This window comes from Salmo trutta, chromosome 27 (assembly GCF_901001165.1).
Source record: "Salmo trutta chromosome 27, fSalTru1.1, whole genome shotgun sequence".
NCBI classification, from domain to species: Eukaryota; Metazoa; Chordata; class Actinopteri; order Salmoniformes; family Salmonidae; genus Salmo; species Salmo trutta.
This window is the reverse complement of record NC_042983.1, coordinates 39,989,433-40,277,790: the sequence shown is the minus strand read 5'-3', so window position 1 is coordinate 40,277,790 and position 288,358 is coordinate 39,989,433. Positions and strand designations below refer to the sequence as shown.

The following is a 288,358-nucleotide window of genomic DNA, read 5'->3' as shown; positions in this document are numbered from 1 at the left end:
TGACAACAACATGGTAGCAACACCACATGACAACAACATGGTAGCAACATAACATGGTGGCAACACCACATGACAACAACATGGTAGCAACACAACATGGTGGCAACGCCACATGACAACAACATGGTAGCAACACAACATGGTAGAAACACATGGTAGAAGCGCCACATGACAACATGGTAGCAACACCACATGACAACAACATGGTAGCAACACAACATGGTAGAAAGGCCACATGACAACAACATGGTAGAAACACAACATGGTAGCAACACCACATGACAACAACATGGTTGCAACACCACATGACAACAACATGGTAGCAACACAACATGGTAGCAACACCACATGACAACAACATGGTTGCAACACAACATGACAACAACATGGTTGCAACACATGACAACAACACAACATGGTAGCAACACAGCATGGTAGCAACGCCACATGACAACAACATGGTAGAAACACAACATGGTAGCAACACCACATGACACAACATGGTAGAAACACAACATGGTAGCAACACCACATGACAACAACATGGTAGCAACACATGGTAGCAACGCCACATGACAACATGGTAGCAACACCACATGACAACAACATGGTAGCAACACAACATGGAGCAACGCCACATGACAACATGGTAGAAACACAACATGGAGCAACGCCACATGACAACATGGTAGCAACACAACATGGTAGAAACACAACATGACAACAACATGGTAGCAACACAACATGGTAGAAACGCCACATGACAACAACATGGTAGAAACACAACATGGTATAAACGCCACATGACAACAACATGGTAGCAACACCACATGACAACAACATGGTAGCAACACAACATGGTAGAAAGGCCACATGACAACAACATGGTAGCAACACAACATGGTAGCAACAGCACATGACAACATGGTTGCAACGCCACATGACAACAACATGGTAGCAACACAACATGGTAGCAACACCACATGACAACAACATGGTAGCAACACCACATGACAACAACATGGTAGCAACGCCACATGACAACAACATGGTTGCAACACCACATGACAACAACATGGTAGCAACGCCACATGACAACAACATGGTTGCAACGCCACATGACAACAACATGGTAGCAACGCCACATGACAACAACATGGTAGCAACGCCACATGACAACAACATGGTTGCAACGCCACATGACAACAACATGGTAGCAACGCCACATGACAACAACATGGTGGCAACGCCACATGACAACAACATGGTAGCAACGCCACATGACAACAACATGGTGGCAACGCCACATGACAACAACATGGTGGCAACGCCACATGACAACAACATGGTGGCAACGCCACATGACAACAACATGGTGGCAACGCCACATGACAACAACATGGTGGCAACGCCACATGACAACAACATGGTGGCAACGCCACATGACAACAACATGGTGGCAACACCACATGACAACAACATGGCGTGTGTGTCAGAGGTGTGTGAGGTGTTTGCCCAGGTGCTGTCTGACTGTGGGATCTCCTACACACGTGTTCCTGTGGAGCGGGGTCTACACTCGTGTCCCTGGCTGTCCCCTGTCCTCAGAGACTTCTACATGCAGGTAGAGAAGGATGCGCTGGAGTCTATCCCCGTGTTCAGACGACATGGCATCAGGTAGGAGACACACTGAAATCCCTGTAGTAGTGAATGTCATGGGAATCTCTTCATAATCCATTCTGTTTACAGTATATCCCGGTACAGTATTAGAGAGGTTCCTTTAAGACTAAACACTTGAAGATTACCTTAAGGCACATAAAGTGATATTATTTTCCTGTTTGTCTCAGTCGTCCTGGGGGATTTCAATCATGCAATCAATCATCTCGGGTACGGTTAAAAGTTTAAAAAAATATTTCCATGAGCTGAAAATGACCTTCTTCTTCTATCTCTCCCCCCCCTCTCTCTCTCTCTCCCAGATGGCCTGATGTCTATCTAGGTTTGACCACCATGGGTCACAACATGTCAGTCCCCAACCTCAGACGAGCCTTCAGCCATGCCCTGGAACTCGACCTGGGTCTCTCACTGTCGCCCCCTGGGGGTGAAAGTAAAAACAGGACAAACACCACGGAGCGGCCCGTGCTGACGGCAGAGCTCATGGTGCACCCTGGGTACCCCAGCCACCCCCAGGAGGGCGGGTGTGGGGAGGGGCCGGACGACTTCTCCCAGTCGGCTGACAGGCAGCAGGAGTTGACCACCCTGAAGGACCCAGCCCTACTGGCCTTCTACACCCAGGAGAGAGTCCAACTCTGTGCCTTCAGGGACCTCTGAGGTCCCTACACTCCTCGCGCTCAGGGGTAGGGTTGTTGAATTCCCAAAACTTTTATCTGGTGTTTCATAAATCTCAATTGAATAATTACAGGTTTGAAGATTCACTCGCTGCTTATTCCCAGAATTCTCCAACTGGGATTTCTGAAAAACCCAGAGCATTTTGGGAAAGTTTTGTGATCCTACCTCGGAGTCCCTCACTCAGGGGTCACGTTCCAATATCCACACTTACTGCTACACTATCTATCCAATTCATGGCTTCCCGAGGCTGGTGGGAGGAGCTATAGGAGGACGGGCTCATTGTAATGGCTGGAATAGAACGGAATCAAACGTGGATTCTATATGTTTGATGTGTTCGATACCGTTCCATTAATTCCATCCCAACCATTACAATGAGCCCGTCCTCCTATAGCTCCTCCCAACAGCCCCCTCTTATGGCTTTGTTCTGAGTATTTAGAACACATTTTTAATACATTGCTTCATTCTGAGTGGTAAGCTTGTGTAGATATTGGAATTGGACTCCTCTGCTGCTCTTTCATTGGTGCAACCTTACCTCCAAGCCACCAGGCGGCGCCACTATTTTCTGTGAAGCACAATCCTATTTTTGACTGTGTTTTATTACAGACTAGGCAGTTGTTTTCCAATCATCTCAGGTGAGAGAGACAAGCACAAAATTCACTATGCTCTCTCTCATCCCAAAGCTAACCTCAAATCAGCTGATCACACAAGAAGGCGTCAACAGAAGAGTAACTGCCAAAAGAACGCAGCCCAAATAGGGCCTGCCTATAGCATATTATATTTTTAACATTTGCATGTAGTCTATCTAGGTCTTTAATGTCCTCGTTTTAAAAACAACAATCCTGTATATTTTTCTTAATTTGTGTCACACTATTTATTGAATGATGTTGTTAGGATATCACAAGCAGCAGAATGGGCTGAGATGCCCAACTGACTATAATGGCTGTATGAATAAATGAAAGGTGACAGAAAACCTCATTCTTGCATGAAGTATTTTGGTTTGAAATGAGGGTTTCCTACGTTTGAAGCCTTACAGGACTCATCTGCTACTGTGGGGGGGAAAAGAGGTTACTAAAATGTGAGTCGGGACTCGGTAGTAGTAGCAATGCTTATTCCGTTTGGGTCAACTGACAAAGTTTTTTTTTTTTTTTTTTTTTTTTTCTTCATTTACTTGGTTGGTCACGAGTAACCCCTTAATCACTTTGAATCACAGTATATGAAAATAGTTTTTCCAACCATAAAGCAACATAAGTGAAGTCAATGCACCCAATATTAATAAACTCAAAGTAACTTCAAACTGAGTCATAGAGCTACACTCAAGTCCTGTCAGAGACTTTGGGGTTACGCAGAAGCAGCTGAGGGGGGGAGGCTATCCTACGAAGCAAGCTAGAGCTACTCATGTCACACGTGGCTAGTCCAACACCGAACTCTTCATTGAGACAATGTAGAAGCATCAATCCATGGGAGAGTCAGTGCCGCCACATTTTCATTTGTGTCAAACTCAAACAAAAGCTATTGTGCAAATTCAGCAGACCATGGGTGTGAAGTGCTTTTAGAGCCCTCTAATTTGTTTAAATAAACGTATCGTTATTGCCGTCTTTGGTTATCACAAGCACCTTTTTCCCCAGTCACTATTATTCAAGTCACACGTTCCGAGTCCCAAGCAGAACCCACTGAGGTATTATAATGGATACTGCGTCCAAGACGTTCGACTATTATTTTCAAGGTAATCTACTCACGTTCGCATACTCTTACTCATGAAAATCAATATCCGGGTTGCATCCGGTTTATACTTAAGCAATAAGGCACGAGGGGATGTGGTATATGGCCAAACACCGCGTTGTGTCGTGCCTAAGAACAGCCCTTAGCCGTGGTATATTGGCCATATACCACAACCCCCCCCCCCCCCCCCCCCCCCCGAGGTGGCTTATTGCTATTATAAACTAGTTACCAACTAATTAGAACAGTAAAAATGCATGTTTTGTCATACCCGTGGTATACGCTCTGATATACCACAGCTGTCAACCAATCAGCATTCAGGGCTCGAACCAACCAGCCAGTTTTTAAAGACCATTATCACATGCGCACTAGCACTCAGTGTGCACAGGGAGCAGTGTACAACGTCATGCAAAAACATTGCAGACATTGGATGAATATAATTGTTAATATCTTCAGCAGTGAGTAAAATCTGGCCTCAGCAATTATTTGACTAATTCAATGGATGTTTTGTGCACAAAGTTGATGACTAAAGTGTCTTATTAGGAATTTTCTAATCTGACTTCTCGAGTCATGCACGGGTTGACTCATAACCCCCAGTCCCTGCAGCCAGTCCCGGCAGCCAGTCCCCCTGCAGCCAGTCCCTGAAGCCAGTCCCTGCACCTGCAGCCAGTCCCGGCAGCCAGTCCCGGCAGCCAGTCCCTGCACCTGCAGCCAGTCCCTGCCAGCCAGTCCCGGCAGTTATATCCGTGGGTGGCGGGTTTAGGGTCATGAAATATTATTGTGTGTATGAAGGGCAGATTGAATAAAGAGAGAACAATACCTTAAAAAATCTATTCTTGTGCAATTTAAATCTATTGGCTACATTGAGATTTTTCTTTCATTATTTTTGGTTATCTAGCATTCATGCGCTAGCCTAACTGAAGGCGTGCCAAATAGCCTTAGCCAATCGCCAAATGATTTTGGGAACGGGCAGAAAAAGCTAATGTTGATCCATGGAGGCAAAAAGCACAATGTCTGAGTTTAATTCAATAAGAGAAAAGCTGTGAAATGGAGAATTGAAAATAAAGAGGAAAAGGGAGGGGCAGAAAACTAATGTCTGGGAAAGATTAGGTGAAGTCGTAAAATAGGATGATAGCAGTGTTACAGTATGTGTGATGATTGTGAGGCGCTCTACAAATTCGACAGTCACAGGATGGGGACTTCAAATAGGCCTATGGAACATCAAGGGAACTGTAGCCTTCTGTTCCGATGAGTTAAATGGGAACTGAAATCTGGACACTGACTAAAGGTCTATAACCTCTCACACAACCTTAATATTAACTCCTGCAGAATGAAGCATTTCTTGCAGTAAAATTATACACCAAATCTAGGCAAAATGTTCACTTGGAAACAGGAGTGGAGAAATATGATTTCTTTCTTTCTTTCAGCATCTTGACAGAGTGTGAATGTGCAGTTAGGGACCGTCTGTAAAGGTGCTGTCTTTATCAGCGTCGTAAAAGCTGATATTATTTCAAACACATAAAATATGCATCTATGCCTAACTGAAATCTTATCAGAAACATGTTGGGTCATTTTAACAGATTTCTACTTCCTTATAACCAGTCAAACTCATGTCATTTGGATATTTTGCACAGAAAATCTTTCCGTATTATTTTAGTTATTGCATTTTCTCCCCGGTCCCTAAACATCTTAGCGTCGCAAAAGAAGCAGATATGACAGAGAACTTTACCAATGTCAACTACACTGAACGAAAATATAAACACAACATGTAAAGTGTTGGTCCCATGTTCCATGAGCTAAAATAAAAGATCCCAGAAATGTTCCATATGCACAAAAAGCTTATTTCTATGCCAAGATAATTCATCCACTTGTCAGGTGTGGCATATCAAGAAGCTGATTAAACAGCATGATCATTACACAGATGCAACTTGTGCTGGGAACAATCAAAGGCCACTCTAGAATATCCAGTTTTGTCAAACAACACAATGCCACAGATGTCTCTAGTTGAGGGGGCTTGCAATTGGCATGCTGACTGCAGGAATGTCCACCAGAGCTGTTGCCAGAAGAATGTCTACACAAACTGTCAGAAACCATCTCAGGGAAGCTCATCTGCACGCTTGTCGTCAGCTCATCTGTGTGCTCGTCGTCAGCTCATGAAACATGGGATCAACAATTTATATTTTGCGTTTATTTTTTCGTTCAGTGTTGGCGGACCAAAAAAAACAACATCGTGGCAGTTGTCCCGAGGCAGATGAACTCTTTGCCCAGGCCCTAAACACTGTCCACTAACCTTTTGGCGATGTGGGAGCATAAACTTCCCGAACGATGAACAGTGGACACTGGTGTTGTCTCCAGAACCCCCAACAGTGAACATTTTGCGGCGCAGTCATTTTCTCTCCAAGCACGGGGAAAGGGTCAGAGCAGACTCTCTCCTCTCCAGGCTCCAGAGAGAGCTGTCATAATCGATTCAGTGTCAGTCAATGTCGGGATGAAAACCTCACACACCCCAATTATAGGGCAGACACCATAGCAAGAGCAGAGGAGCAGGAAGGAGAAAGTTCAGCCTCCAACACTACGTCCTCACCAGGGCCCAACTGAAAGGCTGAACTTCACCCCGCCATTACAAATCAAAATATATCAAAATATTACAGGTGGAGGCCTATCACATTATTCACATGGCCTACCACAGTGATGAGAAGTGTTTTGTAACGCTACCTAACTGCCCCAGAGGCTTCTCAATAGCAACAAGCTCAAATCAAATATCAAATGTTATTGGTCATGTACACATGTTCAGCAGATGTTATTGCGGGTGTAGCGAAATGCTTGTGTTTCTAGCTCCAACAGTGCAGTATATATCTAACAATTTCACAACAATACACACAAATCTAAAGTAAAGGAATGGAATTAAGAATATATAAATATTTGGATGAGCAATTTCAGAGCGGCATAGACTAAGATGGAGTAGAATAGTACACAGTATATACATATGAGATGAGTAATGCAAGATATGTAAACATTATTAAAGTGAGTACTGTTCCATTATTAAAATGGCCAATGATTTCAAGTCTATGTATATAGTGTTAAACAAATCAAAATATATTTAATATTGTGATTTTTCAAAGTAGCCACCCTTTGCCTTGATGACAGCTTTGCACACTCTTGGCGTAGAAGAACTTGACTGGTCTGCACAGAGCCCTGACCTCAAACCTGTCGAACACCTTTGGGATGAATTGGTACGCCGACTGCGAGTCAGGCCTAATGGCCCAACATCAGTGCCCGACCTGACTAATGTTCTTGTGGCTGAATGGGAGAAATGGATGGACATCCACAAATTAATACATACCATATGAAACGTAACAAATCATACTAATTGGAGTGTCCCGGATTTACATATACTATGTTACGTCTACCCCTGAGTCCAGGTTGCTCCTCAAACCTGCTTTGTAGGATACCCCTCAGAGGGAGGTGAGCCTCTGTGTCTCAAATGGAACCGGATTTCCTATGGACAACTACTATTCCCTAGTTAGAGCCCATCTGGTCTCAGGGGTAGATGTAACATAGTAAATGTAAATCTGGTCAAAAGTAGTTCCCTTCATATGGAATTCATTTGGAATGCAAACTTTTTCTGCAGGTATGAAAGTATGCTACAGTGATAAGCAGGCAGGGCTATAGTACAGATGTAATCTCCTAGGTTACGCGATTGTTGCCAATCACACTGCAGGTGTTTCAGGAAGTCATCTACCATAAACATTCTCCTTCATCTAACCAATCAATAGACTTAGACATCGCATCACTGCTGAAAAGTTTCACCTGGTATTTGGCTCAGGTTTGTGTTATTGAAAAAAAAAGTTAGATATAGAAGCTGAACTAGATGGTGTCATATTGAGTTGTGAGTATGGCACCCTCTAGTGGTAGGTTGTGTTGCTACACACCACACTTCTTGTTTGCTTCTTCAGGCCTCTGATGTTAATGTAAGCTCCAACTTTGTGCTATGTCCATTGTTTCTAGATGTGAAATAGACAGACCCTACTATCATGGAGATTTCACTCGTAAATCTATAGCTGAATAGCTTTGCTTGGTGTCATTTTTACTGAAAACTGTCTGCTTCACGTCTAGATCCTGAATCCAAACATATTCACTCAGATCGGAGAATTCACTCGTTATCTGTTGCTGCGAGTGGTGTCACTTGACTTTCCCCTTCACATCTACAGTATATCCTGGCAGGGACTGCAGTTGAAATTGAGCCGGCTGGTTAAAACTGTCCCTGTAAAACGATATGTAATCCCACTCCCAAAGCATCCATTCACCCAGACAACGAGACCAAATGGTTAGCCATCTTTATTATGAAACATTGGACCGAATCAAAAAGCTGTTACACTGCTCCAGTCCCTGTCCTGTTTACACCCTACTGGCAGACAGACAATTAGAGAGACAGCCCTCTCCCAGCTCAATATAAAGGACCACCGTCTCTGTGCGTTAACCCAGTCTGTGTTTGAAATAGCATCTTATTCCCAATATAGCGCACTACTTATGACCATGGTTCTGGTCAAAAGTATAGCACCATGTAAGGAATAGGGTGCCATTTTGGACTCAACCCAGTGTTTAGACTCCCCTGGCATTGCCCCGACCAAGCCTGACAGTTCACTAAGTCCCTTGTTCCACTGGATATATCGGCCACCGATTTTTATATATTTATGTTAGTCTCTCGCGATGACATGAGATTTGGTTTGCGGTGCTAAGATTATTTTTTTATGTAGAGAGAGAGAGAAAGGAGGTGGAGTTCTGATTTTGTGTGTGACCACGAGCGGACTGGAGAGTAGACTTAAAGCCAATTTATTCTTGATTCTAAAATGTGGTCGGAGGCGCTGTAAGGAGGAGGGTATGACGCAATTGTGGAGCCACAGAGGCCAAATTGAGCTCCATACCGCATCACTGTGCTCCACCCAAATGTTGTAACAGTGTGGAGGACTCCTTATAGCTCCGCATTGACATGATTGGTTGATATTAGGTGGGGGTGGGAGGTCCTGTATAAACACAAACCCACTTCCTTGACAACAGCTCTGCGTAAGAAGTGTACATGCCCTGGCTTCAGAGGCCGTATCTGAGTAAATGCTGCGCGGCCACTGCAGACATTGGATTGACCCTGCAGAGCCTTTTACAGGAAACAAACTGTACGGTGTCACTACTATTTCCACTTCCCACTGTCTCCAGATGGAAAAGAGTTAAAACTCAAGAAACACAGCATGGTAGGAACGGTAGAACCAGCGGGTGGGGTATACAATCGCATTATAACACAGAGGGAGATGTTTTATAGTCACTTCTGCCTATAAAGCAAAAAAAAACAAATCAGAAGGAAGTCTCAGAACATCTAATGCAAAGAGGGGCATCTTTCAAACATTTTGGACTGGTGAAAGGGAGTGTGAACGATGATCATCTCCAGTCAATTGCACTTGTAATTCCTGAAAATATTAGCGTATTATCGGTGGCCATTTTGTGTCTGTCTGCTCAGTGGGCTGGCTTCAAGCTGAGGGGAAGGACAACTGAGAGAGGGCTTGTTCCACAGAATACAGTGCAACTGCAGAAGCAGAGAAGTCAAAGGGAAAACATTTCAGCACACACTTCCAGGGCCTAGCAAGCTATGAGAGAAAGGGTTGTCCTATTTTTTTTTAGTAAGACATGTCATTTAGGGTTGACAGAACAAGATGAGACTAGAGAACAGAACAAAGAAAGAAAAGGATAACCACAACTTTTCCTTCTGTCAGAAAGATCTCCTTCCAGAAGTTAGGAGAAAGGTCTACAATACTCAAGCAGTGATTTCTTGTTTTTCCTATATTTCTCTTATTTTTTTAACAAACAGCAAAACTAAAAACAGACCCCCCCCCCCCCCCATTTCCTTCTATTTTTTTCCCTCCTTAGTTCTCCATATTTAACATGGAAGTTCTAACCATTTATTTTTTTCTTGTCTTTTTCATTTTTCATATTTTAATTTAAGAAAATAGTATAAAGTTAGTAACAGTATCGAGCTATCGCGAGGAGGAGGAGAAACCGGTCTGATCCAGAGTCCTGCGTAGATGGGAGAGGTGAGGCTGCAGCCACACGCTGAGGTGAGGCTAGGGCTGCTCCTGGGCTGCTAGGATGATGTGTGTGTGTGGGGAAGAATGGAGGAGATGGGGGGGAAGGTACAGAGAGAAGGGAGAGAGAGGGGGAAGGTACAGAGAAGGGAGGAGGAGAGAGAGGGCTACACACTGGTCAGGTAATCAGTCCATTGGTCTCTTTTCTCCATGTTTCTTTGTAAACTCTTCTGCGTTCTTAAAGAATTTTTTCCGGTCCTTTGAGTATTCTTCTGCTAGGTCTGCCCTCAGGGGGTGCTCTGGCTGGGGGTCGTTCACCAATGCAATCAGGGATTGAATTACTGCAGAATAGACAAACAGTCAGTCATGAATTACTGCAGAAAAGATAAGACAAACAGCCAATCATGACATTGCAGAAACTGAATCAGTGCAGAATGAACAGATTCTTTTTGACTAAAGAAGCAATTACTACTTCAACAGAAAGTTAAACAATTAAACTGACACACAAAGGAAAATGAGTCAAGACATTGAAGTAGAATACTTGACTGATTCATGTGTCCTCCTGTTAAGTTCCTTTTCTCTTTCACTTCAGTCATTTGATCAGGGTCTACTGCCCAGTGTCAGGGTATCATGCCCAGGGTATCATGCCCAGCGTCAGGGTATCATCCCCAGGGTATCATGCCCAGCGTCAGGGTATCATGCCAGGGTATCATGCCCAGCGCCAGGGTATCATGCCATGGTATCATGCCCAGCGTCAGGGTATCATCCCCAGGGTATCATGCCCAGCGTCAGGGTATCATGCCAGGGTATCATGCCCAGCGCCAGGGTATCATGCCATGGTATCATGCCCAGCGCCAGGGTATCATGCCAGGGTATCATGCCAGGGTATCATGCCCAGCGTCAGGGTATCATGCCATGGTATCATGCCCAGCGCCAGGGTATCATGCCATGGTATCATGCACAGCGCCAGGGTATCATGCCATGGTATCATGCCCAGCGCCATGGTATCATGCCATGGTATCATGCCCAGCGCCAGGGTATCATGCCATGGTATCATGCCCAGCGTCAGGGTATCATGCCCAGCGTCAGGGTATCATGCCATGGTATCATGCCCAGCGTCAGGGTATCATGCCCAGCGCCAGGGTATCATGCCATGGTATCATGCCCAGCGTCAGGGTATCATGCCCAGCGTCAGGGTATCATGCCCAGCGTCAGGGTATCATGCCCAGCGTCAGGGTATCATGCCCAGCGTCAGGGTATCATGCCAGGGTATCATGCCCAGTGTCAGGGTATCATGCCCAGCGTCAGGGTAACATGCCCAGCGTCAGGGTAACATGCCCAGCGTCAGGGTAACATGCCCAGCGTCAGGGTAACATGCCCAGCGTCAGGGTATCGTGCCATGGTATCATCCCCAGCGTCAGGGTATCGTGCCCAGCGCCATGGTATCATGCCCAGCGTCAGGGTATCATGCCCAGCGTCAGGGTATCATGCCATGGTATCATGCCCAGCGTCAGGGTATCATGCCCAGCGCCAGGGTATCATGCCATGGTATCATGCCCAGCGTCAGGGTATCATGCCCAGCGTCAGGGTATCATGCCCAGCGTCATGGTATCATGCCCAGCGTCAGGGTATCATGCCCAGCGTCAGGGTATCATGCCAGGGTATCATGCCCAGTGTCAGGGTATCATGCCCAGCGTCAGGGTAACATGCCCAGCGTCAGGGTATCGTGCCATGGTATCATCCCCAGCGTCAGGGTATCGTGCCCAGCGCCATGGTATCATGCCCAGCGTCAGGGTATCATGCCATGGTATCATCCCCAGCGTCAGGGTATCGTGCCCAGCGCCATGGTATCATGCCCAGCGTCAGGGTATCATGCCCAGCGTCAGGGTAACATGCCCAGCGTCATGGTATCATGCCCAGCGTCAGGGTATCATGCCATGGTATCATGCCCAGTGTCAGGGTATCATGCCGGGGTATCAATCAGCGGTAGGGTATCATGGCAGTGGTAGGGTATCATATCATGGTCAGTGTATTGTGTCAGTGTATCATTTGGGGCAGCAGGTAGCCTAGTGGTTAGAGCATTGGGACAGTAACCGAAAGGTTGCTGGACCGAATCCCCGAGCTGACAAGGTAAAAATCAGGCAGTTAACCCACTGTTCCTCAGTAGGCTGTCATTGTAAATAAGAATTTGCTCTTAACTGACTTGCCTAGTTAAAAAAAAAGTAAAAGTAAATAAATAATAATAATGTAAGTATTGCAGCATAATATACATTATATGCAAATTATAGCAGTGTGTGTGTGTGTGAGACCCACCTTGGTCAGTTTTGGTAGCTGGTTTCCAGTTCTCTGCGCTAATGACAGGCAGACACACCTGTCCCTTCTCGTCGATGTTGGGGTGGTAGATCTTCGTCTTGAACGTGATCTTGGGGGGCTTGAAGGGGTACTCGGCGGGGAAGATTAATTCAATCCTGAAAGCTCCCTTGTCATAAGGAGCGTTGTCCTGGAGAAGTAATGTGTAGAAAATAAACCATGGTTAGTCAGAGCAACAATGACCATATCCAAGGAGCATCTCTTATGACATTTAATACATGTAACAGTCCTTCTAGAACATAGAGACTTCTGTGATGTAATAGTCCTTCTAGAACCAGAACATAGAGACTTCTGTGATGTAATAGTCCTTCTAGAACCAGAACATAGAGACTTCTGTGATGTAATAGTCCTTCTAGAACCAGAACATAGAGACTTCTGTGATGTAATAGTCCTTCTAGAACCAGAACATAGAGACTTCTGTGATGTAATAGTCCTTCTAGAACCAGAACATAGAGACTTCTGTGATGTAATAGTCCTTCTAGAACCAGAACATAGAGACTTCTGTGATGTAATAGTCCTTCTAGAACCAGAACATAGAGACTTCTGTGATGTAATAGTCCTTCTAGAACCAGAACATAGAGACTTCTGTGATGTAATAGCCTTCATGAGAGAATTGTGAAGCCATGAATCAATGATGAGAATAAGAACACTTACAGGGACAATAAGACCTTGCCAGGTCAATATGTTGGATTCATCCACTTGAATGTTTCGGAAGTTTTTCATTCCAGACTTGCGAATCTCTTCAAGTTCCTGAAAGAGGAGAGAGAGAAACATCATGATATGTTAAGGCCCCTCCAACGACTCTGTTGATGGTAATGTTCAATCCTTCCAAGGACTGTGGCTGGGTTACCCTCTGAATTCACTACAATGAGTCTGATGTCAATCAAGTAATAGATAGAGAGATAGATAAATAGACAAAATAGAGAGGTGGCTGCTTGTGAGGCATCTATGTCAGTGAATGACGGCTCATCTGGTATTGACTTGTCTTGTAATTGTAAACAAAACTGAAACCCAGACAGAATTGTGTGCTCCTCATGTTACTGTCTGGACAGACAACATACTAATAATGAATGTTTTGTTTGGTCCACAGAATTCTGTTAGCTAGCGGCTGATTGTTTATTAGATAAACTTTTTGTATATCTAATAATAGTGTATGAGTTTAGGTTTTGTTTCCTGCTGCAAACCGAGATGACCTCATGAAATAATTGACTCATGTCACGGTGCAGTTTTCTACAATGACGTCGTGTATCTTGATAGATAGATAGATAGATAGATAGATAGATAGATAGATAGATAGATAGCCAGCTATCTATCTATACAACTGGAGTGGTACCCAGGCGGTTACAAAACCCAAGATGATTGCACTTTCTTGGCAATTGATTTAATGCTTACTGTTTGCTAGTTACCTAGCTAAGCTCTGGATAAGTCGCATGTATAAACCGGGTAACTTCATTAATTGACTCATGTCATGGTGCAGTTTAGGACGATAATAAGACAGTGACTGAGTTGTACTGAATGATGACCAAACCCATTCTAGTAAACCCTTTAAAACATTAGGACAGTGAGGTTGTGCTTCGTGTGAGTCACAAAATAAGCGAAACATCCTTTCCCATGTAGGTGAGGCAATTTGGGTAGCTACTAGCTAACGTTAGCTAACCTAAAGTAGCAACCAGCGTAGACAGCTCTGTAACGGAAATAACGAACTACGCTGTAATACTAGCCATCGCAAGGTTGTGATAAACATACATTGATAGGTTTCAATGTTATTTTTAACCATTTAAACATCGGGACAATGAGGTTGTGCATCGTGTGAGTCACAAATAAAGCGAAACATCATGTCCCCATTTAGTTAGTTGGGCAACTATTAGCTATCTAGCTAATCTAAAGTAGCCATAAAAAACCCCAGCGAATACAGCTCCGTAACGGAAATAGCTAACTAGCTAGCTAGCTACGACAGTAACCATCGCACGGTTGTGATACACAGAAATTGATCGGTGTAAATGTTGTTTGTACAGTTTCGGAGATTGGTGTCAATACCAAGAATGAGTAAGCAACGTCGCAGTCTAGCTTCCCTGCTGATCCTCAAAACCCGGTGTCTCAATCTTCTCTGGCCCTGCCGGTGCTTTTCCTAACCTGCTTGCTGGCCTAGCTTCCCGAAAGAGAGAGCCTTGTCGCCTTTAGCGGGACTTCAACACTTCTGGACCAAATACAATTTAGGACAACAATAACATATCGTAACTGAGTCGTACTGAATAATGACCAAGCCCTTAGCTAGACCATTCAGACTTTTTTTTAATTGCTAGATATATGAAAATAGAGTTATCATGATATTTACCTTGTGCAGTCTCCTGCTCGCCGCCATCTTGCATCTACTGTGTGTTCCCAGAATACAACGCGGTGACTTGTCTTGGGGTCGCAGTTCCAAAAAGGCATTAAAAAAGTTTGGGACAAATGACCCCCAACAATATTTATTCTCTTTATCGTGTGTTATATGACTCATTTTAAAATACTAAATAGTCCAGTCCACTTTTTTTCTTCTTCTGTTTTTGATGGCAGATTTGTAAACATTAAAACCAACAAAGGTTTTAGAAGCTACCAGAAATGTTTCATTTATTGTCTGGCATTGATTACTCAAAAGCCTTGATTCTGAAAATACCCTTATTGTACACTGCAGTGTTGCGTATATAAACAGCTCAAAACTCTCCAGTTGGCTACTATACCAATTAAGCATATTCATTCAATGGACTTGTATTTATAATATCAAATGAAAAAGGTGCGTCAGGTTCAGATTTTTAAAACATTTAACTAGGCAGGTCAGTTAAGATCAAATTCTTAGTTACAACGACGGCCTAGGAACAGTGGGTTAACTAACCACTAGACTACCTGCAGCCCTACATAATTAATTATGTGTGTGTGAAATTTGAATGTGACAGACAAATACAGGCATCTCAAATTATGTTTATGGAAATCGGATATATTCAAAGTCATCATTTGTCTGAGATGGCTGTAGTTGTCCGACTGTTAAGCCCGTAGCGTAGCCTATGGACCGACCATTGTAAGCTACCCACTAGCGAGTGTTTTGTCAATGGATGAAATATTTCCTTTCTACCCCTCTGCGTCGTGCTATCACAACCACCCGACGCTGTTCTTACTGAATGCATTCAGTTGTACAACTGACTAGGTATCCCCCTTTCTCTTAGTTTAAAATCAAATCACTCAACAGACGCCTCAACCCACTGTCTGTATACGTAGCAGAACACAACGAATGACCCCTAGATATTGCTGTAGTGTTTTAAAGTACAAGCGATAACTCCCTAAACTATATAGGAGCTGCTTTTCCAAGCCTGGTAGAATTAACCACTAGATGGCAGCAGTGGTCCCATAATACTGCAATAATAATTGTACTGGGGTCGTAGGCTAAATTCAGATTCTACACCCCTCTCCCACTCCCTGTCATGGATTTCAAGCATTTTGCTGTTGTAAGCAGTGTCTGAGGGAGTGTGCCAGTGCATACTTTGGGAGCCACTAAAATACTGACCTCAATGTTGGTGCAAAGGCGGTATAAAGTACTTAAGTAAAAATACTTTCAAGTAACACTTAAGTCGTTTTTTTTGGGGTATCTGTAGTTCATTTGACTATTTTTATTTTTGACAACTTTTACTTTTACTTCCCTACATTCCTAAAGAAAATAATGTACTTTTTACTCCATACATTTCCCCTGACACCTAAAAGTACTCCTTACATTTTGAATGCTATGCAGGACAGAAAAATGGTTCAATTCACACACTTATCAAGAGAACATCCCTGGTCATCCCTACTACCTCTGATCTGGCGGACTAACTAAACAAAAATGCTTCGTTTGTAAGTGATCTCTGAGTGTTGGAGTGTACCCCTGGCTATCCATAAATTAAAGAAACAAGAAAATGGTGCCGTCTGGTTTGCTTAATATAAGGAATTTTAAATTACTTTTACTTTTGATACTTAACTACATTTAAAAACAAATACTTTTAGACTTTTACTCAAGTTGTATTTTACTGGGTGACTCTCACTTTTACTTGAGTAATTTTCTATTAAGGTATCTGTACTTTTACTCAAGTAGTATTTTACTGGGTGACTCACTTTTACTTGAGTAACTTTCTATTAAGGTATCTGTACTTTTACTCAAGTATGACAAATGGGTACTTTCTCCACCACTGATAGGTAGTGCTGGCAATTGTATGATCACAGGTTTACACAAGGCAAAACAGTACTCTTCTCCTTTACCCTGCAGCGATATCACTCATCAGATTCATCATACATAGCCTTACGCATGTGGAATAAAAAGTCTTTCTGTTGTGTATAATATAATAATAGTATTATACAATTTTTGAACATGTTTTTTTTCTCTTATCATGAGAGTGGCATTTTAAACAGCCTTTACTGAGGACCACCAATAGGATTGCGATACGATAAACAATAGTAAAAAAAATTGTTTGCTTTGTGATGTGATGCCAGTTGGCTCCAGTTGAAACTTTCTCTTTCCTGTCACTTAGCATTCCTTGGCTGGGACTAGCCCGAGCATGATGAGCAGCAGATGACTCTAAGTGTACCAGTAAAACAACAGACATAAGCAATGATAGAAAACAAGAGTGATTTCTGCATAAAAACGCCAGAGAGACCACCTCTTTCTCCATTTTACTTCATCAGCCATGTCTGCCTCTGAGACTCAATAATTCCATTCAAAATGGCCGTGTCATTTTACGCTGCATAAGAATGGCCCTTCCTGGGACAATAAAGATCTATTGATTGAGCCACAATTGCTAATTTCCTGATATTCTACACATTTTGCCACAGGGTGGAGGCAAACGTTTTTAATATGATAAGTGAGGATCTATGGGCCCCATCCCGGTCAGTAATTTGACCATGCTTGCTACTACAAGTTTAGATATCTGGCGCTAGACTAACTTTTCCAAAAAGTTAGTCATGTAGCTGACATTGGCAAATTGAGTGACGGTTGATGCACAACCAAATTTAGAAATGGCATATTTTATTATTCTAACTCAAGAGTGAATTGATACCCCGACTGAGTTCCTAAAAACAAAGTAAAAGGGGTGCCGCGGGCCGCCAGTTGCCCACCACTGTCCTAGATCAATGATTTCATCATCAAGCCAATCTCAGAATTCTACAGAAGAGAGAGAGAGAGTACACTTTCTAGGTCAAAGAGGCTGCAGTGAGAGGCATAGAACTGGAATGGCTGTAATGGATTCTAATTCTAGATTTCACATCATGTTTTTGAACCAGGTCTGGTATCTGTGTCTGTTGATGCCAGTAAGGGGTGATAACAGACTCTCTACTTCCATAAACAGTGGGCATGTCTGGAATACTGGTAAGACACCAAGATGCAAGACCAATCTAATGCCCTCATTGCCACCGGAGGGGAATTCTGCACAGAGACTGGCTGTGTGTTTGTGACCATGCAAGCGTGTGATGTTTGTTTCTTTGGATGTTTATGGTTGTCGTTTTGAACAATGAGAATTTCCCTTGGCCTTCTTTAGAGAATTATTTTAGACTGAAGTAGTTAGTGATTCCCACCATAAAACAGTCAGAGGGGAATTTGAAGTGGCTTGGCTCAGGGTTGTGACCTATTAGAATAGAATGTGGTGAATATGCTGTCAGTACAGGGGGTAAAAACATTGGCAGGCAGACAGACAGACAGACAGACAGACAGGTAGGTAGGTAGGTAGAAGGGCAGACAGACAGGTAGGCAGACAGACAGACAGACAGACAGACAGACAGACAGACAGACAGACAGACAGACAGGTAGGTAGATAGGTAGGTAGGTAGGTAGGTAGGTAGAAGGGTAGACAGACAGGTAGGCAGACAGACAGACAGACAGACAGACAGACAGACAGACAGACAGACAGACAGACAGACAGACAGACAGACAGACAGGTAGGTAGGTAGGTAGATAGGTAGGTAGGTAGGTAGGTAGGTAGGTAGGTAGGTAGGTAGAAGGGCAGACAGACAGGTAGGCAGGCCGATAGACAGACAAGCAGACAGACAGACAGACAGGTGGACAGGTAGGTAGATAGGATAGCAGACAGACAGACAGGTAGGCAGGCCGACAGACAGACAGACAGACAGACAGACAGACAGACAGACAGACAGACAGACAGACAGACAGACAGACAGACAGACAGGCAGGTAGGTAGGTAGGTAGGTAGGTAGGTAGGTAGGTAGGTAGGTAGGTAGGTAGGTAGGTAGATAGGAGGGCAGACAGACAGGTAGGCAGGCCGATAGACAGACAAGTAGACAGACAGACAGACACTATCAATGAAAATCTTCATCAAGGATAGGTTTGTTTCACTTCTATTCAACATTTACACCTGTGTCTTGGGAAACAGCTTAAAGTGATATTTAAAAATAAAGAACTATATGTTGTATTCCTATTAAGACACAAATACACAATATAATGCTAGTATATATATTCCCCCCCCTCATGAATCTAAACACAATACCCCATAATGACAAAGCAAAAACATGTTTCTAGAAATGTTTGCAAATGTATGTATAAACCCCCCTCCCCGGAAACATCACATTTACATAAGTATTCAGACCCTTTACTTAGTACTTTGTTGAAGCACATTTGGCAACGATTACAGCCTCATGTCTTCTTGGGTATGACGCTACAAGCTTGGCACACCTGTATTTGGGGAGTTTCTCCCATTCTTCTCTGCAGATCATCTCAAGCTCTGTCAGGTTGGATTGGGAGCGTTGCTGCACAGCTATTTTCAGGTCTCTCCAGAGATGGTAGATCGGGATCAAGTCTCTAGCTGGGCCACTCAAGGACATTCAGAGACTTTCCCCGAAGCCACTCCTGCGTTGTCTTGGCTCTGTGCTTAGGGTCGTTGTCCTTCACCCCAGTCTGTAGTCCTGAGCACTCTGGAGCAGGTTTTCATCAAGGATCTCTCTGTACATTGCTCCGTTCATCTTTCCCTCGATCCTGACTAGTCTCCCAGTCCCTGCTGCTGAAAAACATCCCACAGCATGATGCTGCCAACACCATTTGTATTTTTTTAAACATTTTTTATTTTACCTTTATTTAACCAGGTAGGATAGTTGAGAACAAGTTCTCATTTACAACTGCGACCTGGCCAAGATAAAGCAAAGCAGTGCAACAGAAACAACAACACAGAGTTACACATGGAATAAACAAGCGTACAGTCAATAACACAATACAATAAAAATAAAGTCTATATACAGTGTGTGCAAATGCGTGAGGTGGTAAGGCAATAAATAGGCCATAGTAGCAAAGTAATTACAATTTAGCAGATAAACACTGGAGTGACAGATGAGCAGATGATGATCAGATGATGGTGTGTAAGTAGTGATATTGGTGTGCAAAAGAGCAGAAAAGTAAATAAAAACAATATGGGGATGAGGTAGGTAGATTGGGTGGGCTATTTACAGATGGACTATGTACAGCTGCAGTGATCGGTTAGCTGCTCAGATAGCTGATATTTAAAGTTAGTGAGGGAAATATAAATCTCCAGCTTCAGCGATTTTTGCAATTCGTTCCAGTCAGTGGCAGCAGAGACCTGGAAGGAAAGGCAGCCAATGTAGGTGTTGGCTTTGGGGATGACCAGTGAGATATAGCTGCTGGAGCACGTGCTACGGGTGGGTGTTGTTATCGTGACCAGTGAGCTGAGATAAGGCGGAGCTTTACCTAGCATAGACTTATAGATGACCTGGAGCCAGTGGGTCTGGCGACGAATATGAAGCGAGGGCCAGCCAACTAGAGCATACAGGTCGCAGTGGTGGGTGGTATAAGGCGCTTTGGTAACAAAACGGATGGCACTGTGATAGACTACATCCAATTCGCTGAGTAGAGTATTGGAAGCTATTTTGTAGATGACATCGCCAAAGTCGAGAATCGGTAGGATAGTCAGTTTTACTAGGGTAAGTTTGGCGGCGTGAGTGAAGGAGGCTTTGTTGCGAAATAGAAAGCCGATTTTAGATTTGATTTTGGATTGGAGATGTTTGATATGAGTCTGGAAGGAGAGTTTACAGTCTAGCCAGACACCTAGGTATTTGTAGTTGTCCACGTATTCTAGGTCAGAACCGTCCAGAATAGTGATGCTAGTCGGGCGGGCGGGTGCGGGCAGCGAGCGGTTGAAATGCAAGCATTTGGTTTTACTAGCGTTTAAGAGCAGTTGGAGGCCACAGAAGGAGTGTTGTATTGCATTGAAGCTCGTTTGGAGGTTAGTTAACACAGTGTCCAAAGAAGGGCTAGATGTATACAGAATGGTGTCGTCTGCCTAGAGGTGGATCAGGGAATCACCCGCAGCAAGAGCGACATCGTTGATATATACAGCGAAAAGAGTCGGTCCAAGAATTGAACCCTGTGGTACCCCCATAGAGACTGACAGAGGACAACAGGCCCTCCGATTTTACACACTGAACTCTGTCTGCGAAGTAGTTGGTGAACCAGGCGAGGCAGTCATTTGAGAAACCAAGGCTATTGAGTCTGCCGATAAGAATACGGTGATTGACGGAGTCGAAAGCCTTGGCCAGGCCGATGAAGACGGCTGCACAGTACTGTCTTTTATCGATGGCGGTTATGATATCGTTTAGTACCTTGAGCGTGGCTGAGGTGCACCCGTGACCAGCTCGGAAACTGGATTGCACAGAGGAGAAGGTACGGTGAGATTCGAAATGGTCAGTGATCTGTTTATTAACTTGGCTTTCAAAGACTTTAGAAAGGCAGGATGGATATAGGTCTGTAACAGTTTGGGTCTAGAGTGTCACCCCCTTTGAAGAGGGGGATGACCGCGGCAGCTTTCCAATCTTTAGGGATCTCGGACGAAATGAAAGAGAGGTTGAACAGACTGGTAATAGGGGTTGCAACAATGGCAGCGGATAATTTTAGAAAGAGAGGGTCCAGATTGTCTAGCCCAGCTGATTTTTACGGGTCCAGGTTTTGCAGCTCTTTCAGAACATCTGCGATCTGGATTTGGTTGAAGGAGAAGCTGGGGAGGCTCGGGCAAGTAGGGATGCTACCAGATTTCCTCCAGATGTGACGCTTGACATTCATGCCAAAGAGTTCAATCTTGGTTTCATCAGACCAGAGAATCTTGTTTCTTATTGTCTGAGAGTCCTTTAGGTGCCTTTTGGCAAAATCCAAGCGGGCTGTCATGTGCCTTTTACTGAGGAGTGACTTCTGCCTGGCCACTCTACCATAAAGGCCTGATTGGTGGAATGCTGAGATGGTTGTCCTTCTGGAAGTTTTTCCCATGTCCACAGAGGAACTCTAGAGCTCTGTCAGAGTGACCATCGGGTTCTTGGTCACCTCCTTGACCAAGGCCCTTCTTCCCCGATTGCTCAGTTTGGCCGGGCGGCCAGCTCTAGGAAGAGTCTTGGTGGTTCCAATCTTCTTCCATTTAAAATGTATGGAGGCCACTGTGTTCTTGAGGACGTTCAATGCTGCAGAAGTGTTTTGGTACCCTTCCCCAGAGCTGTGCCTCGACACAATCCTGTTTCGGAGATCTGCGGACAATTCTTTCGACCTCATGGCTTGGTTTTTGCTCTGACATGCACTGTCATCTGTGGGACCTTTTATAGATAGTTGTGTGCCTTTACAAATCATGTCCAATCAATTGAATGTGGAAAAAGTAAAGGGGTCTGAATACTTTCCCGAATGCACTGTATACGAGAGAGTGGAAATTCTGCCCATAGAGGAGCACCACAACCACTGACCTAGAAAAGCTTTTCTGGTTGGAGAGCAACTGCACCTGGGCTCAGGGAGCCAGTATCCTCTACATATACATCCCCCATAGGACAGCAGTGTCCCAGCCCATCTTCCCAAAGCACCTGAAACCTCTTCAAAGAGTATCTTACATAACTCCCCCTCCTCACCTCGACCCCCCCATCCCCCCAAGAACCTCTAATGAAGAACTATGTGAAAGCTGTGAGCCATTCTGCTTTGTGTGTTTGTGTTTGTGTTTGTGTGTTGTGTTTGTTTGTGTGTGTGTGTGTGTTTGTGTGTGTGTTTGTGTGTGTTTGCGTGTGTATTTGTATGTGTATTTGTGTTTGTGTGTTGTGTTTGTTTGTGTGTGTGTGTGTGTGTTTGTATGTTTGTGTGTTTGTGTGTGTGTTTGTGTGTGTTTGCGTGTGTATTTGTATGTGTATTTGTGTTTGTGTGTTGTGTTTGTTTGTGTGTGTGTGTGTGTTTGTATGTTTGTGTGTTTGTGTGTGTGTTTGTGTGTGTTTGCGTGTGTATTTGTGTGTGTATTTGTGTTTGTGTGTGTGTGTGTGTGTGTGTGTCTACATACAATAATTAACCCTCACCATCTTCACCACCACACCCAAATGTTTACTTAACGCAATCCCTTCTTCCTGTCTAAAGTTATGTTACCATGGTTCATTACCAGCAGACCATTCAGCAACATCCCTGTCTGTGTTCTATCATCTCACTTCACGTGTCAAAGCCGTTACAACCTGTCTACAATTTAGGTCAGACATCCCTGTACTCGTTTGTCATTCTCACGTGAAGCTTCAAAAGCCCCTGTGGCTGTGGCAGGGATTATAATTTATGTTGTTCTTTTATTTAGTCTCTGCCTGTTTCAAGACAACAGCTTAATATCTCCTCAGCACAAATATCATGGGGCATGTTTGGGCCAATCTTCAGCACAGGAACATGAATGGCCTTCTGAAAACTGCCATTAAGGTGTGTGTGTGTGTGTGTGTGTCATCAACCCATGGGAGAATATCTTGGAAATGAAGTAGTTTGCCCTGTGTGACCCAGTTACTGTCATTTTTTACATTTAACTAGGCAAGTCAGTTAAGAACAAATTCTTATTTACAATGACTGCCTAGGAACAGTTGGTTAACTGCCTTGTTCAGTGGCAGAACGACATATTTTTACCTTGTCAGCTCGGGAATTCAATCCACCAACCTTTCGGTTACTGGCCCAACGCTCTAACCACTAGGCTACCTGCCACCCCAATTACAGATTGTTGCAGTTTACATGCAACTACCAACTGTAATTTTAGTGTCAGTTCACTTTAGTGTCCACCAAAATTACATGTTAAGAGACTTAAGACAGACAAGGAAGTGAGAGAAAGTTATCTTTGTAAATTTCTTCATATTTGGCTGACTATTCCTGTGGACTACAAAGTCTCCCAGCCAATGACCTCTGTGCACTTGACCCTGCAATGAACAGCTGTCATGTTGTAACTTCCTGATACTATGGAGGGGTTTTCCAGTATGTTCAAAACATGTTGACACTGTAACTGTTAAGTCCCTCATAGCTCTCATACGGGCCATTCCACAGTAACAGAATTGCGCTGAGTCTCAGATATTTCACTTAAAATGTATGCCAAACAAACCTACTGACAGGAAGTCCTACTGCTAATTAATTTCGTCCCACAGTCTTCGTTGGAATGTTGCATCACTTGCATGTCCCCTTCCCTCTTTGTTCCTCTGTAGTCAACCAACCAGGGAGTTTCAGTAGTAGAAAGACAGACCTCTATCTTCAATGACTGGCATATGTAGATAGACAGCCTGAGGGCACACACAACCTTGCATGGATAATTGAACATCTCATTTGATAAGAAATACCAAAAAACAGATACCGTAAGCTGCAATGATCTGCCACCGTTACAGAGGTAGGCGAGATTGATTGACAGACAAGGAAATAGAGAGAAAGACAGATAAGGAAGAATGGAGGGAGACAGAGAGAAGGAAGGGGGGAGAGAGAGAGAGATGGCGGGAGAGAGGGAGGGAGAGAAGGAGGGAGAGAGAGAGAGATGGCGGGAGAGAGGGAGGGAGAGAAGGAGGGAGAGAGAGAAAGAAGGAGGGAGGGAGAGAGAGAGAGAGAGAGAGAGATGGAGGGAGAGAGAGAGGAGGGAGAGAGAGAGAGATGGGGGGAGGGAGAGAGGGAGAGAAGGAGGGAGAGAGAGAAAGAAGGAGGGAGTGAGAGAGAGTGCGAGAGAGAGGGAGCGATAGAGTAGGAGAGAGAGAGAGAGAGAGAGAGAGGGAGGGAGGGAGGGAGGGAGGGAGGGAGGGAGGGAGGGAGGGAGGAATAAAAATACAAAGATTAAGGTGAATTTACGGGACTAAGGCGGAGACTTTCACTTTGTTCCAAGTCATATTGAAACTGAAAGAGACAGTCAGGTGTATAAATACACCTGTACCTCTCAGCATTGTCCCACTCTCTCATCCTCTCAGCATTCTCACACTCTCTCTCATCCTCAGACTCTCTCTCATCCTCAGACTCTCTCTCATCCTCAGACTCTCTGTCATCCTCAGACTCTCTGTCATCCTCAGACTCTCTCTCATCCTCAGACTCTCTCTCATCCTCAGACTCTCTGTCATCCTCAGACTCTCTGTCATCCTCAGACTCTCTCTCATCCTCAGACTCTCTCTCTCTCATCCTCAGACTCTCTGTCATCCTCAGACTCTCTGTCATCCTCTCGCTGAAGCACAGCGCTCAAAGCAGTAATATGGCAACTCTTCTCTTCATTGCAACAATCTGCTTGGGCTACGCAGCAGGTAAAAGACACAGAGAGAAACACACACACACACACACACACACACACACACACACACACACACACACACACACACACACACACACACACACACACACACACACACACACACACACTCACACACAGAAGAGTCCTCAGGAAACATTCCTCTGCAGTGATTGACTTAGAAAGTTGCACCAGCCTGGGGTAGTTACACAAGTAGAGCCTGGATCACTCATATTGGCCTCTCTCTCTCTCTCTCTCTCTCTCTCTCTCTCTTTCTCTGTCTTTCTCTCTGTCTCTCTCTCTCTCTCTGTCTCTCTCTCTCTCTCTCTGTGTCTCTCTGTCTCTCTCTGTCTTTCTCTCTGTCTCTCTGTCTCTCTCTCTCTCTCTCTCTCTCTCTGTGTCTCTCTGTCTCTCTCTGTCTTTCTCTCTGTCTCTCTCGCTCTCTCTCTGTCTCTCTCTCTTGCTCTCTCTCTCTCTCTCTCTCTCTGTCTTTCTCTCTGTCTTTCTCTCTCTTGGGCCATGTTTTTTTTTCATCCTCTATCTCTTCTTTGACCATTCTCACCCCCTTCTCTCTCTGTCTCTCCCTCCTGCAGCATTCTCAGAGGTACCCGTGGACTGCTGTCTGTCAACCACTGACATCCGTTTCCCTCGCCACTTTAAGATGGTCTCCTACCTGCTGCAGACCACAGACAGAGGCTGTGACATCGATGCCACTGTGTGAGTGTCTTCCTCTCTAAAACAAATGACTTCTCTTCCACTATATGTCGGCTACTTAGCATCTCTCCCTTCTATATGTAGGCTACTTAGCATCTCTCCCTTCTATATGTAGGCTACTTAGCATCTCTCCCACTATATGTCGGCTACTTAGCATCTCTTCCACTATATGTAGGCTACTTAGCATCTCTTCCACTATATGTAGGCTACTTAGCATCTCTCCCTTCTATATGTAGGCTACTTAGCATCTCTCCATTCTATATGTAGGCTACTTAGCATCTCTCCCTTCTATATGTAGGCTACTTAGCATCTCTCCCACTATATGTCGGCTACTTAGCATCTCTTCCACTATATGTAGGCTACTTAGCATCTCTTCCACTATATGTAGGCTACTAAGCATCTCTCCCACTATATGTAGGCTACTTAGCACATCTTCCACTATATGTAGGCTACTTAGCATCTCTCCCTTCTATATGTAGGCTACTTAGCATCTCTCCCACCATTTGTAGGCTACTTAGCATATGTTCCACTATATGAAGGCTACTTAGCATCTCTCCCCACTATATGTAGGCTACTTAGCATATCTTCCACTATATGAAGGCTACTTAGCATCTCTCCCACTATATGTAGGCTACTTAGCATCTCATTGCATTTTCAGGCTGAATAGAACTGTTATAAACATGATATGACACATGTTATAAGCATACAAGAGCACGATTCCAAGTGTATTACAATGACTAGTTTTAGAAACCACATTACTTAAAGGCTAGTTCCAGGTCTTGTCTTACACTAGGCAGTTTGGAGGCCTGCCAGATTCTGCTCCCCATCAGTGGCTCACTGATCTCACTAGGTGGTGCCTGGAGCACTTTTTGGCAATCGCTGTCTGATATTGTTGTGGATATTGATGATTATCTTGGATACGGATCTATTTGTAAATCGTATCCCTTCAGGTTTATCACCAAGACAGGGGTGAGACTGTGCTCGCCCCATCCCACAGAGAGCAAGTGGGTGGCAGACTACGTGAAACGTCTGGAGCGAACCATTTCCCTCCGGAGAGCTAACTCACTTCAGGAGTAAATGAGGTTAGTTGTTACTCTATGTTCACACACGTAACAAATGAAAGAATATCCTACTTTCCTGTGCTTGTCTCTCTACATTTAGGCTCATAGTTTGGCTGAACTGCATATATGTATTTGTTTTTGGTTTCTTATTTTTTATTTAAAAAAAAATCATATCTGTTTTATTAAAGGAATCTGCTGCAGTGTTTTCACTCACAACTCAACATTTCAAGATTCTCTATTTTAATATCTGTCCTATCTGGTGCCTGTCTTCCTCACATGATGACCACAGCAGAGTAAGACTAGGAGAGGAGGAGACATTCATCTCAACCTTTATTAACTGAAGAGATACTATAGTAGACCAAAGAGTTTTACAAAATACTGTACAAGAAACCCTTGTGAACAGTGCATACTGTAAATTCAGATCATCGCAAAACCATTTCCCATCAATATATTGAGAGCTGTGTTAGATTGGTTTTGTAAAATGTTATATTCAAGTTGTACAATTTGTTAATATGGTTTGGTGGGTGGATGAGAGAAAATGTTAACGTGAATGCTAGCTGTCATGAAAATGTATATTTCAAATGTTTTTTGTAAAATGTTGAGTTGAGTTTTTTGTAAAATGTTTGTTATCTGAGACATGATTCTACCCAAAATGTTTGAATTGTCGTACTTTATTTGCGGCAATCATAACACATTTTAATAATTTATTTATAATTTTTCCTGACATATTGTCCAATAAGACCCAACAAACTATTTTTAAAACTTTGTTTAACGTGGTATTTGAGTCTTCATATGGTTTACTTGAAACCTTACAAACCATTTTAAAAGAGACAACATGAAAAATGTACTTCTGTGACCGTTTATCCTTTATGTTCCACACCTATAAGGTGTGAAACGCAGGTTTTATATATTACAGGTGTGAAATGCAGGTTTTATATATTACGGGTGTGAAATGCAGGTTTTATATATTACAGGTGTGAAATGCAGGTTTTATATATTACAGGTGTGAAACGCAGGTTTTATATATTACAGGTGTGAAATGCAGGTTTTATATATTACGGGTGTGAAATGCAGGTTTTATATATTACAGGTGTGAAATGCAGGTTTTATATATTACGGGTGTGAAATGCAGGTTTTATATATTACAGGTGTGAAATGCAGGTTTTATATATTACAGGTATGAAACGCAGGTTTTATATATTACAGGTGTGAATTGCAGGTTTTATATATTACAGGTGTGAAACGCAGGTTTTATATATTACAGGTGTGAATTGCAGGTTTTATATATTACAGGTGTGAAATGCAGGTTTTATATATTACAGGTGTGAAACGCAGGTTTTATATATTACAGGTGTGAAACGCAGGTTTTATATATTACAGGTGTGAAATGCAGGTTTTATATATTACAGGTGTGAAACGCAGGTTTTATATATTACAGGTGTGAAACGCAGGTTTTATATATTACAGGTATGAAACGCAGGTTTTATATATTACAGGTGTGAAATGCAGGTTTTATATATTACAGGTGTGAAATGCAGCTTTTATATATTACAGGTGTGAAATGCAGGTTTTATATATTACAGGTGTGAAATGCAGGTTTTATATATTACAGGTATGAAACACAGGTTTTATATATTACAGGTATGAAACGCAGGTTTTATATATTACAGGTGTGAAATGCAGGTTTTATATATTACAGGTGTGAAAACACTTGGAGTAAATGAAGCTGCTATGGGACTGTCTGTTATTCAATAGTAACTACCCCAGGGGCAGCAGAATAAGTAGTCTCTGCTATAGTAATTACCCCAGGGGCAGCAGAATCAGTAGTCTCTGCTATAGTAACTACCCCAGGGGCAGCAGAATCAGTAGTATCTGCTATAGTAACTACCCCAGGGGCAGCAGAATCAGTAGTCTCTGCTATAGTAATTACCCCAGGGGCAGCAGAATCAGTAGTCTCTGCTATAGTAACTACCCCAGGGGCAGCAGAATCAGTAGTCTCTGCTATAGTAACTACCCCAGGGGCAGCAGAATCAGTAGTCTCTGCTATAGTAACTACCCCAGGGGCAGCAGAATCAGTAGTATCTGCTATAGTAACTACCCCAGGGACAGCAGAATCAGTAGTATCTGCTATAGTAATTACCCCAGGGGCAGCAGAATCAGTAGTATCTGCTATAGTAACTACCCCAGGGACAGCAGAATCAGTAGTATCTGCTATAGTAATTACCCCAGGGGCAGCAGAATCAGTAGTATCTGCTATAGTAATTACCCCAGGGGCAGCAGAATCAGTAGTCTCTGAGATAGTAATTACCCCAGGGGCAGCAGAATCAGTAGTCTCTGCTATAGTAACTACCCCAGGGGCAGCAGAATAAGTAGTCTCTGCTATAGTAACTACCCCAGGGACAGCAGAATCAGTAGTATCTGCTATAGTAATTACCCCAGGGGCAGCAGAATCAGTAGTCTCTGCTATAGTAACTACCCCAGGGGCAGCAGAATCAGTAGTCTCTGCTATAGTAACTACCCCAGGGGCAGCAGAATCAGTAGTCTCTGCTATAGTAATTACCCCAGGGGCAGCAGAATCAGTAGTCTCTGCTATAGTAACTACCCCAGGGGCAGCAGAATCTGTAGTCTCTGCTATAGTAATTACCCCAGAGGCAGCAGAATCAGTAGTATCTGCTATAGTAATTACCCCAGGGACAGCAGAATCAGTAGTCTCTGCTATAGTAATTACCCCAGGGGCAGCAGAATCAGTAGTCTCTGCTATAGTAACTACCCCAGGGGCAGCAGAATCAGTAGTATCTGCTATAGTAATTACCCCAGGGGCAGCAGAATCAGTAGTCTCTGCTATAGTAACTACCCCAGGGGCAGCAGAATCAGTAGTATCTGCTATAGTAATTACCCCAGGGGCAGCAGAATCAGTAGTATCTGCTATAGTAATTACCCCAGGGGCAGCAGAATCAGTAGTATCTGCTATAGTAACTACCCCAGGGGCAGCAGAATCAGTAGTATCTGCTATAGTAATTACCCCAGGGGCATCAGAATCAGTAGTATCTGCTATAGTAATTACCCCAGGGGCAGCAGAATCAGTAGTATCTGCTATAGTAATTACCCCAGGGGCAGCAGAATCAGTAGTATCTGCTATAGTAATTACCCCAGGGGCAGCAGAATCAGTAGTCTCTGCTATAGTAACTACCCCAGGGGCAGCAGAATCAGTAGTATCTGCTATAGTAATTACCCCAGGGGCAGCAGAATCAGTAGTCTCTGCTATAGTAACTACCCCAGGGGCAGCAGAATCAGTAGTCTCTGCTATAGTAACTACCCCAGGGGCATCAGAATCAGTAGTCTCTGCTATAGTAACTACCCCAGGGGCAGCAGAATCAGTAGTATCTGCTATAGTAACTACCCCAGGGGCAGCTACACGAGGCAGGAGCATATTGCTGCCCCTAGAATGAACACATGCACACACATGCTTTCAAATGAATCTAGGGGGATGACCCCAAGAGGCCTAGGTCAAAGGTCCTCCATTCTGTAGTGTTACCCAGGGTGCACTAGGGTGCTGCTGGGAGGCGATGAGGGAGATGCTGTGACCGCGACACCATGACTCTTTCTCAACAAATGTTCCTGTGATTACCCACATCCTATCAACTCGCCTTTTTCTCAACAACATTGAAAGAGAAGGTCCAAGCCCCCCTGGACACGAGGAGAGATGATGCAAGCGAATGCAGAAAGATGAATTGATAAAGAGCCAATGACCTAGACACTGTGCAGTTTCCTTATGTTCAATCCCTCCTACATATACAGCCTGGACACACAGTGCCTGCATTCATTTCCCGACACTGTCTGGGAATGTGCCAAACTCTGTTCGCAATGGATGTCCTTCTGCTTCAGCTTATTCTATCAAAAGTGTGAAATCCTGGAGTCTGGGGAATTACCCAAATCATTCCAGTAGTAGAGAAACCACTTCCACTTCCAAGAAACACTTAGGGGAAAATGAAACCTAACTCTGTTTGAGAGTAACTTGCGGTTTTATTGACTCTCATAACACTTAAACGGGCAATTTACAATTCTAAAAATCAACAAAGCGTTCGCCGTGCCTCTTAATTTGGCACAAACAGCTGAGGGATGGGGCCACTCTCATATTTCTATACAGCGCTCTGGATGTTTTAAAGCTATACAGGGTTTGTTTATAATTAAAACAAGATTCCATTTTTGGGTTCTGATGGGGTACGACAGTTGAACTAAGCTCATGTGGCATATATAAATGATATATTCTTCAAGAATCAATGTGTATACTATTCATTTAATAGTCAAATAATGTATGACATAATTGCAGATTGCCCCTTTAAATCCTGCAATACCCTGCTAAAGAGCAAATATTTATTGTTACCGGTATTTTCAATGAAAGAGCTAGTGACACACAGATATTGACGCGATCCTGTGCAGATCTTGAAAATTCCATTCCAATCAGGGCATGTACTCACAACTCTCATTGCTGTAACAAAGCACACCCAAGAAGAAGTACTGTCAATACCACTGATCCCATGAACCCAGGGCTACAGTACTGTACTTCTAGGTCTCTGGTAGGAAGGCAGCAGCGTTGCACTTAGCCATCGACTACACAGTGGGTTCAGCGAAGAGCACTACACCGGGGACTAAGGGGACCACGTTGGAAACAAGTATAATCACTTTAACGTGTTATTCCCTGGGTTGTAATCAGTGTTATCTTTTTCCAATAAATCAGCGTACTGATTGACTTCCTCATATTGACATGATATCGGGCTAAGAGAATACCCATAATACCCACGGTATTATGTTATATTTCTATGTGTTAAAACCACTGATACATAAAACAAGTACATTGGAGATTTTGTTAGGAACAGTCAGTGTCACACAAAGATCAAATCAAATTAAAATGTATTGGTCGCATATGCATATTTAGCAGATGTTATTGCCGGTGTAGCGAAATGCTTGTGTTCCTAGTTCCAACAGTGCGGTAATATCTAACAATATACAACCATACACACGAATCCAAAAGCAAAATAGATCATTTTATAACGAGCAGTGTCGGAGTCCGTAGCATAAATATATATATGGACTTGGTCTTTTACCAAATAGGGATATCTTCTGTATACCATCCCTACCTTGTCACAACACAACTGATTGGCTCAAACGCACTAAGAAGGAAAGAAATTCCACAATTTTTAACAATGCATTCCAAAAAGGCATTGAAATGCATTCCAGGTGACTACCTCATGAAGCTGGTTGAGAGAATACCAAGAGTGTGCAAAGCTATCATCAAGGCAAAGGGTGGATTCTTTGGAAAATATCTAATATAAAATATATTTATATTTGTTTAACAATTTTTTGGTTACTACTTGATTCCATGTGTTATTTTATAGTTCTGATGTCATCACTATTCTTCTATAGTAGTAAAAACAATTTAAAAAAAGAAAAACCCTGGAATGAGTAGGTATGTCCAAACTTTTGACTGTTACTGTATATATATATATATATATATACACTACCGTTCAAAAGTTTGGGGTCACTTAGAAATGTCCTTGTTTTTGAAAGAAAAGCAAATTTTTTTGTCCGTTAAAATAACATCAAATTGATCGGAAATGCAGTGTAGACATTGTTAATGTTGTAAATGACTATTGTAGCTTGAAACGGCAGATTTTTTATGGAATATCTACATAGGCGTATAGAGACCCATTATCAGTCACCATCACTCCTGTGTTCCAATGGCACGTTGTGTTAGCTAATCCAAGTTTATCGTTTTAAAAGGCTAATTGACCATTAGAAAACCCTTTTGCAATTATGCTAGCAAAGCTGAAAACAGTTGTGCTGATTAAAGAAGCAATACAACTGGCCTTCTTTAGACTAGTTGAGTATCTGGAGCAACAGCATTTGTGGGTTCTACTACAGGCTCAAAATGGCCAGAAACAAAGACCTTTCTTCTGAAACTGGTCAGTCTATTCTTGTTCTGAGAAATGAAGGCTATTTTTCCATGCGAGAAATTGCCAAGAAACTGAAGATCTCGTGCAACGCTGTATACTACTCCCTTCACAGAACAGCGTAAACTGCCTCTAACCAGAATAGAAAGAAGAGTGGGAGGCCCCGGTGCACAACTGAGCAAGAGGACAAGTACATTAGAGTGTCTAGTTTGAGAAACAGATGCCTCACAAGTCCTCAACTGGTAGCTTCATTAAATAGTACCTGCAAAACACCAGTCTCAACGTCAACAATGAAGAGGCGACTCCGGGATGCTGGCCTTCTTGGCAGAGTTTCTCTTTCAAGTGTCTGTGTTCTTTTGCCCATCTTAATTTTTTATTTTTATTGGCCAGTCTGAGATATGGCTTTTTCTTTGCAACTCTGCCTAGAAGGCCAGCATCCCGGAGTCGCCTCTTCACTGTTGACGTTGAGACTGGTGTTTTGCGGGAGCAAGACGTCAGTGTCCGTGGCGTGGCTGGTTTTCCCTTTGTAATCCGTGATTGTCTGGAGTCCCTGCCACATACGTCTCGTGTCTGAGCCGATGAATTGCAACTCCACTTTGTCTCTCTACTGACGTTTTGCCTGTTTGATTGCCTCAAGGAGGGCATAACTGGACTGTTTGTATTCAACTATATTCCCAGTCACCTTGCCATGGTTAAATGTGGTGGTTCGCGCTTTCGGTTTTGCACGAATGCTGCCATCTATCCACGGTTTTTGGTTTGTCTAGGTTTTAATCGCTACAGTGGGAACAACATCTCCTATACACTTCCTGATGAACTCAGTCACTGTGTCAGTGTATATGTCAATGTTAATCCCAGAGTCAACCAGGAACATATCCCAGTCCGCATGACCAAAACAATTTTGAAGCATAGATTCCGATTGGTCAGACCAGTGTTGAATAGACCTTAGCATGGGTACTTCCTGTTTAAGTTTCTGCCTATAGGAAGGGAGGACTTGAGTTCCTGTACATTACCACAATCACACCATGAGTAGTTAGGATTCCGTGAAACAGAGTACGTTACAGTCCCCGATGTCTCTCTTGAAGGAGATCGTCACCCTGAGCTCATCTACTTTATTGTCCAGTGACTGAACATTAGCGAATAATGTACTTGGAAGGGGTGGATGGTGTGCATGCCTCCTGACTTGGACTAAAAGTCCACTCCGAATACCTCTTCTCTGCTGGCGGCATCTTGGAGCAGCCTCTGGGATAAGTTACATTGCCCTGGGGTGTACAAACAAAGGATCAAATTCCAGAAAGTTGTATTTCTGGTCGAAATACCGGTGAGTTACCACTGCTCTGATATCCAAAAGTTATTTCCGGCTGTATGTAATAATGCAAAAAACAATCTGGACTAATACTGTAAGAAATAACACACAAAAAAAAACTAAATACTGCAAAGTTGCTTAGGAGCTAGAAGCAGAGCAGCCATGTCTGCTCAGTTAGTTGACCGTTTCAACATCTACAGATCTTTAGGACACAATCTAAAAAAAGTGGTATTCGGTGTTCGAAGAGACAATATTAAGGTAGGTCTCAAACACACATTTTATTTAACCAGGGAGTCACATTGAGATTCGTAACGATCGTCTAGAAGAGGGGACCAAGATGCAGCGTGGTAAGTGGTCATAATGATTTTTAATGATACACTTCAAAAAACTAACAGGGAAAACGAACGCCAACAGTTCTGTCGGTGCAAACCACACAACAGAAACAACTACCCACAAAACCCCAAAGGAAAACAGGCTGCTAAGTATGATTCCTAATCAGAGACAACGATAGACAGCTGCCTCTGATTAGGAACCCTACTCGGCCCAAAACAAAGAAATACAAAAACATAGAAAAAGGAACATAGAACGCCCACCCAATGTAACACCCTAGCCTAACCAAAGTAAAGAACAAAAAACCCCTCTCTATGGCCAGGGCGTTACAAGATTAAAAATCTATTTTACAAGAGAGGCCTGCACACATTACAATAACAACAGAATGATAAAACAACACACACACACACGTGTATAAAACAATATAATTCAGCACAATAAACAAAAAAAATAAACATTTCATAAAAGGAATCACATTCAACTACATAGAGGTTCTCAATCACACACACACACACACACACACACACACACACACACACACACACACACACACACACACACACACACACACACAACACACACACACACACACACACACACACACACACACACACACACACACACACACACACACACACACACACAGACACACACACACACACACACACACACACACACACACACACACACACAATAGATATATGGGTTGATGAATGACCAGTAGGAGGGGCAGTCTGAGGTTTACCAAAAGACCAATGGGGAGTTTGTGTGACTAAAAGTGAAACTGGATAGAGCCTATAAGGACAGGGAGGTATTCTAATCACAAAGCAGAGCTAACAGGCATGCTAGGAACCATCACACAACAGGGTAAGACAGACTTGTGGAAATCCTTACATAAAATCAATAACAGACAAAATCTACACTTTACACACTTCACTTCTCCAGAAGGCATCCTCACTCACGCACACATATCTTCAGACACACAGTTTTAGTCCAGTCCAGACCCATCAGAACAGCTCAGGTTATCGGTGACCGGTCATGATGTCTGCCGTGGGCATTGCCAAGATCCTCTTCTGTGTTCTGTTCCTCTACAGCTGCTGCCAGGGTAAGTCCTCTGTTACTGTTCCTCTACAGCTGTTGCCAGGGTCAGTCCTCTCAGTTACTGGACGGCTTGGTTACTTAATCATCATAACGGGATGTAGATATGTCTTTATTAGTGGGTTTATTACTTTACAACAAGATAAACAGATACTCACGAGGCACAGACAGACAGACAGACAGACAGACAGACAGACAGACAGACAGACAGACAGACAGACAGACAGACAGACAGACACAGACAGACAGACAGACAGACAGACAGACTGACTGACTGACTGACTGACTGACTGACTGACTGACAGACAGACAGACACCGTAAAAATCTAGTTGATTCAATTAATTATTATTTAGCAACTGGTTCCTGTCTTTTTTTTTGTTTACTCAACTTTTTGGTCAAAGTGCTACCTGACCATAACATTTTTAGTTGGCTCAAACTTAGCTCCTATTTGGAAAATGTAGGCAGAAAGTAGATTAGGGACATTCAAATAGTGCTTTTAACATACGACATTTTCAGATTACATATTTGACACACATTCACTTTGTGTATGTAACATTAACCTAATAAAAATGAGGTTTGTGCAGTAGGTCTAATACATTATCACATCATATTGGCTATATGCCTGGCTTGACAATATTGTTCTTCTCAGACCATATTATATTTCAGAACTCGAGCTTTGATAACAAAATAGATCTGTTGGTGTAGCACTTGCGAGGCACAGCTGAGCATAAATTTAAATAATTCACTTTTTTATTTAGCTGGACTGATGGTACCTACATCTGATGGGCATGGTGGGTTCAATGCCGCGTTCATAATAACTGGGAACTCGGAAATCTTACGAGCTCCGACTGGGAAAAATCGCTTTGAACGGTCATCCAACTCGGAATTCCAAGTCGGGGAACTTGGGCCTCTTTGTAGATCTCCGACTTTCCGACCTGAAGATCACGGACATCATGACTTGACCTCAGAGTTCCCAGAGTTCCCAGAGCACCACATGACAACTGGGAATTCTGGTAAAAAAAAAATGTGTTTAAATCAGGATGTCAGTGATCTTCAGGTCGTAACATTGGAGCTCTAACTCAAGTTTCCTACTTGGTATTCCGACTTTTTCCCAGTCGGATCTCAATTTTTTTCAGAGTTCCCAGTTGTCTTGAACACACTGAAGTCTGAGATTCCCGAGTTCCCAGTTGTTTTGAACATGGCATTAGTCTCAGCGGAGGGAAGGAGGGAAAGAACAGCAGAGGGTCCGCCTCACCCGGTCCTGCTCTCTCCTTCCTTTCCTCCGGTGAGACTGACCAGAGAGAGGGGACAACGTCTTCCACCTGATGGCTAAGGTCGAGTCACACCGCATCTGCCTCATACACAAATTGTCACGTCCTGGCCAGTATATAAGGTTAATTGTTTGTAGTTTGGTCAGGGCGTGACAGAGGGTATTTGTTTTATGTGGTTCAGGGTGGTGTGTTTGGTTTAAGGGTGTTTGTTTTAGTAATTCCGGGTGTTGGTTTATGTTTAGGTATTTCTATGTGGAGTCTAGTATGTCTGTTTCTATGTCTGGTGAATTGGGGTTGGGACTCTCAGTTGAAGGCAGGTGTTGTCTATCTGCCTTTGATTGAGAGTCTCATATATGAGGGTGTGTTTGTGTTTTGTGGGTGATTGTTCTGTGTTCAGCCCTAGGCTTTGCCAGACTGTTAGTTGTTCGTCTTCGTATTTTGTTATTTTGTATGTTCATTCTTATAGTTAATAAAAGTCAAGATGAGCATTCACGTACCTGCTGCATTTTGGTCCTCATTCACCGACGACAACCGTGACACAAATTCATGTTCCTATGACCAGAGAAAGTTAAATATCCCTCCCTATTAAAATAGACAGGACAGCTGCTACTAATAATAAAAACACAGCGCTACTTGGCTACTCATTCACTGCATTTGCAGTGGAAGTAGAGAGAAACATGTTTTATGTTTTGTAATAGTGTTGAATAAAAACAGTGTTGACAATGCTGAATAGAAAGTTAAAAACTTAAACTCAGCAGCTGTTTGCTGTATTCTTTGACAGTCTCTCTCTCTGGTCGTGGTTTTAAACGTTATGAAATCTCACGTAGGCTGGTATCAAACTTTTCTATGGCCAGGGTCGTGGAATCTGTATGCACGGTTATGTGAGCTATCTGACTGGCCAGTGCAGTAGATTGGACCAACTAAAATGTAAAAAATATTTCAAATCAGGTCCCATTTTGATCAAACATTTTCAGAAACTAAAAAAGTGCAGGCACACACACACACACTAGAAAATACTTTGTCATCATATGAGGTCCTTGAATAGTCAACTCATGTTATAACCTCTCCCACCAGGAAACTAAATGTTGGCACTCAGTGAATAGAATTCTGTTAACAGAGGAGTGTGTGTGTGCGCGTGCAAATGTGTGTGTGTGTGAACGAGCTATTACCTAACACTACCATATAGTTTGACCGTCTAGTGTCTGTAGTGTTGTAAAGTTACAGGGGAATTCCCAGCCAGATAAAAGAGACATGCATCATTTAACTACAGTGTCAAATCAACATGAACACTACTGATTTCTCTCACTCTCGCTCCCTTAAATCTCTCGCTCTCTCCCTCCACTTCCTGTCCATGTCTCTCTCCCTCTCTTTCTCCCGCCCTCCCTCTCACTCACTATCTTTATTTCTCCCTCTCTGTGTTCATGTGTGCTCTGCTACGTCCACAATAGTGTGTTGGACTGAAATAACCATTAGAAATCATTGGACATGGTCCATGACCCTGTTTCCCACAACTAAAACGACATAAATCCTGAGAAAGTCAAGCCATGCCTAATCAGTCTCACGATAAAGGAAGTGTTACATTTCAGATGTAGTCTTACACAACTTAAAACTGTTTAACCATATTTCTGTTTTCAGATACCCAAAAAAGGGGACACTCAATCACTCCCACAAAGACACACATTGGCAAACACACACCCGTGCACGCGCACGCGCACACGCGCGCGCACACACACACACACTAATCTCTGTAATACGTGTGGCCTGTTCACCTCAGGTTCCCTCCTCCCCTTTTCCTACATCTGTTTCTCTCTCTTTCTCACACATCGTTCTTTAACCTCCATCTTTCTACCCCTCCCCTCTCTTTCTGTATTCAATAAAATGCTATCTCGTCTTATTTTCAATGGTTGCACAGTTAAACAATAGTTATTTTCTCACTTTTAGGTGTGATGCATTGTTACTCTGTCCCAGGAACGGAAATGGTTGAGTTTTCAAAACCAATGGTCAAATTCCCATGATGCGTCAATTGTCCCACGTTTGAAACCGTGGATGATGCGTTGGTACACTTGTTTATTGCAGGAATGATCATCATCTGAAGATCTCAAGTCATAGTGGTTTGTTAGTTTTGGAGAAATTCCCAAAACTTTGGTGAGAGATACCAATCTTTGAAATGCTCTTGAAATAAAGACAACCTGGACCACGCCCAGAATTTTTGTGTTGACACTTACATCATGTCACAGTGCATTGTGAAGAATCAGGATGGATGTGGCTATGATAAGTGTGCAAAGGCCAGATGGAAGAGATTGCACAAAATAAACATCATTTAAAAGCTTAACTTTGTGTTAATCCACCGCGTTGTCAGATTTCAAAAAGGCTTTACGGCAAAAGCATACCATGCGATTATCTGAGGACAGCGCCCCACATGAAAATACTTTTAAAAACCAGCACAGGCGTCACAAAATCCCAAATAGCGATAAAATAAATCACTTACCTTTGAAGATCTTCCTCTGTTTGCAATTCCAAGGGTCTCAGCTACACAATGAATGGTTGTTTTGTTCGATAATGTCCCTCTTTATATCCAAAAAAGTCAGTTTAGTTGGCGCCATTTATTTCAGTAATCCACTCGTTCAACATGCATACAAACGAATCCAAAAAGTTACTGGTAAAGTTCGTCCAAACAAGTCAAACAGGTACTCTAATATCTAAATAAACAATAAAATTCACGCGCGCAACAAGACTACTTTTCTAATGAGGGACACCTTGGAAAAACTACAACTACTTGTTCATTTTTCAAGAAACAAGCCCGAAACCCTTTCTAAAGACTTGACATCTAGTGGAAGCCATAGGAACTGCAATCTGGGTCCTATCTATTTGTTTTTCCCATAGGCTAGCATTGAAATTGCCTGTGAACTCAAAAACTAATTTTCCGGATGGATTTACCTCATGTTTTCGCCTGCCATATCAGTTCTGCTATACTCACAGACATTATTTTAACAGTTGTAGAAACTTCAGAGTGCTTTCTATCCAATGCTACCAATTATATGCATATCCTAGCTTCTGGGCCTGAGTAACAGGCAGTTTACTTTGGGCACGTCATTCATCCGAACTTCCGAACACTGCCCCCTAGCCTTAAGAGGATATATATTCCGTAAATAAAGTATTTCTGTTTTTAATACATTTTTTTTACATAATTTTTAATACATTTACAAAAATGTATTATGGGGTATTGTGTGTAGATTGCTAAGGATATTTTTTATTTAATCCATTTTAGAATAAGGCTGTAACGTAAAAATTATTGGAAAAATTCAAGGGTTCTGAATACTTTCCAAAAGCCACTGTATAGCTGCAGGAAGTAGTTTAGTCTCCACTACACTACTATATCGGTCAGCTAATACAGGACTAGTAAAGGCCCAGACACCCTCAGCACCCCTACTTCCCGCGGCTATGCACACACACACAGAAATCAGTACCATGGACAGGCATATCATATTTCGTTTACATTGGTTGGACTAAATTGTTTTTGGTATCTTAGTTGTCTTAGCTATCACTATTAGACTAAGCATACTGTAGGTGATTAAATGATGTTGAAATATTGAAGTTGAAATGGTGCTGGAGTAGTGGAGGCAGCTCCTGTTTTCTTTGCAACTTTCGGTAACTAACTGCGGGTCTAAATCAATAGTTGTTTAGTAGTCAGAAAATGTCAGAAACATGAACTTCCTTGACCATGCTGTAGATCATGTAACTGTTCGTGGACTGGACAGAGGTTGCTCTCTGGTTTTGTGATGAAACAAAGGTGTGGTTGAATTTATTCTGCCAATGTGTCTTCTTATTGTCTTGACCCTTAGGCCTATATTTCACGGTGGCAAGGGATGTGAACTAACAGGTTATAGAGCAAACAACACAAATATGTAATATGGCTTTTTTTTCCTGGCTTCCTTTGTGATTTTACCCATGCACCATTTCTCAAAAGATGACCTGTTTTTTTGATAACCGCCCAACAAAGAATAGTCGTTTGGGGAAAATATCCCTTCTATTTCATTCAGCTATGTTCAATGATGCTAAAAAAGGTTTATGTTAATTAACGATCAATTACAGTGAGACCGGCAGTTATTTGCATGAAAATCACAGGCTGACAAAATGTCATGACCGCCACAGCCCTAGGTATCAGTAACAAAACATTCAACGTTATGAGTTTGAGTTTATTTTGAGTTTATTTTATTTTTACAGGGACAGTGCACATTAATCAACGTTTCAGTAAAAGTGCCGGTTTTAGCCAGCCGGCTAATTTTCAACCGCAGTCCCTGGGCAGGTTATTAAAAACAATTACAATATAGACAATCATAGAACAGTGAGCACACGCAGAGTAACATAGGACAAGCAAGATGTAGCATACAGACAGAGAGGACGCCTCCTCCGCTGTTTCACCAACCAGTGATATTAAGGTTACCATTTCACACCAGAGCGTTCACCATACTTGGACGATTACAGAGAAGTGGTAAGTGTGTTGATATAATCTGGTAAGGAATTAGGAATGATGATTGAATAATGTCCTGGATGTAAAGGGTTTCAAAGGTGGGTCAAGACGCATCATGAAAACCAACCTTTTCTATTCCTGGGACAGAGCACCAATTACATCACACCTAAAAGTGAGAAAATAACTATTGTTTAACTGTGCAACTATTGAAAATAAGGATGCATGATGATACATAAGGGTTCTATGTTATAAGCGTTTGTAAGTGCATTTATAAATGGTTAGTAACTGGACATAATATTGGCAAACACTGACCAGTTATTGAACTATTTTTATCAATGATTTATAACCATTTATTAATGGTTTATAATGCATTTACAAATAATTAAATAATCGTAATTTAAAAAAAGTAATAACCCCTTTATAACCCCTTTACAAATTAAACATTATTGTAAAGTGTTAGCTATTATTTGTTGTTGAGGCAATTATCTGCTGACTGTTTGATTGATTACCTTCTCTTTCTCTCCTCTCTCAGTGACTCAGGGCCAGATGGTAGTGGACTGCTGTCTGACGGTCAGTCAGAGAGAGATCCCTAGACACGTTGTCGTAGGTTACCAGTCTCAGGTCAGAGGTCAAGGCTGCTCCATCGACGCTGTGGTGTAAGTGAAAAACTTGTATTTCATTGGTTTGGATTTACAACGACCACCCACTGTGGAGTTGAGAGGATTGTATATAGGTATTACTGCATTGTTGGAACTAAAAGCACAAGCATTTCGCTACACTCGCATTAACATCTGCTATCCATGTGTATGTGACAAATAAAATTTGATTTGATTTGATTTGGTATAAGAAATATGGTGAAAACCCCACATGCCTTATAAGAAAGCAAGGCTGGGCTGTTATTATACTTATCAAAGACATAAACGTAACATGGAACAATTACAAAGATTTTACTGAGTTACAGTTCATAGACGGAAACCAGTTAATTGAAATAAATTTGTTAGGCCCTAATCTATGGATTTCACATGACTGGGCAGGGGCGCAGCCATGGGTGGGCCTTGGAGGGCATAGGCCCACCCACTCAGGAGCCTGGTCCAGCCAATCAGAATGAGTTTTTCCCCACAAAAGGGCTTAATTACAGACAGAAATACTCCTCAGCACCCCCTCCCCCTCCTCAGACGATCCCACAGGTAAAGAAGCCGGATTTGGAGGTCTTTAGTTGGCATGGTTACATGTGGTCTGAAGTTGTGAGGCTGGTTGGATGTACTGCAAAGTTCTCTAAAATTACATTGGAGGAGGCTTATGGTAGAGAAATTAACATTAAATTCTCTGGCGACTGCTCTGTTGAACATTAATGCAGTCAGCATGCCAATTAGACACTCCCTCAAAACTTGAGAGATCTATGGCATTGTGTTGTGTGACAAAACTGCACATTTTAAAGTGGCCTTTTATTGTCCCCAGCACAAGGTGCACCTATGTAACGGTCTTGCTGTTTAATCAGCTTATTGATGGATTATCTTGGCAAAGGAGAAATGCTTACTAACAGGAATGTAGACAAATTTGTGCACACATTTTTGAGAAATAAGCTTTTTGTGAGTATGGAACATTTCTGGGACCTTTTATTTCATCACATGAAAAATGCCACCAACACTTTACATGTTGCATTTATATTTTGTTCAGTATATCTTGCTTATACCTTACCCTGTCCACTTACATAATGCTAATCAATTGTTGTATTGTCTAGTATTGTCTAGTCCGTACAGTGTGTGGTAGGTCTATAGCAGCAACCTTTCCAAAGCATTGTCTAGTAGTGGTAGCACTGCCGACTAGACTACACATGCCCCCCAGCAGCCATAGCAACGGTAGTTTGGGGATACTGGGGGGATTTGCTGAAGATGTCTATATATCTGTCCACTAATACAGGACTAGAAAAGGCCCAGTGCACTACTTTTGTGAAAACATTTCAAACTTGAGTCTGATAATTATCTGTACAAAACAATTAATCTGATAATACTTGTGGAATATAAGAATACTTGCTTGATACGTATATGTTTTCCAGGTTCTTGAAATACTTTGCAAATTATTTCTACGTGAAAACTAAAATGGTCTATTCATTCCTTTTCCATTTTAGTAGACTCCCTCTTATCCAGAGTAACTGCATACATGTTCATACTGGTCCCCCTTTAGGAACCGAACCGACAATCCTAGCAAGCACCATGCACTCTCATACTTATTTCCCTCATTAAAATGCAAATCATTTTATTACATTTTGACATGCGTTTTTCTGGATTTTTGTTGTTGTTATTCTGTCTTTCACTGTTAAAATAAACCTACCATTAAAATTATAGACTGATAATTTCTTTGTCAGTGGGCAAATGTACAAAATCAGCAGGGGATCAAATACTTGTTTCCCTCACTGTATGCCAGTAGCAGGAGTTTGATCCCAGCATATTCCTTACTCTCTGTACCTCCCTGTAACCTGTCTCCCCTCTCAGTCCTTACTCTCTGTACCTCCCTGTAACCTGTCTCCCCTCTCAGTCCTTACTCTCTGGACCTCCCTGTAACCTGTCTCCCCTCTCAGTCCTTACTCTCTGAACCTCCCTGTAACCTGTCTCCCCTCTCAGTCCTTACTCTCTGTACCTCCCTGTAACCTGTCTCCCCTCTCAGTCCTTACTCTCTGGACCTCCCTGTAACTTGTCTCCCCTCTCAGTCCTTACTCTCTGGACCTCCCTGTAACCTGTCTCCCCTCTCAGTCCTTACTCTCTGTACCTCCCTGTAACCTGTCTCCCCTCTCAGTCCTTACTCTCTGGACCTCCCTGTAACCTGTCTCCCCTCTCAGTCCTTACTCTCTGTACCTCCCTGTAACCTGTCTCCCCTCTCAGTCCTTACTCTCTGGACCTCCCTGTAACCTGTCTGCCCTCTCAGTCCTTACTCTCTGTACCTCCCTGTAACCTGTCTCCCCTCTCAGTCCTTACTCTCTGGATCTCCCTGTAACCTGTCTCCCCTCTCAGTCCTTACTCTCTGGACCTCCCTGTAACCTGTCTCCCCTCTCAGTCCTTACTCTCTGTACCTCCCTGTAACCTGTCTCCCCTCTCAGTCCTTACTCTCTGGACCTTCCTGTAACCTGTCTGCCCTCTCAGTCCTTACTCTCTGGACCTCCCTGTAACCTGTCTCCCCTCTCAGTCCTTACTCTCTGTACCTCCCTGTAACCTGTCTCCCCTCTCAGTCCTTACTCTCTGAACCTCCCTGTAACCTGTCTCCCCTCTCAGTCCTTACTCTCTGGACCTCCCTGTAACCTGTCTCCCCTCTCAGTCCTTACTCTCTGTACCTCCCTGTAACCTGTCTCCCCTCTCAGTCCTTACTCTCTGAACCTCCCTGTAACCTGTCTCCCCTCTCAGTCCTTACTCTATATACCTCCCTGTAACCTGTCTCCCCTCTCATTCCTTACTGCAGCTTCACTACCAGGAGGGGACTCAAGCTGTGTGCTCCCGCTGACCCCACCTGGGTTACAGACCTGATGAATCTCATGGACCGCCTCATCAAGAAGTGCCACGAAACCAACTTCAAGGTACTGTCCTTACAAGCAATGTGTATGTAGAGTACAAGCAATGTGTTTGTAGATTACTACATAGATTACAGTGTATAGTAGATATAGTACTGTGTAGATTACATACCCGGAATATCTGCATTGTGTCCCGCCACCCACCACCCGCCAATCCCCTCCTTTACATTAGTGCTACTCTCTGTTTATCATATGCATAGTCACGTACATACTACCTCAATTAGCCCGACTAACAGGTGCCTGTATATAGCCTCTCTACTGTATATAGCCTCTCTACTGTTATAGTCTCTCTACTGTATATAGCCTCGCTACTGTATATAGCCTCTCTGCTGTATATAGCCTCTCTACTGTATATAGCCTCGCTACTGTATATAGCCTCTACTGTATATAGCCTCTCTACTGTATATAGCCTCTCTACTGTATATAGCCTCGCTACTGTATATAGCCTCTCTAATGTATATAGCCTCTCTACTGTTATAGCCTCTCTACTGTATATAGCCTCTCTACTGTATATAGCCTCTCTACTGTTATAGCCTCTCTACTGTATATAGCCTCTCTACTGTATATAGCCTCTCTACTGTATATAGCCTCGTTACTGTTATTTTTCACTGTCTTTTTACTGTTGCATTTATTTCTTTACTTATCTATTGTTCACCTAATACCAATTTTTTACTTTAAAATTGCACTGTTGGTTAGAGCCTGTAAGTAAGCATTTCACTGTAAGGTCTACACCTGTTGTATTCGGCGCACGTGACAAATAAACTTTGATTTGACATAGATTGCAGTATATAGTAGCTGTCTTCATCAACCTGGCCAAGGCTTTCGACTCCGTCAATCACCGTATTCTTATCGGCAGACTCAACAGCCTTGGTTTCTCTAATGACTGCTTCGCCTGGTTCCCCAACTACTTCTCAGACAGAGTTCAGTGTGTCAAATCGGAGGGCCTGTTGTCCGGACCTCTGGCAGTCTCTATGGGGGTACCACAGGGTTCAATTCACGGGCCGACTCTTTTTTCTGTATATATCAACGATGTCGCTCTTGCTGCGGGTGATTCCCTGATCCACCTCATGGCAAACAACACCATTCTGTATACCTCTGGCCCTTCTTTGGACACTGTGTTAACTAACCTCCAGACGAGCTTCAATGCCATACAACTCTCCTTCCGTGGCCTCCAACTGCTCTTAAACGCTAGTAAAACCAAATGCATGCTTTTCAACCGTTCGCTGCCCGCACCCGCCCACCCGACTAGCATTACTACTCTGGACAATTCTGACTTTGAATATGTGGACAACTACAAATACCTAGGTGTCTGGCTAGACTGTAAACACTCCCTCCAGACTCATATTAAACATCTCCAATCCAAAATTAAATCTAGAATCGGCTTCCTATTTCGCAACAAAACCTCCTTCACTCACCCCGCCAAACATACCCTCGTAAAACTGACTATCCTACCGATCCTCAACTTCGGCGATATCATTTACAAAATAGCTTCCAATACTCTACTCAGCAAACTGGATGCAGTCTATCACAGTGCCATCTGTTTTGTCACCAAAGCCCCTTATACCACCCACCACTGCGACCTGTATGCTCTAGTCAGTTGGCCCTCGCTTCATATTCGTTGCCAGACCCACTGGCTCCAGGTCATCTATAAGTCTATGCTAGGTAAATCTCCGCCTTATCTCAGCTCACTGGTCACGATAACAACACCCACCCGTAGCACGTGCTCCAGCAGGTATATCTCACTGGTCATCCCCAAAGCCAACACCTACTTTGGCTGCCTTTCCTTCCAGGTCTCTGCTGCCACTGACTGGAACGAATTGCAAAAATCGCTGAAGCTGGAGATTTATATTTCCCTCACTAACTTTAAATATCAGCTATCTGAGCAGCTAACCGATCACTGCAGCTGTACATAGTCCATCTGTAAATAGCCCACCCAATCTACCTACCTCATCCCCATATTGTTTTTATTTACTTTTCTGCCCTTTTTCACACCAGTATTACTACTTGCACATCATCATCTGCTCATCTGTCACTCCAGCGTTAATCTGCTAAATTGTAATTACTTCGCTACTATGGCCTATTTATTACCTCTCCTCGTCACGCCATTTGCACACACTGTATATAGAATTTATTTTTTTTCTTCTATTGTGTTATTGACTGTACGCTTGTTTATTCCATGTGTAACTCTGTGTTGTTTGTGTCGCACTGCTTTGCTTTATCTTGGTCAGGTCACAGTTGTAAATGAGAACTTGTTCTCAACTAGCCTACCTGGTTAAATAAAGGACTTGTTCTCAACTAGCCTACCTGGTTAAATAAAGGTGAAATAAAATAATAATAAAATAAAATATAGTACTGGGTAGATTACATAGATTACAGTATATAGTAGGTATAGTACTGGGTAGATGACATAGATTACAGTATATAGTAGGTATAGTACTGGGTAGCTAACATAGACTACAGTATATAGTACTAGGACGATTACATAGATTGCAGTATATAGTAAATATATTACTGGGTAGATAACATAGATTACAGTATATAGTAGATATAGTACTGGGTAGAATACATAGACTACAGTATATAGTAAATATAGTACTGGGTAGATTACATAGACTACAGTATATAGTACCAGGAAGATTACATAGATTGCAGTATATAGTAGATATAGTACTGGGTAGATTACATAGATTACAGTATATAGTAGATATAGTACTGGGTAGATTACATAGATTACAGTATATAGTAGATATAGTACTGGGTAGATTACATAGATTACAGTATATAGTAGGTATAGTACTGGGTAGATAACATAGATTACAGTATATAGTAGGTATAGTACTGGGTAGATAACATAGATTGCAGTATATAGTAGGTATAGTACTGGGTAGATTACATAGATTGCAGTATATAGTAGGTATAGTACTGGGTAGCTAACATGCTAAATTAGTCAGAATTATGATTTGGCAGTTGGCTTAATCTCTTGCAAATCCTCCAGGTGTTTTTAGCTGCAAGCATTGAACAATTGAACAACAATGGTGTTGAGTCACAAAACGAAGAAGTAAAAAAAAAACGATGTGATTCAGCAGTTACTAAACCACTAAACTCTGGAATTTAAAAGAAACTTACTTTAGCTAGTGACCTAACTCTATGTGTGTCTGTGTGTTTGCAGGCTAAACACTGTAAGAAGCTGAAGAACGATAGTCCCTAAGGTCCTTGTCGGAGCCCCTCCTACCACCAACACCACCACCTCCACCTCCACCCCCGTCTCCCGGTCAAAACAACCATGACAGAGTCTGAGAAGAACCTTCCAAGTGGGTGAAGAACAGGGTGGGAGAAGTAAAACAACAACAAAAAAGACAAATGTGATTCCTCTTACCACTAATGCACTTTTTAAGTTTCCTTCTGTCTTCAGTCTTTAGTTTATCCAACAGACTGTCTTGCTTAAGATGCCATGCGGTTTCTCAGTGGCACTTTCACGTACAAGACGGTTTTTTATTCTTTTTATGTGACAAAATATTGAATATTCTAAAAAGAGTAGACTGGCTTTGACCCTTGACCACAAATTTGAACTGACCCTTAAAGCTACAATCTGGGATTTGATAAGCAACAATCTGGGATTCTGTAAAGCAACAAAATGGCAGAAGTAATTGAAATGACCAGATTCCTAGATCCCAGACTAATTTTGTCATCAAATACAATTTTATTTGTCACATGCTTCATGAACAACAGCTGTATTCTAACAGTGAAATGCTTACTTACACGTCATTTTCCAACAATGAGGTCAGGGGTCAAGGGGTCAGAGTCAAGGTGCTGGCAGCTGGTTAGAACACCCATCTGCCTAATCTATACGTAAATCTCAGAGAATTCCATATTTCTTATCATTTGTGAACCTACAATGTATTTGACAAATTCTTGTTTTTTCATGGACCTTTTGTTTTTTTCAATAAAGACTTTTCCAAATCAATGTTCTGAGTGAACATATTGCTGTATATTTTGAGGACGAGAGTGTATGGGCTGGTTTCCCGGACACAGATTAAGCTCATGGGCCCAAATCTGTAAACAAGAAGTAGTATAACTATTCTCCAATAGAGGGGACAAGCTAGATTACTATTATTTTATTTAACTAGGCAAGTCAGTTAAGAAAAATTCTTATTTACAATGACGGCCTACTATGGAACAGTGGATTGACTGTCTTGTTCAGGGGCAGAACAACAGATTTTTACCTTGTCAGCTTGGAGGATTTGATCCTGCAACCTTCTGGTTACTGGCCCAACACTCTAACCACTAGTCTACCTGACACAACGCAAGTGGCTATTTTTAGCCTGCCACTGCAAAGGTTATTAGATATGCCTGACGAGATCCTGGAGGGGAAGCGGAGGAGCCTAAAGCATTGCCTAAACCAAATAACCACAATTAACCTTTCCACCCTGACTGTCTGTGAGTCAGTAGGTAGTGAGGGTTTCCCCTGACAGGTGGTTGTCTAACCTACAGTATTTATAGCCAAGATGTGTGAGTGTTTTAGAAAACGGGAGATCACTGCAGTTTTCAGCAAGGGCTTCTCCTGGGCTGGCTGGCAGTACGTATTTATGGTTCTACCATCCATAGGAAACAGGAAGAGGAGGATCCCCACATATGTGTGCTTTTTAGGATCAGGCCTCTGATGTAATACATACCCAACAACACAACACATACTCAACAATGCAGTAATCACAGTGACGTCATCAATCAACCAATCAATGAAATGTATTTATAAAGCCCTTTTTACATCAGCCGATGTCACAAAGTGCTATACAGAAACCCAGCCTAAAACCTCAAACAGCAAGCAATGCAGATGTAGAAGCACGTGAGTGCGATGCATGCTGAACGCGGAATGAGAGAGAGCTCGGTTTCTGAAAAATTGTTTACGAACCTACCTGTTTAATTGGATCCCGTGATGCAGTTATTCTCAGTTGCTGAGACCGCTACTATCTGTCCTGGGATACTGCTAAACCCTAAAGTCTGAAGAGCTGCTGCTTGGTGAAGCAGCTAGCCTAGCTGCTAGCTATCAAGCTAGCCAGGTTTCCTTGACAGTTTGAACACAATGCGACTAGCACAGCTAGCCCACAATGCGATTAGCCCTTGTGTCCCAGGCTTGTGGCTGTTTAAATATACTACTACACAAACAAGTCTTATAAGCATGGTTGGTTCCTGCATGAGACTGACTGATACCACACCAGGCTTCTTACCTTGAAACTGAGATACTCCTTTAGGTTCCCAGAGTAATGTTCTGGATGTACTGACAAATTGCTTATCAGAGATAGTGTGGATTCCTCCCATGTACAGTCAATCAGTCACTGGCATGAACCCAACCAAGACAGGTTATTAGAAAAGCAGCATTATGCAAAAACACACGATCTGATACACACAGAAAACATTTCCATCACAGTAGTTTCCATGGTTTTTAACACAGTGTAACGGCCGTCGAAGGGAGTAGACCAAGGTGCAGCGTGGAGAGTGCTCGTCATTTAATTTTAATAGAACACTTTAAACAAAACAAGAAAATGAACGACAGCCAAACAGTTCTGTCAGGAACATCAACTCTAAACAGAAATTAACCACCCACAAAACCCAAAGGAAAACAGGCTGCCTAAGTATGGCTCCCATACCCGGCCAAAACAAAGAAATACAAAACATAGAAAAAAGGACATAGAATGCCCACCCTAGTCACACCCTGGCCTAACCAAAATAGAGAATAAAACCCTTTTTTCTGTTAAAGGCGCATTATACAACAGCATCACATGCAAAGCCTGAATTCTTTGATCACCCGAAAGGCTGTCATTGGCTGTCATAAAAGATCTGGACCTTAGATGGCCAATCCACAGTTAAAACAATGAACAATGCAACAGTAAACGTCTTCCCCTATGAATGATGCAGATATTGTGTGTGACTAACACATTTCAGTTATCAAATTCCAGTTGTCGTGTGTGACCACAGATTATTCCATTGTATTGACCAGATACTCAAGTGACCGTTCTAACAATTAAAAGAAATGTCTTCAAAAATGGAAGGCAGTTAACCTGGGTAACAGTCTTTTTAGGTAGTCCACTCCATGTACTCCATGTCATGTTGCCAAAGAAAAAAACACCACAGAATTTAGGCTCAGTTTTCCCTCTCACGTCACCTCACGACTTTCAGTTAATAATGGGCCAATCAGTGAAACATTTGAAATGACGGATCTCTATGGCAAGACGCATCATTCACCCAAGTTTCATCATGTTTCGGGCCAGTTCTGTCTGAGATATCGCGTGTGACTAATGTACAAACAGACAGACGAACGGAGACCAATCCACAGTCCCCTGCCCAATTTCATCGTGGGGGACAAAAAATGGTTACTCCCCTTTGTTTTGGTAAGAAGCTGAGGCGGGACCATGGGAAGATTTCAATTGCATACTCCTTGTGTCCTCTCTCCTCGTCTTCTTCTCAAAAACATTGGATGAGAAATCCAGAGGTCCCGCCCCTCTGACTTTCTCCTCCAATGGGTTTTGAGAAGGAGGTGAGGAGAGAGGATGCGAGGAGTATGCAATTGAGATCTTCCCATTGTCTATGTTCTTTCAGCCCTATGTCCCCTCAGCCCTATGTCCCCTCAGCCCTATGTCCCCTCAGCCCTATGTCCCCTCAGCCCTATGTTCCCTCAGCTCTATGTTCCCTCAGCTCTATGTTCCCTCAGCTCTATGTTCCCTCAGCTCTATGTTCCCTCAGCTCTATGTCCCCTCAGCCCTATGTCCCCTCAGCCCTATGTTCCCTCAGCCCTATGTTCCCTCAGCTCTATGTTCCCTCAGCCCTATGTTCCCTCAGCCCTATGTCCCCTCAGCCCTATGTTCCCTCAGCCCTATGTTCCCTCAGCTCTATGTCCCCTCAGCCCTATGTTCCCTCAGCCCTATGTTCCCTCAGCCCTATGTTCCCTCAGCTCTATGTTCCCTCAGCCCTATGTCCCCTCAGCTCTATGTTCCCTCAGCCCTATGTCCCCTCAGCCCTATGTTCCCTCAGCCCTATGTCCCCTCAGCCCTATGTCCCCTCAGCCCTATGTTCCCTCAGCCCTATGTTCCCTCAGCCCTATGTTCCCTCAGCCCTATGTTCCCTCAGCTCTATGTTCCCTCAACCCTACGTTCCCACAGTCAAATGTTCCCTCAGTACCCACTGAACCAATTTCAATCAAAATTGGCACAAATGCTTATTGTTTTAAAGGGCAATTTCTCCATGTTTCAACCTCAAATTCATTATCTCCAGCACAATACCTGTGTCTACCAGTAAAGGCTGGTGGGAGGCTGGTGGGAGGAGCTATAGGAGGACAGGCTCATTGTAATGTCTGGAATGGCATTAATGGAATGGAGTCTATAGTGGTTTCCATATGTTTGTATTCAATTTGCTCATTATTCTTTTCAAACATTTTCAAGCTCTGTCAAATGGGTTGTTAATCATTGCTTGACAATCATTTTTAGGTCTTGCGATAGATTTTCAAGCAGATTTACATAAAAACTGTAACCTGGACACTCAGGAACATTCACTGTCTTCTTGGTAAGCAACTTCAGTGTAGATTTGGCCTTGTGTTTTAGGTTACTGTCCTGCTGAAAGATACACCCAGTGTCTGGTGGAAAGTAGACTGAACCAGGTTTTCCTTTAGGATTTTGACGTTCCTTTTTTAATCCTGAAAAACTCCCCAATCGTTAATGAATACAAGCATACCCATGACATGATGCAGCCACCACAATGCTTGAAAATATGGAGAGTGGTACTCAGTAATGTGTTGAATTGGATTTGCCTCAAATATAACACTTTGTTTTAGTCACCATTGGCCCCATGAGCGGTTTCCTTCCTCTCCGGCAATTGAGTTAGGAAGGATGCCTGTATCTTTGTTGTGACTGGGTGTAAAGTGTAATGAATAACTTCACCATGCTCAAAGGGATAGTCAATATCTCCCAATAGGTGCCTTTCTTTGCAAGGCATTGTAAAACATCCCTGGTCTTTGTGGTTTAATCTGTGTTTGAAATTCACTGCTCGACTGAGGGACCTTAAAGATGATTGTACGTGTGGTGTACAGAGATGAGTTAGTCATTTAAAATCATGTTAAACACTATTACACACAGAGTGAGTCCATGCAACTTATTATGTGACTTGCTAAGCAAATGTTTACTCCTGAACTTATTTAGGCTTGAGAAAGGGGTTGAATACTTTTTGATTCAAGACATTTCAGCTTTTCATTTTCAATGAATTTATAAAATGTGGAAAAACATAATTCCACTTTGACATTATGTGGTATTGCGTGTGTGGGCCAGTGACAACAAATCTCAATTTAATACATTTTTAATCAGGCTGTAACACAACAAAATGTGGAAAAAGACAAGCGGCGTGAATACTTTCTGAAGGCAATGTATATATTATTAATTTAGAAGTCCAACAATGAATATAGAAACCACAGATTTCCCCTTTAACCCAACGAGTCCTGTAACAATGTACATTGAGAGTCAGGAAGCTCAGGGAGTGAGTGTCTTAATAAATAAAAGAAACAATGAACACGAAAAACAAACAACGACATGAAAACAGAGTCAATAACACCCGAGGAAAGAACCAAGGGGAGTGACAGATACAGGGAAAATAATCAAGGAAGGTGATGGAGTCCAGGTGAGTGTCATGAGGTGCAGGTGCGCGAGACGATGGTGACAGGTGTTAATAAGGTGATAATCAGCAGCCTGATGACCTTGAGGCCGGAGAGGGAGTATACGTGACAGTACCCCCTCCCCGACGCGCGGCTCCATCCATAGGACGCCGTCAAAAGGGACGAACCTTTTGGATCTTCATTTTGGTCGGCGTCCAGCGGCTGGAGCTGCGCGTCTAGGTCACCAGGCTGCTCGTTATGGCGCACACCTGTCACCATCGTTACGCGCACCTGTGTGTCATCAGACTCACCTGGACTCCATCACTTCCCTGATTACCTGCCCTATATATGTCACTTCCTGTGGTTCCTTCCCCAGGAGTTATTGTTTCTGTTTCATGTCGGTGCGCTGTTCGTGGTTCTTGTTCTGGTTCTTTTATTTATTAAATGTATTCACTCCCTGAACTTGCTTCACGACTCTCAACGTAGATCGTTACAAGTCCCAAGTCATGGCAGTGATTTACGACATCGAACCCCTTTTAAAGACATTATTCTGTACTTTTGTATACTTTTTAGCCAGTAGTTCTGAATGTAACACTCAAAAGTGGTCCCCAAAAATTGCGTACTACGCCACATATGTGCAGATATGCTCCGTCTCTCGCTCTGCTGTGTGCGCATCTTTGCTAGCTGTCACTCAAATGGTGAGAGGCTGAAGCTCATTGGCTAGAACTGAAGTTTGCTAGGAGGCTGGCCCATGTGGGGGAAAATGTGGGGAAAATGGCACAGCACAACTTCCAGAAAAACAGTTGCTTTCAAACTAGGGATTTTTGTGGCTAATTAAGATAAGACAGTAATTCTGCTCATAGATTATGCATGAATGAACGACACATTGACACATCAGGGGTTAGAGGTCAGGGGTCAAAGTGGTATGTTTAAAAAAAAAAAAGACTTAGTAGTCACCAAAGATCTGGAGCATGTCTTTAATTAAGCATGGTGTGTTTGAGCTTCCAGACTATTGGTTTCTATTGGATATATCTATTTCTTCTGCATCCATTGAAGAGTCTGAATGGTTTCTGCTATTAAAAGCTATCTATGAAAAGCTGAGACTCTCGGAGTCATTAGAAGGAGTGATACACAGAAGACCACAGGAAATGCCAGGACATTGTGTCTATAATACTGTATTAAGGTCACATAGTTTCTGTCACAAACGTCACACTGACTAGTTGGATATTCATTCAATGAGCAAACCATTTCTGTACTTACAGCATTCATATAAATTCATTTTGATCAGGTGTTTTGGTTTGGAGGGACTTCTTTTTTTTCTATTAACATATGTCAATATAAACTCATGAATGCAACTGTTTATGTCAACTAGTTTTGTGTTCTACTTGTAGCCCTGGTTGTCCTGAAAAGATAAAACACTTCATTGTGACGCTAAATGTTAAATGAAAAGATGATTTTTGCATAAAAACGTATGAAGTCGGAGGCGCTGCCTGCGTATGGTTAGTTTGGCTGTCTTGTCAATCAATGGGCGGGCTGGTGGTGGTTTCTCCTGAGAGATTGGATAACGTGCACTGCAACACACCCAGCAGCTGTGCTCCAGATGATATTGATTACTGCCAGCCTTGATTAGAATGTGCCAAGCAGCAGTCCCATGTGGGCAGGTTGAAATCTAAACCCAAACCAAGGAAAAATGTGACTTTCTAGTTTCCTAAATCTCCAAATTGGAAGATACTGACTTTATGACCAAAATGTTCCTATTTCCACTTTGTAGTACATTTTGCCACTAGAACACGATGGGCCGTTTTCAACCAGAGAAGTTTGTTATTGGGTTCCGCTCCCCTTTAATGAAACAGGTGGTGTGATTAGATACCAGCAAGGGTTTCTGGTTGAATCCCTGGTCTGTTGACTACCGCTCTCCTAGTGTTTTGATGCAGTATGCCTAATGAACACCACCCTGATTCTGATCCAACAAATTGCATACAACATAATGAAGAGGATTGGTATATTAAAGTTGACTGTTATTCTGACAGTTGGACATAAGTCCCTCAGCACATGGCCCTGTCCGGGGGATAAATTGCAGGACTATAAAGGAGAGGCTCCTGTCAGCAGGTCTTCAGTCATTCTAGATACAACAACAACCATAGAGGTCAAAGCTGTTACCACAACAGCAGTTAAACTTGGCAACCTTCTATCACCTCATTCACAGGCAGACAGAAACACTTTCCATTTTCCACATGATTTACATTCAGAAGGTACTCAGACCCCTTGACATTTTCAACATTTAGTTACTTTATAGCCTTATTCTAAAATGGATTTCATTAATTATTTTCCTCCTCAATCTACACACAATAGCCCATAATTCAATTGATTGGACATGATTTGGAAATGCACACACCGGTCTATATAAAGGTCCCATAGTTGACAGTGCATTTCAGAGCAAAAACCAAGCCATGAGGTCGAAGGAATTGTCTGTAGAGCTCCAAGACAGGATTGTGTCGAGGCACAGATCTGGGGAAGGATACCAAAAAATGTCTGCAGCATTGAAGGTCCCTAAGAACACAGTGGCCTCCATCATTCCACCAAGACTCTTCCTAGAGCTGGCTGCTCGGCCAAACTGAGCAAAATGGGGAGAAGGGCTTGGTCAGGGAGGTGACCAAGAACACAATGGTCACTCTGACAGAGATCCAGAGTTCCTCTGTGGAGATGGGAGAACCTTCCAGAAAGACAACAATATCTGCAGCACTCTACCAATTGGGTCTTTATGGTAAAGTGGCCAGACAGAAGCCACTCCTCAGTAAAAGGCACATGAAAGCCTGCTTAGAGTTTGCCAAAAGGCACCTAAAGGACTCTCAGACCATGAGAAACAAGATTCTCCGGTCTGATGAAACCAAGATTGAACCCTTTGGCCTGAGTGCCAAGGGTCATGTCTGGAGGAAACCTGGCACCATCCCTACGGTGAAGCATAGTGGTGGCAGCATCATGCTGTGGGGATGTTTTTCAGCGTCTTTAAACCTGTTTTGACGTGGTCATTATGGGGTATTGTGTGTAGATGGATGAGGGGAAAACAACAATTTCATCCATTTTAGAATATGGCTGTAATGTACCAAAATGTGGAAAAGGGGCCTGAATCCTTTCAGAATGCACTGTATATCAGCCTTCAGACTGCACGACTGATGTGAAGTGTTTTACTATTAAACATTGATCACTGGCATCAGGCCATCTAGTGGATTCAGCTGTAACTTGTCCTGACTCTTCCAAAGGCTTGGCATCAGGCCATCTAGCGGATTCAGCTGTAACTTGTCCTGACTCTTCCAAAGGCTTGGCGTCAGGCCATCTAGTGGATTCAGCTGTAACTTGTCCTGACTCTTCCAAAGGCTTGGCTCATCCCCTGATCTCCAAGACACTTGTTCCAACAGCTGCAGCTGAAGGGAGGGTGTGGGATTCACCGTTTTATTTATGTTCTCCAATATGGACTTTCCTTTTCTTGTCCTTGTCTTCCTACAATCTGTGCTGTTTACATTTGTAGTGTGCCAAGTTATTACTAAAAATGATCAATCGGGGCGCTTGTCCGTTATTGGACATAATGTGTGATTTAAGAAGACCTGACTTTTTTGATACGACCCTTTGTTTGAGAGAGAGAGAGAGAGAGACAGAGACATAGATAGAGAGACCTTGGAAGAACTCTGTTTAGTCAATAACAGTTCAGTATAATGTTCAACATTTGACTTTTAAAATGACATATTTGAAAGTCTTCAAATGAAGCTGTCCAATAAGATGCAGGTATTTGACTGGTCCGTTTAATGGCCATATCAGGTATAAGCCGGTTTCTTCTATATCCTCAGGTGCACGTCTCAAGTGGCAGCAGATCTGCCACCAAGCAATAAAGCAAAGCTGTGTGGAAGTGGGATGTATTTCTGGCACACTCGTTTCTGAACATGGCCATATTGGGCTGGTAAATGATCTGTCGCTTGTTGATGTGTTGCTAACTCTGGCAGAAAATGGAACTACATCTTGTAACTCTACCATTTATGCCTTTTAGTATGTTTGTCCAAAGATCTTTAATGCACAATACAGTAGCTCCCCATTTGGTCAAAGTGTTTATCCTCGTAAATGTATGAAATAGTCTTCCCTGTGGCTCAGTTGGTAGAGCATGGTGTTTGAAATGCCAGGGTTGTGGGTTCAATTCCCACGGGGGGCTTAAAAAAAATGTGTGAAATGTCTGCATTATCTACTGTAAGTCGCTCTGGATAAGAGCGTCTGCTAAGATGTAAAAAATGTATGAGATTAATATTAAATGTACCCCTCCATTGAATTCACTGTGCATGCTGCTGAAAAGTGAAGACCTCATCACCTCTACTCTGGACCACAGAGAGATCTGATACAGGCCAGCACATTATTTTGACCTTATTAGTCGACCATAAGGTCCTTACATTGCTGACATTGGCCACCATAATAGATGTACAGTTCAGGGGAACCGTGCCACAGCATGTGACATTTCCAATCCAGATTTAGATTTTTACTGTGTGTGACATTTTAATGGCTTGAATCATGTTACAATTCCTTATGTCAGCTAAGGCATCAGGGTGTCTCAGGCAAACTCCTGTCTGTGTTGATTAAAAAGGGCTGTTAAACAAATAGAGTACATTTTGGGTATTTATCTTGGTCATTAATTAAAACTATTCATCTCAAGAGGTTGAATAAAATAAAAATGATACTTGGTTAAGTGCCAGTAAAGTCTCAATAAAGAGGTGTGATCATTACAGGGTCGAGGTTTTCATTCTATCAGACATGAATCCCCTTGTGACAGGTGGAATGGAAGCTGTTGTGTGCAACAGGGAGGGGAAATTAAATCCAAGTTTAAATTTGTTTAGAAATTATTAATACATTTCTACTATATCTATCGATGGGTTAAAGGGTTGACATGTTGTGCTCGAAGTGCTCAGTTTTCCACCTCAAAACACCAGAAAATGGCCAAAAAGACTAGAACCAGCTCACCTGTTTTTACACTATGAGTTGGCTGTTAGATGTACAATGTTTCTCTTTAAAACGTAATTTAAAAAACAATATTTTCAACATATTAAAATGAGACTTCAGTTCTCGTTGACCTAACAATGAGGTACAAACATAAATTAATTACTAATCATATGAAATAAATAATAATATTCAGAAATGAATTAACATAACTAGGGCTTTACAATGATGGTAAAAAGTTGATGAAATGTTTGGGTTAAATGGGTTACAATCTTCCTTGAAGTCAGATGAACATGAGGACTACTTTGAGAGCACAGACAGACGTTTAAAGCACCGTTAAAATGTTTTGGATTAAGAGTTACTGTCTGATCCTCATAAGGTCCTGACAAAATATGTCAAATATTTACAATGACAGTTTTAATGCTTAATGACATTTGTCAGTTAACAGATGTCCCGTCCCCCCTTAATTGTTGTTGGTCATATGTCATGTAAGACCTTTGCACATTAAAATAACTTGAATGACATAAACTCTTAGTCTGCATGGTGCGAATGTTCTCTTAATCCACAAACACTCCAAGTAAATAGCATCTGTGTAATAACAGTGATATCAGTGCCAGAAACAGGCTGTGTGGAAACGGTGGGAGATATACACAACAATAAACCTTGGCTGCAGTGAAGACGAGCACAGTCCAAGAAATGAAAAGACCTCGACGGGGTTCTTCCAGATGGTCAGCCAAGCCTCTTGCTCAACTAGTGCATCCAGCTTCTCCCCCTATGGGGCTTCTTGTACTGATGTGCTGGCCACTGCAGCTGGAAACAAAACAGGGTGTATTCAGTGAGGTGAAATGTTCTGAATACAGCTGATAGAAATGTATTGACTGGAGCCGAAACAATTCCCTATTCTACCTGACAGACAGTCATATCCGTTCTACATAATACATTTCTATAAGAACGTTCTGTAAGGTTTCACCCTGTTGAACATTCATTTAGCTGCACCATATTAGACACAAAGAATATTTAAATGCTGAGGTTAGAAAACAGAAAAGATTTGATACACATTGACGGCTCTGAATGAAATGCCTGACTTAAAATAACTTGCTAAATTACATGCGTTAAACAAAATGTTGCTCCTTCAAAAGTTGCTTTCTTAAAAAATGGATTTAAATGTAAAGGAATCTGTTACTTTATTGTAACTATAAGTTTTATATCATTTTTATTGAAGCCAGCTCAGCGGCTAAGTGGTTTACTTCAGTGCAATATAAAAGTTTAAGGTAGCTTTCTTGCTGTCAGCAATATGAGTGGAGAATATTATTGAAAACTGTACTGGTGTCATGTTAGAATCCTAAGAAGTCTTAACACTCCTACTGGACCGTTTTAGCCAACTGAAATGTGAGACAAATAAAAACGTCTCCAGCATCTTCAATAGATCATAATGTAGATAAATAACTACACATTAGATTTAAACATTTTATGAGCTGTAATTGAAAGCCTAAATGTTTCTGTTGTAGCTTTGAAATATTGAATATGGTTTCACCAGTGTAATAAATCAAACTAAGCACTGCACGAGGTCAAGTCCGTCCCAAGCATGAGGTAAAGAGACAGTTCAGATGGTTATATAAGCAAAATAATGGGTAAATATAAATATATCAAGTGATTGATAAACATTAGTGCCACTAAAATCTAAGTAAAAAAGTTCAGATTAGATTTAAACTATTTTAGTGGTAGTGGGGCAATATGGACTCAGTCCATTACAGTAGTTGAGGCACATTGGTAGTAACATTGGAATCAATTTGATGAATCAATCTTTTGATATTGTCCTAACTATTAATAATGACATTTCTCATTTGCGTAAATTCAGTGAAAATGAATTCAGACCAATATTCCATTAAGAAGTCATGTAATGGCAGTGTGACGCTCCTGGAAGTTGGTGAAGCTGGTGATACACAGACACACAGGTCTGGGGGAGGTCTCTCATCCAATCCATTTCCTTCAGCAGACTGGTCCATAATTAACTTCTGCTGGGTTGGCACTTCCAACCAGATATAAGGAGGCTGAGGACCCAGTATCCATAAGTCACATACCTTCTTCCTCTGTGGTAAGACTCTCTCCACATCTTTAGAGTTGTACATTTGACACATCTTTGAGTTCAGAATCTGAGGCAGTAGCTAACTGCACTGTTTGAATTGAGTTCTGCATTTTATTTTTACTTGTCTTATGTATTATTTTAAAATATGCAATCAAGTGTCATTGATTTAAAATTTTATTGAAGTTGCTATACATGCTGCATTGTGAGCTTTTCATTAACATCACTATGCAGGGGGTTAAATAAAGGGTACATTAAAACATTAACCTTTAAAACGGAAGGACCCTCCAAACTAACCAGTTCAGTCCCTTCGGGGGCTAAATGATAGGACTTTAGACTTGTGCATATTCACAACACCCTAATGTTTCACAGGTTCCTCCAAGAAGTACAAATTCATCTGTGGGAGGGGAAAAACAAGGTGAGGAATGGTTTTAGTCTTCACATAAAAAGTGATGAAAATATTCTGTGAGATACCTTTCACCTTACTCTGTTGACTGGGAAGGTAGCACCACAGAATCAATCATGTGTCTTGTTTCATATCTTTCCTAGTAATCCGTCACCATGAGTACGGACGCGGAGATGCAAATCTACGGCAAGGCTGCCATTTACCTCCGTAAGCCTGAGAAGGAGAGGATGGAGGCACAAGCTGCACCCTTTGACTCAAAGAACGCTTGTTATGTGTCAGACGTCAAAGAGCTGTACCTTAAGGGTTTGGTCACTGCCAGGGCCGACGGAAAGTGTACTGTGACAGTCACCAATCCTGACGGCTCCAAGCAGGTAAGTCTGATTTGAAATGAATTCAAGTTCAATTTTGTGCAATTACTTTATTTATTAAAAAGATCATCAACAGTAAAAAAAAATTGAAAATCAGTAACAAAAGAGATTAAAAATCATTGCTTGTTTTTTGTACTTAGAATATAATATTCAAACATCATTATTATTGCTGCTATTTAAAAATTACAAATATAAGTCAAGAATCACTATGTACTCTACGTACACCAATCATTAGGAACACCTTACCAATATTGAGTAATAACAGCCTCAATTCATTGGGATGTGGACTCCACAAGGTGTCGAAAGCGTTCCACAGGGATGCTGGCCCATATTGACTCTAATGCTTCCCACAAATTTGCTGGATGTCTTTAGGCTGGTAAAATATTCTTGATACACAAGGGAAACTGTTGAGTGTGAAAAAAACTAGCAGCGTTGCAGTTCTTGACACCAACCGGTGTGCCTGGCACCTACTACCATACCCCGTTCAATAGCACTTAAATATTTTGTCCTTCATCCTCTGGTCCAGTGGGACTCAGTTGGTAGAGCATAGTGTTTTCAAAGCCAGGGTTTTGGGTTTGATTCCCACAGGGGACCAGTATGAAAACGTATGAACTCACTACTGTCAGTCGCTTTGGATAAGAGCTTCTGCTAAATGACGTAAATGAATGGAACACAATCCATGTCTCAAGGGTTAAAAAACCTTCTTTAACCTGTCTCCTCCCCTTCATCTACTCTGATTGAAGTGGATTTAACAAGTTATATCAATAAGGGATCATAGCTTTCACCTGGTTTCACCTGGTCAGTCTATGTCAAGGATGGGAAACTGGCGGCCCACACCCCCATCAACGTTCCCCATCCCTGGTCTATGTCATGGAAAGAGCAGGTGTTCTTAATGTTTTGTATACTCAGTGTATGTGTCAGTGGGTGATAAAGTAGTAGGATTAAATGGAGGTATGAATTTAAAAAAAGACTGAACTTGTATTTAATGAACAAAAAGCATTCAGTCAAGTCCAGTTTGATCTGTGTGTAATGTAGATTTCTGACTGTTTCAGGAAGGAAAAGAGTTCAAAGATGCAGACGTCTATGAGATGAACCCCCCTAAATACGACAAGATTGAGGACATGGCCATGATGACCTACCTGAATGAAGCCTCTGTGTTGTATAACCTCAAAGAGCGTTATGCAGCATGGATGATCTATGTAAGAAATCTGCATAAACGTACACAATTACATGAACATTAAAAATACATACATAGAGTACGACACATTGACACATACAGTACTACACATTAACACATACAGTACTACACATTAACACATACAGTACTACACATTAACACATACAGTACTACACATTAACACATACAGTACTACACATACCAATACAGTACTACACATATTAATACTGTACTACACATTAACAAATACAATGCTACACATTAACACATACAGTACTACACATTAACACATACAGAACTACACATACCAATACAGTACTACACATAAACACACACCAATACAGTACTACACATACCAATACTGCAGACCCACATAACCGAAGTACACCAACATCCTCACATAAATCCAGGGAAAAGTCTATCAGATTTTGTTAATCCCCTAATTTCATTTGATCACTTTCATCCAGACCTACTCTGGGCTCTTCTGTGCCACGGTGAACCCCTACAAGTGGCTTCCTGTGTACGACATGGAGGTTGTTAACGCCTACAGAGGGAAGAAGAGGATGGAGGCTCCACCCCATATCTTCTCCGTCTCTGACAACGCCTTCCAGTTCATGCAGATTGGTACGAGCTCTCATGGATGGATGGATGGATGGATGGACGGATGGATGGATGGATGGATGGATGGATGAAAGTAAAAATATGCTTTAGAGAGGTACACACTGAAAATAAATGGTTCTCTTTAGGGTTAATTGGCTTGAGACAATAGTGGATCCCTTTATGGTGCTACAAAGGCCTGTGGTTCTACCAAGACAACATCAAAAAGGGTTCCGCTGTCATTACAACCCTTTTTGGTCCCGTATAGAAACCTTCTAAATGGTTCTATATAGAACCTTAATGGAGAACGATTCTTTCAAAGAACCTTTTGAATAACCATAAGGGTTCTTTTTTCTGATTAGTCATAATAAGTTACAATTCTGTAGGTTTTATTATTAGTTAATTGACAAGTTAAATCAGGTGTGTTGCCTCTGGAACGAAGGGGGTTCTTATGGAGAGAATTAAATAACACTGATTTTAGTTCTCAAAAAACACAAGGCCACACACACACACACACTAGTCTTTCACAAGACACAAGCACTGGCCATACTAATCATTTAGTGAGTGCTTATATTTGCCCTGTTTCACATACATACTTATAATACAAGTGTGTACATGTGTGTGAAATAGAAATGTGTTTTTTTTTGCACATCCAAACATCCTCAGAGAGTGGGGTCGTGGCCAGTGTCAGCCATTATCAAAGGTACACCTGGAGCAATTTTAACCTTGTCAGCGCAAAGATTCAAACCAGCAACCTTTCAGTTACTGGCTCAACACTCTAACCACTAGGCTCCCTGCATTGCGATGACAGTACACAACAGATTAGATAAACTGGAATGACAGTCTCACTCACAGTTGAACAAAAACGAGCTGTGAGTAAACCACACCCCAAAATATTCTAATGAGCCGCCACCCCTACATTTTAATTATCACTAAAAGAGGAAAGAACCTTTTCTCAACTGCAAAGAACCATTGAAGAGCTCTAAGGGTTCTCTGAGTCATTATGGTTCCACATAGAACCATCACCCTTCCCAAAGAACCCTTGAGGAACCCTCTTTTCTAAGTGTGTATCTAGTGTTTTCTAGTCTAGGTCAAGAACAGTTTGATGGGAATATCTGATTTCACTGGCCTTGAATGGAGAGTGTTCCATACTGAAATTCATGATGATGCTATGAATGCTATAATGTACCCATAATGCTCCTTGGGTATGATAAGCAATATGTATTTTGGTTACAGATAACGAGAACCAGTCCGTCCTGATTACGTAAGTTGTTTACTAAAACGTCACTTGAGAGAGGGTTTCTATTGTAATATGTTTGGTCACTTGGTGTGAAGAACATACATGACATTATGAATGGATTAGGCAATGTGTAATAATGATTCGATGAGTGGGAATATTTGTTCATTATTTATGTTAGAAAACAGGTCAACAGTGAAATTGTTCAATGCTATTTCTTAGTGAAAGCCAATTTTGCACTCAAACATGTAACTAAAACCCCTGTTTCTCTGTCATATAAACCAGTGGAGAATCCGGTGCAGGAAAGACTGTCAACACCAAGCGTGTCATTCAGTACTTTGCCACCATTGCAGTGTCTGGTGCCAAGAAGGAAGTGGACCCCAACAAAATGCAGGTATGTTGTGCTTATGTTTCTCTTTTTAACACCTTTCAGATTGGTTGGGTGTCAAAACCTGTTTCAATGAAAATCAATGTTCCAAAAAAATCTAGAAAAACAAACTTGACCACTTTACCAGTTTCTGAGCAACTTGTGTTTGTCTCAATCAGGGGTCTCTTGAGGATCAGATCATTGCTGCTAACCCTCTGCTAGAGGCTTACGGTAATGCCAAGACAGTGAGGAATGACAACTCGTCTCGCTTTGTAAGTATAAAGGGCACACTGTGGAAATTATCTGATATTGTAAACATTTATTTCAGTAGTTCTCTGTTGCTGCATCAATAGATGTTCAACAAACTTTAACATCTAAAGGGGTCTATCAAAGTAAGATGTTACATTTATTTAGTTGACCTATCTCCAACCTCCATGCTCTACTATAGGGTAAATTCATCAGGATTCACTTCCAAGGAGGAAAATTGGCTAAAGCTGACATTGAGACCTGTGAGTTGGTTTTCATTGTTTCTCAATGCTTTTCTAAATTCACAGAGATCATTTTATCACAATTATTTCTCTCTCTCTCTCTCTCTCTCTCTCTCTCTCTCTCTCTCTCTCTCTCTCTCTCTCTCTCTCTCAGACCTGCTGGAGAAGTCCAGAGTGTCCTTCCAGCTGCCCGATGAGAGAGGCTACCACATCTTCTTCCAGATGATGACCAACCACAAACCTGAGATTGTTGGTATGTCAAAGCACAGGTTCAGGAGAAATTATTCCTACCTTCATCTGTGGAACTTGTAAAAAAAATTAAAAAAAACATTACAATGAGTACATCCAAGGTAACAAGACATCTAAACATGGGTCAGGTCTTTGGGGAAGATCAATGAAGTAATGCACTGTGAAGCATCAGTCCAGGAGCCTTTTATGATGCTATTTATTATATACTACATGTATCCTTGAGTCCCATGTATTGAGTAAAGGAGGGAGAGATACTGTGAAGGTAGGACAGGAGAATTCTGAGAGATTTAACTGACAAGCCGTTCTCCGTTGTCCACAGAAATGTCACTCATCACCACCAACCCCTACGACTTCCCCATGTGCAGCCAGGGTCAGATCACTGTGGCCAGCATCAACGACAAGGAAGAGCTGGATGCCACAGACGTGAGTTATACAAAGGGTTAACCAAATTCTACATATTGAATGGGTAGGACCACCATACACACTGAATGCATTGTGCAATTCCAACATGTATCCTGTGATAGTTAGGCATGTGCCTCAAGGCACTCTTCATGCCTTCACACTTCACCTTGAGGCACATACATGTAAAACATCCACAAGAGAATGCCACTAAGTGCCCTGTGGAACAATGTAAAACTCCTTTTGTGCTGCCATCTACTAGTGTGTTGGCCAAGCGTAATCATGTGGAGCTGAGAAGCCGGTGAAATCTATCCATCCCATTTGTTCTGGAGTAAGCTGGAACTGAGCAATCTGCTGTTCACTTCATCACTGTTGTACTTCCTCTCTAATGCCAGGATGCCATTACAATCCTGGGCTTCACCAATGAGGAGAAGGTGGGTATCTACAAGCTGACAGGAGCTGTACTGCACCATGGAAACTTGAAATTCAAGCAGAAGCAGCGTGAGGAGCAGGCCGAGCCAGACGGCACAGAGGGTGAGTCCTAGTCCTAGATATACAATATGTAGAGCATTAGTCCCATTCCCAGTCTCCAGCATAGAAATGGAATATGTAAAACAGACAGTGCCACATGAAAGTCAGGTAGGAGATTTTGGAGACCAAATTCCAACCTCCAGAAATGATTTGAAATGGATGTGGGTGAAAATCAAAACCTAATCCACAAAAGAGTTGACCAACGTGTTTTGTTAGTGTGACATCAGAAACATCTTTGTGTGCCTGAGTCTGTTGTTGTTGGTTCTCTCTCCAGTGGCTGATAAAATCGCCTACCTGCTGGGCCTGAACTCAGCTGAGATGCTGAAGGCTCTGTGCTACCCCAGAGTGAAGGTCGGCAACGAGTATGTGACTAAGGGACAGACTGTGCCTCAGGTAAGGCAGTCAAACACAGCATCAACCATTGTCTCACCACCGGAATTATTTTGGGGACGAGCGCATAGCTTATTTTGAATAGTGATGTTGTTTTTCCCCAAGCTCTCATCACCTTATCGTTAGACATGGTCAATATCTCATGTATTCATTTGAGGTATAATCATTGCAGGTTAATAACTCAGTGAGTGCCCTGGCTAAGTCCATCTATGAGAGGATGTTCTTGTGGATGGTCATCCGTATCAACGAGATGTTGGACACCAAGAATCCAAGGCAGTTCTATATCGGTGTGTTGGACATTGCTGGGTTTGAGATCTTTGATGTGAGTATGAGACCAGAACAAGACAGTTAGTTGTGATTGAGAGGGATTACAGCCTTGTATGATGAAATGATCACTTATAAGCTTCCATCAACAGTACAACAGCATGGAGCAGCTGTGCATCAACTTCACCAATGAGAAACTGCAACAGTTTTTCAACCACACCATGTTCGTCCTGGAACAAGAGGAGTACAAGAAGGAGGGAATCGTCTGGGCCTTCATTGACTTCGGCATGGACTTGGCTGCCTGCATTGAGCTTATTGAGAAGGTAAACTGTCTGAGGATTATAATGGACCACAACAGCAAAGCTCATAGGGAGCGCTGTGTGAGATATTATCACTGGGGTATAACGTATCTGACTGTTGATAACTCAATATGTTTCCTGTTATTCGCCCCTAAGTGAATATAATCCTATAACAGCATGTTTGCTAAAGGAATGAATGTGATCCTAAATGTAAATATCACTAATTTGATATACATCTCTTTTCATAAAGCCATTGGGTATCTTCTCCATCCTTGAAGAGGAGTGCATGTTCCCCAAGTCTTCAGACACTACCTTCAAAGACAAGCTGTACTCCCAGCATCTTGGCAAAACCAAGGCGTTTGAGAAGCCCAAGCCTGCCAAAGGCAAGGCAGAGGCCCACTTCTCCCTGGTGCACTACGCCGGTACTGTGGACTACAACATCACTGGCTGGCTGGAGAAGAACAAGGACCCCCTGAATGATTCAGTTATTCAGCTGTACGGGAAGTCTTCAGTCAAACTGTTGGTTGCCCTGTATCCCGCTGCTCCACCTGAGGGTAAGACTAGCATCACGTTCAATGATTTATTTAAGCACTAGTTACAACTCAGACCCACATTTTCTTTAAAGTCTATGAATGTGTCACAATTTCTCAGGTTTATTCACTGGGTACATTTAATTGGTGTTTATTTTACACAATCTCATTAGCACCATTTGCGTTAAGATGAGTGTGAAGTTAACCCCATATTGTCTCATTTCTAATTAGTGTGCTTGCTGAAGACAACACCACTCTAGATTTCTTCTTCTTATTATTCTATTTATTCCGCCCGCTACAGGAAATGGACTTGTCTAGTTATCTTTTTACTTTGCCCATTTGAATAGATAATACCAAGAAGGGAGGCAAGAAGAAGGGAGGTTCCATGCAGACTGTGTCCTCCCAGTTCAGGGTGAGCATCTGAAATGTGTAGATTCAGTCCTTCAAAAGGTGCATTGATTATCATGAATGATTTGTGAGAAAATGCTTTGTAACCCTCTTACAGGAGAACTTACATAAGCTGATGACCAACTTGAGGAGCACTCATCCTCACTTTGTGCGCTGCCTGATCCCCAACGAGTCAAAGACTCCAGGTACAATACATGTTGAGTTAAATATGACATCTTATCAGTTCAGTATCAGTAACCTTAACAAACTAATCTTTAATCTGTTTAATAGTATTAAAAGAGACTTGGTTTGTTTTACCAGGTCTGATGGAGAACTTCCTGGTTATCCACCAGCTCAGGTGTAATGGTGTTCTGGAGGGTATCAGGATCTGCAGAAAGGGCTTCCCCAGCAGAATCATCTATGCTGACTTCAAGCAGAGGTACTCGCACACAAACACAAATAAACACATGCAAGCATAGACATGCACACACAGAAAGATCTGTTCCAAGGGTTTTAACAGCATCAGAGTAGTCTTACCTTTTATGTAATATAACCAACCTATTACAAGTTAACAGATTGTTTTAACATTTTCCTCATTCAGGTACAAAGTACTGAATGCCAGTGTCATCCCTGAGGGCCAGTTCATGGACAACAAGAAGGCTTCTGAGAAGCTGCTTGGGTCCATTGATGTGAATCACGATGATTACAAGTTTGGACACACCAAGGTCAGTCACATACACCCTGCAAAAGCTGACAACAAAACTTCAGTGATCATTTAATCGCTAATCGCTAACCATTTAACATCTCTCCAGTTGTTCTATACAACCTTTTTTCTTGATTTTCTTGATTTAAAGTGGCAATCAGCAGTTGAAACAATTCTAAAGTGTCTTCCCCAGCCCTGTTTTGGTAAAAAGCTGAGGGATGTGGCTGGAGAAATGTAACCAGTCTCAAATGTATAGACTGAGCTATGGATGCAAGGACTGACCATCCATGATATCAAAAGTATAGTTCTAACCATGTTTTTAGGCTATATAGTTTTTTTTCCCCATTTACTTTGATTAAAAACAACGGAGTAAAACAAGCTAGTATTTTGCGGTTCTGATGGGGTACGACAGGTGAACTAAGCTCATGAGGCATTTATCAGTTATATCCTTCAAGAATCAATGGGTACATCTACTTCATTTCTAAGTCCCACAAATAGATGTGTAAACTGCAGAATGCCCCTTTAAGCAATGGAAAAGCTGTAAAAACATTCTAGTGTTGTTTTCTTCAAAGACGTACATCACAAAGCATGGAAGAGAAAGTCAACTCATTGTCATGTGCATTGTGTTAGAGAGGGATGGCTGCAGTTATCTGTATCTGTGTTCATTAACTCTCTACGACTGTACAATAACAACTTAGAAACAACCAATCACGTGGTTTGTTTGTAAGCATTGCAATGTTCCTGTTGTTCAAATCAATCTAGTGTTGTCGTTCCTCTTCTTTTGATTCAACCTCTTTTTATCTGTCACCATCTCACTGTGGTTTCATAATTGACCATGTTTACCTGTGTCTCAGGTGTTCTTCAAAGCCGGTCTGCTGGGTGTCCTGGAGGAGATGAGAGATGAGAAGCTGGCCTCTCTGGTCGGCATGGTCCAGGCTCTCAGCCGTGGATTCCTCATGAGGAGAGAGTTCACCAAGATGATGGAGAGGAGGTGAGGAATAGTAGACATCTTGGCAAAGCTTTCCGTCAACCAGCTGTATCTAATGCATTATAATCACATAGTGTATATGATGTGAGTTGATCAGAATGAGGAAGTACGTCTTATAATATTCTATTAAAGCTGTCGTTTGGGATTTGGAAAGCTGTTGAATTGTTATTTAAATGTGCGATATTTGCCCATTTATTGTTGAAGAATATAAAATGCCTCATGAGCTTAGCATGAGTTGTCAGTCCTCACATCTAAAGAGCTGTCTATGAATTCAAGAGGGGTTACATTTCCCTAGCCCCATTCCTCAGCTGTACACAAAAGTATCGGGGGGGGGGGGGGGGGGGGCAGTTTTGTGGTTCTTGGAATACCAGAATGTAGCTTCATTAAACATGTCACTCACCATACCACTCTGTCCTTTCTGTGGACCAGAGATTCCATCTTCTCCATCCAGTACAACATCCGTTCATTCATGAATGTTAAAACCTGGCCATGGATGAAGTTGTACTTCAAGATCAAGCCCCTGCTGCAGAGCGCTGAGACTGAGAAGGAGCTGGCCAACATGAAGGAGAACTATGAGAAGATGCAGACAGACCTGGCCAAGGCTCTGGCCAAGAAGAAGGAGCTGGAGGAGAAGATGGTGTCTCTGCTGCAGGAGAGGTCTGACCTGGCGCTCCAAGTCGCATCTGTGAGTGAGCAACGACCATCATGACGGCACATTTACACACATATGATCACAGACACGAACGCACACACGATCAAACACACACACAATCACACTGTGACGTATGTGGCTAAGTCACGTATTTCTATTACCTATGTTAGCAAGGCTACATATATTCATTGCATTTCTATTGATTTGCTCTGACCTCTTTGACTAAATTACGTCCATCTGTTGATACACAAAGTGAAGCTGCAGATTCTTTCTGCTGTTCTGAAACCAGGATTCAGAGAATCTGAACGATGCGGAGGAAAGGTGTGAGGGGCTCATCAAGAGCAAGATCCAGCAGGAGGCCAAACTCAAAGAGACGACCGAGAGGCTGGAGGACGAGGAGGAGATGAATGCTGAGTTGACTGCCAAGAAGAGGAAGCTGGAGGATGAGTGCTCTGAGCTGAAGAAGGACATTGATGACCTGGAGCTCACCTTGGCCAAAGTGGAGAAGGAGAAGCACGCCACCGAAAACAAGGTCTCGTAGACAGTCTAACAAAACAATAATCCAAACAATAACCAACTCAAAACGTAGCTAAACAGAAATTGATTTCAAGTTTTTTTGTGGGTGCTGGGAAAATCAAGATCCAAAATAGTGGAATGTCAGTTTCGGGGTACTTCCCACATCCGTTGCATGTTCTGCTCCCCCCTCGTTTCTGACTTCTCCTTCCTTAGTACACTGGCATGGAGTACACTGCCATCTAGTGTTGAATCTATAGTACAGTATTTGTTGACATTATTAATTCATCTGAATGAAATATATATCTAACTCAATCTCTCCTTTATGGTGATGTGACCAATGAGTCATTTTGTCTGTGGCTGTTTTCAGGTTAAAAACCTGACAGAGGAGATGGCGTCTATGGATGAGAGTGTTGCCAAGCTGACCAAAGAGAAGAAAGCCCTCCAAGAGGCCCACCAGCAGACACTGGACGACCTGCAGGCAGAGGAGGACAAAGTCAACACTCTGACCAAGGCCAAGACCAAGCTGGAACAGCAAGTGGATGACGTGAGTGGAGTTGGACATTTTGGACATGATAAGATGATATTATCTTCAGTTATTTAGATTTGAACAATACGTGTGTGTTTTTATCTTGTAGCTTGAGGGTTCTCTGGAGCAAGAGAAGAAGCTCCGTATGGACCTTGAGAGAGCCAAGAGAAAGCTGGAGGGAGATCTGAAACTGGCCCAGGAGTCCATAATGGACCTGGAGAATGACAAGCAGCAGTCTGATGAGAAAATCAAGAAGTAAACACAAACAAATGCTTACAGTATTACTGCCATATTGATCATAATGGTTGTTCTTGACATATTCTTGTAATTATGAATTAGCATTTGCATGTGATTCTTAAAAGAAAAAGAGAATGGTATGATATGATATTCTCCATTTACTCTATCAAACCAAAATCAACTCTGCAATCGACGTGTTTGTGTTTCCTAGGAAGGACTTTGAGACCACCCAGCTCCTCAGCAAGATTGAGGATGAGCAGTCTCTGGGAGCTCAGCTGCAGAAGAAGATCAAGGAACTCCAGGTAAAACAGGATCTATGCTCCAGTACAGGAAAGAACACACCTAAATCATTTCCTTAAAAGATGTATTCTGGTAGCACACATTCTTCCTGGTGGCTTTTGATGGCTCAGTAAGTTTGAAGATGGTGCTTCTTACCATTGTGGTTTTGGTTGGCACATGGGACACTGTCTATTTAATATATTAGTGTAACTAACTTTTTATTTACACATTTATGCAAAATATACAAACTCTTATTCATTAGTGCTTCAACTGTATTGTAGTGTTCATTCCCCCTGCTCCTGCCCCCTGTTCTAGGCCCGTATTGAGGAGCTGGAGGAGGAAATTGAGGCTGAGCGTGCTGCCAGGGCTAAGGTTGAGAAGCAGAGGGCCGATCTCTCCAGGGAACTTGAGGAGATCAGCGAGAGGCTGGAGGAGGCCGGAGGCGCCACTGCTGCTCAGATTGAAATGAACAAGAAGCGCGAGGCTGAGTTCCAGAAGCTGCGTCGTGATCTTGAAGAGTCCACCTTGCAGCATGAGGCCACAGCCGCCGCTCTGCGCAAGAAGCAGGCCGATAGTGTGGCTGAGCTCGGGGAGCAGATCGACAACCTTCAACGTGTCAAGCAGAAGCTGGAGAAAGAGAAGAGTGAGTACAAGATGGAGATTGATGACCTCTCCAGCAACATGGAGGCTGTCGCCAAGGCTAAGGTGAGTAGTGATGTTTTGGTCAAGCAGTGTTGAGGGGGGTCAACTTCATTAATATTCAAGTGAACTGAAGTTGACAGGAGTCCCATATATAAAGTAATGATGGAACATGTTTCACTAACAGGGCAATCTGGAGAAGATGTGCCGTACTCTTGAGGACCAGCTGAGCGAGCTCAAGACTAAGAATGATGAGAATGTTCGCCAGGTCAACGACATCAGCGGACAGAGGGCCAGACTCCTAACAGAAAATGGTACCATCAACAACAAACCAACGTAGTGTACAATAACGTGTTGGGGGCTGCATCTATATAGTCCAGTCCACTTATTGTAGATTCTACTGTACTATTCACCACCTAACATTGCCCTACGATACCTCAAAATAAATGCTCAGTTGTAGTGAACAGAGACCCCATTAACAAGATGTCCCTCTATCCCTGCAGGAGAGTTTGGACGCCAGCTGGAGGAGAAGGAAGGCCTGGTGTCTCAGCTGACAAGAGGCAAACAGGCCTTCACCCAGCAGGTTGAGGAGCTGAAGAGACTGGTTGAGGAGGAGGTCAAGGTAAGGAATCCAAAATGGACACCACCGACCACAGAGTTTAGGGCCAAATCTTCAAATAGATTGTGACTACGCCACCCTCAGACTTCTACTGTCATTTGTTTTACTCTTTTTGTCTTTATCTTTGTCTCTCACAGGCTAAAAACGCACTGGCCCACGGTGTCCAGTCTGCCCGCCATGACTGTGACCTCCTGAGAGAGCAGTTTGAAGAGGAGCAGGAGGCCAAGGCAGAGCTGCAACGTGGAATGTCCAAGGCCAACAGCGAGGTGGCTCAGTGGAGGACTAAGTATGAAACTGATGCCATCCAACGCACAGAGGAGCTGGAGGAGGCCAAGTGAGTCACACGCAACAGCAAAAACTCAAATATAGGGTGTGGATGGTGAGGGTGGTAGGGGGCTCTGAGAAGATGTTACATCAATATGTATTGTAACTTATTGTAGCATTTGTTTTGCAACAAATTGGTCACAATAAAAACCACCATCTTATCGTCCAACAGGAAGAAGCTGGCCCAGCGTCTGCAGGAGGCTGAGGAGACCATTGAGGCCACCAACTCCAAGTGCGCCTCCCTGGAGAAGACCAAGCAGAGGCTGCAGGGAGAGGTGGAGGACCTCATGATTGACGTTGAGAGAGCCAACGCAATGGCCGCCAACCTCGACAAGAAGCAGAGGAACTTTGACAAGGTGAAAATGAATTTTCTGTCTGCTACATGTGATCACTTGTAGTAAAATGTTTCTGATTCAAAACTCTTCATTATTGACTTCTAATGAAAATCCCATGGATTTCCCTAGGTTCTGGCAGAGTGGAAGCAGAAGTATGAGGAGGGCCAGGCTGAGCTGGAAGGAGCTCAGAAGGAGGCTCGCTCTATGAGCACTGAACTCTTCAAGATGAAGAACTCCTACGAGGAGGCTCTGGATCATCTGGAGACTCTGAAGAGAGAGAACAAGAACCTGCAACGTGAGATTTTGAAAAAATATCTATTGGGTTCATGTTTGACTAGTGTTTTGAAAATGGAAGAAACTGTAATCATCAAAATTACTTTTACACCATCTCAGTGTTTTTATGTACCCTTTGAAATATTATGATTTAGTAATCGGTATTCCTTTGAACAACCCAAGGAAGTGCAGGGCAATTAGATTTGCAAGACCGTATGAAGTGCTGTTCTTTAATTAACTGTTATTATGATTTAATGTCAACTTGAGAGCATTGGTTATTTCCACTGAAAATCTAAAGTCTAAACTGCTCCTTTGTTTGTGTGTGCAGAGGAGATCTCTGACCTGACTGAGCAGATCGGAGAGACTGGCAAGAGCATCCATGAGCTGGAGAAGGCCAAGAAGACTGTGGAGACAGAGAAGTCTGAGATCCAGACCGCTCTGGAGGAGGCTGAGGTACAAACTACAACTGCATGATGGGAAAAGGAGTATTACACTAGCCCAGGGCTTCTAAAACTTTTTCAGCTCGAGACTCAAAAGAGAAATTGACCATCCTCCCGTGACCCAAATTAAGAAGAAATAGTGTGTGATTATAAATATATTTTCATAACTCGCGACTCACCTCTGACATGCCCAGGCCCCAGTTTAGGTCCTGACCCATAGTTTAAGAAACCCTGCCAATTCCAGCTGCAGACTATTGTTCCCTGTACTGGTGTTTATTGTTGTCATATATATTTCATTCCTTGTGTTATACACATCCAAAAGTAATAAAGACAATTCGCTTGACTGTTTCTCTTTGTCCAGGGCACACTGGAGCACGAGGAATCCAAGATTCTGCGTGTGCAGCTGGAGCTGAACCAGATAAAGGGTGAGGTGGACAGGAAGATCTCTGAGAAGGATGAGGAGATGGAGCAGATCAAGAGGAACAGCCAGAGGGTGGTTGACTCCATGCAGAGCACCCTGGACTCTGAGGTCAGGAGCAGGAATGACGCCCTGAGGGTGAAGAAGAAGATGGAGGGAGACCTGAACGAGATGGAGATCCAGCTGAGCCATGCCAACAGGCAGGCCGCTGAGTCCCAGAAACAGCTGAGGAACGTCCAGGGACAGCTCAAGGTAAAAGGACTGGGACATCAGGCTCAAACATCTGAACATGGGGAGGTATTTGTTCGTGAATCTGTAGAAAAGAATAGAACAGAGGAATTGAATAGTGGATTAATATACTGTAGAAAGGTAGGGAAACTGGGGAAATTCTTACCAATTGACATTTCTATCAATGATCGTATCGCCCCTACTTGCCAATGAGTCCTAATGAACCTATGTCATTGTGAACCCCAGGATGCCCAATTGCACCTTGATGACGCCGTCCGCGCCTCAGAGGACAGTAAGGAGCAGGCAGCCATGGTGGAGCGCAGAAACGGCCTGATGGTGGCTGAAATTGAGGAGCTGAGAGTTGCTCTGGAGCAGACAGAGAGAGGCCGCAAAGTGGCTGAGACTGAGCTGATAGACGCCAGCGAGCGCGTCGGACTGCTGCACTCCCAGGTATGGGTCAAAAGCCATTTCTAATGAAGCACAACCAAGCATCTGGAATTCGACAGTGCTGCCTTTCACATTTTCATCATTTCAGCCCTGTGACTTGTAGGTTCTCTTGAGCGTCAAAACAAATCATCTTGTTTCCTCCTCCAGAACACCAGCCTTCTGAACTCCAAGAAGAAGCTGGAGACTGACCTGGTGCAGGTGCAGGGAGAGGTGGACGACATTGTCCAGGAGGCCAGGAACGCAGAGGAGAAGGCCAAAAAGGCCATCACTGATGTGAGTCCTTATGATCGATTGAATAATGTCAATTTGATTTGTCCCAAAGGGCCAATGGTAGCTGGGCTGGTTAACCACAACAAGGATCTCAGAGGGAAGTTATGATTGGTGTAGTCTTGGAAATCCCAGATGTAGGGCAACAGCAGTAGGTCTGGGAATCGTGTCAGATTTTCTTGGCCAATTTGGGGATGGTGCTCTTCAGACAGACAAATCTACCAATAAATCATGAGTTTGGCCAGGCGGGGCTTAAAAATAATCTCAACGGAAACATGACAAAGGCAGACACACAATGTGGACACAGATAGCTAGACTAATTTAAGTCACAGCCAGTCATTATTATTATTACTATTACTATTATCGTCATGACGCATTGTAAACTACTTACATGTACTTGCGAAATAAACTAATTGACAAAATGCTTCATCTAGCTAGCAACTGTAAATGTTTGGCAGGGTTCTGGACAGATTTTACGGCTCCCCACTCTGCCCTTTCCTCTCTGCCAAGCCGACGATTGTTTTAGTGCACCCATGTATGCTGGAACGTTGGTAACCCATCTGTCTGGGAGGCAACACATCTGTCTAGAGAGACTATGATTGGTGCCAATTGGTGCATAAATTCAACAATATGTCCATTCCAGGCGGCCATGATGGCCGAGGAGCTGAAGAAGGAGCAGGACACCAGCTCTCACCTGGAGAGGATGAAGAAGAACCTGGACGTGACAGTCAAGGACCTGCAGCACCGCCTGGATGAGGCTGAGAATCTGGCCATGAAGGGAGGCAAGAAGCAGCTCCAGAAACTGGAGTCCAGGGTGAGTTAACAGCAGGGTGGATTAGGGTGGATTGAAAGACTGAATGCTGGACATTTATTTAATTATAATCAAATACACAGGACCATTGAGTTATTACTTTCTGTCAATAATCCACCTAGACAATGAAAAGCTGTTATCATTACAGACCCTTCTATTCAAAAAGTTAAACTACATAGAAACAGACAACAATTGTGCCTCTTTGACTGAGTAGAATAATATACCTGTTTTGAAAAGATTTGTTCCGTCTGATTTCACCACCTCAAATGTCTACGTTAATTTCTTCCACAAAGGTGCGTGAGCTCGAGACTGAGGTGGAGGCCGAGCAGAGAAGAGGTGTAGACGCGGTCAAGGGAGTCCGCAAGTATGAGCGCAGAGTCAAGGAGCTCACTTACCAGGTAAGAGAAAGTGTCTTCTTCACACACTTGACACTAACACAGACAGGTTTGTGTATAAAACTATGTGGTATTGATTCTTTGATCCTCTTCCACAGACTGAGGAGGATAAGAAGAACGTTGGCAGACTTCAGGACCTGGTAGATAAGCTGCAGATGAAAGTCAAGGCCTACAAGAGGCAGGCTGAGGAAGCGGTGAGTCATACTTAGTCAAATACTCTGAAATCATACATTCAAAAACAGATTTTTTTCCCCCCTAGTAGACATTACAAAACTTAATGTCCATACAGTTTAGTGTAAGTGCTACTACACATCAGTCCACAATGACTCAACTGAAGAACTTGTGTACATTTCTGAGAGCCTCCCATACATCTCTATGCCTATGTGTTGTTAGCAACTTAAAGAAGAGAGGGTTGAATATTTATTTACTGTGCCGGGGGCTGGTCTAGTGGTGGTGCTGCCGCCCCTGGAGTCAGTGGTTTGATCCCCCGTTCTGCAACTCACTTTCTCTGCTGTATCATCCATCTCCCTATTTAAATGCTGATGTTATGCTCTCCTATTTCCCCTCACCCAGGAGGAAGCAGCTAACCAAAACATGTCTAAGTTCAGGAAGGTTCAGCATGAGCTGGAGGAGGCTGAGGAGCGTGCTGACATCGCTGAGACTCAAGTCAACAAGCTCAGAGCCAAGACCCGCGACAGTGGAAAGGTACAGAGATGCTGCTGAACCTACACCTGACTCATCTTCAGATATGATCACATCAACACCACCTATGATTCAGCCTTCACTGAGGTCAATACTGACCTTTTACACTCACTCAAATGTATTGAACATCTCCAAGAAGCACATCAGGGCAACAAAAAAATGTATTCATTCAAACTAAGTCGAAAATTGGTCCATGATTCATTTGTTCAAGTGTTATATATTTAGCATGTTTATAATTAATACTGATCCATTCTTGTCTTTCTTCTTACAGGGCAAAGAAGCTTCTGAATAAACGAAGATCAAAGGATTGAACATTAAAGTCTTTTCATTTTCCTGTGTTGCATAAAATATGATATTCATGGTTAAATGTTGAGCATTGATTAAAAACACTTAGGCCTATGTACACTTCCTTTGTGACTGTGGATTTATTACTCAGATAACAGCTTTGTCATACTATATATTGTGCTTTAATTAAAGGAGCAATCTGGGATTCCAACAACAATACAGGGGTCACTTTTTTTGGTAAACATCTGAGGGATGAGGTTGGAGAAATGTAACAACTCAAATTCATACAGAGCTATGGATGAATGGACTGACCATCCATAACATCAAGATAATAGTTTTAACCCTTTACAATCGGTGGAATTGGCCGATGGGGAGAGACCCAAATTGAAACGTTTGGTGGACAGACTAGTAAACATACAGCGCCTTCAGAGTATTCATAATGCTTCCACATTTTGGTGTTACAGCCTGAATTAAAACATTATTACATTTTCTCACCCATCTACACACATTACCCCATAATGACAAAGTGAAAACATGTTTTTAGACTTTTTTGCAAATGTATTGAAAATGAAAAACATAAATAATTTATTTACATAAGTATTCACACCACTTTGCTATGAAGCTCCAAATTGATCTCAGGTGCATCCAATTTCCTTTGATCATCCTTTAGACGTCACTACAACTAGATTTAAATCCACATGTGGCCAATTAAATAGTTTGGACCTGATTTAGAAAGAAACACACCTGTTTATATAAGGTCCCACAGCTGGCAGTGCATGTCGGGACAGAAGTAACGCTTGATTCTGGTGTCGTGACTGAAGCAGTAAATCAAGATCAGCCTCTGTACGATAATTCCTCATTCCTTGTTGGAGTGCGATTCATTGATGCAACTATGTTTTTTGGGGAAAGCCGTTTGCGGTCACAAAGACGGTGAATGATGCATTCCGAGTGACCAGGAGTGGTATGATGTTGATTTCATGTGCGTTAAAAGGAGAACGCACTGTGGACGCACAAATTATCGACGCATGAAGTGGAACGCTGTGATTCTTGGAGTAGGGCACCGATAAAAGGCGTCATATCTGGCATCTCGAGGAATATTGAGGCTTCATGGTTTAAGATGAACATGCCAGGAGTATTTGATTCACGTCGTTTTAACCCGTACTGTGAATAGAAAGGAGGAGAGTAGTAATGTATTATTGATGTTTGATAAAGAAGTTCTCCCGATCCATGTAAAACTGGGCTATATGAGTTATGCGGTGCAAGCTTAAGAGCAAAAGCCAATGTCATACATGTAAAACGTTTGGTCAAGTGTTTGCAAATGGAATATCATTGTTGAAGAGTCTGAGGATGAACGATGTTGAAATTGTGATGGGAATCACGTTCCAGTTCCCTGAATGGCCTGTTAGTGTGAAGGAGGTCAAAGCAGGAAGGAGCAGGGCTGTCAACAAGGTCTCCGTTGCAGAGGCGGTGAAAATTGTCAAAGCAGCGAGTAGAGATGAGGAAACTACGGCAGTGAATGATGCCCAACAGTCTGGATGTCAGTCAGTTGAGAGATTCTGAAATACTTTTCGTTACGATGGTTGGTTTTGTTGCGTTTATTGTACAGGTGATTAATAGAACAGGACAAACTAACAAAACATCTTAGAAACTGAAAGTCTTTGTGAAAGCTGCAAAAAGGATTTTGGACCTCCAAGATTTCACGGCTGAAACATTGCAGCCAATACTGTCTGAAGATTTTTTTTAATTAAGTAGCTATTTCTACACCACTCCAGCCAACACTTGGCATTGTATATGCAGGGGCGAAAATCTGATATCAACTTTGGAGGGGACAATTACATGAAATTTTCTCAAGAGCAATTCCTGAGGGGGACACCAAAAGTAATGCTGTAACACATAGCCTACGTTGTAATATTGTAAATGTATATTGAGGAACCAAAGAAATAAGGTGTTTGCCGTACTCCTAACTACCGGTACCCAAAACTACACAACTAATCACAACAGCAATACCATTGCCTTTAACAAATCTCAGTGGCATTTTCCAATTATGTTCCTATTTTACAAGTCAAAAAAATTGAGAACCTTTCATAATGTTGCCAAACAAAGACTCAACAAACTTACCTGAGACTCCCTGTCTGTGCCAGTCTGTCCCTGCATATCTGTCCCCAGCTCTGCTGTCTGTGTGCCATCTGTTGCCTGCTCTGCCTAATGACATCATTGTGAAACATTTCCATTAGTATTTCACTTCTTTCTTATGAACATTTTATCAACTAGTCTTTGAGATATTAGGCTACTAGGGTTCTTACTTTGCGTTTTGGTATACTGAAAAATACTCTGATGTCCGTCTTTTTTCTGCCATTATTCTACCTGGCTGGCTACACACACACACACACACACACACACACACACACACACACACACACACACACACACACACACATATATCATTCTATATGGGCTTCAATATAAAAGGTAGCTAGCAAATGTGAAACGGATTGCAGTGACAAGAGTTGACAGCTGTATGAGTTCACCATTTACACAACATATGCTGCAACCTTTTGTAATTTTAATCGTTTGTTTCATATTGGCTAGCTTCCAACAATAGCTGAATTTGCAAAGCTAGCAATTCCGTTTCAGTGGTGTTTGCTATAATCTTTGCTACCCGGGTTAAATAAAAGTGAAAATAAATAAATAAAAGTTCCCTTGCGACAATTTAGCTTTTGCAACGAGACCATTAAATATATTTAAGACAATGGTAGAACAGAGTGTAGTTCTGTTCAGTTTGGACTTCAGTTTATCACTAACCTTATCACAGGGACTTTGAAGCACTAATTTACAGTAGATACGAACCCTCTGTTACCTTGCCAACTAAGGAACTGGCAGTAGATCAAACCATTGTGAGGCAAAGGGTGGGGGGGGGCGCAATCTTTTGAAACTTAAAAATGAGCTATTAAGTGTCTATAATCAGCACAATTGCTTTCATTGCATATTAGTAATATTATTTAAATTACATAGTTATGTTTACAGTGATATATTGGGGGGGACAAATCATATTTTTCCCAGGATGGGGGGTCATGTCCCCCCCGTCCCACCTGGGATTTCCGCCCCTGTGTATATGGTGATATTAGGTTTGTGTGCGGCTGCTCAGCCATGGAACCACATTCCATGAAGCTTCAATGAACATTTCTTGTGCTGACGTTGCTTCCAGAGGCAGTTTGAAACTCAGTAACAATAACAGCTCTTACAGTTGTCCGGAGTAACTCTAGCAGGGCAGAAATTTGAAAAACTGAGTTGTTGGAAAGGTGGCATCCACAGAAAGTCACTGGGCTCTTCAATACGGGCCATTCTACTGCCAAAGTTTGTCTATGGAGACTGTATGGATGTGTGCTCGATTTAATACACCTGTCAGCAACGGGTGTCCACATACCTTTGTATATACTGTATAGTTTCAACAGAGAGGAAGAGGCGAAGGGAGAGGGCTCACTCTCGCCAAAATCTGTCCAGAATAAACCCAATGCATTTCTATGTGTATAGTATGCAGACCTAAGCCTGTCGAATGCCTTCTCTCCATTGGGTCAAAGACTCCCAGTGTTAGGACAGAGACATGAACATATCGTCATTACATACAGGTCTGTGGTTTCAGCTTCTTCTAAATTGGAAAGGAAAAGTTGTCGGATGCACCGTTAGGATGCTGGTTAAATTTATGTTTTGCCAAAATTATGTAATTTCTCTTGCCAAAATAAAAGAATTCACCAGGGAGCATGACTTAGCCACAGAGGACCGGCCGGGGCGGCTGGTAGCCTCGTGTTGGACTAGTAACCGAAAGGTTGCAAGATTGAATCCCCGAGCTGACAAGGTAAAAATCTGTCGTTCTGCCCCTGAACAAGGCAGTTAACCCACTGTTTCTAGACTGTCATTGTAAATAAGAATTTGTTCTTAACTGACTTCCCTAGTTAAATAAAGGCAAAATATATATATTTGGTTTATAGCTGTGGATTATTTCAAATCACAGGTTTGTGTGCATATGCCTATTTGGGAAGCCCATAATTTGAGTAGTGGGCGTGGTAATAGGTCTAGCTGATTGAGTTGTGGATGTCAGTGATAAACATCTAAAATATGTGTGAAGATAATCTGTCTTCAGTATCATTTTAAATGTTGCAAGAAGAAGAGGAGGGGTGCGTGACGAAGATATGGCGCAGTCTCTCTCCAGAATGCGCTCAGCTGTCTCCTGCCACTTCTTGCATTTTCCTTGTGTGAATTGTTTGCCCTTTTATCAATTCCCTATTGACATATCTCACCAGTTGGCCCAGTAAATATACCATTAATACCATTATTTGGTTACATTTATGTATGTTAATGTGTGTATTAATTAGCCTACCGTCATTTACCGTTCTCATTCTCCGACTGGAAACGTTGTTTGCAGAGTTCACAACCTGCAACACTTGTGAGAAACAAGTTTGGTTTATTTCATAACCATTTTTTTAAATAAATATATTCATTGTCTTTTGTTTGGGGTGCTACGTGTGAGCAGTGAGCATGTCTCTGGTTTCTCTGTCCTGATAAAGTTGAGGGAGCGCTCACCTGAACGCGCACATGAGTAGGCATACCTGGTCCGCTGCGTGCAAAAGTAGGAAAGTGGACATTTGGCCATTTCTGATTTCTGATTGTCATACTTCACCACATCCACCACTAAAAGCTGAGCTTCTCAGTTATTTTTTATTCACCTCACACTGTAAGTCAATGAAGTACAGTATATATATATATAAAAAAAAGTACATGCATTGCGAATGATACTTCCTCAGTATTTGAAAAATCTTTCCAGCTCTCCCGCTTAATCACCAAGGGTCTGATCTGATGCTCTTCTCTTATTTGGATTTGGGCTTTTAGATTTGTATCGTTTTATTGAAGATTATGATTCACCACGTGACAATGATTTTGAGAAACTATGAAATTAAACACTTCCACGAAAGTGTGCTTATAAAAATAATCATAACTGGCACGCAGATCGGTAGAAATGGTAGGATACATTTTAAGCTTCCCCAAACTTGAAACTTACGAGCTGCCAATGGTCTTGACTATAATAAAACCAATTTTAAATTGTGAACCTGCAAGTGCGTGCACACATAGGAAGTCCCGTGAAAAACGTCCCCGCCATTGGAAATCAAAGGCCCCTCCAAGTGATCTGGTGTCGACCCTGTCAATTTGTATGTACAGTGCATTCAGAAAGGATTCACATCCCTGGACTTTTCCACATTTTGTTGTGTTACAAAGTTGGATTAAAATTGATTTAATTGTCTTTTTGTCAACGATCTACACAAAACACTCTAATGTAGAAGTGGAATAAATGTTTTTTTTAAACATTTGTAAAAAAAAAAAAAATTCACGAAAAATTACACAATAATATATCTTGATTAGATAAGCATTCAACCGCTGTGTCAATACATGTTAGAATCACCTTTGGCAGCAATTGCAGCTGAGTCTTTCTGGCTAAGTATCTAAACTGAAAGGTACATTCATCTCCCAGTGTCTGGTTGAAAGCAGACTGAACCAGGTTTTTTCTCTAGGATTTTGCCTGTGCTTAGCTCAATTCGGCTCATTCCCCCCCGAAAAACCCCAGTCCTTAATGATTACAAGCATACCCATAACATGATGCAGCCACAACTATGCTTGGAAATTTTGAGAGTGGTACTCAGTAATGTGTTGTATTGGATTTGCCTCAAACAAAACACTTTGTATTCAGGGCAAAAAGTTAATTGCGTTGCCACATTTTTTTTGCTTTATTTCTTTAGTGTCTTGTTTCAAGGAGGATTCTTGTTTTAGAATATTTGTAAAATTCTGTACAGGCATCCTTCTTTTCACTCTGTCAATTAACTTAGTATTGTGGAGTAACTACAATGTTGTTGATCCATCCTCAGTTTTCTCCTATCACAGCCATTAAACTCTGTAACTGTTTTAAAGTCACCATTGGCCTCATAGTGAAATCCCTGAGCTATTTCCTTCCTCTCCGTCAACTGAGTTAGGAAGGACGCCTGTATCTTTGTAGTGACTGGGTGTATTGATATACCATCCAAAGTTTAATTAATAACTTCACAATTCTCAAAGTTATATTCAACATCTGTTTTTATTTTTTTACCCATCTAACAATAGGTTTCTTTCTTTGTGAGTCATTGGAAAACCTCCCTGGTCTTTGTAGTTGAATCTGTGTTTAAAATTCACTGAGGGACCTTACAGATAATTGTATGTGTGGGGTACAGAGATGAGGTAGTCATTCAAAATCATGTTAAACACTATTATTGCACACAGAGTGAGTCCATGTAACTTATTATGTGACTTGTGAAGCACATTTTTATTCCTGAATTTATTTAGGCTTTCCATAACAAAGGGGTTGAATAATTATTGAACCAAGACATTTCAGCTTTTCATTTGTTATTAATTTGTAAAAATGTTGAAAAACATAATTCCAATCTGACATTATGGGGTATTGTGTGTGTGTGGGCCAGTGACAACAAATCTCAATGTGATCCATTTTAAATTCAGGCTGTAACACAACAAAAATGTTGAAAAAGTCAAGGGGTGTGAATACTTTCTGAAAGCACTGTGTATATTATTAATTTATAAATCCAACAATGAGTGTAGAAACCACAGATTACCCCTTTAACCCAACGAGTCCCAAGTCATGGCAGTGATTTAGGAAGTCAAACCCCGTTTAAAGAGATTATCCGGTACCTTTGTAAACTTTTTAGCCGGTAGTTCTGAAAGTAGCATAAAAATATATAAAGTCAGAGGCGCTGCATACGTATGGTTAGTTCAGCTGTCTTGTCAATCAAGGGGCGGGCTGGTGGTGGTTTCTCCTGAGAGATTGGATAACGTGCACTGCAACACACCCAGCAGCTGTGCTCCAGATGATATTGATTACTGCCAGCCTTGATTAGAATGTGCCAAGCAGCAGTCCCATGTGGGCAGGTTGAAATCTAAACCCAAACCAAGGAAAAATGTGACTTTCTAGTTTCCTAAATCTCCAAATTGGAAGATACTGACTTTATGACCAAAATGTTCCTATTTCCACTTTGTAGTACATTTTGCCACTAGAACACGATGGGCCGTTTTCAACCAGAGACGTTTGTTATTGGGTTCCGCTCCCCTTTAATGAAACAGGTGGTGTGTTTAGATACCAGCAAGGGTTTCTGGTTGAATCCCTGGTCTGTTGACTACCGCTCTCCTAGTGTTTTGATGCAGTGTGCCTAATGAACACCACCCTGATTCTGATCCAACAAATTGCATACAACATAATGAAGAGGATTGGGATATTAAAGTTGACTGTTATTCTGACAGTTGGACATAAGTCCCTCAGCACATGGCCCTGTCCGGGGGGATAAATTGCAGGACTATAAAGGAGAGGCTCCTGTCAGCAGGTCTTCAGTCATTCTAGATACAACAACAACCATAGAGGTCAAAGCTGTTACCACAACAGCAGTTAAACTTGGCAACCTTCTATCACCTCATTCACAGGCAGACAGAAACACTTTCCATTTTCCACATGATTTACATTCAGAAGGTACTCAGACCCCTTAACATTTTCAACATTTAGTTACTTTATAGCCTTATTCTAAAATGGATTTAATTATTTATTTATTTCCTCAATCTACACACAATAGCCCATAATTCAATTGATTGGACATGATTTGGAAACGCACACACCTGTCTATATAAAGGTCCCATAGTTGATAGTGCACGTCACAGCAAAAACCAAGCCATGAGGTCGAAGGAATTGTCTGTAGAACTCCGAGACAGGATTGTGTCGAGGCACAGATCTGGGGAAGGGTACCAAAACATGTCTGCAGCATTGAAGGTCCCTAAGAACACAGTGGCCTCCATCATTCCACCAAGACTCTTCCTAGAGCTGGCTGCTCGGCCAAACTGAGCAATATGGGGAGAAGGGCTTGGTCAGGGAGGTGACCAAGAACCCGATGGTCACTCTGACAGAGATCCAGAGTTCCTCTGTGGAGATGGGAGAACCTTCCAGAAAGACAACAATCTCTGCAGCACTCTACCAATTGGGTCTTTATGGTAAAGTGGCCAGACAGAAGCCACTCCTCAGTAAAAGGCACATGACAGCCAGCTTAGAGTTTGACAAAAGGCTCCTAAATGACTCTCAGACCATGAGAAACAAGATTCTCTGGTCTGATGAAACCAAGATTGAACCCTTTGGCCTGAATGCCAAGGGACATGTCTGGAGGAAACCTGGCACCATCCCTACGGTGAAGCATGGTGGTGGCAGCATCATCCTGTGGGATGTTTTTCAGCGTCTTTAAACCTGTTTTGACGTGGTCATTATGAGGTATTGTACGTAGATGGATATGTGGAACACAACAATTTCATCCATTTTAGAATATGGCTGTAATGTACCAAAATGTGTAAAAAGTCAAGGGGCCTGAATCCTTTCAGAATGCACTGTATATCAGCCTTCAGACTGCACGACTGATGTGAAGTGTTTCACTATTAAACATTGATCACTGGCGTCAGGCCATCTAGTGGATTCAGCTGTAACTTGTCCTGACTCTTCCAAAGGCTTGGCTCGTCTCCTGCTCTCCAAGACACTTGTTCCAACAGCTGCAGATGAAGTGAGGGTGTGGGATTCACCGTTTTATTGATGTTCTCCATTATGGACTTTCCTTTTCTTGTCCTTGATCTTGTCTTCCTACAATCTGTGCTGTTTACATTTGTAGTGTGTAAAGTTATTACAAAAAATTATAAATTGGGGCGCTTGTCCGTTATTGGACATAATGTGTGATTTAAGAAGACCTGACTTTTTTGATACGACCCTTTGTTTGAGAGAGAGAGAGACAGAGACATAGACAGAGAGAGCTTGGAAGAACTCTGTTTAGTCAATAACAGTTCAGTATAATGTTCAACATTTGACTTTTAAAATGACATATTTGAAAGTCTTCAAATGAAGCTGTCCAATAAGATGCAGGTATTTGACTGGTCCGTTTAATGGCCATATCAGGTATAAGTCGGTTTCTTCTATATCCTCAGGTGCACGTCTCAAGTGGCAGCAGATCTGCCACCAAGCAATAAAGCAAAGCTGTGTGGAAGTGGGATGTATTTCTGGCACACTCGTTTCTGAACATGGCCATATTGGGCTGGTAAATGATCTGTCGCTTGTTGATGTGTTGCTAACTCTGGCAGAAAATGGAACTACATCTTGTAACTCTACCATTTATGCCTTTTAGTGTGTTTGTCCAAAGATCTGTAATGCACAATACAGTAGCTCCCCATTTGGTCAAAGTGTTTATCCTCGTAAATGTATGAAATAGTCTTCCCTGTGGCTCAGTTGGTAGAGCATGGTGTTTGAAATGCCAGGGTTGTGGGTTCAATTCCCACGGGGGGCTTAAAAAAAATGTGTGAAATGTCTGCATTATCTACTGTAAGTCGCTCTGGATAAGAGCGTCTGCTAAGATGTAAAAAATGTATGAGATTAATATTAAATGTACTCCTCCATTGAATTCACTGTGCATGCTGCTGAAAAGTGAAGACCTCATCACCTCTACTCTGGACCACAGAGAGATCTGATACAGGCCAGCACATTATTTTGACCTTATTAGTCGACCATAAGGTCCTTACATTGCTGACATTGGCCACCATAATAGATGTACAGTTCAGGGGAACCGTGCCACAGCATGTGACATTTCCAATCCAGATTTAGATTTTTACTGTGTGTGACATTTTAATGGCTTGAATCATGTTACAATTCCTTATGTCAGCTAAGGCATCGGGGTGTCTCAGGCAAACTCCTGTCTGTGTTGATTAAAAAGGGCTGTTAAACAAATAGAGTACATTTTGGGTATTTATCTTGGTCATTAATTAAAACTATTCATCTCAAGAGGTTGAATAAAATAAAAATGATACTTGGTTAAGTGCCAGTAAAGTCTCAATAAAGAGGTGTGATCATTACAGGGTCGAGGTTTTCATTCTATCAGACATGAATCCCCTTGTGACAGGTGGAATGGAAGCTGTTGTGTGCAACAGGGAGGGGAAATTAAATGCAAGTTTAAATTTGTTTAGAAATTATTAATACATTTCTACTATATCTATCGATGGGTTAAAGGGTTGACATGTTGTGCTCGAAGTGCTCAGTTTTCCACCACAAAACACCAGAAAATGGCCAAAAAGACTAGAACCAGCTCACCTGTTTTTACACTATGAGTTGGCTGTTAGATGTTCAATGTTTCTCTTTAAAACGTAATTTAAAAAACAATATTTTCAACATATTAAAATGAGACTTCAGTTCTCGTTGACCTAACAATGAGGTACAAACATAAATGAATTACTAATCATATGAAATAAATAATAATATTCAGAAATGAATTAACATAACTAGGGCTTTACAATGATGGTAAAAAGTTGATGAAATGTTTGGGTTAAATGGATCAAATCTTCCTTGAAGTCAGATGAACATGAGGACTACTTTGCGAGCACAGACAGACGTTTAAAGCACCGTTAAAATGTTTTGGATTAAGAGTTACTGTCTGATCCTCATAAGGTCCTGCCAAAATATGTCAAATATTTACAATGACAGTTTTAATGCTTAATGACATTTGTCAGTTAACAGATGTCCCGTCCCCCCTTAATTGTTGTTGGTCATATGTCATGTAAGACCTTTGCACATTAAAATAACTTGAATGACATAAACTCTTAGTGTGCATGGTGTGAATGTTCTCTTAATCCACAAACACTCCAAGTAAATAGCATCTGTGTAATAACAGTGGTATCAGTGCCAGAAACAGGCTGTGTGGAAACGGTGGGAGATATACACAACAATAAACCTTGGCTGCAGTGAAGACGAGCACAGTCCAAGAAATGAAAAGACCTCGACGGGGTTCTTCCAGATGGTCAGCCCAGCCTCTTGCTCAACTAGTGCATCCAGCTTCTCCCCCTATGGGGCTTCTTGTACTGATGTGCTGGCCACTGCAGCTGGAAACAAAACAGGGTGTATTCAGTGAGGTGAAATGTTCTGAATACAGCTGATAGAAATGTATTGACTGGAGCCGAAACAATTCCCTATTCTACCTGACAGACAGTCATATCCGTTCTACATAATACATTTCTATAAGAACGTTCTGTAAGGTTTCACCCTGTTGAACATTCATTTAGCTGCACCATATTAGACACAAAGAATATTTAAATGCTGAGGTTAGAAAACAGAAAAGATTTGATACACATTGACGGCTCTGAATGAAATGCCTGACTTAAAATAACTTGCTAAATTACATGCGTTAAACAAAATGTGGCTCCTTCAAAAGTTGCTTTCTTAAAAAATGGATTTAAATGTAAAGGAATCTGTTACTTTATTGTAACTATAAGTTTTATATCATTTTTATTGAAGCCAGCTCAGCGGCTAAGTGGTTTACTTCAGTGCAATATAAAAGTTTAAGGCAGCTTTCTTGCTGTCAGCAATATGAGTGGAGAATATTATTGAAAACTGTACTGGTGTCATGTTAGAATCCTAAGAAGTCTTAACACTCCTACTGGACCGTTTTAGCCAACTGAAATGTGAGACAAATAAAAACGTCTCCAGCATCTTCAATAGATCATAATGTAGATAAATAACTACACATTAGATTTAAACATTTTATGAGCTGTAATTGAAAGCCTAAATGTTTCTGTTGTAGCTTTGAAATATTGAATATGGTTTCACCAGTGTAATAAATCAAACTAAGCACTGCACGAGGTCAAGTCCGTCCCAAGCATGAGGTAAAGAGACAGTTCAGATGGTTATATAAGCAAAATAATGGGTAAATATAAATATATCAAGTGATTGATAAACATTAGTGCCACTAAAATCTAAGTAAAAAAGGTAAGATTAGATTTAAACTATTTTAGTGGTAGTGGGGCAATATGGACTCAGTCCATTACAGTAGTTGAGGCACATTGGTAGTAACATTGGAATCAATTTGATGAATCAATCTTTTGATATTGTCCTAACTATTAATAATGACATTTCTCATTTGCGGAAATTCAGTGAAAATGAATTCAGACCAATATTCCATTAAGAAGTCATGTAATGGCAGTGTGACGCTCCTGGAAGTTGGTGAAGCTGGTGATACACAGACACACAGGTCTGGGGGAGGTCTCTCATCCAATCCATTTCCTTCAGCAGACTGGTCCATAATTAACTTCTGCTGGGTTGGCACTTCCAACCAGATATAAGGAGGCTGAGGACCCAGTATCCATAAGTCAGATACCTTCTTCCTCTGTGGTAAGACTCTCTCCACATCTTTAGAGTTGTACATTTGTCACATCTTTGAGTTCAGAATCTGAGGCAGTAGCTAACTGCACTGTTTGAATTGAGTTCTGCATTTTATTTTTACTTGTCTTATGTATTATTTTAAAATATGCAATCAAGTGTCATTGATTTAAAATTTTAGTAAAAAAAAAAAATTGCGTTTAACTTGAAATGTGCTTTACTTAAAATCTGTAACTTTTAATTGTGGTTAAAGTGTTGCTCCTACACTTGTTTGTAAGTTAGGGGTTGGTCTAGAATTTAAGTGGGTTTTCAGGGGTATTTATTTGAATTCTTGACAGAATATGTAGTAAAGTGAGTTGCCATTATGAAAATGAAAGATACCAGTTGCACCAATAGTTGAATTGGACATGGCCGTAATGATTGAGTTGAAGGGTGCCATTTTCTAGCCCTTCGGGGGCTAAATGATAGGACTTTAGACTTGTGCATATTCACAACACCCTAATGTTTCACAGGTTCCTCCAAGAAGTACAAATTCATCTGTAGGAGGGGAAAAACAAGGTGAGGAATGGTTTTAGTCTTCACATAAAAAGTGATGAAAATATTCTGTGAGATACCTTTCACCTTACTCTGTTGACTGGGAAGGTAGCACCACAGAATCAATCATGTGTCTTGTTTCATATCTTTCCTAGTAATCCGTCACCATGAGTACGGACGCGGAGATGCAAATCTACGGCAAGGCTGCCATTTACCTCCGTAAGCCTGAGAAGGAGAGGATGGAGGCACAAGCTGCACCCTTTGACTCAAAGAACGCTTGTTATGTGTCAGACGTCAAAGAGCTGTACCTTAAGGGTTTGGTCACTGCCAGGGCCGACGGAAAGTGTACTGTGACAGTCACCAATCCTGACGGCTCCAAGCAGGTAAGTCTGATTTGAAATGAATTCAAGTTCAATTTTGTGCAATTACTTTATTTATTAAAAAAATCATTAACAGTAAAAAAAAAACAGAAACAAAAGAGATTAAAAATCATTGCTTGTTTTTTGTACTTAGAATATAATATTCAAACATCATTATTATTGCTGCTATTTAAAAATTACAAATATAAGTCAAGAATCACTATGTACTCTACGTACACCAATCATTAGGAACACCTTACCAATATTGAGTAATAACAGCCTCAATTCATTGGGATGTGGACTCCACAAGGTGTCGAAAGCGTTCCACAGGGATGCTGGCCCATATTGACTCTAATGCTTCCCACAAATTTGCTGGATGTCTTTAGGCTGGTAAAATATTCTTGATACACAAGGGAAACTGTTGAGTGTGAAAAAAACTAGCAGCGTTGCAGTTCTTGACACCAACCGGTGTGCCTGGCACCTACTACCATACCCCGTTCAATGGCACTTAAATATTTTGTCCTTCGTCCTCTGGTCCAGTGTGACTCAGTTGGTAGAGCATAGTGTTTTCAAAGCCAGGGTTGTGGGTTTGATTCCCACAGGGGACCAGTATGAAAACGTATGAACTCACTACTGTCAGTCGCTTTGGATAAGAGCTTCTGCTAAATGACGTAAATGAATGGAACACAATCCATGTCTCAAGGGTTAAAAAACCTTCTTTAACCTGTCTCCTCCCCTTCATCTACTCTGATTGAAGTGGATTTAACAAGTTATATCAATAAGGGATCATAGCTTTCACCTGGTTTCACCTGGTCAGTCTATGTCAAGGATGGGAAACTGGCGGCCCACACCCCCATCAACGTTCCCCATCCCTGGTCTATGTCATGGAAAGAGCAGGTGTTCTTAATGTTTTGTATACTCAGTGTATGTGTCAGTGGGTGATAAAGTAGTAGGATTAAATGGAGGTATGAATTTAAAAAAAGACTGAACTTGTATTTGATGAACAAAAAGCATTCAGTCAAGTCCAGTTTGATCTGTGTGTAATGTAGATTTCTGACTGTTTCAGGAAGGAAAAGAGTTCAAAGATGCAGACGTCTATGAGATGAACCCCCCTAAATACGACAAGATTGAGGACATGGCCATGATGACCTACCTGAATGAAGCCTCTGTGTTGTATAACCTCAAAGAGCGTTATGCAGCATGGATGATCTATGTAAGAAATCTGCATAAACGTACACAATTACATGAACATTAAAAATACATACATAGAGTATGACACATTGACACATACAGTACTACACATTAACACATACAGTACTACACATTAACACATACAGTACTACACATACCAATACAGTACTACACATTAACAAGTACAATGCTACACATTAACAAATACAATGCTACACATTAACAAATACAATGCTACACATTAACACATACAGAACTACACATACCAATACAGTACTACACATAAACACACACCAATACAGTACTACACATACCAATACTGCAGACCCACATAACCGAAGTACACCAACATCCTCACATAAATCCAGGGAAAAGTCTATCAGATTTTGTTAATCCCCTAATTTCATTTGATCCCTTTCATCCAGACCTACTCTGGGCTCTTCTGTGCCACGGTGAACCCCTACAAGTGGCTTCCTGTGTACGACATGGAGGTTGTTAACGCCTACAGAGGGAAGAAGAGGATGGAGGCTCCACCCCATATCTTCTCCGTCTCTGACAACGCCTTCCAGTTCATGCAGATTGGTACGAGCTCTCATGGATGGATGGATGGATGGATGGATGGATGGATGGATGGATGGATGGATGGATGAAAGTAAAAATATGCTTTAGAGAGGTACACACTGAAAATAAATGGTTCTCTTTAGGGTTAATTGGCTTGAGACAATAGTGGATCCCTTTATGGTGCTACAAAGGCCTGTGGTTCTACCAAGACAACATCAAAAAGGGTTCCGCTGTCATTACAACCCTTTTTGGTCCCGTATAGAAACCTTCTAAATGGTTCTATATAGAACCTTAATGGAGAACGATTCTTTCAAAGAACCTTTTGAATAACCATAAGGGTTCTTTTTTCTGATTAGTCATAATAAGTTACAATTCTGTAGGTTTTATTATTAGTTAGTTGACAAGTTAAATCAGGTGTGTTGCCTCTGGAACGAAGGGGGTTCCTATGGAGAGAATTAAACAACACTGATTTTAGTTCTCACACACACACACTAGTCTTTCACAAGACACAAGCACTGGCCATACTAATAATTTAGTGAGTCCTTATATTTGCCCTGTTTCACATACATACTTATAATACAAGTGTGTACACGTGTGTGAAATAGAAAAGTTTTTTTTTTTGCACATCCAAACATCCTCAGAGAGTGGGGTCGTGGCCAGTGTCAGCCATTATCAAAGGTACACCTGGAGCAATTTTAACCTTGTCAGCGCAACGATTCAAACCAGCAACCTTTCAGTTACTGGCTCAACACTCTAACCACTAGGCTCCCTGCATTGTGATGACAGTACACAACAGATTAGATAAACTGGAATGACAGTCTCACTCACAGTTGAACAAAAACAATCTTTGAGTAAACCACACCCCAAAATATTCTAATGAGCCGCCACCCCTACATTTTAATTATCACTAAAAGAGGAAAGAACTTTTTCTCAACTGCAAAGAACCATTGAAGAGCTCTAAGGGTTCTCTGAGTCATTATGGTTCCACATAGAACCATCACCCTTCCCAAAGAACCCTTGAGGAACCCTCTTTTCTAAGTGTGTATCTAGTGTTTTCTAGTCTAGGTCAAGAACAGTTTGATGGGAATATCTGATTTCACTGGCCTTGAATGGAGAGTGTTCCATACTGAAATTCATGATGATGCTATGAATGCTATAATGTACCCATAATGCTCCTTGGGTATGATAAGCAATATGTATTTTGGTTACAGATAACGAGAACCAGTCCGTCCTGATTACGTAAGTTGTTTACTAAAACGTCACTTGAGAGAGGGTTTCTATTGTAATATGTTTGGTCACTTGGTGTGAAGAACATACATGACATTATGAATGGATTAGGCAATGTGTAATAATGATTCGATGAGTGGGAATATTTGTTCATTATTTATGTTAGAAAACAGGTCAACAGTGAAATTGTTCAATGCTATTTCTTAGTGAAAGCCAATTTTGCACTCAAACATGTAACTAAAACCCCTGTTTCTCTGTCATATAAACCAGTGGAGAATCCGGTGCAGGAAAGACTGTCAACACCAAGCGTGTCATTCAGTACTTTGCCACCATTGCAGTGTCTGGTGCCAAGAAGGAAGTGGACCCCAACAAAATGCAGGTATGTTGTGCTTATGTTTCTCTTTTTAACACCTTTCAGATTGGTTGGGTGTCAAAACCTGTTTCAATGAAAATCAATGTTCCAAAAAAATCTAGAAAAACAAACTTGACCACTTTACCAGTTTCTGAGCAACTTGTGTTTGTCTCAATCAGGGGTCTCTTGAGGATCAGATCATTGCTGCTAACCCTCTGCTAGAGGCTTACGGTAATGCCAAGACAGTGAGGAATGACAACTCGTCTCGCTTTGTAAGTATAAAGGGCACACTGTGGAAATTATCTGATATTGTAAACATTTATTTCAGTAGTTCTCTGTTGCTGCATCAATAGATGTTCAACAAACTTTAACATCTAAAGGGGTCTATCAAAGTAAGATGTTACATTTATTTAGTTGACCTATCTCCAACCTCCATGCTCTACTATAGGGTAAATTCATCAGGATTCACTTCCAAGGAGGAAAATTGGCTAAAGCTGACATTGAGACCTGTGAGTTGGTTTTCATTGTTTCTCAATGCTTTTCTAAATTCACAGAGATCATTTTATCACAATTATTTCTCTCTCTCTCTCTCTCTCTCTCTCTCTCTCTCTCTCTCTCTCTCTCTCTCTCTCTCTCTCTCTCTCTCAGACCTGCTGGAGAAGTCCAGAGTGTCCTTCCAGCTGCCCGATGAGAGAGGCTACCACATCTTCTTCCAGATGATGACCAACCACAAACCTGAGATTGTTGGTATGTCAAAGCACAGGTTCAGGAGAAATTATTCCTACCTTCATCTGTGGAACTTGTAAAAAAAATAAAAAAAAACATTACAATGAGTACATCCAAGGTAACAAGACATCTAAACATGGGTCAGGTCTTTGGGGAAGATCAATGAAGTAATGCACTGTGAAGCATCAGTCCAGGAGCCTTTTATGATGCTATTTATTATATACTACATGTATCCTTGAGTCCCATGTATTGAGTAAAGGAGGGAGAGATACTGTGAAGGTAGGACAGGAGAATTCTGAGAGATTTAACTGACAAGCCGTTCTCCGTTGTCCACAGAAATGTCACTCATCACCACCAACCCCTACGACTTCCCCATGTGCAGCCAGGGTCAGATCACTGTGGCCAGCATCAACGACAAGGAAGAGCTGGATGCCACAGACGTGAGTTATACAAAGGGTTAACCAAATTCTACATATTGAATGGGTAGGACCACCATACACACTGAATGCATTGTGCAATTCCAACTAAATGCCCTGTGTTAGTTAGGCATGTGCCTCAAGGCACTCTTCATGCCTTCACACTTCACCTTGAGGCACATACATGTAAAACATCCACAAGAGAGTGCCACTAAGTGCCCTGTGGAACAATGTAAAACTCCTTTTGTGCTGCCATTTACTAGTGTGTTGGCCAAGCGTTATCATGTGGAGCTGAGAAGCCGGTGAAATCTATCCATCCCATTTGTTCTGGAGTGAGCTGGAACTGAGCAATCTGCTGTTCACTTCATCACTGTTGTACTTCCTCTCTAATGCCAGGATGCCATTACAATCCTGGGCTTCACCAATGAGGAGAAGGTGGGTATCTACAAGCTGACAGGAGCTGTACTGCACCATGGAAACTTGAAATTCAAGCAGAAGCAGCGTGAGGAGCAGGCCGAGCCAGACGGCACAGAGGGTGAGTCCTAGTCCTAGATATACAATATGTAGAGCATTAGTCCCATTCCCAGGCTCCAGCATAGAAATGGAATATGTAAAACAGACAGTGCCACATGAAAGTCAGGTAGGAGATTTTGGAGACCAAATTCCAACCTCCAGAAATGATTTGAAATGGATGTGGGTGAAAATCAAAACCTAATCCACAAAAGAGTTGACCAACGTGTTTTGTTAGTGTGACATCAGAAACATCTTTGTGTGCCTGAGTCTGTTGTTGTTGGTTCTCTCTCCAGTGGCTGATAAAATCGCCTACCTGCTGGGCCTGAACTCAGCTGAGATGCTGAAGGCTCTGTGCTACCCCAGAGTGAAGGTCGGCAACGAGTATGTGACTAAGGGACAGACTGTGCCTCAGGTAAGGCAGTCAAACACAGCATCAACCATTGTCTCACCACCGGAATTATTTTGGGGACAAGCGCATAGCTTATTTTGAATAGTGATGTTGTTTTTCCCCAAGCTCTCATCACCTTATCGTTAGACATGGTCAATATCTCATGTATTCATTTGAGGTATAATCATTGCAGGTTAATAACTCAGTGAGTGCCCTGGCTAAGTCCATCTATGAGAGGATGTTCTTGTGGATGGTCATCCGTATCAACGAGATGTTGGACACCAAGAATCCAAGGCAGTTCTATATCGGTGTGTTGGACATTGCTGGGTTTGAGATCTTTGATGTGAGTATGAGACCAGAACAAGACAGTTAGTTGTGATTGAGAGGGATTACAGCCTTGTATGATGAAATGATCACTTATAAGCTTCCATCAACAGTACAACAGCATGGAGCAGCTGTGCATCAACTTCACCAATGAGAAACTGCAACAGTTTTTCAACCACACCATGTTCGTCCTGGAACAAGAGGAGTACAAGAAGGAGGGAATCGTCTGGGCCTTCATTGACTTCGGCATGGACTTGGCTGCCTGCATTGAGCTTATTGAGAAGGTAAGCTGTCTGAGGATTATAATGGACCACAACAGCAAAGCTCATAGGGAGCGCTGTGTGAGATATTATCACTGTGGTATAACGTATCTGACTGTTGATAACTCAATATGTTTCCTGTTATTCGCCCCTAAGTGAAAATAATCCTATAACAGCATGTTTGCTAAAGGAATGAATGTGATCCTAAATGTAAATATCATTAATTTGATATACATCTCTTTTCATAAAGCCCTTGGGTATCTTCTCCATCCTTGAAGAGGAGTGCATGTTCCCCAAGTCTTCAGACACTACCTTCAAGGACAAGCTGTACTCCCAGCATCTTGGCAAAACCAAGGCGTTTGAGAAGCCCAAGCCTGCCAAAGGCAAGGCAGAGGCCCACTTCTCCCTGGTGCACTACGCCGGTACCGTGGACTACAACATCACTGGCTGGCTGGAGAAGAACAAGGACCCCCTGAATGATTCAGTTATTCAGCTGTATGGGAAGTCTTCAGTCAAACTGTTGGTTGCCCTGTATCCCGCTGCTCCACCTGAGGGTAAGACTAGCATCACGTCAAATGATTTATTTAAGCACTAGTTACAACTCAGACCCACATTTTCTTTAAAGTCTATGAATGTGTCACAATTTCTCAGGTTTATTCACTGGGTACATTTAATTGGTGTTTATTTTACACAATCTCATTAGCACCATTTGCGTTAAGATGAGTGTGAAGTTAACCCCATATTGTCTCATTTCTAATTAGTGTGCTTGCTGAAGACAACACCACTCTAGATTTCTTCTTATTATTATTCTATTTATTCCGCCCGCTACAGGAAATGGACTTGTCTAGTTATCTTTTTACTTTGCCCATTTGAATAGATAATACCAAGAAGGGAGGCAAGAAGAAGGGAGGTTCCATGCAGACTGTGTCCTCCCAGTTCAGGGTGAGCATCTGAAATGTGTAGATTCAGTCCTTCAAAAGGTGCATTGATTATCATGAATGATTTGTGAGAAAATGCTTTGTAACCCTCTTACAGGAGAACTTACATAAGCTGATGACCAACTTGAGGAGCACTCATCCTCACTTTGTGCGCTGCCTGATCCCCAACGAGTCAAAGACTCCAGGTACAATACATGTTGAGTTAAATATGACATCTTATCAGTTCAGTATCAGTAACCTTAACAAACTAATCTTTAATCTGTTTAATAGTATTAAAAGAGACTTGGTTTGTTTTACCAGGTCTGATGGAGAACTTCCTGGTTATCCACCAGCTCAGGTGTAATGGTGTTCTGGAGGGTATCAGGATCTGCAGAAAGGGCTTCCCCAGCAGAATCATCTATGCTGACTTCAAGCAGAGGTACACAACACACAAGCACTTATAAACACATGCAAGCATGGACAAGCACACGCAGAAAGATCTGTTCCAACGGTTTTAACAGCATCAGAGTCGTCTTACCTTTTATGTAATATAACCAACCTATTACAACTTAACAGATTGTTTTAACATTTTCCTCATTCAGGTACAAAGTACTGAATGCCAGTGTCATCCCTGAGGGCCAGTTCATGGACAACAAGAAGGCTTCTGAGAAGCTGCTTGGGTCCATTGATGTGAATCACGATGATTACAAGTTTGGACACACCAAGGTCAGTCACATACACCCTGCAAAAGCTGACAACAAAACTTCAGTGATCATTTAATCGCTAATCGCAAACCATTTAACATCTCTCCAGTTGGTCTATACAACCTTTTTTCTTGATTTTCTTGATTTAAAGTGGCAATCAGCAGTTGAAACAATTCTAAAGTGTCTTCCCCAGCCCTGTTTTGGTAAAAAGCTGAGGGATGTGGCTGGAGAAATGTGATATCAAAAGTATAGTTCTAACCATGTTTTTAGGCTATATAGTTTTTTTCCCCCATTTACTTTGATTAAAAACAACGGAGTAAAACAAGCTAGTATTTTGCGGTTCTGATGGGGTACGACAGGTGAACTAAGCTCAAGAGGCATTTATCAGTTATATCCTTCAAGAATCAATGGGTACATCTACTTCATTTATAAGTCCCACAAATAGATGTGTAAACTGCAGAATGCCCCTTTAAGCAATGGAAAAGCTGTAAAAACATTGTAGTGTTGTTTTCTTCAAAGACGTACATCACAAGCATGGAAGAGAAAGTCAACTCATTGTCATGTGCATTGTGTTAGAGAGGGATGGCTGCAGTTATCTGTATCTGTGTTCATTAACTCTCTACGACTGTACAATAACAACTTAGAAACAACCAATCACGTGGTTTGTTTGTAAGCATTGCAATGTTCCTGTTGTTCAAATCAATCTAGTGTTGTCGTTCCTCTTCTTTTGATTCAACCTCTTTTTATCTGTCAACATCTCACTGTGGTTTCATAATTGACCATGTTTACCTGTGTCTCAGGTGTTCTTCAAAGCCGGTCTGCTGGGTGTCCTGGAGGAGATGAGAGATGAGAAGCTGGCCTCTCTGGTCGGCATGGTCCAGGCTCTCAGCCGTGGATTCCTCATGAGGAGAGAGTTCACCAAGATGATGGAGAGGAGGTGAGGAATGGTAGACATCTTGGCAAAGCTTTCCGTCAACCACCTGTATCTAATGCATTATAATCACATAGTGTATATGATGTGAGTTGATCAGAATGAGGAAGTACGTCTTATAATATTCTATTAAAGCTGTAGTTTGGGATTTGGAAAGCTGTTGAATTGTTATGTGCGATATTTGCCCATTTATTGTTGAAGAATATAAAAATGCCTCATGAGCTTAGCATGAGTTGTCAGTCCTCACATCTAAAGAGCTGTCTATGAATTCAAGAGGGGTTACATTTCCCTAGCCCCATTCCTCAGCTGTACACAAAAGTATCGGGGGGGGGGGGGGGGGGGGGGGGGGGGGTCAGTTTTGTGGTTCTTTGAATTCCAGATTGTAGCTTTATTAAACATGTCACTCACCATACCACTCTGTCCTTTCTGTGGACTAGAGATTCCATCTTCTCCATCCAGTACAACATCCGTTCATTCATGAATGTTAAAACCTGGCCATGGATGAAGTTGTACTTCAAGATCAAGCCCCTGCTGCAGAGCGCTGAGACTGAGAAGGAGCTGGCCAACATGAAGGAGAACTATGAGAAGATGCAGACAGACCTGGCCAAGGCTCTGGCCAAGAAGAAGGAGCTGGAGGAGAAGATGGTGTCTCTGCTGCAGGAGAGGTCTGACCTGGCGCTCCAAGTCGCATCTGTGAGTGAGCAACGACCATCATGACGGCACATTTACACACATATGATCACAGACACGAACGCACACACGAACAAACACACACACAATCACACCGTGACTTATGTGGCTAAGTCACGTATTTCTATTACCTATGTTAGCAAGGCTACATATATTCATTGCATTTCTATTGATTTGCTCTGACCTCTTTGACTAAATTACGTCCATCTGTTGATACACAAAGTGAAGCCGCAGATTCTTTCTGCTGTTCTGAAACCAGGATTCAGAGAATCTGAACGATGCGGAGGAAAGGTGTGAGGGGCTCATCAAGAGCAAGATCCAGCAGGAGGCCAAACTCAAAGAGACGACCGAGAGGCTGGAGGACGAGGAGGAGATGAATGCTGAGTTGACTGCCAAAAAGAGGAAGCTGGAGGATGAGTGCTCTGAGCTGAAGAAGGACATTGATGACCTGGAGCTCACCCTGGCCAAAGTGGAGAAGGAGAAGCACGCCACCGAAAACAAGGTCTCGTAGACAGTCTAACAAAACAATAATCCAAACAATAACCAACTCAAAACGTAGCTAAACAGAAATTGAATTCAAGTTGTTTTGTGGGTGCAGGGAAAATCAAGATCCAAAATAGTGGAATGTCAGTTTCGGGGTACTTCCCACATCCGTTGCATGTTCTGCTCCCCCCTCGTTTCTGACTTCTCCTTCCTTAGTACACTGGCATGGAGTACACTGCCATCTAGTGTTGAATCTATAGTACATTATTTGTTGACATTATTAATTCATCTGAATGAAATATATATCTAACTCAATCTCTTCTTTATGGTGATGTGACCAATGAGTCATTTTGGCTGTGACTGTTTTCAGGTTAAAAACCTGACAGAGGAGATGGCGTCTATGGATGAGAGTGTTGCCAAGCTGACCAAAGAGAAGAAAGCCCTCCAAGAGGCCCACCAGCAGACACTGGACGACCTGCAGGCAGAGGAGGACAAAGTCAACACTCTGACCAAGGCCAAGACCAAGCTGGAACAGCAAGTGGACGACGTGAGTGGAGTTGGACATTTTGGCCATGATAAGATGATATTATCTTCAGTTATTTAGATTTGAACAATACGTGTGTGTTTTTATCTTGTAGCTTGAGGGTTCTCTGGAGCAAGAGAAGAAGCTCCGTATGGACCTTGAGAGAGCCAAGAGAAAGCTGGAGGGAGATCTGAAACTGGCCCAGGAGTCCATAATGGACCTGGAGAATGACAAGCAGCAGTCTGATGAGAAAATCAAGAAGTAAACACAAACAAATGTTTACAGTATTACTGCCATATTGATCATAATGGTTGTTCTTGACATATTCTTGTAATTATGAATTAGCATTTGCATGTGATTCTTAAAAGAAAAAGAGAATGGTATGATATGATATTCTCCATTTACTCTATCAAACCAAAATCAACTCTGCAATCGACGTGTTTGTGTTTCTTAGGAAGGACTTTGAGACCACCCAGCTCCTCAGCAAGATTGAGGATGAGCAGTCTCTGGGAGCTCAGCTGCAGAAGAAGATCAAGGAACTCCAGGTAAAACAGGATCTATGCTCCAGTACAGGAAAGAACACACCTAAATCATTTCCTTAAAAGATGTATTCTGGTAGCACACATTCTTCCTGGTGGCTTCTGATGGATCAGTAAGTTTGAAGATGGTGCTTCTTACCATTGTGGTTTTGGTTGGCACATGGGATACTGTCTATTTAATATATTAGTGTAACTTACTTTTTATTTACACATTTATGCAAAATATACAAACTCTTATTCATTAGTGCTTCAACTGTATTGTAGTGTTCATTCCCCCTGCTCCTGCCCCCTGTTCTAGGCCCGTATTGAGGAGCTGGAGGAGGAAATTGAGGCTGAGCGTGCTGCCAGGGCTAAGGTTGAGAAGCAGAGGGCCGATCTCTCCAGGGAACTTGAGGAGATCAGCGAGAGGCTGGAGGAGGCCGGAGGCGCCACTGCTGCTCAGATTGAAATGAACAAGAAGCGCGAGGCTGAGTTCCAGAAGCTGCGTCGTGATCTTGAAGAGTCCACCTTGCAGCATGAGGCCACAGCCGCCGCTCTGCGCAAGAAGCAGGCCGATAGTGTGGCTGAGCTCGGGGAGCAGATCGACAACCTTCAACGTGTCAAGCAGAAGCTGGAGAAAGAGAAGAGTGAGTACAAGATGGAGATTGATGACCTCTCCAGCAACATGGAGGCTGTCGCCAAGGCTAAGGTGAGTAGTGATGTTTTGGTCAAGCAGTGTTGAGGGGGGTCAACTTCATTAATATTCAAGTGAACTGAAGTTGACAGGAGTCCCATATATAAAGTAATGATGGAACATGTTTCACTAACAGGGCAATCTGGAGAAGATGTGCCGTACTCTTGAGGACCAGCTGAGCGAGCTCAAGACTAAGAATGATGAGAATGTTCGCCAGGTCAACGACATCAGCGGACAGAGGGCCAGACTCCTAACAGAAAATGGTACCATCAACAACAAACCAACGTAGTGTACAATAACGTGTTGGGGGCTGCATCTATATAGTCCAGTCCACTTATTGTAGATTCTACTGTACTATTCACCACCTAACATTGCCCTACGATACCTCAAAATAAATGCTCAGTTGTAGTGAACAGAGACCCCATTAACAAGATGTCCCTCTATCCCTGCAGGAGAGTTTGGACGCCAGCTGGAGGAGAAGGAAGGCCTGGTGTCTCAGCTGACAAGAGGCAAACAGGCCTTCACCCAGCAGGTTGAGGAGCTGAAGAGACTGGTTGAGGAGGAGGTCAAGGTAAGGAATCCAAAATGGACACCACCGACCACAGAGTTTAGAGCCAAATCTTCAAATAGATTGTGACTACGCCACCCTCAGACTTCTACTGTCATTTGTTTATACTCTTTTTGTCTTTATCTTTGTCTCTCACAGGCTAAAAACGCACTGGCCCACGGTGTCCAGTCTGCCCGCCATGACTGTGACCTCCTGAGAGAGCAGTTTGAAGAGGAGCAGGAGGCCAAGGCAGAGCTGCAACGTGGAATGTCCAAGGCCAACAGCGAGGTGGCTCAGTGGAGGACAAAGTATGAAACTGATGCCATCCAACGCACAGAGGAGCTGGAGGAGGCCAAGTGAGTCACACGCAACAGCAAAAACTCAAATATAGGGTGTGGATGGTGAGGGTGGTAGGGGGCTCTGAGAAGATGTTACATCAATATGTGTTGTAACTTATAGTAGCATTTGTTTTGCAACAAATTGGTCACAATAAAAACCACCATCTTATCGTCCAACAGGAAGAAGCTGGCCCAGCGTCTGCAGGAGGCTGAGGAGACCATTGAGGCCACCAACTCCAAGTGCGCCTCCCTGGAAAAGACCAAGCAGAGGCTGCAGGGAGAGGTGGAGGACCTCATGATTGACGTTGAGAGAGCCAACGCAATGGCCGCCAACCTCGACAAGAAGCAGAGGAACTTTGACAAGGTGAACATTGATTTTCTGTCTGCTACATGTGATCACTTGTAGTAAAATGTTTCTGATTCAAAACTCTTCATTATTGACATCTAATGAAAATCCCATGGATTTCCCTAGGTTCTGGCAGAGTGGAAGCAGAAGTATGAGGAGGGCCAGGCTGAGCTGGAAGGAGCTCAGAAGGAGGCTCGCTCTATGAGCACTGAACTCTTCAAGATGAAGAACTCCTACGAGGAGGCTCTGGATCATCTGGAGACTCTGAAGAGAGAGAACAAGAACCTGCAACGTGAGATTTTGAAAACATATCTATTGGGTTCATGTTTGACTAGTGTTTTGAAAATGGAAGGAACTGTAATCATTAAAATTACTTTTACACCATCTCAGTGTTTTTATGTACACTTTGAAATATTATGATTTAGTAATCGGTATTCCTTTGAACAACCCAAGGAAGTGCAGGGCAATTAGATTTGCAAGACCGTATGAAGTGCTGTTCTTTAATTAACTGTTATTATGATTTAATGTCAACTTGAGAGCATTGGTTATTTCCACTGAAAATCTAAAGTCTAAACTGCTCCTTTGTTTGTGTGTGCAGAGGAGATCTCTGACCTGACTGAGCAGATCGGAGAGACTGGCAAGAGCATCCATGAGCTGGAGAAGGCCAAGAAGACTGTGGAGACAGAGAAGTCTGAGATCCAGACCGCTCTGGAGGAGGCTGAGGTACAAACTACAACTGCATGATGGGAAAAGGAGTGTTACACTAGCCCAGGGCTTCTAAAACTTTTTCAGCTCGAGACTCAAAAGAGAAATTGACCATCCTCCCGTGACCCAAATTAAGAAGAAATAGTGTGTGATTATAAATATATTTTCATAACTCGCGACTCACCTCTGACATGCCCAGGCCCCAGTTTAGGTCCTGACCCATAGTTTAAGAAACCCTGCCAATTCCAGCTGCAGACTATTGTTCCCTGTACTGGTGTTTATTGTTGTCATATATATTTAATTCCTTGTGTTATACACATCCAAAAGTAATAAAGACAATTCGCTTGACTGTTTCTCTTTGTCCAGGGCACACTGGAGCACGAGGAATCCAAGATTCTGCGTGTGCAACTGGAGCTGAACCAGATAAAGGGTGAGGTGGACAGGAAGATCTCTGAGAAGGATGAGGAGATGGAGCAGATCAAGAGGAACAGCCAGAGGGTGGTTGACTCCATGCAGAGCACCCTGGACTCTGAGGTCAGGAGCAGGAATGACGCCCTGAGGGTGAAGAAGAAGATGGAGGGAGACCTGAACGAGATGGAGATCCAGCTGAGCCATGCCAACAGGCAGGCCGCTGAGTCCCAGAAACAGCTCAGGAACGTCCAGGGACAGCTCAAGGTAAAAGGACTGGGACATCAGGCTCAAACATCTGAACATGGGGAGGTATTTGTTCGTGAATCTGTAGAAAAGAATAGAACAGAGGAATTGAATAGTGGATTAATATACTGTAGAAAGGTAGGGAAACTGGGGAAATTCTTACCAATTGACATTTCTATCAATGATCGTATCGCCCCTACTTGCCAATGAGTCCTAATGAACCTATGTCATTGTGAACCCCAGGATGCCCAATTGCACCTTGATGACGCCGTCCGTGCCTCAGAGGACAGTAAGGAGCAGGCAGCCATGGTGGAGCGCAGAAACGGCCTGATGGTGGCTGAAATTGAGGAGCTGAGAGTTGCTCTGGAGCAGACAGAGAGAGGCCGCAAAGTGGCTGAGACTGAGCTGATAGACGCCAGCGAGCGCGTCGGACTGCTGCACTCCCAGGTATGGGTCAAAAGCCATTTCTAATGAAGCACAACCAAGCATCTGGAATTCGACAGTGCTGCCTTTCACATTTTCATCATTTCAGCCCTGTGACTTGTAGGTTCTCTTGAGCGTCAAAACAAATTGTCTTGTTTCCTCCTCCAGAACACCAGCCTTCTGAACTCCAAGAAGAAGCTGGAGACTGACCTGGTGCAGGTGCAGGGAGAGGTGGACGACATTGTCCAGGAGGCCAGGAACGCAGAGGAGAAGGCCAAAAAGGCCATCACTGATGTGAGTCCTTATGATCGATTGAATAATGTCAATTTGATTTGTCCCAAAGGGCCAATGGTAGCTGGGCTGGTTAACCACAACAAGGATCTCAGAGGGAAGTTATGATTGGTGTAGTCTTGGAAATCCCAGATGTAGGGCAACAGCAGTAGGTCTGGGAATCGTGTCAGATTTTCTTGGCCAATTTGGGGATGGTGCTCTTCAGACAGACAAATCTACCAATAAATCATGAGTTTGGCCAGGCGGGGCTTAAAAATAATCTCAACGGAAACATGACAAAGGCAGACACACAATGTGGACACAGATAGCTAGGCTAATTTAAGTCACAGCCAGTCATTATTATTATTACTATTACTATTATCGTCATGACGCATTGTAAACTACTTACATGTACTTGCGAAATAAACTAATTGACAAAATGCTTCATCTAGCTAGCAACTGTAAATGTTTGGCAGGGTTCTGGACAGATTTTACGGCTCCCCACTCTGCCCTTTCCTCTCTGCCAAGCCGACGATTGTTTTAGTGCACCCATGTATGCTGGAACGTTGGTAACCCATCTGTCTGGGAGGCAACACATCTATCTAGAGAGACTATGATTGGTGCCAATTGGTGCATAAATTCAACAATATGTCCATTCCAGGCGGCCATGATGGCCGAGGAGCTGAAGAAGGAGCAGGACACCAGCTCTCACCTGGAGAGGATGAAGAAGAACCTGGACGTGACAGTCAAGGACCTGCAGCACCGCCTGGATGAGGCTGAGAATCTGGCCATGAAGGGAGGCAAGAAGCAGCTCCAGAAACTGGAGTCCAGGGTGAGTTAACAGCAGGGTGGATTAGGGTGGATTGAAAGACTGAATGCTGGACATTTATTTAATTATAATACAATACACAGGACCATTGAGTTATTACTTTCTGTCAATAATCCACCTAGACAATGAAAAGCTGTTATCATTACAGACCCTTCTATTCATAAAGTTAAACTACATAGAAACAGACAACAATTGTGCCTCTTTGACTGAGTAGAATAATATACCTGTTTTGAAAAGATTTGTTCCGTCTGATTTCACCACCTCAAATGTCTACGTTAATTTCTTCCACAAAGGTGCGTGAGCTCGAGACTGAGGTGGAGGCCGAGCAGAGAAGAGGTGTAGACGCGGTCAAGGGAGTCCGCAAGTATGAGCGCAGAGTCAAGGAGCTCACTTACCAGGTAAGAGAAAGTGTCTTCTTCACACACTTGACACTAACACAGACAGGTTTGTGTATAAAACTATGTGGCATTGATTCTTTGATCCTCTCCCACAGACTGAGGAGGATAAGAAGAACGTTGGCAGACTTCAGGACCTGGTAGATAAGCTGCAGATGAAAGTCAAGGCCTACAAGAGGCAGGCTGAGGAAGCGGTGAGTCATACTTAGTCAAATACTCTGAAATCATACATTCAAAAACAGATTTTTTCCCCCCCTAGTAGACATTACAAAACTTAATGTCCATATAGTTTAGTGTAAGTGCTACTACACATCAGTCCACAATGACTCAACTGAAGAACTTGTGTACATTTCTGAGAGCCTCCCATACATCTCTATGCCTATGTGTTGTTAGCAACTTAAAGAAGAGAGGGTTGAATATTTATTTACTGTGCCGGGGGCTGGTCTAGTGGTGGTGCTGCCGCCCCTGGAGTCAGTGGTTTGATCCCCCGTTCTGCAACTCACTTTCTCTGCTGTATCATCCATCTCCCTATTTAAATGCTGATGTTATGCTCTCCTATTTCCCCTCACCCAGGAGGAAGCAGCTAACCAAAACATGTCTAAGTTCAGGAAGGTTCAGCATGAGCTGGAGGAGGCTGAGGAGCGTGCTGACATCGCTGAGACTCAAGTCAACAAGCTCAGAGCCAAGACCCGCGACAGTGGAAAGGTACAGAGCTGCTGCTGAACCTACACCTGACTCATCTTCAGATATGATCACATCAACACCACCTATGATTCAGCCTTCACTGAGGTCAATACTGACCTTTTACACTCACTCAAATGTATTGAACATCTCCAAGAAGCACATCAGGGCAACAAAAAAATGTATTCATTCAAACTAAGTCGAAAATTGGTCCATGATTCATTTGTTCAAGTTTTATATATTTAGCATGTTTATAATTAATACTGATCCATTCTTGTCTTTCTTCTTACAGGGCAAAGAAGCTTCTGAATAAACGAAGATCAAAGGATTGAAGATTAAAGTCTTTTCATTTTCCTGTGTTGCATAAAATATGATTTTCATGGTTAAATGTTGAGCATTGATTAAAAACACTTAGGCCTACGTACACTTCCTTTGTGACTGTGGATTTATTACTCAGATAACAGCTTTGTCATACTATATATTGTGCTTTAATTAAAGGAGCAATCTGGGATTCCAACAACAATACAGCGGTCACTTTTTTTGGTAATCATCTGAGGTATGAGGCTGGAAAAATGTAACAACTCTCAAATTCATACAGAGCTATGGATGAATGGACTGACCATCCATAACATCAAGAAAATAGTTTTAACCCTTTACAGTTGGGGGGAAAAGAAAACAAGGCAACGGTAAACATGTTATACCCCACATTCGGTGCAAGAAGAGTACCGTTTTAAGTGTTTTTTTTCACAAGATTCTAAATGGCGTAACATCTATAATGGCGGACCATATGGGGCCCTGAGGCAAATGTGTCACTTGTGAGGAGAGGGATCTACAGTACGTACAGAATTTCATGACATTAGGTCAAACGGGGTAAGGGGTGTGAACTTTCAAAGTTAGCATTTTTTATTTCTTATAGCGCCACCATCTGGCCAAGACGCATCATTCAAACCAAATCGTCAAAATCGGGCCAGTGCTGTCTGAGACATCGTGTGTGATGTTGTACGAATGTTGGAACGTACAAACGGACAGAGTCAGATTCATAGTCCCCTCCTCGATGTCATCGTGGGGGACAAAAATAAGAGAAACACGATAATCTCCCTTGGACAGAAAACGTAAACTTTAACGGTAATCGAGCATCTGACCAAATTACTTGAGATTTTATTTCTGGGTTATTATCAGAGATCACACATAATTGGAAAAGGAAATGACGAACACGATATTGAGTGATTTTCGGCAGACGTACACTTACAGTTGGCCTAGCGTTGGGCCAGTAACCAAAGGTTGCCAGTTCGAACCCCTGAGCAGACAAGGTGAAAAGGATCTGTCGTTCTGCTCTTAAGCAGCGCAGATAACGCCACACAACAACAGCTCCACGGGTGCCCATTTGTGGGCCATCAGTTGATTGACAGACGTAGGCCTTAATTTATTTATTTATTTATTATTAGTTATTTATTTTATTTGTCACGTGGCGAATAGAACAGGTGTAGTCCTAACTGTGAAATGCTTACTTAACAAGCCCTTAACCAACAATGCAGTTTTAAGAAAATAGAGTTAAGAAAATATTTACTAAAACTAAAGTGAAAAATAAATAATTGAAAAAAGTAACACAATAAAATAACAATAACGAGGCTATATACAGGGGGTACTGGTACCGAGTCAATGTGTGGGGGTACAGGCCTGTCGAGGTAATTTGTACATGTAGGTAGGGGTAAAGTGACTATGCATAGATACAGTGAGGGAAAAAAGTATTTGATACCCTGCTGATTTTGTACGTTTGCCCACTGACAAAGAAATTATCAGTCTATAATTTTAATGGTAGGTTTATTTGAACAGTGAGAGACAGAATAACAACAAAGAAATCCAGAAAAACGCATGTCAGAAATGTTAGAAATTGATTTGCATTTTAATGAGGGAAATAAGTATTTGACCCCCTCTCAATCAGAAAGATTTCTGGCTCCCAGGTGTCTTTGATACAGGTAACGAGCTGAGATTAGGAGCACACTCTTAAAGGGAGTGCTCCTAATCTCAGTTTGTTACCTGTATAAAAGACACCTGTCCACAGAAGCAATCAATCAGATTCCAAACTCTCCACCATGGCCAAGACCAAAGAGCTCTCCAAGGATGTCAGGGACGAGATTGTAGACCAAAACAAGGCTGGAATGGGCTACAAGACCATCGCCAAGCAGCTTGGTGAGAAGGTGACAACAGTTGGTGCGATTATTTGCAAATGGAAGAAACACAAAAGAACTGTCAATCTCCCTTGGCCTGGGGCTCCATGCAAGATCTCACCTCGTGGAGTTGCAATGACCATGAGAACGGTGAGGAATCAGCCCAGAACTACACGGGAGAATCTTGTCAATGATCTCAAGGCAGCTGGTACCATAGTCACCAAGAAAACAATTGGTAACACACTACGCCGTGAAGGACTGAAATCCTGCAGTGCCCGCAAGGTACCCCTGCTCAAGAAAGCACATATACATGTCCGTCTGAATTTTGCCAATGAACATCTGAATGATTCAGAGGACAACTGGGTGAAAGTGTTGTGGTCAGATGAGACCAAAATGGAGCTCTTTGGCATCAACTCAACTTGCCGTATTTGGAGGAGGAGGAATGCTGCCTATGACCCCAAGAACACCATCCAAACATGGAGGTGGAAAGATTATGCTTTGGGGGTGTTTTTATGCTAAGGGGACAGGACAACTTCACTGCATCAAAGGGACGATGGACGGGGCCATGTTCTGTGAAATCTTGGGTGAGAACCTCCTTCCCTCAGCCAGGGCATTGAAAATGGGTCGTGGATGGGTATTCCAGCATGACAATGACCCAAAACACACAGCCAAGGCAACAAAGGAGTGGCTCAGGAAGAAGCACATTAAGGTCCTGGAGTGGCCTAGCCAGTCTCCAGACCTTAATCCCATAGAAAATCTGTGGAGGGAGCTGAAGGTTTGAGTTGCCAAACGTCAGCCTTGAAACCTTAATGACTTGGAGAAGATCTGCAAAGAGGAGTGGGACAAAATCCCTCCTGAGATGTGTGCAAACCTGGTGGCCAACTACAAGAAACGTCTGACCTCTGTGATTGCCATCAAGGGTTTTGCCACCAAGTACTAAGTCATGTTTTGCAGAGGGGTCAAATACTTATTTCCCTCATTAAAATGCAAATCATTTTATAACATTTTTGACATATGTTTTTCTGGATTTTTTTGTTGTTATTCTGTCTCTCACTGTTCAAATAAACCTACCATTAAAATTATAGACTGATCATTTCTTTGTCAGTGAGCAAACGTACAAAATCAGCAGGGGATCAAATACGTTTTTCCTTCACTGTAATAAACAGTGAGTAGCAGCAGTGTAAAAATAACGGTGGTGGGGTGTGTGTCAATGTAAACAGTCCGGGTGGCCATTTGAGTAATTGTTCAGCAGTCTTATGGCTTGGGGGTAGAAGCTGTTAAGGACCATTTTGGACCTAGACTTGGTGCTCCCATACCGCTTGCCGTGCCGTGCTGAGAGAACAGTCTATGACTTGGGTGACTGGAGTCTTTGACAATTTTATGGGCATTCCTCTGACACTGCCTGTTATATAGGTCCTGGATTGCAGGAAGCTTGGTCCCAGTGATGTACTGGGCGGTATGCATTACCCTCTGTAGTGCCTTACGGTCGGATGCCGAACAATTGCCATACCAGGCGGTGATGCAACTGGTCAGGATGCTCTCGATGGTGCAGCTGAATAACTTTTTGAGGATCTGGGGACCCATGCCAAATCTTTTCAGTCTCCCGAGGGGGAAAAAGGCATTGTTGTGCCCTCTTCACAAGTTTCTTGGTGTGTTTGGACCATGATAGTTTGTTGGTGATGTGGACACCAAAGAACTTGATAAACTCTCGACCCACTACAGCCCCGTCGATGTGAATAGGGGCGTGTTCGGCCCTCCTTTTCCTGTAGTCCACAATCAACTCCTTTGCCTTGCTCACGTTGAGGGAGAGGTAGTTGTCCTGGCACCACACTGCCAGGTCTCTGACCTCCTCCCTATAGGCTGTCTCATAGTTGTCGGTGATCAGGCCTAACACTGTTGTGTCATCAGAAAACGTATTGATGGTGTTGGAGTAATGCTTGGCCATGCAGTCGTGGGTGAACAGGGAGTACAGGAGGGGACTAAGCACACACCACTGAGGGGCCCCGTGTTGAGAATCAGCATGGCAGATGTGTTGTTGCCTACCTTTACCACCTGGGGGCGGCCTGTCAGGAAGTCCAGGATCCAGTTGCAGAGGGAGGTGTTTAGTCCCAGGGTCCTTAGCTTAGTGATGAGCTTTGTGGGCACTATGGTGTTGAACCCTGAGCTGTAGTCAATGAACAGCATTCTCACATAGGTGTTCCTTTTGTCTAGAGTTTCCGGGATGATGGTGTTGATTTGAGCCATGACCAGCCTTTCAAAGCACTTCATGGCTACCGACATGAGTGCTACGGTGTGGTAGTCATTTAGACAGGTTGCCTTCACTTTCTTGGGCACAGGGACTATGGGGGTCTGCTTGAAACATGTAAGTATCACCGACTCGGTCAGGGAGAGGTTGAAAATATCAGTGAAGACACTTACACATACTCTGAGTACACTTCCTGGTAATTTGTCTGGCCACGCGGCCTTGTGAATGTTGAGCTGTTTAAAGGTCTTGCTCACATCGGGTACAGAGAGCATGATCACACAGTCGTCCGGAACAGCTGGTGCTCTCATGCATGCTTCAGTGTTGCTTGCCTAGATGCGAGCATAAAAGGAATTTAGCCAGTATGGTATGCTCACGTCACTGGGCAGCTCGCGGCTGTGTTTCCCTTTGTAGTCCATAATAGTTTGCAAGCCCTGCCACATCCGACGAGCGTCAGAGCCGGTGTAGTAGGATTCAATCTTAGTCCTGCATTGACACTTTGCCTGTTTGATGGTTCGTATGGTGGCATAGTGGGATTTCTTATAAGGATTAGTGTCCCGTTCCTTGAAAGTGGCAGGTCTAGCCTTTAGCTCGGTGTGGATGTTGCCTGTAATCCATGGTTTTTGGTCGGAATATGTACGTAAGTTTACTGTGGGGAGGACTTCGTCGATGCACCGGTGACTGAGGTGATGTACTCCTCAATGCCATTGGATGAATCCTGGAACATATTCCAGTCTGTGCTAGCAAAATAGTCCTGTAGCTTAGCATCCACGTCATCTGACCACTTATATATTGAGCGAGTCACTGGTACTTCCTGCTTTAGATTTTGCTTGTAAGCAGGAATCAGGAGGATAGAATTATTGTCAGGTTTGCCAAATGGAGGGTGAGGGAGAGCTTTGTACACGTCTGTGTGTGTGGAGTAAAGGTGGTCTAGAGTTTTTTTCCCTCTGGTTGCACATGTGACATGCTGGTAGAAATTAGGTAAAACGGATTTATGTTTGCCTGCATTAAAGTCCCCTGCCACTAGGAGAGTCGCTTTTAGATGAGCATTTTCTTGTTTGCCTTATACAGCTTGTTGAGTGCAGTCTTAGTGCCAGCGTCGGTTTGTGGTGGTAAATAGACGGCTACGAAAAATATCGATGAAAACTCTCTTGGTAGATAGCAGTAGCAGAAGCATATGTGAAGAGTCAAAAGAATTGGTGCAAAAGGGGGTCAATCCAGATAGTAGCTATTCGGTTAACTATTTATCAGTCTTATGGCTTGGGAGTAGAATCTGTTCAGGGTCTTGTTGGTTCCAGACTTGGTGCATCAGTACTGCTTGCCGTGCGACAGCAGAGAGAACAGTCTATGACTTGGGTGGCTGGAGTCATTGACAATTTTTAGGGCCTTCGTCTGACACTGCCTTGTACAGAGGTCCTGGATGGCAGGGAGCTCGGCCCCTGGGAGCTCGACCAATCCATTATAACCCATTTATTAATAGTTTATAATGCATTTACAAATGATTAAAGACATGCTCCGGTACTTTGACCACTAAGAAAGTATTTGTTAAACCTCCCGCTGTGGGCTGGATATGTCAATGTGTAGTTCCTACATGCATAATCTATGAGCAGAATTACTGCCACGAAATCCCTAGTTTGAAAGCGGCTGTTTTCTTGAAGTTGTGCCAGACCTTTAGCAATTCGAGTTCTAGCCAATGAGCTTCAGCCCCTCGCATTTGAGTGACAGCTAGCAATAGGCCTGCCCAGCGTTATCCAATGAGGTCGCAGGGTAGGCCCGACGGCTCGGTGGACACAGCAGAGAGAAAGAAAGAGCAATGGTGGTGCACATATCTGCGCACAATGTATGTGAGATAGTAAACCATTTTCGGGACCCACTTTTGGCTTGTGAGTGATACTTTCAGAACTACTGGCTAAAAGTATACAAAAGTACCAGATAATCTCTTTAAATAACCAATAACAATTGAATTATTAACTTTAGAAACCCTTTACAAATAGAACCTTATTGTAAAGTGTTAGCATACAACGTGCTGATATAGTCCCTAGCTACTATTGTTGATGCAGGTTTAGGGTACTTCCTAATTGGCCCATTCTCTACATACTGTAGTGTCCTATTGGGCCTGGTCAGCATGTTTACATGTTTATGTTTTATTTTATGTTCACAGTTTCCTGTTAAAATAGTGTGTGTGTGTGTGTGTGTGTGTGTGTGTGTGTGTGTGTGTGTGTGTGTGTGTGTGTGTGTGTGTGTGTGTGTGTGTACAGCCCTATGGGAACAGATTCCAGGGCTTTGATGACCTCTCGCCTAAATTGTCTGTTTTCGGTTCTTGTCTATACCTGTGACGAGAGAGAGAGAGAGACAGGGAACAGAGAGAGAGAGAGAGATCGAGAGACAGAAAACAGAGAGAGAGAGAGAGAGAGAGAGAGAGAGACGGAGAAATCAGAAATGAAAGCTAAAACCTTACCAAAACAGAGAGGCTGCAACAGCCTGACAGTGAAACAAAAGAGAAGATAAAGAAAACAACATGAGTACAACTCAGCCACTCTTTATGCAGAAACCTGGGATGAGGAACCTTCTGTGAATTTTAGAGGAAACTGAAACACACACACACACACACGCACGCACGCACGCGCACGCACGCACACGCACGCACGCACGCACGCACGCACACACACACACACACACACACACACACACACACACACACACACACACACACACACACACACAGGTGATTGAAGTGCACCCTCTTTCTCTGATCTAAACCCAACCGGGCCTGTGGGAGTATGACATCATGCATGAGAGAAACACAAGGGGGGTGTATGCTACCTATTCACACTACGTCAAAAACACTGTTACCACCTTTAGGAGGAAGAGGAGGAGGGGGGAGCAGATAAGGAAATACACTTCAGATATCAGAAGAAACAGGCATGTCATGGTTTACTTTGGTTTACTTAAGGGATAACGCCAGAGAAGCCGGTGTTTGGAGGATATATTGACACAGGTGTTGTTAGGCCCGAGTTGAGGGCCGGCAAACCGTGCCAATATACCCTCCAAACACCGGCATCTCAGGCATTATCACTTTTATACAACGGGTTACCAACATATTCAAATAATGATTGACATATCTTCATTAAAAACTTTATTTGGATTAATTTATTCATTCTATTTCATCCTTCCACAAGATATAGTCCCGACACAAATCTAGGGTTGCTACCTAAACCAGCTGGACGTTTATCCCATCGGTTCGGTTGCTAGAGATGCGACTCAGTCATTTTAAATGTTTCATTGCCATACTGCCTGGCAACGTTCTTATCCCTAACTTGCTAGCTAGCTAACTACGGCTAACTTACAGTCAAGTCAAAAAGTGCAGCCAGAATAACAACAATGTAGCTGCATTTGCATTTGTTTAATTTATTTGGATACATCCATAACAATGAGCTAATGAGGCGCGATTTCCCCTGGCATAGAACATTTGCTCACTCGTCAGGACACTGTTGTTCAGAGGAGCTAGCTAACAACACATCTCACACAATCACTTCAAACTGAAGCTGGAAAGACTACAAACTAGCTGCACTTCATTTAATTTTACATTTCTTTGTATATATCCATAAAAATGATGCCAGCTGATTCATGATTTCGACTGGCTGAGAAACGCTGCCTGCCTGCCTGTTTGTCTCATCCCGACTCTTACTATCGGACGGCTGGGGATAAAATTTGAATATTGAAACAATGTTGCAAATGACGGAGAGACAGACAGCAAGGTTTATACAAATCTCTGGTGTTGAAAACTAAATGTTAGTCTAAAAGAAATGTGACATAAAGTTTAGATAATTTTTATAGTGAAGATCAAGTTTATAAATTGCCTGGCTGGGCTGATGAGACAGTGGATTGCGCTGTCAGATGGAACAGAGTAAATAGGCATTTCATGGTCATAGAGTTAGCAGGTGGTCACTTCTGGAATAGACACCGACTGGAAGGCGGTTTTAACCACTCAGCATTCAGGATTAGACCCATCTGTTGTATAATTTGTAGAGTTTTAGGAAATTTAGATTTTCACACGGTCCATTAAATGTTATGAAATGCCCTCAATGAAACACACACGCATTAACGCATATGAACACACACACGCGTTGAATCTGATCATCGCACAAGTGCAAATTCTTCTGAATAATCTTACCAACTTTCACAGGGAATTTCACAGTAATACATTCAACATGAGTCACAGTTTTTTGAGCGAGAAGAGGAACCAGTTAAAAGGTCTTCCACTTCCCTTCCCTTTAACTTCCAATGCATCAACAGCTATGTCTCTCAGACGTCTTCATGTGAAACCCCACAACCACAGGTTAGTAAAACCTTTTGACTTGTCATACATTGTCTCCAAATACAGTGTGGAACAATAGCCCCACCTGGTGGGGAAGGGAGACACCTTTTAATTTAAGCTCATCTGGAAAAATAGCAGAACATTTATGTAAATAATTAATGTAAAAAGTTATTGTGAATAATGAGAGAAGCAGTACTACAGTGTGACGTCATCTATAAATATGGGTGGATTCTTCTCCAAACGCTGACGAAGACTGCGGCCAAAACGCGTGCGTTTGTTCTGACCGTCTACTGCTAGAAAAATACATTAAAACTTAAAAAATATTTCAGTGACTGCAGGTTTTTCTTCAAGTATATGCCTTTTGAACCCGGCACCCTAAGACTTTTTGTTACTGCAAACATTTGAGCAGAGCACGTCAATTTCTCTGTCTAGAGACACCAACATATGACAGAAATCATTTTGCGGAGGAAACAAAAGACAAGGGAGACGTTTGAGGTGTGATCACATGAACATTTTTGTTATTAACATCCATACTACGTTGATAATGTCATACATACACGTCATATAGCATCAGACAGTGACTTCAGAAAGTATTCACACCCATTGACCTTTTCCTCACATTTTGTTGTGTTACAGCCTGAATTTAAAATGGAGTCACTGGACACAATGCCCCATAATGTAAAAGTGGAATTTAGTTTTTTGAAATGATTACAAATTAATTAAAAATGAAAAGCTTAAATGTCAGAGTCAATAATTATTCAACCCCTTTGTTATGGCAAGGAGCCTAAATAAGTTCAGGAGTAAAAATGTGCTTAACAAGTCACATAATAAGTTGCATGGACTCACTCTGTGTGCAATAATAATGTTTAACATCATGTTTGAATGACTACCTCATCTCTGTACCCCACACATACAATTATCTGTGGGGTCCCTCAGTTGAGTAGTGAATTTCAAACAAAGATTCAAACACAAAGACCAGGGAGGTTTACCAATGCCTCAAAAAGTAGGGCACCTATTGGTAGATGGGTAAAAATTTAAAATGCTGACATTGAATATCCCTTTGAGCATGGTGTAGTTATTCATTACACTTTGGATGGTGTATCAATACACCCAGTCACTACAAAGATACAGGTGTCCTTCCTAACTCAGTTGACGGAGAGGCAGGAAACCGCTCAGGGATTTCACCATGAGGCCAATGGTGACTTTAAAACAGTTGCAGAGTTTAATGGCTGTGATAGGAGAAAACTGAGGATGGATCAACAATGTTGTAGTTACTCCACAATACTAACCTAAATGACAGATGGAAAAGAAGAAAGCCTGTACAGAATAACACTATTTCTATAGGAAAACCCAGATCAGACTGCTTTCCACCAGACACTGGAAGATGAACGTACCTTTCAGCAGGACAATAACCTAAAACACAAGGTCAAATCTACACTGGAGTTGCTTACCACAAATTATCAAGGAACCTACCAGGTACAACCCTAAATCCGTAAACATGGCCACCCCCTTAGATATCATCGGGACCAACTTGCCCTCTAAATACACTGCTGTCTTCAACCAGGATCTCAGCGATCACTGCCTCATTGCCTGTGTCCGTAATGGGTGCGAGGTCAAACGACCACCACTCATCACTGTCAAACGCTCCCTAAAACACTTCATCAAGCAGGCCTTTCTAATCGACCTGGCCCAAGTATCCTGGAGGGATATTGAGCTCATCCCGTCAGTAGAGGATGCCTGGTTGCTCTTTAAAAGTGCTTTCCTCACCATCTTAAATAAGCATGCCCCATTCAAAAAATTTAGAACTAAGAACAGATAAAGCCCTTGGTTCACTCCAGACTTGACTGCCCTTGACCAGCACAAAAACATCCTGTGGCGTACTGCATTAGAAACGAATAGCCCCCACGATATGCAACTTTTCAGGGACGTTAGGAACCAATATACACAGTCAATTAGGAAAGCAAAGGCTAGCTTTATGAAACAGAAATGTGTAGCAATAATTCCAAAAAGTTTTGGGACAGTGTAAAGTCCATGGAAAATAAGAGCACCTCCTCCCAGCTGCCCACTGCACTGAGGCTAGGAAACATTGCCACCACCGATAAACCTACGATAATCGACAACTTCAATAAGCATTTTTCTACGGCTGGCCATGCTTTCCACTTGACTACCCCTACCCCAGCCAACAGCTCTGCACCCCCCGCAGCAACTTTCCCAAGCCCCCCCCCCCCCCCCCGCTTCTCCTTCACCCAAATCCAGATAGCTGATGTTCTGAAAGCGCTGCAAAATCTGGACCCCTACAAATCAGCTGGGCTAGACAATCTGGACCCTTTCTAAAATGATCCCTGCCGAAATTGTTGCAACCCCTATTACTAGCCTGTTGAACATCTCTTTCGTATCGTCTGAGATCATTAAAGATTGGAAAGCTGCCACGGTCATCCCCCTTTTCAAAGAGGGAGACACTCTAGACACAAACTGTTACAGACCTATATCTATCCTGCCATGCTTTTCTAAAGTCTTTCGAAAGCCAAGTTAACAGATCACCGACCATTTCAAATCCCACCATACCTTCTCCACTATGCAATCTGGGTTCCGAGCTGGTCATGGGTGCACCTCAGCCACGCTCAAGGTACTAAACGATATCATAACCGCCATCGATAAAAGACAGTACTGCGCAGCCGTCTTCATTGACCTGGCCAAGGCTTTCGACTCTGTGAATCACCGCAGTCTTATCGGCAGACTCAATAGCCTTGGCTTCTCAAATGACTGCCTCGCCTAGTTCACCAACGACTTCGCAGACAGAGTTCAGTGTGTCAAATCGGAGGGCCTGTTGTCCGGACCTCTGGCAGTCTCTATGGGGGTGCCACAGGGTTCAATTCTCGGGCCGACTCTTTTCTCTGTATATCAATGATGTCGCTCTTGCTGCTGGTGATTCTCTGATCCACCTCTACGCAGACGACACCATTCTTTATACATACCCACCACTGCGACCTGTATGCTCTCGTTGGCTGGCCCTCGCTACATATTTGTCGCCAAACCCACTGGCTCCAGGTCATCTATAAGTCTCTGCTAGGTAAAGCCCCACCTTATCTCAGCTCACTGGTCACCATAGCAACACCCACTCGTAGCACACGCTCCAGCAGGTATATTTCACTGGTCATCCCCAAAGCCAACACCTCCTTTGGCCGCCTTTCCTTCGAGTTCTCTGCTGCCAATGACTGGAACAAATTGCAAAAATCACTGAAGCTGGAGACTTATATCTCCCTCACTAACTTTAAGCATCAGCTGTCAGAGCAGCTTACCGATCACTGCACCTGTACATAGCCCATCTGTAAACAGCCCACCCAACTACCTCATCCCCATATTGCTATTTTTGTTGTTGTTGCTCTTTTGCACCCCTGTATCTCTACTTCATCATCATCTGCACATCTATCACTCCAGTATTAATGCTAAATTCTAATTATTTCGCCACTATGGCCTATTTATTGCCTTACCTCCCTAATCTTACTACATCTGCACACACTGTACATATATTTTTCTATTGTGTTACTGACTGTACGTTTGTTTATTCTATGTGTAACTCTGTGTTGTTGTTTTTGTTGCACTGCTTGGCTTTATCTTGGCCAGGTCACAGTTGTAAATGAGAACTTGTTCTCAACTGGCATACCTGGTTAAATAAAAGGTGAAATTAAAAATTACAACAACACATTTAAAAAAAAGAAAATTGAAATACCAAGAAGACAGTGAACATTCCTGTGTGGCCGAATTAGTTTGACTTAAATCTAGTTGAAAATCTATGGCAAGACCTGAAAATGGTTGTCTAGCAATGATCAACAACCAATTTGACAGAGCTTGAAGAATTTTGAAAAGAATAATGGGCAAATGTTGCACAATCCAGGTGTAGAAATTTCCTTAGAGACTTACCCATAAAGATTCACAGCTGTAATCGCTGCCAAAGATACTCCTACAAAGTATTGACTCATGGGTGTGTTAACGTATATACACTGCTCAAAAAAATAAAGGGAACACTTAAACAACACATCCTAGATCTGAATGAAAGAAATAATCTTATTAAATACTTTTTTCTTTACATAGTTGAATGTGCTGACAACAAAATCACACAAAAATAATTAATGGAAATCCAATTTATCAACCCATGGAGGTCTGGATTTGGAGTCACACTCAAAATTAAAGTGGAAAACCACACTACAGGCTGATCCAACTTTGATGTAATGTCCTTAAAACAAGTCAAAATGAGGCTCTGTAGTGTGTGTGGCTGTATGACCTCCACGTGCCTGTATGACCTCCACGTGCCTGTATGACCTCCCTACAACGCCTGGGCATGCTCCTGATGAGGTGGCGGATGGTCTCCTGAGGGATCTCCTCCCAGACCTGCACTAAAGCATCCGCCAACTCCTGGACAGTCTGTGGTGCAATGTGGCGTTGGTGGATGGAGCGAGACATGATGTCCCAGATGTGCTCAATTGGATTCAGGTCTGGGGAACGGGCGGGCCAGTCCATAGCATCAATGCCTTCCTCTTGCAGGAACTGCTGACACACTCCAGCCACATGAGGTCTAGCATTGTCTTGCATTAGGAGGAACCCAGGGTCAACCGCACCAGCATATGGTCTCACAAGGGGTCTGAGGATCTCATCTCGGTACCTAATGGCAGTCAGGCTACCTCTGGCGAGCACATGGAGGGCTGTGCGGCCCCCCAAAGAATGCCACCCCACACCATGACTGACCCACCACCAAACCGGTCATGCTGGAGGATGTTGCAGGCAGCAGAACGTTCTCCATGGCGTCTCCAGACTCTGTCACATCTGTCACGTGCTCAGTGTGAACTTGCTTTCATCTGTGAAGAGCACAGGGCGCCAGTGGCGAATTTGCCAATCTTGGTGTTCTCTGGCAAATGCCAAACGTCCTGCACGGTGTTGGGCTGTAAGCACAACCACCACCTGTGGACGTCGGGCCCTCATACCACCCTCATGGAGTCTGTTTCTGACCGTTTGAGCAGACACATGCACATTTGTGGCCTGCTGGAGGTCATTTTGCAGGGCTCTGGCGATGCTTCTCCTGCTCCTCCTTGCACAAAGGCGGAGGTAGCGGTGCTGCTGCTGGGTTGTTGCCCTCCTACGGCCTCCTCCATGTCTCCTGATGTACTGGCCTGTCTCCAGGTAGCGCCTCCATGCTCTGGACACTACGCTGACAGACACAGCAAACCTTCTTGCCATAGCTCGCATTGATGTGCCATCCTGGATGAGCTGCACTACCTGAGCCACTTGTGTGGGTTGTAGACTACGTCTCATGCTACCACTAGAGTGAAAGCACCGCCAGCATTCAAAAGTGACCAAAACATCAGCCAGGAAGCATAGGAACTGAGAAGTGGTCTGTGGTCCCCACCTGCAGAACCACTCCTTTATTGGGGGTGTCTTGCTAATTGCCTATAATTTCCACCTGTTGTCTATTCCATTTGCACAACAGCATGTGAAATGTATTGTCAATCAGTGTTGCTTCCTAAGTGGACAGTTTGATTTCACAGAAGTGTGATTGACTTGGAGTTACATTGTGTTGTTTAAGTGTTCCCTTTATTTTTTTGAGCAGTGTATATTAGATATTTCTATTTCATTTTCAATGAATTTGCAAACATATCTAAAAACATGTTTACACTTTGTCATTATGGGATATTGTGTGTAAAAAAAAAACATATTTAATACATTTTCAATTCAGGCACTAACAACAAAATGTGTAATAAGTCAAGTCATATAAATAATTTTTGAAGTCACTGTATGGACAGGGAGAACAGTAGTAATGCCATGGAGCTACAGAATACAAACAGGAATAACAAACAGGAATAACAGTTTACCTCTATTAGAACATGTAGGAAAGTAACATAAGAGGGAGAGGGAGAGGAAGATGGAGAGAGAGAGAGTGAGAGTGGAAGAGAGATGATCTTTTAGTTTTTTCTACTCCCAGTAACAGCTAGCAATTACGAAGAAGGGAAAAAGGAATCTGCACCATTTGACACATTTATCTATATCTCCTCACTCTATGTCCCCATTAAAACCTCCAGCTCATGTACAAATACTGTCCCCTGTCTGATGACCCAGCAGCAGCAGCTGAGGAGGATGTCAATGAAGAGCAAACTGTGCCTGAAAGACTAACAGAAACCTCATCCTGCATATTTGACACACCTTTTCCTGCGTCTTTCCTGTATATTTTCTGCACATCTGACAGCTTTCCTGCCATCCATCTTTTCTCGAGTTATGGAGATAGATACAGTGCCCTCAGAAACTTTTCAAAACCCTTGACTTATTGCAGATTTTGTTGTGTTACAGCCTGAATTAAAACATTTATTAAATATACAGTATGTTTTTTACTCACCCATCTACACACAATACCCCATAATGACAAAGAGAAAACATGTTTTTAGAAATCTTAGCTAATTTATTGAAAATGAAATACAGAAATATCTAATTTACATAAATCTTTAAAAACACCAGCAAATCAGCTCCAAGTAATTTTAAGTTATGAAATGTGTTCCAAAGAATTCCCACGCATAATAGAGAGATATAGGGAGCTCTAAAAGTATTGGGACAGTGACATATTTTTTGTTGTTTTGGCTCTGTACACCGTGAATAGTTATGAGTGAGAAGGTTACAAAACGCACAAATATCATACCCTCAAGACATGCTAACCTCTCACCATTACAATAACAGGGGATGTTAGCATTTTATATCATACCCCAAGACATGCTAACCTCTCACCATTACAATAACAGGGGATGTTAGCATTTTATATCATACCCCAAGACATGCTAACCTCTCATCGTTAGAATAACAGGGAATGCTAGCATTTTATATCATACCCCAAGACATGCTAACCTCTCACCATTACAATAACAGGGGAGGATAGCATTTTATATCATAACCCCAAGACATGAACCTCTCATCGTTACAATAACAGGGGATGCTAGCATTTTATATCATACCCCCAAGACATGCTAACCTCTCATCGTTACAATAACAGGGGAGCTTAGAATTTTATATCATACCCCCAAGACATGCTAACCTCTCATCGTTACAATAACAGGGGAGCTTAGAATTTTTTGGGGTGGTATGATTCATCACAATTCATTCCCTAATCATGGTAGCATCAACATTAATGTAGAAGTGTTTAGAAATATATTCTTATTTACAATAAAAGTGACACCAAAATGACACAATACATGATTTACCATTGATTTCAATTGGCCACAACATCATTTGAAACAGAACTAACACAAACAGCAAATGAATCCAACAAGTTTGTTGAGTCACAAGCTTGATGTAGTCATTGAGTGCTATGAATATGGGACGAAATACTTCACTTGTACTACTTTAATACACGTAAGGGAATTTGTCCCAATACTTTTGGTCCCCTAAAATGAGGGGAATATGTACAAAAAGTGCTGTAATCTCGAAACCACTCACCCGATATGAATGAAAATACCCTCTAATTAAAGCTGACAGTCTGCAATGTATTATTTCAAATCCAAAGTGCTGGAGTACAGAACCAAAACAATAAAACATTTGTCACTGTCCCAATACTTTTGGAGCTCACTGTATATGTGATCATGTACAAATATAAGCAAGGTTTGAAATTATTACATTTTAGTCAAATATTATATTTTTTGGGGCTTCTTGCAGTCAATTTGCAGTCTACAAATAATTTGTAATTATATTCTGGCCCCCTGACCATCCACTCAAGGAAAAATCAGCCCTTGGCTGAATCTAGTTGATGATCCCTTCTATAGAAATGGTATAGAATCAGCTTGATCCTCTCTGTCGAAGACGCTTGGACCTTCTTTTTTGATATTTTCAGTGGTATTGTTAACAAACACGCCCCCATAAAGAAAATGAGAATTAAAAACAGGTTCAGCCCTTGTTTGACCGTGATCTTGTAGAGTTAATCCACCTCAAGAATTGCATTTGGCGAAAGGCTCGGCACAAGCATACTCAGGCTGACTGGCTCTCGTTCAGGCAAATGAGCAATAAGTGCACTCAGGCTATCCGGAAGGCCAAAGTTAGTTACCTTAAGGAGCAGTACTCTCTCTGTGGGTCTAAAGACCTGGAGAATAAACCCTCCTCCTCACAGCTGCCCATGTCCCTTAATGTTCAGGATGTGGTTGTTACTGACAAGAAGCACATGGCTGAGCTCTTTAATCACCACTTCATTAAGTCAAGATTCCTATTTGACTCAGCCATGCCTCCTTGCCCATCCAACATTTCCTCATCTCCCACTCCTTCTAATGTGACTATCCCTGATGCTTCTCCCTTTTCCCCCCCTGCCCCGCTACCAAGTTTCTCCCTGCAGGCAGTCACTGAGTCCGAGGTGCTAAAGGAGCTCCTGAAACTTAACCCCCCCCAAAAACATCTGGGTCAGATGGTTTAGACCCTTTCTTCTTTAAGGTTGCTGCACCTATCGTCGCCAAGCCTTTCTCCGACCTTTAACCCTCTCAGGGGAGGTTCCCATTGCTTGGAAGGCAGCCACAGTTCGTCCTTTATTTAAAAAGAGGGAGATCAAGCTGATTCAAACTGTTATAGGCCTATTTCTACTTTGCCCTGGTTTATCAAAAGTGTTTGAAAAACATAATCAACTGACTGGCTTTCTTGATGTCTATAGTATTCTCTCTGGTATGCAATCTGGTTTCCGCTCAGGTTATGGATGTGTCACTGCAACCTTAAAGGTCCTCAATGATGTCACCATTGCCCTTGATTCTAAGCAATGTTGTGCTGCTATTTTTATTGACTTGGCCAAAGCTTTTGATATGGTAGACCATTCCATTATTGTGGGCCAGCTTAGCAGTATTGGTGTCTCTGAGGGGTCTTTGGCCTGGTTTCCTAACTACCTCTCTCAAAGAGTGCAGTGTATAAAGTCAGAAAATCTGCTGTCTCAGTCACTGCCTGTTACCAAGGGAGTACCCCAAGGCTCGATCCTAGGCCCCACGCTGTTCTCAATTTACATCAACAACATAGCTCTGGCAGTAAGAAACTCTCGCATCCATTTATATGCAGATGATACAGTCTTATACTCAGCTGGCCCCTCCCCAGAATTTGTGTTAAATGCTCTACAGCAAAGCTTTCTTAGTGTCCAACATGCTTTCTCTGCCCTTAACCTTCTTCTGAACACCTCCAAAACAAAGGTCATATGGTTTGGTAAGAAGAATGCCTCTCTCCCCACTGGTGTGATTACTACCTCTGAGGGTTTAGAGCTTGAGGTTGTCACCTCATACAAGTACTTGGGAGTATGGCTAGACAGTACTCTGTCCTTCTCTCAGCAAAACTGCAGGCTAAAGTTAAATCTAGACGTGGTTTCCTCTATCGTAATCGCTCCTCTTTCACCCCAGCTGCCAAACTAACCCTGATTCAGATGGCCATCCTACACATGCTAGATTATGGAGCGATAATTTATAGATCAGCGGGTAAGGGTGCTCTCAAGCGGCTCGATGTTCTTAACCATTCGGCCAACCATTCGGCCAATGCTCCTTATAGGACACATCACTGCACTCTATACTCCTATGTAAACTGGTCATCTCTGTAAACCCGTCTCAAGACCCACTGGTTGATGCTTATTTATAAAACCCTCTTAGGCCTCACGAACTGCAACAAACACTCGAACAGGACAGTTTTATCAATCTTTTCATTCAAAGACTCAATCATGGACACTTACTGATAGTTGTGGCTGCTTTGTGAGATGTATTGTTGTCTCTACCTTCTTGCCCTTTGTGCCCAATAATGTTCGTACCATGTTTTGTGCTGCTACCATGCTGTGTTGTCATGTTGTGTTGCTACCATGCTGTATTGTAATGTGTTTCTGCCTTGTTATGTTGTTGTCTTAAGTCTCTATGTAGTGTTGTCTCTCTTGTCGTGATGTGTGTTTTGTCCTATATTTATATATTTAAATTTTTAATCCCAGTCCCTGCAGGAGGCCTTTTGCCTTTTGGTAGGCCGTCATTGTAAATAAGAATTTGTTCTTAACTGACTTGCCTAGTTAAATAAAGGTTAAATAAAATAAAATAAATAAAAATCCCTGTTGTAGAAGTACCATTGGAGGCGATTACTGCTTTGATTAGTCTTGGGTATGTGCTTATCAGCTTTGATTAGTCTTGGGTATGTGCTTATCAGCTTTGATTAGTCTTGGGTATGTGCTTATCAGCTTTGATTAGTCTTGGGTATGTGCTTATCAGCTTTGATTTGTCTTGGGTATGTGCTTATCAGCTTTGATTTGTCTTGGGTATGTGCTTTACACATCTGGATTTGGGGATTTTCTCCCATTCTACCTTGCAGATATTTCTAAAGCTCTGTTTAGTTAGATGGGGAGTAGTGGTGAACAGCAATCTTCAAGTCTTTCCACAGATTTTCAAATGGGATTCAACTATTGGCTTTGGCTGGGCTACTCAAAGACATTCACATTTTTGTTCTGAAGCCATTCCAGCATTGCTTTGGCTGTATGCTTGGGGTCATTGTCCTGTTGGAACTTAGATCTTCACCCCAGTCTAAGCTCGTTTGCACTTTGAAGCAGGTTCTCATCAAGGATTTGCCTGTATTTGGCTCCTTTCATTGTTCCCCCTATCCTTATCAGTCTCCTAGTCCCTACCACTGAAAAGCATCCCCATAGCATGCTTCATGTTACGGGTGGTGTTAAGACTGGTGATGAGCTGGGCCTGTTTTTCTTTGAATTGAGAATTCAGACTACAGAATATTTTGCCTTATACTCTCAGAGTCTTTCACATGCCTTTTTCTAAGGAGTGGCTTCCGTCTGGCCACTCTCCCAAAAATTCCCAGATTGGTGAAATGCTGTAGAGACTGTTGTCCTTCTGGAAGGATCTCCAATCTCAGGCAAGGAACTCTGGAGTTCTGTCAGAGTATTCATTGGGTTCTTGGTCACCTCCCTGACCAAGGTCCTTCTTGCCTGGTTGCTCAGGATGGCCAGTTATAGGCAGAGTCTGGGTAGTTTCATATTTAACATTTCCCTATGATGGAGACCACTTTGCTCATGGAAACTTTCAACCCTCTGGAAATTGTTTTATACCCTTCCCCGGATATATATCTCAGATATATATATATATATATATATAAATAAGAGAGAGAGAGAGAGAGAGAGAGAGAGAGAGAGAGAGAGAGAGAGAGAGAGAGAGAGAGAGAGAGAGAGAGAGAGAGAGAGAGAGAGAGAGAGAGAGAGAGAGATAAGATATCAACGGATAGTTCCTTGGACTTTATGGTATAGTTTCTGCTCTGACATGCACTGTAAACAGTGGGACCTTATATAGACAGGTGTTTTTCCTTTCTATATAATGTTCAAACAATTGAATTGGACACAGGTGGACTCCAGTCATGTTGTAGTGACATCTGAAGGATGGTAAAAGGAAATTGGATGCACCAGAGCTCAATTTGGAGAGTCTTGGTAAAGGGGTGTGAATACTTATGTAAATGAGATATTTCTGTATTTCATTATTTTCATAGATTTCTATAAACATGTTTTCACTTTGTCATTATGGGGTATTGTGATGTCATTATGGGGTATTGTGATGTCATTATGGGGTATTGTGTGTGAGAGAAAACATCTATTTAATCAATTTTGAATTCAGGCTGTAACACAACAAAATGTGGAATAAGTCAAGGGGTATGAATACTTTTTGAAGGCACTGTATGTGCCAAAAAACACAATAACAAATATATTGTTATAATCACAATCATTTTGGCAGGCATTTATCCCCATAGATGTCCTTTTACCATGCCCATAACATGATACTAACTCACATTTACAAATGCTTGTTATTAATGCAATAATGTATTAATATACACTGAGTGTACAAAACATTAGGAACACCTGCTCTTTCCTTGACAGACTGACCAGGTGAATCCAGTCTTGAGACCATTCAGACATTGATTGTGTATGTGTGCCATTCAGAGGGTGAATGGGTAAGACAAAATATTTAAGTGCCTTTAACCGGAGTTTGGTAGCAGGTACCGATTTGAGTGTGTCAAGAACTGTAACGCTGCTGGGTTTTTCACACTCAACAGTTTCCCATGTGTATCAAGAATGGTCCACCATCCAAAGGACATCCAGACAACCTGACACAACTGTGGGTATCACTGGAGTCAACATGGGCCAGCATGCCTGTGATACACTTTCGACACCTTGTAGAGTCCATGCCCTGACAAATTGAGGCTATTCTGAGGGCAAAAGGGGATGCAACTCAATACTAGGAATGTGTTCCAAATGTTTTGTACATATCCATACCTCATATCTATTTCTATCTTTAAAAAAATAATTATTGAAGAAATTAAATATATTTACAATTCAGAGCTAACAAAATATTAAAATTATTTATGCAGAATCCAAAGGAATTGACAAAAATTCTATAATAAAAATTCAAATGTACAACAAAAGAGAATAACGGAAGAACTAAATACATTTGAACAAAACCATTTTTTTAAAGAATAATAATAGAGTTTCATTTACAAGCTAAATTAACTATTGGTCTGATTGAATCTAGGCCTAACTCTTGTCCAGTGTGAATCCGTCCTGGCAATATTTATGTTTTGCTAACCCATATATTTTTTTAAATTACATTACATAATTTCATTGTAGATTATTTTGGCTCTACCAAATCCTAATCTAGGGCTTAATCCACAAGGTTTAGACATATAGGGTTTAAACCTAATCCCTAACTTTTTGCCAGCTCTAGTTTCCTGTACAGCTCAATCTGAACCTAAGGCCACACCTGACACCAACAAATGCCTACAAAGCCACCAAGAAATGTGTTGGAGTTTATTTTAAGATAAGTCCCACCCTAAAAAATAGCCATATACTTTTTTCTGTTACCAGAGAAAATATATACTCTTTTTCCGACTGAAACCCAGGGAAAGTGGCTGGTTGGACGCACCGTCACATATATAAGAATCACGTAGGGACCATAGGCATGGTCAAACGCTAGATACCTCCAACACAGCAGCTCTCTCTGTGGTTCTTTCTCAAGGACTTTAAGGCATACACGAGAAACATGACTCTCTTTTCTCATTACGGTTCACCCATTTTACAATAGGGAGGTTTGGGTGAGGGTGGGGGTGGGGGTAACCATGGTGATTATACAGCCTTCCAACCAACACATTCAGAACACCAAAACTCCTAAACAGACTTCCAAAGTCATACGTTGCTTCATTGGACATCCTTCCTTCTTTATCCGCCTTTTCATTCACACGGTTTTCCTCAACAACAACAACAATACATGACATCATCGTTAGTCAATAAATAAACGTGTGTAAGTATATGCATTTACAGTATGTATGGATAGATATATAGACAGAGTTCAAAGCTAATCATAGCCTCTTGAATCACTCGGTTTTGTCTGTAATCGTGGTACTGCAGCTTCCCCTAAAGCTGTGCAGTTGTATTGGTTAAGGGGAAGAGAGGCGGGGTAGGTGGGAGGAGCTAGGGTTTTGGGGTCAGAACAGGGGTGAAGAAACTGTAAAAAGACACAAAAACGTTGTCCGTCTGTTGCTAGGTTACATGCACTAGGCCCGGTTCCGCCCTTTTCTTTCCTGACAATTGCAGTGATAGGTCAGTTCATCCCACCCATCAAAACAACAGGATGTGAAGGGAGGAGCCAGAAGATGTTATTGGGCTTGTCCAATCAGAGTCAGGCTTGACAGTCCATCATTGGTAGTGTTCCCCTGCTCAGACATTGCATGCATCAACCAATGGTTGCGTGCCACGTCCTTGACTATTTCATCGACTGACAGATTGCTATAACATACGGATGATGTGGTTAGCCGATACGTAAAAAATGTATCCAAGTGTTGTAAGATCTGGCATGCGTCAGCAACGCCTGGGCAGAGGAACGCACCCATAGCGTTAACCAGATGATGAAAATCAGGACTCTGCAGATGATGATGAATTGAAGGAGCAAGTTTAAACCGGTTGTCCATTTGTAATGAAGAACGAGGTTTAAACCGGTTGTCCATCTGTATTTACTCCACACAGAGATGTGGAGATTGTCGACAGCTGTATCACACAAAATAAAGTTTTTATATTCTGTTTTATAACAAAACGACTTTTCCTACTTACGTCCTACTACAAAGCAGGGGATCTCTGGGTGAATGAACCTCAGAGAATAGCATGTCGGCGTGGATCCATTGGATGACAAGTCTTTTAACCAGTCTCTGAAATTTTCCATTAACAATTAGCACTGGCATTAGAAATAGCATTAACGCGTTAGCATAGCATTGGCATTCAAAGAGTGGCACAGCTAGATGAATGATAGATAGAGTATGCTCTGTAGCATAGTAAAGTAAAACACAGCTATGGATAGTATACAGTATATGATGGGGCCAAGGCAGTCTGTAGCTAGCCTTGTCTCCTTTCTGTAAAAGATCCCCAGGCAGTTTGGTGTGTGTGAGTTTAGTGGACATGCATACATAGGGAAGTATAGCGTATTTGTGCCTGCATGCTTGCATGTGCATATATATACATTAATGCATGTTTACGTCTGTGTGTGTGTGTGTGTGTGTGTGTGTGTGTTTCATACGCCTCTCCATAGTACAATAATTACACTTTAAACCAGTCATATCAAGGTCTCTCCTCCATGAGTATCCATCGTCTTGTGCTGTAGTATGCTGTATATCCATCTTTGGCCCTCTGAATCCTTTTCCCTATCCACATTCCACCCTCATCCTCTACTGTGGCCTCTGGGCCCTGGGTTCAGTCTAGGGTTGCAAAGTTCCGGCAACTTTCCCGAAATCCCTAGGTTGGAGGATATACAGATGTCCTACTTATTCCCTCCTGATTCCAGGAATCTCCCAACCGGGATTTCTGGAAATCCTGAATTTTGGAACCCTAGTTGAGTCAGTCAGGTCAGTGTGGCCCCTGAGGCTCTTGGGGCACCTGGCTGTCCTCCAGACCCCTCAGGGTAACGTAGATGAAAGGCACCAGGCCCCGCTGGGCCCCCAGGGAGCAGAGGAGCCAGTCGGAGTCAGCCCGGCTCAGGACACTCAGTACATCCCCTTTATGGAAACTCAGCTGGTCAGGCTCTGTGGCTATGTGGTGGCACAGGGCACGCACCTCACTGGCGGGGAGAGCGAGAGAGAGAGAGCGAGAGAGAGAGAGAGAGAGAGAGAGAGAGAGAGAGAAAGAAGGACAAAACGTATTATTGCTTGTATCCTGTATTTTTTAATTGTCCATGTTTCTGTTTTAAGTGTAATTTCATGATATTGCTGTATTTTTAGTCTATTGTATTGCTGTGTTTTTAGCCTTTAAGTCTAGTAAAAAATCAAAAAGATAATCGGATATATTGTATTTCGTACAGCTTTGGTTTATCTTTTTTTTTAAAGTACGATCTTACCACAGCTGTTTGGTTTGGGTCTCCTGTGGCGGCTGAGGAGTTGGAGAGGGTTGGTTCAGAGTGGGAGGGGCCGGAGGAGCTGAAGGCTCCACCCTCTTCACTGTCCCCGCCCCCACCGTCTGGGCTAAGAGGTCCAGCACGGACATGTCCAGACCTGTCAGCCATCCAGACGGCAGCCTGCGAGGGACAAACAGAACAAAGAGAAATGTATTATAAAGAGTTAACTAATTTATACTGTAGCACCTGTACATCACTTTACTTCAGTCACCTGGTCCTCTTGCTTTTGGATGGTCTCTGCTCTGCTCCGTCTGGCCTGGAGGGGATGCCACCACCACCCATGCTAGACCCAAACAGTCTGACCCAGCGCATGCCCTGGCCCTGGGAGGGGTCTTCAGTCTGGGCCGCTGGCTGAGTCGCTGTGGCTTCTGTGGCCCTTGTGGTTCCTGGATCCTTCTCTTTCTCCTTGTCGTGGGTGAGCACTGACTCTGGGGGACTCCCCATCCAGGATGGTCTTCCTCTTCCCCTGGACCCCGTCCACTCACCACTGGAGCTGGAGCTGCTCTTCCTGCTTCTCTCCCTAAGAACCTCCTCTTCCTGGCTAGACTCTGCCCCTTCCACAACACCCTTCCTGGGGAGTGGGTGCTGACTCTGGCTCCGCCTCTCTGCAGACTTCTTCCTCTTCTCGCTCTTAACGAACTTCGACCCACCCTGAGCTGATTGGTCGATGTAGACCTGGGAACTCTGCATGAGCTGGTACCACCAGCCCGCCTGGCGATCACGCTCCTGCTGCTGACGACCCTCTGCAAAATCCCTCTCTCTCTCCTTCCTCCTCTCATCCTTTTCTCCATCCTCCTCATGGCTTACTCCTCCCACCCCCTTCACTCTCTTTCCTGTGCCCTTCCCCCTCCCGCTCTCTCTCCATAGGTTTGCAAATCCTGTCCCTACTTCAGTTGTCATTGGCTGTGTTTCTACAAGCCCCGCCCCTAAACTATCAATCCCCGCCCCCACCCCCTCTCTCCTCCCTCTCTCTCCAACCCCTTCCATCCTAGGCCACGTCCCCTCTCGTCTCATCCCCAACCTTTCTCTGTTCCCCGCCCCGCCTCCTTCCTTTTTAACCTTCGCCCCTTCTCCCATAGACTCTGCCCTCCGTGACTCCGAGCTCCACCCCCTCATGAGCTGTAAGGTGGAGCATGCTGATTGGTCCAGGCCCTGGCCGGCGGAGGCGGAGCAGAGCTGTTCCTTGCTTCTCAGGTGTTCCTGGTTCCTCTGGACCAATCGCGGCTCAAAGAGCAGATCCAGATCAAAGGGCAACAGAGACAGAGGCTGGAGGAGGAGGAGAAGCTCCTCCAAGAGAGGCTGGCACGGCCCCTGGGACAACGGCAGGAAACCCCACGGCTGGTAGTGAGCCGCTACGATGTCTGGGGAGACAGGCAGAGAGAAGAACAAGAAGAAGAACAAAAAGAAGAATAAAAAGAAGAACAAGAACAAAAAGAAGAACAAGAAGAAGAAGAAACGAGATGTTAGAGTATCGGAAGCACACAGTACCAAACCTGGGTGAAGAAAGTAATCTGTTATCTTTCAAAGACTTTAGCTAGGTGTGCTTGATTTGGCTTACCTTCATGAGTGTAGAGATGATTGAACCAAAATTCCAAAGATCGCAAGCTGAAACAGAGAGAAATAGAAGAGAGAGTCGTTAACGTGGCTCTTTCACTTGTACATGCTGGCAACTAGAAACATGATGGTGAGCAGACGCCAGTAAACGGTATAGAGCACATAGAGGGTACTCATTTTAGCAGACCGAACATGATGGTGAGCAGACGCCAGTAAACAGTATAGAGCACATAGAGGGTACTCACTTCAGCAGACCGAACATGATGGTGAGCAGACGCCAGTAAACAGTATAGAGCACATAGAGGGAACTCACTTCAGCAGACCGAAGATGAATGAGTTGAGTCTCATGCTGTGGCTGGTGAGCTCTGAGTACTGGGACACCTTGGAGAACAGGCTGTGGACAACACAGGTGGACGGGCCTAATGTAGGGAGAGCGAGAGAGAGAGAGAGAGAGAAAGAAGGTGGAGAGAGTGAGAGAGGGAGGTCAGAATTACAACACCTAGGAGACCCCTGCTCCATTTGAAACCACTTTCCTTTAAAAAGACTCTTTCATCCGTTCATTCACACATAAACGTTATTGAATCATCTTCATAGTTATCATCATCATCATCATTAATACCATCTTCCTCACCACTCCACCTGCTCCATCCCCTCCTCCGCCTGCCTCATCCTCCTTCTCCTCCTCCTCCTTCACTCTCCAGACATACCTAGTTGTGTGGAGGCCTCTACCAGGCTCCAGGGCTGGTTACGTCTCTGTCCGATGATCAGGTCCAGGACGTAGGCCTTCAGCCCGTCCCCCAGCACCTCCCTTAGAGCCGGACACAGGTACTTCAGGATCAGGTGGCCCACGTTGGGACTCACCCAACTGTTACCCAGCTTCGCCTAGAGGATAGGGGAGGGTGGGGGGGGGGGGAGACGAAGGAGAAGGGGGAATGGTAGAAGGAGAGAGTGTGAACAGGATGAGGAAGGAAGGAGAGAGAGGAGGTGGTGGAAGGGGAGGAAAGAAAAAAGAGAGGTTAGACAGATCGATTGAGAGAAAAGGTCAGAGAAAAGGAGAGAGAAATAGAGAGACAAAGGTAGAGAGAAATAGAGAATTAGAGAAATTATGATTAGGAAAAATAGACATTCTAATGTTGTAAAATCAAAACAGTCCCCTATAGCAACCAACAAGAGCAGTAAACTCACAGAATGCAATATAACAGTATTATATAGGTGTCTTTAGGGGGAAATCACCCAGTAGAACACTATACCTTAACATCAGGGTCCCGACTGGTGCCAAAATGAGCCACGATTAAATCTACCGCTGTATTGATGGCTTTGACTAAACCTGAGAGAGAGGGAGAGAGAGGGAGAGAGAGGGAGAGAGAGCGAGAGAAGAGGTAGTCGATTACAAGAGGCCCTTCACAGCCTCTCAGCAGTAAGTATAGTCTAATACAGGCTGCAGTCACACTCTTTTATGTCATGGTAATCACACTCGTTTCCACAATGAGAATTAGTTAGTCCCCAATGGACAACCTAAAGCAGAAAATGTTGATTTGCAAGACGTGAAAGTAGATATAAATGTCTTCATTATTGACAAAGCTGTTGTGAAGATGAGGGATATGCCTGTTAGAAAAAGATATTCTGCGTCTTTGACACAAAAAATCAACTGTTCTAGTTCTGTTCTATTTAACTAGGCAAGTCAGTTAAGAACATATTCCTGTTTTCAATGACGGTCTAGAAACAGTGGGTTAACTGGCTTGTTCAGGGGCAGAACGACAGATTTTTTACCTTGTCAGCTCGGGGATTTGATCTAGCAAACTTTCGGTTACAGGTCCAACACTCTAACCACTAGGCTACCTGCCATTCTTGCTCACTGCGATATGGTCAAGTGCAGTAAAGAATGATTTAGCAAAGCAACATGTTCAAAAACAAAAGTTATACTTTGACAGAATATTTTGTGCAGATCATTGACAAAAAAAAGGACAATTAAATACATTTTAATCCCACTTTGTAACAACAACAAAATGTGGAAAAAGTCAAGGGGTGTGAATACTTTCTGATGGGCACTGTATCTTTATAATATTTTGTGGATACTGGTTTAGGAGTTCAGAGTCACTAGTGGGAGTTAGTGGGGTCTAGTAGAAGGACCAAGATCAAAGACCTAGTGACACTCAGAGAGAGATTACAAGGAGAGAAAAGAAAGATCATGAGAGAGAGGTAGTGAGAGAGAGAGAAAGAGAGAGATAGAGAGAGGTAATGAGAGAGAGAGAAAGAGAGAAAGAGAGAGAGAGAGGTAGTGAGAGAGAGAGGTAATGAGAGAGAGAGAAAGAGAGAGAGAGGTAGTGAGAGGTAATGAGAGAGAGAGAAAGAGAGAGAGGTAGTGAGAGAGAGAGAGGTAGTGAGAGAGAGAGAGAGGTAATGAGAGAGAGAGAAAGAGAGAGAGAAAGAGAGAGAGAGAGGTAGTGAGAGAGAGAGGTAATGAGAGAGAGAGAAAGAGAGAGAGAGGTAGTGAGAGGTAATGAGAGAGAGAGAAAGAGAGAGAGGTAGTGAGAGAGAGAGAGGTAGTGAGAGAGAGAGAGAGGTAGTGAGAGAGAGAGAGGTAGTGAGAGAGAGAGAGAGAGGTAGTGAGAGAGAGAGAGAGAGAGGTAGTGAAAGAGAGAGAGGTAGTGAGAGAGAGAGAGGTAGTGAGAGAGAGAGAGAGAGAGCGAGCGAGCGTCCGAGGCTGGGATTGGAACCGTGCTCTCACAGCGCTCAGGTACGCCACCGAAGCTCCACCCCTGTGCTTTCTTTTCGAGGACGCTCAGCCCGGCGGAGCGAAACTATGACGTGGGGGACCGGGAGTTGTTGGCTGTCGTCAGGGCTCTGAAGGTGTGGAGACATTGGCTTGAGGGGGCTAAACACCCTTTTCTCATCTGGACTGACCACCGTAATCTGGAGTACATCCGGGTGGCGAGGAGACTGAACCCTCTCCAGGCAAGGCGGGCTATGTTTTTCACCCGGTTTAGGTTTACGATGTCATATAGACCAGGTTCCCAGAACACTAAGGCAGACGCACTGTCACGACTGTATGATACAGAGGAGCGGTCCATCGATCCCACTCCCATACTTCCGGCCTCTTGTCTGGTGGCACCGGTGGTATGGAAGGTGGACATCGAGTGGGCATCACGTTCAGAGCCTGCTCCAGCACAGTGTCCAGCTGGATGAGTATACGTTCCGTTCGATGTTCGAGACAGGTTGATCAGGTAGGCTCACACGTCACCCTTCTCTGGTCATCCGGGAATCGGTAGGACAGTGCGATGTCTTAGTGGGAAGTACTGGTGGTCCACTTTGGCTAAGGACGTGAGGGTTTATTTTTTCCTCCTGCTCGGTGTGCGCTCAGTGCAAGGCTCCTAGGCACCTGCCCAGAGGGAAATTGCAACCCCTTCCTGTTCCACAGCGGCCTTGGTCACACCTGTGGACTTCCTGACGGATCTTCCTCCGTCACAGGGCAACACCACGATCCTGGTCGTTGTGGATCGATTTTCTAAGTCCTGTCATCTCCTCCCTTTGCCCGGTCTCCCTACGGCCCTACAGACTGCGGAGGCCCTGTTACCAACGTCATCCGGCACTACAGGGTGCCTGAGGACATAGTTTCTGATCGGGGTCCCCAGTTCACGTCCAGGGTTTGGAAGGCGTTCATGGAGCATCTGGGGGTCTCGGTCAGCCTTACCTTAGGTTTTCACCCCGAGAGTAATGGAGAGAGTAAACCAGGATGTGGGTAGGTTTCTGCGGTAGTATTGCCAGGACCAGCCAGGGGAGTGGGCGACATTCATCCCATGGGCAGAGATGGCCCAGAACTCACTTCGCCACTCCTCTACTAACCTATCGCCCTTCCAGTGTTTGTTGGGGTATCAGCCGGTTCTGGTACCGTGGCATCAGAGCCAGACCGAGGAACCTGTGGTGGACAAATGGGTGAGGCGCTCGAAGGAGACCTGGGAGGCCGCCCATGGGTGCCTTAAACGGGCCGAAGGGCGGCAGAAGGAGAGCGCTGACCGTCGCCGCAGTGAGGCCCCGGTGTTCGCACCGGGGGACCGGGTCTGGCTCTCGACCCGAAACCTGCCCCTCCGCCTGCCCTGCCGGAAGCTGGGTCCGCGGTTTGTGGGGCCATTTAAAGTCCTGAGGAGAATAAACGAGGTGTGTTACAGCTTACAGCTTCTCCCTGATTACCGTATTAACCCCTCATTTCATGTGTCTCTCAGGCCGGTGGTGGCTGGTCCGCTTCAAGAAGCTGAGGTGTGGGAGGTTCCTCCACCCCCTCTGGACATCGAGGGGGCCCTGGCATACACAGTTCGGTCCGTACTGGACTCGAGGCGTCGGGTGGGGGGGCCTTCAGTACCTCATGGATTGAGGGGTACGGCCCAGAAGAGAGATGCTGGGTGCCGGTGGAGGACGTATTAGACCCATCGATGCTGAGGGAGTTTCACCGCCACCATCCGGATCGCCCTGCACCTCGTCCTCCGGGTCGTCCTCGAGGCCGGTCTCGGCGCGCTGCACGGGCCGCGCGTCAAGGGGGGGTACTGTCACGACTTCCACTGAAGGTGGTTCCTCTCCTTGTTCGGGCGATACTCGGTGGTCGGTGTCGCCGGCCTACTAGCCATCACCGATCCATTTTTCCGTTTGTTTTGTCTTTGGTTCATTCACACCTGGTTTTCATTTGCTTTAATTTCTGTGTGTATATTTACCCCTGTTTCCCGCTTAGGTTTGTGCGGGATTATTTTCATGTAGCTCGTTGAGGTTTCCCTCAGTTTATTTCACATGTGTACAGTGTTTGTAGGATAAGTAAGGAGTGTCATGACGTTGCCCTCTTTGGACACTGCGAGCACCATCCCCCTACCTCTGCACCATCTCCCTCTGTCTCCTACACCCAGGCTGCTGTGGTCAGAAGAGGTCATAAATTCCTATGAGGAGATCCTCTCCTCATGGCCACAGTATCGAGAGAGAGAGTTTTCATAGACCACACAAAGGAATTCTTCTACCTCACAGAACTTGACAACCGAACAATATTCAGGTTCTGGTGAAGGTATAAAAGATCGGTGAAGAATCCAGCTATGAACTGGTCCATTTGGTACAATTTTGTGAAACTCATGAGAGACAATACATTACCATAATCATGTTTATACAATAGCCTCAGCTATGAGACTTACATCTAAATGGTTGTATGAAATGAATGAATAAGGATGAAGCTATTTGTGAGATGATGGGATGCTATGTAATGATGTTAATGTGAGAGAGTTGTATTTCTGTTTAAAGTTTCACTAAGTCATTGGCACGCCCCCAGGGACACAGACAGGACTTGGCGTCATGAGACAGCCTTTTTCTGCTCTTCCGAATAAACCCCCCCACCTATGTGTTCTATCACCAGACCAAGCTTACCTCAATTACGAGATGGCTAAAGGTTGGAGACCATGCATTTCTCTTGGTTAACTTTTAACCATACCACGTCGTTAAACTCTTAGACTATCGATACCGACAGAATAAGAACAAGTCTTTGATATTAATTACTAGTCTGCAGCTAGGAATTCAGTATCATTGAACGCGAAGACCGACAACCACCGAAAACATCTATTCTACAACAACATGAATTAATGTCACTCTGAACTACCCATTCTAACCATGACAGAGAGAGAGGACAAACTCTCCAAGAGAAACAAACTTTTCAACAGAGATCCCGACGACACACTGAGTGTAAATATATATGTTAATTGCAATTGTTCCCGAATGAGTGAGCGTTCATGTGCAAAGGATTAGCATTTCAATTGTTAATAATTAATAATTATCAACTCTGTAGTGCCTTCTCAGTTAATCCATTTTAAAATAAGGCTGTAACGTACCAAAATGTGGAAAAAGTCAAGGGGTCTGAAAACTTTCCGAAGGCACTCCTGTCGTGTCTTTGGCATCATTAAAACTGAAGACATATTTATCAAATAACTCTCTGTAATTATTATTACGCGATTTACCTGATTAATCATGTAACTGTAATTAACTAGGAAGTCGGGGCACCAAGGAAAATATTCAGATTACAAAGTTATAATTTTCCTAAAATAACTTTCAGATATTTTAATATCTGATCAATTAGTCTTCGAATTAATGAATTATTATTTACCTCACGCCAGTCTCATTCCAAACGTCGTAAATTGTTGGTTATCTGCACGAACCCAGTCTTCACTATGAGTCATCCATACATCAATTGTCTTAAAATCATTTATTTACTAACTAAGTAATTCACAGAAATGCATAACAAACAGTAGATATGTTTACAAGGAAATGATAGGAGAATGTGCCCTAGTGGGCTAAACCGGCATGGCGGCCCCCTGCCACTCCCCTTTTGTCTAACAAGCCGCCATGCCGGTTTAGCCCACTAGGGCACATTCTCCTATCATTTCCTTGTAAACATATCTACTGTTTGTTATGCATTTCTGTGAATTACTTAGTTAGTAAATAAATGATTTTAAGACAATTGATGTATGGATGACTCATAGTGAAGACTGGGTTCGTGCAGATAACCAACAATTTACGACGTTTGGAATGAGACTGGCGTGAGGTAAATAATAATTCATTAATTCGAAGACTAATTGATCAGATATTAAAATATCTGAAAGTTATTTTAGGAAAATTATAACTTTGTAATCTGAATATTTTCCTTGGTGCCCCGACTTCCTAGTTAATTACAGTTACATGATTAATCAGGTAAATCGCGTAATAATAATTACAGAGAGTTATTTGATAAATATGTCTTCAGCTTTAATGATGCCAAAGACACGACAGGAGTGCCTTCGGAAAGTTTTCAGACCCCTTGACTTTTTCCACATTTTGGTACGTTACAGCCTTATTTTAAAATGGATTAAATCGTTTTTTCCCCTCAATCTACAGTGCACACAATACCCCATAATGACAAAGCCAAAGCCAAAACAGTTATAATTATTTACAAATTTATATAAAATATAAAACTGAAATATCACATTTACATAAGTGTTCAAACCCTTTACTCAGTACTTTGTTGAAGCATCTTTGGCAGCGTTTACAGCCTTGAGTCTTCTTGGGTATGACGCTACAAGCTTGGCACACCTGTATTTGGGGAGTTTCTCCCATTCTTCTCTGCAGATCCCCTCAAGCTCTGTCAGGTTGGATGGGGAACACAGCTATTTTCAGGTTTCTCCAGAGATGTTCGATCTGGTCCAAGTCCGGGCTCTGGCTGGGCCACTCAAGGACATTCATAGACTTGTCCCGAAGCCACTCCTGCGTTGTCTTGGCTGTGTGCTTAGGGTCATTGTCCTGTTGGAAGGTGAACCTTCGCACCAGTCTGAGGTCCTGAGCGCTCTGGAGCAGGTTTCCATCCATGTACTTTGCTCTGTTCATCTTTCCCTGAATCCTGACTAGTCTCCCAGTCCCTGCCGCTGAAAAACATCCCCACAGCATGATGCTGCCACCAACATGCTTCACCATAGGGATGGTGCCAGGTTATCTCTACATAGTTGCTACATAGTTGTCTTTGTCATAGCTTGATAATTGTGTAGTTTAGTAATTACCGAGGTTAGCTAGCCAGCTATTGCCGTCCCCCGCGACGCCATTTTTCCAAACCCAGCCAACTATTACCGACGAGTAACACTGTAGAAACTAAATACATTACAAAGGAACGTCTTGATTAGTGTTATGTTAGCTAGCTACAAAGTTGCTTTTGTATCATGACAAGGTGTAGTACTGAAACTAACGAGGTCACCTAGCCAGCTACACCTAGCCAGCTACACGTTCAAACAAAGTCAACAACGCAGCCACTGCTAGCTAGCCTACTCCACCAGCCAGCAGTACTGTATCATTTTCGTCATTTTAGTCAATAAGATTTTTTGCAACGTAAGCTTAACTTTCTGAACATTCGAGACGTGTAGTCCACTTGTCATTCCAATCTCCTTTGCATTAGCGTAGCCTCTTCTGTAGCTTGTCAACTATGTGTCTGTCTATCCCTGTTCTCTCCCCTCTGCACAGGCCATACAAACACTCCACACCGCGTGGCCGCTGCCACTCTAACCTGGTGGTCCCAGCGCGCACGACCCACGTGGAGTTCCAGGTCTCCGGCAGCCTCTGGAACTGCCGGTCTGCGGCCAACAAGGCTGAGTTCATCTCAGCCTATGCTACCCTCCAGTCCCTAGACTTCCTGGCACTGACGGAAACATGGATCACCACAGATAACACTGCTACTCCTACTGCTCTCTCCTCGTCTGCCCACGTGTTCTCGCATACCCCTAGAGCATCGAGCCAGCGGGGTGGTGGCACTGGAATCCTCATCTCTCCCAAGTGGACATTCTCTCTTTCTCCCCTGACCCATCTGTCTATCTCCTCATTTGAATTCCATGCTGTCACAGTTACCAGCCCTTTCAAGCTTAACATCCTCATCATTTATCGCCCTCTAGGTTCCCTTGGAGAGTTCATCAATGAGCTTGACGCCTTGATAAGTTCCTTTCCTGAGGATGGCTCACCTCTCACAGTTCTGGGTGACTTTAACCTCCCCACGTCTACCTTCGACTCATTCCTCTCTGCCTCCTTCTTTCCACTCCTCTCCTCTTTTGACCTCACCCTCTCACCTTCCCCCCTTACTCACAAGGCAGGCAATACGCTTGACCTCATCTTTACTAGATGCTGTTCTTCCACTAATCTCATTGCAACTCCCCTCCAAGTCTCCGACCACTACCTTGTATCCTTTTCCCTCTCGCTCTCATCAAAAACTTCTCACTCTGCCCCTACTCGGATGGTATTGCGCCGTCCCAACCTTCGCTCTCTCTCTCCCGCTACTCTCTCCTCTTCAATCCTATCATCTCTTCCCTCTGCTCAAACCTTCTCCAACCTATCTCCTGATTCTGCCTCCTCAACCCTCCTCTCCTCCCTCTCTGCATCCTTTGATTTTCTCTGTCCCCTATCCTCCAGGCCAGCTCGGTCCTCCCCTCCTGCTCCGTGGCTCGACGACTCACTGCGAGCTCACAGAACAGGGCTCAGGGCAGCCGAGCGCAAATGGAGGAAAACTCGCCTCCCTGCGGACCTGGCATCCTTTCACTCCCTCCTCTCTACATTTTCCTCTTCTGTCTCTGCTGCTAAAGCCACTTTCTACCACTCTAAATTCCAAGCATCTGCCTCTAACCCTAGGAAGCTTTTTGCTACCTTCTCCTCCCTCCTGAATCCTCCTCCCCCTCCCCCCCCCCCTCCTCCCTCACTGCGGATGACTTCGTCAACCATTTTGAAAAGAAGGTTGACGACATCCGATCCTCGTTTGCTAAGTCAAGCGACACCGCTGGTCCTGCTCACACTGCCCTACCCTGTGCTTTGACCTCTTTCTCCCCTCTCTCTCCAGATGAAATCTCGCGTCTTGTGACGGCCGGCCGCCCAACAACCTGCCCACTTGACCCTATCCCCTCCTCTCTTCTCCAGACCATTTCCGGAGACCTTCTCCCCTACCTCACCTCGCTCATCAACTCATCCTTGACCGCTGGCTACGTCCCTTCCGTCTTCAAGAGAGCGAGAGTTGCACCCCTTCTGAAAAAACCTACACTCGATCCCTCCGATGTCAACAACTACAGACCAGTATCCCTTCTTTCTTTTCTCTCCAAAACTCTTGAACGTGCCGTCCTTGGCCAGCTCTCCTGCTATCTCTCTCAGAACGACCTTCTTGATCCTAATCAGTCAGGTTTCAAGACTGGGCATTCAACTGAGACTGCTCTTCTCTGTGTCACGGAGGCTCTCCGCACTGCTAAAGCTAACTCTCTCTCCTCTGCTCTCATCCTTCTAGACCTATCTGCTGCCTTTGATACTGTGAACCATCAGATCCTCCTCTCCACCCTCTCCGAGCTGGGCATCTCCGGCGCGGCCCACGCTTGGATTGCGTCCTACCTGACAGGTCGCTCCTACCAGGTGGCGTGGCGAGAATCTGTCTCCGCACCACGTGCTCTCACCACTGGTGTCCCCCAGGGCTCTGTTCTAGGCCCTCTCCTATTCTCGCTATACACCAAGTCACTTGGCTCTGTCATATCCTCACACGGTCTCTCCTATCATTGCTATGCAGACGACACACAATTAATCTTCTCCTTTCCCCCTTCTGACAACCAGGTGGCGAATCGCATCTCTGCATGTCTGGCAGACATATCAGTGTGGATGACGGATCACCACCTCAAGCTGAACCTCGGCAAGACGGAGCTGCTCTTCCTCCCGGGGAAGGACTGCCCGTTCCATGATCTCGCCATCACGGTTGACAACTCCCTTGTGTCCTCCTCCCAGAGTGCTAAGAACCTTGGCGTGATCCTGGACAACACCCTGTCGTTCTCCACTAACATCAAGGCGGTGACCCGATCCTGTAGGTTCATGCTCTACAACATTCGCAGAGTACGACCCTGCCTCACACAGGAAGCGGCGCAGGTCCTAATCCAGGCACTTGTCATCTCCCGTCTGGATTACTGCAACTCGCTGTTGGCTGGGCTCCCTGCCTGTGCCATCAAACCCCTACAACTCATCCAGAACGCCGCAGCCCGTCTGGTGTTCAACCTTCCCAAGTTCTCTCACGTCACCCCGCTCCTCCGCTCTCTCCACTGGCTTCCAGTTGAAGCTCGCATCCGCTACAAGACCATGGTGCTTGCCTACGGAGCTGTGAGGGGAACGGCACCTCCGTACCTTCAGGCTCTGATCAGGCCCTACACCCAAACAAGGGCACTGCGTTCATCCACCTCTGGCCTGCTCGCCTCCCTACCACTGAGGAAGCACAGTTCCGGCTCAGCCCACTCAAAACTGTTCGCTGCTCTGGCACCCCAATGGTGGAACAAGCTCCCTCACGATGCCAGGACAGCGGAGTCAATCACCACCTTCCGGAGACACCTGAAACCCCACCTCTTTAAGGAATACCTGGGATAGGATAAAGTAATCCTTCTAACCCCCCCCCCCTTTAAAAGATTTAGATGCACTATTGTAAAGTGGTTGTTCTACTGGATATTATAGGTGAATGCACCAATTTGTAAGTCGCTCTGGATAAGAGCGTCTGCTAAATGACTTAAATGTAATGTAAATGTAATCTCCAGACGTGACGCTTGGCATACAGGCCAAAGTGTTCAATCTTGGTTTCATCAGACCAGAGAATCTTGTTTCTCATGAGCTGAGAGTCTTTAGGTGCCTTTTGGCAAACTCCAAGCGGGCTGTCGTGTGTCCTTTACTTTGGAGTGGCTTCCGTCTGGCCACTCTACCATAAAGGCCTGATTGGTGGAGTGCAGCAGAGATGGTTGTCCTTCTGGAAGGTTCTCCCATCTCCACAGAGGAACTCTGGAGCTCTGTCAGAGTGAACATCGGATTCGTAGTCACCTCCCTGACCAAGGCCCTTCTTCCCCGATTGCTCAGTTTGGCCAGGCGGCCAGCTCTAGGAAGAGTCTTGGTGGTCCAAACCTCTTCCATGTAAGAATGATGGAGGCCACTGTGTTCTTGGGGACCTTCAATGCTGCAGAAATGTTTTGGTATCCTTCCCCAGATCTGTGCCTCGACACAATCCTGTCTTGGAGCTCTACAGACAATTCCTTCGACCTCATGGCTTGGTTTTTTCTCTGACATGCACTGTCAACTGTGGGACCTTATATAGACAGGGGTGTGCCTTTCCAGATCATGTCCAAACAATTTAATTTAGCACAGTTGGACTTAAATCAAGTTGTAGAAACATCTCAAGGATGATCAATGGAAACAGGATGAACCTGAGATCAATTTCGAGTTTCATAGCAAAGGGTCTGAATACTTATGTAAATAAGGGAAAACAAATGTTTTGTAAATTTGTCAAAGGCCCCTTGACATTTTTTTTATTTAATACATTTTTCGATTAAAGCTGTAATGTAACAAAATGTGGAAAAAGTCAAGGGGTCTGAATACTTTCCGAATGCACGGTTTATACTACACCACTTCATCACACCTCTCTTCTGCTGCAGGTTCACAGAGATGTGGGATTGTGAGGAAGTGGAGGACGATGACGAAGAGGAGGCGTCAGGAGAGAGACAGAACTCGTCTGGAGGACGCTCCGTCAGGGAGAAGTAGTCTGGCAGGAAGTTACTGTAGTACTGCTGCAGCTGCTTCACAGACTGGCCTGAGAACACACATGCGTAGGATGAGAAAATCACACACAAATGCACACACACGGAAACAGACCTTACCGCACGCACGCACGCACGCACACACGCACACACACACGCACACACGCACACACACACACACTTCTGATCAGCAGGTTTAGAAGTATATGTGCACCATTGAGTCGTCCCAGGGCGTGGCCACTAGAGGCCGGCGGGAAGTCAAACACATTCCGTCGTGTGATTCGCTGTCCCCTGGCCACGCCCCTACGACCATTCCCGTCGAGACTGCCTGATAGGGCGGGTACGCCTGATCCCCCAGAGGAACACCTCTCCACCCCCAGGGGGTTCCTACGACGATACTCCCTCCATTTCAGAGTCTGGGGAGAGAGGTGGTGTCCTGTGGGGGAGGATGGGCGGAGAGGAAGGGGGAATGGGGGTGGTGAAGAATTGGGTGTGAGAAGGAGCCAAAAGAGGGGTGATGAGAGAGGTTGGTTATCATGTGGAGGATTGGGGAAAGCAAGATTAAATGAGAAGAGAGAGGATGATGAAGTGGACGTGGTGGAAGGCAGAGGAAGAGGAACGTTGAGAAAATGAGAGATGGGGTGAGTGTACATGGTAAGGAAAAGGAAAAGAAGAAGAAATTATTATGGACAAGAAGAAAAAGAAAGACAAGAGAGTCATTAAGAGAGTATATCTGTTAAATCGCCCTGACAACAGTATATCTGTTAAATCACCCTGACTACAGTATATCTGTTACATCACCATGACTACAGTATAACAGTATATCTGGACAGAAACTTTCTGTCCAAAAATGACGCAGAAAAATTAATCCATGCTTTTGTTACTTCTAGGCTGGACTACTGCAATGCTCTACTTTCCGGCTACCCGGATAAAGCACTAAACAAACTTCAGTTAGTGCTAAATACGGCTGCTAGAATCCTGACTAGAACCAAAAAATTTGATCATATTACTCCAGTGCTAGCCTCCCTACACTGGCTTCCTGTTAAGGCAAGGGCTGATTTCAAGGTTTTACTGCTAACCTATAAAGCATTACATGGGCTTGCTCCTACCTATCTTTCCGATTTGGTCCTGCCGTACATACCTATACGTACGCTACGGTCACAAGAAGCAGGCCTCCTAATTGTCCCTAGAATTTCTAAGCAAACGGCTGGAGGTAGGGCTTTCTCCTATAGAGCTCCATTTTTATGGAATAGTCTGCCTACCCATGTGAGAAACACAGACTCAGTCTCAACCTTTAAGTCTTTACTGAAGACTTATCTCTTCAGTAGGTCCTATGATTAAGTGTAGTCTGGCCCAGGAGTGTAAGGTGAACGGAAAGGCTGGAGCAACGAACCGCCCTTGCTGTCTCTGCCTTGCCGGTTCCCCTCTTTCCACTGGGATTCTCTGCCTCTAACCCTATTACAGGGGCTGAGTCACTGACTTACTGGTGTTCTTCTATGCCGTCCATGGGAGGGGTGCGTAACTTGAGTGGGTTGAGTCACTGACGTGGTCTTCCTGTCTGGGTTGGCGCCCCCCCCTTGGGTTATGCCATGGCAGAGATTTTTGTGGGCTATACTCGGCCTTGTCTTCGGACGGTAAGTTGGTGGTTGTAGACATCCCTCTAGTGGTGTGGGGGCTGTGCTTTGGCAAAGTGGGTGGGGTTATATCCTTCCTGTTTGGCCCTGTCCGGGGGTATCATCGGATGGGGCCACAGTGTCTTCTGATCCCTCCTGTCTCAGCCTCCAGTATTTATGCTGCAGTAGTTTATGTGCCGGGGGGCTAGGGTCAGTCTGTTTCATCTGGAGTATTCTCTTGTCTTATCCGGTGTCCTATGTGAATTTAAATATGCTCTCTCTAATTCTCTCTTTCTCTCTTTCTTTCTCTCGGAGGACCTGAGCCCTAGGACCATGCCTCGGGACTGCCTGGCATGATGACTCCTTGCTGTCCCCAGTCCACCTGGCCATGCTGCTGCTCCAGTTTCAACTGTTCTGCCTGCGGCTACGGAACCCTGACCTGTTCACCGGACGTGCTTGTTGCACCCTCGACAACTACAATGATTATTATTATTTGATCATGCTGGTCATTTATGAACATTTTAACATCTTGACCATGTTCTGTTATAATATCCACCCGGCACAGCCAGAAGAGGACTGGCCACCCCTCATAGCCTGGTTCCTCTCTAGGTTTCTTCCTAGGTTTTTGGCCTTTCTAGGGAGTTTTTCCTAGGGAGTTTTTCCTAGCCACCGTGCCTCTTTCACATGCATTGCTTGCTGTTTGGGGTTTTAGGCTGGGTTTCTGTACAGCACTTTGAGATTTCAGCTGATATACGAAGGGCTATATAAATACATTTGATTTGATTTGATTTGATTTAAATCCCCCTGACTACAGTATATCTGTTAAATCGCCCTGACTACAGTATATCTGTTAAATCCCCCTGACTACAGTATATCTGTTAAATCACCATGACTACAGTAAATCTGTTAAATCACCATGACTACAGTATATCTGTTAAATTGCCATGACTACAGTAAATAACAGTATATCTGTTAAATCACCATGACTACAGTATATCTGTTAAATCGCCCTGACTACAGTATATCTGTTAAATCGCCCTGACTACAGTATATCTGTTAAATCACCCTGACTACAGTAAATCTGTTAAATCACCATGACTACAGTATATCTGTTAAATCGCCATGACTACAGTAAATAACAGTATATCTGTTAAATCACCATGACTACAGTATATCTGTTAAATCGCCCTGACTACAGTATATCTGTTAAATCGCCTTGACTACAGTATATCTGTTAAATCACCATGACTACAGTATATCTGTTAAATCACCCTGACTACAGTATATAACAGTATATCTGTTAAATCACCATGACTACAGTATATCTGTCAAATCACCATGACTACAGTAAATAACAGTATATCTGTTAAATCACCATGACTACAGTATATCTGTCAAATCACCATGACTACAGTAAATAACAGTATATCTGTTAAATCACCCTGACTACAGTATATCTGTTAAATCACCATGACTACAGTAAATAACAGTATATCTGTTAAATCACCATGCCAACAGTATATCTGTTAAATCACCATGACTACAGTATATCTGTTAAATCACCATGACTACAGTATATCTGTTAAATCACTACGACTACAGTATATCTGTTAAATCACCATGACTACAGTATATCTGTTAAATCACCATGACTACAGTATATCTGTTAAATCACCATGACTACAGTATATAACAGTATATCTGTTAAATCCCCATGACTACAGTATATAACAGTATATCTGTTAAATCCCCATGACTATAATATATCTGTTAAATCACCATGACTACAGTATATCTGTTACATCACCATGACTACAGTAAATAACAGTATATCTGTTAAATCCCCATGACTATAGTATATCTGTTAAATCACCATGACTACAGTATATCTGTTAAATCACCATGACTACAGTATATCTGTTAAATCACCCTGACTACAGTATATCTGTTAAATCACCCTGACTACAGTATATCTGTTAAATCACCATGACTACAGTATATCTGTTAAATCGCCATGACTACAGTATATAACAGTATATCTGTTAAATCACCATGACTACAGTATATCTGTTAAATCACCATGACTACAGTATATCTGTTAAATCGCCATGACTACAGTATATAACAGTATATCTGTTAAATCACCATGACTACAGTATATCTGTTAAATCGCCATGACTACAGTATATAACAGTGTATCTGTTAAATCACCATGACTACAGTATATCTGTTAAATCACCATGACTACAGTATATCTGTTAAATCACCATGACTACAGTATATCTGTTAAATCACCATGACTACAGTATATCTGTTAAGTCACCATGACTACAGTATATCTGTTAAATCACCATAAGAGGTGAGTTGACCGCAAACAAATAACGTACAACAGAAAGATGATAAGAAAAAAGACTGAAAGAAACCAGTAGAAGACATGAGGGGGACAGGACTGGCCAACCCATAATCCAACAACCTCACTGATACCACCACATACATGACAAGTCCTGACCGGACCGTACTGAGACAGAGACACCTACCATGCTGTGTCCTGGACCCTGGTCCTCTGCTCGCCTCCGCAGAGTCTGATGTCTCCTCGTATCGCAGTGAAATCTCACTGTCCTGGAGCACGACCGGCAGGATGGGGAGGGTCCCACAGTGGTAGTGCTGGTGACACTGACCCTGCACCTGGCCCTGGACCGGAGGCAGCATGGGGGGCACCGCACCCCGCTTCACCCCCAGGGGCGGAGGTGGAGGAGTGGGAAGCAGAGGGGCAGCCGCCAGTCGTGCTGGTGGTGGATGGGTATGGTGGAGGGGCAGGAGCCCGGCAGACAAGGGGCAGGAGAGGCTGCGAGGAGTCTGGGGGCTGGGGGTGCAGGTAGAACAGGAAGTGGAGGTCACTCCCTGGAGACGGACGGGGGAATAGCTACCCAGCGGCGAGGGCCGGACAGAACCAGGGCCGAGCGGAGCCACCGCTGACACCAACCCACCCATCGTACCACCACTCTGGCATCGACGCAAAGAGTCTTCCCATCTGTCGTCCTCAACCCCGTCAGACCCCTCTGGACCTCCAGAAGGCCCTCCACCCCGCGCCTGCATCCCAGAGACGTAGCCCGTCAGCAGGGGAAGCAGGGGCTTGGGCTGGGGCGGCTTGGAGAACTGGTGGTGGAAGGTGAAGGGTTGGATGGGGAGGGTGGTAGGACGCTGGTCTTTAGTGTAGCGGACAACAGCAGAGCTGGACGAAGAGCTGGAGAGACCACCTGAAGGAAAGAGAGATGGAGGGAGAGAGAGAGAGAGAGAGAGACACACAAGGTCAGTAAAGGTTAGCATTTTTCTCTTGGCACAATTCTCAATTTTAGCTCTGTCATTATAATTTACAAAGCATGTGTTATTCCCTGATAATAACTGATGACAGAGGAACTGTATCAGCCATTACATAGTCTGTATTACAAATGAATAAACATGTTGGGAAAATTAAGGTTAAGTTGAATTGATCCACAGAGACAAACACAAATTGCCCAGAAAGCTGCTAGTGTCAACAGACAGCTAGTTCTGATCATATACAGCCCAGCCCAGACTGCCTTGTAACTAGAGACACAGTATACTGTGATAGGCACGCGCACACACACACACACACACACACCTGGAGAATACTGCGTCAGTCTGTCCTACAGCAGAAACACCAAAGAACAGCCTTTTTCCTGTATTCTCTTCTTTCTGTCTCTCTGTGTATCCGTATCAGTGTGTGAGCATGTACTGTAGCATGTCAGTGTGTGTGTGTGTGTGTGTGTGTGTGTGCGCGTGTGTTGTATTCCTCGATCTGGTCGCTGCGTGAGCAACGGGGGTGTGTGTGACGTCAGCAGCAACATTGCGCAAGCTGTTTATGCTCCGCCATGGAATGTCAGTCAGCCTGGATGCAGTAACACATCTCAGCCACAGAGGCAGCACTGAGTCATGAGTACTGTCCTCTGACTGGAAAAAAATCTCTGTCTCTCTGTGTGTCTCTGTGTGTCTCTGTGTGTCTCTGTCTGTCTGTCTGTCTGTCTGTCTGTCTGTCTGTCTGTCTGTCTGTCTGTCTGTCTGTCTGTCTGTCTGTCTGTCTGTCTGTCTGTCTGTCTGTCTGTCTGCCTGTCTCAATTCAATGAAATGAAACGTAAGGTTCTTTATTGGCATGGGAAACATATGTTTACATTGCCAAAGCAAGTGAAATAGATAATAAAGAAGTGAAATAAACAAAAATAGCCAGTAAACATTACTCTCACAAAACTTACAAAGGAAGATAGACATTTCAAATGTCAATTATGTATAAAAAGTGTTGTAATGATGTGCAAATAGTTAAAGTACAAAAGTGAAAATAAATAAACATGGGTTGTATTTACAGTGGTGTTTGTTCTTCACTGGTTGCCCTTTTCTTGTGGCAACAGATCACACATGTTGCTGCTGTGATGGCACACTGTGGTATTTCACCCAGTAGATATGGGAGTTTATCAAAATTTGATTTGTTTTCAAATTCTTTGTGGGTCTGTGTAATCTGAGGGAAATATGTGTCTCTAATATGGTCATACATTTGGCAGGAGGTTAGGAAGTGCAGCTCAGTTTCCACCTCATTTTGTGGGCAATTTGCCAGGCCTATGGCAGTCTCTCTCAATAGCAAGACTATGCTCACTGAGTCTGTACATAGTCAAAGCTTTCCTTCATTTTGGGTCAGGTGTTCTGCCACTGTGCACTCTCTGTTTAGGGCCAAATAGCATTCTACTTCGCTGTGTCAACTAATTATCTTTTTGTTCTCTCTCTCTCTCTCTCTCCCTCTCCCTCTCCGCCTCTCCCTCTCCGCCTCTCCCTCTCTGCCTCTCCCTCTCTGCCTCTCCCTCTCCCTCTCTGCCTCTCCTATTTCATGGATGAATCGATTATCCAGCTAAGGGTTTTTAGCCAGCTCATCTCTCCCTGTAGGCATCATTAGCTTGGTTTGGTTTAGGCTACTACATGATACTAGAATTTTCCCAATAACCATCTTACGATTTAAAGTTCACATCGTAGGTGCACAGGTGGAACGAAATGTGAGTCATCAAGGTGACAGACAGTGACACATTCAATTACACCTCGCACACTCTTGCCTGCATCTAGGTGATCTAGGGTTTAATCATTAGTCCAACAGTTGCAAACGAGAGTTTCTATTGGAAATATTCAGGTATGTTTATCCTCGTTTCATTCCGTTTAAGAAACTTTTTTTCAACAGAATCAGTGGAATGAACACACCCCTGGTCACATGCTAAACACAGCCACAAATAACATAAACCGCATGATCACTTTGCTCTTTGTATAAATAATAACTTCTCGCATCTACGCTCTCTCCTTCTCTCACCTTTTCTTTTTCGCTTGTGGACTTCAGTGTACAATACAACAACTGCCTGTGACCAGGGGAATAAACCTTTCTGAGGCCAAACTTCCATACCATAACAGCTACACACAGCCTATATCGTTTTCACCATATTAACGTCATAGTCAACATAGCTACAAGATCTAATGCGTTAGTAAACCCGTTACAATCATGCAGTAGTGTACAGCAAGCAGTTTAGCAGTTACACCGGTGGGCTCCGGTGGCTTAAATAAATACAACCAAAAGTTTACCTTGACTTGGAAGAGTTCCAGTGTTGGATAGCCATAGCTAGCTAACATAGCATCCCTCTCTGTTTGAGCCGGGTCTTTGAGTAGGCTAAACTAGCTATCTGCATTCTCTAGCTAAGTGAAAGTGAAAAATATATTCTACAAAATATAGCTAGCTCCCTCTCTCTCTCTCGCTTCTATTTAATTTTGGAAGAAACAAATTTGTTCAAAACTGTTCAACTATTTTCTTTCTCGCTCTTTGAGTCAACTAGCTAGCTGTAGCTTATGCTTTCAGTACTAGATTCATTCTCTGATCCTTTGATTGGGTGGACAGCATATCAGTTCATGCTGCAAGATCTCTGATAGGTTGGAGGACTACCTCCAGAAGTTGTCATAATTACTGTGTAAATCTATGGAAGGGGGTGAGAACCATGAGCCTCCTAGGTTTTGTATTGAAGTCAATGTACCCAGAGGAGGACGGAAGCTAGCTGTCCTCTGGCTACACCATGGTGCTATGGTGCTACCCTACAGAGTGCTGTTGAGGCTACTGTAGAGCTTCATTGCAAAAGTGTGTTTTAATCAATTATTTGGTGACGTGAATATATTTAGTATAGTTTTATCTAAAAAGTATAGCTTTTTTAATGCTTCACTATTTTTATTTTTAAGAAATTTACTGAGGAGGATGGTCCTCCCCTTCCTCCTCTGAGGAGCCTCCACTGACCTAACTTATAGTTATGAGCAGTGGCGTAGCACACACCCCCGCAGCCCCTGCGAAGCGCGGGTCCTACCAACCACAAAAAAAGGTACTGAAAATCATACCGTCGGTATTTCGAAATACCCCGGAATATCGTATTTATTATGGATCCCCATTAGTTCCTGCCAAAGCAGCAGCTACTCTTCCTGGGGTCCAGCAAAATTAAGGCGGTTTATATAATTTTAAAAACATTACAATACATTCACAGATTTCACAACACACTGTGTGCCCTCGGGCCCCTACTCCACCACTACCACAGTACTAAATCCATGTGTATGTATAGTGCGCATGTTATTGTGTGTGTGTGTGTATAAATGGTCTGTGACTATGTTTGTGTTGCTTCACAGTCCCCGCTGTTCCATAAGGTGTTTTTTCATCTGTTTTTTAAATCTAATTTTACTGCTGGCATGAGTTACTTGATGTGGAAGAGAGTTCCATGTAGTCATGGCTCTATGTAGTACTGTGTACCTCCCATAGTCTGTATAAACGGTATATACGCCTAAATGCCCTTATTATACACTGTATTACATTATGTCCTTATTTTACACTGTATTACATTATGTCCTTATTATACACTGTATTAATTGATTCCCTTATTATACACTGTATTAATTGAGTCCCTTATTTTACACTGTATTAAATGATGTACTTATTTTATACTGTATTACATTATGTCCTTATTTTACACTGTATAAATGTCCTTATTTTCCACTTCTTATTATGATCCTCTTTCAACCCCCTTCTCTCCTCCTCTCTCTCCTCTTTCAACCCCCCTTGTCAGTCTCTCTCCCCTTTCAACCTCCCCTTCTCTCTCCTCTTTCAACCCCCCACTTCTCCCCTTCTCTCTCATCTATGACTCATCTCTCGTTCTCCCCCCCTCACTCATTAATATGTATAATTCCAGACAATGCAGTATATTATTATAGCTCATGTTTGTATTATATATTCCAATAGTGTATTGGTTTCATAATATTACATCAGTGTTTAAACAGAGGTGACGTTGACACTGTGCTAGTTGCCATGCAATAAATGCTATTCTATCCTCGTTATAGCCCTGGGTCTCTCTCTCTCTCTCTCTCTCTCTCATCCCTCCATTCACCTCTCTTCAGTCTTCCCTCTACACTGCTGTCTGTCGGTCCACATCTCCTGCCTCCCTCCCTCCCTCCTTTCCCCACACCTCCAAACCCCCATAATCCCAGCCCTCCTAACGTTCCATATTCTCAACCTAAATTTAAAACGCTGTCTCCCTGTTTTACTGTGACAAAGTGTCTGTACATCGGTGTTGGCCACTCTAGTTCTCTCTCTCTCTCTCTCTCTCTCTCTCTCTCTCTCTCTCTCTCTCTCTCTCTCTCTCTCTCTCTCTCTCTCTCTCTCTCTCTCTCTCTCTCTCTCTCTCCCATTGGACTGATGCCCGTGTTCCTTCTGAAGCACTAGTATTCTCTCTCGGAGTCCCTCCCACATTGGGAACAGCTGGCCAGTCTGTCTGTCCTACTAGAACATTCCATTCAGAGTCCTCTGACACTCAATGTTCCACAGAGGAATTCATAGGAATATCAAACACTGTCAACTGTCACTTTAGTCCTGAGGCCTGGAAAGGACACGTCAAGGACCAGAGCGTTATTATCAGCAGGGATAAACACTCCAACTGTCTGTCACTGTAGTTTTAGTCCTGAGGCCTGGAAAGGACACGTCAAGGACCAGAGCGTTATTATCAGAAGGGACAAACACAGTGAGCAGGGGGAACAGGCCTGTTCTGTTTATATCATCATCATCATCATCCTCACCACCTGCGCTCTCACATACACACATACTATTTCATTCTGTTCCCACACACTATACATCTTGGCTACTGTACATCTTGGCTACTGCATGTCTAGAGTATATCTGGTCACAGCGATTCTTATCTGTTCAAACATAATATGGAAAGGAAAGATATTGTATAAAGCACATAGACAACCAAACTAGTTGATACATAGAGTAGAGGGGGGAAAAAACACTGTCCACAAAACACCCTATAGCACTAGACCCTTAGAAGCTGTGTATGTAGCTAGCGTATAGCTCACTGTTCTCTGCAGTACAAACTACTGTCTCTACTTTCCTATTTGTCTCACGTTCGCCACAGTTCCCCTTGCTGACAAAGTTTACAACACTATATGATTAAAGTGAGTTTCAGTAGCCTACGCACATACACACACACACACACAAAACACTTTCCCCTGTCCCCAGTTCTCTTCAAACATGAAGTTAGATAAGTTACAGTACAAACTCACCTCTTACCAGCTGTGTTATGCAATAAAACGCACAAACAGCCAAACTTTCACTACATGCCACTGCACTTATCAATGATCAACCAAACAACCTCAGCCAATGACCCTTGACCCTATGCAACAGGAAGCACATCATTTTAATGGATCTCCTGTCCACAAAGGCGCCTTATAAATAAAAAGCTATTGGTTGCGTCGCAGTCGCGCTGCAGGCATCAATGGTTTGCCTGCAACATCATCGACTGAACAATCAGGCATCAGATTGCTATATCATATGATGTGGTTAGTTGATATGTTAAATACCTATCCACGCATTGTGACATCTGGCAGGTGACTGCAATGTAGTCAGGCTGGAACATGGCCATAATAATTTTATATAACTACAGCTCCTAATAGGTGCTCTTCTCATCTTACCTTCAGCCGTGGCGCGTGTCTCTCTGGCGCCACCACCAGGTGAGTGGCGGTCCACACTGCCCTGGCTGTAGCAGCGCTGGAAGGGCACACTGTGCCTGTGGCTCGGACCCTGACCCAGGTTCTCCAGGATGGGGGAGAAGTCGGCCGAGGAGTGGGAGTGGGTCGAGTGGGTGGAGGAGAAGGGATCTGTACATCCCCCCACCATCCTGAGAGAAGGAGAGCCAGTGCTTCCTCCGTTTTTCCTCTTGCTCCTGGCGATCTCTGCGAAGGAAGTGACCCGTGGTGGAGTGGGAGGGCCGAGGGGGGCGGCGCCCTCACTGAGATGAACAGGGCAGCTCAGCATGCGCTCCAATGAGCCAAGCCGAGGGGGCAAGGACTTGTCCAGGTTCCGGTCGTAGCTACGGGAACGGGGAGTCCCGCCTCCGATGGGTCCTCGGTCAACCACTGGAGGGGAGATGTTAACGTACACCTGTCCTTGGATGTTGAGGTCAGAACAGGCTCCGCCCATCTGCTGCTGCTCCCTCTTCTTCCTCTCCTCTTCCTCGTCATCATCCTCATCTTCATCACGCTGTGGAGAGAGAGGGTTAGAGACGGGTTAGATCCAAGTTCAATACCCACAGCCACTCCACTTATGGGGTCTATACCGGTACAACAACAATGATTCAACTGGTCAACTAAACATCAAGGCTTTTCATTATTTGAATGTTCACCGTAATATTTTTTCTCTGATTCAGCAACTGATGTTACCTTAAGTCACAAGAGATACTTTTGATGACAGAATATGTCCTTGAGAGCCACACATTTTATTTATTTTTATTTATTATTTAACCAGGCAAGTCTGTTAAGAACAAATTGTTATTTACAATGACGGCCTACACCGACGCTGGGCCAATTGTGCGCCGCCCTACTTGACTCTCAATCACAGCCGGTTGTGATACAGCCTGGTTACGAACCAGGGTCTGTAGTGACGCCTCTAGCACTGAGATGCAGTGCCTTAGACCGCTGCGCCACTCGGGAGCCCCAATAATAGCATGGATATCCTCAGACTGCAGCACTGATAGCTACTGTAAATATAACTTTTTTTTATTGGGTCAACACCCACTGAAGGCATGTAGACAGAATCTGGGACAGACACACTCTCCAGGAATACACCCTTACAGGATTCCCAGCTGCCTCAGTACAACTGTAATAGATGGTAGTAATGGTCTATTACGTCGCCTGGCCCGGGACTTAAACCAGCAATTAAACGTGCCAATTCAGACAAACAAACAGGTGTAATGGGTTTTCCACTCAAAAAGATGGTCGCATTAAGCCATCGTTGTAAATAAGCATTTGTTTTTAACTGACTTGCCTAGTAAAATAAAAAAGGTACAATTTTCACTGTACTGCATTTCGGCTTTACAGCCTTTTTTAGTGTGCATTTACAATTTTATTTTAATTCAAAACAGCATTTATAAAGAACTACAGATGAGTAGCAGGTGGTTCTAATCAGGGTTGATACTCATCAGCCATCAGGGACGCGACCCCTCGTCTACCTGTACACAAATGAGTCACAAAGAAATAGAGAATTATAGGGTATGGGACCAGGCAAGAAGGGCAACTCACAAATCAACCGCCCCAGGTGTCCGCTCATCTAAATACATCATATCAATTCTGAGATAGCCCACCACAAAGGACATCAGGAACAGCCGTTCAGAAATATGTGGGGCCAACTCATAAACGATATGCAAAATCTGATATGGACAGTGTTTCTTGTATAACGGTCTAAATTTGGCTTATAGGAAGGAGGTGAAATCTAATGATATGTTTAAACTGTGTGGAGATACAGAATTGAATGTACAAGTCCACATGGCTTCTCTTTTGGAGTCATTTGTTGTCATAGTTACCATCTACGTGGTGGATGAACTTTTTCCATCCCGACGCGACCTAATTCATGAACAGAATGATGTTGTTCTATAAAGTGTCTCTCATTTATTTATTTATCTTGCTCCTTTGCACCCCAGTATCTCTACTTGCACATTCATCTTCTGCACATCTACCATTCCAGTGTTTAATTGCTATATTGTAATTTCTTCGCCACCATGGCCTATTTATTGCCATTCCTCCCTTATCTTACCTCATTTGCACTCACTGTATATAGACTTTTTGTTTAATTTTTTTTCTACTGTATTATTATTGACTGTATGTTTTGTTTATTCCATGTGTAACTCTGTGTTGTTGTTTTTTACATTTACATTTACGTCATTTTGCTTACAAATTGGTGCATTCACCTTAAGATATCCAGTGGAACAACCACTTTACAATAGTGCATCTATATCTTTTTTTTTGGGGGGGGGGTTAGAAGGATTACTATATCCTATCCCAGGTATTCCTTAAAGAGGTGGGGTTTCAGGTGTCTACGGAAGGTGGTTGTTGTATGTGTCAAATTGCTACGCTTTATCTTGGCAAGGTCGTGGTTGCAAATGAGAACTTGTTCTCAACTAGCCTACCTGGTTAAATAAAGGTGAAATAAAAATACATTTAAAAAAGTGTCTCTCAACTGATATCTTTACGTGTAGTAGTGGATTTATGTTTTCCAAGGCGTATTTTCAAAGAGTGGGATGTTTTTTCCAATATAAATCTTATCACAAGAATACTGTAACATATCAATAACTCCTTTAGTAGTGCAAATTATACATTACTTTATCGAATTATTTGACCATGCTGGTCATTTATGAACATTTGAACATCTTGGCCATGTTCTGTTATAATCTCCACCCGGCACAGCCAGAAGAGGACAGGCTTCTAGAACCTAATCAAATCAAATGTATTTATATAGCCCTTCTTATGTCAGCTGATGTCACAAAGTGCTGTACAGAAACCCAGCCTAAAACAGCAAGCAATGCAGGGGTAGAAGCACGGTGGCTAGGAAAAACGGTGGCTAGGACACCCCTCATAGGTTTCTTCCGAGGTTTTGGCCTTTCTAGGGAGTTTTTCCTAGCCACCGTGCTTCTACACCTGCATTGCTTGCTGTTTGGGGTTTTAGGCTGGGTTTCTGTACAGCACTTTGTGACATCAGCTGACGTAAGAAGGGCTATATAAATACATTTGATTTGATTAGGTTCTAGAAGTCGGCGGTCATACTAAGTTATAACAATTCCTTATGGTGCTACAAGGAGGTACAGTACCAGTCAACAGTTTGGACACACCTACTAACCAGATGGGATGGCGTATTGCTGCAGAATGCTGTGGTAGCCATGCTGGTTAAGTGTGCCTTGAATTCTAAATAAATCCCCGATAGTGTCACTATCAAAGCACCCCCCCCACATCATCACACCTCCTCCTCGCTTCGCGGTGGGAACCAAACATGCGGAGATCAGCCGTTCGCCTACTCTGCATCTCACAAAGACACGGAGGTTGGTTACTTTGCAGAAATTTGACCATGAAGGCCTGATTCACGCAGTCTCCCCTGAACAGTTGATGTGGAGACGTGTCTGTTATTTGAACACTGTGAAGCATTTATTTGGGCTGCAATCTGAGGTGCAGTTAAATAGGGCTATCTTCTATATACCAACCATACCTTGTCACAACACAACTGATTGGCTCAAACGCATTAAGAAGGAAAGTAATTCCACGAATTAACTTTTAACTAGGCACACATTCCAGGTGAGTACCTCATGAAGCTGGTTGAGAGAATGCCAAAAGTGTGTAAAGCTGTCATCAAAGCAAAGGGTGGCTACTTTGAAGAATCTCAAATATAAAATATATTTTTATTTGTTTAACACTTTTTGGGTTACTACATGATTTCATATGTGTTATTTCATAGTTGTGATGTCTTCACTATTATTCTACAATGTAGAAAATAGTAAAAATAAAGAAAAACCATTGAATGAGTAGGTGTGTCCAAACTTTTGACTGGTACTGTATATGTTGGTAATAGAAATCACAATTCCCACCTCCCTTATCTGAGCTCTGTATATGAATTGAGTTGTCATTCATTAAGACATCAAGAGCATTTTTTTTTTTTACCCCTGGAAAGATTGTGTTTACGTTGTAACACTGGTTCACCTCTCCGAACCTAAGAGCTACATATCACCCCCATTAAAAAAAAAACAGAACTCTGACTCTTTAAAAAAAACTAATTATACCCTTTAGCAGACACTTTCAAAGTGGCCTACAGTACATTTTATACATATGGGTGGTCCAGGGCATCGGACCCTCTATCATTGTGTTGCAGACAATATGCTCCACCAACTGAGCTTCAGAACCAACATCCTCCTCCACTTACCTGTGACAACTCTCCCTCCTCATCTTCCTCTTCTGCCTCCTTTTCCTGTCCCCCAGGTGGCCGTCTGAACAGGTAGTATTCAGTTGGCTTGGTGGCGTTGGGCGTGTCAGGAGTGGGGCTTTCCTTGCTGTGCTCATCAGAGCAGCTGGTAAACGACACGGAGCTTCCCACAGGGCTCGGTGGCGACTGAGATGAAAGGTCACAGGTCACCAGCTTGTAGTAGTTCTGGGTGGCTACCACAAGACGGGCCTGGCTCTGCCAAAGAAGAAGCAGAAGAAGAAGAAGAAGAATGATTACTCTATTGTGCAATTAAATACAATTCTAACTAGAAATTGACTCCCTCTTTATCCCCTCGGAAAGGCTGGAGCAGAGGGCAGCCATACTACGGCGCCCATGGAGCAGTTGCTCGAAGGCTCAACAGAAGGAGATTTAGGATTTCATACCTGCAGATGGGATGTGAGGTCACTTCCTGAGTCTGAGTGGTGGGGAGGCTGGTAAGAATTGCAGTTGGCGTCCAGATCTAGAGCCCCCTGGTGTTCGGCTGAGCAGGTGCATGAGGAGGTGTTGGTGTGGGGGTGGAGTCCAAACGGCAGGGTGCTATTGGAGGAGCAAGATGGTTGATGAGAGTTGGGGGGCTCGGTGGGGGAAGTGTGGAGGTCTAGGTAGAAAGCACCCCTGTCTCTGGCGCTTCCTGGTCTCCCTGCCTCCCCATGCAGTACAGAAGAGGTGCAGACAGAGGAGGTGTAGGAGTGGTCAGTGGAACTGTTCAGGTTGGTGGTCGTGGCAGGAGGAAGTGGCTCGGAGGAGGTCAAAGGGACACTGTTATTGATCTTATTATAAATGGCACTGAAGTTGACCAGCATGCCATCCGAGCTGTTACAGGACGATTCACTGCCGTAGCCCAGCTGGCATTCCAACGACTGGGAAAACTGTTCCGGGAAGTGTTCGTGGCCGTAGCAGGAGCAGAGCTGGTGGGCGGAGCTGGAGGAAGACGAGTCAGCCTGGCTACTGCTCCTCCCACCACCCCTCATTGGGTCTTCCTCCTCCTCCTCCTCATCCTCGGCCCACTCCTGCTCTCCGCAGTCCATGGAGAGGGTGGAGCCGCTGCTGCCGTGTCGGCGAGGACCATCCAATGCCAGCAGGTCTAGGCCCTCCAGGTGGGCGGAGAGATCGGAGGCAACACCCCTGAAGGAGTCCTGTCCCCCAGAGCAGCCCCAGGAGTGCTTTCCCAGGGTGCTTTGCAACAGGAAGGGCTCGTGTGTGGTGAACCCCAGGTCGTGGAGGTGAAAGGGCGCGACCCTGTCTCCCTCCTCATCTAGGGCGGAGTTTGTATTGCCATGGAGATGGAAGGATGAATCTTCCAGGTAACCGTTGAGATTATCACTATCGTCTTCGTCCTCTTCCTCCTCATCATCATCATCCTCCTCTGTGTTGAGCAGAAAAGGGTTGTGGCGGAGCCTGAGAGGGTTGTTGGCCTGTTCCCTTGGTTTCACCCTGGGCAGAGTGTTGGCCACCATCACCTGGTCCTCCGAGTTACTGGACGTCACAGACAAATTATCGCTCCCTGTGCTGCCGTCTCCTCCTCCTCTCCCTCCTTCTCCTCTCTCTCCTGCTCCTCGTCCTCCTCTTCTCTCTCCTCCCTGTCCTCTACTCTCTCCTCCCCCTCTTCCTCCTCTTCCTCCTCCTCCTGTAGAGGTCTGGATGAGGCTGCTGTACACTAGGGCTTCCCTCTGGAGTACATCTCGCTCAGGGAGGGAGGTGGTGGGGCTCAGGCCCAGGTTCTCTGGTTGGTTCGATCTCTTCAGGGACCCCCCTCCTCCTCCGCTGTAGCCCTGCCGACCCCCGGTCACCTGGCAGTGTACCAGGGGGATGTGATGAACGATCAGGGTCTCGCCAGACAGCTTGGGGGGGCTGTCCATGGTCCTCTGGGTATGGGGGTTTGGACAAGGGGTAGGGGAAAAGGCTGGGGTGGGGGTATAGGATATGTGGAGGGATATAGGACAGGGGGTTGGTTCAATGGTTTGATGCTAGGCCCAAGGCTCCAGGGATTGGGATGGTGAAGGAGAGGTCAAGGAAATCGACTATGTGGTCCGAGTGGTACATCTGAAAGAGAGAGAGATGGTATATGTCATTCGGAAACGTAATGTTAACTTTCACTGCTATGCAGACGATAAACAGCTATACATTTCGATGAAACACGGTGAAGCCCCAAAATTGCCCTCCCTGGAAGCCTGTGTTTCAGGCATAAGGAAGTAGATGGCGGCAAATGTTTTACTTTTAAACTTGGACAAAACAGAGATGCTAGTTCTAGGTCCCCACTGGATTCTCCAATGACCTTGAACGAACTCCAAACTAAAAACCCTCTAACCCCAAAAGGCCTGTGGTGTTGATGGTATCCTAAATGAAACTATAAAATATACAGACAAATTCCAATTGACTATACTAAAACTCTTAAAGATCCTCAATAGCTCTGGCATCTTCCCCAATATTTGGAAGCAAGGACTGATCACCCAAATCCATCAAAGTGGAGACAAATTTAACCCCAATAACTACTGTGGGATATGCATCAACAGCAACCTTGGGAAAATCCTCTGCATTATCATTAACAGCAGACTCGTGCATTTCCTCAGTGAAAACAATGTACTGAGCAAATGTCAAATTGGCTTTTTACCAAATGATCGTACGACAGACCACATAATCACCCTCCACACCCTAATTGACAAACAAACAAACCAAAACAAAGGCAAAGTCTTCTAATGCTTTGTTGATTTCAAAAAAAGCCTCCGAGTAAATTTGGCATGAGGGTCTGCTATTCAAATTGGTGGAAAGTGGTGTTGGGGGAAAAACATACGACATTCTAAAATCTATGTACACAAACAACAAGTGTGCGGTTAAAATAGGCAAAAAACACCTGGGCCCTGACAGTAAATCTCAGTAAGACCAAAATAATGGTGTTCCAAAAAAGGTCCAGTCACCAGGACCACAAATACAAATTCCAACTAGACACCTTTGCCCTAGAGCACACAAAAAAACTATACATACCTCGGCCTAAACATCAGCGCCACAAGTAACTCCACAAAGCTGTGAACGATCTGAGAGACAAGGCAAAATTCTATGCCACCAAATTCAACATACCAATTAGGATCTGGCTAAAAATACATGAATCAGTTATAGAACCCATTTCCCTTTATGGATGTGAGGTCTGGGGTCCGCTCACCAACCAGGAATTCACAAAATGACTCTGCATGCAGAATTCTGCAAAAATATCCTCTGTGTACAACGTTAAAACACCAAATAATGCATGCAAAGCAGAACTAGGCCGATACCCGCAAATTGTCAAAATCCAGAAAAGAGACATTAAATTCTACAACCACCTAAACGAAAGCGATTCCCAAACCTTCCATAACAAAGCCATCACCTACAGAGAGATGAACATGGTGAAGAGTCCCCTAAGCAAGCTGGTCCTGGGGCTCTGTTCACAAACAAAAACAGACCCCACAGAGCCCCAGGACAGCAACACAATTAGACCCAACCAAATCATGAGAAAACAAAAGATAATTACTTGACATATTGGAAAGAATTAACAAAAAAACTGAGTAAACTAGAATGCTATTTGGCCTTAACCTCTACGGGCTAGGGGGCAGCATTGAGAATTTTGGAAAAAAATATGTTCCCATTTTTAACTGCCTCCTACACCAACTCAGAAGCTAGAATATGCATATTAATGTTCAGGTTTGGATAGAAAACACTCTGAATTTTCTAAAACTGTTTGAATGGTGTCTGTGAGTATAACAGAACTCCTATGGCAGGCAAAAACCTGACAAGGTTTCAAGCAGGAAGTACCCTGTCTGACAAGGAGTCGTGCGTCTTGCATCTTTTTATTGAAAAGTAAGGATCTTAGCTGTAACGTGACAATTCCCAGGGCTCCGATAGGCTCTCAGAGCCCGGGAAATAACTGAAGGTTTACGAGGGAGCCTCAGGCTGAAACACATTATCACCTTTTGTAAGTGGCTGCTCCGAGGACCTTTGAATGAGGCGCGTGCACGAGTCGCTCCTGAGGAGAAATTTTATTCGGCTGTTTAGGCTCAATGCATACTCCCGGTCGGAATATTATCACTTATCTACGAGATAAATGGCATAAACATTGGTTTTAAACAGCGGTTGACATGCTTCGAAGTACGGTAATGGAATATTTAGACATTTTTGACACGCCAATGCGCCATGCGCGGGACCGTGAAGAAGCATTCTGATAGTGTCTAGAACTCACGAACAAAACGTCGCTGTTTGGATATAACGATGGATTATTTGGGACCAAACCAACATTTGTTATTGAAGTAGAAGTCCTGGCAGTGTATTCTGATGAAGAACAAGCAAGGTAAGAACATTTTTCTTATAGGAAATGTGATTTTGGTGGAGGCTGACCTGGGTGGGTATCTAAATAGCTAGCCCTGTAATGCCGGGCTATGTACTTAGATTATTGCAAAATGTGCTTCATCCGAAAAGCTATTTTAAAATCGGACATATCGAGTGCATAGAGGAGTAATGTATCTATAATTCTTAAAATAATTGTTATGCTTTTTGTGAACGTTTATCGTGAGTAATTTAGCAAACTGTTAGTAAATTCCCCGGAAGTTTGCGGGGGTTATGCTTTTTCTGAACGTCACATGCTAATGCAAAAAGCTGTTTTTTGATATAAATATGAACTTGATTGAACAGACATGCATGTATTGTATAACACAATGTCCTAGGTGTGTCATCTGATGAAGATCATCAAAGGTTAGTGCTGCATTTAGCTGTGGTTTGGGTTTATGTGACATGATATGCTAGCTTGAAAAATGGGTGTCTGATTTTTTCTGGCTGGGCACTCTGCTGACATAATCTAATGTTTTGCTTTCGTTGTAAAGCCTTTTTGAAATCGGACAGTGGGGTTAGATTAACGAGATTCTTGTCTTTAAATAGCTGTAAAATAGTCATATGTTTGAGAAATTGAAGTAATAGTATTTCTAACGATTCAAAAATCGCGCCACTGGAATTTCAGTGGCTGTTACGTAGGTGGGACGAGTTCGTCCCACATACCCTAGAGAGGTTTAAACAGAGAGTACACTGTGGTGGATGAATCGGAATTAGTTGGGTAACATAAGTAATTAAGATGTATTATCTGCATAATATGCTTATGTGATATACTTGTCTATTAGAATGTATTTCTAATAGACTCTAGTGTTGGCAGTTGCATTTCTTCCCTCAGCTGGGACTCAGTCACTTGGGGCCCAGAGAGGGGAGAGGTCAGGCTTGTCTTTCACATATCCCTGGTGCTATGCAGAATATCAGAAAGGGAAGAGGACAGGATGGAACATTGTCTTCATATGTGAATGTATCTGTTAAACCATGTGAAGGGATGGCGTGATTAATGGGGAACCAATTACTTGTCTCCACAATGTCTGTGCGCAAGTTACTCCCTCCTTTGGCAATGGGGGGAGGTGTATGGCAGTGTCTGGAACCATTGTATGTCCTCTCTCATGTTGCACTTATCCTAGGATAGTGTATGACCTAGAGGCTCATTCCCCTCAGTGAGCTTGTCCAGGAGTGGGGTCAAGAGGGGGTTTACTTGAGATGGGAGTATCTAGAGTTGACAATTGATTTATGCCATTGGATGAGTTGGTGTTTTTGTGCTATGAAGTACCAGGAATGAGATTAGAACCTCGTCTTAGGGACCAAACTGAACGATAATTTATAGCGAATGCTATCTGGCTACGGGATACTCCTTTCTCAATTATAAAGTCCCTTTGTGAACTGTTTCTAAGATCTGTGGTTTGTTATGTCGACTAGGGGGGTAGATCTTTGCTATAAAATATCTCAGTAGCCATTGTTTTATCACTTTCAACGGTTCATTAGAAATGGTGCATCATTGAAAGTCAGTACTATTGCAAAGCTCTTATTATTAAAAATGTAGTTTAAGTATAACTCTGACTGGTGTGTGAAGTTTGTTTCTCCTCATTAGGTAATACAGAAATTAGCCACCACAACACAGTGGCAGAATACCTGACTGAGTGACTGACCCAAACTTAAGGAAAGCGTTGACTATGTACAGACTCAGTGAGCATAGCCTTGCTATTGAGAAAGGCCGCCATAGCCTGTCTTCTCTTGAGAGCCAGGTCTGACTATGTGCCCACTGCCCACAAAATGAGTTGGAAACTGAGCTGCACTTCCTAACCTGCTGCCAAATGTATGACCATATTAGAGACACATATTTCCCTCAGATTACACAGATCCACAAAAAATTTGAAAACAAACCCGATTTGGTAAATATCTATTGTGTGAAATACCACAGTGTTCCATCACAGCAGCAAGATTTGTGACCTGTTGCCACAAGAAAACGGCAACCAGTGAAAAACAAACACCATTGTAAATACAACCCATATTTATGTTCATTTATTTTCCCTTTTGTACTTTAACCATTTGCACATCATTACAACACTGTATATATAATATTACATTTGTAATGTCTTTATTCTTTTGGAACTTTTGTGAGTGTAATGTTTACTGTTCATTTTTATTGTTAATTTCACTTTTGCATACTATCTACTTCACTTGCTTTGGTAATGTTAACATATGTTTCCCATGCCAATAAAGCCCCTTGAATTGAAGGTATGAGAGCGAGAGAGCGAGAGCCAGAGCTAGAGAGAGACTGTAACGAGCGTCGTATAGGGGGAACCAAGGCGCAGCGTGTAGAGTGCTCATACTTTACTTTAATGAAAACACTTAAACAAAAAAACGACAGCCAACAGTTCCATCATGTAACTAACAAAACGGAAAACAACTACCCACAAACATAATAGAAAAAAAACAACTTAAATATGATCTCCAATTAGAGGCAACGAAGACCAACATAGAAATAGAAAAACTAGAACTTAAACATAGAAATATAAAACATAGAAAACCACCCAAAACACCCCCTGTCACGCCCTGACCTACTCTACTATAGAAAATGACATCTTACAAGGGTCAGGACGTGACAGAGAGACAGAGACAGAGAGAGAGAGAGAGAGAGAGACAGAGAGAGAGACAGAGAGAGAGAGAGAGAGAGAGAGAGAGAGAGAGAGAGAGAGAGAGAGAGAGAGAGAACACACAACAGGCAGATACTCTACACTGTCACATGATTTCCATCACCATATTATATCTAAAGATCTTAAGCGACTTAAGCGACTAAATAACAAGTCTTCTCATACAGCAGGGGAGTCATGAGTCACTGCCATGTGAGGTGGAAACAGTGAGACAGGTTCTCTCTCACACACACACACAGTGCTATGAGCTCACACATCTGATCTTCCACTCTCTCGTACTTTCATTGCTAACATCTAATCAAAGCCGTTGGATACGTCTATGATTAGACAGGCATCTCATAAACTCCCTGGCACAGGGCGGTGACAGGTGTCAACACGGGCAGAAAGGTGACCGCTGGCAAATCAAAATTACTCTAATCCAGACTCAACACCTACTCAGGAGTAATCCTGGATAGATTAATTCTAACTCAGACATAATCCTAGATATATTTATAATCCCAACTGTTACAGAGACTGACAGTGCAGGTGGGGTTAGAGACAGCAGGCCAGTAGCTCTATCTGCTCAGACACACACACACACAGATTCAGACACACTGGCAGGTCAAATCCATTCAATTTCAAGGGTCAATTACAGGGCTATCTGAAATGCCTGAGGCTGAAGGGAGGCACAGACACAGACAACAACACTGACGGAATCCCCACACCCTACTTCCTGTCTCTGAGCCAGCTACAATGGGTCATACAGGAAGTTGTCAGAGGATCATCCCCTTACGTAAGTCTGCTCTCCCCGTCTTCTCCTCCTCAACGTCCCCCTCTTCAAACAATTATCACTCCTTCTCTACCTCATCTCCATTCATCTCCATCCATCTCCATCCAACTTTCAAAACAAACTTCTCTCCTCCATTCTCCTTAAAAAGAAACTAGCGTCTCCTGACGTAACAATGTCCAGCACACGGCCATCTAGCTAATCAGTTACAGAACCCAGCAAACATACAACAACCTTTCAAACAGTGAATACGGTTTAAATACCGTCCTAAACCCACAGTTACAGCTACACTGCTGCAGTGTTTCTGTATGACCAGCTGTTCCCAGAGAGAGAAAGTGGTCAATGCTAACAGGATTATCCTAGCCTATTAGCTTAGTTTAGCACTTTGAGGACAATCCAACACCCACCACACCAGATCCTAAAAGCAATAGCCTAGCATATTAGTAGTCCAAGGACAAGCCAACAGTCAAACCACACAAATTCAAACTGAAGCTAACCGCATTGGCCTAATGTGTAGCACCCACCCACCCCACCGTTGACTCTTCAAATGGGATTAAGGGATTGGCTGAAGGATCAGGTTGGGGTTAACTGTCCCGTACTGTTATTTTTAACACTAGAACGGTACAATCCCTGCTTAGTATCGGCTACTATCTTTGATGGCTATACTGTATCAAAATCAACAGAGTAGCAGTTCACTTTAATATGACTTATGTTCAATGCCATCTGCAAGAGCACACAGCGTAGGGTGCTTATGATAAGTCTTACGATGCATTATGACACCATTATAATGCATTATTGCCTACTTATTGACTTTAGTAAAAAAAGGTGTTACCAGTTGGTACTAGTGTTCCTCTGATGTGACATTCTGTTCCTTTCTGTTCCAGTGGAAGAATGCCAAGGAACAAAACAACCAGAGTCGTGGGATAACAGAGTGCCCGAAACACATGGATAATGTCCCAAATGAAGTACTACACTATATTGACAATAGGGAGCCATTTGCTTTAAAGTTGAAACCACATAGGCTGAAATAAACATCCAGAGAGCCTTTGTGAATTGCGAGTGAGGAGTGCCAGCGGAACATCATCTCTCAGCTTCCTAAAGAAAAAGCTGGCTTCCAAAAATGAAAAGAAAGAAAAAGACAGGAGAGAGAAAAGAAAGGGCGACAGTATGTCACCCAATGTTTCACAAAGGAAGGTGGGTGTAGTCCGTGAGTGGTGGAAATGATCCTGTTAGCTCAGTCCATAGTGAAATAGGCTACTTTTGCTCTACGAACATGAGTTACTAAATATCTTCACAGAATATTCTGTGTTTGCATTTCGCTTCTCTTTTAGCCGAAATTTAATCAATGCAGGCAAACTATTAGCAAGCTATTCATACTAAATCAGTTGTCCCTGCCCCTGCCTGATGCCAGGCCCAATAGATGCAGCTTCAGGCTCAGCAGCCCTGTCTCCCCATCCCCCTGAACCAGCCCTGTCTCCCCATCCCCCTGAACCAGTCCTGTCTCCCCATCCCCCTGAACCAGCCCTGTCTCCCCATCCCCCTGAACCAGCCCTGTCTCCCCATCCCCCTGAACCAGCCCTGTCTCCCCATCCCCCTGAACCAGTCCTGTCTCCCCATAGCCCTGAACCAGCCCTGTCTCCCCATCCCCATCCCCCTGAACCAGCCCTGTATCCCCATCCCCATCCCCCTGAACCAGCCCTGTCTCCCCATCCCCATACCCCTGAACCAGCCCTGTCTCCCCATCCCCCTGAACCAGCCCTGTCTCCCCATCCCCCTGAACCAGCCCTGTCTCCCCATCCCCCTGAACCAGCCCTGTCTCCCCATCCCCATCCCCCTGAACCAGCCCTGTCTCCCCATCCCCCTGAACCAGCCCTGTCTCCCCATCCCCATCCCCCTGAACCAGCCCTGTATCCCCATCCCCATCCCCCTGAACCAGCCCTGTCTCCCCATCCCCATCCCCCTGAACCAGCCCTGTATCCCCATCCCCCTGAACCTACTCCCAACTGAAGAAGGAGGTGAGCAGCATTGTGTTCAATGACATGTCAGTTGGCATAATTACAGGTACAGCAATGCACAGTGGACAGGAATGTGATTCTCCAGTCAGGAAAAATCTCACTTGACACAGAGGCAGCCAATATCAGAGCCTTAAAGGAAGAGATGCAGCCTCTTAGAGATGGATGAGAGTCTCTCCTGTCTGAGACAACACTGACTGCTACGCAAATGGATGTTGCACCTCAATTTGATTTGAATTTAGCATGGAACACAGCCGCCAGAGGAAAAGGAAGAGATTCCATGATGAGACCTCTGAAGAGGAGGCAGCTCAGGACAGTGCAGCAGCGGTGTTTGGGAACACAGAGGAAAAGGAAGAGATTCCATGATGAGACCTCTCAAGAGGAGACAGCTCAGGACAGTGCAGCAGCGGTGTTTGGGAACAGAGGAAAAGGAAGTGATTCCATGATGAGACCTCTCAAGAGGAGACAGCTCAGGACAGTGCAGCAGCGGTGTTTCAGAACACAGTGTTTTTACTGCTATGGACAACATCATAAGTGACTTGGACACTAGGTTCCACACCACTGCAAAACTTGTAGAAGAATGTTCTGCTGTTCTGAAAGTTGGGCCGATTAGTGAGGATAAAGTCCCTTCTGTGTGCCAACCACTGATCATGAAGTATTCCAGAGATCTTACACCTGAGTTTCATAATGAAGTAAGACACCTGAACACTGTATATGCTGCCACTTTCCCCCCTAACTTGTCCCCTCTTGGTCTCCTGAATGCAAATTGTAAGATGCAGCTGCAAAGCATTTTTGGAGAAGTGTGCATTGCTTTACGTATGTCTTGCACACTGCCTGTGACTGTTGCTGGTGGTGAGAGAGCTTTCAGTAAGCTAAAACTGATTTTAAAAAACGATTTGAGGTCCACTATGTTATAGGACAGGCTTTGCAGTCTTGCTATGCTGTCCATTGAAAGTCAGTTAGCTAGAAAGCTGGACTTCAAAGACTTGAATTGTGACTTTGCTCGCAAGAAGGCTCGGCGCTGGGCTCTTGGTGAGTAAGGCTGAACAAGGGCCAGTGATAACTGTTACATGGCATGGCTATGGATATTGGATCACTACACACATGATGCCCACAGACTGAGAACAAGACTGAGAACAAGATATATCTCAAAGTAATGGCTGGATTGACCATAAAATTTGTTGTGCACAATCAAGACCCCAAGTGGAAGAAGCCTGTTGGTTTGGTGACCTCTTGACCTTTCCTCTAGCGCCACCATCAGGCCTTTCCATTTCCATCTGCTTGGTATGTCTACTAAGTTCAAACATCTGCTGCTGATTTTAGTATTTTTGTTTGTTATATCATTCTATTGATGATAATGTTAATTTATTTTAATTATAAGAAGTTAATGTATATTCAAGTTATATTTATTTTTTTAAGTTATTCATTAATGTTAAGAGAATTTTTCAGTGTAAGAGTGTAAAAGATGGCCTTTAGCACATTTCTTATAGAGGGTATCAGTCTTGCATCAAATAGTGAATTCCACTCTATGCAGAATGTTGCATGCATGTCTGCACAGTGTTATATTGTCATAACTCACTGTCAGTAAATATCCTACAGTAAATATCCTACAGTAAATATTGGACTACAACAGAGTTGCAAGCCTGTGAAGGTAGATTTATTTAAAGCTTTGAATGGGTCCATTGGGTTCTGGAGGTGTGTGGTTACAGCAATTGCGCAGGGCTGGTGTGGCCTGTGGTGGTGGGGTCCAATGTGATATCTATTCATGGGGTCCAAAATCCCTGGCGGCGCCACTGTCAGCAGGCCTTGTTTGGGTAAATATTAGCCTAAAAGCAACACAGGCAATGGATAGAGGGGACCGGACCAACACGTGGCTAACATCCAAAACCTACATCTCATATTGAGGCCAGGCATCACAGGCTGAAATGTTTATCCAATAATATTAGCATTTTCAAGAAAGTAAACATAAAAATGTCTCAAACTTGATGAAAATGTATATTTTCTTTAGTTAATCATATTACCGTCGTCAACATTTTCATACATTTTAACCCCTTTATAATGGACATACATCAATACTTTTAAAAGCTCACTTCATTAAATTACACATCATTGTTTAACTTACTTTGAAAGAGATGATGATTGGGTCTAGGCATCAGTGAACTTGTCTTTAACTGCCATTTCCTGAACGTCAGACATTTTCCACATGCCAACGGATTTTTCTCAGCCTCAGAAACATCTGCATCTACTACATGTTGTGTGGTTATCCTTAGATACAGAATATTCCCCACACTGGTCCAGAGGGAATTGTTGATAAAGTATGTTATCGGTTTTTTAAATTCTAGATAACATTTTCTTTGAATTTCTCAGCATGTCTTTAGTATTTTACTGATAGAAAAATGAAAAAAGTCTGGTCCTGGAGCATCTTAACAAAATTAAACCAAAATATTTAGGCTGACTTCAAATCATCCAATGTCCAGAAAAATGGATTAGCCTCATATGCAAATACATCCATATGAGATATTGCCTCTTTGCATATTTTAATAACATACTTCAGAAAAAGTTTAATACAGTAAAGTAATATAATTTGTGTCAACATTCAACAGGTAAAAGTTGATTGTGATATGATTAAGGGTAACGAATTACCCTATGAGGGCGTGGTGCCTGGCCTTAAACTCTGTCATACTTCAAACTGGTACACTCCCAGCTCTAACATGACACACATAAACTCACACATGCTGGCCAATCCGGGATGCACACACATACACACTCTCTGAATGACTTCCATTGAGTACGTTTTCCACCCTGGTCTTAATCTTTTGTGGGCAGATTCTGTAGACTGAAGAATCTGTAGGGACTGAGAGTTTCCTTTTGCAAGGGTGGAGACTTCACAAACTGACCTAACTCTCAACTTCTAACAGGCTGACTACACCGCTCCCGTCGCCGGCGGCGTAGTCAGCCTGTTAGAAGTTGAGAGTTAGGTCAGTTTATGAAGTCTCCAGTCACAATAAAATCTCTCAGTCACAATAAATGTAGAAATCTATGTTATTCAATTATTGCACCGACACTGCTCGCGCACACCAACGAGCGTCTGCATTGCAAAGGGCTAAAATAGAAGTCAGTTCTATTTCTGAAGCAGATCGCGCTGCAAGTCCTGCCTCTCCCATCTCCTCATTTGTTTATAGAAGCAGGTACCCACATGCCATCTCCTCATTGGTTATACCCACGTGGGTGACTGAAAGACGAACGAGGTCAGTGGCGGTAATGCACCTAATTTATGAAAGTTGCCAATCGCATTATAAAGTCAAGAGAAGAAAAGGCCTGGGAGCAGAGATGACTAGAAACGTTTCGGTTGACCATTTTTATGTGTGGATTAATTGTCGGAGTAGAGGACCTTGTGCATTTCAGGTAAAATAACAACTCAATGTTTATATCCCAGGACAAATTAGCTAGCAACAGCAAGCTAGCTAAAAAGGACAAATTAGCTAGCAAGTGCAAGCTAGCTAGCTAAATTGCCATAAATGTTTAATGCTTTTCGACCTGTCCCCAAATTAATATAATTGGTTCAGAGTTTGTTTTGATATTTTAACCTACGTGTCGTGATCGAGTCTGGTGTGGGGGGACAAAATACATTTATGCACGATGGCGGTTTGGGTTCCGTGTAAGTTAATCATGCAGCAGACCAAATTACTTGAGATTTTACTTCTGGGTTAACCCGAAATTACCCTGGTCAAAACCTAAGTGGCCTGCCTATAGAGCGGCAGGTATCCTAGAAATTAGAATACCCGAGCCGACAAGGGGAAAAAGCTGTTGATGTGCCCTTGAGCAAGGAACTTAACCATCATTTGCTCCAGGGGCGCCGTACTACTATGACTGACCCTGTAAAACAACACATTACACATCAAACTACTATGACTGACCCTGTAAAACAACACCTATCATACTACTATGGCTGACCCTGTACAACAACACCTATCATACTACTATGACTGACCCTGTAAAACAACACCTATCATACTACTATGGTTGACCCTGTAAAACAACACCTATCATACTACTATGACTGACCCTGTAAAACAACACCTATCATACTACTATGGCTGACCCTGTAAAACAACACATTACACTGTACCTATCCAGTGTATGTGACTAAATATATATTTTGTATAATCATCATCAGCAAACAGCCAAACCCTACAGTTATTGTGTGTTACACACCACCACACATCTCCACCACAACACACCACACATCTCCACCACAACACACCACACACCTCCACCACAACACACCACACACCTCCACCAACACACAGGTTTACATCAAATCTCTACAACACAACCACACACCATATATTCCTATTTTGAGTCAAACACACACACACACACACACACACACACACACACACACACACACACACACACACACACACACACACACACCACACACACACACACACACACACACACACACACACACACACACACGTTAAGGAAAGGGAAAGCTGCAAACAAAGGACATCCTTCCTCCCCTCCCCCTCCCCCTTTCCCCCTTCCCCCTTCCTCCCTCTTACATCCTCCCTCTTACATCATCAGGACTATACTTCCAGGAACAGGGCTGGGATTCAGAGCAGACCTCCCCAGAGACGGTTCACCCGGAGCAGCTACAGAGACAGCCAGCGCGGGGTGTGGTGGAGATGGGCATCATTACCGTAATAACATCTACAGTATTGTGTTTAGAGTGAAATGTTAGGAGACAGAATTGCTTTTACAGTATATTGTGTGGCTTTGAAATAAAACAAAGAAGCTCTCGTTATTGCTTTAGAATTCATTTCTTTGTGGTTTTTTTCTGGATTACTCTAAAGTCTTGATTGCTGTTGCTAGTAGTGTGTCCAATGGTTACCCCGTCTAATAAAGCCCCCATATACAACAGGATTAATAAAGCCCCCATATACAACAGGATTAATAAAGCCCCCATATACAACAGGATTAATAAAGCCCCCATATACAACAGGATTAATAAAGCCCCCATATACAACAGGATTAATAAAGCCCCCATATACAACAGGATTAATAAAGCCCCCATATACAACAGGATTAATAAAGCCCCCATATACAACAGGATTAATAAAGCCCCCATATACAACAGGATTAATAAAGCCCCCATATACAACGGGATTATAAAGCCCCCATATACAACGGGATTAATAAAGCCCCCATACACAACGGGATTAATAAAGCCCCCATATACAACAGGATTAATAAAGCCCCCATATACAACAGGATTAATAAAGCCCCCATATACAACGGGATTAATAAAGCCCCCATACACAACAGGATTAATAAAGCCCCCATATACAACAGGATTAATAAAGCCCCCATATACAACAGGATTAATAAAGCCCCCATATACAACGGGATTAATAAAGCCCCCATATACAACAGGATTAATAAAGCCCCCATATACAACGGGATTAATAAAGCCCCCATATACAACGGGATTAATAAAGCCCCCATATACAACAGGATTAATAAAGCCCCCATATACAACAGGATTAATAAAGCCCCCATATACAACAGGATTAATAAAGCCCCCATATACAACAGGATTAATAAAGCCCCCATATACAACAGGATTAATAAAGCCCCATATACAACAGGATTAATAAAGCCCCCATATACAACAGGATTAATAAAGCCCCCATATACAACAGGATTAATAAAGCCCCATATACAACAGGATTAATAAAGCCCCCATATACAACAGGATTAATAAAGCCCCCATATACAACAGGATTAATAAAGCCCCCATATACAACGGGATTAATAAAGCCCCCATATACAACGGGATTAATAAAGCCCCCATATACAACAGGATGTCACTACCAACCCCGTCCCTCCATTCTCCATGTCTCTTTCCTCCCTCCCTCCTTCTCTCAGCCTTTACACTGCTTTATGAATGTCAGATGTACTTGTCTGCTGCTACTGAGTGTGTGTGTGTGTGTGTGTGTGTGTGTGTGTGTCAAAGCTTCTCTGTGATTGCGCGTGTGTGTGAATGTTCACTGACTAAAAGAGCCTTTGTCCTCCTCACACAGAGACACGCACCACCACGGTCCGCCCCGGGATGCAACGCCTTGCCCGGGATGCAAACCCACGTTCACAACAACACAACGTTCACAACACTAACGTACACAGTCAATCGTACTAACTAACCTGTGTGTGTTCCTTCAGCAGGACAGAGTACATCCACCCCTATTTCCTCTGTCATTGGAAACAACAGAGCATTAGGATCACTCACTGATCTCAATTGCTAAAAACAGAACAGGAGTCACACTGTCTCTGATCAGATGTGTGTCAGGGCTAAAGACTGCACATCACCCTCCTCTCAAGAGTTCCTTCCCTTACCGGCCTATAGGAAGATTACTCTCTTTACGTAACATAGTAAGCTTGATGTACAAGTAGCCTCTAGTGAAATGTCTACTAAGTGTACAACAGGTAAGTAGAGCATGCAACTTCACTCTCTGTCTGCAATTGCAGGGTGGATGTTGTATCTGTGTCCTGTAATGTCGTCTTCACATTCTGTAGACTGTCCCTGGCGGTGTACATGATCCCTGCCAGTGTCCTGTCCCTGGCGGTGTACATGATCCCTGCTAGTGTCCTGTCCCTGGGGGTGTACATGATCCCTGCTAGTGTCCTGTCCAGGGGGGTGTACATGATCCCTGCCAGTGTCCTGTCCCTGGGGGTGTACATGATCCCTGCCAGTGTCCTGTCCCTGGCGGTGTACATGATCCCTGCTAGTGTCCTGTCCTTGGCGGTGTACATGATCCCTGCTAGTGTCCTGTCCGGGGGGGTGTACATGATCCCTGCTAGTGTCCTGTCCAGGGGGGATGTACATGATCCCTGCTAGTGTCCTGTCCTTGGGGGTGTACATGATCCCTGCTAGTGTCCTGTCCTTGGGGGTGTACATGTACATCAAGCTGCCTCATGCTAAATAAACAGGAGACAGGCATACTTTCTTTACTCACCTCACTATAGTCACTGTCTAGTGTCCTCCCTATAGTCACTGTCTAGTGTCCTCCCTATAGTCACTGTCTAGTGTCCTCCCTATAGTCACCGTCTGCTGAAATCGTAGCACCACTGTGAGCTTATTAGAGACTCATATCTCCCTCACTAGCTTTAAGCACCAGCTGTCAGAGCAGCTCACAGATCACTGCACCTGTACATAGCCCATCTGTAAACAGCCCATCTATCTACCTACCTCATCCCCATACTGTATTTATTTATTTATCTTGCTCCTTTGCACCCCAGTATCTCTACTTGCACATTCATCTTCTGCACATCTACCATTCCAGTGTTTAATTGCTATATTGTAATTACTTCGTCACCATGGACTATTTATTGCCTTAACTTACCTCATTTGCACTCACTGTATATAGACTTTTTGTTTTCTTTTATTCTACAGTATTATTGACTGTATGTTTGGTTTATTCCATGTGTAACTCTGTGTTGTTGTATGTGTCGAATTGCTATGCTTTATCTTGGCCAGGTCGCAGTTGCAAATGAGAACTTGTTCTCAACTAGCCAACCTGGTTAAATAAAGGTGAAATAAATAAAATAAAATTAGAATATCTGTCAAGAGGTCTGGACTTATAAGGCACAAGTTTTATAGCACATCTGTTACATTAAGGCAGAGTTGCTGCTTCAAGACCCTCTATTAGCCTCTTATTAAATATGAACACCGGCAGATGCTCCAATCTTCCATAGACAAGGAGTTTTGGCCCTGTGTATGTGTCTTAGGTAGCATCCAAATGGCAGCCTATTCCTTATATAGGGCACTTCTTTTGACCACAGGCCATAGTGCACTTCCTCAACAAAAACAAAGGAGCTGATCGTGGACTTCAGGGGTACAGCAGAGGCAGCACACCACCTATCTACATTGACAGGGCCTCATTGACAGGGCTTTTCACCCTCAGAGAAGGTGAAAAGCTTTCTCGGCGTACACATCACTGACAATCGGAAATGGTTCCAACCACACAGACATTGTGGTAACGAAGACGCAACAGCACCTCTTCAACCTCAAGAGGCTGAAGAAATTTGGCTTAGCCCCTAAGACCCTCACAAACTTTTACAGATGCACCGTTGAGAGCATCCTGTCGGGCTGTATCACCGCCTGATACGGCAACTGCACCGTCCGTAACCGTAGGGCTCTCCAGAGGGTGTTGCGGTCAGCCCAACGCATCACCGAGAGAACACTGCCTGCCCATCAGGACCTCTACAGCATCCGGTGTCACAGAAAGACCAAGAAGATCATCAACGGCCTTCAAATTTGTGGATTCGGCTATTTCAGCCACACCCGTTGCTGACAGGTGTATAAAATCAAGCACACAGCCATACAATCTCCATTGACAAACATTGGCAATAGAATGTCCCATACTGAAGAACTCAGTGACTTTCAACGTGGCACCGTCATAGGATACCACCTTTCCAACAGGTCAGTTCGTCGAATTACTGCCCTGCTAGAGCTGCCCTGGTCAACTGTAAGTACTGTTATTGTGAAGTGGAAATGTCTAGGAGCAACAACGGATCAGCCGAGAAGTGGTAGGCCACACAAGCTCACAGAACGGGACCACCGAGTGCTGAAGGGCGTAGCACGTTAAAATCGTCTGTCCTCGGTTGCAACACTCACTACTTGTTTCCAAACTGCCTCCCTTCACCATCTGGCAGTCCGACGGACGAATCTGGGTTTGGCGGACGACAGGAGAAAGCTACCTGCTCCAATGCATAGCACCAACTGTCAAGTTTGGTGGGGGAGGAATTATGATATTTGGCTGTTTTTCATGGTTTGGGCTAAGCCCCTTAGTTCCAGTGAAGGGAAATCTTAACGATACAGCATACAATGACATTCTAGATGATTCTTTGCTTCCAACTTTGTGGCAACAGTCTGGGGAAGGCCCTTTCCTGTTTCAGCATGTCATTGCCCCCGTGCACAAAGCGAGGCCCATACAGAAATGGTTTGTTGAGATCGGTGTGGAAGAACTTGACTGACCTGCACAGAGCCCTGACCTCAACCCCATCTAACACCTTTGGGATGAATTAGAACATTGACTGAGAGCCAGGCCTAATCGCCCAACATCAGTGCCTGACCTGACTAATGCTCTTGTGGCTGAATGGAAGCAAGTCCCCCGCAGCAATGTTCCAACATGTAGTGGAAAGCCTTCCCAGAAGAGTGGAGGCTGTTATATCAGCAAAGGGGGGGAACAACTCCATATTAATGCCCATGATTTGGAAGGAGATGTTGGACGAGCAGGTGTCCACACACCTTTGGTCATGTAGTCATATACACACACACACTCCGGACTCCAACATTCCTCGTCCTAATATTTATATATTTCTTAATTCTATTCTTTTACTTTCAGATTTGTGTGTACTGTTTTGGTAGATATTACTGCACTGTTGGCACTAAGAACATAAGCATTTTGCTGTGCATGCAGTGGTGGAAAAAGTACCCAATAATACTACTTGACTAAAAGTTAAAAAGTACTTCGTTTTAAATATACTTATGTATCAAAAGGAAAAGGAAAAATCATTTCAAATTCCTTATATTAAACAAACCAGATGGCACCATTGTCTTGTTTTTTTTTCATTTACACACTCCAACACTCAGACATGATTTACAAACAAAGCATTTGTGTTTAGTGAGTCCACCAGATCAGATGATGACCAGGGATGTTCTCTTGATAAGTGTGTGAATTGGACCATTTTCCTGTCAAAATGCAATGAGTACTTTTGGGTGTCAGGGAAAATGTATGGAGTAAAAAGTACATTATTTTCTTTAAGAATGTAGTGGAGTAAAAGTAAAAGTGGTCAAAAATATAAATAGTAAAGTACAGATACCCCCCAAAAATGATTTAAGTAGTAGTTTAAAGTTTTTTAACTGAAGTACTTCACACAAATGTGTGCATGGACCAATAAAATTTGATTTGAAAAGTAGCACACTATGTTGGGATATAGGGTGCCCTTTGCCTTATCCTTTACCCCCTTCAGTCACCCAGTCTGTTTCTGTCTCAAAATACTGAAGAGCTTTGATTTTAATCTTCTCCTTCTATAGAGCCAGGACAAGTGGGAACTTGATCTGAACAGGGTGGAGACAGACAGAGTTAAGCCGCAGCCGGTCTGCAAGAGGCCTGGGGTGAGTATAGGCAAATACCTAGCCATATGTGACATATTTCCACATTTAAAGCCTATAGGCTACCATTGTAATGATTGCCTCGCTCTGTCTGTGTTGAGCAGAATCAATTCGGGACACTAAAGTTCTGATTAGCCAGAATGAAGATGGAAATATTTTTATTTGACATTTATTTAACTAGTCAGTTAAAATAACATTCTTATTTGCAAGGGCCTAGGAACAGTTGGTTAACTGCCTTGGCAGCTCGGGGATTCGATCTAGCAACCTTTTGGTTACTGACCCAACGCTCTAACCACTGGCTACCTGCCGCCCCTGATATGCGGGTTACATAACTGGAGGATAGGCAACACAGACAAGCTTGGTTGCATTTCTTGCTCTCAATTCATCGGGCTTTATTGGCATGGTAAACATTTTAACATTGCCAAAGGAAGTGAAAAAGATAATAAACAAAAATTAAATGAACAATCAGAAATGAACAGTGCACATCTTTCTTTTGTCAAGCAGGAATGACCACTAGCCGATATAGGTGAAATAATAATACTTTTAATTTGTAAAGCATTTTCTACTACCCAAGGCGCAAAAAATAATAATAAAAACAATCCAAACCACAGAACACAGACAACAAACAAAACTATATACAGGTGTCGCCAGATCCGGAGGACATGAGAACAGAATTAGCAGAGGTTCTTGAAAGCTTTTCTGCGCAGCACGGTCTTGAGCTGTGCCATAAAGGACAACAGAGACTGAAGCCCTAATAGTGTCTGGAAGTGCGTTCACAGCCGCAGAGGCGACAATAAAAACACGACAATAACAACACAAAGCAGCTATAGAGACATATAACACAAGAACAAGCGCTGCTTTGTTATCACAAGTCTCAACGTAGGGTATGTTATCAGAAATAGTATTGAGTATTTCACGTAAATACATTGCTTAGGCTAATATAGAGCGTCTATAGACTGGGTCATTCTACGAAATTATTCCCTTTTGCGTCCCTTTGAAATATTATTGCACAATTTCTACTTAAAATATCATTTTCAAAAAGCCTGTTATATTCAATGAAGTGCCCTTTCATATAGACCACATGGAGAATTCAGTACCAACACCAAGATCGAAACGACTATTGTTGGAGACAATTTTGTAAAGAGTTAGATCAGATCGAGGCCCGTTTCATGGCAACGTATGATTCCTTCACAGAAAGGTTAGGCTACAGACTAAGATCCGCTACTGTAGTCTAAAATGCACCCGAAACAATCTAGGCCTATTATCAATAACGACATTTTTTTGTTGCAAGCCCCGTGTTTGCTGTTGCTTTACCGTTATGGTGCTACGGTGTGATTTTCCAGCTTCCGATGTGATGCTTTCCAAGCAATGCTGCATTGTTTCTCCCTCTCTCCCTCTCTTTCCATTATATCACAGCCTTCTACTAGAAAGACACGAAGGCGACTATACTTACGTTTAAGCAGGTGGTCAACGATGTTATTATCGTGTCAATAGTATCCACATTGTCCTTTGTTCTCAATAATCACGCGAATAATAAGGTCTAATCCTTGACGCTTGGAATATGTTTGGGTTTGTGTTGTTGCTCACGTCCAGCGCTCGACAACGCAGCAGCAGCAGCAGCGCATAACAGGGCTGGACCGACAGTACGTTCTTACGTCAACCCCGATTCAGCTCAGCCCTCTCATAGGGACTCGGTCAGGTCCAATACCTCAACCGTTCTGGAGGTTAGCTACCCGCTTTTGGGCGACCCGCAGTTAGGTAGGTAAGGGGGGGTCAGCCCGGTTTCCATCCATCCTTATGCTAGTTAGGTATGTCGGACAAAACATTTTAAATGACAGGCCTGATAAAAACAGAACATTTTTCAGTAAACTTTCCATATAGACAAGGTGAGCTATTTTTGTGTCGGTAAAATTAATTATACGTGAAATGTAGGTGGAAACGCTTCTATTCACAAATGTTGATATAATTACCATTAATTATCATCGATACTTGGCTGCCGTTTAAATATCATCATGTAATCTCATCATGTAGGCTATAAATGCTATAAATGCGCTCTAGCCAAAAGCCCGTAAATTGGGTAGGCTCTCGCTCTGAGAAGCCCTGCGCACCGGGTATGCGAAGTGTTCCCATGTTGAAGCATTTCATTTGTTGTAAAATACAAACTCCGTTTACCCGGGGGACCGGGAGATCTGTTGGTAAATCGAGTGTGACTACTGTGCTGGTCAATCCGACAGATCAAATCACGGTGCCTACCTACATCTTCCACGACCCCGGCCACAGCAAACATTGATACTAGCCTACAAAGATTGATACTAGTCTACAAAGGTATGGTAGCCTCTTGTGAGCCCTGCGGTTCTGGGCGGTGCAGTTGCCGCCCGACAGGTTTTAGGTGACAAGCCAAATTTCTTAAGCCTCCTGAGGTTGAAGATGCGCTGTTGTACCTTATTCACCACACTGTCTGTGGACCATTTCAGTTTGTCAGTGATATGTACGCTGAGGAACTTATGCCCACACATTTTCTATGGGATTGAGGTCAGGGCTTTGTGATGGCCACGCCAATACCGTGACTTTGTTGTCCTTAAGCCATTTTGCTACAACTTTGGAAGTATGCTTGGGGTCATTGTCCATTTGGAAGAACCATTTGCGGCCAAGCTTTAACTTCCTGACTGATGTCTTGAGATGTTGCTTCAAAATATCCACATAATTTTACTTCCTCATGATTCCATCTATCTTGTAAAGTGCACCAGTTTCTCCTGCAGCAAAGTCCCCCCACAACATGATGCTGCCACCCCCGTGCTTCACGGTTGGGATGGTGTTCTTCGGCTTGCAAGACTCCCCCTTTTTCCTCCAAACATAACGATGATCATTATGGCCAAACAGTTCCATTTTTGTTTCATCAGACCAGAGGACATTTCTCCAAATAGTACGACCTTTGTCCCCATGTGCAGTTGCAAACCGTAGTCTGGCTTTTTTATGGTGGTTTTGGAGCAGTGGCTTCTTCCTTGCTGAGCGGCCTTTCAGGTTATGTCGATATAGGACTCGTTTTACTGTGGATATAGATATTTTTGTACCTGTTTCCTCCAGCTACTTCACAAAGTCCTTTGCTGTTGTTCTGGGATTGATTTGCACTTTTCGCACACCAAAGTATGTTCATCTCTTGGAGACAGAACGTGGTTCCTTCCTGAGCGGTATGACGGCTGCGTGGTCCCATGGTGTTTATACTTGCGTACTATTGTTTGTACAGATGAACGTGGTACCTTCAGGCATTTGGAAATTGCTCCCAAGGGTGAACCATAGTTGTGGAGGTCTACAAATGTTTTTCTGAGGTCTTGGCTGATTTCTTTTGCTTTTCCCATGATGTCAAGCAAAGAGGCAGTGAGTTTGAAGGTAGGCCTTGAAATACATCCACAGGTACATCTCCAATTGACTCAAGTGATGTCAATTAGCCTATCAGAAGCTTCTAAAGCCATGACATCATTTTCTGGATTTTTCCAAGCAGTTTAAAGGCACATTCAACTTAGTGCATGTAAACTTCTGACCCACTGGAATTGGGATACAGTGAATTATAAGTGAAATAATTTATTTACAATTTCATTCATCAATTATATAAACGATACTATAACAAATTCAATGACGTTATTAATGTAGACTATAGGCTACTCCTGTATCTACCTTCTGCAATACCGTAATCAATGAATGAAGCAGCATACCATCCACATTTACAATGGTAGGTGTGGTGATGTTAGGTGTGATAGGTGTGGAGATGGTAGGTATGGTAGGTATAATGATGGTAGGTGTGGTGATGGTAGGGGTAATGATGGTAGGTGTGGTGATGGTAGGGATGGTAGGTGTGATAGGTGTGGTGATGGTAGGTATGGTAGGTGTTGTTATGGTAGATGGGATGATGGTAGGTGATTGGTAGGTGTGGTGAAATAATTATAGTATGGTATTTGTGGTAATGGTAGGTGTGATAGGTGTGGTGATGGTATGTATGATGGTAGGTGTGGTGATAGTTGTGCTAGGTAGGTGTGGTAGTTGTGGTACATAGGTAGGTTTGGTGGGTGTGGTGATGGTAGGTGTGGTGATGGTAGGTATGGTAGGTGTGGTGATGGTAGTTGTGGTAGGTTTGGTGATGTAGGTGTGATAGATGTGGTGATGGTAGGTAGTTTACTTGTGGTGATGGTAGGTATGGTAGGTGTGGTGATGGTAGTTGTGGTAGGTTTGGTGATGTAGGTGTGATAGATGTGGTGATGGTAGGTAGTTTACTTGTGGTGATGGTAGGTGTGATGGTAATTGTGGTAGGTAAGTTTGGTATGTATGGTAGGTTTGGTAGGTGTGGTGATGGTAGCTGTGGTTGGTTTGGTGATAGTAGATGTGATCGTTGTGGTAGGTGTGGTATTTGTGGTTTGTAGGTGTGTTGATGGTAGGTGTGTTAGTTGTGATAGGTCGATGTGGTAGTTGTGGTACGTAGGTGTGGTAGTTGTGGTAGGTGTGGTTATTAGGCTTGGGCGGTATCCAGATTTTCATATTGTCATACCTTCCTTTACTCATACCGAGATTTACAGTTTGATTTACATTTGCCGGTAGAAATGAGTTCAACATTCACTGAAGTAGCTAGCAAGTTTACTAGATAGCTACAGTAGTTGCCTTGGTAACCAAACAAACATATTTGCTAGTTTAGATAACCAAACCATCAGTCCTAGCTTGCTATTATGAAAACCTAATTCAACAATACCACTACTGTTTTCAATTTGACTAAATTTGTAATGTCCAAAAGTCCAAACATAATTGCCGTGGATTGGAAGGAAGAGGTCCATGAACCAATATCAGTTTGTTGTATTCATAAAGTAATATGGGGTGGAAGCTACTGAAGTTTTAGGGAAACATTTTTCAGGTAAAGTCAATTCAAATAATTTAAAAAATTAAAAGGCAATTGAGTTAAGAACAAATTCGTATTTGCAATGACGGCTAGGAACAGTAGGTTAACTGCCTTGTTCAGGGGAGGAATGACAGATCTTTACCTTGTCAGCTCGGGGATTCTATCTAGCAACCTTTTGGTTACTGGCTCAACACTCTAACCACTAGGCTACCTGCCGCCCCAGTAGCCTAATCATCCTTGCATGTTCCGTTGAAGAGGTATTGAAGAGCAAAGTCTGAATTTTAATATAAAGCTAACTTCACCGCTGTAAAACACTATATGATTGAATCATCCAATTTTGATTCACCAATAAAAACGTGAGCTCATCTTTTAATAATAATGTATCATCATAGAATCATCTTTGATTATAGTATTGTAGTGGCGAGCCGTCGTTTAGGGCAGGTGGGGCGGAGCCACACCCCTTTTGAGCCCCTCGTGTTTAGCAAATATATATATATATATGTTGCTTGTTTTTCATGTTATTTTGTCATTAATATGTGTCACATATCAGTTTGCAAACAATGTAAAAAGAAAATGTAATCATTGAGTTAATAAAGCCTCATACAGACATGGTATGTTTTTGCTTTCTTTCTTTTTTCCTTGTCATTTGAAGAGAAATTATGAAGAGAAATTATAGATTAATGTATCGGTGCTCATCAACCATTGGACATAAACATTACACAACAAGTTGGACATCGCAAATTCAACAATGGGTGTTTTGGAAGGAATCAGTGGCTAACTACAAGCTTAACAAAGCAATCACTAGCCTGCTATTCAGCATGACTTCTGCTGCATTCAAAACAACTAGAACTTGGAATCTGGGAAATCTTAGACTTCAGTGAGTTCAAGACAACTGGGAACTCCGACTGGGAAAACAAGTTTTTGAACGGTCATTCAACTCGGAATTCCAAGCCGGAACTCAGGCCTCTTTCTTGTGCTCTGACCTGAAGATCACTGACTTCATGATTCAACCTTTTTTTTCCTGTTCCCAGTTGTCTTGAAAGCACCATAAATCCAGAGAATGCCAGACTTTGATGACAAACCGCCGCGACACCTTCCTGTTCAAGTGAGCACAGCACAACAAGGTGAGTCCAAAAATGTCTTGTATGCTGCTCTATAAATGATGTAATATGCCAGGGAGATGTGTATACTGTAGCTAAGAAAGTAATACAAAGTGTATGTTGTGTAGTAAGCTTTTAGTAGCCCATGTGCCTCACCCTAATAATTGTGTCCCTTTCCCCTCTCATAACTTAGCCTACTGCTCTGACTTGGTGGTGCACATGTAGACTATATATATTGACTACATCCATCCTAGCTCTCTCATTAATGTCTTCATCAAAATTACGGATTGCCTCTTATCCACTCATTGTCCCCTTAAGCCATAGTTTGTACATCTCAAGTCAGTAGAAACCACATTTGTTTAAGCAAGTCAGCCATATCAGCTATGTCTTTAAAAGGATTCACTCCATGGTGCTGAAAAGAAAGCTCTGCTGTTGGGACAGCTTTATGTAGATCCTAACAGTTTGTGGGCACCGTTTGTCAAAGTTATAGTGCAATGAATGTATTGTTTAGTGTTGTGTTGTGTAGTGCTTTGCTGGCATGCATCTAAAACATTTTGGGGGAGTTTTCCCCACCAAGATTTACATGCTACAATCACCACTGGGTGGGTGAATTATAACACATCAACCCTGTTACCTAAGAATGTTAGAATTAGGTGAATAAAAGTACACTCCCCAAAGGTACTCAATTGGTGGAATGACCCAAGAACTGAACTGGAGGTGGGAGAGCTAACGATGCGTCTACTGTTGCTCTCTCCTCAGATTCTTAGAGAAGCTATTTCATCTGATATTCTCCTATGGTCTAAAATAGATGTGTATAGAGGACTCCTCTCTAATATACATGTCACACATTGTGTCAGACTGATGGAATGTTAGGTGTCTCATTGAAAGTCTAACATCTACCATGACTACTGGATGTTTCAATTCTAATAAATAACAACAATCCACACCGTAACAACAATATTGCTTTTTTAATAACTGCTTTTATTAAAGCGTAAACTTTGCTAACAAAAATGACATCAACAACATCACTGGCCTGACTTGAGCAGCTCTGCCCGGGGATGGAGCCAGCAACTTAGCTGCTACCGGTCCGGTCCAGGCTACCTGCAGACCTCCTCCCAGACCTCCTTTTCAGCACCTCCCCTTAACAGGTGAGGTGGTGGAAATGATCAGAGTTGCATTCAACTTGAATAAAGATGAGAAACTCTGGTCTGTGGAGCCACTGGTCTGAGGGGAGGACTTCTGTTTAAACCATGTCCATTTGGGGATATTTTCTAGGACAGTAGAGGTGGTGAGCAGAGATGAATTCAACTTGGATAAAGATGAGAATCTCTGCTCTGGGGAGGAGAGTCACTGACCTTAGATGGTTTATTGCCTTGATAAAGAGGATACTTTCTGGCTTGAGGAGAATATAATGTTTGTGGAGGAAATGTGGCTTGATGACTTGAAGAGGAGGAGGAATTATTGGGCGACACTTTTAATTACCAACGTAACCTCAGTGGAACTGTGGCTTCATGGAGTTCCAGCTCTAGGCAGACAGCACGTCAGGAATGCTGTAAGACATCACAGAGACAGGTAAGTATCTATATATTTACATGTGTGTTGCATGTACACTAAACCCTCACATTTGGATAATGTCACTTTTTAAAGTGACAACATATTATAACAGTGTAACATGAATACATGTTTAAACATTATTTACCTCCTCTTAATTCTCTTCCAGATGCTTGGCTTTTTCCTGTTCTTGGAGGTTGGCTCTGATGTTTCAGCCTCTTCTGGAGCTTCCAGCTGCTGGCTCTCTGGCACCCCCTGTTGGTTCTCTGGCCACTCCTGCTGGTTCTCTGAACTCCCCTCCTGGTTCTCTGCCCATGCCTGTTGCCTCCTTGGCCCCTCCTGCTGGCCATCTCCAGATCCAACAGGCTCTTGGCTTACTGTTGGCCTGTGGCCCATCCCGGCAATGCCTGACCGTGGTTGGAATCGTGGCTGTGTTGGGTGGTTGACACCGGGTGTTGATTTGAGCATCAGCCTCCAGATTCATCTGTTCCAGGAATTTTCCTTCATCCTCTCCCCTCATCCTTCAGTTTCTGATGAGTCCTTTTTTTAAGCAGGGACTGCTCTCTCCACTGCTTATTGAAATCCTCCAACTTCTTCCTTCTCTCCTCATCCTTCAGCAGCTCCTTCCTCTTCTCTCTCTCTCTCTGCCCGGTCATGGTGGATGTTAGCCTTGTGTGTCCAGGGATGGCTGGGAGGGGAGAAGAAGTAGAGTTCACATTCAACTAGGATCTGGTATCAACTTAAATGTAATGGACACAGGGAATTAAGAATAGAAAACACAGTTGGAGCTCAATGATTATTTAATCTTTTCAATTGAACAAGGCATGGAATTTGTCAATAAAGTGCAATAATTCCCATCCCGAATTGACCTGACCCTAAGTTGAACATGAGTCCCAAATGGCACCTATTCTTTGTATAGTGCCAGGGCCTATGTGATAGCTTAGGGCTCCATGGCAACTAGGGGCCCCCCGACCCCCCCAAAAGCCTTTTTTGTGTGTGTTTTTTAGGAACTCTTTCTGGGTCTCTACTTAGTCTTGAGAGTTAGACTAGTAGATGACATAAGGTATCATTTAAAAATGTGGTTGTTACATCAGCAGTATTTTTCTTGTTATGTCAGTCAGTCACTCAATTAGCCATGTCAGCTAACATATTCTTTGGACAGTAGTTTTATATTGAAACAATGATGCAACATGATGACTGGTGTGGAACTTATGTGTGTAGAGGAGACTAAAGAGGATGATGTCATAAGCAGAGGGAAAACAGGTCTTACCTATATGGACGATCTTATAGCCCTCCCTAGCCTCTCTCTGATACGTTCTCCCTCTTTTTCAGGTTCCTCTTCTCCCACTTCTTATTCACCCAGTCCACAGCTCTCCTTCGGATACTTTTATCAGGTGGGAAGGTCCTCCTGGTCATCTTCCTTCTCCTCCTCCTCTTCACTGTTCTCTGTCTCACCCATCTTGTAATTCCCAGGGATCTCTCTTCTTTCCTCTTCTGACATCTCCTCTCTTTTGTTTGCCTTTATGGTGTTCTCTCTCTCTCTGATTAAAGCTAAATGGCCTTCAATGGCTCTCTTTCTCTCCTCCTCTCTCTTTTCCTCTCTCTGCCTCTCCTCCTCTCTTAGTCTGAACATTTCTTTCTGTCTGGCAATTCCAATCTCTCGTTTTTTATCCTGCTCCTCTTGTTGTCTTGCCCTCTCCTGTTTTCTTTCCATCTCCAGCCGTCTTTCCTCCTTCTCCCTCCTGATTTGTTGTCCTCTTTCTATGTGTTCTCGTTCCCCCTTCAACACTTCTAACCTCCTCTTTACGTCTATTGAAGACTTCCCGTGCTTTAGCTTTAACATTAACTACTACATCTTTCTTCATGCTTACTTCCTTTCCTCTCTCTCTTTCCATGTACTCTTCCTCTGCTTTCTTAATAATCACTTCCTGCTTTTCTTCCATCTCTCTCTCCTGTTCTATCTCCAGTTCATTCTGCCCCTCATTTCTTCTTCCTGCTTCCTCCCTCTCTCTCATAATCATATTTTCTTTCTCCATCTTTTCTGTTGCTGATCTTTTAATTCCATCTCTCCCTGATTCTCATTGTCTTTCTCCCTTTCTTTCTCTTTCTCCATTTGTTTCTGTCTCTCCTCTTGTTGTTGTCGTCTGTGTATCTCTTCTATCTTTCTCTGTATCTTGTTCTCTCCTCTCTCTTCCCTCCTTCTCCATGTCAATTTGCTTCTGTTTCCATATATCTTCTTCTTCTTGATCTCTCTCAAACTTTCTCTTTTTCTCCTCTTGTTGTTGTCGTCTCTCTTTCTCTCCAATCTCTCTCTGTCTCTCTTTCTCATCGATTTCTTTCTGTCTCTCTTCTTCTCTTTCTTCCTCTTCCATCTCTATTTGCTTCTGTTTACATCTTTCTTCTTCATGCTCTCTTTCAATCTCTCTCTGTCTCTCTTCCTTCTCTTTTCTCTTCATCTCTATTTGCTTCTGTTTCTATTTTTCTTCATCTCTCTCTTTCAATCTCTCTCTGTCTCCCTTCTTCTCTTTCCATATTTTTCTGTCTCTTCTCATTCTCTTTCTTTTGATCTCTCTCTGTCTCTCTTCTCTTCTCGTTCTTCTCTTCCATCTCTATTTGCTTCTGTTTAATATTCTCTTCATCTCTCTTCAATCTCTCTCTGTCTCTCTTCTTCTTTCTCTTTCCATATTTTTCTGTCTCTCTCATTCTCTTTCTTTCAATCTCTCTCTGTCTCTCTTGCTCTCTTTCCATATTTTTTTGTCTCTTCTCATTCTCTTTCTTTATCTCTCCTGTCTCTCTTCTCCTTTTCGTTCTTCCATCTCTATTTGCTTCTGTTTACATATTTCTTCTCATTCTCTCTTTCAATCTCTCTCTGTCTCTCTTCTTCTCTCTTCCTCTTCCATCTCATTTGCTTCTGTTTAATATTTTTCTTCATGCTCTCTTTCAATCTCTCTCTGTCTCTCTTCTTCTCGTTCTTTCTCTTCCATCTCTATTTGCTTCTGTTTACATATTCTTCATCATCTCTCTTTCAATCTCTCTCTGTCTCTCTTCTTCTCTTTCCATATTTTTTGTCTCTTCTCAATTCTCTTTCTTTCAATCTCTCTCTGTCTCTCTTTCTCCCTCTCTCGTTCTTTCTCTTCCATCTCTATTTGCTTCTGTTTACATATTTCTTCTTCATGCTCTCTTTCAATCTCTCTCTGTCTCTCTTCTTCTCTTTCCATTTTTCTGTCTCTTCTCATTCTCTTTCTTTCAATCTCTCTCTGTCTCTCTTGCTCTCTTTCCATATTTTTTGTCTCTTCTCATTCTCTTTCTTTTGATCTCTCTCTGTCTCTCTTTCTCCCTTCTCGTTCTTTCTCTTCCATCTCTATTTGCTTCAGTTTAAATAGTTCCTCTTCATGCTCTCATCAATCTCTCTGTCTCTCTTCTTCTCTTTCCATATTTTTCTGTCTCTTCTCCATTCTCTTTCTTTCAATCTCTCTCGTCTCTCTTCTTCTCGTTCTTCTCTCTTCCATCTCCATTTGCTTCTGTTTAAATATTTCTTTATCATTCTCTCTTCAATCTCTCTCTGTCTCTCTTCTTCTCGTTCTTTCTCTTCCATCTCTATTTGCTTCTGTTTACATATTTCTTCATCATTCTCTCTTTCAATCTCTCTCTGTCTCTCTTCTTCTCTTTCTTCCTCTTCCATCTCTATTGCTTCTGTTTACATATTTCTTCATCATTCTCTCTTTCAATCTCTCTCTGTCTCTCTTCTTTCTCTTTCCATATTTTTTTGTCTCTTCTCCATTCTCTTTCTTTTGATCTCTCTCTGTCTCTCTTTCTCCCTCTCTCGTTCTTCCTCTTCCATCTCTATGTGCTTCTGTTTGCGTCTCCTCTTCTTCTTCTCTCTCTCCATCTCCTTCTTCTTCTCATCTTCTTGGTGTCTCTGTTTTGGTATTTCTCCATTCTCTTTCTTTCTACATCTTTCTGTTTGTTGTTCTCACCCTCCATCTTCTCCTCCATGTCCATTTGGTTCTGTTTCCATTGATTTTTTTCTGTTTCCATATTTTCTATTTCTATCAGCTGCACCTTGATTTTCTTGACGACTTCCTCCAATTCAGACGTCTTTTTGTCATTGATGAGGGCTGTTTCCATCTCCATCTCTCTCTCCACTCTATTTTTCATCTCCTCTTCACTTCGTCTCCAATCATTTTCTCTCTCTCTGTCTCTATCAAATGTTCTCTCTGGTTCAGTCTCGTCTTTCAATCTAATCTCTTCTTTCATTCTCGCAACCTCTCTGTCTAACACTAGTACATTTTGGTTAACCTGTTTCACTCTCTCATTCTGTCTTCTATATGCTTCTTTCGCTCTTTCAAATTTGATTTTGTATTGAATTTCTTTTGTTGTCATATCTTCTTTCAGTCTCTCAACCTCTCTCTCTAACTCTTTTACCTTTCTGTTAACCAGTTTGACTTTCTCATTCTCTGCAATACGCATGTCTCTTTCTCTTTCAAATAGGATTTCCTTTTCCATCTCTTTCAATCTCTCAATCTCTCGTTCTAACGCTTTATCGTTTCTTCTGCCTGTTTCACTTTCTTCTTCATTTCTTGTCTTTCCAATTCTGCTTTTCTCTCCCTTTCCATCTCCCTTTCTCTCTCTTTTTCCCTCTCTCTTTCCCTCTCTCTTTCTGTCTCAATAGGTTTGTTGTTCCAGGCCAGTCTTGGTCGCTGATCCTCCATGACTTTCTGCCATAGCCTCAATCTCTCTATCTCTTGCTTCATTTTAAAAGGTGAAATTAGTGATAATCTATGACCAAGACATACTTTCAAAGGATTTGCAGAGAATGATACATTGAAATACAACCTAGACCTAGGTAATTGAATCAAACACTGGACAACATCAATAGCAGGGTTATTTTGATCAATTCATCTGGACAATTCATTGTCAATTAATGTATTGACATGTTTGAAAGAATTATGAGACATTTTATGGACAAATACAAACACACAACTAGCTTGCCCATTCAGTTAGGGGTTTGAGAAATTCCCGTTGCAATTTGTGTGATGTTATAACAATGTTGCCTCTGATGTTTATGCTTGTAGAAATTACTCCTACAAATGATGTTTCACTAATGCAATTATTTACAACCTGCACATACAGTTATCAACAACAACAACAGTAATGATGTTAATAAGGAAGTGGATATTCAACCGGCAGAAGAAAGGCATAGGGGTTGAGATAAATGAAGGTTAGGTTCAGGACCTAGGGTTGGGTTAAGGTAAAGGTTAGGTATAGTTTCAGTGAGGTCAAGGTAAGGGTTAACGTTAAGGAAAGGCATAAAAGTTAACATTGGGTTAGTGTACCGCTGTCCACCGTCATTCATTTTCAGCTGGGTGAATATACACTGCCTTTTAATAATAACAATGACATGTCTTACGTGGGCCAGTTGTAGATCCACCATCAGTAGCTCCAGCAGATGATTGAGTCTCTTGATCTCCTGCATTTTTTTCTGGTTCTCCTTCGCTTCTGTGACTCTCTCTGCCTCCCTCTGTCTCTCTGCCTCTCTCTGTCTCTCTGCTTCTCTCTGTCTCTCTGCCTCCCTCTGGCTCTCTGCTTCTCTCTGTCTCTCTGCCTCTCTCTGTCTCTGCTTCTCTCTGTCTCTCTGCCTCCCTCTGTCTCTCTGCCTCTCCTCTCTGGCTCTCTGCCTCTCCTGTCTGGCTCTCTGCTTCTCTCTGGCTCTCTGCCTCTCTCTGGCTCTCTGCCTCCCTCTGCTCTCTGCCTCTCTCTGTCTCTCTGCTTCTCTCTGTCTCTCTGCCTCCCTCTGGCTCTCTGCCTCTCTCTGGCTCTCTGCTTCTCTCTGGCTCAGGATTTCAACCTTCCACTCTTTCATTAGACCCCTTTCTACTCTTCTTCTCCTCCTTACCTCTTCTAAAAGGGATCTGAGATGGTCTGTCTCAGACTGTAATTGTTCAATGATCTTGTCCTTCTCCGTTCCACCATTTCTCTTCTTCTTTTCCTCCTCCCAGAGGCAGACTTGAAGTCTGTCCATCTCCTTCTTCTGATTTCGGATCGTTCGATCCTTCCCCTCAACTCAAGCATGTGGGCTTCCTTCGTTGTACAGGTCTTTTTCTCTTCTCTCTGAACCTCCATCTCTGCCTGCTGGTAGCTGGGAGCAAATGAATGTCAACACATTATTTAGGAAGTGAACTCAGACAATTTATTACAGCGTTAAAAATAATTAAACCTCTGCGCAATTAAACTGTCTTTAATAACACAACTCACACAACTGTGACTTACAGTACGTGAATGTAATGAGTTGACTGTCCATGATGGCCAGAGGTGGGTAATGTGTAGCTCTGGTCCAGGGCGGTACGTACAGCTTGCAGACACTGAGCCTTCCTTCAGCAAGCCGCACATAATGCCCTGGACCAGAGCTAGGTTATGTGATGAATGACTTACAGACTGTTCCACATGATAGGAGGGGGCAAGAAGACAGTCCCAGTAGGAGACGGAGATCGTCCAGAAGAAGAAGAGGTGTCCATGTCCTCAGAGACTGCAGGAAAGGTCTACAAGTTTTATTTCTGGAAAATAAAGAGATGCCTTCGTTCAGCAACAATGTGTGTTTCTATGTTTCTGTCACTAGATGGGGCCATTGTACACAACATTTACTCACCAGGTCAGTGAATTCAGAAATAGTCTACACACTACAGTACTCAAGCTCTAGCCTACAACCTCATGCATCAGCACAAGTAATATAATAATACCTCATCACAACTTCATAATCACAGTACACCTGGATTGTGTTCACAAAGTGTTTCAGGGTAGGAGTGCTGATCTAGGATCAGGTCCCCCCAGTCCATCAAAAACTTGTTAATATGATTCAAAAGACAAAAACTGATTATTGATCAGCACTCCTATGAGACTTTGTGAATATGAGCCTGTGTGAAAGAACCTTTCTGGCATATGCTGGCTAGACAGTACAGACAGACAGATAGTCCGACAGACAGACAGGTCAGTCAGCAAGACAGACAGACAGACAGACAGAGTAGATACAGATGGAGTAATTGATAGCAACAGAAATAACAAAGCTATAATAAATAACTGGATTTTATAAGGCTAGCTATATAATGACAGAAAGGAAAAATATTTCAAATACATTAACGTTCACATGTGTTATCTTACCATGACAGAATTATAGTCTAAGTAGGCTAGCGGTTGGTTCATGTATTGTAAACTTGTGTAAATATTTGACTCACCTCAAATCACACGTGTCAAAGCGCAGTTTTAGTGTGGAACCGAATAATACTTTGGCATTAACTTTCTCTGGTCTGGAGCTGTATTGTTGCGTCATTTGAAACGCTTGAGCGTCATAATCGGTTCACCGCGCCTGCTTGATTGACAGCTAGGGGTTCTCCTGCGCATCAGTGTCCAAAAGTCGATATTGTTGAGCTACTCATAATTGATAAAGACATTTATAACCATTTTCACTTGACTTTTATTTCGTGTATTTTTGCCTAAGGTTATTTGGTAGTCTATGTTGTGTGATTTCTCTTTGTATGGACCTAAAGTTCAATGAAATACAAACAGCAACCATAGCCTACAAACATACAATCACAACTCTTGGGCACCAAATATTCAATGTAAAAGCCAAAAGGTAGGCTAACATGAAGTCCGATTCTGAAATGCGCGTCAACAATTGAAGAACTCGTTTTAAGCCTGAAATAAATCCTCGTGGACCAGATTGACCCGCTCTCCCCACTATGTATTGTTTCTGCAGTGAGGATTCACCCCCTTTAGACAATCATGTTGTAATTTATCTGCAGAAAAACGTTGATCTGAGCTCAACAAGCAGTAGTAGCAGTATGCAAATCAGAGATCCAGATGAATGGATCTTTCACCGATGCATTCGGTTCCCGACGTTCAACAAAAAGATCCGTTCAAAAAGAGCCGTTCGTTCGTGAACGACACATCACCACACTGTAGTTCTCCACCATTGCGTATCGTGAGCTGGAGGAGCGTTCGTCCAACCTCTCATCCAAGTAAATGGCAGCGCGCATCATCCATCCGCTGAATGTCCCAAGGGAGGGAGGATAGTTTACGATGCAACAAGCGTTTGGGGAGCACATTCATTGAAACGCAATGAGTGTTTTTAAATTGTTGAGGGACTCTTGCTCCAGGGAAATCTCAGCAGCGATGTCTCTGCTGTGCGTCAGAGGTGGGATCTTTACCTTCTTCACTATGCTTATTATACTGTACATATCTGTCACATTAATCACATTGCACTCAGGAAAGTTGTCTGTAGGCTATTGGGGAGATGCGCATAGCCCGTTGAGTTGTCACGTTCCAGTCCAAATGTAGTAGAGTTAAAAAGGTTATTCCAGCAAACTTCAAATTATTAGAATAGTACACAACGCAGAACAGAACAATCAGGTTGAGGGTCAGTGGCCCAAGCACGCAAACAGGAATATTCCAAGTTCAGACAGAAGGGGGGAGTCAGATCGCCAGGAACTTTACTTTTGGTTTCTAATTTTAATTGTTGCGCTACTGGTGATGCCTGTTGATGTTAGGTAGGCAGCTACAGTAGCTGAAATTTGTTAACATCTTCAAGTTTTGTTTCATTAAATGTATTTTATTTTATCTGGGTGCTTACGTCACCTACTAAACACCTTGGTACTACCATAGCTCCAGTTCTCCTCAGTCTGAGAAAACACTGAGAGAGAAAGGTACAGGTTGCAGATTACTCCTTTGTAGAAGTCCGTAACGTGAAATAAATAAAACGTCCCAAGGTTAATGCTGTAGATATTGTTATAAGGGGATGTGAGACTATCGAAACACGTAACTTTCAGAGTTTTATTGTTGTTATTAATATAGTTACAGAGTGCTAAAAGTGTTGCTAGCTAGCATGACTTTCTTTCTATGATGCAGACGGCTAGCTGAGCTGCCGACTAGTGATGGTGTTGCATTATGGGGGATGTAGTTTATGCCCTATAAGGCGATTTTACGTTGTAACTTGTTTGTGTTGCAGTGGTTTTGTACATGAGTTGTTGTATTTTGCTACTATCAACACTGAAAGCACCTAGCAATGTATTGGGGATGTGAGACAGGATATGTGTTTTACCTTTCTTCATGCTCCTGTGTAGAACAACTTGTCAGGTGTTGCATTGGAGACTGATGTGTTCCTGTCCTGTCTTTTCACAATACTATTGCAGATCAACATAAAAGCCTTAAAGACAGCCGTGGTGTCGCTCTTCATTTCTTGGTTCTCCTGTGGTACATAAGAAACCCGCTACACAAACATGACCTGGGATGTGAGAAGGGAGCTATTCTATAACACATGTAGATGACATGTTGTCTTTATACGTAGATTATTTATTGGTTTTATATTTCATATTTGATTGATGATTAGGCCTTTGACTTTTGATTCCACTTTGGCTACCTTGCACCATATTGTCCTTCTTGCTATATCTTACACTTTATGCCCTTGTGCTGATCTTCTCTCTAAACAATAATCATGATAGTGTGAATGAGTTGCGTAAACTACACTGTTGTTATCTTCTCAGTCTGTACTGTACTGTCCCTGGAAGACCCTCCACATAGTTCACCTAGATCCAGTCCACTTTGTACCGCTGGTCAACTAATCATCAAAACCTCTGATTAGTGAATCAGGTGTGCTGGTGGTGGAATACATGATATGAACTGGTTAGGGGGAGGACAGGTTTGAGAAGGGAGATACTAAATGGACTTTTTGGACCAACATCCCACTGACAGCCCGTCTAGCCAAATCCTAAAACTGACCCTAACCTTAACCCTAACATTAACCAAACCTTTAAGCCTTAAAGGTAGTCTCATCATGGGTGTGATTCATACTGTAGTTTCTCCATGTGTCCAGTAAACCTCTCATCATGGGTGTGATTCAGACTGTAGTTTCTCCCTGTGTCCAGTAAACCTCCTCTCATCATGGGTGTGATTCAGACTGTAGTTTCTCCCCGTGTCCAGTAAACCTCCTCTCATCATGGGTGTGATTCAGACTAGTTTCTCCCTGTGTCTCCAGTAAACCTCCTCTCATCATGGGTGTGATTCAGACTGTAGTTTCTCCCTGTGTGTCCAGTAAACCTCCTCTCATCATGGGTGTGATTCAGACTGTAGTTTCTCCCTGTGTGTCCAGTAAACCTCCTCTCATCATGGGTGTGATTCAGACTGTAGTTTCTCCCTGTCTCCAGTAAACCTCCTCTCATCATGGGTGTGATTCAGACTGAAGCTGGAGAGGCCAGTGGCAAACCAGCCCGACCACTTTATTACTAGTTGGGGATAGATTGTATCTCTAGATTTACAGTAGGGCATTTCCATGTAAAAGGACCCAGGAGCACCAACGTGATGTTCATAGGAGCATGTGTAATTTGGTGTCAAATGAAATCTAAGAGTCTATATTTTTGGTAAATGTAACTCTAGATTCATTTTTCAACCAGTGAAGGCTTTGATTTCTGGGTAAACATGGAAAAGGGATCTTAGAAAACATCTTCCAGAAAAAGTCTTAAAAGGTCCAATATCAGAACTACATAAAACAGAATCATGTTGACGTAAAGACCCCTGACTACTAATATCAACACTTACATTTGGGTTTAGAGAAAGAGTTAACCTTCTTTAAGTTTCAGAAATATTCCCTTGTGCCTTTTAATTCCGTTACCAAAAACCCACATAACTTTCAGGTATTTTCACATTTCTCTCCCTCAGTGAGGAGGGATTATAATGAAAGAAATGGTAGAGATAAAAATGACTTATAGTGATTTTTCTGAGATCAACTTTGTTAAGTGGTTCAAATTCCTAATTCCAAATTGGTAACGGAATTACCAAAAAATCTGTAATAGAATTACTGCAACTGAATTGGCTACAATGGAAATCAAAATAGTCACAAACCACAATTGGGTCACCTGGTACTGTCCTCCCTTCCACTGGCATACTGTTCAGCTCATAAAGGTTTTCTTTCTCTTCTCTTGTGGTCAAACCAAGAGTGTTAATACAGTCTGTCTGGACAATCTCTCTCTCTCTCTTCCCCTCTTCTCTCTCTCTCTCTCTCTCTCTCTCTCTCTCTCTCAAATGATTCAGGTTTTACTGAGTCACTCTGACCAGACTGACTGATTTGGTTTGTTTTCTCAGACACTATAATTGATTAACTGTCGATCTCAGGAGTCATATTGAGTTGGCTTCAGTCTCAGTGGTCACACTGCACATGATTCAGAGTCAAGCTTCCTGATTCAGAATCAAACTGACTGATTCAGGATCAAACTGACTCAGTCAGGATCTCTGTTAACACTGGAACCGCTGGGCCTCAAGACCCCCCCATCAAGCTGATGAGCAGTCATTTTGACTGCAACATTCTAACAGTGTAAAACATTTCATATATGCTATCGCAAAAATAATCATTTGGTTGTGTTTATGAAAGCCATGGGTAACATTAGAATACAATTTTTATTTGATTTCAAATAACACAATAGCATTTCATTACTTTATGTTACTGTAGGCTATAGGTAAAAATTAAACGCCACTAAAAACACCACAATCAAGTGTTGAATCAATTGTATTCATGGAGTGTCTTTGTTCCGACTATGAAACAGAAATCATATGTGATGTAACACAGTAACAGCTTGTTTTTATAAGGACTACATAAATAAAATACCCCAACCACCAAGACGTGAGGTCAAATGATGAAAACATTGGTAGAACAAACATCATTATCATCGCCAAGTAGCCTTGATAAATAGTGAAACTCAGCACAAAAGTAATAATAGCATTATAATTAATATAAGTCTCGATATGACAGCAGTCACAAATAGTCCATTAATATCAGCTTGTGTGTGTCTTCACGCAATGGCATCAGTTGGATTTCATTTAGCTGTTATCCCTTGTTCTAACAGTTGACACAATTTCTGTAACTTTCAAGTCCTTGACACATGTTGACATATGTTACACACCACGGACTGGGACGTGGTCAGCAGATAATAAACCTGAATTAACAGGGTAAAATCATGAGACAGAGAAACGTTACTAGTGTTCAGTAGTAGGCGTTCTCCAAGATGTATTAAAATACTGTTCTCTTTTGTTAATCTTTTTGGTTGTCAAAACCAAGTATCCATTACAACTCTATTGTTGCATTACATCTCCACATTTCATATTCCAGTATCAAAAAAATAAAAAGTCTTCAGTTAAAAAACTATCACCACACATCTACACATTCACATTATATATAACTCACTGTACTATCAGTGTCAATTTGGAAAAAGCTATAAATTACTGGAGGTCTGTGCTAAACGGTGCTACAACCATTATATTATAAACCACTAACATGTAAGATAACATTGACTGAGATCAACTAGCCTAGAGCTAGCTAGCGCTTAGAGAAGCTACATTTGGTTAGCATCAAGTTAGAAAACTGTTAAATGTATTTTTTTGTAAAAATATTAACACATTTTATCGTGACATCACATATATTACCTGAACTAAACTGAGTCTTTGTTGATAGAAAATAAAACAAATAGGATCTAAAACGTTGTTGAAAAAAAAGTACAGAAAGTTCAGACGCCATCTTGATCCCTTCTCTTACATGTAAACCATTAGCAACCTAGCCAACCTCCATTACTTACAATGGAGAAAATACCAACCAGTTTATCACTCCTTTAAAACTCCCTTCAATTGTCTTCAAATGTGACCAAACTCATGGACAATGTCGTTAACCATGTTACCTCAATATTTTCAGAGTCATATTGCACTTTTGCACATTACGTAACTGAATTAATAGGGTAAAATGATGAGACGGAGAAACGTTATTCGTTTTCAGTAGTAGGCATTCTCCAAGATTGAAGAAGAAACCTCTAAGACCTCATGATCTCACTAACGCTCCCCATTGACGTCACAGCTCCCCCTAGCAGCAGTAATCATATACATTTATTTAAATGCAAATACCTGGGTGGTCTAGAACATTATACAAGGGATGGCTCCATCAGATAACAAATGAAGTAAAACATCAAAAATATGACCATACATATTTGTGTGTGGCACATATACACATGGCATATGCTTGGGTGCCACCTTGGCATCTCTGATCTGCTTGCTTCAGTCGTGGAAAAAGTACTCAATTGTCATACTTGAGTAAAAGTAAAGATACCTGAATTGAAAATGACTCAAGTAAAAGTGAGAGTCACCCTGTAAAATACTACTTGAGTAAAAGTCTAAAAGTATTTGGTTTTAAATATACACTGCTCAAAAAAATAAAGGGAACACTAAATAACACATCCTAGATCTGAATGAATGAAATAATCTTATTATATTTTTTCTTTACATAGTTGAATGTGCTGACAAGTGGAAAACCACACTACAGGCTGATCCAACTTTGATGTAATGTCCTTAAAACAAGTGAAAATGAGGCTCAGTAGTGTGTGTGGCCTCCACGTGCCTGTATGATCTCCCTACAATGCCTGGGCATGCTCCTGATGAGGTGGCGGATGGTCTCCTGAGGGATCTCCTCCCAGACCTGGACTAAAGCATCCGCCAACTCCTGGACAGTCTGTGGTGCAACGTGGCGTTGGTGGATGGAGCGAGCCATGATGTCCCAGATGTGCTCAATTGGATTCAGGTCTGGGGAACGGGCGGGCCAGTCCATAGCATCAATGCCTTCCTCTTGCAGGAACTGCTGACACACTCCAGCCACATGAGATCTAGCATTGTCTTGCATTAGGAGGAACCCAGGGCCAACCGCACCAGCATATGGTCTCACAAGGGGTCTGAGGATCTCATCTCGGTACCTAATGGCAGTCAGGCTACCTCTGGCGAGCACATGGAGGGTTGTCCGGCCCCCCAAAGAAATGCCACCCCACACCATGACTGACCCACCTCCAAACCGGTCATGCTGGAGGATGTTGCAGGCAGCAGAACGTTCTCCACGGCGTCTCCAGACTGTGTCACGTCTGTCACGTGCTCAGTGTGAACCTGCTTTCATCTGTGAAGAGCACAGGGCGCCAGTGGCGAATTTGCCTATCTTGTTGTTCTCTGGCAAATGCCAAACGTCCTGCACGGTGTTGGGCTGTAAGCACAACCCCCACTTGTGGACGTCGGGCCCTCATACCACCCTCATGGAGTCTGTTTCTGACCGTTTGAGCAGACACATGCACATTTGTGGCCTGCTGGAGGTCATTTTGCAGGGCTCTGGCAGTGCTTCTCCTGCCCCTCCTTGCACAAAGGCGGAGGTAGCGGTCCTGCTGCTGGGTTGTTGCCCTCCTACGGCCTCCTCCACGTCTCCTGATGTACTGGCCTGTCTCCTGGTAGCGCCTCCATGCTCTGGACACTACGCTGACAGACACAGCAAACTGTCTTGCCATTGCTCGCATTGATGTGCCATCCTGGATGAGCTGCACTACCTGAGCCACTTGTGTGGGTTGTAGACTCCGTCTCATGCTACCCGTAGAGTGAAAGCACCGCCAGCATTCAAAAGTGACCAAAACATCAGCCAGGACGCATAGGAACTGAGAAGTGGTCTGTGGTCCCCACCTGCAGAACCACTCCTTTATTGGGGGTGTCTTGCTAATTGCCTATAATTTCCACCTGTTGTCTATTCCATTTGCACAACAGCATGTGAAATGTATTGTCAATCAGTGTTGCTTCCTAAGTGGACAGTTTGATTTCACAGAAGTGTGATTGACTTGGAGTTACATTGTGTTCCCTTTATTTTTTTGAGCAGTAATATATATATTTTTATATGACGGCTCGCCACTGACAATACTATAATCAAGATGATTCTATGATGAATACATTATTATTAAAAGATGAGCTCACCGTTTTTTATTGGTGAATCAAAATTGGATGATTCAATCATACAGTGTTTTACAGCAGTGAAGTTAGCTTTATATTAAAGCTTCAGACTTTGCCTCTTCAATACCTCTTCAACGGAACATGCAAGGATGACTAGGCTACTGGGGGTGACAGGTAGCCTAGTGGTTAGAGTGTTGAGCCAGTAACCAAAAGGTTGCTAGATAGAATCCCCGAGCTGACAAGGTAAAGATCTGTCATTCCTCCCCTGAACAAGGCAGTAGTTAAAACCTGTTAGGGCTAGGGGGCAGTTATTTACACGGCCGGATTAAAAACGTACCCGATTTAATCTGGTTATTACTCCTGCCCAGTAACTAGAATATGCATATAATTATTGGCTTTGGATAGAAAACACCCTAAAGTTTCTAAAACTGTTTGAATGGTGTCTGTGAGTATAACAGAACTCATATGGCAGGCAAAAACTGAGAAGGTTTCATGCAGGAAGTGGCCTGTCTGACAAAGAGTCGTTCTTCTTGTCTCTGTTTAATGAAGAGTGGGGATCTTAGCTGTAACGTGACACTTCTACGGCTTCCATAGCTCTCAGAGCCGGGAAAAAGTTGAACGATGACGAGGCAGCCCTCAGGCTGAAAAAACATTATCGCCTTTGCCAAGTGGCCGATACGAGGACAAAGGAATTAGGCGCGAGCCCGATTCAAACCCCGTGCTGTATTTTCTTCGGCTGTTTACATAACTGCAGATATCCCGGGCGGAATATATCGCTTTTTTTACGAGAAAAATTGCATAAAAATTGATTTTAACAGAGGTTGACATGCTTCGAAGTACGGTAATGAAATATTTAGAAATCTGTTGTCACGAAATGCGCCGTGTGATTGACTATTGGGATAGTGTCTTGAACGCACGAACAAAACGTCGCTGTTGGAACATAACTATGGATTATTTGGACCAAACCTACATTTGTTATTGAAGTAGAAGTCCTGGGAGTGCATTCTGACGAAGAACAGGAAAGGTAATCAAACTTTTCTAATAGTAAATCTGAGTTTGGTGAAGGCTAAACTTGGTGGTTGTCTAAATAGCTAGCCCTGTGATGCCGGGCTATCTACTTAGAATATTGCAAAATGTGCTTTCACCGAAAAGCTATTTTAAAATCGGACATATCGAGTGCCATAGAGGAGTTCTGTATCTATAATTCTTAAAATAATTGTTATGCTTTTTGTGAACGTTTATCGTGAGTAATTTAGTAAATTGTAGTAAATTCATCGGAAGTTTGCGGGGGGTATGCTAGTTTCTGAACGTCACATGCTAATGTAAAAAGCTGGTTTTTGATATAAATATGAACTGATTGAACAAACATGCATGTATTGTATAACATAATGTCCTAGGTGTGTCATCTGATGAAGATCATCAAAGGTTAGTGCTGCATTTAGCTGTCTTCTGGGTTTTTGTGACATTATATGCTAGCTTGAAAAATGGGTGTCTGATTATTTCTGGCTGGGTTCTCTGCTGACATAATCTAATGTTTTGCTTTCGTTGTAAAGCCTTTTTGAAATCGGACAGTGTGGTTAGATTAACGAGAGTCTTGTCTTTAAATAGCTGTAAAATAGTCATATGTTTGAGAAATTGAAGTAATAGCATTTTTAAGGTATTTGAAAATCGCGGCACAGGATTCAACTGGCTGTTACATAGGTGGGACGATTTGGTGCCACCTGCCCTAGAGAGGTTAACCGACTGTTCCTAGGCCGTCATTGTAAATACGAATTTGTTCTTAACTCAATTGCCTAGTTAAATAAAGGTTAAATAAATACAAAAATATATATACATTTAATATTCTAAATCGGCTGATGATAATGAACAAGTTAAACCCTTGTTTTTCCAATTCGGTGTCATATTTCCTTTTTGGAGGTGAAATGTAGATAAAAATGTGCTATCCTCTGCTCAGAGGGTTAAGGAACCGTCTTAAAACTGCAATGCATACAATTGTCTGTAAATGAAAAATATCAATACCTTCTCAACTACATGACATAGTGATCTCAAACAAATTTGACACGGTAAAGAGACCTCTTCTCTCGAATGCAATTAGTTACATTTTTTAACTTCTATAAAATCTACAAAATGTAAAATAAATCACTTTACATAAACAAATCTTCATTTAAACATCAAAATCTTCCACCCCATAAGACTTTCGTGAATACAACCAACTGTTATTGGTTTAGGGACGTCATGCCTCCAATCAACAGCAATTTGTGTTGTATTGGTTGACTTTGGATACTTTTTCACAAATGTTAATTCAATTTTCATAAATAATACTTTAAAATGTCAATAGATTCCAGCCCATGTGACATTAATGAGTAAAACTAACTGTGATTGCTTCAGGGACCTCATCCTTCCAATCAATAGCAAATAGTTTGTATTTTTTTACTTTGGTGATATTCTACCATCTTAAATTGACTTTACATTAAAGATACTTCCTTAAACGTCAATAGCTTCCCACCCTATGTTACTTTAATGAATACAAACAACTGTCATTGGTTCAGGAACCTCATCCCACTAATAAACGTCAATTACTTTTGTATATTTTTTACTTTAAATTTTTTTTATGATTTTGAATTGACTTTACCTGAAAAATGTTTCCCTAAAACTTCAGTAGCTTCCACCCCCATATTACTTTTATGAATACAACAAACTGATATTGGTTCATGGACCTCTTCCTTCCAATCCACGGCAATTACGTTTGGACTTTTGGACATTACAAATTTAGTCAAATTGAAAACAGTATTGGTATTGTTGAATTAGGTTTCATAATAGCAAGCTAGGACTGATGGTTTGGTTATCTAAACAAGCAAATATGTTTGTTTGGTTACCAAGGCAACTACTGTAGCTATCAGTAAACTTGCTAGCTACTTCAGTGGATGTTGAAACACATTTCTACTGGCAAATGTGTTCAATTATAGCCATGGTATAAAAGGGAAAATCAACTATAATCAACAGTGGGGCAGAGGGGTAGCCTAGTTGTTAGAGCGTTGGACTGTTAACCGAAAAGTTGCAAGATCGAATCCCCGAGCTGACAAGGTACAAATCTGTTATTCTGCCCTGAACAAGGCAGTTAACCCACTGTTCCTAGGCCGTCATTGAAAATAAGAATTTGTTCTTAACTGACTTGCCTTGTTTTCTCTAGGGTAGGGGGCAGTATTTTGACATCCAGATGAAAGGCGTGCCCAAATTAAACTGCCTGCTACTTAGGCTCTGAAGGTTAGGATATGCATATTATTAGTAGATTTGGATAGAAAGCACTCTGAAGTTTCTAACACTGTTGAATGATGTCTGTGAGTATAACAGAACTCATATGGCAGGCAAAACCCTGAGAAAAATCCAACCAGGAAGTTGAAAATCTGAGGCTTGTAGTTTTTTCAATTGATTCCCAATTCAAACTACAGTGACTTAGGGGTCATTTTGCAGTTCCTAAGGCTTCCACTAGATGTCAACAGTCTTTAGAACGTTGTTACAGGCTTCTACTGTGAATGACAGTCAATTCAACCAGGTGTCTGGCTGAGTGCCATTAGATCATTCATGCGCGTGGCCGTCAGCGGGAGGTGATTTCTTTTTCCTTTCTGAAGACAAAGGATTTGTCCGGTTAGAATATTATCGAAGATGTATGATAAAAACATCCTAAAGATTGATGCTATACATCGTTTGACATGTTTCTACAAACTGTAGTATAACTTTTTTGACTTTTCGTCTCAACAAAATGTGCGAGCATGGCGCATTTGGTTAACTCAACTGAAAGGCGCGAACAAAAATGAGGTATTTGGACATAAATATGGAGCTTATCGAACAAAACAAACATTTCTTGTGGAAGTGGGAGCCCTGGGAGTGCATTTCGATGAAGATCAGCAAAGGTAAGTGAAGATTTATAATACTATTTCTGACTTCTTTTGACTCCGAGAACTTGGTGGGTAACTGTATAGCTTGCTTTGATGGCTGAGCTCTGTACTCAGAATATTGAACAATGTGCTTTCGCCGTAAAGCTATTTTGAAATCTGACACAGCGGTTGCATTAAGGAGAAGTGTATCTATAATTCTTTCAATAACTGTGTAAAGTTTATCAACGTTTATGATGAGTATTTCTGTAAATTGATGTGCTCATTCACCGGCTATTTTGGAGGCAATACATTTTCTGAACATCACACGCTAATGTAAAATGTTTTTTTTTTATATAAATATGAACTTTATCGAGCAAAACATACATGTATTGTGTAACATGAAGTCCTATGAGTGCCATCTGATGAAGATCATCAAAGGTTAGTGATTCATTTTAGCTGTATTTCTGGTTTTTGTGACGCCTCTCCTTGCTTGGAAAATGGCTGTGTGGTTTTTCTTGTCAAGGTGATGTGCTAACATAATCTAATGCTACGCTTTCGCCGTAAAGCCTTTTTGAAATCGGACAATGTGGTTGGATTAAGGAGAATTGTATCTTTAAAATGGGATATAATAGTTGTATGTTTGAGAAATTTGAATTATGAGATTTTTGTTGTTTTGAATTTGGCGCTCTGCTATTTCACTGGCTGTTGAATAGTGTGTCCCGCAGGTGGGGGGTCAAGTCCCACATACCCAAGAGAGGTTAAATAAAGGTAAAAAAAAAACAAAAAAACTCAGGGCTTTATGGTTCTCTGGAAAATAATGCAAGTCCATGGAAGGTCAGTTCCACAGTGTTCATTATTTACCATAGAACACATAGTCCCTCGTTGATTATCCCTGACATAACTTTATGAGCTGGATTTGCCTTCTTAGCAACAGTGGAAGCTGCTGAGGAGACGACGGCTCATAATAATGGTTGGAATGGAGTCAATGGAGTGGTATCAACACATCAAAGATGTGGTTTCCATGTGTTTGATACCACTCAATTGACTTCATTCCAGACATTATTATGAGCTGTTCTCCCCTCAGAAGCCTCCACTGCTTTGCAATTAGTTTGTTCGTTTTCAGTTGTTAGCATTTAGCCAACAGCGTCTAAGTGAATTTGCTATCAGTTTGTGCTAATCTGTTAGCATTCTGGTAATAGATGCCCACAGGCTTTTCTTGTGTTTTTAGCATCCCCTCATGTGCTATGCTGGTAATACTGTATGAGAGAAGGAAGGTATGACTATATGAAAATCTGGATACCGCCCAAGCCTAATCACCATACCTACCACAACTACCAAACCGACCTACCACACCTACCCACCACAACTACCACACCTACCTACCACAACTACCAAACCTACCTACCACAACTGCCTCCCACAACTACCTACCACAACTGCCTACCTCAACTACCACACGTACATACCACAACTACCTTACCACAACTACCTACCACAACTACCAAACCGACCTACCACAACTACCACACCAACCTACCACTACTACCACACCTACCCACCACAACTACCACACCTACCTACCACAACTACCAAACCTACCTACCACAACTACCACACCAACCCACCACAACTACCAAACCTACCTACCACAACTGCCTCCCACAACTACCTACCACAACTGCCTACCACAACTACCACACCAACCTACCACAACCACCATCACCACACCTACCACACCTACCATCACCACACCTACAAAACCTACCATCACACCTACAAAACCTACCATCACCATACCTACCTAACACAACTACCACACCTACGTACCACAACAACCACACCTACCTACCACATCTACCACACCTAACTACCATCATACATACCATCACCACAACTATCACACCTACCACACCTACCTACCTACCACAACTGACACACCTACCTACCATCATACATACCATCACCACACCTATCACACCTACCATTACCACAAATACCATACTATAATTACTTCACCACACCTACCATCATTACACCTGCCATCACCACACCTACCATCACCTACCATCATCACATCTACCATCACCACACCTACAATCCCTACACTTACCATCACCACACCTACCATAAATACACCTACCATACCTACCATCTCCACACCTATCACACCTAACATCACCACACCTACCATTGTAAATGTGGATGGTATGCTGCTTCATTCAATGATTACGGTATTGCAGAAGGTAGATACAAGAGTAGCCTGTAGTCTACATTAATAACGTCATTGAATGTGTTATAGTATCGTTTATATAATTGATGAATGAAATTGTAAATAGATCATTTCACTTATAATTCACTGTATCACAATTCCAGTGGGTCAGAAGTTTACATACACTAAAATGAATGAGCCTTTAAACTGCTTGGAAAATTCCAGAAAGTTATGTCATGGCTTTAGAAGCTTCTGATAGGCTCATTGACATAATTTGAGTCAATTGGAGATGTACCTGTGGATGTATTTCAAGGCCTACCTTCAAACTCAGTGCCTCTTTGCTTGACCATCATGGGAAAATCAAAAGAAATCAGCCAAGACCTTAGAGAAAAATGATAGACCTCCACAAGACTGGTTCATCCTTGGGAGCAATTTCCAAATGCCTGAAGGTACCACGTTCATCTGGACAAACAATAGTACTCAAGTATAAACACCATGGGACCACGCAGCCGTCATACCGCTCAGGAAGGAGACGCATTCTGTCTCCTAGAGATGAACATACTTTGGTGTGCAAAAAGTGCAAATCAATCCAGAACATCAGCAAAGGACCTTGTGAAGTAGCTGGAGGAAACATGTACAAGAATATCTATATCCATAGCAAAACGAGTCCTATATCGACATAACCTGAAAGGCCGCTCAGCAAGGAAGAAGCCACTGCTCCAAAACCGCCATAAAACGCCAGACTACGGTTTGCAACTGCACATGGGGACAAAGATCGTACTTTTTGGAGAAATGTCCTCTGGTCTGATGAAACAAAATAGAACTGTTTGGCCATAATGACCATCGTTATGTTTGGAGGAAAAAGGGGGAGGCTTGCAAGCCGAAGAACACCATCCCAACCGTGAAGCACGGGGGTTGCAGCATCTTGTTGTGGGGGTGCTTTGCTGCAGGAGGGACTGGTGCACTTCACAAAATAGATGGAATCATGAGGATGGGAAATTATGTGGATATATTGAAGCAACAACTCAAGACATCAGTCAGGAAGTTAAAGCTTGGCTGCAAATGGGTCTTCCAAATGGACAATGACCATTGTCCCATACTTCCAAAGTTGTGGCTGAGTGGCTTAAGGACAACAAAGTCAAGGTATTGGAGTGGCCATCACAAAGCCCTGACCTCAAACCTTTAGAACATTTGTGGGCAGAACTGAAAAAGCGTTGTGTGAGCAAGGAGGCCTACAAACCTGACTCAGTACTCCAGCTCTGTCGGGAGGAATGGGCCAAAAATAAAGACCCATTGAGGTCTAAAAGGAGTGTGGGGGGCCCTCATGTCTCCTTTTGTCCGTTTGAGGATACTACAGTCACCCCTGGTGGAGGATCTTGGAACACTGCTATTTAAGAGGTTGATTGAAAACCTTCAAAGGTGGTGGTGCTATGTTGCGTGTTATCTTGAATACCAATCAGATGTTTTGAGAACAGAATGAAATGGTGTAAATTTAACAGGTTGAACTTGTTGAGTACACTCTTCCAAAAAGGGGTTCCAACAGGGTTCTTGGCTGTCACCAAAGGAAAATCCTTTTTGGTTCCAGGTAGAACCCTCTGTGGAATGGAGCCCAAAAGTGTTCTACCTTGGCACAGAAGGGGTTCTACCTGGAACCAAAAAGGGTTCTCCTATGGGGACAGCAGAATAATCCTTTTAGGTTGTAGAAAGCACCTCTTTTTATTAGTGTAGGCCTATATTGCAGTGGTGGTTCAGTGGTTTTCTGTAAAAAAAAAAATGGTTCATTGGTGGTGGGGAGTTAAGATCATCTGAAATAATATGAAACATCCCCACTTTTAGCACACATTTACAAGCAGGCAAAGTAACCTGTGTGCTGAGGCATGTGTGATCACTCAACATTGACAGGACCGACAGAAAAAGACATGCTCACATGTAAACAAAAGATAACATGTGTCTAGCTTGCACCGTTATGCACCGTTATTAACCGTTATTAAGTGTGTCTAGCTTGCACCGTTGCAATGTTTTTAAGAGACTAGATACAAACAGCTAATCCTGTCACGTGAAATGACGCTGGAGAGACGAAGCAGGTACGGGGAGTCAAACATTTAATAAAGAACGGACATGGAACGAGACAGGAACAGCGTCAGCAACCTAGTAATACAAACAAAAAACAATTAATGCAGAAGCGGGGAACAGAGCTGGGGAACTGACAAATATAGGGGAGGAAATAACAGGTGGTGAGTGAGTCCAATATCGCTGATGCTCGTTACAAGGGAAGGCAGGTGTGCGTAATGAATGATAGGAGTGTGTGTTGCAAGGCAGCCTGGCGCCCTCAAGCTCCGGGGTGGGGGGGGGGGGGAGAGAGTGGGAGCAGACGTGACAAATCCTGGCTACCAAAGTAGCCAGTGGTGTAAAGTACTTAAGTAAAACTACTTAAAGTACTACTTAAGTCATTTTTGGGGGTATCTGTACTTTATTTTACTATTTATATTTTTGCCCACTTTTACTTTTACTTCACTACATTCCTAAAGAAAATAATGTACTTTTTACTCCATACATTTTCCCTGATACCCAAAAGTACTTGCTACATTTTGACAGGAAAATGGTCCAACTCACACACTTATCAAGAGAACATCCCTGGTCATCCCTACCGCCTCTGATCTGGCGGACTAACTAAACACAAACGCTTCGTTTGTGAATTATATCTGAGTGCTATCCGCAAATACATTTAAAAAAATGAAAATTGTGCCGTCTGGTTTGCTTAATATAAGGAATTTGAAATGGTTAACACTTGCACTTTTACTTTTGATACTTAAGTATACTGCTCAAAAAAATAAAGGGAACACTTAAACAACACAATGTAACTCCAAGTCAATCACACTTCTGTGAAATCAATCTGTCCACTTAGGAAGCAACACTGATTGACAATCAATTTCACATGCTGTTGTGAAAATGGAATAGACAACAGGTGGAAATTATAGGCAATTAGCAAGACACCCCCAATAAAGGAGTGGTTCTGCAGGTGGTGACCACAGACCACTTCTCAGTTCCTATGCTTCCTGGCTGATGTTTTGGTCAGTTTTGAATGCTGGCGGTGCTTTCACTCTAGTGGTAGCATGAGACGGACTCTACAACCCACACAAGTGGCTCAGGTAGTGCAGCTCATCCAGGATGGCACATCAATGCGAGCTGTGGCAAGAAGGTTTGCTGTGTCTGTCAGCGTAGTGTCCAGAGCATGGAGGCGCTACCAGGAGACAGGCCAGTACGTTCTGCTGCCTGCAACATCCTCCAGCATGACCGGTTTGGTGGTGGGTCAGTCATGGTGTGGGGAGGCATTTCTTTGGGGGGCCGCACAGCCCTCCATGTGCTCGCCAGAGGTAGCCTGACTGCCATTAGGTACCGATATGAGATCCTCAGACCCCTTGTGAGACCATATGCTGGTGCGGTTGGCCCTGGGTTCCTCCTAATGCAAGACAATGCTAGACCTCATGTGGCTGGAGTGTGTCAGCAGTTCCTGCAAGAGGAAGGCATTGATGCTATGGACTGGCCCGCCCGTTCCCCAGACCTGAATCCAATTGAGCACATCTGGGACATCATGTCTCGCTCCCTCACCAACGCCACGTTGCACCACAGGACTGTCCAGGAGTTGGCGGATGCTTTAGTCCAGGTCTGGGAGGAGATCCCTCAGGAGACCATCCGCCACCTCATCAGGAGCATGTCCAGGCGTTGTAGGGAGGTCATACAGGCACGTGGAGGCCACACACACTACTGAGCCTCATTTTGACTTGTTTTAAGGACATTACATCAAAGTTGGATCAGCCTGTAGTGTGGTTTTCCACTTTAAGTTTGAGTGTGACTCCAAATCCAGACCTCCATGGGTTGATATATTTCCATTGATTATTTTTGTGTGATTTTGTTGTCAGCACATTCAACTATGTAAAGAAAAAAGTATTTAATAAGATTATTTCATTCATTCAGATCTAGGATGTGTTATTTTAGTGTTCCCTTTATTTTTTTGAGCAGTGTATATTTAAAACCAAATACTTTTAGACTTTTACTCAAGTAGTATTTTACAGGGCGACTCTCACTTTTACTTGAGTCATTTTCAATTCAGGTATCTTTACTTTTACTCAAGTAAGACAATTGAGTACTTTTTCCACGACTGAAGCAAGCAGATCAGAGATGCCAAGGTGGCACCCAAGCATATGACATGTGTATATGTGCCACACACAAATATGTATGGTCATATTTTTGATGTTTTACTTCATTTGTTATCTGATGGAGCCATCCCTTGTATAATGTTCTAGACAACCCAGGTATTTGCATTTAAATAAATGTATATTATTACTGCTGCTAGGGGGAGCTGTGACGTCAATGGGGAGCGTTAGTGAGATCGTGAGGTCTTAGAGGTTTCTTCTTCAATCTTGGAGAATGCCTACTACTGAAAACGAATAACGTTTCTCCGTCTCATCATTTTACCCTATTAATTCAGTTACGTAATGTGCAAAAGTGCAATATGACCCTCAAAATATTGAGGTAACATGGTTAACTACATCGTCCATGAGTTTGGTCAATTAAAGAGAGTTTTAACAGAGTGATAAACTGGTTGGTATTTTCCCCATTGTAAGTAATGGAGGTTGGCTAGGTTACTAACGGTTTACACGTAAGAGAAGGGATCAAGATGGCGTCCGAACTTTCTGTACTTTTTTTCAACAACATTTTAGATCCTATTTGTTTTATTTTCTATCAACAAAGACTCAGTTTAGTTCAGGTAATAGATGTAAACATGTGATGTCACGATAAAATGTGATAATATTTTTACAAAAATAAACATTTAACAGTTTGCTAACTTGATGCTAACCAAATGTAGCTTGTCTAAGCGCTAGCTAGCTCTAGGATAGTTGATCTCAGTCAATGTTATCTTACATGTTAGTGGTTTATAATATAATGGTTGTAGCACCGTTTAGCACAGACCTCCAGTAATTTATAGCTTTTTCCAAATTGACACTGATAGTACAGTGAGTTATATGTAATGTGAATGTGTAGATGTGTGGTGATAGTTTTTTAACTGAAGACTTTTTATTTTTTTGATACTGGAATATGAAATGTGGAGATGTAATGCAACAATAGAGTTGTAATGGATACTTGGTTTTGACAACCAAAAAGATTAACAAAAGAGAACAGTATTTTAATACATCTTGGAGAACGCCAACTACTGAACACTAGTAACGTTTCTCCGTCTCATCATTTTACCCTGTTAATTCAGGTTTATCTGCTGACCACTATTTATCAAGGCTACTTGGTGATGATAATGATGTTTGTTCTACCAATGTTTTCATCATTTGACCTCACGTCTTGGTGGTTGGGGTATTTTATTTATTTAGTCCTTATAAAAACAAGCTGTTACTGTGTTACATCACATATGATTTCTGTTTCATAGTCGGAACAAAGACACTCCATGAATACAATTGATTCAACACTTGATTGTGGTGTTTTTAGTGGCGTTTAATTTTTACCTATAGCCTACAGTAACATAATGTAATGAAATGCTATTGTGTTATTTGAAGTCAAATAAAACTGGTATTCTAATGTTGCCCATGGCTTTCATAAACACAACCAAATGATTATTTTTGCGATAGCATATATGAAATGTTTTACACTGTTAGAATGTTGCAGTCAAAATGACTGCTCATCAGCTTGATGGGGGGGTCTTGAGGCCCAGCTGTTCCAGTGTTAACAGAGATCCTGAATCAGTCAGTTTGATTCTGAATCAGGAAGCTTTACTCTGAATCATGTGCAGTGTGACCACTGAGACTGAAGCCAACTCAATATCCAAGATGGCGTAGCAGTTCAGACGTCCTGTCGTGTCTCGTGTATATATATATTTACATGTTTTTTTCTTCACTTATCTTTTTACATTTTTTTATTCAAATACTCAACCTCAAAGCACTCTCCTGCAACCCGCCTCACCAATTTAAAAAAAATAAAAAATAATAAGAAAGTATTATTTACCTCATCTGAATTCCACAACAGAAGCTAGCCAGAGGTTAGCCATTTTCACTGGCTAACGTTGAAGTTCAGCTAGCCACGGTTAGCCGTCCTCAGCTATCCATTAGCTCGAAAAGCTATCGCCAGTTTTTGTACAGCGCGACTCAGACCAGAGCATATCGGACCTATTCTCTCTCCTTTCCCCGATTTCTACCGCAGGCTCTGGACATATACACCTGGATCTTGCAGCTAGCTAGCTGCTATCTGAGTGACTATTGGCAACGTCGGTCACGGAATTAACACACATTATTACGGAGCTAACCAGCTAGCCAGCTGAAGAGTTCCGTCAGCCACTCGTGGGCTATTCCTGAGCTAGCCAGCTGAAGTGTCTCCTGGGCTACAACTCACCTATCCTGACCCGTTTTACTGCCGATGCGGAGCCCCATCGGGTCTTCACGACTGGACCACCGACGTTATCTGCCCGAGGGAGTTGTCCAACTGGCCCCTCCGTCGCGACGTAACCTGATCGCCCATCTGCGGCCGGCTAACCGTTAGCTGTCTTTTCGGCTGCGATCTGAATAGGTCTATCGGACACTTTTCTTGGGCCACTATAACTAACTATTTTGCCAACTTGGACAGGTCCCCCCTTCCACACGGAACCCCACTAACCCACAGACGGAAACGCACGAGGTGGCTAAAAACAGACCTCCCTCCCATCTTCCACCAGCTTGCTACCTATGGCCCGGCTAGCTGTCTGAATCTCACTGGACCCTCTGATCACTCGGCTAAGCATGCCTCTCCTTAATGTCAATATGCCTTGTCCATTGCTGTTCTGGTTAGTGTTTATTGGCTTATTTCACTGTAGAGCCTCTAGCCCTGCTCATTATACCTTATCCAACCTCTCAGTTCCTCCACCCACACATGCTATGACATCTTCTGGTTTCAATGATGTTTCTAGAGACAATATCTCTCTCATAATCACTAAATGCCTAGGTTTACCTCCTCTGTACTCACATCCCACCATACCTTTGTCTGTACATTATACCTTGAAGCTATTTTATCGCCCCCAGAAACCTGCTCCTTTTTCTCTCTATTCTGGACGTCACAGACGACCAATTCTTATAGCTTTTAGCCGTACCCTCATACTTATTCTTCTCTGCTCCTCTGGGGATGTAGAGGTGAATCCAGGCCCTGCAGTGCCTGGCTCCACTCCTACTCCCCAGGCGCTCTCTTTTGATGACTTCTGTAACCGTAATAGCCTTGGTTTCATGCATGTTAACATTAGAAGCCTCCTCCCTAAGTTTGTTTTATTCACTGCTTTAGCACACTCTGCCAACCCGGATGTCCTAGCTGTGTCTGAATCTTGGCTTAGGAAGTCCACCAAAAACTGTGAAATCTTCATCCCTAACTACAACGTTTTCAGACAAGATAGAACGACCAAAGGGGGCGGTGTTGCAATCTACTGCAGAGATAGCTTGCAGAGTTCTGTCCTGCTATCCAGGTCTGTACCCAAACAATTTGAACTTCTACTTTTAAAAATCCACCTCTCCAAAAACAAGTCTCTCACCGTTGCCGCCTGCTATAGACCCCCCTCGGCCCCTAGCTGTGCTCTGGACACCATATGTGAACTGATTGCCCCCCATCTATCTTCAGAGCTCGTGCTACTAGGCGACCTAAACTGGGACATGCTTAACACCCCAGCCATTCTACAATCCAAGCTTGATGCCCTCAATCTCACACAAATTATTAATGAACCCACCAGGTACAACCCCAAAGCCGCAAACACTGGCACCCTCATAGATATCATCCTAACCAATGTGCCCTCTAATTACACCTCTGCTGTTTTCAACCAAGATCTCAGCGATCACTGCCTCATTGCCTGCACCCGTAATGGGTCAGCGGTCAAACGACCTCCACTCATCACTGTCAAACGCTCCCTGAAACATTTCAACGAGCAAGCCTTTCTAATCGACCTGGCCCTGGTATCCTGGAAGGATATTGACCTCATCCCGTCAGTAGAGCATGCCTGGTTATTTTTTTAAAATGCCTTCCTCTCCATCTTAAATAAGCATGCCCCTTTCAAGAAATTTAGAACCAGGAACAGATATAGCCCTTGGTTCTCCCCAGACCTGACTGCCCTTAACCAACACAAAAATATCCTGTGGCGTTCTGCATTAGCATCGAACTGCCCCCGCGATATGCAACTTTTTAGGGAAGTTAGAAACCAATACACACAGGCAGTTAGAAACGCCAAGGCTAGCTTTTTCAAACAGAAATTTGCTTCGTGCAACTCCAACTCTAAAAAGTTCTGGGACATTGTAAAGTCCATGGAGAATAAGAACACCTCCTCCCAACTGCCCACTGCACTGAGGATAGGAAACTCTGTCACCACCGATAAGCCCACTATAATTGAGAATTTCAATAAGCATTTTTCTACGGCTGGCCATGCTTTCCACCTAACTACCCCTACTGCATTCAACAGCACTGCACCCCCCACAGCTACTCGCCCAAGCCTCCCCCATTTCTCCTTCTCCCAAATCCATTCAGCTGATGTTCTGAAAGAGCTGCAAAATCTGGACCCCTACAAATCAGCTGGGCTTGACAATCTGGACCCTTTCTTTCTAAAATTATCTGCCGAAATTATTGCAACCCCTATTACTAGCCTGTTCAACCTCTCTTTCGTGTCGTCTGAGATTCCCATAGATTGGAAAGCAGCTGCTGTCATCCCCCTCTTCAAAGGAGGTGACACTCTTGACCCAAATTGCTACAGACCTATATCCATCCTACCCTGCCTTTCTAAGGTCTTCGAAAGCCAAGTCAACAAACAGATTACCGACTATTTCGAATCCCACCGCACCCTCTCCGCTATGCAATCTGGTTTCAGAGCTGGTCATGGGTGCACCTCAGCCACGCTCAAGGTCCTAAACGACATCATAACCGCCATCGATAAGAAACAATACTGTGCTGCCGTATTCATTGACCTGGCCAAAGCTTTTGACTCTGTTAATCACCACATCCTCATCGGCAGACTTAGTAGCCTTGGTTTCTCAAACGATTGCGTCGCCTGGTTCACCAACTACTTCTCTGACAGAGTTCAGTGTGTCAAATCGGAGGGCCTACTGTCTGGACCTCTGGCAGTCTCTATGGGGGTACCACAGGGTTCAATTCTTGGGCCAACTCTTTTCTCTGTATACATAAATGATGTCGCTCTTGCTGCTGGTGAATCTCTGATCCACCTCTACGCAGACAACACCATTCTGTATACTTCTGGCCCTTCTTTGGACACTGTGTTAACAACCCTCCAGACGAGCTTCAATGCCATTCAACTCTCCTTCCGTGGTCTCCAACTGCTCCTAAACACAAGTAAAACTAAATGCATGCTCTTCAACCGATCGCTGCCTGCACCTGCCCGCCCATCCAACATAACTTCTCTGGACGGTTCTAACTTAGAATTTGTGGACAACTACAAATACCTAGGTGTCTGGTTAGACTGTAAACTCTCCTTCCAGACTCACATCAATCATCTCCAATCCAAAGTGAAATCTAGAATTGGCTTCCTATTTCGCAACAAAGCATCCTTCACTCATGCTGCCAAACATACCCTCGTAAAACTGACCATCCTACCAATCCTCGACTTCGGCGATGTCATTTACAAAATAGCCTCCAATACCCTACTCAACAAGCTGAATGCAGTCTATCACAGTGCCATCCGTTTTGTCACCAAAGCCCCATATACAACCCACCACTGCGACCTGTATGCTCTCGTTGGCTGGCCTTCACTTCATAATCGTCGCCAAACACATTGGCTCCAGGTCATCTACAAGACCCTGCTAGGTAAAGTCCCCCCTTATCTCCGCTCACTGGTCACCATAGCAGCACCCACCTGTAGCACGCGCTCCAGCAGGTATATCTCTCTGGTCTCCCCTAAAGCCAACTCCTCCTTTGGTCGTCTCTCCTTCCATTTCTCAGCTGCCAATGACTGGAACGAACTACAAAAATCTCTAAAATTGGAAACACTTATCTCCCTCACTAGCTTTAAGCACCAGCTGTCAGAGCAGCTCACAGATCTCTGCACCTGTACATAGCCCATCCTTAATTTAGCCCAAACTACTACCTCTTCCCCTACTGTATTTATTTATTTTATTTATTTTGCTCCTTTGCACCATATTATTTATATTTTAACTTTTAACTTTCCTCAAACTACAAATCTACCATTCCAGTGTTTTTCTTGCCATACTTTATTTACTTTGCCACCATGGCATTTTTTTGCCTTTACCTCCCGTATCTCACATCATTTGCTCACATTGTATATAGTCTTATTTTTTCTTCTGCATCATTGATTGTATGTTGTTTTACTCCATGTGTAACTCTGTGTTTTTGTATGTTGTCGAACTGCTTTGCTTTATCTTGGCCAGGTCGCAATTGTAAATGAGAACTTGTTCTCAACTTGCCTACCTGGTTAAATAAAGGTGAAATAAAATAAAATAAATAAAAAAATATGACTCCTGAGATCGACAGTTAATCAATTATAGTGTCTGAGAAAACAAACCAAATCAGTCAGTCTGGTCAGAGTGACTCAGTAAAACACTGAATCATTTGAGAGAGAGAGAGAAAGAGAGAGAGAGAGAGAGAGAGAGAAAGAGAGAGAGAGAGAGAGATTGTCCAGACAGACTGTATTAACACTCTTGGTTTGACCACAAGAGAAGAGAAAGAAAACCTTTATGAGCTGAACAGTATGCCAGTGGAAGGGAGGACAGTACCAGGTGACCCAATTGTGGTTTGTGACTATTTTGATTTCCATTGTAGCCAATTCAGTTGCAGTAATTCTATTACAGATTTTTTGGTAATTCCGTTACCAATTTGGAATTACGAATTTGAACCACTTAACAAAGTTGATCTCAGAAAAATCACTATAAGTCATTTTTATCTCTACCATTTCTTTCATTATAATCCCTCCTCACTGAGGGAGAGAAATGTGAAAATACCTGAAAGTTATGTGGGTTTTTGGTAACGGAATTAAAAGGCACAAGGGAATATTTCTGAAACTTAAAGAAGGTTAACTCTTTCTCTAAACCCAAATGTAAGTGTTGATATTAGTAGTCAGGGGTCTTTACGTCAACATGATTCTGTTTTTATGTAGTTCTGATATTGGACCTTTTAAGACTTTTTCTGGAAGATGTTTTCTAAGATCCCTTTTCCATGTTTACCCAGAAATCAAAGCCTTCACTGGTTGAAAAATGAATCTAGAGTTACATTTACCAAAAATATAGACTCTTAGATTTCATTTGACACCAAATTACACATGCTCCTATGAACATCACGTTGGTGCTCCTGGGTCCTTTACATGGAAATGCCCTACTGTAACTCTAGAGATACAATCTATCCCCAACTAGTAATAAAGTGGTCGGGCTGGTTTGCCACTGGCCTCTCCAGCTTCAGGCTGAATCACACCCATGATGAGACGAGGTTTACTGGAGACACAGGGAGAAACTACAGTCTGAATCACACCCATGATGAGAGGAGGTTTACTGGAGACACAGGGAGAAACTACAGTCTGAATCACACCCATGATGAGAGGAGGTTTACTGGACACAGGGAGAAACTACAGTCTGAATCACACCCATGATGAGAGGAGGTTTACTGGAGACAGGGAGAAACTACAGTCTGAATCACACCCATGATGAGAGGAGGTTTACTGGACACAGGGAGAAACTACAGTCTGAATCACACCCATGATGAGAGGAGGTTTACTGGACACATGGAGAAACTACAGTATGAATCACACCCATGATGAGACTACCTTTAAGGCTTAAAGGTTTGGTTAATGTTAGGGTTAAGGTTAGGGTCAGTTTTAGGATTTGGCTAGACGGGCTGTCAGTGGGATGTTGGTCCGAAAAGTCCATTTAGTATCTCCCTTCTCAAACCTGTCCTCCCCCTAACCAGTTCATATCATGTATTCCACCACCAGCACACCTGATTCACTAATCAGAGGTTTTGATGATTAGTTGACCAGCGGTACAAAGTGGACTGGATCTAGGTGAACTATGTGGAGGGTCTTCCAGGGACAGTACAGTACAGACTGAGAAGATAACAACAGTGTAGTTTACTCAACTCATTCACACTATCATGATTATTGTTTAGAGAGAAGATCAGCACAAGGGCATAAAGTGTAAGATATAGCAAGAGAGGACAATATGGTGCAAGGTAGCCAAAGTGGAATCAAAAGTCAAAGGCCTAATCATCAATCAAATATGAAATATAAAACCAAAATGTAATCTACATATAAAGACAACATGTCATCTACATGTGTTATAGAATAGCTCCCTTCTCACATCCCAGGTCATGTTTGTGTAGCGGGTTTCTTATGTACCACAGGAGAACCAAGAAATGAAGAGCGACACCACGGCTGTCTTTAAGGCTTTTATGTTGATCTGCAATAGTATTGTGAAAAGACAGGACAGGAACACATCAGTCTCCAATGCAACACCTGACAAGTTGTTCTACACAGGAGCATGAAGAAAGGTAAAACACATATCCTGTCTCACATCCCCAATACATTGCTAGGTGCTTTCAGTGTTGATAGTAGCAAAATACAACAACTCATGTACAAAACCACTGCAACACAAACAAGTTACAATGTAAAATCGCCTTATAGGGCATAAACTACATCCCCCATCATGCAACACCATCACTAGTCGGCAGCTCAGCTAGCCGTCTGCATCATAGAAAGAAAGTCATGCTAGCTAGCAACACTTTTAGCACTCTGTAACTATATTAATAACAACAATAAAACTCTGAAAGTTACGTGTTTCGATAGTCTCACGTCCCCTTATAACAATATCTACAGCATTAACCTTGGGACGTTTTATTTATTTCACGTTACGGACTTCTACAAAGGAGTAATCTGCAACCTGTACCTTTCTCTCTCAGTGTTTTCTCAGACTGAGGAGAACGGGAGCTATGGGTAGTACCAAGGTGTTTAGTAGGTGACGTAAGCACCCAGATAAAATAAAATACATTTAATGAAACAAAACTTGAAGATGTTAACATATTTCAGCTACTGTAGCTGCCTACCTAACATCAACAGGCATCACCAGTAGCGCAACAATTAAAATTAGAAACCAAAAGTAAAGTTCCTGGCGATCTGACTCCCCCCTTCTGTCTGAACTTGGAATATTCCTGTTTGCGTGCTTGGGCCACTGACCCTCAACCTGATTGTTCTGTTCTGCGTTGTGTACTATTCTAATAATTTGAAAGTTGCTGGAATAACCTTTTTAACTCTACTACATTTGGACTGGAACGTGACAACTCAACGGGCTATGCGCATCTCCCCAATAGCCTACAGACAACTTTCCTGAGTGCAATGTGATTAATGTGACAGATATGTACAGTATAATAAGCATAGTGAAGAAGGTAAAGATCCCACCTCTGACGCACAGCAGAGACATCGCTGCTGAGATTTCCCCTGGAGCAAGAGTCCCTCAACAATTTAAAAACACTCATTGCGTTTCAATGAATGTGCTCCCCAAACGCTTGTTGAATCGTAAACTATCCTCCCTCCCTTGGGACATTCAGCGGATGGATGATGCGCCGCTGCCATTTACTTGGATGAGAGGTTGGACGAACGCTCCTCCAGCTCACGATACGCAATGGTGGAGAACTACAGTGTGGTGATGTGTCGTTCACGAACGAACGGCTCTTTTTGAACGGATCTTTTTGTTGAACGTCGGGAACCGAAATGCATCGGTGAAAGATCCATTCATCTGGCTCTCTGATTTGCATACTGCTACTACTGCTTGTTGAGCTCAGATCAACGTTTTTCTGCAGATAAATTACAACATGATTGTCTAAAGGGGGTGAATCCTCACTGCAGAAACAATACATAGTGGGGAGAGCGGGTCAATCTGGTCCACGAGGATTTATTTCATGCTTAAAAACGACTTCTTCAATTGTTGACGCGCATTTCAGAATCGGACTTCATGTTAGCCTACCTTTTGGCTTTTGCATTGAATATTTGGTGCCCAAGAGTTGTGATTGTATGTTTGTTTGTACAGTTATGGCTGTCCTGTTATTATTTTGTGTACTCACTAAACACCCACATTTGTATTTGTGTGGGAAATGTTTGTAGTCTATGGTTGCTGTTTGTATTTCATTGAACTTTAGGTCCATACAAAGAGAAATCACACAACATAGACTACCAAATAACCTTAGGCAAAAATACACGAAATAAAAGTCAAGTGAAAAGGGTTATAAATGTCTTTATCAATTATGAGTAGCTCAACAATATCGACTTTTGGACACTGATGCCCAGGAGAACCCCTAGCTGTCAATCAAGCAGGCGCGGTCAACCGATTATGACGCTCAAGCGTTTCAAATGACGCAACAATACAGCTCCAGACCAGAGAAAGTTAATGCCAAAGATATTATTCGGTTCCACACTAAAACTGCGCTTTGACACGTGTGATTTGAGGTGAGTCAAATATTTACACAAGTTTACAATACATGAACCAACCGCTAGCCTACTTAGACTATAATTCTGTCATGGTAAGATAACACATGTGAACGTTAATGTATTTGAAATATTTTTCCTTTCTGTCATTATATAGCTAGCCTTATAAAATCCAGTTATTTATTATAGCTTTGTTATTTCTGTTGCTATCAATTACTCCATCTGTATCTACTCTGTCTGTCTGTCTGTCTGTCTTGCTGACTGACCTGTCTGTCTGTCGGAATATCTGTCTGTCTGTACTGTCTAGCCAGCATATGCCAGGAAGGTTCTTTCACACAGGCTCATATTCACAAAGTCTCATAGGAGTGCTGATCAATAATCAGTTTTGTCTTTTGAATCATATTAAACAAGTTTTGATGGACGGGGGGGACCTGATCCTAGATCAGCACTCCTACCCTGAAACACTTTGTGAACACAATCCAGGTGTACTGTGATTATGAAGTTGTGATGAGGTATTATTATATTACTTGTGCTGATGCATGATGGGTTGTAGGCTAGAGCTTGAGTACTGTATTGTGTAGACTATTTCTGAATTCACTGACCTGGTGAGTAAATGTTGTGTACAATGGCCCCATCTAGTGACAGAAACATAGAAACACACATTGTTGCTGAACGAAGGCATCTCTTTATTTTCCAGAAATAAAACTTGTAGACCTTTCCTGCAGTCTCTGAGGAGATGGACACTTCTTCTTCTGGACGATCTCCGTCTCCTACTGGGACTGTCTTCTTACCCCCTCCTATCATGTGGAACAGTCTGTAAGTCATTCATCACATAACCTAGCTCTGGTCCAGGGCATTATGTGCGGCTTGCTGAAGGAAGGCTCAGTGTCTGCAAGCTGTACGTAACGCCCTGGACCAGAGCTACACATTACCCACCTCTGGCCATCATGGACAGTCAACTCATTACATTCACGTACTGTAAGTCACAGTTGTGTGAGTTGTGTTATTAAAGACAGTTTAATTGCGCAGAGGTTTAATTATTATTTTAACGCTGTAATAAATTGTCTGAGTTCACTTCCTAAATAATGTGTTGACATTCATTTGCTCCCAGCTACCAGCAGGCAGAGATGGAGGTTCAGTTCCTGAGAGAAGAGAAAAAGACCTGTACAACGAAGGAAGCCCACATGCTTGAGTTGAGGGGGAAGGATCGAACGATCCGAAATCAGAAGAAGGAGATGGACAGACTTCAAGTCTGCCTCTGGGAGGAGGAAAAGAAGAAGAGAAATGGTGGAACGGAGAAGGACAAGATCATTGAACAATTACAGTCTGAGACAGACCATCTCAGATCCCTTTTAGAAGAGGTAAGGAGGAGAAGAAGAGTAGACAGGGGTCTAATGAAAGAGTGGAAGGTTGAAATCCTGAGCCAGAGAGAAGCAGAGAGCCAGCGGGAGGCAGAGAGACAGAGGGAGGCAGAGAGACAGAGGGAGGCAGAGAGACAGAGGGAGGCAGAGAGACAGAGAGAAGCAGAGAGACAGAGAGAAGCAGAGAGCCAGAGGGAGGCAGAGAGACAGAGAGAAGCAGAGAGACAGAGAGAGGCAGAGAGACAGAGGGAGGCAGAGAGAGTCACAGAAGCGAAGGAGAACCAGAAAAAAATGCAGGAGATCAAGAGACTCAATCATCTGCTGGAGCGACTGATGGTGGATCTACAACTGGCCCACGTAAGACATGTCATTGTTATTATTAAAAGGCAGTGTATATTCACCCAGCTGAAAATGAATGACGGTGGACAGCGGTACACTAACCCAATGTTAACTTATATGCCTTTCCTTAACGTTAACCCTTACCTTGACCTCACTGAAACTATACCTAACCTTTACCTTAACCCAACCCTAGGTCCTGAACCTAACCTTCATTTATCTCAACCCCTATGCCTTTCTTCTGCCGGTTGAATATCCACTTCCTTAGTAACATCATTACTGTTGTTGTTGTTGATAACTGTATGTGTGCAGGTTGTAAATAATTGCATTAGTGAAACATCATTTGTAGGAGTAATTTCTACAAGCATAAACATCAGAGGCAACATTGTTATAACATCACACAAATTGCAACGAGAATTTCTCAAACCCCTAACTGAATGGGCAAGCTAGTTGTGTGTTTGTATTTGTCCATAAAATGTCTCATAATTCTTTCAAACATGTCAATACATTAATTGACAATGAATTGTCCAGATGAATTGATCAAAATAACCCTGCTATTGATGTTGTCCAGTGTTTGATTCAATTACCTAGGTCTAGGTTGTATTACTATGTATCATTCTCTGCAAATCCTTTGAAAGTATGTCTTGGTCATAGATTATCACTAATTTCACCTTTTCAAATGAAGCAAGAGATAGAGAGATTGAGGCTATGGCAGAAAGTCATGGAGGATCAGCGACCAAGACTGGCCTGGAACAACAAACCTATTGAGACAGAAAGAGAGAGGGAAAGAGAGAGGGAAAAAGAGAGAGAAAGGGAGATGGAAAGGGAGAGAAAAGCAGAATTGGAAAGACAAGAAATGAAGAAGAAAGTGAAACAGGCAGAAGAAACGATAAAAGCGTTAGAACGAGAGATTGAGAGATTGAAAGAGATGGAAAAGGAAATCATATTTGAAAGAGAAAGAGACATGCGTATTGCAGAGAACGAGAAAGTCAAACTGGTTAACAGAAAGGTAAAAGAGTTAGAGAGAGAGGTTGAGAGACTGAAAGAAGATATGACAACAAAAGAAATTCAATACAAAATCAAATTTGAAAGAGCGAAAGAAGCATATAGAAGACAGAATGAGAGAGTGAAACAGGTTAACCAAAATGTACTAGTGTTAGACAGAGAGGTTGCGAGAATGAAAGAAGAGATTAGATTGAAAGACGAGACTGAACCAGAGAGAACATTTGATAGAGACAGAGAGAGAGAAAATGATTGGAGACGAAGTGAAGAGGAGATGAAAAATAGAGTGGAGAGAGAGATGGAGATGGAGACAGCCCTCATCAATGACAAAAAGACGTCTGAATTGGAGGAAGTCGTCAAGAAAATCAAGGTGCAGCTGATAGAAATAGAAAATATGGAAACAGAAAAAAATCAATGGAAACAGAACCAAATGGACATGGAGGAGAAGATGGAGGGTGAGAACAACAAACAGAAAGATGTAGAAAGAAAGAGAAGGGAGAAAATAACAAAACAGAGACACCAAGAAGATGAGAAGAAGAAGGAGATGGAGAGAGAAGAAGAAGAGGAGAGACGCAAACAGAAGCACATAGAGATGGAAGAGGAAGAACGAGAGAGGGAGAAAGAGAGACAGAGAGAGATCAAAAGAAAGAGAATGGAGAAGAGACAGAAAAATATGGAAAGAGAAGAAGAGAGACAGAGAGAGATTGAAAGAGAGCATGAAGAAGAAATATGTAAACAGAAGCAAATAGAGATGGAAGAGAAAGAACGAGAGAGGGAGAAAGAGAGACAGAGAGAGATCAAAAGAAAGAGAATTGAGAAGAGACAAAAAAATATGGAAAGAGAAGAAGAGAGACAGAGAGAGATTGAAAGAGAGCATGAAGAAGAAAGATGTAAACAGAAGAAAATAGAGATGGAAGAGAAAGAAAGAGAAGAAGAGAGACAGAGAGAGATTGAAAGAGAGAATGAAGAAGAAAGATGTAAACAGAAGCAAATAGAGATGGAAGAGAAAGAAAGAGAAGAAGAGAGACAGAGAGAGATTGAAAGAGAGAATGATAAAGAAATATGTAAACAGAAGCAAATAGAGATGGAAGAGGAAGAACGAGAAGAAGAGAGACAGAGAGAGATTGAAAGAAAGAGAATTGAGAAGAGACAAAAAAGTATGGAAAGAGAGCAAGAGAGACAGAGAGAGATTGAAAGAGAGCATGAAGAAGAAAGATGTAAACAGAAGAAAATAGAGATGGAAGAGAAAGAAAGAGAAGAAGAGAGACAGAGAGAGATTGAAAGAGAGAATGAAGAAGAAATATTTAAACAGAAGCAAATAGAGATGGAAGAGGAAGAACGAGAAGAAGAGAGACAGAGAGAGATCAAAAGAAAGAGAATTGAGAAGAGACAAAAAAGTATGGAAAGAGAGCAAGAGAGACAGAGAGAGATTGAAAGAGAGCATGAAGAAGAAAGATGTAAACAGAAGCAAATAGAGATGGAAGAGGAAGAAGGAGAGAGGGAGAAAGAGAGACAGAGAGAGATTGAAAGAAAGAGAATGGAGAAGAGACAGAAAAATATGGAAAGAGAAGAAGAGAGACAGAGAGAGATTGAAAGAGAGCATGAAGAAATATGTAAACAGAAGCAAATAGAGATGGAAGAGGAAGAAAGAGAAGAAGAGAGACAGACAGAAATCGATGGGAAAGAGAGACAGAGAGAGATGGGAGAGAAAGAGAGACGACAACAACAAGAGGAGAGAAAGAGAAAGTTTGAGAGAGATCAAGAAGAAGAAGATATATGGAAACAGAAGCAAATTGACATGGAGAAGGAGGGAAGAGAGAGGGAGAACACGATACAGAGAAAGATAGAAGAGATACACAGACGACAACAACAAGAGGAGAGACAGAAACAATTGGAGAAAGAGAAAGAAAGGGAGAAAGACAATGAGAATCAGGGAGAGATGGAATTAAAAGATCAGCAACAGAAAAAGATGGAGAAAGAAAATATGATTATGAGAGAGAGGGAGGAAGCAGGAAGAAGAAATGAGGGGCAGAATGAACTGGAGATAGAACAGGAGAGAGAGATGGAAGAAAAGCAGGAAGTGATTATTAAGAAAGCAGAGGAAGAGTACATGGAAAGAGAAGAGAGAGGAAAGGAAGTAAGCATGAAGAAAGATGTAGTAGTTAATGTTAAAGCTAAAGCACGGGAAGTCTTCAATAGACGTAAAGAGAGGAGGTTAGAAGTGTTGAAGGGGGAACGAGAACACATAGAAAGAGGACAACAAATCAGGAGGGAGAAGGAGGAAAGACGGCTGGAGATGGAAAGAAAACAGGAGAGGGCAAGACAACAAGAGGAGCAGGATAAAAAACGAGAGATTGGAATTGCCAGACAGAAAGAAATGTTCAGACTAAGAGAGGAGGAGAGGCAGAGAGAGGAAAAGAGAGAGGAGGAGAGAAAGAGAGCCATTGAAGGCCATTTAGCTTTAATCAGAGAGAGAGAGAACACCATAAAGGCAAACAAAAGAGAGGAGATGTCAGAAGAGGAAAGAAGAGAGATCCCTGGGAATTACAAGATGGGTGAGACAGAGAACAGTGAAGAGGAGGAGGAGAAGGAAGATGACCAGGAGGACCTTATCCCACCTGATAAAAGTATCCGAAGGAGAGCTGTGGACTGGGTGAATAAGAAGTGGGAGAAGAGGAACCTGAAAAAGATCGGGAGAACGTATCAGAGAGAGGCTAGGGAGGGCTATAAGATCGTCCATATAGGTAAGACCTGTTTTCCCTCTGCTTATGACATCATCCTCTTTAGTCTCCTCTACACACATAAGTTCCACACCAGTCATCATGTTGCATCATTGTTTCAATATAAAACTACTGTCCAAAGAATATGTTAGCTGACATGGCTAATTGAGTGACTGACTGACATAACAAGAAAAATACTGCTGATGTAACAACCACATTTTTAAATGATACCTTATGTCATCTACTAGTCTAACTCTCAAGACTAAGTAGAGACCCAGAAAGAGTTCCTAAAAAACACACACAAAAAAGGCTTTTGGGGGGGTTGGGGGGCCCCTAGTTGCCATGGAGCCCTAAGCTATCACATAGGCCCTGACACTATACAAAGAATAGGTGCCATTTGGGACTCATGTTCAACTTAGGGTCAGGTCAATTCGGGATGGGAATTATTGCACGTTATTGACAAATTCCATGCCTTGTTCAATTGAAAAGATTAAATAATCATTGAGCTCCAATTGTGTTTTCTATTCTTAATTCCCTGTGTCCATTACATTTAAGTTGATACCAGATCCACCTAGTTGAATGTGAACTCTACTTCTTCTCCCCTCCCAGCCATCCCTGGACACACAAGGCTAACATCCACCATGACCCGGGCAGAGAGAGAGAGGGAGAAGAGGAAGGAGCTGCTGAAGGATGAGGAGAGAAGGAAGAAGTTGGAGGATTTCAATAAGCAGTGGAGAGAGCAGTCCCTGCTTAAAAAAAGGACTCATCAGAAACTGAAGGATGAGAGGGAGAGGATGAAGGAAAAATTCCTGGAACAGATGAATCTGGAGGCTGATGCTCAAATCAACACCCGGTGTCCAACCACCCAACACAGCCACGATTCCAACCACGGTCAGGCATTGCCGGGATGGGCCACAGGCCAACAAGTAAGCCAAGAGCCTGTTGGATCTGGAGATGGCCAGCAGGAGGGGCCAAGGAGGCAACAGGCATGGGCAGAGAACCAGGAGGGGAGTTCAGAGAACCAGCAGGAGTGGCCAGAGAACCAACAGGGGGTGCCAGAGAGCCAGCAGCTGGAAGCTCCAGAAGAGGCTGAAACATCAGAGCCAACCTCCAAGAACAGGAAAAAGCCAAGCATCTGGAAGAGAATTAAGAGGAGGTAAATCATGTTTAAAAATGTATTCATGTTACACTGTTTATATATTTGTTGTCACTTTAAAAAGTGACATTATCCAAATGTGAGGGTTTAGTGTACATGCAACACACATGTAAATATATAGATACTTACCTGTCTCTGTGATGTCTTACAGCATTCCTGACTTGCTGTCTGCCTAGAGCTGGAACTCGATGAAGCCACAGTTCCACTGAGGTTACGTTGGTAATTAAAAGTGTCGCCCAATAATTCCTCCTCCTCTTCAAGTCATCAAGCCACATTTCCTCCACAGAACATTATATTCTCCTCAAGCCAGAAAGTATCCTCTTTATCAAGGCAATAAACCATCTAAGGTCAGTGACTCTCCTCCCCAGAGCAGAGATTCTCATCTTTATCCAAGTTGAATTCATCTCTGCTCACCACCTCTACTGTCCTAGAAAATATCCCCAAATGGACACGGTTTAAACAGAAGTCCTCCCCTCAGACCAGTGGCTCCACAGACCAGAGTTTCTCATCTTTATTCAAGTTGAATGCAACTCTGATCATTTCCACCACCTCACCTGTTAAGGGGAGGTGCTGAAAAGGAGGTCTGGGAGGAGGTCTGCAGGTAGCCTGGACCGGACCGGTAGCAGCTAAGTTGCTGGCTCCATCCCCGGGCAGAGCTGCTCAAGTCAGGCCAGTGATGTTTGTTGATGTCATTTTCGTTAGCAAAGTTGTACGCTTTAATAAAAGCCGTTATTAAAAAAGCAATATTGTTGTTACGGTGTGGATTGTTGTTATTTATTAGAATTGAAACATCCAGTAGTCATGGTAGATGTTAGACTTTCAATGAGACACCTAACATTCCATCAGTCTGACACAATGTGTGACATGTTATATTAGAGAGGAGTCCTCTATACACATCTATTTTAGACCATAGGAGAAATATCAGATTGAAATAGCTTCTCTAAGAATCTGAGGAGAGAGCAACAGTAGACGCATCGTTAGCTCTCCCACCTCCAGTTCAGTTCTTGGGTCATTCCACCAATTGAGTACCTTTTGGGGAGTGTAACTTTTATTTCACCTAATTCTAACATTCTTAGGTAACAGGGTTGATGTGTTATAATTCACCCACCCAGTGGTGATTGTAGCATGTAAATCTTGGTGGGGAAAACTCCCCCAAAATGTTTTAGATGCATGCCAGCAAAGCCACTACACAACACAACACTAAACAATACATTCATTGCACTATAACTTTGACAAACGGTGCCCACAAACTGTTAGGGTCTACATAAAGCTGTCCCAACAGCAGAGCTTTCTTTTCAGCACCATGGAGTGAATCCTTTTAAAAAACATAGCTGATATGGCTGACTTGCTTAAACAAATGTGGTTTCTACTGACAGTTGAGATGTACAAACTATGGCTTAAGGGGACAATGAGTGGATAAGAGGCAATCCGTAATTTTGATGAAGACATTAATGAGAGAGCTAGGATGGATGTAGTCAATATATATAGTCTACATGTGCACCACCAAGTTAGAGCAGTAGGCTAAGTTATGAGAGGGGAAAGGGACACAATTATTAGGGTGAGGCACATGGGCTACTAACAGCTTACTACACAACATACACTTTGTATTACTTTCTTAGCTACAGTATACACATCTCCCTGGCATATTACATCATTTATAGAGCAGCATACAAGACATTTTTGGACTCACCTTGTTGTGCTGTGCTCACTTGAACAGGAAGGTGTCGCGGCGGTTTGTCATCAAAGTCTGGCATTTTCTGGATTTATGGTGCTTTCAAGACAACTGGGAACACTGAAAAAAACAAGGTTGAATCATGAAGTCAGTGATCTTCAGGTCAGAGCACAAGAAAGAGGCCCGAGTTCCGACTTGGAATTCCGAGTTGAATGACCGTTCAAAACTTGTTTTCCCAGTCGGAGTTCCCAGTTGTCTTGAACTCACTGAAGTCTAAGATTTCCCAGTTCCAAGTTTCTAGTTGTTTTGAATGCGGCAGAAGTCATGCTGAATAGCAGGCTAGTGATTGCTTTGTTAAGCTTGTAGTTAGCCACTGATTCCTTCCAAAACACCCATTGTTGAATTTGCGATTTCCTGACTTGTTGTGTAATGTTTATGTCCAATGGTTGATGAGCACCGATACAGTTAATTTATAATTTCTCTTCATAATTTCTCTTCAAATGACAAGGAAAAAGAAAGAAAGCAAAAACATACCATGTCTGTATGAGGCTTTATTAACTCAATGATTACATTTTCTTTTTTACATTGTTTGCAAACTGATATGTGACACATATTAATGCCAAAATAACATGAAAAACAGGCAACATATATATATATATATTTGCTAAACACGTGGTGCTCAAAAGGGGTGTGGCTCCGCCCCACCTGCCCTAAACGACGGCTCGCCACTAACAATACTATAATCAAAGATGATTCTATGATGAATACATTATTTTTAAAAGATGAGCTCACCATTTTTATTGGTGAATCAAAATTGGATGATTCAATCATACAGTGTTTTACAGCGGTGAAGTTAGCTTTATATTAAAATTCAGACTTTGCTCTTCAATACCTCTTCAACGGAACATGCAAGGATGATTAGGCTACTGGGGGCGGCAGGTAGCCTAGTGGTTAGAGTGTTGAGCCAGTAACCAAAAGGTTGCTAGATAGAATCCCCGAGCTGACAAGGTAAAGATCTGTCATTCCTCCCCTGAACAAGGCAGTTAACCTACTGTTCCTAGGCCGTCATTGCAAATACGAATTTGTTCTTAACTCAATTGCCTAGTTAAATAAAGGTTAAATAAATATATATACATTTAATATTCTAAATCGGCTGATGATAGTGAATAAGTTAAACCCCTTGTTTTTCCAATTCGGTGTCATATTTACTTTTTGGAGGTGAAATGTAGATGAAAATGTGCTATCCTCTGCTCAGAGGGTTAAGGAACCGTCTTAAAACTGCAATGCAAACAATTGTCTGTAAATGAATAATATCAATACCTTCTCAAGTACATGACATAGTGATCTCAAACAAATTTGACACGGTAAAGAGACCTCTTCTCTCGAATGCAATTAGTTACATTTTTTTTACTTCTATAAAATCTACAAAATGTAAAATAAATCACTTTACATAAACAAATCTTCATTTAAACATCAATATCTTCCACCCCATAAGACTTTCGTGAATACAACCAACTGTTATTGGTTTAGGGACGTCATGCCTCCAATCAACAGCAATTTGTGTTGTATTTGTTGACTTTGGATACTTTTTTACAAATGTTAATTAAATTTGCATGAATAATACTTTAAAATGTCAATAGATTCCACCCCATGTGACATTAATGAGTAAAACTAACTGTGATTGCTTCAGGGACCTCATCCCTCCAATCAATAGCAAATACTTTTGTATTCTTTTACTTTGGCAATATTCTACCATCTTAAATTGACTTTACATTAAAGATACTTCCTTAAAACGTCAATAGCTTCCACCCTATGTTACTTTAATGAATACAAACAACTGTCATTGGTTCAGGAACCTCATCCCACTAATAAACGTCAATTACTTTTTGTATATTTTTTACTTTTAATTTTTTTAAATTAATTTGAATTGACTTTACCTGAAAAATGTTTCTCTAAAACTTCAGTAGCTTCCACCCCATATTACTTTTATGAATACAACAAACTGATATTGGTTCATGGACCTCTTCCTTCCAATCCACGGCAATTACGTTTGGACTTCTGGACATTACAAATTTTGTCAAATTGAAAACAGTATTGGTATTGTTGAATTAGGTTTTCATAATAGCAAGCTAGGACTGATGGTTTGGTTATCTAAACTAGCAAATATGTTTGTTTGGTTACCAAGGCAACTACTGTAGCTATCTAGTAAACTTGCTAGCTACTTCAGTGAATGTTGAACTCATTTCTACTGGCAAATGTGTTAAATTATAGCCATGGTATTAAAGGGAAAATCAACTATAATCAACAGTGGGGTAGAGGGTAGCCTAGTTGTTAGAGCGTTGGACTGGTAACCGAAAAGTTGCAAGATCGAATCCCCGAGCTGACAAGGTACAAATCTGTCATTCTGCCCCTGAACAAGGCAGTTAACCCACTGTTCCTAGGCCGTCATTGAAAATAAGAATTTGTTCTTAACTGACTTGCCTTGTTTTCTCTAGGGTAAGGGGCAGTATTTTGACGTCCGGATGAAAGGCGTGCCCAAATTAAACTGCCTGCTACTTAGGCTCAGAAGGTAGGATATGCATATTATTAGTATGGATATGAATTTGGATAGGAAACACTCTGAAGTTTCTAAAACTGTTTGAATGATGTCTGTGAGTATAACAGAACTCATATGGCAGGCAAAACCCTGAGAAAAATCCAACCAGGAAGTTGAAAATCTGAGGCTTGTAGTTTTTTCAATTGATTCCCAATTCAAACTACAGTGACTTAGGGGTCATTTTGCAGTTCCTAAGGCTTCCACTAGATGTCAACAGTCTTTAGAACGTTGTTACAGGCTTCTACTGTGAATGACAGTCAATTCAACCAGGTGTCTGGCTGAGTGCCATTAGATCATTCATGCTCGTGGCCGTCAGCGGGAGGTGATTTATTTTTCCTTTCTGAAGACAAAGGATTTGTCCGGTTAGAATATTATCGAAGATGTATGATAAAAACATCCTAAAGATTGATGCTATACATCGTTTGACATGTTTCTACAAACTGTAGTATAACTTTTTTGACTTTTCGTCTCAACAAAATGTGCGAGCATGGCGCATTTGGTTAACTCAACTGAAGGCGCGAACAAAAATGAGGTATTTGGACATAAATATGGAGCTTATCGAACAAAACAAACATTTCTTGTGGAAGTGGGAGCCCTGGGAGTGCATTCCGATGAAGATCAGCAAAGGTAAGTGAAGATTTATAATACTATTTCTGACTTCTTTTGACTCCAGAACTTGGTGGGTAACTGTATAGCTTGCTTTGATGGCTGAGCTCTGTACTCAGAATATTGAACAATGTGCTTTCGCCGTAAAGCTATTTTGAAATCTGACACAGCGGTTGCATTAAGAAGTGTATCTATAATTCTTTCAATAACTGTTGTAAAGTTTATCAACGTTTATGATGAGTATTTCTGTAAATTGATGTGCTCATTCACCGGCTATTTTGGAGGCAATACATTTTCTGAACATCACGCGCTAATGTAAAATGTTTTTTTTTAATATAAATATGAACTTTATCGAGCAAAACATACATGTATTGTGTAACATGAAGTCCTATGAGTGCCATCTGATGAAGATCATCAAAGGTTAGTGATTCATTTTAGCTGTATTTCTGGTTTTTGTGACGCCTCTCCTTATTTGGAAAATGGCTGTGTGGTTTTTCTTGTCAAGGTGATGTGCTAACATAATCTAATGCTATGCTTTCGCCGTAAAGCCTTTTTGAAATCGGACAATGTGGTTGGATTAAGGAGAATTGTATCTTTAAAATGGGATATAATAGTTGTATGTTTGAGAAATTTGAATTATGAGATTTTTGTTGTTTTGAATTTGGCGCTCTGCTATTTCACTGGCTGTTGTATAGTGAATAGGTGGGGGGTCAAGTCCCACATACCCAAGTGAGGTTAAATAAAGGTTAAAAAAAAAAAAAAAACTCAGGGCTTTATGGTTCTCTGGAAAATAATGCAAGTCCATGGAAGGTCAGTTCCACAGTGTTCATTATTTACCATAGAACACATAGTCCCTCGTTGATTATCCCTGACATAACTTTATGAGCTGGATTTGCCTTCTTAGCAACAGTGGAAGTTGCTGAGGAGACGACGGCTCATAATAATGGTTGGAATGGAGTCAATGGAGTGGTATCAACCCATCAAAGATGTGGTTTCCATGTGTTTGATACCACTCAATTGACTTCATTCCAGACATTATTATGAGCTGTTCTCCCCTCAGAAGCCTCCACTGCTTTGCAATTAGTTTGTTCGTTTTCAGTTGTTAGCATTTAGCCAACAGCGTCTAAGTGAATTTGCTATCAGTTTGTGCTAATCTGTTAGCATTCTGGTAATAGATGCCCACAGGCTTTTCTTGTGTTTTTAGCATCCCCTCATGTGCTATGCTGGTAATACTGTAAATCCTGGTATGAGAGAAGGAAGGTATGACTATATGAAAATCTGGATACCGCCCAAGCCTAATCACCATACCTACCACAACTACCAAACCGACATACCACAACTACCACACCAACCTACCACTACTACCACACCTACCCACCACAACTACCACACCTACCTACCACAACTACCAAACCTACCTACCACACCAACCCACCACAACTACCACACCAACCCACCACAACTACCACACCTCCCTACCACAACTACCAAACCTACCTACCACAACTGCCTCCCAAAACTACCTACCACAACTGCCTACCGCAACTACCACACCTACCTACCGCAACTACCACACCTATGTACCACAACTACCACACCAACCTACCACAACCACCACACCCACCATCACCACACCTACCACACCTACCATCACCACACCTACAAAACCTACCATCACCACACCTACAAAACCTACCATCACCATACCTACCTAACACAACTACCACACCTACGTACCACAACTACCACACCTACCTACCAAAACTACCACACCTAACTACCATCATACATACCATCACCACAACTATCACACCTACCACACCTACCTACCTACCACAACTGACACACCTACCTACCATCATACATACCATCACCACACCTATCACACCTACCATTACCACAAATACCATACTATAATTACTTCACCACACCTACCATCATTACACCTGCCATCACCACACCTACCATCACCTACCATCATCACATCTACCATCACCACACCTACAATCCCTACACTTACCATCACCACACCTACCATAAATACACCTACCATACCTACCATCTCCACACCTATCACACCTAACATCACCACACCTACCATTGTAAATGTGGATGGTATGCTGCTTCATTCAATGATTACGGTATTGCAGAAGGTAGATACAAGAGTAGCCTATAGTCTACATTAATAACGTCATTGAATGTGTTATAGTATCGTTTATATAATTGATGAATGAAATTGTAAATAGATCATTTCACTTATAATTCACTGTATCACAATTCCAGTGGGTCAGAAGTTTACATACACTAAAATGAATGAGCCTTTAAACTGCTTGGAAAATTCCAGAAAGTTATGTCATGGCTTTAGAAGCTTCTGATAGGCTCATTGACATAATTTGAGTCAATTGGAGATGTACCTGTGGATGTATTTCAAGGCCTACCTTCAAACTCAGTGCCTCTTTGCTTGACATCATGGGAAAATCAAAAGAAATCAGCCAAGACCTTAGAGAAAAATGATAGACCTCCACAAGACTGGTTCATCCTTGGGAGCAATTTCCAAATGCCTGAAGGTACCATGTTCATCTGTACAAACAATAGTACGCAAGTATAAACACCATGGGACCACGCAGCCGTCATACCGCTCAGGAAGGAGACGCATTCTGTCTCCTAGAGATGAACATACTTTGGTGTGCAAAAAGTGCAAATCAATCCCAGAACATCAGCAAAGGACCTTGTGAAGTAGCTGGAGGAAACATGTACAAGAATATCTATATCCATAGCAAAACGAGTCCTATATCGACATAACCTGAAAGGCCGCTCAGCAAGGAAGAAGCCACTGCTCCAAAACCGCCATAAAACGCCAGACTACGGTTTGCAACTGCACATGGGGACAAAGATCGTACTTTTTGGAGAAATGTCCTCTGGTCTGATGAAACAAAAATAGAACTGTTTGGCCATAACGACCATCGTTATGTTTGGAGGAAAAAGGGGGATGCTTGCAAGCCGAAGAACACCATCCCAACCGTGAAGCACGGGGGTTGCAGCATCTTGTTGTGGGGGTGCTTTGCTGCAGGAGGGACTGGTGCACTTCACAAAATAGATGGAATCATGAGGATGGGAAATTATGTGGATATATTGAAGCAACAACTCAAGACATCAGTCAGGAAGTTAAAGCTTGGCTGCAAATGGGTCTTCCAAATGGACAATGACCATTGTCCATACTTCCAAAGTTGTGGCTGAGTGGCTTAAGGACAACAAAGTCAAGGTATTGGAGTGGCCATCGCAAAGCCCTGACCTCAAACCTTTAGAACATTTGTGGGCAGAACTGAAAAAGCGTGTGTGAGCAAGGAGGCCTACAAACCTGACTCAGTTACTCCAGCTCTGTCGGGAGGAATGGGCCAAAAATAAAGACCCATTGAGGTCTAAAAGGAGTGTGGGGGGCCCTCATGTCTCCTTTTGTCCGTTTGAGGATACTACAGTCACCCCTGGTGGAGGATCTTGGAACACTGCTATTTAAGAGGTTGATGAAAACCTTCAAAGGTGGTGGTGCTATGTTGCGTGTTATCTTGAATACCAATCAGATGTTTGAGAACAGAATGAAATGGTGTAAATTTAACAGGTTGAACTTGTTGAGTACACTCTTCCAAAAAGGGGTTCCAACAGGGTTCTTGGCTGTCACCAAAGGAAAATCCTTTTGGTTCCAGGTAGAACCCTCTGTGGAATGGAGCCCAAAAGTGTTCTACCTTGGCACAGAAGGGGTTCTACCTGGAACCAAAAAGGGTTCTCCTATGGGGACAGCAGAATAATCCTTTTAGGTTGTAGAAAGCACCTCTTTTTATTAGTGTAGGCCTATATTGCAGTGGTGGTTCAGTGGTTTTCTGTAAAAAAAAAAAATGGTTCATTGGTGGTGGGGAGTTAAGATAATCTGAAATAATATGAAACATCCCCACTTTTAGCACACATTTACAAGCAGGCAAAGTAACCTCCTATGTGTGCTGATGTAACAGTGTAGGTTCCGTCCCTCTCTTCGCCCCAATCCGGGCTCGAACCAGGGACCCTTGCACACATCAACAACTGACACCCACCGAAGCATCGTTACCCATCGCGCCACAAGAGCCACGGCCCTTGCAACGCAAGGGGAAACCCTACTTCAAGTCTCAGAGCGAGTGATGTCACTGATTAAAATGCTATTAGCGCGCACCACCGCTAACTAACTAGCCATTTCACATCGGTTACACTGAGGCATGTGTGATCACCCAACATTGACAGGACCGACAGAAAAAGACATGCTCACATGTAAACAAAAGATAACATGTGTCTAGCTTGCACCGTTATGCACCGTTATTAACCGTTATTAAGTGTGTCTAGCTTGCACCGTTGCAATGTTTTTAAGAGACTAGATACAAACAGCTAATCCTGTCACGTGAAATGACGCTGGAGAGACGAAGCAGGTACGGGGAGTCAAACATTTAATAAAGAACGGACATGGAACGAGACAGGAACAGCGTCAGCAACCTAGTAATACAAACAAAAAACAATTAATGCAGAAGCGGGGAACAGAGCTGGGGAACTGACAAATATAGGGGAGGAAATAACAGGTGGTGAGTGAGTCCAATATCGCTGATGCTCGTTACAAGGGAAGGCAGGTGTGCGTAATGAATGATAGGAGTGTGTGTTGCAAGGCAGCCTGGCGCCCTCAAGCTCCGGGGTGGGGGGGGGGGAGAGAGTGGGAGCAGACGTGACAAATCCTGGCTACCAAAGTAGCCAGTGGTGTAAAGTACTTAAGTAAAACTACTTAAAGTACTACTTAAGTCATTTTTGGGGGTATCTGTACTTTATTTTACTATTTATATTTTTGCCCACTTTTACTTTTACTTCACTACATTCCTAAAGAAAATAATGTACTTTTTACTCCATACATTTTCCCTGATACCCAAAAGTACTTGCTACATTTTGACAGGAAAATGGTCCAACTCACACACTTATCAAGAGAACATCCCTGGTCATCCCTACCGCCTCTGATCTGGCGGACTAACTAAACACAAACGCTTCGTTTGTGAATTATATCTGAGTGCTATCCGCAAATACATTTTAAAAAATGAAAATTGTGCCGTCTGGTTTGCTTAATATAAGGAATTTGAAATGGTTAACACTTGCACTTTTACTTTTGATACTTAAGTACATTTGAAATATTCCATTTACTTTTGATACTTAAGTATACTGCTCAAAAAAATAAAGGGAACACTTAAACAACACAATGTAACTCCAAGTCAATCACACTTCTGTGAAATCAATCTGTCCACTTAGGAAGCAACACTGATTGACAATCAATTTCACATGCTGTTGTGAAAATGGAATAGACAACAGGTGGAAATTATAGGCAATTAGCAAGACACCCCCAATAAAGGAGTGGTTCTGCAGGTGGTGACCACAGACCACTTCTCAGTTCCTATGCTTCCTGGCTGATGTTTTGGTCACTTTTGAATGGTGGCGGTGCTTTCACTCTAGTGGTAGCATGAGACGGAGTCTACAACCCACACAAGTGGCTCAGGTAGTGCAGCTCATCCAGGATGGCACATCAATGCGAGCTGTGGCATGAAGGTTTGCTGTGTCTGTCAGCGTAGTGTCCAGAGCATGGAGGCGCTACCAGGAGACAGGCCAGTACGTTCTGCTGCCTGCAACATCCTCCAGCATGACCGGTTTGGCGGTGGGTCAGTCATGGTGTGGGGTGGCATTTCTTTGGGGGGCCGCACAGCCCTCCATGTGCTCGCCAGAGGTAGCCTGACTGCCATTAGGTACCGAGATGAGATCCTCAGACCCCTTGTGAGACCATATGCTGGTGCGGTTGGCCCTGGGTTCCTCCTAATGCAAGACAATGCTAGACCTCATGTGGCTGGAGTGTGTCAGCAGTTCCTGCAAGAGGAAGGCATTGATGCTATGGACTGGCCCGCCCGTTCCCCAGACCTGAATCCAATTGAGCACATCTGGGACATCATGTCTCGCTCCATCCACCAACGCCATGTTGCACCACAGACTGTCCAGGAGTTGGCGGATGCTTTAGTCCAGGTCTGGGAGGAGATCCCTCAGGAGACCATCCGCCACCTCATCAGGAGCATGCCCAGGCATTGTAGGGAGGTCATACAGGCACGTGGTGGCCACACACACTACTGAGCCTCATTTTGACTTGTTTTAAGGACATTACATCAAAGTTGGATCAGCCTGTAGTGTGGTTTTCCACTTTAATTTTGAGTGTGACTCCAAATCCAGACCTGCATGGGTTGATAAATTGGATTTCCATTGATTATTTTTGTGTGATATTGTTGTCAGCATATTCAACTATGTAAAGAAAAAAGTATTTAAAACCAAATACTTTTAGACTTTTACTCAAGTAGTATTTTACAGGGTGACTCTCACTTTTTCTTGAGTCATTTTCAATTCAGGTATCTTTACTTTTACTCAAGTATGACAATTGAGTACTTTTTCCACCACTGAAGCAAGCAGATCAGAGATGCCAAGGTGGCACCTAATTATATGCCATGTGTATATGTGCCACACACAAATATGTATGGTCATATTTTTGATGTTTTACTTCATTTGTTATCTGATGGAGCCATCCCTTGTATAATGTTCTAGACCACCCAGGTATTTGCATTTAAAGTAATGTATATGATTACTGCTGCTAGGGGGAGCTGTGACGTCAATGGGGAGCGTTAGTGAGATCGTGAGGTCCTAGAGGTTTCTTCTTCAATCTTGGAGAATGCCTACTACTGAAAATGAATAACGTTTCTCCGTCTCATCATTTTACCATATTAATTCAGTTACGTAATGTGCAAAAGTGCAATATGACCCTCAAAATATTGAGGTAACATGGTTAACTACATTGTCCATGAGTTTGGTCAATTAAAGAGAGTTTTAACAGAGTGATAAACTGGTTGGTATTTTCCCCATTGTAAGTAATGGAGGTTGGCTAGGTTGCTAATGGTTTACATGTAAGAGAAGGGATCAAGATGGCGTCTGAACTTTCTGTACTTTTTTTCAACAACGTTTTAGATCCTATTTGTTTTATTTTCTATCAACAAAGACTCAGTTTAGTTCAGGTAATAGATGTAAACATGTGATGTCACGATAAAATGTGATAATATTTTTACAAAAAAAAACATTTAACAGTTTGCTAACTTGATGCTAACCAAATGTAGCTTCTCTAAGCGCTAGCTAGCTCTAGGCTAGTTGATCTCAGTCAATGTGATCTTACATGTTAGTGGTTTATAATATAATGGTTGTAGCACCGTTTAGCACAGGCCGCCAGTAATTTATAGCTTTTTCCAAATTGACACTGATAGTACAGTGAGTTATATATAATGTGAATGTGTAGATGTGTGGTGGTAGTTTTTTAACTGAAGACTTTTTATTTTTTTGATACTGGAATATGAAATGTGGAGATGTAATGCAACAATAGAGTTGTAATGGATACTTGGTTTTGACAACCAAAAAGATTAACAAAAGAGAACAGTATTTTAATACATCTTGGAGAACGCCTACTACTGAACACTAGTAACGTTTCTCTGTCTCATGATTTTACCCTGTTAATTCAGGTTTATTATCTGCTGACCACGTCCCAGTCCGAGGTGTGTAACATATGTCAACATGTGTCAAGGACTTGAAAGTTACAGAAATTGTGTCAACTGTTAGAACAAGGGATAACAGCTAAATGAAATCCAACTGATGCCATTGCGTGAAGACACACACAAGCTGATATTAATGGACTATTTTTGACTGCTGTCATATCGAGACTTATATTAATTATAATGCTATTATTACTTTTGTGCTGAGTTTCACTATTTATCAAGGCTACTTGGTGATGATAATGATGTTTGTTCTACCAATGTTTTCATCATTTGACCTCACGTCTTGGTGGTTGGGGTATTTGATTTATTTAGTCCTTATAAAAACAAGCTGTTACTGTGTTACATCACATATGATTTCTGTTTCATAGTCGGAACAAAGACACTCCATGAATACAATTGATTCAACACTTGATTGTGGTGTTTTTAGTGGCGTTTCATTTTTACCTATAGCCTACAGTAACATAATGTAATGAAATGCTATTGTGTTATTTGAAGTCAAATAAAACTGGTATTCTAATGTTGCCCATGGCTTTCATAAACACAACCAAATGATTATTTTTGCGATAGCATATATGAAATGTTTAACACTGTTAGAATGTTGCAGTCAAAATGACTGCTCATCAGCTTGATGGGGGGGTCTTGAGGCCCAGAGGTTCCAGTGTTAACAGAGATCCTGAATCAGTCAGTTTGATTCTGAATCAGGAAGCTTGACTCTGAATCATGTGCAGCGTGACCACTGAGACTGAAGCCAACTCAATATGACTCCTGAGATAGACAGTTAATAAATTATAGTGTCTGTGAAAAGAAACCAAATCAGTCAGTCTGGTCAGAGTGACTCAGTAAAACACTGAATCATTTGAGAGAGAGAGAGAGAAAGAGAGAGAGAGAGAGAGAGAGTTTTAACACTCTTGGTTTGACCACCAGAGGAGAAAGCAAACAGTTATGAGCTGAACAGTATGCCAGTGGAAGGGAGGACAGTACCAGGTAACCCAATTGTGGTTAGTGACTATTATGATTTCCATTGTAGCCAATTCAGTTGCAGTAATTCTATTACAGATTCTTTGGTAATTCCGTTACCAATTTGGAATTACACATTTGAACCACTTAACAAAGTTGATCTCAGAAAAATCACTGTAAGTCATTTTTATCTCTACCATTGCTTTCATTATCATCCCTCCTCACTGAGGGAGAGAAATGTGAAAATACCTGAAAGTTATGTGGGTTTTTGGTAACGGAATTAAAAGGCACAAGGGAATTTTTCTGAAACATAACCTGTTTGGGATAGGGGGCAGTATTTTCACGGCCGGATAAAAAACATACCCGATTTAATCTGGTTACTATTCCTGCCCAGAAACTAGAATATGCATATAATTAGTAGATTTGGATAGAAAACACTCGAAAGTTTCTAAAACTGTTTGAATGGTGTCTGTGAGTATAACAGAACTCATACGGCAGGCCAAAACCTGAGAAGATTCCATACAGGAAGTGCCCTGTCTGACAATTTGTTCTCCTTCTAGGGCATCTCTATCAAAAATACAGCATCTCTGCTGTAACGTGACATTTTCTAAGGCTTCCATTGGCTCTCAGAAGGCGCCAGAAAGTGGAATGAGAGCTCTCAATTCTCTGAGCGAAAAACAGCAGGAGTCTTTGTGAGTGGTCAGGCTGAGAACAATGACACTGGAGTGCGCGTGCACGAGACGACTCCATGTTTTTCTTTCAGTCTATGAATGAATATAACGTCACCCGGTTGGAATATTATCGCTATTTTACAAGAAAAACAGCATCAAAATTGATTTTAAACAGCGTTTGACATGCTTCGAAGTACGGTAATGGAATATTTTGACATTTTTTGTCACGAAATGCGCCCGCGCGTCACCCTTCGGATAGTGACCTCAACGCACGAACAAAACGGAGCTATTTCAAAAAATCTATGGATTATTTCGAACCAAAACAACATTTGTTGTTGAGGTAGAAGCCCTGGGAGTGCATTCTGACGAAGAACAGGAAAGGTAATCCAATTTTTCTTATGCTAATTCTGAGTTTAGTGAGCACCAAACTTGGTGGGTGTCAAGTTAGCTAGCCTGTGATGGCCGAGATATCTACTCAGAATATTGCAAAATGTGCTTTCGCCGAAAAGCTATTTTAAAATCTGACACCGCGATTGCATAAAGGAGTTCTGTATCTATAATTCTTAAAATATTTGTTATGTTTTTTGTAAACATTTATCGTGAGTAATTTAGTAAATTCACCGGAAGTTTGCGGTGGGTATGCTAGTTCTGAACATCACATGCGAATGTAAAAAGCTGTTTTTTGATATAAATATGAACTTGATTGAACAAAACCTGCATGTATTGTATAACATAATGTCCTAGGAGTGTCATCTGATGAAGATCATCAAAGGTTAGTGCTGCATTTAGCTGTGGTTTTGGTTTTTGTGACATATTTGCTTGCTTTGAAAATGGCTGTGTGATTATTTTTGGTAGGGTACTCTCCTGACATAATCAAATGTTTTCCTTTCGCTGTAAAGCCTTTTTGAAATCGGACAATGTGTCACGTCCTGACCAGCAGATGGAGCTATTGTATTAGTTTTGGGGTCAGGAAGTGGCAGTTTTGTGTGTGTGAATGTTTGTTGGTGATTGGGACTTCCAATTGAAGGCAGGTGTGTTGGGTTGCCTTTGATTGGAAGTCCTATATAGGTGTGTGTGTTTTTCTTTGGGGTTGTGGGTAGTTGTTTTTGCACTGCGTTTGTAGAGCCTGTAAAACTGTTGCTGTCGTGATCTTTATTGTTTTGTCAAGTGGATGCTATACTCTTTTTTTGTGAATTAAAAGAATGAGTATCCACAACTCTGCTGCATTTTGGTCCTCTTCTCTCCAGTACGACATTTTGTGTGACACAATGTGGTTAGATTAAGTCTTGTCTTTAAAATTGTGTAAAATAGTCATATGTTTGAGAAATTGAAGTTATAGCATTTTTAAGGTATTTGTATTTCACGCCACGCTCTACCATTGGATATTGGTGAGGCGTTCCGCTAGCGGAACGTCTGTCCCAAACATCTTAAAGAATGTTAACTTTTTCTCCAAAACCAAATGTAAGTGTTGATATTAGTAGTCAGGGGTCTTTACGTCAACATGATTCTGTTTTTATGTAGTTCTGATATTGGACCTTTTAAGACTTTTTCTGGAAGATGTTTTCTAATATCCCTTTTCCCATGTTTACCCAGAAATCAAATCCTTCACTGGTTGAAAAATGAATCTAGAGTTACATTTACCAAAAATATAGACTCTTAGATTTCATTTGACACCAAATTACACATGCTCCTATGAACATCACGTTGGTGCTCCTGGGTCCTTTTACATGGAAATGCCCTACTGTAACTCTAGAGATACAATCCATCCCCAACTAGTAATAAAGTGGTCGGGCTGGTTGCTGCTGGCCTCTCCAGCTTCAGTCTGAATCACACCCATGATGAGAGGAGGTTTACTGGAGACACAGGGAGAAACTACAGTCTGAATCACACCCATGATGAGAGGAGGTTTACTGGACACAGGGAGAAACTACAGTCTGAATCACACCCATGATGAGAGGAGGTTTACTGGAGACACAGGGAGAAACTACAGTCTGAATCAAACCCATGATGAGAGGAGGTTTACTGGAGACAGGGAGAAACTACAGTCTGAATCACACCCATGATGAGAGGAGGTTTACTGGAGACACAGGGAGAAACTACAGTCTGAATCACACCCATGATGAGAGGAGGTTTACTGGACACACAGGGAGAAACTACAGTCTGAATCACACCCATGATGAGACTACCTTTAAGGCTTAAAGGTTTGGTTAATGTCAGGGTTAAGGTTAAGGTTAGGGTCAGTTTTAGGTTTTGGCCAGACGGGCTGTCAATGGGATGTTGGTCCGAAAAGTCCATTTAGTATCTCCCTTCTCAAACCTGTCCTCCCCCTAACCAGTTCATATCATGTATTCCACCACCAGCACACCTGATTCACTAATCAGAGGTTTTGATGATTAGTTGACCAGCGGTACAAAATGGACTGGATCTAGGTGAACTATGTGAAGGGTCTTCCAGGGACAGTACAGTACAGACTGAGAAGATAACAACAGTGTAGTTTACTCAACTCATTCACACTATCATGATTATTGTTTAGAGAGATCAGCATAAGGGCATAAAGTGTAAGATATAGCAAGAGAGGACAATATGGTGCAAGGTAGCCTAAGTGGAATCAAAAGTCATAGGCCTAATCATCAATCAAATATGAAATATAAAACCAAAATATAATCTACATATAAAGACAACATGTCATCTACATGTGTTATAGAATAGCTCCCTTCTCACATCCCAGGTCATGTTTGTGTAGCGGGTTTCTTATGTACCACAGGAGAACCAAGAAATGAAGAGCGACACCACGGCTGTCTTTAAGGCTTTTATGTTGATCTGCAATAGTATTGTGAAAAGACAGGACAGGAACACATCAGTCTCCAATGCAACACCTGACAAGTTGTTCTACACAGGAGCATGAAGAAAGGTAAAACACATATCCTGTCTCACATCCCCAATACATTGCTAGGTGCTTTCAGTGTTGATAGTAGCAAAATACAACAACTCATGTACAAATCCACTGCAACACAAACAAGTTACAACGTAAAATCGCCTTATAGGGCATAAACTACATCCCCCATAATGCAACACCATCACTAGTCGTCTGCATCATAGAAAGAAAGTCATGCTAGCTAGCAACACTTTTAGCACTCTGTAACTATATTAATAACAACAATAAAACTCTGAAAGTTACGTGTTTCGATAGTCTCACATCCCCTTATAACAATATCTACAGCATTAACCTTGGGACGTTTTATTTATTTCACGTTACGGACTTCTACAAAGGAGTAATCTGCAACCTGTACCTTTCTCTCTCAGTGTTTTCTCAGACTGAGGAGAACGGGAGCTATGGGTAGTACCAAGGTGTTTAGTAGGTGACGTAAGCACCCAGATAAAATAAAATACATTTAATGAAACAAAACTTGAAGATGTTAACATATTTCAGCTACTGTAGCTGCCTACCTAACATCAACAGGCATCACCAGTAGCGCAACAATTACAATTAGAAACCAAAAGTAAAGTTCCTGGCGATCTGACTCCCCCCTTCTGTCTGAACTTGGAATATTCCTGTTTGCGTGCTTGGGCCACTGACCCTCAACCTGATTGTTCTGTTCTGCGTTGTGTACTATTCTAATAATTTGAAGTTTGCTGGAATAACCTTTTTAACTCTACTACATTTGGACTGGAACGTGACAACTCAACGGGCTATGCGCATCTCCCCAATAGCCTACAGACAACTTTCCTGAGTGCAATGTGATTAATGTGACAGATATGTACAGTATAATAAGCATAGTGAAGAAGGTAAAGATCCCACCTCTGACGCACAGCAGAGACATCGCTGCTGAGATTTCCCCTGGAGCAAGAGTCCCTCAACAATTTAAAAACACTCATTGCGTTTCAATGAATGTGCTCCCCAAACGCTTGTTGCATCGTAAACTATCCTCCCTCCCTTGGGACATTCAGCGGATGGATGATGCGCCGCTGCCATTTACTTGGATGAGAGGTTGGACGAACGCTCCTCCAGCTCACGATACGCAATGGTGGAGAACTACAGTGTGGTGATGTGTCGTTCACGAACGAACGGCTCTTTTTGAACGGATCTTTTTGTTGAACGTCGGGAACCGAAATGCATCGGTGAAAGATCCATTCATCTGGCTCTCTGATTTGCATACTGCTACTACTGCTTGTTGAGCTCAGATCAACGTTTTTCTGCAGATAAATTACAACATGATTGTCTAAAGGGGGTGAATCCTCACTGCAGAAACAATACATAGTGGGGAGAGCGGGTCAATCTGGTCCACGAGGATTTATTTCATGCTTAAAAACGACTTCTTCAATTGTTGACGCGCATTTCAGAATCGGACTTCATGTTAGCTACCTTTTGGCTTTTACATTGAAAATTTGGTGCCCAAGAGTTGTGATTGTATGTTTGTTTGTACAGTTATGGCTGTCCTGTTATTATTTTGTGTACTCACTAAACACCCACATTTGTATTTGTGTGGGAAATGTTTGTAGTCTATGGTTGCTGTTTGTATTTCATTGAACTTTAGGTCCATACAAAGAGAAATCACACAACATAGACTACCAAATAACCTTAGGCAAAAATACACGAAATAAAAGTCAAGTGAAAATGGTTATAAATGTCTTTATCAATTATGAGTAGCTCAACAATATCGACTTTTGGACACTGATGCGCAGGAGAACCCCTAGCTGTCAATCAAGCAGGCGCGGTGAAACGATTATGACGCTCAGGCGTTTCAAATGACGCAACAATACAGCTCCAGACCAGAGAAAGTTAATGCCAAAGATATTATTCGGTTCCACACTAAAACTGCGCTTTGACACGTGTGATTTGAGGTGAGTCAAATATTTACACAAGTTTACAATACATGAACCAACCGCTAGACTACTTAGACTATAATTCTGTCATGGTAAGATAACACATGTGAACGTTAATGTATTTGAAATATTTTTCCTTTCTGTCATTATATAGCTAGCCTTATAAAATCCAGTTATTTATTATAGCTTTGTTATTTCTGTTGCTATCAATTACTCCATCTGTATCTACTCTGTCTGTCTGTCTGTCTTGCTGACTGACCTGTCTGTCTGTCGGACTATCTGTCTGTCTGTACTGTCTAGCCAGCATATGCCAGAAAGGTTCTTTCACACAGGCTCATATTCACAAAGTCTCATAGGAGTGCTGATCAATAATCAGTTTTGTCTTTTGAATCATATTAAACAAGTTTTGATGGACGGGGGGGACCTGATCCTAGATCAGCACTCCTACCCTGAAACACTTTGTGAACACAATCCAGGTGTACTGTGATTATGAAGTTGTGATGAGGTATTATTATATTACTTGTGCTGATGCATGATGGGTTGTAGGCTAGAGCTTGAGTACTGTAGTGTGTAGACTATTTCTGAATTCACTGACCTGGTGAGTAAATGTTGTGTACAATGGCACCATCTAGTGACAGAAACATAGAAACACACATTGTTGCTGAACGAAGGCATCTCTTTATTTTCCAGAAATAAAACTTGTAGACCTTTACTACAGTCTCTGAGGAGATGGACACCTCTTCTTCTTCTGGACGATCTCCGTCTCCTACTGGGACTGTCTTCTTGCCCCCTCCTATCATGTGGAACAGTCTGTAAGTCATTCATCACATAACCTAGCTCTGGTCCAGGGCATTATGTGCGGCTTGCTGAAGGAAGGCTCAGTGTCTGCTAGCTGTACGTACCGCCCTGGACCAGAGCTACACATTACCCACCTCTGGCCATCATGGACAGTCAACTCATTACATTCACGTACTGTAAGTCACAGTTGTGTGAGTTGTGTTATTAAAGACAGTTTAATTGCGCAGAGGTTTAATTATTATTTTAACGCTGTAATAAATTGTCTGAGTTCACTTCCTAAATAATGTGTTGACATTCATTTGCTCCCAGCTACCAGCAGGCAGAGATGGAGGTTCAGTTCCTGAGAGAAGAGAAAAAGACCTGTACAACGAAGGAAGCCCACATGCTTGAGTTGAGGGGGAAGGATCGAACGATCCGAAATCAGAAGAAGGAGATGGACAGACTTCAAGTCTGCCTCTGGGAGGAGGAAAAGAAGAAGAGAAATGGTGGAACGGAGAAGGACGAGATCATTGAACAATTACAGTCTGAGACAGACCATCTCAGATCCCTTTTAGAAGAGGTAAGGAGGAGAAGAAGAGTAGAAAGGGGTCTAATGAAAGAGTGGAAGGTTGAAATCCTGAGCCAGAGAGAAGCAGAGAGCCAGAGAGAGGCAGAGAGACAGAGGGAGGCAGAGAGACAGAGAGAAGCAGAGAGACAGAGAGAAGCAGAGAGCCAGAGGGAGGCAGAGAGACAGAGGGAGGCAGAGAGACAGAGAGAAGCAGAGAGACAGAGGGAGGCAGAGAGACAGAGAGAAGCAGAGAGACAGAGAGAGGCAGAGAGACAGAGGGAGGCAGAGAGAGTCACAGAAGCGAAGGAGAACCAGAAAAAAATGCAGGAGATCAAGAGACTCAATCATCTGCTGGAGCTACTGATGGTGGATCTACAACTGGCCCACGTAAGACATGTCATTGTTATTATTAAAAGGCAGTGTAGATTCACCCAGCTGAAAATGAATGACGGTGGACAGCGGTACACTAACCCAATGTTAACTTTTATGCCTTTCCTTAACGTTAACCCTTACCTTGACCTCACTGAAACTATACCTAACCTTTACCTTAACCCAACCCTAGGTCCTGAACCTAACCTTCATTTATCTCAACCCCTATGCCTTTCTTCTGCCGGTTGAATATCCACTTCCTTAGTAACATCATTACTGTTGTTGTTGTTGATAACTGTATGTGTGCAGGTTGTAAATAATTGCATTAGTGAAACATCATTTGTAGGAGTAATTTCTACAAGCATAAACATCAGAGGCAACATTGTTATAACATCACACAAATTGCAACGGGAATTTCTCAAACCCCTAACTGAATGGGCAAGCTAGTTGTGTGTTTGTATTTGTCCATAAAATGTCTCATAATTCTTTCAAACATGTCAATACATTAATTGACAATGAATTGTCCAGATGAAATGATCAAAATAACCCTGCTATTGATGTTGTCCAGTGTTTGATTCAATTACCTAGGTCTAGGTTGTATTTCTATGTATCATTCTCTGCAAATCCTTTGAAAGTATGTCTTGGTCATAGATTATCACTAATTTCACCTTTTCAAATGAAGCAAGAGATAGAGAGATTGAGGCTATGGCAGAAAGTCATGGAGGATCAGCGACCAAGACTGGCCTGGAACAACAAACCTATTGAGACAGAAAGAGAGAGGGAAAGAGAGAGGGAAAGAGAGAGAGAAAGGGAGATGGAAAGGGAGAGAAAAGCAGAATTGGAAAGACAAGAAATGAAGAAGAAAGTGAAACAGGCAGAAGAAACGATAAAAGCGTTAGAACGAGAGATTGAGAGATTGAAAGAGATGGAAAAGGAAATCATATTTGAAAGAGAAAGAGACATGCGTATTGCAGAGAACGAGAAAGTCAAACTGGTTAACAGAAAGGTAAAAGAGTTAGAGAGAGAGGTTGAGAGACTGAAAGAAGATATGACAACAAAAGAAATTCAATACAAAATCAAATTTGAAAGAGCGAAAGAAGCATATAGAAGACAGAATGAGAGAGTGAAACAGGTTAACCAAAATGTACTAGTGTTAGACAGAGAGGTTGCGAGAATGAAAGAAGAGATTAGATTGAAAGACGAGACGGAACCAGAGAGAACATTTGATAGAGACAGAGAGAGAGAAAATGATTGGAGACGAAGTGAAGAGGAGATGAAAAATAGAGTGGAGAGAGAGATGGAGATGGAGACAGCCCTCATCAATGACAAAAAGACGTCTGAATTGGAGGAAGTCGTCAAGAAAATCAAGGTGCAGCTGATAGAAATAGAAAATATGGAAACAGAAAAAAATCAATGGAAACAGAACCAAATGGACATGGAGGAGAAGATGGAGGGTGAGAACAACAAACAGAAAGATGTAGAAAGAAAGAGAAGGGAGAAAATAACAAAACAGAGACACAAAGAAGATGAGAAGAAGAAGGAGATGGAGAGAGAAGAAGAAGAGGAGAGACGCAAACAGAAGCACATAGAGATGGAAGAGAAAGAACGAGAGAGGGAGAAAGAGAGACAGAGAGAGATTGAAAGAAAGAGAATGGAGAAGAGACAGAAAAATATGGAAAGAGAGCAAGAGAGACAGAGAGAGATTGAAAGAGAGAATGAAGAAGAAATATTTAAACAGAAGCAAATAGAGATGGAAGAGGAAGAACGAGAAGAAGAGAGACAGAGAGAGATTGAAAGAGAGCATGAAGAAGAAATATGTAAACAGAAGCAAATAGAGATGGAAGAGGAAGAACGAGAAGAAGAGAGACAGAGAGAGATTGAAAGAAAGAGAATGGAGAAGAGACAGAAAAATATGGAAAGAGAAGAAGAGATACAGAGAGAGATTGAAAGAGAGAATGATGAGGAACTATTTAAACTGAGGCAAATAGAGATGGAAGAGAAAGAAAGAGAAGAGAGACAGAGAGAGATTGAAAGAGAGAATGATGAAGAAATATGTAAACAGAAGCAAATAGAGATGGAAGAGGAAGAACGAGAGAGGGAGAAAGAGAGACAGAGAGAGATTGAAAGAAATAGAATGGAGAAGAGACAAAAAAATATGGAAAGAGAAGAAGAGAGACAGAGAGAGATTGAAAGAGAGAATGAAGAGGAACTATTTAAACAGAAGCAAATAGAGATGGAAGAGGAAGAACGAGAGAGGGAGAAAGAGAGACAGGGAGAGATCAAAAGAAAGAGAATTGAGAAGAGACAAAAAAGTATGGAAAGAGAAGAAGAGAGACAGAGAGAGATTGAAAGAGAGCATGAAGAAGAAATATGTAAACAGAAGCAAATAGAGATGGAAGAGGAAGAACGAGAAGAAGAGAGACAGAGAGAGATTGAAAGAGAGAATGATGAAGAAATATGTAAACAGAAGCAAATAGAGATGGAAGAGAAAGAACGAAAGAGGGAGAAAGAGAGACAGGGAGAGATCAAAAGAAAGAGAATTGAGAAGAGACAGAAAAATATGGAAAGAGAAGAAGAGAGACAGAGAGAGATTGAAAGAGAGAATGAAGAAGAAAGATGTAAACAGAAGAAAATAGAGATGGAAGAGGAAGAACGAGAAGAAGAGAGACAGAGAGAGATTGAAAGAGAGAATGAAGAAGAAATATGTAAACAGAAGCAAATAGAGATGGAAGAGGAAGAAGGAGAGAGGGAGAAAGAGAGACAGAGAGAGATTGAAAGAAAGAGAATGGAGAAGAGACAGAAAAATATGGAAAGAGAAGAAGAGAGACAGAGAGAGATTGAAAGAGAGCATGAAGAAGAAAGATGTAAACAGAAGCAAATAGAGATGGAAGAGGAAGAAAGAGAAGAAGAGAGACAGACAGAAATCGATGGGAAAGAGAGACAGAGAGAGATGGGAGAGAAAGAGAGACGACAACAACAAGAGGAGAGAAAGAGAAGTTTGAGAGAGATCAAGAAGAAGAAGATATATGGAAACAGAAGCAAATTGACATGGAGAAGGAGGGAAGAGAGAGGGAGAACAAGATACAGAGAAAGATAGAAGAGATACACAGACGACAACAACAAGAGGAGAGACAGAAACAATTGGAGAAAGAGAAAGAAAGGGAGAAAGACAATGAGAATCAGGGAGAGATGGAATTAAAAGATCAGCAACAGAAAAGATGGAGAAAGAAAATATGATTATGAGAGAGAGGGAGGAAGCAGGAAGAAGAAATGAGGGGCAGAATGAACTGGAGATAGAACAGGAGAGAGAGATGGAAGAAAAGCAGGAAGTGATTATTAAGAAAGCAGAGGAAGAGTACATGGAAAGAGAAGAGAGAGGAAAGGAAGTAAGCATGAAGAAAGATGTAGTAGTTAATGTTAAAGCTAAAGCACGGGAAGTCTTCAATAGACGTAAAGAGAGGAGGTTAGAAGTGTTGAAGGGGGAACGAGAACACATAGAAAGAGGACAACAAATCAGGAGGGAGAAGGAGGAAAGACGGCTGGAGATGGAAAGAAAACAGGAGAGGGCAAGACAACAAGAGGAGCAGGATAAAAAACGAGAGATTGGAATTGCCAGACAGAAAGAAATGTTCAGACTAAGAGAGGAGGAGAGGCAGAGAGAGGAAAAGAGAGAGGAGGAGAGAAAGAGAGCCATTGAAGGCCATTTAGCTTTAATCAGAGAGAGAGAGAACACCATAAAGGCAAACAAAAGAGAGGAGATGTCAGAAGAGGAAAGAAGAGAGATCCCTGGGAATTACAAGATGGTTGAGACAGAGAACAGTGAAGAGGAGGAGGAGAAGGAAGATGACCAGGAGGACCTTATCCCACCTGATAAAAGTATCCGAAGGAGAGCTGTGGACTGGGTGAATAAGAAGTGGGAGAAGAGGAACCTGAAAAAGATCGGGAGAACGTATCAGAGAGAGGCTAGGGAGGGCTATAAGATCGTCCATATAGGTAAGACCTGTTTTCCCTCTGCTTATGACATCATCCTCTTTAGTCTCCTCTACACACATAAGTTCCACACCAGTCATCATTTTGCATCATTGTTTCAATATAAAACTACTGTCCAAAGAATATGTTAGCTGACATGGCTAATTGAGTGACTGACTGACATAACAAGAAAAATACTGCTGATGTAACAACCACGTTTTTAAATGATACCTTATGTCATCTACTAGTCTAACTCTCAAGACTAAGTAGAGACCCAGAAAGAGTTCCTAAAAAACACACACAAAAAAGGCTTTCGGGGGGGGTCGGGGGGCCCCTAGTTGCCATGGAGCCCTAAGCTATCACATAGGCCCTGGCACTATACAAAGAATAGGTGCCATTTGGGACTCATGTTCAATTTAGGGTCAGGTCAATTCGGGATGGGAATTATTGCACGTTATTGACAAATTCCATGCCTTGTTCATTGAAAAGATTAAATAATCATTGAGCTCCATTGTGTTTTCTATTCTTAATTCCCTATGTCCATTACATTTAAGTTGATACCAGATCCACCTAGTTGAATGTGAACTCTACTTCTTCTCCCCTCCCAGCCATCCCTGGACACACAAGGCTAACATCCACCATGACCCGGGCAGAGAGAGAGAGGGAGAAGAGGAAGGAGCTGCTGAAGGATGAGGAGAGAAGGAAGAAGTGGAGGATTTCAATAAGCAGTGGAGAGAGCAGTCCCTGCTTAAAAAAAGGACTCATCAGAAACTGAAGGATGAGAGGGAGAGGATGAAGGAAAAATTCCTGGAACAGATGAATCTGGAGGCTGATGCTCAAATCAACACCCGGTGTCCAACCACCCAACACAGCCACGATTCCAACCACGGTCAGGCATTGCCGGGATGGGCCACAGGCCAACAAGTAAGCAAAGAGCCTGTTGGATCTGGAGATGGCCAGCAGGAGGGGCCAAGGAGGCAACAGGCATGGGCAGAGAACCAGGAGGGGAGTTCAGAGAACCAGCAGGAGTGGCCAGAGAACCAACAGGGGGTGCCAGAGAGCCAGCAGCTGGAAGCTCCAGAAGAGGCTGAAACATCAGAGCCAACCTCCAAGAACAGGAAAAGCCAAGCATCTGGAAGAGAATTAAGAGGAGGTAAATCATGTTTAAAATGTATTCATGTTACACTGTTTATATATATGTTGTCACTTTAAAAAGTGACATTATCCAAATGTGAGGGTTTAGTGTACATGCAACACACATGTAAATATATAGATACTTACCTGTCTCTGTGATGTCTTACAGCATTCCTGACGTGCTGTCTGCCTAGAGCTGGAACTCCATGAAGCCACAGTTCCACTGAGGTTACGTTGGTAATTAAAAGTGTCGCCCAATAATTCCTCCTCCTCTTCAAGTCATCAAGCCACATTTCCTCCACAGAACATTATATTCTCCTCAAGCCAGAAAGTATCCTCTTTATCAAGGCAATAAACCATCTAAGGTCAGTGACTCTCCTCCCCAGAGCAGAGATTCTCATCTTTATCCAAGTTGAATTCATCTCTGCTCACCACCTCTACTGTCCTAGAAAATATCCCCAAATGGACATGGTTTAAACAGAAGTCCTCCCCTCAGACCAGTGGCTCCACAGACCAGAGTTTCTCATCTTTATTCAAGTTGAATGCAACTCTGATCATTTCCACCACCTCACCTGTTTAAGGGGAGGGTGCTGAAAAAGAGGTCTGGGAGGAGGTCTGCAGGTAGCCTGGACCGGACCGGTAGCAGCTAAGTTGCTGGCTCCATCCCCGGGCAGAGCTGCTCAAGTCAGGCCAGTGATGTTTGTTGATGTCATTTTCGTTAGCAAGTTGTACGCTTTAATAAAGTCGTTATTAAAAAAGCAATATTGTTGTTACGGTGTGGATTGTTGTTATTTATTAGAATGAAACATCCAGTAGTCATGGTAGATGTTAGACTTTCAATGAGACACCTAACATTCCATCAGTCTGACACAATGTGTGACATGTTATATTAGAGAGGAGTCCTCTATACACATCTATTTTAGACCATAGGAGAAATATCAGATTGAAATAGCTTCTCTAAGAATCTGAGGAGAGAGCAACAGTAGACGCATCGTTAGCTCTCCCACCTCCAGTTCAGTTCTTGGGTCATTCCACCAATTGAGTACCTTTTGGGGAGTGTAACTTTTATTTCACCTAATTCTAACATTCTTAGGTAACAGGGTTGATGTGTTATAATTCACCCACCCAGTGGTGATTGTAGCATGTAAATCTTGGTGGGGAAAACTCCCCAAAAATGTTTTAGATGCATGCCAGCAAAGCCACTACACAACACAACACTAAACAATACATTCATTGCACTATAACTTTGACAAACGGTGCCCACAAACTGTTAGGGTCTACATAAAGCTGTCCCAACAGCAGAGCTTTCTTTTCAGCACCATGGAGTGAATCCTTTTAAAGAACATAGCTGATATGGCTGACTTGCTTAAACAATTTTGTTTTCTACTGTCAATTGAGATGTACAAACTATGGCATAAGGGGATAACAGGCAATCCTTAATTTTGATTAAGACATTAATGAGAGAGCTAGGACGGACTTAGTCAATATAACCATTTGTTCAGCACTTTTGAAATGTACAGCGACAGAATTTTGAACATGGGCTGTTCTTACAGTGTTCTCCCTGTACACCAAGTCATAACTGCATATAAGCAGACAATGAAAGCTCTTACAATATTTGATGATTACATTTCTCTAAAACAGGCTATAGTCTACATGTGAACCACCTTGTCAGAGCAGTAGGCTAAGTTATGAGAGGGGAAAGGGACACAAATTATTAGGGGTGAGGCACATGGGCTAGTAACAGTATTACTTTCTTAGCTACAGTATACATATCTCCCTGGCATATTACATCATTTATAGAGCAGCATACAAGACATTTTTGGACTCACCTTGTTGTGCTGTGCTCACTTGAACAGGAAGGTGTCGCGGCGGTTTTGTCATCAAAGTCTGGCTTTTTCTGGATTTATGGTGCTTTCAAGACAACTGGGAACTAGGAAAAAACAAGGTTGAATCATGAAGTCAGTGATCTTCAGGTCAGAGCACAAGAAAGAGGCCTGAGTTCCCGACTTTGAATTCCAAGTTGGATGACCGTTCAAAACTTGTTTTCCCAGTCGAAGTTCCCAGTTGTCTTGAACTCACTGAAGTCTAAGATTTCCCAGATCCAAGTTTCCAGTTGTTTTGAATGCAGCAGGAGTCATGCTGAATAGCAGGCTAGTGATTACTTTGTTAAGCTTGTAGTTAGCCACTGATTCCTTCCCAACCACTCATTGCTGAATTTGCCATTTCCAACTTTTTGTATTTATTTGGAATGGTTGATGACCACCGATACTTTTTAATCGATAATTTCTCTTCATTATGACAAGGATTGAAAAGGATTTGCCAGTAGATTGTTGACTGGATGCATGATGATGACTGCTTGCTTGGGAGCTATGATTTTGAAATATGATGTTGATCCAATCACGGCGCAACCAGAGAACATTACCAACCCCCTACGCTCCGTATTTTCCGCTGGCTGCCCCACCACCACAGAAAGCACTAAGCTAGGCTGAAACACCTGCATTTATGAGCTGCCTTACTCAAGAAAGCAAAAGAGAAACCATGTCTGTATGCCGGCTTTATTAACTCATGATTTGAATAAGAAATGACATTGTTTGCAAACTGATATGTGACACATATTATGCCAAAATAATCATGCAAACAGGCAACATATATATTTTTTTCTCCTGCTAAACACGTGGGGCTCAAAAGGGGTGTGGCTCTGCCCCACCTGCCCTAAATGACGGCTCACCACTGACAATACTATAATCAAAGATGATTCTATGATGAATACATTATTATTAAAAGATGAGCTCACTGTTTTTATTGGTGAATCAAAATGGGATGATTCAATCATACAGTGTTTTACAGCGGTGAAGTTAGCTTTATATTAAAGATTCAGACTTTGCTCTTCAATACCTCTTCAACGGAACATGCAAGGATGATATAAATGTAATATTCTAAATCGGCTGATGATAGTGAATAAGTTAAACCCCTTGTTTTTCCAATACGGTGGTCATATTTCCTTTTTGGAGGTGAAATGTAGCTAAAAATGTGTATCCTCTGCTCAGAGGGTTAAGGGACCGTCTTAAAACTGCAATGCATACAATTCTCTGTAAATGAAAAATATCAATACCTTCTCAACTACATGACATAGTGATCTCAAACAAATTTGACACTGTAAAGAGACTTCTTCTCTCGAATGCAATTAGTTACATTTTTTTTTAACTTCTATAAAATCTACAAAATGTCAAATAAATCACTTTACATAAATAAAATCTTAATTAAAACATCAATATCTTCCACCTCATAAGACTTTCATGAATACAACCAACTGTTATTGGTTTAGGGACGTCATGCCTCCAATCAACAGCAATTTGTGTTGTATTTGTTGACTTTGGATACTTTTTTACAAATGTTAATTAAATTTGCACGAATAATACTTTAAAAAGTCAATAGATTCCACCCCATGTAACAATCATGAGTAAAAGTAACTGTGATTGGTTCAGGGACCTCATCCCTCCATTCAAAAGCTATTACTTTGTATTTTTTGACTTTGGTGATATTCTGCCCAACTTAAATTGACTTTACATTAAAGATACTTCCTTAAAACCTCAATAGCTTCCACCCTATATTACTTTAATGAATACAAACAACTGTCATTGGTTCAGGAACCTCATCCCACAAATAAACGTCAATTACATTTTGTATTTTTTTACTTTATATTTTTTTATTAATTTGAATTGACTTTACCTGAAAAATGTTTCCCTAAAACTTCAGTAGCTTCCACCCCATATTACTTTTATGAATACAACAAACTGATATTGGTTCATGGACCTCTTCCTTCCAATCCACGGCAATTACGTTTGGACTTTTGGACATTACAGATTTAGTCAAATTGAAAACAGTATTGGTATTGTTGAATTAGGTTTTCGTAACAGCAAGCTAGGACTGATGGTTTGGTTATCTAAACAAGCAAGTATGTTTGTTTGGTTACCAAGGCAACTACTGTAGCTTTCTAGTAAACTTGCTAGCTAATTCAGTGGATGATGAACACATTTCTACAGCAAAATGTGTTAAATTATAGCCATGGTATAAAAGGGATAATCAACACAGGGCTTTATGGTTCTCTGGAAAATAATGCAAGTCCATGGAAGGTCAGTTCCACAGTGTTCATTATTTACCATAGAACACATAGTCCCTCGTTGATTATCCCTGACATAACTTTATGAGCTGGATTTGCCTTTCAGTTGCAACAGTGGAAGCTGCTGAGGAGACGAAGGCTCATAATAATGGTTGGAATGGAGTCAATGGAGTGGTATCAACACATCAAAGATGTGGTTTCCATGTGTTTGTTACCACTCAATTGACTTCATTCCAGACATTATTATGAGCTGTCCTCCCCTCAGGCAGCCTCCACTGCTTTGCAATTAGTTTGTTTCGTTTTCAGTTGTTAGCATTTAGCCAACAGCATCTAAGTAAATTTGCTATCAGTTTGTGCTAATCTGTTAGCAATCTGGTAATAGATGCCCACAGGCTTTTCTTGTGTTTTTAGCATCCCCTCATGTGCTATGCCAGTAATACTGTAAATCTCGGTATGAGAGAAGGACGGTATGGCAATATGAAAATCTGGATACCGCCCAAGCGTAACCACCCACAACTACCACACCTACGTACCACATCTACCAAACCAACCGACACAAACTACCCTACCTACCATCACCACAACTAAAAAACCTACCATCAACAAACCTGACCTATCACAACTACCACATCGACCATCACCACAACTTCCACACCTACCATCACCAACTTACCTAACACAACTACCACACCTACCTACCACACTAACACACCTCCAAATCTACCCACAACCTACCTAACACAACTACCACACCTACCTACCACAACTACCACACCAACCTACCACACTACTAGACCTACCATCAACACCTACCAAAGCTACCATCACCAAACCTACAAACCACAGTTTGTCCGTGATGTGTACGCAGAGGAACTTAAAACTTTCTACCTTCTCCACTACTGTCCCATCGATGTGGATAGGGGCTGCTCCCTCTGCTGTTCCTGAAGTCCACGATCATCTCCTTTGTTTTGTTGACGTTGAGTGTGAGGTTATTTTCCTGACACCAACCCCCGAGGGCCCTCACCTCCTCCCTGTAGGCCGTCTTGTCGTTGGTTGGTAATCAGCCTACCACCGTAGTGTCGTCTGCAAACTTGATGATTGAGTTGGAGGCGTGCATGGCCACGCAGTCATGGGTGAACAGGGAGGTACAGGAGAGGGCTGAAAAGCACCCTTGTGGGGCCCCAGTGTTGAGGATCAGCGTGGAGGGAGATGTTGTTACCTACCCTCACCACCTGGGGGCGGCCCGTTAAGGAAGTCCAGGGCCCCAGTTGCACAGGGCGGGGTCGAGACCCAGGGTCTCGAGCTTAATGACGAGTTTGGAGGGTACTATGGTGTTAAATGCTGAGCTGTAGTCGATGAACAGCATATTTACATATATGTATTCCTCTTGTCCAGATGGGTTAGGGCAGTGGAGTTGTCAACCGTGATGGCGAGATCATGGACGGCAGTCCTTCCCCGGGAGGAAGAGCAGCTCCGTCTTGCAGAGGTTCAGCTTGAGGTGGTGATCCGTCATCCACACTGATATGTCTGCCAGACATGCAGAGATGCGATTCGCCACCTGGTTATCAGAAGGGGGAAAAGGAGAAGATTAATTGTGTGTCGTCTGCGTAGCAATGATAGGAGAGACCATGTGAGGATATGACAGAGCCAAGTGACTTGGTGTATAGCGAGAATAGGAGAGGGCCTAGAACGGGGCCCTGGGGGACACCAGTGGTGAGAGCACGTGGTGCGGAGGACAGATTCTCGCCACGCCACCTGGTAGGAGCGACCTGTCAGGTAGGACACAATCCAAGAGTGAGCCGCGCCAGAGATGCCCAACTCGGAGAGGGTGGAGAGGAGGATCTGATGGTTCACAGTATCAAAGACAGCAGATAGGTCTAGAAGGATGAGAGCAGAGGAGAGAGAGTTAGCTTTAGCAGTGCGGAGAGCCTCCGTGACACAGAGAAGAGCAGTCTCAGTTGAATGACCAGTCTTAAAACCTGACTGATCTGGATCAAGAAGGTCATTCTGAGAGAGATAGCAAGAGAGCTGGCCAAGGACGGCACGCTCAAGAGTTTGGAGAGAAAAGAAAGAAGGGTTACTGGTCTGTAGTTGTTGACATCGGAGGGATCGAGTGTAGGTTTTTTGAGAAGGGTTGCAACTCTCGCTCTCTTGAAGACGGAAGGGACGTAGCCAGCGGTCAAGGATGAGTTGATGAGCGAGGTGAGGTAAGGGAGAAGGTCTCCGTAAATGGTCTGGAGAAGAGAGGAGGGGATAGGGTCAAGCGGGCAGGTTGTTGGGCGGCCGGCCGTCACAAGTCGCAAGATTTCATCTGGAGAGAGAGGGAAGAAAAGAGGTCAAAGCATAGGGTAGGGAAATGTGAGCACAATGTGAGCACATTACATCTTGGCCTATGCCGTTCGTGCCATCACTCATTTATATATTTTTATGTACATATTCGTATTCATTCCTTTACACTTGTGTGTATAAGGTAGTTGTTGTGGAATTGGTAGATTACTTGTTAGATATTACTGCACGGTCGGAACTAGAAGCACAAGCATTTCGCTACACCTGCATTAACACCTGCTAACCATTTGTATGTGACAAATACATTTGATTTGATTTTTACCACACCTACTTACCAAAACTACCACACCTACCTACCACAACTACCACACCTACCTACCACAACTACCACACCAACCTACCACAACTACTACACCTACCATCAACACACCTACCATCAACACACCTATCAAAGCTACCATCACCAAACCTACAAACCACAACTACCACAACTATCACACCTACGATCACCAAACCTACCACAGCTACCGTTACTACACCTACATCACCACGCCTACCAAACCTACCTACCACATCTTCCACACCTACCTACCACAACTACCATCACCACATCTATCACACCTACCATCACCACACCTACCATACCTACCTTCACCACACCAACCATCACCACACCTACCATCACCACAGCTACCACACTTACCATCACCACACCCACCAAACCTACCTACCACAACTGCCACAACTATCCCACCTACCATCATCACACATACCATCAATATACCTACCATTACACCTACCATTACACCTACCATCCCCACCACTACCATCACTATACCTACCAATACACCTACCACACCCACCATACCTACCATTGACACACCTACCATCACCACACCTATCAAAACTACTTTCACCATACCCACGATATCTACCACCACTACACTTACATCACCACACCTACCATCTTACATACCATCACCACACCTATCACACCTACCGTCACCACAAATACCATACCATACTTACTTCACCACACCTACCATCAGACCTATAATCACTACACCTACCATCACCCCACCTACCATCCACCCCACCTACCCACACTACCATCACCACACTACCATCAGCCCACCTACCACGCCTACTATCATCACATCTAACCATAACCACACCTAACATACCTACCATCACCCCACCTACCAAACCTACCATCATCACATCTACCATAACCACACCTATCATACCTACCATCAACACGCCTACCATCACCACACATACCACACCTACCATCATCACATCTACCATAACCACACCTACCATACCTACCATCAACACACCTACCATCACCACACCTAACATACCTACCATCACCATACCTACCCTCACCACACCTACCAAACCTACCATCACACACCTGCCATCACCACACGTACCATTCCTAACTTCACCACACCTGCCATCACCATACCTACCATACCTAACTTCACCACACCTACCATCACCACACCTACCATCACCACACCTGCCATCACCATACCTACCATTCCTAACTTCACCACACCTGCCATCACCACACCTACCATCACCACACCTACCATCACCACACCTGCCATCACCACACCTACCATTCCTAACTTCACCACACCTGCCATCACCATACCTACCACACCTACCATCACCACACCTACCATCACCACACCTGCCATCACCATACCTACCATTCCTAACTTCACCACACCTACCATCACCACACCTGAGTAGAGTACCACATCACTTCTAGCCTTTCTTTACACAGCAGCTTTAATGGGGAATCTAACATTGACCAATAATGTGTTCTGTTGACTTTTTTGCTTTTAAAGGATTAAATACATCACTTTGTCTTTTGTTTTTGTAGTCTGTGAAAGTCATGCCAGTATAGTCTTGGAGTGCAGTGTTTTTGTAGTCTATGAAAGTCATGCCAGTATAGTATTGGAGTGCGGAGTGTTTTTGTTGTCTATGAAAGTTCATGCCAGTATAGTCTTGGAGTGCAGTGTTTTTGTAGTCTGTGAAAGTCATGCCAGTATAGTCTTGGAGTGCAGAGTGTTTTTTGTAGTCTATGAAAGTCATGCCAGTATAGTATTGGAGTGCGGAGTGTTTTTGTTGTCTGTGAAAGTCATGCCAGTATAGTCTTGGAGTGCAGTGTTTTTGTAGTCTGTGAAAGTCATGCCAGTATAGTCTTGGAGTGCAGAGTGTTTTTGTAGTCTGTGAAAGTCCTGCCAGTATAGTCTCGGAGTGAGTAAGTGAGTACGACTTGAGTAAGTCTTGAGTAAGTCTAAAAGTGTTTGGTTTAAAATATACTTAAGTATCAAACGTAATGTACAAGTATAAATAATTTCCAATTCCTTTTATTATGCAAAGCATTTCTACTTTTTAAAATTTTATTTACAGATAGGCAGGGGTACACTCTAACACTCAGACATCATTACAAACGAAGCGTTTGTGTTTAGTGAGTCCGCCAGATCAGATGCAGTAGGGATGACCAGGGATGTTCTCTTGATAAGAGTGTGAATTGGACCATTTTCCTGACAAAATGAAACGAGTACTTTGGGTGTCAGGGAAAATGTATGGAGTAAAAGGTACATCATTTTCTTCAGGAATGAGTGAAGTAAAATAAAAGTTGTCCAAAATATAAATAGTAAAGTACAGATACCACAAAAAACTACTTAAGCAATACTTGAAAGTATTTTACTTAAGGACTTTACACTACTGGCATGTATGAGCGAGCTGAGTAACGGTGGTGGATATTAGAAGAGATATTCGGATTCAATCTTGAACATCCATCTTCTGTCCGCTCTTCACTACTCCTTTTTCTGCTTTTTCCCCTTCATTATCATTCAACATCCCCCTTTCTCTGTTTCAACATCTCTCCTCCTAATTTGTCATCACTGTTTCTGAGCATGTGCTTTGCAGAACTTTATTTTTCAGATTGGTGAAAAACACCATGGCATTTCGTATCTATGATTTTTAGATTACAGCTTTGCTTTCAATATTTTGGAGAAATGTAATGCCATAGAATGATTGTAATACAATACCCATGTCCTGAAAGATTTAATGTTCTTTTAAACAGCTGTAGTATTCTTCACCCTTCCTCACATCCTCCTCACTCTGGTTTTTTGTTTCTTGAACACTTCTCCCTCACCACCAGGCAACTGGACTTATTTTGATGGAGTGAACCTCAGAGTGAACACGCAGCTGAACCTCAGAGTGAACCTCAGAGTGAACCTCAGAGTGAACTGGCAGGCTTGAACCTCAGAGTGAACCTCAGAGTGAACCTCAGAGTGAACCTCAGAGTGAACTGCAGGCTGAACCTCAGAGTGAACCTCAGAGTGAACCTCAGAGTGAACCTCAGAGTGAACTGCAGGCTGAACCTCAGAGTGAACCGCAGACTGAACCTCAGAGTGAACCTCAGAGTGAACCGCAGGCTGAACCTCAGATGGAACCTCAGAGTGAACCTCAGAGTGAACCGCAGGCTGAACCTCAGAGTGAACCTCAGAGTGAACCACAGAGTGAACCTCAGAGTGAACCTCAGAGTGACCTCAGAGTGAACCGCAGGCTGAACCTCAGAGTGAACCTCAGAGTGAACCGCAGGCTGAACCTCAGAGTGAACCGCAGGCTGAACCTCAGAGTGAACCTCAGAGTGAACCTCAGAGTGAACTGCAGGCTGAACCTCAGAGTGAACCTCAGAGTGAACCGCAGGCTGAACTGCAGGCTGAACCTCAGAGTGAACTGCAGGCTGAACCTCAGAGTGAACCGCAGGCTGAACCTCAGAGTGAACCGCAGGCTGAACCTCAGAGTGAACCGCAGAGTATGTACTTCACCTGCCTTTATCTGCTGTTTGTATTCCTCCTATTTCATTCAGTTGATCTGTTACTTTGGCAGCCTGTCCTTCTCTTTACTCTTGTTACCAGTGCATGTTCTGGTCTGTTTCAGCCAACAAGGACTTTCATGCCATGACATCTGTGTCTATCTTAGTCTCTGTCTTTCAGTCTCTCTCTCACTCTCTCTTTCTTTCTTTCTTTCTTTCTCTCTTTCTCTGTCTCTTTCGCTCTCTCTCTTTTTTTCTGTCTCTCTTGTGGGGTTTCTCTCTTTTTCTCTCTCTCTCTCTCTCTCTCTCTCTCTCTCTCTTTCTCTCTCTCTCTCTTCCTCTCTCTCTCTCTCCCTCTCTCTTCTTTCTTCTTTCTTCTCTTTCTTTCTCTCTCTCTCTCTCTCTCTCTCTCTCTCTCTCTTCCAGTCTCCTCTCTCTCTCTCTCTCTTCTCATTCCTCTCTCTCAATCTCTCCCCTCCTCCTCTCTACAAATCTTCCCGCTCTTCGTCCTCTCTCTCGCTCTAATGTGTCTGTGGTCAATAATACATGTGCTGCTGTTCGTTGCCTGGTCCGAATAACTAGAAGAGAATGAAAGCAGTTGTTTTTAGTACAGACTGTCTGTGTCTGGGGCTCTGTTATTGGGCCACTAGGTGAGCACATCTAGGCTCTCACTTTTAAACCCTCCTGCCTGCCAGGTGTACACTCACTGTCAAACAAACTTTTCATCGTTTCTTCTGCCTGTGGTGTCCTTCATTATTCACATTTGCAGTTTTTCTCTGATTGCTCAGGCACCATCTTTAAAACTATAGGCTATTTTTGCAAAACTCTCACTCTAACCACAAAACCTTACACCAAAACCAGCAAAATGTATACATCTTGCAAAAATAAACAATTCTATGCAAAACTCTTCAAACTCTTTAAAAAAAAAACGTGGTTTTTGCGTCAATACAGGACACACAACCATCATTTGAATAAGCACAGGAAGCACCAACTAGGCACTGATAGTATAAATGAAAAACACTTGTGGCTTTTGCTTTTTCTGAGTGCAGGGCTAAGCAGTTTGCAATAAAGTTTTGTCATACATGTAATAAACATACATACTCACAGGTATCCAAATGTGTAAAGTATGAATGTGTAATCCGAACAAAACACTCTATCAATACAAATAAAACTTGTTGTCTTGACGAAGGCAGCGTGGAAGGTATTGCTGGAGTGCCGTATCCAGGCCTGGCATGACCCCTGATCGATGTCTCCACAAGCCTCTTCCATTGCCTGTAGAAGGGCTATGCGTTGGTGGGGCTGGCGATCATACACCTTCCAACCGCCATGCAGAGAAGAATTCTTCAATAGGATTCAACAGCGGAGAGTATGGGGAAGATTGGTGTGATGAAAAGTGGTTGACCTGTGAACCAATTGCAGACCACAAGCAGCCCGGTGGAAACTAACATTGTCCCAGATGATAACATACTGGGCTGCTCTTGGCCCCTGGTCATTTAAGGATTAGTCTGTTGTGAGGGTGTCCAGACATGTGATAATGTGTGCAGTGTTGTATGGGCCTAGGATTGCATGATGGTGAAGGATGCCGTTTTGACTAATAGCCGCATACATGTATGTTGCCACCACGTTTGTCCCGGGACGTTGATGATGGCACGGTGTTCTGATGATATTTCTGCCGCGGCGCCTTGTTTTGCAAGGTTGAAACCTGCCTCGTCCACATACATTAGCTCATGATGCGCTGCATCTGCTTCTAGCTCCATGACTCTCTGAAAGAGACAAGACAAAACAATGTAGCACAGTAGAAAAGACAGGGATCAGTCAATATGATGTAGCACCATACACTTCCAGATCCAGTACACTGATAGGATAGTATAACTTACCTGCACATATTCATATCTCAGTTGTTTTACACGGTCTGAGTTTCTTTCGAAAGGGACTCTGTACAGCTGCTTCATCCTAATTTTATTGTGTTTCAAGTAGACGACACGTTTTGGTAAATGGTGTTTAGTCTGCCATTATCTGGTCCTGCAGTTCTCTGAGTCTGATGCGGTTATTTGCCATGACCATATTTACAGTGTGGGTCTTCTGCTCTGAGGTGAACAGTCGACCTCTTCCACCAGATACTGGTTTTCTTGCAGTTCTGTAAAACATTTGAATGGTTTTAGTGATAGATCCTTCTCATTATGAAAGTACATACATATTACTGTATCAGTAAGACTACAGCACTTTCGAAATATCCGGCATGATACCTGCAACAGTGGTAGCGGCTCCGATTTGGTTGAACCCGTTGCCCTGCTCCCTCATGCTCATCCCATGGTTTGACACATGGTCAACCACAGTCACTCTGATTTCATCAGTTATTGTTTTCCTGACTCCCCTTCCTCTTCCTCATCCTCTCATTCTTTCCTGTCCTACTTCACCTCTTCATCCTCCTCCTCTTACTTCTTCACCTCCTCCTCCTCGTCCTCCTCGTCCTCCTCTTCCTCCTCCTCGTCCTCCTCTAGTTCTCACCCCTCTTACTCTCTGTCCAATATTGGTCTCCATTGTTGTCCAAACCAAATGTTTACCTGTGGCCTATTTATAGTGCTCTAGCTCTGATTTGTAAGTGAACTCATTATCTAAAAGTGTTTTCAGATGTGTCAATGTGGAAAGGCAATTGGCGAAAATAGTGTAGCAATGTAAAGACCAATGTTTACAGTTTTGCTAGAAGTGTGTTATAAATTGCAAACTTAGTGTAAAAGCAGTGAGTTGTGTTTACAGTTTTGCTAGAATTGTGTTATTAAATTGCAAACTTAGTGTAAAGCAGTGAGTTGTGTTAACAGTTTTGCTAGAATTGTGTTATAAAATTACAAACTGAGTGTAAAGCAGAGAACGTGCATTCAGTTTGGCACACTTGGTAAATGCATTGGCTACATGTGTTAATGGTTTCAGAGATAGTGCTTCAAGAATCACTGTTAGTGTTTAAGCATTCAGAAAAAACTGTAATCCTCGCTGACCTTAAAGACTGACCGAAAAATCTAACCCAGAATAAAAATAATGAAATAAATGTTTGTCATCTTATCCCATTAAGCCATTGTTTCATAAATCCCATCCAATATTGAGAAAGTTAATCATTATGAATTTAACACAGCACTTAATCTACATCACATCAGCCCTCCGGCTCAACTAGAATATGTTTTTTTTTCATATGGCGTTTTTACTCAGAACATTTCAATTAGAACATTTCAATTAGAACATTTCAATTAGAACATTTCAATTAGAAGCACTGTGCACCATCATAAACATTTATCATTGTATGGAACATATGATTTCATCATTTGGGGAGAAAAGGGGAGTGAAGTTGGCCACTACTGTTATTATTTTGGCATAATAATGAGATTATTAATTTAATAAACATAATTTATATTCCGAATTCAGACCTCATCTGTGCTCACTATTCTCAACAAATCCTCAGTGTTACCGATGGGGTTTGATAGTTAATAATTGTAATAATAAAAATATAATACAAATAATAATAATCATATAATAATAACTAATAATAATAAAACATAATTAATCTACTAATAATAAAACCACTTTCCTTGAAAAGCAAGTTACTAATTGGCTTGTTACCCAACTGTCATGGCTGCCTGTCTAATTAATTGGCTAGCAGTTTTTATAAATGTTTCGCATTCTTAAAAAAAAACAGAAGCTGGAGAAATGTAACCTTTATTTAAATGTAGAAAAAGTGAGATGACGTTACAACGAGCAGCACCGCAGATATTGAGATGAGCGTAATGCAAGATTTTGCTCTCGCAAAGTCACACAGAGTATCTGCGCATGTGCACGTCGCGCTGCTAACAAGCGGTAGCTACGGGACCAAAACAGGGGGGAAGTTTAGCCTCTCGCTTCAACGCTCTCATGCTTCTAACACACCGACTGTGTCATCATTTTGCGCTGCTAGGCAACAATACCCATGGTATCTTTTGCAGACAGTCGCATGCGGTTGGACACATGGAGGAGAGAATCGTGTTCACAGTATCCTCAAAACCGTGTCTTTTTGACACAACTGTAGACAGCTACAGGGACATAAACACAAAAAATGATGCTTGGAGACAAGTAAGTGTCCACGATAGTAGGATTGCCAGGTCAGTTTAGTAGTGAGTGAGCTAGCTAGCTAGCTAACCTAGCCAATGAGGTGTGTGTGTGAAAGAAATAGTAATATAAATTAAATTATGCTAGTTACTACCCCTAATAACTTGCCCAAATAATCATGTTTGAAAGACTGTGAATGTCAGATAAATACTAATAGAAATGGAAGATACTACTGTACCCCTGATAATTTGGTCATATAACCGTGTGTGTGTGTGTGTGTGTGTACAGTAGGTGACATGTCCATGATAGCTATCTAATAACTATAGTTATGCTAGGTAATGGTTTTGCTTATCACGTTCATGTCTATGTAGAAGAAGACTGTAGGAGGAAGTGGAGAGGACTCAGGGACAGGTATCAGAGAGAGAGAAGGGCAGAGAAAGAGAAGAAGAGGTCTGGGTCAGCAGCTTCAGGCCAGCAGCCTTGGTGCTTCTGCCACATTCTTTCTTTTCTGGATCCATTTATTGTGCCTTGGGCAACGAGTGGCAATTTTACAGCCAGACCCTCTACTACATCATCCACAAGTGTTGTCGCCACCGGTGCGTCAAGACCCTCAATGTCACCTACAAGTGCGACCATCGCCTCCACCGGTGGTGCAGCAAGACCCTCTATAACATCTACATCATACACAAGTACGACCACCACCGGTGCAGCCATGGAAGATGATGAAATGGAGGAAGCACCTCTGGATCTAGGACCACCTGAGCTTATTATGACCTTCACGGAAGTAACCGCTGAGGACCTTGTTGAACAGGATGTGGCCGTGGAGACCTTGCACCTCAGCACATTGATCTGGTACTGGTACTCCCTGTATATAGCTCCACATTGATCGAGTACTGGTACTCCCTGTATATAGCTCCACATTGATCTGGTACTGGTACTCCCTGTATATTTTAGTCATTTAGCAGACGCTCTTATCCAGAGCAACTTACAGTAGTGAATGCTACATTTCATACATTTTTTTGTACTGGCCCCCCCGTGGGAATCAAACCCACAACCCTGGCGTTGCACACACCATGCTGTCATTGCAAACACCATGCTCTACCAACTGAGCCACAGGGCTCCACATTAATCTGGTACTGGTACTCCCTGTATATAGCTCCACATTGATCTAGTCTGCTTATTTCTTCCCCTATACCTTTGCAGATCTAAGACAAGATGAAAGTAAAAACATTCTCTCCTAATTGTTTTTTTTTCCACCTGCATTTTGTCAGACCAGTAAACTGTACTATTTGTATGGATCCTAGGTTACCTTTTCCCGTTGATATCACACTAACTGTATGTCGTATAACCTTAATTCGAGGTCCTGCTCACCTGATATACCATGCCAGGTGTGTATAATACTGATGTTAATGGGAGACGGAAGGGGTTAAGGTGTGGTCTTTACTCCCCAATTTCACTTAAATATATCTTCCAAATGAAGAGAGACAATGAGACATAAATAATCTGGGCCAAAAAATGCTATTTTATGGACAACGGTGGATGGTTCTTAAAATAACCTTGGTGTTATGGGGCACTTAAAAGAGCAGTTTCACTCCACGGTATATACTGCCATGGACTTCACCTGCTGGCGATGAGAAGTAGGTGGTCAGCTTCTCCCTCACCTGGACTGCCTGTCTGGGGGCGTTGTTGGCACCTGCCCTGTTGACATCAGGTAGGTGACCATTTGGCGTGCCCATGCGTACACATGTGGCATTCACAGGCATCGACGTTTGAGGGACTGAGACCAAGCACTCTCCGGTACATTCTCCACTGGGCTGCCAGAATCCCAAAAGTGCATTCAACAACTAACCTTGCCCTGGACAGTAGTTTGTTAAAGATCCTTACAGGCTTTGGCAATGGCAGCTGGCGTCCAGCGTAGGGCCTCATGAGGTTGGGTCTTAAAGGGAAGGCCTTGTCGCCGACGAAGACGTGGGGAACAGGTCCCAGGTCTTCAGCCCCAGGGAGTGATGCAGGTGGGAACAGGTCCCAGGTCCCAGGTCTTCAGACTCAGGGAGTGGTGCAGGTGGGAACAGGTCCCAGGTCTTCAGCCTCAGAGAGTGGTGCAGGTGGGAACAGGTCCCAGGTCTTCAGCCTCAGGGAGTGGTGCAGGTGGGAACAGGTCCCAGGTCTTCAGCCTCAGGGAGTGGTGCAGGTGGGAACAGGTCCCAGGTCTTCAGCCCCAGGGAGTGGTGCAGGTGGGAACAGGTCCCAGGTCTTCAGCCTCAGGGAGTGGTGCAGGTGGGAACAGGTCCCAGGTCCCAGGTCTTCAGCCCCAGGGAGGGGTGCAGGTGGTGGAATCTCCAGGGTGCCATCCAGAAGTGTCTGGCCGAAAGCAGAGTCCTTTAGAATCCCGCCATCACTTCCCTTGCCGTAAGCACCGACATTGACGACACGGAAACAGTAGAAGGCATCTACAACAGCCAAGAGTACAACTGAATATGTTCCCTTGTAGTTGTAGAATTGTGAACCCGAAGCACGGTGGAGCCTGGATTACTACACGGTTCCAGTCAATGGAGCCAAGACAGTTGGGGAAATTCCACCTCTCCAGGAACGGCGCAGCGATGACCCTCCAGTCTTTCTCCTTGGGGACAGGCATGTATTCACCAACCAGACAGTCCCAAATGGCTTGTGCCACAGAGGGGACAATGCCTGCCACCGTGGACCGTCCAACTCGGATGGTCCTGTAGGAGTCCCCAATCGCCAAGAATCTGAAATATAATTCAAAAGAATTATCAATATCGTGTGTAAGTTCAAAATCTACCCACATATTCTATCTACTCATATATTTACCTCATTACAGTTTATTATGCTCTACTAATTATATTGTAATACTCATCAACCATCATTAACAATGCCTTGAAACAGTACAATTTAGTCTATGATTGTATCAATAAACTGAAGCTCAGGCCTACTCTACTCTTAGAAATAAAGGTGCTATCTAGAACCTAAAAAGGGTTCTCCGGCTGTCCCCATAGAAAAACCCTTTGAAGAACCCTTTTTGGTTCCAAGTAGAACCTGTCACATCCTGAACATAGTAAGTTGTTATTTTCTATGGTAGTGTAGGTCAGGATGTGACAGGGGGGGTTTGTTCTATGTTTTCTATGTTGAAGTTTTAGTTTTTCTATTTCTATGTTGGATTGTTTGGGTCGATCTCTAATTGGAGGCAGCTGATCCTCATTGCCTCTGATTAGAGATCATATATTAGTAGGGGTTTTTCGCTTCCTGTTTGTTGGGTGATTATCTTTTGAGTAGTGTGTTTTTCCTCTCTGCGTCACGGTTTGTTGTTTTTGTATTGGTGTTTTGCAACGTTTCACAAATAATAAAATATGTGGAACTACGAACCGCTGCATTGTGGTCCGCTCCTTCAACAGCCATGACAGAACCATATTTGGTTCCATGTATAACCTTCTCCCCAAAGGGTTCTACCTCGAACCAAAAGGGTTATCCTGTGGGGGGAAGCAGAAGGACACTTTTGAAACTCTTTTTTTCTAGAGTGTAATTGATTCCAATAAGAATTTAATGAATGACTGTAACTGTCTTGAACAACAAGGGGTCTTTTCATTTGGTACACTGCATCATTAAAAAAGGATTTTAAACCAACTTTGGGAAAAGTTGTAGTCCTAATGAACATTCTGTAAAAGTACATCTCATGTCACATAGGGGCTATTAACTCGATAGCCCTTTAGCTAGCTAGGTTGCACATAAAATATACTGCTCAAAAAAATAAAGGGAACACTTAAACAACACAATGTAACTCCAAGTCAATCACACTTCTGTGAAATCAAACTGTCCAGTTAGGAAGCAACACTGATTGACAATACATTTCACATGCTGTTGTGCAAATGGAATAGACAACAGGTGGAAATTATAGGCAATTAGCAAGACACCCCCAATAAAGGAGTGGTTCTGCAGGTGGTAACCACAGACCACTTCTCAGTTCCTATGCTTCCTGGCTGATGTTTTGGTCACTTTTGAATGCTGGCGGTGCTTTCACTCTAGTGGTAACATGAGACGGGGTCTACAACCCACACAAGTGGCTCAGGTAGTGCAGCTCATCCAGGATGGCACATCAATGCGAGCTGTGGCAAGAAGGTTTGCTGTGTCTGTCAGCGTAGTGTTCAGAGCATGGAGGCGCTACCAGGAGACAGGCCAGTACATCAGGAGACGTGGAGGAGGCCGTAGGAGGGCAAACAACCCAGCAGCAGGACCGCTACCTCCGCCTTTGTGCAAGGAGGAGCACTGCCAGAGCCTGCAAAATGACCTCCAGCAGGCACAAATGTGCATGTGTCTGCTCAAACGGTCAGAAACAGACTCCATGAGGGTGGTATGAGGGCCCGACGTCCACAGGTGGGGGTTGTGCTTACAGCCGAACACCGTGCAGGACGTTTTGGCATTTGCAGAGAACACCAAGATTGGCAAATTCGCCACTGCCCCTGTGCTCTTCACAGATGAAAGCAGGTTCACACTGAGCACGTGACAGACGTGACAGTCTGGAGACGCCGTGAGAACGTTCTGCTGCCTGCAACATCCTCCAGCATGACCGGTTTGGCGGTGGGTCAGTCATGGTGTGGGGTGGCATTTCTTTGGGGGGGCCGCACAGCCCTCCATGTGCTCGCCAGAGGTAGCCTGACTGCCATTAGGTACCGAGATGAGATCCTCAGACCCCTTGTGAGACCATATGCTGGTGCAGTTGGCCCTGGGTTTCCTCCTAATGCAAGACAATGCTAGAGCTCATGTGGCTGGAGTGTGTCAGCAGTTCCTGCAAGAGGAAGGCATTGATGCTATGGACTGGCCCGCCCGTTCCCCAGACCTGAATCCAATTGAGCACATCTGGGACATCATGTCTCGCTCCATCCACCAACGCCACGTTGCACCACAGACTGTCCAGGAGTTGGCGGATGCTTTAGTCCAGGTCTGGGAGGAGATCCCGCAGGAGACCATCCGCCACCTCATCAGGAGCATGCCCAGGCGTTGTAGGGAGGTCATACAGGCACGTGGAGGCCACACACACTACTGAGCCTCATTTTGACTTGTTTTAAGGACATTACATTAAGTTGGATCAGCCTGTAGTGTAGTTTTCCACTTTAATTTTGAGTGTGACTCCAAATCCAGACCTCCATGGTTGATAAATTGGATTTCCATTGATTATTTTGTGTGATTTTGTTGTCAGCACATTCAACTATGTTAAGATAAAAGTATTTAATAAGATTATTTCATTCATTCAGATCTAGGATGTGTTATTTTAGTGTTCCCTTTATTTTTTGAGAAGTGTATATCTAATATCAATCAATTATGGTATCAAAGGCTTTAAAAATGAACAAAAATGTAGCTTACCGGAGATAATGGACTTCCGGTAGTAGGTACCATCCGGGCGATCCGTCTCCAACCATCTGGAGCAGGTGATCGAACTGGCTTCGGTCCAGACGAAAGTAACTTAGAATTCCTCTCGAAGTAGTTGAAGCTCTTAAATGATAAGGTGGAACTCCCCTGCAATGCTTTCAGGACTTCACCATCTCTGGACCCACACAGACCTGCGCTTTCGGCGGGGCTGGTCCCAACCCAACAGCGCGATCAAAACTATCTTCCTCAACATTGGTCTCATTGTTGAAAGAGCCTACTCTCTGCTATCTTGACTATTTATTATTGCATTTCGGTCCAAAACTATGCATTTGGAGGGAAATTATATTATAGGTTCTCACAATACATTTTTAGATGTCATCGAATGATAATATGTATGCTACTTGGCAAATAAATGGAAATATGTAAAGAAATGATGCAATCAAACTGTTTTTATTATGCAATCCCACATTTTTTTTACTGGATATGTGTGCAACAAAATTAAACATTCACATTTTGCTACTTTCTGTCAAAACTATGCATACAATTTGATGCATAAGTTTCGATAAATCGAACGTACGCACCACACAGAACGCCACAGCAACTGCCCCACACAGAACGCACAGCAACTGCCCCACACAGAACGCACAGCAACTGCCTCTGTAACGCAAGGAAAACGCAGCGTGTTCAAAGCATTAGTTGTAAGCAGAAATTAACCCTGTATTGTGTTTACTTCGTGCATGTAAAGTCTACCTTTAACTAGGCGAGTCAGACAAGAAATTCTTACTTACAATGATGGCCTGTCAAACATGTCGGGTTATCATTTGGACTATGATTTTCTGTTGGTGTTGTTGAGCTGGTTATGTCTCCCTCCTATACAGTTTATGATGACCAAGACAGTGCGGTGGATGATCGTGATAGTGACTATAGGAATGGAGGGGGCAGCCATCATCGCCCCCCCCCTCGGTACCACACCACTCCCCCAGCCCAACTCTCAGGGAACCAGTACCTCATAGAACAAAGACTGGCGCAGCACCCATCCCTCTCCAGAGACACTGACTTCATACACAGCTACGAGCTGGACTACAGAGAAGCCAGTGGGTCCAGGTGTACGCACGCACGCACACACACAGCCAAGAGGCCCAGGTACACACACAAGCACCCATTGTCCATTTTGTGGCTGTGGCAGAGTGATCTAAATATACACTAGCGACTAGCCATTCTCGCAGGATGTGTGTGGTAGAAAGTAAAGGAACTGTCACGCTCGTCGTAAAGATGGGACCGCGGGAATGGTACGCTCATCTTCTTTATTTAATGAGAAGAAAACGAAACGAAACACTTAATACAAAAAAAACAACGACGAGAAACAGTCCTGTAAGGCACACAACTACATAAAGAACAACTACCGACAAAAACCCATGAAAAAACACCCCTACTAAATAGGACCTTCAATTAGAGGCAACGAGAAACAGCTGCCTCCAATTGAAGGTCAAACCAATAAACTAAGCATAGAAATAGATAAACGAGACACAGACATAGAAATAGACTAACATAGAACATTGCCCAACAAACCCCGAAACACATTAAACAAACACCCCCTGCCACGTCCTGACCAAACTACAATAACAAATAACCTCTTTATTGGTCAGGACGTGACAGGAACATTACTTCCTGTTGCGGCTAATGTTAGAGCCCTTACACGTTTAGTGGCTGAGAATTTAACTAACTTTACTGAAGGGACACTTAAAGCAGTTTTCCACTTGCCTGATTTAATAATCTTAACCTTGGTTCTTGAAATGTTTTTTTATTTCATTGTATTTGTTTACCTTGTGCTCTGTTTGAGAGGCTTAGTGATATGCAACCGGTTGCCAGGTATCGTTATTGACTGGTGTTTGGAATTGGAAATTATGTCCGTAAAAGAAAATATGATTGGTTCTAAAATACTTCAAAGGGGATTAATTTTGGTGCATGGGCATAACAACAAAAACACAGCCTTAGATAGATGTGTTGATATATGTTGTGAGAACATATATTTAATAGCTCTTCCCAAAGAATTGATGGTTATTGGCTTGAATGACATTACTATAGTACATTAAAAATTGGATTCTGGTTTAAGGAAAACACAAAACATCACCACCACACACATGCATACAAATTCACTCCAACATTTTAATTTCTGTCCTTTTTGTTTTGCTATTCATTTAATTGTACATCACATTATCTTCTTTGAGAATGTATTTCTTGTCTCACTAATGATTTGGTTTTTTTGTTGTTCTTTTTCACGATTTTCCATTCCTCCCTGCATCATCTTTCATCTCTCATAGACGGTCCAACAGTAAGAACAGAATCAGGATAATCCCAGTAGACTCAGGTATGGGTGTGGAGGACTGGGAGAGCCAATACAAGATGTCAGAGAGTGGAGTCCTGGATGACTACCTGGAACCGGAGCAGAAGGAGTGAGAGGATGAAGACCATTATTTACCATATCAGCAGTGAGCCTGGAGGAGGGGCCAAATGCTCCAGGTTCTACCGGACGATGGAGTGTGATGCCATGTCTCCTGAGGAGGTAGATGCCACTGGCAGGCGGAGGAAGCGTGACTTCGGCAGCAGAGAGGTGCGTCTGGTCTATAAAGAAGCCAACAGCTTAGAGGACGAGACCTCTCCTCCTGGGATTGATATCAACCCCTACCATCGAGCATCTCTGTCAGCAGTTAAACATCGAGGAGGGGCTCCTGTACAGGACCAGGATGTGGGCCAAGACCTCTCTGGGGGACACACACTGGAGGACTATGAAGCCTTCCAGGAAGAGGAGACCGACCACAGAGGAGTGAACCAGGTTCGGAGGCAGGAGTGAGTACGACTTGGTGGGGTTTGATGAGATGCAGTCCCTGGGGTCCGAAGGAGAACTGGATTACCTGACGTTTCTGGATAGTGATGTCACCTATGACTATGAAAGCTACTACTACCCAGAGGGGTACACGTCCCCGTACGGAGGACAAGGACAAGGCTACTATCTAGGACATGTTGGACCAGATCCCATGTTGTCTCCAGTGGAGGAACTTTAGAACCTGGTCCACTCTGTGTCTGAGTATCTTCATTGTAGCTGACAAGGCAGAGGAGATCAGCAAATATGGAATCGCTGCCTAAATCGACTAACTGAGGAAGATTCCCAGCATTGCCAATACCCGGAGCGAAACCACCACAGACCGAGGAGGTTAAGACTGAGGAAGCAAAGACAAAGGAGGCTAAGAGCGAAGATGACAAACCAGACAAAGTTAAAGAGTACACAACAGTATTACTGGGATGAAGAACGCAATGAGTTCAATGACTTCGTGTTTAGCTCCATCACAGGTTCCAAGGCAACTGAAGCGTTTAAATACTGCAGCTCCATCCACCTCCCCAGTTCCTCCACAGGCCGAGTCTGGCATCTCCAAACTATCCTTCATCCCCAAGCCTACTGGCTCTACTCCCCAAATTGCAGTCGTTTCATCTTCATCTCAGGTGCCGCCCTTCTACCTCTTTTGTTGACTCAATGCTAGGATGGCTTAGCCCCTCGAGGCTTGAATAGGCAGTGAAGGCCAAACTAAGGAGGGCAGCACTAACCAGACTTCATCAATGTTTGGCTCAATGCTAGGAAGGGTTAGTCCACTGAGTCCATCAACACCCCAAGAGGCACAAGGCACTGAAAGCCAAACTCAGGAGGCCCAGATTAAACGACGAGCCTCTATCAGTTCAGACTTACCACTGACTCAGCACTAGCAAACTCTATCAAAGGTGCAATTGACATCTCCTCAAAACCCTATGAGAGGTTAACGGAGATGCCACCCGAGAATGAGGCAATGTCCTTATCGAAGAGAACACCCTCAGTTGTTGCTCCGTTACCAGAAATGTCTAATCGTCATGGATCTGTTGATCTGTCCTTCAAATTTGTGTCCCCGGAAACTCAGGGACAGCAACCATCCCAGTTATGTTGTCCAACCCTTGTTGGACACACTGGATATTCCAACCGTTGAAAGACACACTGGATATGAACCCAAAACCATCCTCCCCAACTGTCTAATATAAAAGCTGAAGTGCCATCCGAGAATCTGTGTACTGAGGCAATGTCTTTATTGAACAGAACTGAAGCAATGTGTTTATAGAACAGAACTGAACAATGTATTTTTGAACAGAACTGAGGAAATGTCTTGAACAGAAGACCGTAAACTGTTCATCTTTTGAAGGAAATGTCTCATCAACATGAATCTGTTAACCTGACCGTTAAAGTTGAGTCACCAGAAATTTTGAGACAACAACCACCACAGTCACGTCAAGGGGCAATCTGAAGAGACTGAGACCAGCAAGACTGGAGTGATGTCACTGGTAAAGACCAAGATATTGTCAGGAAAGACTCTGTTGGTGTTCCAGTTAGTGGACCAGCTTCAAGCCACAATACAGGCGCAAACACAGCAGGTACCCCCCAGTTCTGTTTTACGGCAGCCAACTGCTGTCTCTGCTTCAGTGCTTGCCAGAGAACATTCCCTGCCAAATCAATCCATGACAGTATTGCAGCCCTCAGCTCCTCAGCCTTACCAGACAGCATCAGCTCCTCCTCAACCTTAGCAGTCATCCTCAACTCCTCAACCTTACCAGACTGCCTCTTCTCCTCAGCCTTACCAGACTGCCTCTCCTCCTCAGCCTTACCATGATAAAGGGTTTATATAGGGTTTATGTGCATGTTGAGTTGCGCTAGCCCTCTGGCATCTTCAAACACAACCCCAGCTAAAACTCCAGCTGCTGAGACACCTGTAAAAGGGTTTATGTCCATGTTCTCTGAAACTGGTCCTCTGGCCTCTCCAAGCACAACCCCAGCTGTAACTCTAACTTCCGAGACTCCTGGAAAAGCGTTTATGTCCATGTTGATTGGCACCAGCCCTCTGGCATCTCCAAACACAACCCCAGCTGTAACTCTAACTTCCGAGACTCCTGGAAAAGGGTTTATGTCCATGTTGATTGGCACCGGCCCTTTGGCCTCTCCAAACACAACCCCAGCTGTAACTCTAACTTCCGAGACTCCTGGAAAAGGGTTTATGTCCATGTTGATTGGCACCAGCCCTCTGGCATCTCCAAACACAACCCCAGCTGTAACTCTAACTTCCGAGACTCCTGGAAAAGGGTTTATGTCCATGTTGATTGGCACCAGCCCTCTGGCATCTCCAAACACAACCCCAGCTGTAACTCAAACTTCCGAGACTCCTGGAAAAGGGTTTATGTCCATGTTGATTGGCACCGGCCCTCTGGCATCTCCAAACACAACCCCAGCTGTAACTCTAACTTCCGAGACTCCTGGAAAAGGGTTTATGTCCATGTTGATTGGCACCAGCCCTCTGGCATCTCCAAACACAACCCCAGCTGTAACTCTAACTTCCGAGACTCCTGGAAAAGGGTTTATGTCCATGTTGATTGGCACCAGCCCTCTGGCATCTCCAAACACAACCCCAGCTGTAACTCTAACTTCCGAGACACCTGGAAAAGGGTTTATGTCCATGTTGATTGGCACCAGCCCTCTGGCATCTCCAAACACAACCCCAGCAGCAAGCCCAACCCCTGAAACACCAGGTGAAGGCCTGTTCTCACTGTTTATCAGAACAAGCTTTGATTCTCCTTCACCAACTGTATTTGGAAGTCCTCAAAGGTCCCCAGTGCAAACTCCCGCAGTAGCTCCAACAGCTGAAATGGCATCTAAAGGCATGCTCTTGATGCTTGGTCGATTTAGTTCAGAGCTGCTCCAACTGCAGTCAGAGCAGAAACCTACATCTTCACCCACAGAAAAAGAAGTCAAAGAGGTCTCAACAGAGTACATTAAATGGTCTGAATCGATGACCTCACCTCAGGGGGGTTTAATTGAGGAACAAGCAGAAGTAACTGCCCCCTGTTGAAACACTTTCATTTACTGAAATGCAGGTCTGTCCGAGGAGTGGACAATACCTCCAGATTATCTCCCTATAGGGGTTGAGTCCTCAGTGAGATTTCCAACTGATGGTTATTTACTATCCGAGCCTCCTCATGTTCCTCGGAAGGAGACTACCTCACCTATTTATATCTCCTCCAAGTCCACAGAATGAAACCACAGGATAGATTGACAACAACCTGGACTCAAGTGCACCCTCTATCCATAAACAGGAATCCATAAAGGTTGATGTTCCTGGGGAGTTTACATTGACTGTGGTAGCTCCCATGGAGTGCAAGGACTTTTTATCCTGCAAGACTAGTGAGCGCTCTACCCCTCCTCAGGATGAGACAACTGGAGTCACTCTTCCAAAGACAACCTCATCACGAGAGGAGCCCACAACTATATCACGGGAGGATTCTGTTGTGAGTCACAAAGACTGTGCTTGAAGTAACAGCCTCAGAGGAAGCAGCATCAGATGTTGAAGTTAAAAAAGGGGTTGTAGTAACCAGTGAACCAGCATCTGAGGATGTGATCACAACTGAAAAGGATATTGCTACTGAGCCCAGTCCTGAACATTCTCCTGAAACTGAGAGTCGAGCACCTAAGGAGGACATTTCAGTCCTAGAGGTTGCTTCACTAGAGGCAGAAGCCCCCAAAGAACAAGACAAAGGAATTTTCCCCCATATTTGTTGGCTCCAGTTCAAGTCCACAACAGGCTGGATCATCAATACACGGAGGCATCCTTCCTGGCTCATCGGATTCCAAAAGAAACTCCCGGAGCAGGTTTGTTTTCCATGTTTGGGTGGCCCCAGTACTCAGCCTCCAGCTTGAATCAGAGGCCCAACACCAGCACCATCTGGAAGAATGTTTTCTATGTTTGGTGGACCCACTGCTCAGCCACAACCTGGCCCAAGGGGTCCCCCACCTTAAGATAAAGGGCTATTTTCCATGTTTGGAGGATCTGCTCCTCAATGCCTAGAGGTCCATCTGGTCCCATGCCTAGAGGTCCACCTGGTCCCAGTCCAAGAGGTCCTCAAATTGGTCCAAGGTGTCAAATGGGTCTAAAATGTTAAGGTTCTATGGGTCTAAGAGGTCAAGGTTTTATGGGTCTAAAAGGTCAAGGTCCTATGGGTCTAAGAGGTCAAAGTCCTATGGGTGTAAGAGGTCAAGGTCCTATGGGTCTAAAAGGTCAAGGTTCTATGGGTCTAAAAGGTCAAGGTCCTATGGGTCTAAGAGGTCAAAGTCCTATGGGTCTAAGAGCTCAAGGTTCTATGGGTCTAAGAGGTCAAGGTCCTATGAGTCTAAGAGGTCAAGGTTCTATGGGTCAAAGAGGTCAAGGTCCTATGGGTTTAAGAGGTCATGGTTCTATGGGTCTAAGAGGTCAAAGTCCTATGGGTCTAAGAGGTCAAGGTCCTATGAGTCTAAGAGGTCAAGGTTCTATAGGTCCAAGAGGTCAAGGCCATCCAGGCCCAAGAGGTCCTAAGGGTCCAAGGGTGCTCCTATCGGTGCTGACCCTCCAAGAGGCCCTCCAGGTAGGACTTTGGTGGCCCTCCAGCCCCAAGCAATGGCATCTGGAAGAATGTTCTCTATGTTTAGTGGACCAAGTCAACAAACACCTCCCAATCAGACCCAATCAGATGCACCACCAGCAGCCTCTGAACCACCAGAGCCAGAGGGTCTGAGGTCTAAAGTCTCCTCCATATTCTCACTTGGTGGAGGAGATGATCAGAGCAAACCTAAGACTAGTGGTTTTGGAATCCTCTGTATGTCATTCATGGAAGACAAAATCCCGACGAACCCAATCCAGAAGAAGTAACTGTTGAAAAGGAAGAGGCTGCCCCTGAGCAGGCATCATCCTCAGAGATAAAAATATATTATGGATAAAACTTTGGCTTCAAAGGAGCAGTCCACTGAGGGACAGGTTCAGGAAGATCTACCCCCTGAGTCTACACCTGCCGTGGCAGTGTCAGATGATTCAAGAACTGATGAGAAACTCAAGACAGTATAACTCCATCAATACATTCTCAGCCAGAGGTGGAAGATCTGCCAAAAGCAGATGAACTTACAGAAATGGAACAACCTGCAGGACCTGTTCAATCTACTGTCACTGAGCAACTGATAGACATTGGTAAGCTCTTTGAAGCCGATCAGCCAATAAAATAAACTGAACTTAAAGTAGAGGATTCAGAACAACAAGTGGAATCTGAGAAATGACCATAATCTGAAACAGTAGTAGAAGCCGATAACCCAGAAGAATTGCAGAACTCCTTGGAATCTGATGTTGTTTCAGTGGAAACAACAGCAGCATCAGAGAAAATTGATTTGGAATCTGAAAGGAGTGCTTTGGAAGCAGATATTTCTGCTGTTGAAACTGAGAAGTCGGTGGAATCAGACAAAGATGCCTTGGAAACACTATGGACACAGAGAAATCTGCTCTGCCAGAGGTTGAATCAGAAAAGACTAATAGAATCTGAGAAAGTAACTCTAGAAGCAGAGAAAGTAACGGAACAACTGGAAAACCCATGGAATCTGTTCCATCTCTGACTGAGGAGAGACCAGCTGAAATAAACCAGCCTTCAGTAACAGAGCAACCTCAGGGTCCCTGGGCCATCTGGATTTGGTGGCTTCATGTCCATGTTTGGTGCTTCTGCTGCCTAAAGCAAACCAACATCTACTGGCAGCTTTTTCTCATCCCCACAGTCCTCATTATTTGGGTCTTCACCTGCTCCTCCTGCAGCTGGTCAGCCACAGAAAAAAAGCTCCTTCTTCGGTCTGCCAACCAACCTCCTCCACTGAGTCCCTGACTACTGACCTTTTTGGTATGTTTAATAAGGAACCAGAGAAACCAGCAGAAACCCCAAGAACCCACAGGACCTTCTCAAAAGGAGACTGTCTCTGAGAGGTGATGTAAAGGAGAGTTCTGAGGAGGTGAAAGCTGCTCTTCCTTAGGGAGACGTGACCCACAAGGAGCCTGGTGTTGTTACAGGAGAGCCTGATTCTTCAGGAGTTGAGAAAGCCGGACCACCTCCAGCTACAAAGCCTAAGAGCATGTGTGACATCCCTGTCCTGGCTTATTCTGATGGTGCTTCATCTCTCAGATCCTTCTTCTCCTCAACACCTTCAACCCCGCCTGCTACAGCCAAGACACCACAGCCACCACAAGATGGCGGCCTCTTCTCTGATTTCCAAGGACTCTCAGTGGGTATATTCCTGGAAGAGAAAGGAGGAACTTCATGTGGCTGCATCTAAGTTTGGGAAAAACTGGGCTTCCCATGGCAGAGTCGCCCTGAACCTCCAAAACAGAATCCCCTCCTCCTGTGGTCACCACTCAGCCCAGAGCTCAGTGTGCTAGACCTGCTGATGCTGACGATGGTTTCAGCGAACCAGAGGCAGGCAAGCACTCGCCAGACTCCGACGCAAGAGAAGTGACAGTGACACTGATGAGCCAACCAACACCGCCGGTGAAACGGGAAGCATGGACAAGAGCCCGGGGAGCAGCGAGACACTGACAATGCAGTCATGGATGCCCTCAGAGGCAATGTCCCTGGCAATGTCCCTATCGGAGGGATCAGATAATCCTCAATTACATATCACCCCCTCCTGAGGTGTGATATGTATAGCACACACCCCTTACAGATCCCAACGTAGCACAGCCAATGGACTTACTCATGATGAAGGACCCCACTAAAAGGCTAGTAATGGGTGTATGATAAATGGTTAAGCCATTTATTATGCAATGACATCATAGACGTAGTTAGACTCGTACTGGTCGTTTCCCTCCTCCATTCATCCAAACAACACAGTCCCCTGTGTTTTGTTTACTTGTCTCTGTGTCAGCAGTAGCAAATTCTGTGTCAACCTTCCTTTTCCTTTTCCTGAATGTCTGTGAATTTAGCTTTCATTTCATGATTGATGTTTTCGCACCCATTTGTCACACACATTGATTTTTCAGATTCTGTCTCGTTAATAATTGAAAGACATTATGCATACAATACAGTCATTATTTATAAATCCAATCCCTTTAATTAACAAAAATGTAACCAAGGAACACTGTCATCATAGCCATATAACAAACTAAAAGATAAAACTACAGGCTGGAAAGTAACTATAAATATACAGAGAAGTTAGTTGGCACTTACAGTACAACAGTAATGGCTTCTATGACAGTGATGGAATGCATAAAGAAGCAAACAGTCTTTATTTATTAGCTTTTCACTTGTGCGCCACGCCTCCCCTGCCGTCCCCTAGGCTTCTCTGAGTTATTCTCCTGGCCCGGCCAATTTGTTTATATGAATCGAGCGCATGGAGATGAATGCTGGTGCGGTGCACGCGACACAGTGGTGGCTGGACATGGAAATAAAAGAAACAGAGAGAAGTAATTTGGCCATCGCCCCAACGCAAAGTAAATCATGCTGCTGCCTAATGCTCTCAAACACTTCCTCATTAGAACACACACACACGCACACCACACACACACACACACACACACACACACACACACACACACACACACACACACACACACACACACACACACACAAACGTGTGTACACACCACACACACACACACACACAGACACACACACACACACTCTCCCGCATAACAGCAGCTCGCTTTTTGACTCCTGTATTTTTCCTTAGTCGATGCACATCAAAGCTTGCTTGTTCACACCATGATAGTCCTACCTGTTGTACTCTAATGAGGAATCTCTTCTCTCAGACACTATGTTGCTGAATGAGAGATGCTGAAAGATAGATGCTGTGAAGATTGCTGATGGGTATATACAGTGCATTCGTAAAGTATTCAGACCCCTTCCATTTTTCCACATTTTGTTACGTTACAACCTTATTCTAAAATGAATTAAATTAAATGTTTTCCTCATCAATCTGCACACAATACTACATAATGACAAAGTGAAACAGGTTTTAGAATTTTTTGCAAATGTATAAATAAAAATCTAACATAAATACCTTATTTACATAAGTATTCAGACCCTTTGCTATGAGACTCGAAATTGAGCTAAAGGTGCATACTGTTTCCATTGATCATCCTAGAGATGTTTCTACAACTTGATTGTAGTCCACCTGTGGTAAATTCAATTGATTGGACATGATTTGGAAAGGCACACACCTGTCTATATAAGATCCCACAGTAGACAGTGGATGTCAGAGCAGAAATCAAGCCATGAGGTCGAAGAATTGTCCGTAGAGGTCCGAGACAGGATTGTATCTAGGCACAGATCTGGGGAAGGGTACCAAAACATGTATGCAGCATTGAAGGTCCCCAAAAACACAGTGGCCTCCATCATTCTTAAATGGAAGAAGTTTGTAACCACCAAGACTCTTCCTAGAGCTGGCCGCCCGGCCAAATTGAGCAATCGGGGGAGAAGGGCCTTGGTCAGGGAGGTGACCAAGAACCCGATAGTCACTCTGACAGAGCTCTAGAGTTCCTCTGAGGAGATGGGATAATCTTCTAAAAGGACAACGATCTCTGCAGCACTCTACCAATCAGGCCTTTATGGTAGAATGGCCATACGGAAGCCACTCCTCGGTAAAAGGCACATAACAGCCTGCTTTGAGTTTGCCAAAAGGGCACCTAAAGGACTCTCAGACCATGAGAAACAAGATTCTCTGTCTGATGAAAAAAAGATTGAACACTTTGGCCTGAATGCCAAGCGTCACATCTGGAGGAAACCTGGCACCATCCCTACGGTGAAGCATGTGGTGGCAGGATCATGATGTGGGGATGTTTTTTCGGCAGCAGAAAAAGATCTTTGAAGATTATTGTACTAAATATTTAGGACATTTATGGTAAGGGTTAGGAGTCAGGGTTAGAAGTTAGGGTTAGAAGTTAGGGTTAGGAGTTAGGGGTTAGGAGTTAGGAGTTAGGGTTAGGGTTAGGAGTTAGGGTTAGGAGTTAGGGTTAGGAGTTAGGGTTAGGAGTTAGGAGTTAGGGTTAGGGTTAGGAGTTAGGGTTAGGAGTTAGGAGTTAGGGTTAGGGTTAGGAGTCAGGGTTAGGAGTTAGGGTTAGGAGTCAGAGTTAGGGGTTAGGGTTAGGAGTCAGGGTTAGAAGTTAGGGTTAGGGTTAGAAGTTAGGTTAGGAGTCAGGGTTAGGAGTTAGGAGTTAGGGTTAGGAGTTAGGGTTAGGGTTAGGAGTTAGGGTTAGGAGTCAGGTTAGGAGTTAGGAGTTAGGAGTTAGGGTTAGGGTTAGGAGTTAGAGTTAGGGTTAGGAGTCAGGGATAGGAGTTAGAGTTAGGAGTCAGGGTTAGGAGTTAGTGTTAGGAGTTAGGGTTAGGAGTCAGGGTTAGGAGTCAGGGTTAGGAGTCAGGGTTAGAAGTCAGGGTTAGGAGTTAGGAGTTAGGGTTAGGAGTCAGGGTTAGGAGTTAGGAGTTAGGGAGTTAGGGGTTAGGGTTAGGAGTCAGGGTTAGGAGTTAGGAGTCAGGGTTAGGAGTTAGGGTTAGGAGTCAGGGTTAGGAGTTAGGGTTAGGAGTCAGGGTTAGAAGTTAGGGTTAGGAGTCAGAGTTAGGGGTTAGGATTAGGAGTCAGGGTTAGAAGTCAGGGTTAGGAGTTAGGGTTAGGAGTCAGGGTTAGAAGTTAGGGTTAGGAGTCAGAGTTAGGGTTAGGGTTAGGAGTCAGGGTTAGAAGTCAGGGTTAGGAGTTAGGGGTTAAGGTTAGGAGTCAGGGTTAGGAGTTAGGAGTTAGGAGTTAGGGGTTAGGGTTAGGAGTCAGGGTTAGGAGTTAGGAGTCAGGGTTAGGAGTTAGGGTTAGGAGTCAGGGTTAGGAGTTAGGGTTAGGAGTCAGGGTTAGAAGTTAGGGTTAGGAGTCAGAGTTAGGGTTAGGGTTAGGAGTCAGGGTTAGAAGTCAGGGTTAGGAGTTAGGG

At 42.9% G+C, this 288,358-nt stretch overlaps 10 protein-coding genes and 1 long non-coding RNA gene across 14 annotated transcripts in view; 9 read left to right on the top strand and 2 right to left on the bottom strand.

Moving 5' to 3' along the window:
• The window catches only part of ydjc (YdjC chitooligosaccharide deacetylase homolog), a 10,407-nt gene extending 7,089 nt beyond the window's left edge, over nt 1-3,318 (top strand). Inside the window, exons 5-6 of the mRNA XM_029718178.1 lie at nt 1,497-1,674; nt 1,974-3,318. Coding sequence (XP_029574038.1) covers nt 1,497-1,674; nt 1,974-2,325 — 530 coding nt within the window. The 3' untranslated portion in view covers nt 2,326-3,318. The remainder of the gene's footprint in view (nt 1-1,496; nt 1,675-1,973) is intronic.
• A 5,061-nt stretch (nt 3,319-8,379) lies between these two features.
• ube2l3b (ubiquitin-conjugating enzyme E2L 3b) lies at nt 8,380-14,924 on the bottom strand. Its single transcript, XM_029718180.1, has 4 exons — nt 14,836-14,924; nt 13,155-13,250; nt 12,444-12,630; nt 8,380-10,471 (listed from the first exon to the last, which is right to left on the bottom strand). Exons 1-4 carry the CDS (start codon nt 14,860-14,862, stop codon nt 10,317-10,319), a joined length of 465 nt encoding a protein of 154 aa, XP_029574040.1. The 5' UTR covers nt 14,863-14,924; the 3' UTR covers nt 8,380-10,316.
• A 9,199-nt stretch (nt 14,925-24,123) lies between these two features.
• ccl19a.2 (chemokine (C-C motif) ligand 19a, tandem duplicate 2) lies at nt 24,124-27,552 on the top strand. Its single transcript, XM_029718135.1, has 5 exons — nt 24,124-24,145; nt 24,843-25,031; nt 25,609-25,732; nt 26,680-26,811; nt 27,080-27,552. Exons 1-4 carry the CDS (start codon nt 24,124-24,126, stop codon nt 26,804-26,806), a joined length of 462 nt encoding a protein of 153 aa, XP_029573995.1. The 3' UTR covers nt 26,807-26,811; nt 27,080-27,552.
• Nucleotides 27,553-35,155: 7,603 nt separating this feature from the next.
• Nucleotides 35,156-48,738, top strand: ccl19a.1 (chemokine (C-C motif) ligand 19a, tandem duplicate 1). Of its 2 annotated transcripts, XM_029718185.1 has the most exons (5): nt 35,178-35,241; nt 35,353-35,479; nt 41,748-41,871; nt 44,666-44,780; nt 47,944-48,738. In XM_029718185.1, exons 2-5 carry the CDS (start codon nt 35,413-35,415, stop codon nt 47,980-47,982), a joined length of 345 nt encoding a protein of 114 aa, XP_029574045.1. In that variant the 5' UTR covers nt 35,178-35,241; nt 35,353-35,412; the 3' UTR covers nt 47,983-48,738. The 2 variants fall into 2 exon arrangements, with proteins under 2 accessions (XP_029574044.1, XP_029574045.1); XM_029718184.1 differs by having other exon boundaries at nt 35,156-35,479.
• A 12,094-nt stretch (nt 48,739-60,832) lies between these two features.
• Nucleotides 60,833-78,353, top strand: LOC115165120 (myosin heavy chain, fast skeletal muscle-like). The gene is made up of 40 exons (XM_029718153.1): nt 60,833-60,878; nt 61,010-61,237; nt 62,287-62,433; nt 62,879-63,035; nt 64,245-64,272; nt 64,531-64,639; nt 64,792-64,884; nt 65,061-65,121; nt 65,255-65,353; nt 65,669-65,772; nt 66,144-66,282; nt 66,554-66,672; nt 66,842-66,991; nt 67,086-67,256; nt 67,483-67,786; nt 68,110-68,174; nt 68,268-68,355; nt 68,471-68,588; nt 68,751-68,874; nt 69,707-69,843; nt 70,270-70,525; nt 70,782-71,024; nt 71,376-71,552; nt 71,644-71,789; nt 71,983-72,073; nt 72,366-72,755; nt 72,877-73,003; nt 73,193-73,311; nt 73,446-73,642; nt 73,805-73,988; nt 74,097-74,262; nt 74,569-74,693; nt 75,042-75,350; nt 75,573-75,776; nt 75,921-76,046; nt 76,684-76,854; nt 77,145-77,249; nt 77,345-77,440; nt 77,820-77,951; nt 78,220-78,353. The coding sequence occupies exons 2-40, from the start codon at nt 61,022-61,024 to the stop codon at nt 78,238-78,240; spliced, it is 5,814 nt and encodes a 1,937-aa protein (XP_029574013.1). The 5' UTR covers nt 60,833-60,878; nt 61,010-61,021; the 3' UTR covers nt 78,241-78,353.
• Nucleotides 78,354-90,983: 12,630 nt separating this feature from the next.
• On the top strand, nt 90,984-108,402 carry LOC115165121 (myosin heavy chain, fast skeletal muscle-like). The gene is made up of 40 exons (XM_029718154.1): nt 90,984-91,035; nt 91,167-91,394; nt 92,437-92,583; nt 92,987-93,143; nt 94,334-94,361; nt 94,620-94,728; nt 94,881-94,973; nt 95,150-95,210; nt 95,350-95,448; nt 95,764-95,867; nt 96,240-96,378; nt 96,650-96,768; nt 96,938-97,087; nt 97,182-97,352; nt 97,579-97,882; nt 98,206-98,270; nt 98,364-98,451; nt 98,567-98,684; nt 98,848-98,971; nt 99,750-99,886; nt 100,318-100,573; nt 100,830-101,072; nt 101,424-101,600; nt 101,692-101,837; nt 102,031-102,121; nt 102,414-102,803; nt 102,925-103,051; nt 103,241-103,359; nt 103,495-103,691; nt 103,854-104,037; nt 104,146-104,311; nt 104,618-104,742; nt 105,091-105,399; nt 105,622-105,825; nt 105,970-106,095; nt 106,733-106,903; nt 107,194-107,298; nt 107,394-107,489; nt 107,869-108,000; nt 108,269-108,402. The coding sequence occupies exons 2-40, from the start codon at nt 91,179-91,181 to the stop codon at nt 108,287-108,289; spliced, it is 5,814 nt and encodes a 1,937-aa protein (XP_029574014.1). The 5' UTR covers nt 90,984-91,035; nt 91,167-91,178; the 3' UTR covers nt 108,290-108,402.
• Nucleotides 108,403-129,503: 21,101 nt separating this feature from the next.
• On the bottom strand, nt 129,504-182,314 carry LOC115165122 (iporin). 3 transcript variants are annotated; one of them, XM_029718157.1, is made up of 14 exons: nt 182,001-182,314; nt 161,111-162,770; nt 160,668-160,922; nt 156,401-156,968; nt 149,905-150,624; nt 145,969-146,190; nt 145,637-145,807; nt 134,949-135,025; nt 134,406-134,580; nt 134,012-134,117; nt 133,703-133,749; nt 132,356-133,505; nt 132,088-132,264; nt 129,504-131,811 (listed from the first exon to the last, which is right to left on the bottom strand). In XM_029718157.1, exons 2-14 carry the CDS (start codon nt 162,584-162,586, stop codon nt 131,601-131,603), a joined length of 5,355 nt encoding a protein of 1,784 aa, XP_029574017.1. In that variant the 5' UTR covers nt 162,587-162,770; nt 182,001-182,314; the 3' UTR covers nt 129,504-131,600. The 3 variants fall into 3 exon arrangements, with proteins under 3 accessions (XP_029574017.1, XP_029574016.1, XP_029574018.1); XM_029718156.1 differs by having other exon boundaries at nt 182,140-182,314; XM_029718158.1 differs by lacking the exon at nt 145,969-146,190 and having other exon boundaries at nt 182,140-182,314.
• Nucleotides 182,315-194,518: 12,204 nt separating this feature from the next.
• Nucleotides 194,519-226,686, top strand: LOC115165099 (uncharacterized). The gene is given in 4 exon segments (XM_029718134.1): nt 194,519-194,528; nt 219,686-220,064; nt 224,618-224,867; nt 226,364-226,686. Coding segments are annotated over 4 exon segments (759 nt in total). The 3' UTR covers nt 226,484-226,686.
• LOC115165154 (uncharacterized) lies at nt 222,909-224,874 on the top strand. The gene is made up of 2 exons (XR_003870079.1): nt 222,909-223,527; nt 224,204-224,874. It is a non-coding gene; the product is annotated as an uncharacterized LOC115165154 (long non-coding RNA).
• A 1,219-nt stretch (nt 226,687-227,905) lies between the features above and the next one.
• Nucleotides 227,906-230,836, top strand: LOC115165133 (vicilin-like seed storage protein At2g18540). Its single transcript, XM_029718176.1, has 3 exons — nt 227,906-228,949; nt 229,535-230,081; nt 230,233-230,836. Exons 1-3 carry the CDS (start codon nt 228,004-228,006, stop codon nt 230,255-230,257), a joined length of 1,518 nt encoding a protein of 505 aa, XP_029574036.1. The 5' UTR covers nt 227,906-228,003; the 3' UTR covers nt 230,258-230,836.
• Nucleotides 230,837-248,429: 17,593 nt separating this feature from the next.
• Nucleotides 248,430-252,844, top strand: LOC115165098 (putative uncharacterized protein DDB_G0271982; the record flags this gene model as incomplete). The annotated part of the gene is made up of 3 exons (XM_029718133.1): nt 248,430-249,841; nt 250,137-250,476; nt 252,656-252,844. Coding segments are annotated over exons 1-3 (612 nt in total), but the record flags the coding sequence as incomplete, so codon positions are not given.
• Nucleotides 252,845-288,358: the final 35,514 nt, after the last annotated feature.

What these genes read in the sequence shown, in the direction of transcription:
- ube2l3b (XM_029718180.1), bottom strand. Translation starts at nt 14,862, where the DNA reads ATGGCGGCGAGCAGGAGACTGCACAAG. An exon ending in CGAGCAGGAGACTGCACAAG is followed by an intron (nt 13,251 to 14,835) that starts GTAAATATCATG and finishes CTCCTCTTTCAG; the next exon opens with GAACTTGAAGAGATTCGCAA. An exon ending in AGCTACCAAAACTGACCAAG is followed by an intron (nt 10,472 to 12,443) that starts GTGGGTCTCACA and finishes TCTATTCTGCAG; the next exon opens with TAATTCAATCCCTGATTGCA.
- ccl19a.2 (XM_029718135.1), top strand. Translation starts at nt 24,124, where the DNA reads ATGATCTGCCACCGTTACAGAG. An exon ending in CTGCTTGGGCTACGCAGCAG is followed by an intron (nt 25,032 to 25,608) that starts GTAAAAGACACA and finishes TCCCTCCTGCAG; the next exon opens with CATTCTCAGAGGTACCCGTG. An exon ending in TGTGACATCGATGCCACTGT is followed by an intron (nt 25,733 to 26,679) that starts GTGAGTGTCTTC and finishes GTATCCCTTCAG; the next exon opens with GTTTATCACCAAGACAGGGG.
- ccl19a.1 (XM_029718184.1), top strand. Translation starts at nt 35,413, where the DNA reads ATGATGTCTGCCGTGGGCATTGCCAAGATCCTCTTCTGTGTTCTGTTC. An exon ending in TGCTCCATCGACGCTGTGGT is followed by an intron (nt 41,872 to 44,665) that starts GTAAGTGAAAAA and finishes TCCTTACTGCAG; the next exon opens with CTTCACTACCAGGAGGGGAC. An exon ending in GCCACGAAACCAACTTCAAG is followed by an intron (nt 44,781 to 47,943) that starts GTACTGTCCTTA and finishes GTGTGTTTGCAG; the next exon opens with GCTAAACACTGTAAGAAGCT.
- LOC115165120 (XM_029718153.1), top strand. Translation starts at nt 61,022, where the DNA reads ATGAGTACGGACGCGGAGATGCAAATCTACGGCAAGGCTGCCATTTAC. An exon ending in AAGAGCTGGATGCCACAGAC is followed by an intron (nt 65,773 to 66,143) that starts GTGAGTTATACA and finishes CTCTAATGCCAG; the next exon opens with GATGCCATTACAATCCTGGG. An exon ending in TCCCGCTGCTCCACCTGAGG is followed by an intron (nt 67,787 to 68,109) that starts GTAAGACTAGCA and finishes CCATTTGAATAG; the next exon opens with ATAATACCAAGAAGGGAGGC.
- LOC115165121 (XM_029718154.1), top strand. Translation starts at nt 91,179, where the DNA reads ATGAGTACGGACGCGGAGATGCAAATCTACGGCAAGGCTGCCATTTAC. An exon ending in AACCAGTCCGTCCTGATTAC is followed by an intron (nt 94,362 to 94,619) that starts GTAAGTTGTTTA and finishes CATATAAACCAG; the next exon opens with TGGAGAATCCGGTGCAGGAA. An exon ending in TGGTTGAGGAGGAGGTCAAG is followed by an intron (nt 103,360 to 103,494) that starts GTAAGGAATCCA and finishes TGTCTCTCACAG; the next exon opens with GCTAAAAACGCACTGGCCCA.
- LOC115165122 (XM_029718157.1), bottom strand. Translation starts at nt 162,586, where the DNA reads ATGGACAGCCCCCCCAAGCTGTCTGGCGAGACCCTGATCGTTCATCAC. An exon ending in GACACGCGCCACGGCTGAAG is followed by an intron (nt 150,625 to 156,400) that starts GTAAGATGAGAA and finishes TCTTTCCTTCAG; the next exon opens with GTGGTCTCTCCAGCTCTTCG. An exon ending in CGCCCTGGGACGACTCAATG is followed by an intron (nt 145,808 to 145,968) that starts GTGCACATATAC and finishes GTGTGTTCTCAG; the next exon opens with GCCAGTCTGTGAAGCAGCTG.
- LOC115165133 (XM_029718176.1), top strand. Translation starts at nt 228,004, where the DNA reads ATGGAGAAGGAGGGAAGAGAGAGGGAGAACACGATACAGAGAAAGATA. An exon ending in CTATAAGATCGTCCATATAG is followed by an intron (nt 228,950 to 229,534) that starts GTAAGACCTGTT and finishes CTCCCCTCCCAG; the next exon opens with CCATCCCTGGACACACAAGG. An exon ending in TGGAAGAGAATTAAGAGGAG is followed by an intron (nt 230,082 to 230,232) that starts GTAAATCATGTT and finishes GATGTCTTACAG; the next exon opens with CATTCCTGACTTGCTGTCTG.